Source organism: Aquarana catesbeiana, linkage group LG11 (assembly GCF_042186555.1).
Source record: "Aquarana catesbeiana isolate 2022-GZ linkage group LG11, ASM4218655v1, whole genome shotgun sequence".
Taxonomy (NCBI): Eukaryota; Metazoa; Chordata; class Amphibia; order Anura; family Ranidae; genus Aquarana; species Aquarana catesbeiana.
In genome coordinates this window covers 11449037-11737394 of record NC_133334.1, presented here as the reverse complement: position 1 = coordinate 11737394, position 288358 = coordinate 11449037, and the positions used below count along the sequence as shown (strand labels likewise).

The 288358-nt window shown below is 43.4% G+C and overlaps 1 protein-coding gene across 3 annotated transcripts; it reads left to right on the top strand.

Annotated features, from left to right (window-relative positions):
- Nucleotides 1–87508: 87508 nt before the first annotated feature.
- LOC141111842 (uncharacterized) lies at nt 87509–267632 on the top strand. Of its 3 annotated transcripts, XM_073603997.1 has the most exons (11): nt 87509–87727; nt 105713–106075; nt 119182–119502; nt 161847–161939; nt 167427–167444; nt 195465–195557; nt 201062–201163; nt 219887–219961; nt 225098–225199; nt 249973–250383; nt 266149–267632. In XM_073603997.1, exons 1-11 carry the CDS (start codon nt 87532–87534, stop codon nt 266154–266156), a joined length of 1782 nt encoding a protein of 593 aa, XP_073460098.1. In that variant the 5' UTR covers nt 87509–87531; the 3' UTR covers nt 266157–267632. The 3 variants fall into 3 exon arrangements, with proteins under 3 accessions (XP_073460098.1, XP_073460099.1, XP_073460100.1); XM_073603998.1 differs by lacking the exon at nt 167427–167444; XM_073603999.1 differs by lacking the exons at nt 219887–219961; nt 225098–225199.
- The last annotated feature ends 20726 nt before the right edge of the window (nt 267633–288358 follow it).

The window sequence follows — 288358 nt, the reverse complement described above, 5'->3', positions numbered from 1 at the left end:
GGCAGAGCATAAGGAAATGCGATCCATTCCTTGATAGCAGGAACATGTTGAGGATATGAGGGCGCCTTAAAGCTAACTTAGAGTACGTTGAGAAAAAAAGGGGGACACTCGAGGGACAACAAGTAGCAGGGCTGCGCACCCCATACGATGCATTAGAAAAAAACGGAAAAAAAACCCTAGGTGGGGCTTTAATGCAGCCAATGATGAAAAAGAATGATAGGATAGTCAAATTAATTTATTGGTACAAAAATTATTAAATATGATCGATGACTTCTGACATTGAAAGTCAGGACAAACTATAATACAAAAAATTCTTAAAAAGCCAGCAACAATATATAGTACAATGTATCCAAAGCAACAAGATCAAATTTTACTATTGATGTACTGACGCGTTTCGACCCTGGAGGGTCATCTTCAGAGGACAGATGATTAACAACTGTGGAAATGTAAGCATATATCACAAGATTTTTACAAACCAACAACATAAAATTCAATGTAACATTGGCAGTCAAAGAGTGGTAAAAAAATATATACATATGGTAGTATACAATAAATACATGGCACTTATATTTATACATGTTACATCACTGTGTATTGTGTATATTTACCAATTAGATTGCTTCTGATGGTTGGCCGTAGTGTGGAGAAGTCAACACCTCCCCCCCTCCTCCTCTCCGTCCACCAAACGGTGAACTGACCCCCCCGGGGGAGAGCGAGCATCGAGCCACCGCACCTTACAAGGGATCACACAGAAACTCCCCTAAGAAGACCGGGGGAGGAGAGGGAATGCCCACACTGCACCTGTGGTTAGATAACGATAGTACTGGGTTGGGAGCAGGAACGTAATGGGGATTTCCTATTCCCTAAATAAATAAACAGGTATTGAATTGGCAATATGTAAAATAAATGTGCATAGGGGTCCATGGGCAGGTCCATAGATGTGCAGGGGGAAAAAAAAGGGGGGGGGGGAGAGGGGGAGGGAAAGAGGGGAAAAAGGAAAGGAAACGAGTGGGGGATAAGTGTGGGGCAGGGAAGGAAAGAAAGGGGACGGGGATGAAAGGCTCCTGCAAACAGGTGTGGACCGTCCAAGGCCAAAGCGGGTATGTGGGGAAATGGCCAGTGATCAATCAGTGAAGTGAAAAAAGGGGATCAGCCCAATGGCTGAAGAAATTAACTGGAAAAAAGTGAAGGAAAAAAGTGATAGGAGAAGAAAGAGGCCAAGAATGTGAAGATATAAAAGAGTGACACAGCAGGGTGAACAAACAAATGATAAGTGACAGGTGACAAACAAAAGCGTGATGAGTGTGAGTGCTAAAAAGAGAGTCTGAAAAATGATGGGCATGATGGCATAGGTAAATGAATAAGTCAAAATAGCAGGTATCTGCTATTATCTGCTATTTTGACTTATTCATTCACCTATGCCATCATGCCCATCATTTTTCAGAGTTGCTGGCATTCCTACTATATCATTGCTCCTTATTTAAGGTAATTTTGATTGCTCTCCCTACACTTTTTTTCTTTCTCTTTTTAGCACTCACACTCATCACGCTTTTGTTTGTCACCTGTCACTTATCATTTGTTTGTTCACCCTGCTGTGTCACTCTTTTATATCTTCACATTCTTGGCCTCTTTCTTCTCCTATCACTTTTTTCCTTCACTTTTTTCCAGTTAATTTCTTCAGCCTTTGGGCTGATCCCCTTTTTTCACTTCACTGATTGATCACTGGCCATTTCCCCACATACCCGCTTTGGCCTTGGACGGTCCACACCTGTTTGCAGGAGCCTTTCATCCCCGTCCCCTTTCTTTCCTTCCCTGCCCCACACTTATCCCCCCACTTGTTTCCTTTCCTTTTTCCCCTCTTTCCCTCCCCCTCTCCCCCCCCCCCCCCCCTTTTTTTTTTTTTCCCCCTGTACCTCTATGGACCTGCCCACGGACCCCTATGCACATTTATTTTACATATTGCCAATTCAATACCTGTTTATTTATTTAGGGAATAGGAAATCCCCATTACGTTCCTGCTCCCAACCCAGTACTATCGTTATCTAACCACAGGTGCAGTGCGGGCATTCCCTCTCCTCCCCCGGTCTTCTTAGGGGAGTTTCTGTGTGATCCCTTGTAAGGTGCGGTGGCTCGATGCTCGCTTTCCCCCGGGGGGTCAGTTCACCGTTTGGTGGATGGAGAGGAGGAGGGGGGGAGGTGTTGACTTCTCCACACTACGGCCAACCATCAGAAGCAATCTAATTGGTAAATATACACAATACACAGTGATGTAACATGTATAAATATAAGTGCCATGTATTTATTGTATACTACCATATGTATATATTTTTTACCACTCTTTGACTGCCAATGTTACATTGAATTGTATGTTGTTGGTTTGTAAAAATCTTGTGATATATGCTTACATTTCCACAGTTGTTAATCATCTGTCCTCTGAAGATGACCCTCCAGGGTCGAAACGCGTCAGTACATCAATAGTAAAATTTGATCTTGTTGCTTTGGATACATTGTACTATATATTGTTGCTGGCTTTTTAAGAATTTTTTGTATTATAGTTTGTCCTGACTTTCAATGTCAGAAGTCATCGATCATATTTAATAATTTTTGTACCAATAAATTAATTTGACTATCCTATCATTCTTTTTCATCATTGGCTGCATTAAAGCCCCACCTAGGGGGGGTTTTCCGTTTTTTTCGAGTACGATGAGAAGCATCCTCTCATTCTCCCAGCTCAGCACCACATCACTACCCTGCTTTGTACAACACTATCACAGTCAAGTTAAACACCAAGGCCGGCTATTCACTGAAGGAACTTTGAGGGCTGCTGGACTGTGGATAATAGGAGCAAAAAGATGTGTGAGCAAGTGTATCTGTCATGAGAGGGTTTACCCGTTGGTGGCGCTATCGGTCTCTTGGGTCGCAGTACCAGTGTCCACCAGCGGGTGTCTTCCAACACCTAGAACCTGTAGTAAGAGGACTCTCCTGCTGGTGGCACTGTTGCATCCTTGGGCCGTAGTACCGGTGTCCACCAGCAGGTGCACTCCGGCAGTGTGGAGCAAACAGCACCCTCTGTGCTAAGCTGTAACATGAGGTCAATTACTACAGCCTTATAAATACCCGGCAAGCCCTCACATGCTTGCCTTGGTATCTTTCTCCCTGCGCCCTGACCTTGCTGCCTGTATCTTGACCGTGAACCTGTTTCTGTCCTGTCCTGATCTGATCCGATCCCTATCCCTAGCCCATCCTGTACTTGTCCCTCCTGATTCCCTTGGATCCCTGCCCTACAGCCTATCCATCCATCCTCTCCCTGTCCTGCTGGTTTCCCGTCCTTACCCATCTGCTGACCTCCCTGTGTATGACCTTGGCCTGGCTTTGTTTACGATTCCGGTATCTCCATTTACTTGTATATACTATTTGTTGTTTGTGGGTCTGTGGTTGGTTTTGCACTGTTTATATTTCTCTTACTTGTCACTTATTTAATAAACACCATTATTTTTTCACTTACATGCGTTTCTGGTTTCCTCTGTGCAGTCCACACAGTCTGGTCTACTAAATCCTCTGACAGTATACCAAGGCCATCCCTGACCAGACGTGGCTGCATTAAGGAACCATCCGGGTTGTTAGTTCTGCTAATATGAATTTCAATGAAATCAGTTATTATTCCCTGCTGGCAGAAGATGATGGTGAATATTGTCGCCAGATTTGGAAAGGGTGGACTAGTGACCAGCTGATGGAAACTATCCGATCAGCTCATTCCCTAGTGGATCAGGGGTATATGTCATGTCATGTGCAAAACCAGCCCTGTCATGCATTCCGGAAGGAAGTGATGATTTTTCTCCCCCCTTCAATTATGAATCCCTGGTATGGTTATTGGAGGATCAAGCCTATTTCATGGAACATTATTCCTCTTGTTCACAGCAGAGGTTGTCTAATTGCATCCAGTCGGTGTAATCCTTGGTTAGTCAGGCTGTGTGTGAATAAGCGTTTGTTCAACCTGTGCTACAGGCATGGGCAGATCTCCTGTATTTAGCTAAGCCACAATATTCCAGCCCTGCCATTAATCACCTGCCTTCCCAAAGATCTATCTCCCTGTTGCCTATGGCAATCTCAGCTACAGCCCAGTTTACTCAGCCCCCTACCAAACACTACTACCCAGTCTCCAAGTGTAGCACCTATCCTACCTTTAATCCACCTGTCTCTTCTCCTCCACCTGTAACAACCCCACAGAACCCTCCTCCAGCCACTGTTCCTTGGTCTTCCTTTTGCCCAGCTACATACTTTTCTTACGACCCTGCACCTATGTACAAAGCTGCAGTGGCTAAATCAAAAAAGAAACAAAAGTTCTTCCAGACCCACACCATCCTGCCAGTAACCCAACTTGCCTCCACACCAACCAAACTGTTCCAGCCTGCGTTCATGCCAGTTGAACTTGATGACCCACCTAAACCTGCCAAACCTCTGCCTGCTATCCAACCCGAAGTCTCGGTGCCCGCTTTCTAGTCTGATGTGCCTGCTATCCAGTCTGATGTGCCTGCCTCCCAGTCTGATGTCCTGATGTCTACCTTCCAGCCTGATGTCTCAGTGCCAGCTTCCCAGCCTGATGTGCCAGCTTCCCAGTCTTTAATTTTGTTACTTGCCACAAGCTCCGTGGACTTTTACAAACCCCAAAGATGGCTGACCTTTCACCTGACAGGCTTAACTCAGATCCTCCCTTTACAAGTGTGGGCCTTAACGTATTCGGTCCTTGGTCTGTTACCACTCGCCAAACCAGGGGAGGTCATGCCAGCAGTAAACGCTGGGCAGTTATTTTTACTTGTATGACTGTTCAAGCTGTTCATACAGAGTTGATTGAATCAATGGACACTTCCAGCTTTATCAATGTTCTCAGGTGCTTTATTGCCATTAGAGGTCCCGTTAAGCACATCCGCTCTGTTGGAGCGGTCAAGGAACTTCAGATCCTTTCCAATCTAGACAACAACAGCATGGAAAAGTATTTCAACGAACAGGGATGTACCTGGACATTTAACCCTCCTCATTCTTCCCATATGGGTGGTGTGTGGGAAAGGATGAAAGGCGTAGCCCACAAGATCTTGGATTCTATTTTCCTTCAAATGGGGAATGCCAGACTCACGCATGAGTGTTTGTCCACCTTCATGGCTTAGGTCTCAGACATCATAAATGCTAGACTTCTTATCCCAGTTACTAACAATCCAGAGGACCCTATATTGCTGACACCCGCAACTCTACTCACTCAAAAAACCAACACGGTCACTGCTCCAAATGGAGAGTTTACTGATAAAGACCTTTTCAGACGTCAATGGAGACAGGTGCAATGCCTAGCCAACACTTTCTGGGACAGATGGAGGAGATATTACATCCAAACCCTACAACTCAGAAATAAGTGGCAAGTTAAAAAACTGGACCTGAAATCAGGAGATGTGGTGCATGTTAAAGACTGCCAAGCACACAGGAATGACTGGCCTTTGGGACTTATCGTACAGACATTCCCAAGCAAAGACGGACATGCCAGGAAGGTCGAAGTTAAGACTTCCAAACAGGGTGAAGTAAAGTCATTTCTCAGATCCATATCGGACTTGCTTTTACTAGTGTCCAATGATGCTGTTAGTGGCGTTGGTTAATGCCAGATGGGGAGTGTTATGGCTCCAGGATACCCTTCTCTCTCCTAAGGGTTCAGAAAAGAGAATTCACCTTTTTAATTTGTGTATTGTGTTGTTGCATTATTAAGCTATAAATTATATTTGTTTCAGGTTATCTGTTACACTTGCGCCACCTACTGGCCAAACATTATAATAGTTTATAACAAAGCCATCCAGCCACTTAAGGATGTCATGTAAAAATCGTCACATCCTCTTTAGTCAGGAAGTGAAATAGCCATAGGGATGAAAATGTTCAATCTCGGGGGGGCAGGAGGCGGAGCCTAGCAGAGCAGACATGCATTGTTAGAGCTCCACACCGCTGAGGAGAGAAGAGAAGGACAAAGCGGAGCCTGCAGGCTCAAAAGGTATCCATTTGAATCTTTTTGCCCCAGGGAACAAACTGTGAAAGTTTGGGCAGGAAATATGGTACTGGGAGGAAACCGTGGCAGAAATAAAAATTACCTCACAAAGAGCTCACAGGCACTCACTGCAGCTGAAGCAGCTCCAGTCACCTCACAAGATACAGCATCAGGGCGCTCTCACAGACAGAAAATGTCACAGCAAGACTCTCCATTTGAGTCAGATACAGAACAAATCCTCTCACAAACTTCTCCACAAGCCTCCTCAGTATCCCCAGTAATATTATTACAATTTGAAAAGATGCTTCATAAGGCTTTAAAACAAACCTCAGACCAAATAACAAAAAGCCTAACCAAAGAAATAAGAGAGCTGGGAAACCGCACCGCAGCCTTAGAAATAAAAATGGATGAAATTGAAATTACAACCCAAGAAAATATAACAGAATTGGAACAATTAAAAAAAGAGAATTTAATACTTCAAACTAAGCTCGAAGATTACGAAAATAGAGCCAGATGTTCAAACTTGCGCATAAGGGGAATACCTGAAACTGTGACAGACCTGCAATCTACTATTATTGCTCTATTACAAGAACTAAAGCCAGATATCCCTATTGAACGTTTAGAACTGGACAGAGTACACAGAGCCCTCACAGCCAAAAAGAAAGATGGACCCCCCACGTGATATAATCACAAAATTTCATTATTACAGAACGAAAGAACAAATACTAATTGCTGCAAGAGAAAAAAAGGAACTTAATTTTCAAGGACACAATTATCAAATTTTTGCTGACCTATCCCAACTTACTATTACTAAAAGACGATCCATGAAACCCCAACTAATGGAACTGCAACGCCACAACATTATGTATCAATGGGGCTTCCCCTTTTCAGTCAGATTTAACTACCAAGGTACAATTTACAGAAGCAGATCAGCAGATGAACTACAACAAACCCTTTTAAAATTAAATCTGACAGAACCCACAAGCAGCAACACTCCCACACGCAGAAGAATGGCATCATCTTCACCTTCAGGCAGCACCCAGAAAATTCCAGAACAAAATGGGAATCATCATTCTCACAAAAGAGGCCGTTATGCCACATCATCCATGGACCAAGAAGATTCAATGGACTGACATCCTAATTCCTGATATCTCTTCATTTATTATACTAAGAGATGGTTCTCTATAAATAACCTATATTTATAACTGAATGTAACTGCATTTTGATAGTCACACACTGTGTGGGATCATGTTACATTCCAGTTATATTTCTTATAACTTCTGATTCATATAGCCTTAGAATATATACGTGAAATAAGGAAATTCTTGTTCAGTTATATATTATCAGGTAATAACAATAGATTTATTACTTTTTAGGACAAATATGTTCAATAATCCAGAAGTAATGGAAGCTTTTTCTTTTTTTTCTTGAAACAAATATATTATTATCTAACTAGTTCCTAGAATTATGTTTTTTTTTATTCTAATCTGAAGCAATACAACCTCAATTTTATGAGTTAACATATCTAAACAGTTGCATATGAATAAAATATGTAATTGTTTACTCTAAAAGGGTTAAAATCCCAAAATAATTCAAACTATCTTCATCAATACCAAAGTTATTAACAGTACCTTTCTAACTGAATTATTTAGCCTAGGGCAAGACTAACCATATACAACCACCCTGGAATAAATAATTTCAACAAAAACTATATTCTGCACTCCAATTAATGAAACATCATATTGATGTCTTTTGACATAGCACTTCTCTCCTGTAAGCGGAAGATCCGTGTACCCCCATTAGCCCTCCTCATTCTCCCAACCATATTATGTGGGAGTGTGACGAAGGCACTTATTCCCCTGAGAGAGATATTTATTCTCTTTCACGGGTAAATTGTGATTACTTGCAAAAAATAATTTATACAATGTATCATCTAATCTCATATGTTTTTTGTTTACTCTTTACTCCAGAATTCACTGGTTTCTTTTCTATCTATTCATCTCTTCAGTCCACACAGGTTGATCTGCGCAGTCAGCTCTGCATAACAAAAAGTAAGTCAAAACTATCTGATCTATTGCCATGGCACCACTGAATATACTTTCCCTGAATGTTCAGGGAATAAATGTCCCTCAAAAAAGGACCAAAGCCTTCCGTACTTTCCATAACAAGAAGGCTCACATAGTATGCCTCCAAGAAACACACTTCACCAAAGATTCTACTCCAAAATATATTTCTCCTTTTTATCAACAAATTTACATGGCTTCTGCCTGTACCAAGCAAAGGGGAACTCTAATTGCATTTCACCGATCCACACCATTCACCTTATCATCAGAAATTAAAGACCCAGAAGGTAGATACCTGATACTCATGGGTTATATAATGGATACAGCAATCACGGTGATTTCCTACTACGCTCCTAACAAACAACCTACACCATTCCTCTCACATATATTACAAGTGATTAATACACACAAAATAGGAACAGAGATAATGTGTGGTGATTCGAACCAGGTCCTCCTCCCATTTCTAGATAAATCACCTTTTACACCATCCAAAATAACCTCTAGATTACCTTTTTCTCAACTTCTTTCCAAATACAATCTGGTAGATTCATGGAGAGAAAGTAACCCAATGAAAAAGAAATTCACTTATTTCTCGCACCCTCATCAAACCTTCACCAGAATAGATCATATTTTTCTAACAATAGGAATGATACCAGAAATTATTGCATCAGATATAATTCCGATTCCGTGGTCTGACCATAATGCAGTATACACTACTATAGCCTCAGCCATACCAAAAGCGCATGACCCAACGTGGTACTTACCGGACATAATGCTCAAACACCCACTACATCAGATGGCCATTGAACAAGCTTTAAAGGAATACATATCAATTAATAATACAACAGACATCTCCCCAATAACACTGTGGGAAGCTCATAAGCCTGTCTTGCGTGGTACAATACAAAGACAAATGGCACTATTTAAACGGGAACGCAAAAATCTAGCAAAAAAACTAGAACTCAATTTTAATGCAGCCTACATATCATTTCAAAATAATCCATCTCAGAGTACAAAATCTCATCTGGAAAAATCTAGATTGGAATACGATCTATTTCTCACTGAGTCAGTTGATAAATCCCTCAAACGCTCCAAACACAATTTCTACATGAATACAAACAAACCAGGTACATATTTGGCTCGGGCATTAAATTCAACTAACAAATCTTTCAAACCAATACGTTTGAAATTATCAAAAAATGTTTACACTTGTAATCCAGTTAAAATAGTCCATAAATTTCACTCAAATCTCGCAACTTTATACAAGACAAACAATGAATTTAATCCTACAGAGGCTGAATCCTTCTTCTCAAAAATAACCTTACCTGAGTTATCTCAGAATCAAAAAAGCAGTTTGGATGAGCCTATAACTATAGATGAAGTTGCTAACGCCATAAAAGACCTAAAACTTAACAAAAGACCAGGCCCAGACGGCTACTCGGCTTTATACTATAAAACATTCTCAGAAATACTCTCTCCCATTCTCACTGAAACTTTTAACAAACTTCTAGATGGACATTCTTTTCGGCAAGAAACACTAATGGCAATTGTTTGTATGATCCCAAAACCCCTTTCTGATGATACTTCCTGTGTGAATTATCGGCCTATCTCTCTGTTAAACCTCGATATTAAATTATTAGCAAAAATAATAGCAAAACGCCTCAATAGCATTATAGGAAAATTAATACATAGAGATCAAGTAGGCTTCATGCCAAATAGACAGGCAGGCGATAATATACGCAGAGCAGTGTTATTGGCACATATTGCTAAAAAATGGAAAATCCCTTTATGTTTTCTATCTCTCGATATTAAGAGGGCATTTGACACAGTATCCTGGCAATATATGCAATATTCATTACAAAAATGGGGTTTTGGACCCCACTTTTTAACATGGATCAAAGCATTATATAATAAACCCAAAGCCTATATAAAATATGCTGGATACAAATCTGAAGCCTTTAATATCGAAAGAGGTACCCGACAGGGTTGCCCATTATCTCCCTTATTATTTGCCCTTATACTCGAACCCATGGCCCAATACATCAGAACAAACCAAACTATAACTGGCATTGAAGTAGGAGGTATTACACACAAATTATGTATATTTGCAGACGATATATTACTTTTTCTATCATCACCACAGGTCTCTGGTCCTAACTTAATACCAGCTCTTGATGGATTTGCAGCCCTATCCGGCCTTATGATTAATCCTAAGAAATGCCTAGTGCTTAATATTTCACTCACAAACATGGAATTGATCCCGGCTAGGGCTGCACTCCCATTCACATGGGCAGAAAAATCAATCCCATATCTTGGAATTCATTTAACAGCATCTCATTCTGACTTATTCTCAACCAATTATCCTCCTGTATTAAGACAGATCACAAATCTAATAAAACAATGGTCGCAACTTCCTTTATCCTGGATAGGGAAGATTAATGCAATCAAAATGACTATTCTACCCAAATTGCTTTATCTATTCAGAGTCCTCCCTATTCCAATTCCTTCCTATTTTTTGAGATTAGTACAAAAAAGAGCAACTTCGTTTATATGGGGCTCTTCTAAACCACGCATACCTATACACACACTACATCTTCCCAAAAATAAAGGAGGCCTGGGATACCCTAATTTTACTAACTACTACAGAGCAGCACATTTGGCCAGTCTGTCCAAATACCATGCAAAACAGGAAATCCCATTATGGGTATTTATAGAGGCTTCAGAAAATGACCCTCTATTAATATCAAATTTATTATGGCTTGATCCTAAAGACCGCTTTAAAATTCATAATCCCATAACTAAACACTTCTTATCTCTCTGGGATAAACTAAAAACCAAATATCAGTTACAATCTCCACACAATCCTCTCCTTTCTTTTATCAGAAATCCGGCCTTTTATCCGGCATGGATCTACCCAAATTCTTTTAAAGCTTGGACAACATCAGGCATTCAGACACTAAATGACTTCATAGCATCTAAATCATTCCTTTCATTCCCATCGCTTAGAGAAAAATATGATCTACCAAACTCTGAGATATTTAGATATCTCCAAATCAAAAATTTCTATACACCATTCCTAAAGGGGGGTACACCATTATCCCAATTATCCATTTTTGAATCAATCTGTACAAAAGATCCATTTGCTAAAGGTACAATTTCATCACTTTATAATCAATTATATGGAGTAGCAAATCTTAATAGACCCTCTTACGTTCAGAGGTGGGAGGAGGACCTGGGACGAACTTTAGAAGACACGGACTGGTCTAACATATTACTCACATCTAAGTCATCTTCACCCAACATCTTGGCACTGGAGACAAATTATAAAGTCCTAACTCGCTGGTACCTTGTACCCGCTAGAGTGGCAAAATATTCACCTAATACCTCAGCTCTTTGTTTTCGAGGATGCCCAGAAATAGGCACATATTTACACATATGGTGGACGTGCCCAGTAATCCAAACCTTCTGGAAGGAAGTCTTTGTGATTGCATCTAAAATATTTAAAAAAATAATACAACCAGATCCATATTTAACTTTACTTAATCTAAAACCGGAATGGTTAACACTCTCTCAATTCAAACTTATGATCCAACTAATAACGGCTGCAAAACAAACAGTGGCCAAGGCATGGAAATCTCCTACATTGGTACTAGCAGAAACAATTCACAGAATGAATAATACAATGTCCCATGCTAAGATGGTAGCCATCGATCAAAATCAAATTCCAAACTTTGAAAAACTTTGGCATCCTTGGATAAAACAACAGTTCCTGTCAAACTTCAATGACTCTGTCCTGTTGCCATGGTAACAGATTAAATGACTTACAGAGACACCCATTCTAAGGCTTCAAAGAGAACTAAAAAGAATAATAAACTGACGAGCGGGACAACCTTGTGGACCATACCTCTACCTTTCAACCCTTTTTCTTCTTTCTCTTTCCTTTTCTCCACCTTACGATTAAAGCTCATTATCAGAATTTATTTGACCTATATACACTCTACTTGTAAACAATATGTATAGTAGGTATAAATCATTTAAATACCTACAAAAGTAACTAAGGAAATGATATATATCTTTAATTTAGGTTTATGTGAACCCAATGTTTAATATTTGAAATTTCATGATATTTACCTATATAAACCCTACTGTAAAACAATGAGCTTACTTTATAGATCCTTGTAAACTTACTTTATGTATCTTTATAACATTGTATACTCAATAAACTTCTTTTGACAAGGAAAATGTTCAATCTCATGGCAGCAGCCTAAATGCTATCTCTCCCCATCCATGGCATCGGAGGTAAGCAATCTTCTTTCCTCCTCCACAGGAAAGGAATTAGTCATTTCAGTTATTACTTTATGTGATGTTTACTATTGTATTGTAATGTTATATTATTCTTTTTGTTTTCAGTTTTACCGCATAACACATGTGTCATTCACAAGTATATTAACTACTTAAGCCCGGGACTGCGTAGCTTTAACTGGCAATTGTGCGGTTGTGCGACATGGCTCCCATACAAAATTGACGTCCTTTTTTAGAGCTTTCTTTTTGAGGTATTTGATCACCTCTGCGGTTTTTATTTTTTGTGCTATAAACAAAACAATAGTCACAATTTTTTTAAAAATGCATTATTTTTTTACTTTTTGCTATAATAAATATATAAAAAAACATTTTTTTTTCCTCAGTTTAGGCTGATATGTATTCTTCTACATATTTTCGGTAAATAAAATCGCAATAAGCATTTATTGATTTGTTTGCGCAAAAGTTATAGCGTCTATAAAATAGGTGATAGTTTTATGGCATTTTTATTAATAAATTTTTTTACTAGTAATGGTGGCGATCAGCGATTTTTATCATGACTGCGACATTATGGCGGACACATCGGACAATTTTGACACATTTTTGGGACCATTAGCATTAATACAGCGATCAATGCTAAAATATTGCATTGATTACTGTAAAAATGTCACTGGCAGTGAAGGGGTTAACCACTAGGTGGTGCTGTGGGGGTTAAGTGTGTCCTAGGGAGTGATTCTAACTGTGGGGGGGGGAGGGGCTGTGTGTGTGCTCACGGAGCTCCCGACGGGCATGCGCGCCCGCAAGCAGCCTCTGAAAGGGCAACATACAGGTACGTACGGGCGGCACAGTGGTCTAGTGGGTAGCACTCTCACCTAGCAGTAAGAAGGGTCGCTGGTTCGAATCCCAACCATGACACTACCTGCCTGGAGTTTGCATGTTCTCCCTGTGCCTGCGTGGGTTTCCTCCGGGTACTCCGGTTTCCTCCCACACTCCAAAGACATGTTGGTAGGTTAATTGGATCCTGTCTAAATTGTCCCTAGTATGTATGAATGTGAGTTAGGGACCTTAGATTGTAAGCTCCTTGAGGGTAGGGACTGATGTGAATGTACAATGAATATGTAAAGCGCTGCATAAATTGACGGCGCTATATAAGTACCTGAAATAAATAATAATAATAAATAAAAATAGCTACGTTAATCTGCCTGTACGTGCCCTTCTGCCGCAGTATATCTGCGTGAGGTGGTCGGGAAGCGGTTAAAATCTGCAACGTGCCAATAAAAGACACAGACAAGAAACGGTAGTCGATTATTTTGTGCGCAGAAAAGGGTCCTCTGCCTGGATAGCCACCCATAGACTCTGGGAGTACGGGGGCGAGGCCAGGACAATTCTGCTGACCTCTCGTCAGTTTGGCAGGATTAGCAGAAGAAAAAGAAGAAGAAAAGGGAACATTATCAGAAGTTGTTCTATGGCTGGGAAGAGAAAGAAGAAGGAAGGCTTTATCAGCCACCCAACTCCGTCCTCTGTGTACTGTAGCTGTATAGTATGACCACACTGGGATAGAAGAGGCAGCTGGTTCCCCCCCGACCTCCTCTTTGTCTTGTAAAACCTGCCCCGGCTCCCACTCTCTCTGCATGCAAAACCTCTGTCTCCAACCTTAGGCTTTCCTGACATTTTGAATAAAGGGGATTACCTGGATTTAATGACAGGCATTTCAATAGGGGCATAGGTGTGCACAGCCTATTGCATTAGGGTTTGCACCCTAAAGCTCATAACAAAAAATACTGATCACTCACAATGTTCATTCAGAAAGGGAAGGGGTCGGTAAATTACATATTTACCGGCCCCTTCCCCCACTCATCTTAAAACATCCTGCAGCAACAGCTGGCGGGAGAGGAGAGAAGCCGGCAGCTCTGCTGGGGGAAAGGGGAGAGCCAGGGCAGTAGGGAGAATCTGTGCCATACAGGGTGATTAGGGTGTGCCTGGGCACACCTGGCACACCCTGTGTGCACGCCCATGAATAGAGGGAATAAATATGTGGTGCTTTGGTACACAATACCTTGGGGATATTGTGTGCCAAAGGGAGGTGAAGAGGGAAGGGGGAGAAAATATAATCCCTCCCTTTTTTGGGGGGGGCAGAGAGACTAGGATGGGGGTCAGAATAAGGGGAAAAGGTGGAGGTGAAGAGTGTTTTTTTTTAATCGCTAAAACATGTTTGGATTGCACAGTATAGGACAACAGTAGAGTAGGTGAGGGGTAGATGTTTGGATTTCTTTTGGGGGGGGGGCAGCAAGGGGAATGTAGTAGGAGAGTGTACAAATATATCAAGGATATCAAGTTAGAAAAGAATAGGGAGGGAAAGGGTGAAGATAGAAGAGAAGAGGTGGGTTAGAAAGGTAGTAAATGAACATGTGCGATTCGCTTCATTACAGATCGAAATTTGGACAAAATTTTCATTATTCAGAGATTCTGAGTTTCCTAATCACAATAGTAACTAATTTCACTCTTCAATTGCATTATTTGAAAATGAATTCACTCTTAGAAATGGAAACATATTGCAATAAATACAGCAAGGTATAAAAGTGAAACAAGATAACTAATACTCAGAACCTCCAAACATTTTATATATACTGTGTATATATATATATATATATATATATATATATATATATATATATATATATATATTTATTTATATTAAACAGACACCCTAGGGAATAAAATGGTGGTCGTTGCAACTTATGTCACCGTATTGCAGCGCAATTTTTTTAAACACGTTTTTTTTTGGGGGGGGGGGGGATTCATGAAAAAAAAAAACACACTAAGGTTAGCTTGGTTTTTTTTTTGTATAATGTGAAAGATGATGTTATGCCGAGTAAATAGATACCTAACAAGTCACACTTTAAAATTGCGCACACTTGTGGAATGGCGCAAAACTTGAGTACTTATAAATTTCCATAGGTGATGCTTTCAATTTTTTTACAGGTTACTTGTTTAGAGTTACAAAGGAGGTCTAGTGCTAGAATTAGTGCTCTCGCTCTAATAGGGCGTACACACGGTCGGACTTTGTTCGGACATTCCGACAACAAAATCCTAGGATTTTTTCCGACGGATGTTGGCTCAAACTTGTCTTGCATACACACGGTCACACAAAGTTGTCGGAAAATCCGATCGTTCTGAACGCGGTGACGTAAAACACGTACCGATGGACTATAAACGGGGCAGTGGCCAATAGCTTTCATCTCTTTATTTATTCTGAGCATGAGTGGCACTTTGTCCGTCGGATTTGTGTACACATGATCGGAATTTCCGACAACGGATTTTGTTGTCGGAAAATTTTATCTCCTGCTCTCCAACTTTGTGTGTCGGAAAATCCGATGGAAAATGTCCGATGGAGCCCACACATGGTCGGAATTTCCGACAACACGCTCCGATCGGACATTTTCCATCGGAAAATCCGACCGTGTGTACGGGGCATAACAATCGCGGTGTATGTCATCTGTGTGCATCTGGTTTTGATACTAGCCAGTGCCTCACCAGCCACTCACCTCCCTGCCCAGGAATGTTATTATAAAGGATTTGGTAATTTTAATGGTATACTCTAAGCATGATGAAAATCACTGCTTCCCACCATAGGGTATTTAACCCCTTACAGACCAGCCGCCGTTGTTTTACTTTGCTACTTTGAAGAGGAATATTGTTGTTATGGCAGTAGCTAGCTACCATAACCCCGGTATCCTCTTCTTCAGCGGGCAGTCTGCTTCAAGATAAAAGTGGTCTCTGCGGCAGATTCACCGCAAGATCACTTTTATCGGCGGCGGGAGAGCCTCCCCCTCCCGCCGTGCTCTGGTGCCCTCCGCCACTTACCGGAGCCGGTGGAGGCGATCGCATCCTGTCCCCTGTATGGCATGCAGACGACTGAGGGGAAGAAACTTTTTTTTTCAAATTACATTTAATTATTGTTATTTTTTTTATTGCATTTTAGTGTAAATATGAGATGTGAGGTCTTTTTGACCCCACATCTCATATTTAAGAGGCCCTGTCATGCTTTTTTTTTTATTACAAGGGATGTTTACATTTCTTGTAATAGGAATAAAAGAGACACATTTTTTTTAAAAGAACAGTGTAAAATATAAATAAAATAAATAAGAATTTTATTTTTTTAAACGTGCCCCATCTTGCTGAGCTCGCATGCAAAAGCAAACGCATACGTGAGTAGCGCCTGCATTTGAAAACGGTGTTCAAACCACACATGTGAGGTATTGCCGCAATCGATAGAGTGAGAGCAATAATTCTTGCCCTAGACCTCCTCTGTAACTTAAAACATGCAACCTGTAGAATTTTTTAAACGTCGCCTATGGAGATTTTTAAGGGTAAAAGTTTATTGCTATTCCACTAGCGGATGCAGTTTTGAAGTGTGACATGTTGGGTATCAATTTACTCGGCTTAACATTATCTTTCACAATCTAAAAGAAATTGGGCTAACTTTACTGTTGTCTTACTTTTTAATTAAAAAAGTGAATTTTTTCCAAAAAAAAGTGTGCTTGTAAGACCGCTGCGCAAATACGGTGTGACAAAAAGTATTGCACCAGCCGCCATTTTATTCTCTAGGGTGTTAGAAAAAAATATATATAATGTTTGAAATGTTTTGGGGTTCTAAGTAATTTTTTTAGCAAAAAAAAACAGTTTTTAACTTGTAAATACCAAATCTCAGAAAGAGGCAATGGACTTAAGTGGTTAAACATTTTTGTTTTGTTTTGCTTTGATACATGTCCCCCAGGATAATGTTCAGCCCCCCCATGCCAATCTCTTGTCTATTTACCTAGAAAATGCCTATTGGCTGATTTCTACCATTTGCACCCAGAATCAAACCAAGGTATGTTCATGTTATTACTAATAGTAGCTTTGTTGGAGATTCTCTGTTGTACGGCTCTGTAATGTATCCTCAGGTACAATCCCATTACCACTTAAAGACCGAGCTAAAGTTAAAAACAATTTTTTTTGCTAGAAAATTACTTAGAACCCCCAAACATTATACATTTTTTTTTCTAACAATCTAAAGAATAAAATGGCAGTCATTGCAATGTTTTTTGTCATTCCGTATTTGCGCAGCGGTCTTACAAGCGCACTTTTTTTTGGAAAAAAAAACCACTTTTTTGAATTAAAAAATAAGACAACAGTAAAGTTAGCGAGAGCAATAAGAGTGACACTGACCTGATCTTAGGAGGAGAAGAAAGCAGATTACATATCGAATTTTCAGCCCGGTCCTCATTGCTCCATCCATGCCGGATCCACTCCAAGAGAACTGTGAGAGACGTCTGAGCTCTATGAAGTGACTTCAATTTCTGAAACTTTTCTCTTTCACTTTTACTTTTAGAGATCTCAGATTCTCATTACACGCCAGCATAATCGTTTGCACTGTACATATACCAAAATAGAATTTCCAAATTGCCCAAAATAGCAAATTGTATCAACATTTATGCAACAGGGTCATTTGTTATTGTTTTCTGCAGCATGAAAATGTTACCTCTCCTTCTGTTTTTCAGTAAAAGCTCTTCTAAAGCCCAACTCCAGCCTCGCTCCGGCACGCTCCAGCACCGTCCTCTTCTCCCTGACGCTCCAGGCTGTGGGCACTACCTTGGTGTCATCTCATACAATGCAGAGCTATTAGTCCTGCATTGTATATGAAGCAAGGGCAAGGGCGGCACAGTGGTGTAGTGGGTAGCACTTTTGCCTAGCAGTAAGAAGGGTCGCTGGTTTGAATCCCAACCACGACACTACCTGCCTGGAGTTTGCATGTTCTCCCTGTGCCTGCGTGGGTTTCCTCCGGGTACTCCGGTTTCCTCCCACACTCCAAAGACATGCTGGAAGGTTAATTGGATTCTGTCTAAATTGTCCCTAGTATATAAATGTGAGTTAGGGACCTTAGATTGTAAGCTCCTTGAGGGTAGGGACTGATGTGAATGTACAATATATATGTAAAGCGCTGCGTAAATTGACGGCGCTATATAAGTACCTGAAATAAATAAAATAAATAAATATGAAGGAGGAAAGTGTGCAACTAAGCCGGTAACATCTTGGATGGGAGGATTCACAGGACTAGTTTCACATATGGAGGGAATTGAGGGAGTGAGGAGTACAATGAGTATTTTTTTTTTCTTGTGCCCTGAGTTGGGCTTAGTAGTTGCAATTTACAGCTGCCCTTTATCAGTGTTGACTTATTTCCAGAGCGGGAGAGATAAAGATAATAATATGATCAGTGGAGATTTTAAATGGTGAATACTGAAGACAGCGGAGGTGCTGCTTTGGTCTATCCCCCCTCCCACCAACACCAACACAATCCTACTATCTATATAAAATTAGCTCTTTCCTGTTGACATAACACAAATATGCGGCCTCATGGAACTGGACTTTTTTCCGCGGGGCCACATATATACGTATTTATGCTTGGAGCACACCGCAGGGTGCACTCCCAGCACAGAGACTGGGGTCTCTCCATTCTCCATATTTCATACCAAACTCGCTCATCCATGTCTTTTGCATACTAGCACATTATGAAATACCTTAGAACGAAGCCTTCCCGCACTTGTTGCCACTGATAGGGCTTCATTCTTCACATGTTCTTCATTCCGGATTCAAGTACTCTGGCTTATTAATTGTCTATTGACGTCACTCCCACGGCACCGGTGATGTCACTGGCTGTATGCAGTGTACATATCTCCTACATCAGGGGTGTCCAAACTTTTTTCAAAGAGGGCCAGATTTGATGAAGTGAACATGCGTGAGGGCCGACCATTTTGCCTGACATTCTTTGAACCATTAAAATGAAATGCAAATTAACTAATACACTGCCCAACAAGAATTCTCTTGCCTTTGTGGCTGTGTGTGGTGAAGAGTCAAAGGATGAGCTCAGGCTTGTTATTTGGATGTACTGTATTTATTGGCATATAACATGCACCTTCACTTTAAGAGGGAAGTTTCAGGAAAAAAATAACATTTTAAATTTAATTAAAAGAACTGTGAAGCAAAATAAGGGTCAGTGCCCATCTGCAGCCTCACCATTACCATGAATGCAGCCTGATCCATGCCTATCTACAGCCTCACCATTACCATGAATGCAGCTTGATCCATGCCCATCTACAGCCTCGGAGGGGACAGGGAAGGGGTAGGATGAGCGCCAACAGATTACATAAACATTTACTGTACAAAATAAGGTCCATTGGCATGGACCATAGGGTGATTGAAAACTGGCTACAAGAAATAGTTCAGAGGGTGGTGATAAATGGGGAGTACTCATAATGGTCAGGGGTGGGTAGTGGGGTCCCCCAGGGTTCTGTGCTGGGACCAATACTATTTAATTCTTTCATAAACGACCCAGAGGATGGGGAAAACAGTTCAATCTCTGTATTTGCAGATGATACAAAGCTAAGCAGGGCAATAACTTCTCCCCAAGATGTGGAAACCTTGCAATGCCAAGCTGCTGCTAACAAAGCAAACAGAATATCGGCATTAAAAAGGGGATTAATTCCAAAGATAAAATGATAATTCTCCCACTCTACAAGACTCTGGTCAGGCCGCACCTGGAGTATGCTGTCCAGTTCTGGGCACCAGTCCTTAGGAAGGATGTACTGGAAATGGAGCGAGTACAAAGAAGGGCAACAAAGCTAATAAAGGGTCTGGAGGATCTTAGTTATGAGGAAAGGTTGCGAGCACTGAACTTATTCTCTCTGGAGAAGAGACGCTTGAGAGGGGATATGATTTCAATGTACAAACACTGTACTGGTGACCCCACAATAGGGAGAAAACTTTTTTGCGGAAGGGAGTTTAATAAGACACGTGGCCACTCATTAAAATTAGAAGAAAAGAGGTTTAACCTTAAATTGCGTAGAGGGTTCTTTACTGTAATGCTGCGTACAAACAGTCGGAATTTCCGACAACAAATGTTCGATAGGAGCTTGTTGTCAGAAATTCCGACCGTGTATAGGCTCCATCGGACATTTTCCGTCGGAATTTCCGACAAACAAAATTTGAGATCTGGATCTCAAATTTTTCGACAACAAAACCCGTTGTCGGAAATTCCGATTGTGTGTACACAATTCCGACGCACAAAATTCCACGCATGCTTGGAATCAAGCAGGATAGCCTTACTGGCTATTGAACTTCAATTTTCTCGGCTTGTTGTACGTCACCGCGTTCTTGATGTTTAGGATTTCCGACAACATTTGTGCGACTGTGTGTATGCAAGACAAGTTTGATCCAACATCCGTCGGAAAAAAAACATGGATTTTGTTGTCAGAATGTTCGATCGTGTGTACATGGCATAAGAGTGGCAAGGATGTGGAATTCCCTTCAACAGGCGGTGGTCTCAACGGGGGACATGGATAGTTTCAAAAAACTTTTAGATAAGCACCTGAACGTCCGCAACATACAGGGATATACAATGTAATACTGACATATAATCACACGCATACAATAGGTTGGACTTGATGAACTTGTGTATTTTTTCAACCTCACCTACTGTGTAACATACAGGAGAATCTCCTGTTTACCCTGCGGCCTCTTTAATACAAAGTCCCGCCTCCTATGATAGACAGAACAGTCATCCAATGGCAGCCCAGGAGACGGGACTTCCTATTACAAAGGCCGTCGAGTAAACAGGAGATTCTCCTATATGTAATCTGGCGGCACTCATCCCACCCCCTCCATGTCCCCTCCGAGGCTGCCAGAACTGAGCGATAAATACGGTATATATCTTTTGTGGCCCCGCAACGAATCCACAAAAGATATATATATATAAATCCAAATTACCAGTGGGGCTGTATTAAACCGGAACACGGGCCGCAATTGGCCCACGGGCCGGACTTTGGACATGCCTGTCCTATATAGTGCAAATTCAGGAGATATTCACTGTACCTACAGGTAAGCTTCATTATAGGCTCATCTGAAGGTACAAGTAAAAAAAGAGACTTCCACTTAACACTGAGAACGTTTCTTTGTTTTTCATCATTCTTGTGTATAACACATGACTTATACAATGTAAACTATTCCCTTAAAGCAATTACATGTTTTTCTTTCCTGGTTGTTTAGCTACATTCTTATCAAATTAATATGAATTTCAGTTGATCGGGTAGTATGGGACACTGTTGCTTCTTCTTCAGTACAGACCAATGTTTATTACATTTTTTTAAATTATTTTTCTTCAGTTAGTCAGTACATTGTAGTCCATAATTAAAATGATTCTCAAGGTTTTAAGGTTGTAATTAGTTTTTTCAAAAATTAAGCACAAATGTTATACTTACCTGCTCTGAACAATGGTTTTGCACAGAGCAGCCCCAATCCTGTTCCCCTGACGGCCTCTTGCTTTCGAGGCACTTGAGCAGGTGCACTCCTGAGCCACGTTTCTATGAATAGGCATTGTCCATTTATACAGAGCATGGCTCGGCTCCGCCCCAAGAGCCAAGAGCATGTCTCTTTCCTCATTGGCTCACTTGCTGTGATTGACAGCAGTGAGAGCCAATGGCTCCCACTGTTGTGTGAACCAATGACGAACAGAAAGACCCGGGGGGAACCGCTTCTTAGGTAACTATTATTCATGGGCTGGGGGGGTTGCATTCAGAAGGTTTTTTTACCTTCATGCATAGAATGTATAAAAATAAAAACTTTGGAAGTGAGTCTTTATCCACGGGGCTGCATACTGTATATCAGGGGTGTCAAACTCAAATTGATTGGGGGCCGCATCAGCAGTATAGATATTCTGAAAGGGCCGGTTGTATCTGTAGGGCTATGTATCTACTCTTTAATATTGCAGTGCTGTGAAGGGTAGTTTCTGACCAGCACCGAGACCATCCACACTCCTGTAGCAGATGATGCAACTCCAAAAAGGAGGGTCATACAACGCTGATATCATCCACAAGAAACAGTATTGGAGACTGCTCAGACCAAACACCATCAGAAATCAAAAGTACACTATGTGCAGAGTGAGGAATTCAGGAATGCGCCATGTACCGAGTGAGGGGTGCAGGAGTGCGTTACGTACAGAGTGCAGGATTGCGTTACATACAGGGTACAGGAGTGCGTTACATACAGGGTACAGGAGTGCTTTACATACAGGGTACAGGAGTGCGTTACGTTCCGTACAGGGCGCAGGAGTGCATTACGTACAGAGTGTAGGAGTGCATTATGTACAGAAAAAATGTTCTTACATCTGTACTCTCTCCTACCTTCCTACCTGGCCCAGCTCTGGTACCTCCAAATATAGCAAGTCTTTAAAAAGCCTGCCCACAGGATGCAGCCCACTGGATAGTAAAAAAACAAAACAAAAACATTGCCGTCCAAGCTGAGAGGAACCGCCACTGCTGACAGGTATGCCAGGCCGACTGCACATGCTGGATGGACTGAGCAGAAGAGCAGGAAATGTTTACTCTAGTTCTCTAGGAGACGGCCGACCTTGCATTCGTTCACACATAGCCGGCGCCGCTTACAGGACTAAGTAGAAGGATGTTTAATCCCTGATCCCCCTGAGGAAGATATGCAATTTCCCTTGTATCGATACGCGTTGGGGAAGAGGAAGTTTCAGAAAAAAAATAAAATTTTTAAAAAAACTGTGAAGCAAAATAAGGGTCAGTGCCCATCATTGCAGACTCACCATTATGATAAATGCAGCCTCACCATTGACATGAATGCAGCTTCACCATTGCCATCAGTGCAGCCTGATCCATGCCCATCTACAGCCTTGGAGGGGACAGGGAAGGGGTGGGACAAGCACCAACAGATTACATAAACGTTTACTGTACAAAATAAGGTCGATTGACATGGACCATAGGGTGAGTACATGGATTGAAAACTGGCTACACGGGTGAGTTCAGAGGGTGGTGATAAATGGGGAGTACTCGGAATGGTCAGGGGTGGGTAGTGGGGTCCCCCAGGGTTCTGTGCTGGGACCAATCCTATTTAATTTACTCATAAACAACCTGGAGGATGGGGTAAACAGTTCAATCTCGGTATTTGCAGACGATACTAAGCTAAGCAGGGCAATAACTTCTCCGCAGAATGTGGAAAACATGCAATGCCAAGCTGCTGCTAAACAAAGCAAACAGAATGTTGGCATGCATTAAACAGGGGATCAACGATAATTCTCCCGCTCTACAAGACTCTGGTCTGGCCGCACCTGGAGTATGCTGTCCAGTTCTGAGCACCAGTCCTCAGGAAGGATGTACTGGAAATGGAGCGAGTACAAAGAAGGGCAGTAAAGCTAATACAGAGTATGGAGGATATTAGTTAGGAGGAAAGGTTGCAAGCACTGAACTTATTCTCTCTGGAGAAGAGATGCTTGAGAGGGGATATGATTTCAATATACAAATACCGTACTGGTGACCCCACAATAGGGAAAAAAACGTTTCCGCAGAAGGAAGTTTAATAAGACACGTGGCCACTCATTAAAATTAGAAGAAAAGAAGTTTAACATTAAATTGCATAGAGGATTCTTTACTGTAATGTCGCGTACACACGGTTGGAATTTCCGACAACAAATGTTCGATGGGAGCTTGTTGTCAGAAATTCCGACCATGTGTAGGCTCCATCGGACACTTTCCATCGGAATTTCCGACAAACAAAATTTGAGATCTGGATCTCAAATTTTTCGACAACAAAATCCGTTGTCGGAAATTACATAGTTACATAGTTACATAGTAGGTGAGGTTGAAAAAAGACACAAGTCCATCAAGTCCAACCTATGTGTGTGATTATGTGTCAGTATTACATTACATATCCCTGTATATTGCGGTCATTTAGGTGATTATCTAATAGTTTCTTGAAGCTATCAATGCTCCCCGCTGAGACCACCGCCTGTGGAAGGGAATTCCACATCCTTGCCGCTCTTACAGTAAAGAACCCTCTACGTAGTTTAAGGTTAAACCTCTTTTCTTCTAATTGTAATGAGTGGCCACGAGTCTTATTAAACTCTCTTCTGCGAAAAAGTTTTATCCCTATTGTGGGGTCACCAGTACAGTATTTGTAAATTGAAATCATATCCCCTCTCAAGCATCTCTTCTCCAGAGAGAATAAGTTCAGTGCTCGCAACCTTTCCTCATAACTAAGATCCTCCAGACCCTTTATTAGCTTTGTTGCCCTTCTTTGTACTCACTCCATTTCCAGTACGTCCCTCCTGAGGACTGGTGCCCAGAACTGGACAGCATACTCCAGGTGCGGGCGGACCAGAGTCTTGTAGAGCGGGAGAATTATCGTTTTATCTCTGGAGTTGATCCCCCTTTTAATGCATGCCAATATTCTGTTTGCTTTATTAGCAGCAGCTTGGCATTGCATGCCATTGCTGAGCCTATCATCCACTAGGACCCCCAGGTCCTTTTCCATCCTAGATTCCCCCAGAGGTTCTCCCCCCAGTGTATAGATTGCATTCATATTTTTGCCACCCAAATGCATTATTTTACATTTTTCTACATTGAACCTCATTTGCCATGTAGTCGCCCACCCCATTAATTTGTTCAGGTCTTTTTGCAAGATTTCCACATCCTGCGGAGAAGTTATTGCCCTGCTTAGCTTAGTATCGTCTGCAAATACAGAGATTGAACTGTTTATCCCATCCTCCAGGTCGTTTATGAACAAATTAAATAGGATTGGTCCCAGCATAGAACCCTGGGGAACCCCACTACCCACCCCTGACCATTCTGAGTACTCCCCATTTATCACCACCCTCTGAACACGCCCTTGTAGCCAGTTTTCAATCTATGTACTCACCCTATGGTCCATGCCAACGCACCTTATTTTGTACAGTAAACGTTTATGGGGAACTGTGTCAAATGCTTTTGCAAAATCCAGATACACCACGTCTACCGGCCTTCCTTTATCTAGATGGCAACTCACCTCCTCATAGAAGGTTAATAGATTGGTTTGGCAAGAACGATTCTTCATGAATCCATGCTGATTACTGCTAATGATATCATTCTTATTACTAAAATCTTGTATATAGTCCCTTATCACCCCCTCCAAGAGTTTACATACTATTGATGTTAGGCTAACTGGTCTGTAATTCCCAGGGATGTTTTTTGGGCCCTTTTTAAATATTGGTGCTACATTGGCTTTTCTCCAATCAGCTGGTACCATTCCAGTCAATAGACTGTCTGTAAAAATTAGGAACAACGGTCTGGCAATCACCTGACTGAGTTCCCTAAGTACCCTCGGATGCAAGCCATCTGGTCCCGGTGATTTATTAATGTTAAGTTTCTCAAGTCTAATTTTAATTCCGTCCTCTGTTAACCATGTAGGTGCTTCCTGTGTTGTGTCATGAGGATAAACACTGCAGTTTTGGTTACTGAAGCCCCCCGATTCACTCGTGAAGACTGAGGAGAAGAATAAATTCAATACCTTTTCCATCTCCCCATCCTTTGTAACCAGATGTCCTTCCTCATTCTTTATGGGGCCAATATGGTCTGTCCTCCCTTTTTTACTGTTTACATACTTAAAGAATTTCTTGGGATTTTTTTTGCTCTCCTCCGCTATGTGTCTTTCATGTTCTATCTTAGCCATCCTAATTGCACCCTTACATTTCTTATTGCATTCTTTATAAATTCTGAATGCTGTGGATGATCCCTCAACCTTGTATTTTTTGAAGGCCTTCTCCTTTGCTTTTATATGCATTTTTACATTGGAGTTAAGCCATCCAGGATGTTTGTTCGCTCTTTTAAATTTATTACCCAATGGGATACATTGGCTAATGCCCTTATTTAATATGCTCTTAAAGCAAACCCATCTCTCCTCCGTATTCTTTGTTCCTAATATTTTATCCCAATTTATGCCTTTTAGCAAGGTTTGTAGTTTAGGGAAGTTGGCTCTTTTGAAATTCAGTGTCTTTGTGTTCCCTTTATGTCTCCTATTTGTGTGATTTATACTGAAAATCAGTAGATCTAGTAATGTTTTATTTCTAGTTGGTGCGTCTACCATCTGACCCATAAAATTGTCCTGCAAGACACTAAGGAACTGGCGAGCCTTAAATGAATGCGCGGTTCCCTCCGCCCAGTCTATGTATGGATAATTAAAATCCCCCATTATGATAACACTTCCCATCCTTGCTGCTAATCCAATCTGTGATAGGAGATCCGTCTCCACTCCCTCCCTCAGGTTAGGGGGCCTATAGCATACTCCCAGTATTATTTTCCCCTTAGCTTCATCCCTTTGGAGCTCTACCCATAAAGATTCCACCTCCTCCCTAGCCCCCTCAGTGATGTCATCTCTCACATTCACTTGTACATTATTCTTGATATATAGGCATACCCCTCCCCCTTTTTTACCCTCTCTATCCTTGCGGTATAGGGTATACCCTTGAATGTTTGCCAGCCAAACATGAGAGCTGTTGAACCAGGTCTCTGAAATTCCCACAAAATCCAAATCCTCCTTGTACAACAGTATCTCTAGTTCACCCATCTTGTCCGCCAGGCTCCTGGCATTGGTGAACATGCCACATAGTTTAGACCGGTCGCATATTGTCCTTGTATTGGGTGTTTCAAGATTGCAACTTGGACTTGCTACTATACTCACCTTGTGTTTTTGTGCTTTGGTTAACCTACCACTAATGCCCCCAATACTACCCTCTGGAATATCTTCCACGCTGGCTATCACTGTCTCTGGACCCTCCCCCCCATCGCCTAGTTTAAAAACCCCTCTAACTTTTTGGCCATCTTCATTCCCAGCAGATCTGCACCCTCCTCATTTAGGTGCAGTCCGTCCCTTCTATAGTACCGGTTACTGAGACGTCGGCCCTGTCCTCCAGGAACCCAAACCCCTCCTTACTACACCAGCTCTTCAGCCACTTGTTTACTTCCCTAATCTCCCTCTGCCTCTCTGGTGTGGCTCGATGTACCGGTAGTATTCCTGAGAACACTACCTTGGAGGTCCTTTTCCTCAATTTAGCTCCTAAGTCCCTAAAATCGTTCTTTAGGACACTCCATCTGCCTCTGACTTTGTCATTGGTGCCAAGGTGCACCATGACAGCCGAGTCTTCCCCAGCCCCTCCCAGTAATCTGTCCACAAGATCCGCGATGTGCAGAACCCGAGCGCCCGGTAGACAACATACTGTTCGGCGCTTCAGGTCTTGGTTGCAGATTGCCCTCTCTGTCCTTCTAAGAATTGAGTCCCCTACCACCAGAATCTGGATGGAGCGTACTTATTGGGATGCTCCAGTCCTGGATCGACCTCCCTGGCACTTCCCCCTCTACCCCTCCTGACTGTCACCCATTTACTCTTTGATAGTGCCTGCACCTCTTTGTCTCCACCCGCCTCTGTGCTGGCCCCTGCCGGCACCTGCCGTGTACGTTCCTGGCTCACCTTTAGTATGGAGGGACTTCTCAGTGCTGACAGTTGCTTCCCCAGATTCAGAACCTGGGCTTCCAGGGAAGCAATGTGCTTACATTTTGCACAGCAGTATTCACCCTCGATCGGATGATCAAGGTACGCATACATGCGGCAAGATGTACAAAGAGTCGCCTCTCCACACCCGCCGGGCATTGTACCTATTAAATTTAGTGAGGATTTGGGGATTTTACCCTGTCCAAATTACCTAACAACTAGCTTCCTGGCACTAATACTCAAGACAATACACAGGTACACGACAAGACAATACACAGGTACACAATACACAAGTACTAACGATCCACACACACTACTCAGACAACACTCAGATACTCACACTACACAGGTACTATGACCCCTGTTATAACCTCCTGTTTTAAACTCTTGTTTTTAACTCCCACTTAATCCAGCTCCACTTACACCAAGCTCCACAGCTTCAACAACAAGTTAAATAGGCACCTGTGAGCAATTAACCACACCCCTTAATTGATAGACTGATGAAACAAGAAAAAAAAAAAAAAGCTATTTAAAAAGTGACAGCAAAAGGCAAATTAAAAACTAAAAGGAAAAGTCCCCAAAATGCAACCCAGCAAACACCAACAGACAGCAAACACACACTAACAGACAGCAAACACACACCAACAGACAGCAAACACACACCAACAGACAGCAAACACACACCAACAGACAGCAAACAAACACCAACAGACAGCAAACAAACACCAACAGACAGCAAACAAACACCAACAGACAGCAAGACTTGTATAATCTAACACTTGTTTTTAACTCCCACTTAATCCAGCTCCACTTACACCAAGCTCTACAGCTTCAAACTGAGCACGCTCAGACTGAGTCCAACAACAAGTTAAATAGGCACCTGTGAGCAATTAACCACACCCCTTAATTGATAGACTGATGAAACAAGAAAAAAAAATAGCTATTTAAAAAGTGACAGCAAAAGGCAAATTAAAAACTAAAAGGAAAAGTCCCCAAAATGCAACCCAGCAAACACCAACAGACAGCAAACACACACCAACAGACAGTAAACACACACCAACAGACAGCAAACACACACCAACAGACAGCAAACAAACACCAACAGACAGTAAGACTTGTATAATCTAACACTTGTTTTTAACTCCCACTTAATCCAGCTCCACTTACACCAAGCTCCACAGCTTCAAACTGAGCACCCAATTCTGATAGTGTGTACACAATTCCAACGCACAAAATTCCACGCATGCTCAGAATCAAGCAGAAGAGCCGCACTGGCTATTGAACTTCAACTTTCTTGGCTTGTCGTACGTCACCGCGTTCTTGACGTTCGGAATTTCCGACAACATTTGTGTGACCGTGTATAAGACAAGTTTGAGCCAACATCCATCAGAAAAAAAAACATGGATTTTGTTGTCGGAAAGTGCAATTGTGTGTACACGGCATAAGAGTTGCAAGGATGTGGAATTCCCTTCCACGGTGGTGGTCTCAGTGGGGGACACCGATAGTTTCAAAAAACTTTTAGAAAAGCACCTGAACGACCACAACATACAGGGATATACAATGTAATACTGACATATAATCATACACATAGTTTGGACTTGATGGACTTGTGTCTTTTTTTAATCTCATCTACTATGTAACTATGTAACAGAGGAGAATCTCCTGTTTACTCTACGGCCTCTTTAATACAAAGTCCCATCTCCTATGATAGACAGAACAGTCATCCAATGCCAGCCCAGGAGACGGGACTTCCTATTACAAAGGCCACCAAGTAAACAGGAGATTCTCCTGTATGTAATCTGACGGCACTCATCCCACCCCCTCCATGTCCCCTCTGAGGCTGCCAGAACTAAACAATAAATACGGTATATATTTTTTATAGCCCCCCCAATGAATCCACAAAAGAGATAGAGAATCTATCTATCTATCTATCTATCTATCTATCTATCTATCTATCTATCTATCTATCTATCCAAATAACCAGTGGGGCCGTATTAAACCAGAACACGGGCCGCAATTAGCCCACGGGCTGGACTTTGGACATGCCTGTCCTACATAGTGCAAGTTTAGGAGATATTCACTGTACCTACAGGTAAGCTGCATTATAGGCTCATCTGAAGGTACAAGTGAAAAAAGAGACTTCCACTTTAACACTGAGAACGTTTCTCTTTGTTTTTCATCATTCTTGTGTATAACACATAACTTATACAATGTAAACTATTCCCTTAAAGCAATGACATGTTTTTATTTCCTGGTTGGTTAGCTACATTCTTTGAAAAGAAAAAAAAAGTGGAAATTTCCCCATGGGGCTTTTTAGCAGCAAATAGGAGTCAAATATTTTGTAGAAAAAAAAAAAACACAATATCACAGATTTTTTTATTATTTCAAAGGATGGTTAGACACAAAACATATATAAAACATTAATTAAAATATGAGCTCTGGTATATACAAGGCAAGACAAATTAGGCTAGGAAAGGTTCTACATCAAGAGTGATACATTGTTACACTTGAAATTGCACTATCCGATGTATGGAAATGCCCCATGCATTTCGACCTTAAAGGTTATGGTCTTCTTCAGGGGGTCCTTACATTTCTATAAATACATCAAGAGGACAGATTTCAATATTCTATTTGTCATGTAATGTAATATCCAATACAGTATCATTTATTACGTCTACATTGTTTCGTGTTTGATTTATGTAATCACAGTGTATTTACCCTTTCTGCCAGGAAGGCTCGCTTAACCAGAGACTTCTTTAAAAAAACAGATAATCCTCTCAAGTACGATCCCGGACCCACTGTGAGCCTGTCCATGCCTTCAACCCAAGGGGGCGACCCTGATCTGTGAGGCTTACAAGTGGTTACATGTCTGACGGCCCCCCCAACGGGCAATCAAATGGGCAGGAGCACCTGAAAATTGTAATTATATATAATTAGCATACCGAAGAGGTAAGGGTAGTTTTTTAGGATATTGTGAGAGGGGAAGAATCTTAACGAAAGGAGTCCTCCTCCGTGCGCTGCCGGGGTTGTTTCAATGTTAACTTAGTATATAATCTAGGTTTTTTTTCTCCATAGAGGGGTCCGGAAGTTTATATCCAATCCCTATATAGGAGAAACCATGTCATGCCGTACATGGTATATAATTTTCTATTTGGTTGCAGCAACAACAACAGATGATCTGGGTATGTTATAAACAGTAAAAACAGTAAGGAGTGACACAATGATATTGTGTCAGCAAGATAAAGAGAGGAAATAGGTGCATGCGTGTGTGTGGTTACTGCTTATGGCAGCCAAATGAGTAATACCATTAGAAAAGATGCATGTCAAAAAAAAAAAGGTGTAGTAAGGAAAATATGTGTATTAAATTAAATATAAGTTGAGGGTGTGCACATGAGCAATTGGTGTCCATACCACAAAACAGGCAAACAAGTGAAAAAAATAAAAAAATAAAATAGGAATGTTAAAAAGGTGACAAAAACTTACAAGTGTATTATATTCAATAAGGTTTACAATGAATGAGACAAAATACATGGTGTGATATTAATGCATCCAAACCAAAAGGACGAGAGGATGCCTAGTGAAGGTGAGTGTTACAAAGAGTGCTATGGAGTGAACCATGTATTACATAAACAAAAAATAAAGGGGATTAAAAATACAATTATTAATACCTTATTGCGTCGTTGAAGTAATTTGTGTTCAGATCAGAAGAGTATAACTACTGCATCTGTGTTGAAGAGATTTGTAATAAACTAATCAGTAATAGATTTTTTTCAATAATGAAACCCAGCAGCACACTAATGATCATTCGTTCTTATCCACCCATCCATCCATCCATCTTGCAAAGCATGTATGTGTGCTCTTCCCGGGCGTCGCCTGAGGACTGCTGGTGGGGGGGCATATCTTAAGTACCTTTGTAAATAATTTGAAAATGGGTAACAGGTGTGTGCTTCTGCCTCTGAGAATTCCCCTCAGGAGGGGGCCAATGAGCCGTCTATGGCGGTCCTTCTGTGGCCACCTCTGCATTCTGGAAGGCTGGGCTGCCCCGGTTCCCTCCGTCGCCTCCGACGTAATAACGTGACGTGAGGGGTGACATGCATGCCCGGTGACACGCATGAGTCGGTCATACCGCGCTCTACGTCACCCCCTCGTCCGACGGCGATCACAGAATGCCGCCGGCACGATATAAGCTCCCCATGGTGGTAGATGTTAAATTTGCAGGGGCTGAAAAAGGGGGATACGTGAAACACACATATGCCTACCGTGATGGGAAGCCTAACAGGTTAGAGGTAAAGTCCCCAAGGGCGAGAGACGGACAAAAAAAAGACAGCGGCTCAAGGGATCTGTGAGGGGGAAAAGAAATGAAAAAATTCATTTTTTACTTTTGCACATAACTTGCATCCTTTTTTGACATTGCAAGAGTATTAGTGTCTATACACATAATTGTATTCATAAATAGTGATTTGTAATGAGCCGGTAAGCAGGTACATTGCATACTGAATAACAAAACAATGAATAAGACGGTATGAAGTATAGTTCCCTTTAATCTTATTTAGCAGGAAAGGCCGGTCATAGATGGATGGACACGAGAGCAAGACTTGTACTCTGGAAAAAGGCTCTGTTTTCACTACTGTGAATTGCTGTGTAACCTGACACATGTCAAGTCGCATGACAAGTCAAAATCTGTATATTTCAATGGTCCCTGGTCTAATCGGTGCGACTCAATTTGCAGCGACTACAAAAAAGATTGTTGCACTATTTTGTTCCCACTTCGGTGCGACCTGCACTACCACGGCTCTCACCAGCCACATAACATTGCATCAAAAAATCGCATTGCAAAGTCGTACTGTAAATTGCACGACTTTGGGGTCACAATCATGGAAACCTAGCCTGGGAGACAAAAAAGGAGAACCAACAGGTCCTCATTTAATTGTATGAATGTATATAAATCACTTGGTTTCCCGGAGAAGAGTACTTTCATACCCTGGAAAAAGGAGGCTTTGCCTCAAATATGTTGACACGCATATGAGCATAAAAAAACATATTTGAGGCAAAGCAACAAACTTTTTTGTAGTCGCTGCAACATGAGTCGCACCGATTAGACCAGGGACCATTGAAATATACAGATTTTGACTTGTCATGCGACTTGACATGTGTCGGGTCACACAGCAATTCACAGTAGTGAAAACAGAGCCTTTTTCCAGAGTACAAGTCTTGCTCTCGTGTCCATCCATCTATGACCAGCCTTTCCTGATAAATAAGATTAAAGGGAACTATACTTCATACCGTCTTATTCATTGTTTTGTTATTCAGTATGCAATGTACCTGCAAGTCTTGATCTCATGTCCATCCATCACGAGAGAATAGACACAAAGGGAGAAGGTGGGTAATAGCCCCTCCTTTGATATGAAATGAATTCTTTGTCCTTAGGGAGACGAGACCCTTTGGCACGTATATGAGCATATAAAAACATATTTGAGGCAAAGCCCCCTTTTTCCTGGGTATGAAAGTACTCTTCTCCGGGAAACCAAGTGATTTATATAAATACTTGCAATTAAATGAGGACCTGTTGGTTCTCCCTTTTGTCTCCCAGGCTAGGTTTCCACGACTGTGACCCCAAAGTCGTGCAATTTACAGTGCAACTTTGCAATGCGATTTTTGATGCAATGTTATGTGACTGGTGAGAGCCATGGTAGTGCAGGTAGCACCAAAATGGGAACACAATAGTGCAACAATCTTTTTTGTAGTCACTGAGACTTGAGTCACACCGATTAGACCAGGGACCATTGAAATATACAAATTTAGACTTGTCATGTGACTTGACATGTGTCGGGTCACACAGCAATTCACAGTAGTGGAAACAGAGCCTTTTTCCAGAGTACAAGTTTTGCTCTCGTGTCCATCCATCTATGACCGGCCTTTCCTGTTCATTGTTTTTTTATTCAGTATGCAATGTACCTGCTTACAGGCTCATTACAAATCACTATTTATGAATACAATTATGTGCATAGACACTAATACTGTGACAGACCTAGCCAGGACAGAGGCTGTTGGAGGGGACTGAATGCAAGCCTCTTGCCTCTTGATTATGGGCCCTGGATTTTCAAGGGAACAATACTCTTTGTGAGGTGAATTAGAAATCCAGTCTGAACTGTACTAATCGGACTCAGTCGTGTATATATGTATATATTGTATGTTGTTTGATTCATACTGTTGGGACACATACTGTGAGGAGATGCTGGTGTCATCAACTCCAACTACCTGTTTTGTTCTCTGCTATAAAGTGTTTAATGTAAATGAGTCTAGTCTGGCTTACCACAGGTTCTAAGGGTATTCCACAGATTGTTGTTTGTTCTAATTAACCCTGTGTTTATGTTTATGGTAATGAGCTAGGAGACGTAGTCACCTAGTCTGGGTAAATGATTTAGTAAATTAGCTCATGTTAATTAGGTTACAGTTGTATTGTTAGAGGAGGTTCCAACGGCATATAAAGTCTTGTAATTTTGATTCTAAATAAAAATAGTCCATGTTAGCAACTGAGCAAGTCTCATCTTGTTTTATGCTTGGGAGCGGTTGGAATATCTGATATCTAGATTCAGACTGGGAGGAAGTGGTATACTGGCGGAAGCACTCAAGTGGAGTGAGGGATGTTCCGTGACATTGGTGGCAAGCAGCGGAACACTTCCTGCAGTCTGGGACATCCAAACCTCCAACTGGATCCATGATCAGCATAGCAGACTTCAGTCACCCCAGCAGAGATATGGACCTGGCATCAGAGTTCCCGGGGCTGCCGCGGATCATCCTTTCAACATACACCAGGACTGTGTCTGAGGATGAATACCTGGAGCTCAGGCAGCAGATTTGGGTGGAGCTCTGGATTGGAGCCCTCCAACTCGCTGGTATAAAACAGGGCAAGTGCTTTCCAACCCAAGAGCAACGGGCCAGTGACCAACGGGCATTGCGGATGGCATTCCTGAGAGAGCGGCCCCAGGAGCAATGGGTGACTGAGTTGGACAGGCTGGTCCAGCAGGAGATAGGGCTGGACAATAGTTATCGGGCTCTGCAATGGCACGCAGAGAAGGGATATTTAGGGGAGACAACAGAATGCTCTCCGGAGGGATATGACTTTGGAGGCCCTGGATTGCTGTGGGAGAGCCTTACAGATCATTTTGTGTTTGGCGATGAAGGGGAACCTGCCCTTGAGGACCTGCAAGAATACAGAGAGGCTATGCTCGGTCTTGCAGGGGTTTCAGAGCTCAAACCTGATCTGGACCATTTGCTAAGGAAGGAACAGCATTTGGAAAGGGCATACAGGAAACTGCTAGAACACGTTTAGCAGTAGGGATGAGCTTCGAGTTCGAGTCGAACACATGTTCGACTCGAACATTGGCTGTTCGCAAGTTCGCCGAACAGCGAACAATTTGGGGTGTTCGCGGCAAATTCGAATGCCGCGGAACACCCTTTAAAAGTCTATGGGAGAAATCAAAAGTGCTAATTTTAAAGGCTAATATGCAAGTTATTGTCATAAAAAGTGTTTGGGGACCTGGGTCCTGCCCCAGGAGACATGGATCAATGCAAAAAAAAGTTTTAAAAACGGCCGTTTTTTCAGGAGCAGTGATTTTAAGAATGCTTAAAGTCAAACAATAAAAGTGTAATATCCCTTTAAATTTCGTACCTGGGGGGTGTCTATAGTATGCCTGTAAAGGGGCGCATGTTTCCTGTGTTTAGAACAGTCTGACAGCAAAATGACATTTTGAAGGAAAAAACTAATTTAAAACTACCCGCGGCTATTGCATTGCCGACAATACACATAGAAGTTCATTGATAAAAACGGCATAGGAATTCCCCAAAGGGAAACCCCGAACCAAAATTAAAAAAAAAAAATTGATGTGGGAGTCCCCCTAAATTCCATACCAGGCCCTTCAGGTCTGATATGGATATTAAGGGGAACCCCAGCCAAAATTAAAAAAAAAAAATGACGTGGGGTTCCCCCTAAATTCCATACCAGACCCTTCAGGTCTGGTATGGATTTTAAGGGGAACCCCGCGCCAAAAAAAAAAAAAAAAACGGCGTGGGGTCCCCCCAAAAATCCATACCAGACCCTTATCCGAGCACGCAACCTGGCAGGCCGCAGGAAAAGAGGGGGGTACGAGAGTGCGCCCCCCCCCTCCTGAACCGTACCAGGCCACATGCCCTCAACATTGGGAGGGTGCTTTGGGGTAGCCCCCCAAAACACCTTGTCCCCATGTTGATGAGGACAAGGGCCTCATCCCCACAACCCTGGCCGGTGGTTGTGGGGGTCTGCGGGCGGGGGGCTTATCGGAATCTGGAAGCCCCCTTTAACAAGGGGACCCCCAGATCCCAGCCCCCCCCCTGTGTGAAATGGTAAGGGGGTACTTACCCCTACCATTTCACTAAAAAACTGTCAAAAATGTTAAAAATGACAAGAGACAGTTTTTGACAATTCCTTTATGTAAATGCTTCTTCTTTCTTCCTTCATCTTCTGGTTCTTCTGGTTCTTCCTCCGGCGTTCTCGTCCAGCATCTCCTCCGCGGTGTCTTCTATCTTCTTCTCCTCGGGCCGCTCCGCACCCATGGCATGGGGGGGAGGCTCCCGCTCTTCTCTTCTTTTCTTCTCTTCTTCTGTGAACGCCGGAGGAAGAACCAGAAGAGCCAGAAGAACCAGAAGAACCAGAAGATGAAGGAAGAAAGAAGAAGCATTTAAATAAAGGAATTGCCAAAAACTGTCTCTTGTCATTTTTAACATTTTTGACAGTTTTTTAGTGAAATGGTAGGGGTAAGTACCCCCTTACCATTTCACACAGGGGGGGGGCGGGATCTGGGGGTGCCCTTGTTAAAGGGGGCTTCCAGATTTCGATAAGCCCCCCGCCCGCAGACCCCCACAACCACCGGCCAGGGTTGTGGGGATGAGGCCCTTGTCCTCATCAACATGGGGACAAGGTGTTTTGGGGGGCTACCCCAAAGCACCCTCCCAATGTTGAGGGCATGTGGCCTGGTACGGTTCAGGAGGGGGGGGGGGCGCACTCTCGTACCCCCCTCTTTTCCTGCGGCCTGCCAGGTTGCTTGCTCGGATAAGGGTCTGTTATGGATTTTTGGGGGGACCCCACGCCGTTCTTTTTTTTTTTTTTGGCGCGGGGTTCCCCTTAAAATCCATACCAGACCTGAAGGGTCTGGTATGGAATTTAGGGGGAACCCCACGTCATTTTTTTTTTTTAATTTTGGCTGGGGTTCCCCTTAATATCCATATCAGACCTGAAGGGCCTGGTATGGAATTTAGGGGGACTCCCATATCATTTTTTTTTTTTTAATTTTGGTTCGGGGTTCCGCTTTGGGGAATTCCTATGCCGTTTTTATCAATGAACTTCTGTGTGTATTGTCGGCAATGCAATAGCCGCGGGTAGTTTTAAATTAGTTTTTTCCTTCAAAATGTCATTTTGCTGTCAGACTGTTCTAAACACAGGAAACATGCGCCCCTTTACAGGCATACTATAGACACCCCCCAGGTATGAAATTTAAAGGGATATTACACTTTTATTGTTTGACTTTAAGCATTATTAAAATCACTGCTCCTGAAAAAACGTCCGTTTTTAAAACTTTTTTTTGCATTGATCCATGTCCCCTGGGGCAGGACCCGGGTCCCCAAACACTTTTTATGACAATAACTTGCATATTAGCCTTAAAAATTAGCACTTTTGATTATTCATGTTCGTGTCCCATAGACTTTAACGGTGTTCGCGTGTTCGAACTAACTTTTTTCCTGTTCGCATGTTCTGATGCGAACCGAACAGGGGGGTGTTCGGCTCCTCCCTATTTAGCAACATGCCAGAGAATCGGCAGTGGAAAATCCGGAGATTGCCATCCCCAAACCTGAAGTGCTGACAACAGGGCAGAGCTCTGCTAGCCTCTGTCCAGCAATGGATAGCATCTTCTGGGTTCCATGGACAAGAGATGGTGAACCTATATCCCGAGACATCAGTTGCAGAGACATGGGATTTGATAGACTTTTCTGCTGAGGAAGAACAACCTGATGAGCCTCCAGCAGAAGGGCTGCTATCAGGGCCAAAGTTCACTATGCTCTGCTCAGCACCAACAGTGGCTTCGGCCTTCTTGAGAGAAGAGGTAGTCTGCCTTTCTCCCACAACACTGACAGGGACATGTGATTTTCTGCCAGCAGCATCTATGGAGTTACAACAAACTTCTCCAGCTGAAGATCTGGTATCTGAACAGAGGGTCCAAGACCTTTGTCCCACACTTTTAGCAATTCCAGAGACTGAGGATTTGATAGACGTTTCTGTAGAGAAGAAACCACCTAGCAAACCCCCAGCAGAAGTGCTGGCAACCGGACAGAGGGTCCAAGACCTCTGCCCCACACCTGCAGCAATTGTAGAGGCCCAAGGTGAGGAGGTGGCAGTCTATCGCGAGCTGCAGATCAGGATCCAAGGAGAGAATGCAGTCATCACCTTACAACTGCAGCTTTATCTGGTGTCGGTGGATGGAGCTTCAGTCCCCACCTGTATACCCCAGGGATGCTGGGCAGTCGGCCCAGATCCCCAACAGCAGGATGGAGTGAGCCCAGTCCCCCTGTCTTCTCTCCAGCGGCAGAAAGGACTCCAGGGAGAGGGGCCAGTCCGGGCCTCTCCCCAGCGGCGGATATGTTCTCTGAGAGAGGCAGAGGTTGGCTGGGTGAGTAATACTCTGTTTGGAACAATTTGTTTGGGGTACTGTGTGGGTAAAGGCAGTAGAGGACTGGAACTATGGACTAACTTCGGAGTCAACCCGTCTGGGGTCTCCTGTGTTAGTATCCTGCCGACAGGGGAGAAATGTGACAGACCTAGCCGGGACAGAGGCTGTTGGAGAGGACTGAATGCAAGCATTTTGATTATGGGCCCTGGATTTTCAAGGGAACAATACTCTTTGTGAGGTGATTTAGAAATCCAGTCTGAACTGTACTAATCGGACTCAGTCGTGTATATATGTATATATTGTATGTTGTTTGATTCATACTGTTGGGACACATACTGTGAGGAGATGCTGGTGTCATCAACTCCAACTACCTGTCTTGTTCTCTGCTATAATGTGTTTAATGTAAATGAGTCTAGTCTGGCTTACAGGTTCTAAGGGTATTCCACACATTGTTGTTTGTTCTAATTAACCCTGTGTTTATGTTTATGGTAATGAGCTAGGAGACGTAGTCACCTAGTCTGGGTAAATGATTTAGTAAACTAGCTCATGTTAATTAGGTTAGAGTTGTATTGTTAGAGGAGGTTCCAACAGCATATAAAGTCTTGTAATTTTGATTCTAAATAAAAATAGTCCATGTTAGCAACTAAGCAAGTCTCGTCTTGTTTTATGCTTGGGAGCGGTTGGAATATCTGATATCTAGATTCAGACTGGGAGGAAGTGGTATACTGGTGGAAACACTCAAGTGGAGTGAGGGACGTTTCCGTGACAAATACTATTGCAATGTCAAAAAAGGATGCAAGTTATGTGCAAAAGTAAAAAATGAATTTTCTATTTCTTTTCCCCCTCACAGATCCCTTGAGCCGCTGTCTTTTTTTTGTCCATCTCTCGCCCTTGGGGACTTTACCTCTAACCTGTTAGGCTTCCCGGCATGGTAGGAATATGTGTGTATTTCACATATCCCCCTTTTTCAGCCCCTGCTAATTTAACATTTACCACTGTGGGGAGTTCTGTGATCACCGTCGGACAAGGGGGTGACATCGAGCGCGGTATCACCGACTCATGCTTGTCGCCGTGCATACATGTCACCCTTCACGTCACGTTATTACGTCGGAGGCGACGGAGGGAACCGGGGCAGCCCAGCCTTCCAGAACGCCGAGGTGGCCACATAAGGGTCGCCATAGACGGCTCATTGGCCCCCTCCTGAGCGGAATTCTCAGAGGCAGAAGCACACACCTGTTACCCATTTTCAAATTAATTACAAAGGTACTTAAGATGTGCCCCCCACCAGCAGTCCACAGGTGACACCCGGGGAAAGCACACATACATGCTTTGCAAGATGGATGGGTAAGAACGGACATCAGTGTGCTGCTGGGTTTCATTATTGAGAAAATATATTACTGATTAGTTTATTACAGATCTCTTCAACACAGATGCAGTAGTTATACTCTTCTGTTCTGAACTCACAATTACTTCAACAACGTAATAAGGTATTAATAATTCACTAGGCTTCCTCTCGTCCTTTTGGTTTGGATGCATTAATACCACACCATGTATTTTGTCTCATTCATTGTAAACCTTATTGAATATAATACACTTGTAAGCTTTTGTCACCTTTTTAACATTCCTATTTTATTTATTTATTTATTTAATTTTATTTTTTTCACTTGTGTTTGCCTGTTTTGTGGTATGGACACAAATTGCTCATGTGCACACCCTTAACTTATATTTGATTTAATACACATATTTTCCTTACTACACCCTTTTTTTATGACATGCACCTTTTCTAATGGTATTACTCATTTGGCCGCCATAAGCGGTAACCACACACACACATGCACCTATTTCCTCTCTTTATCTTGCTGACACAATATCATTGTGTCACTCCTTACTGTTTATAACATACCCAGATCATCTGTTGTATGCCTAATACTAAGATGATTGTGGGAACAACGCATAATTCACCACTGCAACCAAATAGAAAATGATATACCATGTACGGCGTGACATGGTTTCTCCTATATAGGGATTGGATATAAACTTCCGGACCCCCTCTATGGAGAAAAAAAACATAGATTCTATACTAGGTTAACACTGAAACAACCCCGGCAGCGCACGGAGGGGGACTCCTTTCGTTAGGATTCTCCCCCTCTCACAATGTCCTAAAAAACTACCCTTACCTCTTCGGTATGCTAATTATATATAATTACAATTTTCAGGTGCTCCTGCCCATTTGATTGCCCGTTGGGGGGCCGTCAAACACGTGACCACTCGTAAGCCTCACAGATCAGGGTCGCCCCCTTGGGTTGAGGGCATGGACAGGCTCTCAGTGGGTCCGGGATTGTACTTGAGAGGATTATCTGTTTTTTTAAAGAAGTCTCTGGTTAAGCGAGCCAAATGTAACAATGTATCACTCTTGATGTATAACCTTTCCTAGCCTAATTTGTCTCGCCTTGTATATACCAGAGCTCATATTTTAATTAATTTTTTATATATGTTTTGTGTCTAACCATCCTTTGAAATAATAAAAAAATCTGTGATATTGTGTTTGTTTTTTTTTTTACAATATATTTGACTCCTATTTGCTGCTAAAAAGCCCCACGGGGAACTTTCCACTTTTTTTTCTTTTCAAAGAATGTAGCTAACCAACCAGGAAATAAAAACAAGTCATTGCTTTAAAGGAATAGTTTACATTGTATAAGTTATGTGTTATACACAAGAATGATGAAAAACAAAGAGAAACGTTCTCAGTGTTAAAGTGGAAGTCTCTTTTTTCACTTGTACCTTCAGATGAGCCTATAATGAAGCTTACCTGTAGGTACAGTGAATATCTCCTAAACTTGCCCCACTGGTTATTTGGATAGATAGATAGATAGATAGATAGATAGATAGATAGATAGATAGATAGATAGATAGATAGATAGATAGATAGATAGATAGATAGATAGATAGATAGATAGATAGATAGATAGATAGATAGATAGATAGATAGATAGATAGATAGATAGATAGATAGATAGATAGATAGATAGATAGATAGATAGATAGATAGATAGATAGATAGATAGATAGATAGATAGATAGATAGATAGATAGATAGATAGATAGATAGATAGATAGATAGATAGATAGATAGATAGATAGATAGATAGATAGATAGATAGATAGATAGATAGATAGATAGATAGATAGATAGATAGATAGATAGATAGATAGATAGATAGATAGATAGATAGATAGATAGATAGATAGATAGATAGATAGATAGATAGATAGATAGATAGATAGATAGATAGATAGATAGATAGATAGATAGATAGATAGATAGATAGATAGATAGATAGATAGATAGATAGATAGATAGATAGATAGATAGATAGATAGATAGATAGATAGATAGATAGATAGATAGATAGATAGATAGATAGATAGATAGATAGATAGATAGATAGATAGATAGATAGATAGATAGATAGATAGATAGATAGATAGATAGATAGATAGATAGATAGATAGATAGATAGATAGATAGATAGATAGATAGATAGATAGATAGATAGATAGATAGATAGATTCTCTATCTATCTCTTTTGTGGATTCTTTGGGGGGGCTATAAAAAATATATACCGTATTTATTGTTCAGTTCTGTCAGCCTCAGAGGGGACATGGAGGGGGTGGGATGAGTGCCCTCAGATTACATACAGGAGAATCTCCTCTTTACTTAGCGGCCTCTGTAATAGGAAGTCCCGTCTCCTGGGCTGGCATTGGATGACTGTTCTGTCTATCATAGGAGATGGGACTTTGTATTAAAGAGGCCGTAGAGTAAACAGGAGATTCTCCTCTGTTACATAGTTACATAGTAGATGAGATTAAAAAAAAGACATAAGTCCATCAAGTCCAACCTATGTGTGTGATTATATGTCAGTATTACATTGTATATCCCTGTATGTTGCGGTCGTTCAGGTGCTTTTCTAAAAGTTTACCAACTTAATATGAATTTCAGTTGATCAGGTAGTATGGGACACTGTTGCTGCTTCAGTATAGACCAATGTTTTACTTTAAAATTATTTTTATTCAGTTTACGTTACGTACAGGGTGCGGCAGTGCATTATGTACAGAGTGAAGGATTGCGTTACGTACAGTGTGCATGAGTGTATTATGTACAGGGTGCAGGAGTGCATTATGTACAGAGTGCAGGGTTGCGTTACGTAAAGGGTTCAGGATTGCGTTACGTAAAGGTTTCAGGAGTGCGTTACGTACAGGGTTCAGGAGTGCGTTGCGTATGGTGTGCAGGAGTGCATTGGGTGCAGGAGTACATTACGTACAGGGTGCAACATGTCATTCTCACCTCTCCTCCTGGACTCTGATCTCTGCACCCATCACCCCCCCACACACACATCAGCCTCCACAGTCCTCACCCCCCAAAAAAAGTCCTGACATCTGTACTCTATCCTACCTTGCCCAGCTCTGGTACCTGCAAATATAGCAAGTCCTGAAAAAGCCTGCCAACAAGATGCATGCTACTGGATGGTAAAAAAAAAACATTGCCGCTGAGAGGAACCGCTGCCGCTGAGAGGTATAGCGGGCCGACCGCACATGTGCTTAGTCCACCGGCGCTGCTGGATGGACTGAGCAGAAGAGCAGGAAATGTTTACTCTAGTTCTCTAGGAGACGGCCGGCTGCGCATGTGCTCACACAAAGTCGACGCCGCTTGCGGGACTAAGGAGAAGGATGTTTAATCCCTGATCCCCCTGAGGAAGATACGTCATTTCCCTTGTATCGATACCTGTTGGGAAAGAGGGAAGTTTCAGGAAAAAAAAATAAAATTTTAAATAAAGAACTGTTACAGCCTACAGCCTTTGAGGGGACAGGGAAGGGGTGGGAAGAGCGCCAACAGATTACATAAATGTTTACTGTACAGCCCATAAACGTGTACTGTACAAAATAAGGTCGATTGACATGGACCATAGGGCGGGTACATGGATTGAAAACTGGCTACAAGGGTGAGTTCAGAGGGTGATGATAAATGGGGAGTACTCGGAATGGTCAGAGGTGGGTAGTGGGGTCCCCCAGGGTTCTGTGCTGGGACCAATTCTATTAAATTTGTTCATAAACGACCCGGAGGATGGGGTAAACAGTTCAATCTCTGTATTTGCAGATGATACTAAGCTAAGCAGGGCAATAACTTCTCCCCAAGATGTGGAAACCTTGCAATGCCAAGCTGCTGCTAACAAAGCAAACAGAATATTGGCATTAAAAAAGGGATTAACTCTAGAGATAAAATGATAATTCTCCCACTCTACAAGACTCTGGCCCGGCCCCACCTGGAGTTTGCTGTCAAGTTCTGGGCACCAGTCCTCAGGGAGGATGTACTGGAAATGGAGCAAGTACAAAGAAGGGCAGCAAAACTAATAAAGGGTCTGGAGGATATTAGTTATGAGGAAAGGTTGCGAGCACTGAACTTATTCTCTCTATAGAAGAGACGCTTGAGAGGGGATATGATTTCAACTTACAAATACCATACTGGTGACTAGGGACGGTCTGTCTGTTCGGGTCGAACATTGGCTGTTCACCGAATAGCGAATATTTGGGGTGTTTGCGGCAAATTCAAAAGCCGCGGAACACCCTTTAAAAGTCTATGGGAGAAATCAAAAGTGCTAATTTTAAAGGTTAATATACAAGTTATTTTCATAAAAAGGGTTTGGGGGGCCTGGCCTATAGCGGCATGGGATAGGACGCTAGGCAGCGGAGCTCCGCCAACAGTCCATCCTTTAGAGCAAATCCTGTGATATTACCCGAAGATAAAGACCCCAAAACGACCCTAACTGCACTATACAGTCACAGGGATCATGTCACCGCCGAAGAAGCCGGTTACAGCGACCTCCAAGCTGGATCAATACCACCGGCAGGAGAAGGAGAAAGAATCCCCAGGACAAGATGGTGGCGCCACGAGGGGAGAGGAGGCCGCTGTGAATACAGACACAGCGAAAGTACTAGAAGCCATAACAGTATGTCAGGAAGCCGTCGCTGCATGCCAGTCTACACTCACAGCCCGGATAGAAGAAGTGAAAGTGGATATTTCCCTGGTGAGACAGGATTTTCAGAAATTAAGAGACAGAGTCACTGAGGCTGAGACTCGTCTGAACATAGTGGAGGACTCCCTTCTCCCCTCCAGCACTCCACAGAGGCTATACAGCTACAGGTTAATCAAATCCTGCAAAAGCAAGATGATTTCGAGAACAGACTCAGACGCTGTAACCTCAGATTCATAGATCTCCCTGAAGGAGCAGAGGGAGGTGATTCTACCACATTCCTTGAATCAATGCTGTGTGATACTTAAGGCAGAGAGGCCTTCTCCCCCACCTTTGTTGTGAAGAGGGCGCATCACATGTCGGGCAGACCGCCACCAACTTGGGCGCCCCCACGCACATTTATCACCAAATTTCTCAATTTCAAAGACAGGGATGCTATACTTCGTCTCAGCAGAGAAAAAGGCAACATTCCCTTCGGAACAAAATGATTGCTGTATTCCCGGATTTTTCGGCGGAAGTACAACGCAAGCGCAAAACATTTATGGAAGCCAAACGAAGACTCCACATCAAACATATAAAATATGCAATGCTTTTCCCAGCTCGGCTGCGCGTAGAGGGAGATGACCGTGCTTACTTTTTTGATGATCCAGAGGCAGTCATTTCATGGTTGGAGCAGAGGGAGGATCGCAGATAAGTAACCATGTCCTCTACTCTTTACCTCAAATTTAGTACGCCTTTCCAATGCATTAGTTTTGCACTCTTGAACATTTCTATACAAAAGAAAAGGGCAACGACTTGCATATAGACATTGCTTTCTGCTACTGTTGCTCCTGGGATGTAAGACGCTGCACTTTGCCAGTGAATATACCTGGAACAGTTTGCATGTCTGCCTGAACACAGCAATTTTACTATGCACCTTTGAATTCCTCTATATAAAAGGAAAAGGGGCAACGGCTTGCATGTAGACATTGCTCACTGATGCTGTTGCCACTGAGATGTAAGGTACTGCACTTTACCAGCAAGCATGCCTGAAATAGGTTGTATGGCTACTTAAACATGGCAATTTTGCCCTGCACCTTTGAATACTTCCATATAAAGGAGAGGGGCAGCGGTTTGCATTTAGACATTGCTCTCTGATACTGTTGTCCCCGAGATGTGAGGTGTTGCACTCTACAAGTAACTATGCATGGAATAACTTATATGTCTTCTCGAACGCAGTGCCTTCTCTATGGTTGAGAGTGTCACTGTCGCACAGCGTTGTACCATTACATAAGGCTTACTGAAAGTTCAACCCTCCAACTTTTATACTAACTTTGGGGTATACATGTACTCAATATTTGCTCTCTGAAAATTTTTGTTTAATGTTCTCCCTTGGCGGAGGGAAGCACCATGCCTGAGAGCTCACCATTGTAGTGAGCATAGTCCTACTCAGTGTTACATTATGCAGCGTAAAGCCACCCCACTAGTTACAGCCTCCAGCCTGAGAGGACATGCACAGATTATCGCTGTAGCAGCTATTTTTGCAGATACCACCGCGGGGTATGCTGTACAGCTATCAACCGTTTTTTTCTGTATTTTTCTAGTCGGTGCAGTTCTCCTCTCAGGTTGGACAATGTTTCTGCCATGTTGGAAGTTTGGGAAAATAGCCCGCACCAGTTGGGGGCAGTGCAGGGCGGGGAGGGGGATTTATGGTTCATAATGTTACAAGGCAAAGTCTTTTGTTGTGCACAGAACTGCTTTTTTTGGTATCATAGGGAAATAAAGACACTGATGTTGACAGTCGCCAATTTGAGATCGTTTCTGTCATCAATCAATTTTAAGTGTGATCTGAATCCTGGAGCCATATATTATAAACACACCACCCCATGGCCTCATTGAAACTAGTACTATGGAACGTACGTGGGGTTAGGGACCCAATAAAAGGGTCAGCTGTTTTTGCTCAACTTAAAAAACAAAGAGCTGATGTGGTGGTACTGGTGGAGACTCATGCAGAAGGTTCAGTACAGAGAACACTTAAACGCCCATGGATGGGATGGGCGTACCACTCAGTGCATACCACACACTCTAGAGGAGTATTGATATTAATCACTAAGACTACAAACTTTGAGCTCCAGGATTCAGAAACGGATCCAGAGGGTATATATGTTTTTTTGAGAGCTAAATTCCAAGGAGACCCCATACTATTACTGGCGTTTTATGTACCACCTCCATTTCAATTCTCCATCTTGACTAAGGGGTTTGACTTCATGGCTATGCATCCTAATGCGTCAGCTGTATGGCTCGGTGATTTTAACAACGTGTTAGACCCAACACTAGACAGATTGGTTGGACCCCTCTCTCCTACCACACCCCACCGCCCAACAAGATTTGCAAGGCTCCTTGACGACTTTAACCTAGTCGACATGTGGAGGTATAAACACCTACATTACGGGCCTACTCATGCTTCTCCACTTCACACAACTCTATGTCCCACATAGATCTTATTCTTATATCCAAAACACTACTCCCTAGGTTACTACAAGTGGGATTTCACTTCAGATCGCTCTCTGATCACTGCCCGTACTGGGCCACACTCTCCCTGCCGCACACTCAGCCCCCAAATTCATGGCGGCTGAACCCCTCCTGGCTGACTCTGTTTCCAGAAGACGATGACCTCGCTATTGAGTGGGACCAATTTTTTGTTATTAATGGGGAATCCGCATCACCGCAAATAGTTTGGGAAACGTTAAAAAAACATGCACGCATGAAACTTACCATGCGAATGAATAAGCTGAAACGCCGAAATAACTACAGATATAACAACTAAACACTTACAATCGGCAGAGAAGGCCTTTTTAGACTATCCCACCACTGACAAAGCTAACAACCTTAAAATATGCTCCAGGGCATTAGATCAGCTACACTATGAAAAATCCAAACACGAACTCTTCTTCCATAAACAAAAGTCATTTGAATATGGAGAAAGGGCCGGGAAGTTACTCGCATATATGGTCCATTGTGAAGAGAGACCCCCGGTGGGGATCTCCCTTCGCTCTCAAGATGGAGTTCTGGTAACGGAGCCTACAGCAGTAGCAACCCTATTCAAATAATTTTTTGCTGCCCTATATGCCACCACAGCTCCAGGTGACACCACCTTGATGGAATCATTTTTAGCTGAAATATCAATCCCTAAACTAACAGAGGAACAAGCAAAAGAGCTAGAGGCCCCTTTGACGGGAGATGAGATCTCTAGGGCGATCGCTGCATTGCCCAGGTCTAAAGCCCCGGGCTCGGATGGTCTACCTGTGGAGTTTTACTCCACATACTCGGACCAATTGATCCCTAGACTACTTGCATTATACAATTCCATTTTTGAAAACTCAGACCTCCCAGCCTCCATGAGAGAAGCTACCATAATATTAATTCCCAAGTCAGGAAAAGATCCACATCTTCCAGAATCTTATTGTCCCATTTCCCTGCTTCAGGTGGATGTTAAGATTCTTGCCAAGATTTTGCTATCCGCCTTAATACAGTTATCCTGTCACTGGTTCATGGAGATCAAGCTGGATTCATGCCAGGGAGAAACACGTCCTTCAACCTCCGGAGGCTGTTTATTAATCTCCAGACGAGGCATGACAACGTTGGGTCCAGAATAGTCGTTGCCTTGGACACTGCCAAGGCATTCGACTCAGTCGAATGGAGGCGCCTGTGGACCTGTCTGGATAAGTTTGGGCTAGGCCCTGAATTTATAAAATGGATCCAGCTCCTCTACCAGGATCCAGTGGCGAGAGTTCTGGCTAATGGATGGCCTTCGGAACATTTTCCTCTCCCCAGGGGTATGAGACAGGGGTGCCCTCTGTCGCCGCTGCTATACGCATTGGCGGCTGAGCCCCTTGCAATAGCTATTCGGGAACATCCAGGAATAATAGGCCTACAGAGGGGGGATATCGTGGAAAAAATAAGCACATATGCTGATGATACCCTACTGTATCTTGATGATTCTGGAGATTCCCTACCACTAGCCTTGGCCCTTATAGAACGTTTCAGCGCCGTGTAGGGGCTCCCGCTCCGGAAGTACTGTCAGGGGTTAATCTGACCCGTTACTTCCGGAAGGGACTGTGTATAAGGAGACACAGGGAACGTTCCCACTGTCACTCACTAGGCACAGCGAATGCATCAGACCAGCGGGCAGGTGGGGTTCTGCCACCGAGCCGACTAACATCATTTTACCAAACAGGTAACCGGCAATCTATATATCTTATTGTAAACGAGGAACTGCACATTAGTATACTATTAGCATAATGAAAGATACATTTGCTTAATTATATTATATATTCAGTACAATACTTAACACCACGTAGACTGTCTGGTTACAAATAATATAAACTTTTAGGTATCATGAGTAATCTCTCTGGTTGACCACGTAAAACATACTATACTTATCCCCATAATATACCGATATGCAGTAAATTACTTTGGGGCCGTTCAAGCCCGGGTATATCTTGAGCTATATATAAATACTACTTATTTTATTCAGTATTATTTTGATACATATGGGGTTAATTATCTGGTTCTATAACAATAATTGCCCATCAATATGTCATATTAATGGGCCGTGTATATTCTAAGGACCAACATATATAATTATATCCTATCTGTCAATACTAATAATTGATAGTTATATTACACAAAAATTAAAATTAAATATAATACATTGGAATCTTTTTAGACCAATAACCGAATCCATACTTAGATGACATTGTGGTCATTACGTGGTCCGATAGAACACTATCCAACCCCTAAGGATCTGACCTCCATGGGGTAAAAATCCTGGTTTGGTTGCTACTATTAACTGAGTCCCGGATGTGAGTTTTTTGCCATACATGATTCATGCTGAACACCGATACTATTTAACACCGATATATATTTATAGTAAAATGCAAATTGGTGACAGGTTTAAGAAAGTTTGGTCCTAATGAGTTTTTATATAATTTAGATAAATCCACAGATGCATGCGACGCCCGTGAAGAAGCAGGAGACTGCGAAACATGTTGGTTCTCTGCATACTCAAGCATCTTGTGAAATAGTATACTTCAGTACCTACCACCAACAGTGATTTCATGAATTTTGTGATTTTATATGTAACAGACACTGTATTTTTGTATCGATTTTTGATCTAATTAAATGACTTTTTAATTCTATTTCACTGTTTTGGTGCCTACCTTATTATACAGATAGGCTGGTCTCCCTTAAAAATCCCATTCCTATTGAGATAGCTTAGGCTTTCTCTTTCAATAGTTTGGTTATGTATAATAACAGGGATTGGAGACAACTATCTGTATCTGGAAACAACCCAACAGCACTTATTTATATTGGCTTGTGACTGTCTGCCTCTCTCTTTGTTGGCCTTCCAGACATACGAATGGCCTGCACAAAGCTGGGATATGTGTGTGTATGTATATATATATATGTATGTATGTATGTATATATATATATATATATATATTGCAGCTAGCAGAATCAACTGCCTGCCTGTAGTATTATTAGTATGAGAACACCAGCAATTGTCTTCAGGTAGCTTTAGGTGCACAGTGTGCAGAGGACACAGTACACTAATGCCCTGTACACACAATAGGATTTTCCGATGGAAAATGTGATAAGAAATATGCAAAGAATTACAGGTGATATTGACATTTGCCTTCTTCCTTATATGCTCTATTTCTAGCTAAAATGACGCGGACTTATTATTTATGCAACCTGCTTAGTTCCGACCAACACCTACAACAATATTTAAAGAACTAGCAAAAGTTTACCATAATAGGAAATATTGTGAAAGAAACGCTGGATTTGACAATAAAGCTGACAATGCACCATGAGTCACCAGTGTGCCTTAGCCAATGGCAGCTTGCCAAATACTGCTATAAAATAGCATGTGCAAAGGGTTCCTGTATGACTCTGCACAGGAACTCCTTGCTGTGAGAGTTCATCCCTATGTATCGATACATTTGTAATAAATCTGTCTTCTAATCAACATGACCGGAGTTGACTGATCAGTGAGAGAATGGAATTTTACAGACATTATGGTCCTTCGAGCCGGAAGTAATGATTAGGTGGTGGATCGAACAGTTCCGTCCAAAATATCGGTGAGTATCAGACTCCCTCTCGCCGAGACCTAGGTCCTCCCACTCAAGTTAAGTGTTAAAAAGAGGCTGGTCGACTCCAGGATCCACACCTGACTTCTACTCTTGGACCTCTGATCCAGTCCTCCGGGTCTGTGAAAGGTAAGACAGATCTTTTCTTTTCTCTTCTTTTCTCTTCTACTCGAGGTGATTTGGGTTTTTATTGAGTATGCCGGCACTGTAGTTGATCGTATAAGATCTAGGTGACACAGGGGCCGAAGACAGAGGCACTTGGGGACGTTGCCTATGGTAAATAGACGTAGCCCGCTGTCCGAGACAGATTACAAAAAATTTAAGGTACCGAAAGATGATAGATGATTGATAATTGTTGTGAATAGTGAGTACAAGTAATCTGGACAGATTACAGAGAGTCACAGTGGCCATTTCAGGTTTTCTTTCTAACTGAGTGGTGGTTGGGACAAAAGAGGAAGTGAATGTACGAGCAGGAATCAATCTAACTTGATCAGAAACACTTCCCCCATAGATCGATTGTTTTTCTCCTTTTCTCTCGGGAGCACTCACTCCCCCCCGCCCCCTCACGGACACCTAAGTGCACTTTCTCTATTGTATGTGTGTGTGTAAAAAAAAAAAAAAAAAATTCTGATCAGAAGACTAATAATACTGTTTGTTTTGACCAACTGTACTTTGTAGTGAATAGGGTAAAGGTATAAGTTGTTTATATGTATGTGTGTGTATGTGTATATATGTATATATATACCGTATTTATCGGCGTATAACACGCACTTTTTTCCCCTTAAAATCAGGGGAAAGTTGCAGGTGCGTGTTATACGCCGATCCCTGCCGACCCGGAGCTGTCACTTCTTCAAAATCGCGGACCGCGATTTGAAAATGGCGCCGCCGGCGCCGAAGTACACAGAGCCGGTCCTCGGCTCTTTCCGGCGGCTCTCGTTTACTTTCGGTTTCACTCGTAGCCCCGAGCGGAGCTATCCGAACCTACTCGGATAGCTCCGCTCGGGACTACGAGTGGAGCCGAAAGTAAACGAGAGCCGCCGGAAAGAGCCGAGGACCGGCTCTGTGTACTTCGGCGCCGGCGGCGCCATTTTAAAATCGCGGTCCGTGATTTTGAAGATGTGACAGCAGGGACAGGGGATCCCAGGCTGCACTGGGGCAAGGCTGCACTGGGGAAGGCTGCACTGGGGAAGGCTGCACTGGGGAAGGCTGCACTGGGGAAGGCTGCACTGACAAGGCTGCACTGACATGGCTGCACTGACAAGGCTGCACTGACATGGCTGCACTGGGGAAGGCTGCACTGACATGGCTGCACTGGGGAAGGCTGCACTGACAAGGCTGCACTGACAAGGCTGCACTGGGGAAGGCTGCACTGACAAGGCTGCACTGACAAGGCTGCACTGACAAGGCTGCACTGACAAGGCTGCAATGAAGGGCATTTAAATGTAAGTTTTTTTCCCTTCAACTTCCCTCCTAAAAGTTTTTTTTCCTTAAAATTCCCTCCTAAATTGGGGTGCGTGTTATACGCCGGTGCGTGTTATACGCCGATAAATACGGTATGTATATTTGTTTCCTGTTTGGAGAGTTTGGACTTTGTTTGCTGTTTTATATAGATTTTGGCAAAGTTCGAGAGTAGAATTACCAGTCTTGTATTCTAAACTCAAGGGAAAAAAAACAGAGACATGGGGAATAGTTTCTGTAAAAGAATGTCTTGTGCCTTATGCTGCTGTTCTGTTCCTAATGCGCCATTGGAAGGAGATAAGAAATGTATGCTTAACAAATAACCAAAGTCTGTTAAATATTGTGCTAAGTGGGAAAGGAAGTTGGGATTCAATGGTAAACTAACTGTGAAAGGGTGTCAGGAGTTGGTGGATAAGCTTAAATTGTTAGGACCCAAAGATAAAAAAAAAGAAGCATGGATTTGAAATGGCAGAATACTGGTTTGAGCACGCTAGAATTAGAGTAGAAGGAGAACAAAAGAGAAATGCCAAGCCCAACTGCCCCTATTGGACAAAGAGGTAGACAAAATGGTCAGCCCCTAACTATGACTGTTTTTAGACCATGGACTGAGAGTGATGTGCAGAAGGCTACCGAGCATATTAAATATCCTAAGTTTGGGGCCCCAGAAATCATTGAAAATATGGAAGGTCTCCGGAACAGTTATAGGCTAAACGGGATCAAAATGAAAAGGGCCTTAAGGAGGGTTCTAGGATCAGATTGGGCATCAGTAAATGGAAATTGGGACCCCCGTGTAGCCACAGTGCCCCCTCAACAAAGAGGTGAACCACTGGCCCTTGATAGCCAAGATTTGACAGACAGATTGACTGCCTTCTATCAGAGATGCAATCTCCGATGGGTATAACAAACTGACTGGCAAAAGATTAATATGACTGTACAGGAAGACAAGGAAAGTGTCAGTGATTATCTAAATAAACTACAAGAAGTTTTTAAAGTGTTCTCTGGGCTCCCCGAAGCTGAGGATGTGAAGAGTGCATATCAACAACAGCTAAAGATAGCTTTTGTTAATGGATTAAAACAGGATCATAGGGATTACATTGTTAAAAACATGGTTACTTACCGAACTGCATCAGTTTTAGATGTTTTGCAATATGTTAAGCATTCTAAAAAGTATTTGAAAGCGATGGAAAAAAAATGTGAAAGTAAAGCTTTTTGTGCAAGGTGATGAAGGAGATACCCCCTTAAGAAGGAAGCAGAGGAGGGTATAGCCCCTGCAATACCCCTCTTTTTCCTGTTAAGAAGGCTCCGCCTTCCACAGGCTGGAGAATGGTACAGGATTTACAAGCTGTTAACCAGGCAGTTATACCAAGGGCATGAGGTAAAAAAAACTAAACTCCAGTTGTGGCAACAGCAGGTCAAATACTAAGGGTATAATATCTCAAAAGAAGGTCGTCACCTGGATGAGGAGAGAATTTGAGCCCTCCTCCAGGTGCTGAAGCCAGAAACAAAGAAACAAATGATGTCTTTTTTGGGCATGACAAATTTTTGTAGAGCTTGGATCCCCGGGTATTCAATATTGATCTAAAACAAGTCCTTTCTAGCTCATCAGTACTAGCCTTACAAAACTATGACAATACTGTTGACACAACCTCACTTAACAATACAGAGATGTAATACATTAAACCCATCCACACTAACACCACTTCCTACTGATGGTCATAAACATGACTGTACTGCTGCCATCGCTGAAAAGGTACTGCCATGAAGTGTTTGGAAAGATGTACCGTTATCTAACTCTGACATGACACTTTTTGTTGATGGCTCCAGTACGAAAAATCCAGATGGCACAAGTGTAACTGGATATGCAGAAGTGACACATGACAGAACAGGAAATCATAGAGATAGATCATACAGTTCTTACTGATATACAGCAGAATGTATCCCCTGGGGAGAAACAATATTGGAAAACAAAAGGTTGCACAATAATAGATAACATCTACACATCACCTGAAGGAAAGCTGGTATTGCCAAAATCCTTATTTAGGTATGCAGCAGTATTGACACATGGAGTAACTCATGTGTCAAACAGGGGTATGACTGAGATGTTAAATAGGGGAAGGACAGCCTATGGTTTCACTAACTACTAAAAAAAAAACTTTTTGCTCTCAATGGATTATATGTGCAAGAGACAATGCTCAGGGAGGCATAAGACCACAGAAAGGGAAATTGCCCATACCGTAATATCCATTCCAACACATTTACATGGATTTTATTGAATTAGACAAATGTGAAAAGGAAGAAATATTGTTTGTAAATCACTTAATGCATTGACCAAATGAGTAGGATATTCCCCACAGGAAGTGCCGACGCCTTAACAGTATCCAAAGCCTTACTAAAAGATATCATTCCATGATTTGGGATACCAGAGAAGATTTATAGTGATAATGGTCCACATTTTGAAAATCAGACCATAAAACACCTAACAGAAGTGATGGGTATAGAAGTAAAGAATCACTGTGCATATCACCCTCAGTCAGCAGGACTCATAGAAAGACACAATGGGATATTAAAGAGCAAGCTAAAAAAGGCTATAGAGGAGACAGGGAAAAATTGGATGTACTGTCTCCCACTAGCTATTTTAAGCATGCACATCACCCCCACTAAAGAGGGGCTGAGTCCATTTGAAATGATGTATGGTAGACCTTATAAAATACCTTTATTACCAAATGAAACCCATACAGAGGAAGGGGAGAGAACCTTAGCAGAATACATGTCAAGGGTATTAAAACAGAAACAAATTAACCAAGAGTGTTCCATTCCAGAAGGAGAGCCCATAGGAGAAGACAAAGTACAAATCGGAGACTGGGTCCTCATCAAGGTGATCAGAAAGAAGCATTGGCACTCCCCTAAGTGGGACGGGCCATATCAAGTACTCCTTACTACTCCCACTGCAGTAAGAATTGCTGAAAGGACTATCTGGATTCACCAATCCCGCTGTAAAAAGGTAAACATAGGCAGAGTAGGGACAGAAAGACTGAAGGAGGGGAAAAGTCCAACTACAAAGGGAGGCAGATAAAAGGTCTGCTTGTCTCAACCTTGGTGAAAAAAAGGTCCTATTTAGGCCCCCCTCACTTCAGATAGGATGGTAGGGATTTTGTTCCTCGTGGGAGCATTGGTGAGTCTAGGAGAGGCCTCTATACGGGGAGGTAGGAGACATGGGAGGATAGTGGAACCAATCAATTGGGAAGAGAAAGGAAGAGCATTGAACCTCAATGAAATCCCAGCAGCAGGAGATTTAAAGAATAGATTAACCATAACTAAAAGCAGCCCACTCTCCCTGTACAGAACCAAAGAATTTCAATATATTATTGATTTCCCTGAAGGACCCCAAACTAGAAGATCAGAGGTTATACCATGTAGGAGCTTGGATATCAGGAACTGACCCTTTGGAAAAATTGTTCCTTGAAGTCAAACCAAAGAATGAGAAAAACAAGAAGAAAGAATTAGATAATGAGGACTGACTTACAGTAGAGGTATTAGGACCCACAGTGAGATTCACCAATCTCACAGTGGAAGAAGCTATAACATTAGAAACAGCATACCAGGATAAGAATGAATGGCTTGAATGGTTAATCTATACTGCTAACATCCTTAAAAAAAGAGAACTGCTTGGTCTGTGCACAGGCCAGACCCCAGCTGGCTACAGTGCCTTTTCCCTTAAATACCAATACAGATCCAGATGGTTTAGGGTGTTTGCTAAAGCTATATCAAAAAACATACAAACCTGACACCAACACTCCCTGTCACATGTTAAGTTTGTTGTTTGCCCAGGTTCAGAGACCTCAGATACCCCCTGCTTTCACGGCATACCCTGACAAATTTACTTGTTTGCACTTCCGGGGAATGAGAGTGGCACAGATTTGGGGTCTTTACTGGTTGACTACTGCATGGAGAGGATTAACAAAATTGTAAAGGGAGAGGGTGACGACTGGGTTGAGCACAACACCCAGAGGGCAGACGTCTGATGGTTATGCGGAGATAAGAGGCTCAGAGCGAGAATCCCAGCCAATTCCCGAGGGGATTGTGCCTTGGTACAGCTGGCAATTTCCTCTGCGCTTACTGTCAAAGTTCCCTTGGAAGAAGGGTCACCGGAGGAGCAGAAGGGACACCTCTCCTGCAGGGTCTTTTGACCCCCAGATCTACATAGATGAGATTGGGGTTCCGCGTGAAGTGCCAAGCGAGTTTAAGGCTAGGAACCAAGTGGCAGCTGGATTTGAGTCTCTTCTCTGGTGGGTGACAGTAAACAAAAATGTTGACTGGATTAACTATACATACTATAACTAACAAAGGTTTGTAAACTACACCAGGGATGAAGTTAAGGGATTGGCAGTGCAATTAGCCCCTACCTCTCTGACGGCATGGCAGAATAGGATGGCATTAGATATGGTCCTAGCAGAAAGAGGAGGGGTCTGTAAAATGTTTGGCGGTATGTGTTGCACCTTTATTTTTAACATTACAGCTCCTGGAGGAACCGTGACTAGAGCCCTTGAAGGATTGACAGCTTTATCGAATGAGTTAGCGGAAAACTCGGGTATTAATGATCCATTCACAAATTGGCTTGAAGGTTGGTTTGGGAAATGGACTGGACTTGCCACCTCATGTTTGATCTCTATTGCCGTGGTTTTAGCCATCTTAGTCATTTGTGGATGTTGTTGTATTCCCTGTATCTTAGGACTCTCTCAAAGATTAATTGAGACAGCCATGACCAGGATAATGTACCACACAGTTCCCCAAGGAGAAGATATCTATGATAATGCGAGTACTCCTCTCAATGAAGTAAGGTCTGAAAACCCAGTTGTGGAACGGACCTGCACTAAAGTAATAAATTGAGAAAGCAAATATAGATATCAGAGGAGGGAATGATAAGAAATATGCAAAGAATTACAGGTGATATCGACATTTGCCTTGTTCCTTATATGCTCTTTTTCTAGCTAAAATGGCGCTGACTTATTGTTTATGCAACCTGCTTAGTTCCGACCAACACCTACAACAATATTTAAAGAACTAGCAAAAATTTACCATAATAGGAAATATTGTGAAAGACACGCTGGATTTGACAATAAAGCTGACAATGCACCATGAGTCACCAGTGTGCCTTAGCCAATGGCAGCTTGCCAAATACTGCTATAAAATAGCATGTGTAAAGGGTTCCTGTATGACTCTGCATGGAACTCCTTGCTGTGAGAGTTCATCCCTATGTATCGATACATTTGTAATAAATCTGTCTTCTAATCAACATGACCGAAGTTGACTGATCAGTGAGAGAATGGAATTTTGCAGACAAAATGTGTGAAAGGACCTTGTTGTCAGAAATTCCGACCGTGTGTGGGCTCCATCACACATTTTCCATAGGAATTTCCGACACAAAGTTTGAGAGCTTGCTATAAAATTTTCCGACAATAAAATCCATTGTCAGAATCTCCGATCGTGTGTACACAATTCCAACACACAAAGTGCCACGCATGCTCGGAATCAAGCAGAAGAGCAGTACTGGCTATTGAATTTCCTTTTTCTCAGCTCGTCGTTCATGTTGTACGTCACCGTGTTCTTGACGTTCGGAATTTCCGACCAACTTTGTGTGACCGTGTGTATGCAAGACAAGTTTGAGCCAACATCCGTTTGAAAAAATCTATGGATTTTGTTGTCGGAATGTCCGATCAATGTCCGACCGTGTGTACAGGGCATAACTAAATTCTGTAGCTGCCTGCCTGTGGTATTAATAGGAGCAGAACAACAGCAATTGTCTTCAGGTAGTTTTAGGTGCACACTGTGCAGAGGACACAGTACACTAACTGTAAATACTGTAGCTGCCTGCCTGTGTATTAATAGGATCAGAACAACAGCAATTGTCTTCAGGTAGATTTAGGTGCACACTGTGCAGAGGACGTAGTAAACTAACTGTAAATACTGTAGCTGCCTGTCTGTGGTATTAATAGAATCAGAAGAACACCACCAATTTTCTTCAGGTAGCTTTAGGTGCACACTGTGCAGAGGACACAGTACACTAACTGTAAATACTGTAGCTGCCTGCCTGTGGTATTAATAGGAGCAGAATAACAGCAATTGTCTTCAGGTTGCTTTAGGTGCACACTGTGCAGAGGATGCACTACACTAACTTGTAAATACTGCAGCTGCCTGTGGTACTAATAGGATCAGAAGAACACCACCAGTTTTCTTCAGGTAGCTTTAGGTGCACACTGTGCAGAGGACGCACTACACTAACTGTAAATACTGCAGCTGCCTGTGGTACTAATAGGATCAGAAGAACACCAGCAATTTTCTTCAGGTAGCTATAAATACTGTAAAAACGCCTGCCTGTCAGTAGGAAGAGAATAACAGGAACGGATCTACCTTAACTGAATACAGTGTGTGTGTGTGTGTGTGTGTGTGTGTGTGTGTGTGTGTGTGTGTGTGTGTGTGTGTATATATATATATATACACACATATACATATATACACAATACACTGTAAGTGCAGCTAACTGACTCGCCTGCCTACTCTATCTAACTCAAATGAAATGACACTGTCTCTCTCTCTCTCAATGCCGGAACACACTACACAGGGCCGACGTGCAGGCGGCCTTATATAGTGTGGGGCGTGTACTAAACCCCCTGAGCCATAATTGGCCAAAGCCACTGATAGTTTCAAAAAACTTTTAGATAAGCACCTCAACAACCACAACATACAAGGATATACAATGTAATACTGACATACAGTATAATCGCTAGGGATGAGCCGAACACCCCCCTGGCATTCCCCGTGACGTCACAGGGAAGTCCCGTCAAGTCACCGTGCGTCAGAGGGGGGCGGGGTCACCAGGTGGCCCCGCCCCCCGTTATTTAAGAACTGTCAGACGAGGAGACGCCGTCACACAGCGGGAGCCTCCCTCCATGCCAGCATGGATGCGGAGCGGCCCGGAGAAGAAAATGAAGAAGAGAAGAAGAGAAGAAGAGAAGAAAAGAAGAAGAGAAGAAGAAGATGTAGAGAAGAGCGGGAGCCTCCCCCCATGCCATGGGTGCGGAGCGGCCCGAGGAGAAGAAGATAGAAGATGCCGCAGAGGAGATGCTGGATGAGAACGCCGGAGGAAGAACCAGAAGAGCCAGAAGAACCAGAAGAAGAAGATGAAGGAAGATAGAAGAAAGAAGCATTTAAATAAAAGGATTGTCAAAAACTGTCTCTTGTCATTTTTAACATTTTTGACAGTTTTTTAGTGAAATGGTAGGGGTAAGTACCCCCTTACCATTTCACACAGGGGGGGGGCGGGATCTGGGGGTCCCCTTGTAAAAGGGGGCTTCCAGATTCCGATAAGCCCCCCGCCCGCAGACCCCCACAACCACTGGTTGTGGGGATGAGGCCCTTGTCCTCATCAACATGGGGACAAGGTGTTTTGTGTTCTGTGCAAATCCAACTGCACAGAGGAGGTAAGTATGACATGTTTGTTATTAAAAAAAAAAAAATTGGCGTGGGGTCCCCCCAAAAATCCATACCAGACCCTTATCTGAGCACGCAACCTGGCAGGCCGCAGGAAAAGAGGGGGGACGAGAGATCGCCCCCCCTCCTGAACCGTACCAGGCCACATGCCCTCAACATTGGGAGGGTGCTTTGGGGTAGCGGCCCACCAAAGCACCTTGTCCCCATGTTGATGAAGACAAGGGCCTCCTCCCCACAACCCTTGGCCGGTGGTTGTGGGGGTCTGCGGGCGGGGGGCTTATCGGAATCTGGAAGCCCCCTTTAACAAGGGGAACCCCAGATCCCGTCCCCCCGTGTGAAAAGTACAAAAGTACCGCTACAATTTCACAAAAAAACTGTCAAAAATGTTAAAAATGACGAGACAGTTTTTAAGAATTCCTTTATTTAAAGTCTTCTTTTTTCCATCTTCAATCTTCTTTCTTCTATCTTCCTTCGGTTTCTTCCTCCATCTTCTTCTTCCTCCGATCCTCTGCTTCTTTCTCCGGTGTTCTCGTCCGGCATCTTTCTCCACGGCGTCTTCTTCTCTTCATCTCCTTCTCTTCATCTTCTTCTCTTCATCTTCTTTTCGGGCCGCTCTGCATCCATGGGAGGCTCCCGATGTGTGACGCTTCTCGTCTTCTGACGGTTCTTAAATAATGGAGGGCGGGGCCACCCGGTGACCCCTCCCCCTCTGACGCACGGGGACTTGACGGGGACTTCCCTGTGGCATTCCCCGTGACATCAGAGGGGGTCACCTGTTATGTAACGGGTGACCCCGCCCCCCCTGACGTCACGGGGAATGGAGGAAGAAACCAAAAGGAAGATAGAAGAAAGAAGAAAGAAGATAGAAGATGGAAAAAAGAAGACTTTAAATAAAGGAATTGTAAAAAACTGTCTCGTCATTTTTAACATTTTTGACAGTTTTTTTGTGAAATGGTAGGGGTACTTTTGTACCCCGTTACCATTTCACACAGGGGGAGGCCGGGATCTGGGGGTCCCCTTGTCAAAGGGGCTTCCAGTTTCCGATAAGTCCTCCGCCCGCAGACCTCCACAACCACCGGCCAAGGGTTGTAGGGATGAGGCCCTTGTCCCCATAAACATGGGGACAAGGGCCTCATTAAAGGCTGATAGGTTCTCCTCCAAGAGAGTCTGAGATTTGGAGAACAGGGGGTGTTGTGCGTGTTGGGTTAATGCTTGTTCCAAGTTGTTAATGACAACATCTAGAAGAGCAATTTGTTTATTGTATTCCCTGGACAAGATAGACATCATCTCCCGGGAACACAATTTGAGATTGGTCTCCCATTCAGCTTTACACGCATCACTTATTAAGTCCACATTTGGAAAAATTTGGACTCGCAGTCCAAAGGGATTTATCTGCTCCTCAATGTATCTGCCAAATGTTTTAACATGCCAAAAGAGGGCAGATTTTCTTTCAAGTACTTTAGTTAGTTTTTGGAATAGTGATTCAATGGACAGAATTTTTTGATCCCCCTGTTCAAAGGAGTCTTCATATTGGGTCATCAAATTGGCCCAATCAGCCCCTACAAATTTACTCATAGTAAACAAAATATTACGGTTTTTCTATACTCAGGAATGAGGCCTGTACCAGAATCACATACAACGCCTCAGAAATAGCTCACAGTTCATGTCTTTGACTCGAGTGTCAGAAAACAGGGGAAGGGTGTTTAACCACCCAATATCTCAAAAGATAATCAATGGAAGACACTCATATGGGTGCAGACATAAAAGGCTGCGCACCCCATAAGATGCATAAAAAATACAGAAAAAAAACCCCTAGCGGGGCTTTAAAGCAGCCAATAAATACGAGATGGATAATCAAAATGTAATTTTATTGGTACAAAAATATTATGTAGCAAAATAGTTCTAACCTATAGAGTCAGGACATGAACTGGAATACAGTATGCAATAAAAGTATAAAAAATACAAAAAATACAAGAAATACAATGGACAGTGCCCATAATCGGGAACAATGTGCAATACAGTGTAACGGACAACAGAAGAATGTTAGCTATTGAATATTAAAATACTGACGCGTTTCGACCCTAAATGGGTCTTCTTCAGAGGATAATGTGTCAACTGTGGAAATATAATCATGTGTCAGACAAAGTGACATTCAACAATAGCAGACTTACATATATAACTCACAGTGCATCTATTGGTCTTGTATAATTACCAATCACACAATTCCGATAGTGTAGGATGTTTCCGATGAAAAAAAAAAATATATATATGTGGTCCCTCCTGAGCCAATGTCTACCCCAATGCTGGGTCAGCTCCTCAAGTGGCGGGCGGTGGGCCAGGCATGCCTTGCGAGGAATCGCGCATTTTTTGCATTTTAGTTGATGCTTATAGGGGAATATAGATTCACCTAATGAGGGCATGGTAGAATGTGAATGTGGGGACATGCAGGGGCAAAAATGCAGGGAATGGAATGGAGGCACATGAGGAATGAAAGTGGGGAAGGGAACAAGGAAGAGGGGGGGGAATGGGTAAGTGGGGAAAGGAAAGGGAAGGAAGGAATAAAGAGAAGAAAATTGCAGGGGTGTGAGGGGAGTGGAAGTGGGTAAAGGACAAGACATGAGCGGGGGTGTGGAAGTGTGAGGCCTAAGTGAGGAGTGACATGGTGAAAGGAAAACCACACAGTCCCTTGCTGCCCCTGCAAAACCATGCAACAGTGTGGGTTGCAATGCACACCATACAACCGTGTGAAAAAAGTGTAAAATAGAGGAGACCAACCACCAGGCTGGAAAAGAGAAGAAAAAAAAAAAAAGAAATCGTGGTGCAGCGGTGAGAGTAAAAAGTGAGAGAGCCAAATGTGCGGAGAGAAGTGAAAAGCCACAGAATAAGAGGGTAAAAGTTGGTGATAAAGCCCAGAAACCATATATATTACCACACAGAGTATTGGAGAGTGTATGCAATGTGATCACTAAAATAAAAAGTGCATGGGGTGATGGTGATGATTATTACCTGTTACTGAGGACCGAGAGAGCTTAAATTAGTTAGCCCAAATTCTGGGATATCAATATAGAGTCTATTTAAATAAAAACAAGGGATATTACAAAGAAATGCTCCACAGCAGTGGTATAAACCACATGTGAATCAAAGCATTCCCAAGTATGTCAAAGCACTTACCATTACATGAGACCAGTAGCTGCATGCAAGCATTTAACAGGGTCAGGAGAGGATCACTGAGCCTCCCATGTAGTCATGTGCTCATTATATAGGAAGTGCTGATAGACTGAATTCCCTACAGGTGTGGGCCGCCTGCCTAAACCCCTCCTCCCCCCACCCCCCACCCCCCCACTGCGGGGAGGAGCAGCACACAGATGCGCCTACCGCACGATCCCCCCGGCGTTCTGGAGGAGAAAAAACCCTCGGGGACACCCGTCGCTTCCGCCGCAATAGCGCTGATGCCGTGATGTCACGCGCGCGCGACCTAGGTCGCGCGCGCACACGCACAGGGTCCGGAAGAGATCCGAGACGCCGCTGGCAGGGAAGAGGCGTCCAATGTTCCAATGTCCCTGCCCCCCTCCCCTTTGTGTGGGAGGCAAAAAACGCGCGATTCCTCGCAAGGCATGCCTGGCCCACCGCCCGCCACTTGAGGAGCTGACCCAGCATTGGGGTAGACATTGGCTCAGGAGGGACCACATATATATATATAATTTTTTCATCAGGAAACATCCAACACTATCGGGAATTGTGTGATTGGTAATTATACAAGACCAATAGATGCACTGTGAGTTATATATGTAAGTCTGCTATTGTTGAATGTCACTTTGTCTGACACATGATTATATTTCCACAGTTGACACATTATCCTCTGAAGAAGACCCATTTAGGGTCGAAACGCGTCAGGATTTTAATATTTAATAACTAACATTCTTCTGTTGTCCGTTACACTGTATTGCACATTGTTCCCGATTATGGGCACTGTCCATTGTATTTCTTGTATTTTTTGTATTTTTTATACTTTTATTGCATACTGTATTCCAGTTCATGTCCTGACTCTATAGGTCAGAACTATTTTGCTACATAATATTTTTGTACCAATAAAATTGCATTTTGATTATCCATCTCGTATTTATTGGCTGCTTTAAAGCCCCGCTAGGGGTTTTTTTTCTGTATTTTTTATGCATCTTATGGGGTGCGCAGCCTTTTATGTCTGCACCCATATGAGTGTCTTCCATTGATTACTCTACGGCCCTTTAATACAAAGTCCCACCTCCTATGATAGACAGAACAGTCATCCAATGGCAGCCCAGGAGACGGGGCTTCCTTTTACAGAGGCCGCCGAGTAAACAGGAGATTCTCCTGTATGTAATCTGATGGCACTCATCCCACCCCCTCCATGTCCCCTCTGAGGCTGCCAGAACTGAACGATAAATACGGTATATATCTTTTGTGGCCCCCCAACGAATCCACAAAAGATATATATATCCAAATTACCAGTGGGGCTGTATTAAACCGATACATGGTCCGCAATTGGCTCGCGGGCCGGACTTTGGACATGCCTGTCCTATATAGTGCAAGTTTAGGAGATATTCACTGTACCTACATTTAAGCTTCATTATAGGCTCATCTGAAGGTACAAGTGAAAAAAGAGACTTCCACCTAACACTGAGAACGTTTCTTTGTTTTTCATCATTCTTGTGTATAACACATGACTTATACAATGTAAACTATTCCCTTAAAGCAATGACATGTTTTTCTTTCCTGGATGGTTAGCTACATTTTTACCAACTCAATATGAATTTCAGTTGATCGGGTAGTATGGGACACTGTTGCTTCTTCTTCAGTATAGACCAATGTTTATTAAATCTTTTTTAATTATTTTTCTTCAGTTAGTCAGTACATTGTAGTCCATAATTATAGTGATTCTCAAGGTTTTAAGGTTGTAATTAGTTTTTTCAAAAATTAACAAAAATGTCATACAGCAATGATTTTGCACAGAGCAGCCCCAATCCTGTTCCCCTGACGGCCTCTTGCTTCGGGGGCACTTGAGCAGGTGCACTCCTGAGCCACGTTTCTATGAATAGGCATTGTCCATTTATACAGAGCATGGCTCGGCTCCACCCCAGGAGCCAAGAGCATGGTTCTTTCCTCATTGGCTCACTTGCTGTGTTTGACAGCAGTGGCAGCTAATGGCTTCTGCTGTTGTGTGAACCAATGACGAACAGAGAGACCCGGGGGACCTGCTTCTTAGGTAACTATTATTCATGGGCTTGGGAAGGTTGCATTCAGAAGGTTTTTTTACCTTCATGCATAGAATGTATGAAGGTAAAAACTTTGGAATTAAGTCTTTATCCACGGGGCTGCATACTGTATATTAAGGGTGTCAAACTCAAATTCATCAGGGGCCGCATCAGCAGTATGGATATTCTGAAAGGGTCGGTTGTATCTGTAGGGCTATGTATCTACTCTTTAATATTGCAGTGCTGTGAAGGGTAGTTGCTGATCAGCACCAAGACCACTCACACTCCTGTAGCAGATGATGCAACTCCAAAAACCAGGGTCACACAACGCTGGTATCATCCACATCGGCCGGGGGATACCTGTAGGAGATGGATATGGGGACTGAGGCAGTGTCACAGGTGATCTGGAGAGCCGTCAGCTGATGATCCCTAGCGCCTGTCTTTTGCCTCCTCCTCCCCCTTCTTAATTAACCAATTAAATTACTAATTTCCTTGATTGTCCCTTCCCTGGTCTCTGGGCGTATATATTCCTGCTGGTAATAGCATTAATTAAAAACTGAAAACACCCTATAGATGAATAGTGGCGCTATCCCCCTAATAGTGAAAATAAATGAAATACCAATCAATTCACTCTATATCTCATGAGTGAGTCAAACCTGATCCTAAAAGGATCCTACACATCCATAAACATATATACAAATGATTAATACACATATATATGGATAGTGCACTCCACCATTCCTGCAAATTGAGTGTGTGTGAAATCAATCCACTAGTGCAATGTGACACCACACTTAGGAGACTGAGTGAACTTGAATAATGAATATATATACAATAAAATTAAATCAAAGTGAAAATTATTCCATGATGCACTTAGTGACACTTCCATTGAAACACATGGTGAAAAAATCAAATAAATAATGATAATATAACAGTTCTTGAAACGAAAAGCCAGATGAAATCAAATAATAGTGAATAGTCCACAAATGATGTGTGATCATGCCAAAAAAAGAGAGGAAGACGTTTCCAAAGAGTGAGTGTCTCTTTTTCACAATTGCTGTGCCGTGCTGTCCACCACACCTCAGTGACATGAATCCACTCCCTTACGAATGGCAAACTCACCAGCTGTTGCGGCCTTACACTCTCGTGTTTGGCCGGACAAGGCTTTAACCCACTAACATGGGGGTTACCATGTGAGCACAGCCATCCACTGCTCAGTGCACCGGACACCTTTCTTGGGATGATGATTCCCCATGACTAAGTCTGTATGACGAAACATGTCGGGGAATGGCTACGCGGCAATCCCATACTAGTGTTGGAGGGAGGAGAGGCAGCTGACGGAGAGGAGTTCAGTGGGAAGTAGCTAGGAAGCGCCAGCAGTGTACCGATGAGGTGATCGTCAGGCATCCACACTCCACACTCCCTGGGTCCACCGTGACCATTTGGTGTTTCAAGTTTCTGCTGCATGTGTTGGCTACATTTGTCCTGACTGCTGTGAAGTGCAGTGAAGTGTCATGCCCATTGTTTTTATGGATCATGTGAGTGTATTGGTTTTAGTTTCAGTTTGTGATTAAATCTTTTTTACGGTAATACACTATCTGGAGCATTCTTTTATCCTTTATGTGGAATCATCATCCCAAGAAAGGTGTGGATTGTAAGGGGAACCCCTTATGCCGAAAAATCCCCCCAAAAATCCATACCAGACCCTTATCCGAGCATGCAGCCCGGCCGGCCAGGAAAGGGGGTGGGGACGAGCAAGCGCCCCCCCTCCTGAGCCGTACCAGGTCGCATGCCCTCAACATGGGAGGGTGGGTGCTTTGGGGAAGGGGAGCGCCCTGCGGGCCCCCCACCCCAAAGCACCTTGTCCCCATGTTGATGAGGACAAGGGCCTCTTCCCGACAACCCTGACCGTTGGTTGTCGGAGTCTGCGGGCGGGGGGCTCCCGCGACAAGGCTTGCAGGTGTCAAATCTCACCGAGAAATGCGGCAAGATTGACACAATATCGCAGTCACCTACTGTAAGTCCATAGCCATGCTCAGTGTCACAAGCAATATACAATATATTGGCCTAAGTATTGGAACGCCTGCCTTTAAACGCACATGAACTGTAATGGCATCCCAGTATTAGTATTGGGTTCAAAACTTATTTGGCCCACCCTTTGCAGCTATAACAGATTCAACTCTTCTGGGAAGGCTGTCCACAAGGTTAAGGAGTGTGTCTATGGGAATGTTTGACCATTCTTCCAAGTGCATTTGTGAGGTCAGGCACTGATTTTGGACGAGAAGGCCTGACCTACAGTCTCCGCTTTAATTCATCCCCAAGGTGCTCTGTTGTGTTGAGGCCAGGACTCTGTCCAGGCCTGTCAAGTTCCTCCACCCCTAAATCACTCATTCATGTCTTTATGGACCTTGCTTTGTGCACTGGTCCAAATGATTTGGTGGAGGGGGGATTATGATGTGGGGTTGTTTTTCAGGGGTTGGGCTTTGCCTCTTGGTTCCAGTAAAGGGAACTCTTAAGACGTCAGCATACCAAGACATTTTGGACAATTTCATGCTCCCAACTTTGTGGGAACAGTTTGGGGAAAGTCCCTTCCTGTTCCAACATGACTGCACACCAGTGAACAAAGCAAGGTTCATAAAGACATGGATGAGGGAGTTTGGGGTGGAGAAACTTGACTGGCCTGCACAGAGTCCTGACCTCAACCCGATAGAACACCCTTTGGCTGAATTAGAGCAGAGACTGCGAGCCAGGCCTTCTCATCCAACATCAGTGCCTGGCCTCATAAATGCACTTCTGGAAGAATGATCAAGCATTCCCATAGACACACTAAACCTTGTGGACAGCCTTCCCAGAAGCTGTTCTAGATGCAAAGGGTGGGCCCAATCAAATTTTAACCCTACGGACTAAGCCTGGGCTGCCATTAAAGTTCACGTGTGTGTGTAAAGGCAGGCGTCCCAAAATTTTTGGCTAAATAGTGTATCTGGAAAAGACTTACAATGGTGGTGTAACCCTCCTACACATAAATAATACATTTAGACATAGCTATAGGACCAGGGAGATGAGAATTCTCTACATGTTTGGGATTTGAACCCAGACACTCAGGGATACTAAGCAGAAGTGCTTACCTTTAAGCCACAGAGCTGCCACATGTGAGAGCCTCCTACACATAACTACACATAAATACACATAAAAACACATAAATACACATAAAAACACATAATACTGCATTTCTTTGGACATACAGGTGATGGAATTACATTACTCAAGAGTTATTCTTTTTGATTTATTCTGTGATATTTGGTGTTTTTTTGTGGGTGAGAGTAGAATATTACCCTCAAATTTTTGGGAATTACATTTTGATTTCTGATGTTGGTACACATATCACATTTTTTGGGCTCACATTATGAATATTTGGAAATAATAAAAAGCACAAAAAATTGTGATTCATTTTAAATTTGCATCAGCAAAGACGCCTGTGTGAGTTTGGGGTAAAGATTGTTGTGAGATGGAGAGTAACAAGTGAAAGTGACAGAGAAAAATATATTTTACCAAAACATCAAAACATTCCACATTCTAGTATTCTTAAAAACAAAATATTTTAAGTAGAAGCAACAATGTTGCAAAGGAAAATTTATTTCAGAGAAAGATACATTTCATCTCAACATTAAAAGGTTTTTTTGTGAAAGTTACAATTGTTCTATTAGAACCATTGGCTAAAATTTGCATTGGACTATAATAGAGCAGATTTTCACTTCCAAAAAATGCTCTCTAATTAGCTCTCATTTTGGTATTTACTATAGCGCCGGGTAAAAAAGACACTTGAGTTAAAATGAGAGTTATTTTCAGGTCTGAGCATGCTCAGTTGTGTTGGCACCTAGTTGTCCAAAACAGGGAATTTTTCACTTCTCAGATTTTTAAAGATATTTCAGTGTAGAAATCACTTTTTCACACAGTCTAAAAGCAGATTACCTTTAAATAATATACCGCATATTTCAGTACCATTTAGGCAGTTATATCACGCTCTAAACATTATTGCCATGTTTTAGCAGAGTAAGGGTTTGGGCGCTATTTGGTTTCAGGGAACTATAGTAAATTCGATTTTGGGAGTATTTTCTTACCAGTGCTATATAATTGCCACAAATTAGTGCTAATTCACGGCAATTAGCGCTAATTAGCACTGCGGCGCTATAGTAAATGACCCTCCATATGTGTATGCTCAGTGGGAAGCATTTAACCACTTCTGGACCGCCCACTGTATATATATATGTCATCACTGACGCCCTCTGAAGACGTAATGATGAAACGCATCAGGCCGTGACCACGCGACCCTACTGCCTCACACACCATAGCGTCATCCCGGGACTCATTGACGTGGGCGGGACGCCAACATTCCGACCAGCGGTGAGCACACGCAAATGGATGTGACAGGCTTGTTTTTTATTCTTTTATTGTAAGCATATTACTTGACGGGGGGAACTTTTTATTTGTTTTATTGGTTCAATAAACAATGTTGCACTATGGAAAGTTTCCCCTATTCTTTGCCATGATGCCTTGGAGCTAATTGAATCTCTGGGAGTTGAACTGAATACGAACAGTAGCAGTTCCAGCGAGCTGTGCCTTATTGGAGGAGATGACAGGCTCTGTTTATCCACATTTCTGGTAAGCCTTTATACCAGGGGATAGCTCACAAGGTGATGCGGTGGAAGTTCGTCACTTTCAAGGTTTAGCAGGGAATTCAGCCTTAGCACCACTGTTCATCACAAGTTTTGGCTCAGGATTTAGCCCCTGGGACATGTATCCTCTTCGCTGCACATGAACTGGATACTACATATGATTTTATTCCACCTGAACATTTTTACTTTATTTTATTTCATTTTTATACTTCACTTGCACGGGACTCATTGACATTCTCAGTGCAAATCTCTACATTGCATTATCAAGTTGTATTGTAGAATAGCACCGAGTCTGCATTAGAATTCAGATTCCCTTGTGCTGCACTGCTCCGGTCCCCAGGGGGACAGGTGGACTCAATTGGCATAACAGCAAGGGAAATCTATAGCACTGTAATGATTAATAATCAGCATGAATGACTGTTTAATGCAAGCGCTGTTAATACTATTCTATTATTGGAAAGTATCATTTTTAAATTGTCTTTTCCACTTGTACTATATAACGGCAGCTCTAAGTGCGTCAAATTATTAATGGTCCATTCGACCACTAGGATTCAAGTGTCTTCTTTTTCACTTTGATATTATCGATTATTTTTAGACTGACGTTATATACATCCTAAATGAGTAATAGGAATAATAGTGAGCTAAAAAAAAAAAAAGTTGAATAACAAAGAAAAAAAATCTGTATGGTGCTTTCAGGTCCCACGTATCTTTTTTTTTTTTTAACATGAACAGAATGTTCTTTTATTGAAGGAGATATGGTATGATACAGTTTATGAAGTACAATCATGATAGCAGATACAATTACATGCAGGGCATCGTTCCTCGGACAAAAGTTACATATGCAGTTCGAAGGAGCATTAACACAACATAGGTATCTAGTCATTCCCCAGGTGGGGGTATCGTTAATGTCACCAGAGGGTTCGGCAATGCCCTGTGTATTGTCCCACAGTAAGTACCATAAAAAATTATGCAGTCCAGGGCTGCCAGACCCTCTCATATTTCACAGGGCAATTTCTGTTTATGTACGTTAGTTTATACATGGGAGAAGCCACGTTAATGGATTGTTCCCAAGAACCCACAGAGGGGGGGGGGGGATCGGGAATTCCACTTAATTATTTCTCTTCTGGCATAATATAGTAAAAAACAAACAAGTATTTTGGTGTACCTTGGTCTTTGGTCATCATCATGGATACTAAGGAGCAACAGCTCAGGGGTGATTGGTAATGAGGTCCCGCATATCTAATTTTTTAATATGAACTCTATGCAGCACCGGTCATGTTCATCATTTATGTCTTCTTTATTATTGTGGCATATGTTTTTGAAATGTATGATAATCATTGTTTTTCACATTTTTACATTTACCCTCTGAGGTGTGACCCTTTAAAAGTCCCATGGGCAAAATGTGTTTTTCTGCGTTGTACATACCAATTTGGGACTGAGACATACCTGAACCCTTCTCAGAAGTCATGTGTTATACGAGAAGAATGATGAAAAGAATGATGAAAAACAGCTGGAGGGCTTTGTTCTAAGGAAAGTATTGCATGTGCAGCATGCACCCCACACATTTGTCTTACAGGTATTTTTTTTTAAAGGTGCAGTTTATTAACAACTGACAGAAGGATTTTCTCCCTGTAATACAAAAGGTGTGATATACAGTACATGTTGTAGAACACAAACAAGAGAAGAAGGGGCTCCTGTCTAGTGCATTACAGTATAACTGTTTATTGAATAGTAAAAAGAAAAACTATTGTACTCACAAAAGGAGAAGAAGTACAGGTGTTGAATTATAGAACACCACCAGACACAAGACCATCAGATAGGACAGCTAACGCATTTCAAGGGCAATGCCGTCTTCCTCAGCCCTGTGGAGCTCTGAGGAAGAGGACATGGCCCTTGAAACACGTGATTTGTACCCATAGTAGGGCCTAGAAATAACAGTGCACATTTTGCTTTTTTATCCTCCACAAAATGCGCTCTTTTTTTTTTTAACCCCTTCACACCGACCGTACACAAATATGTGGGCTCGTTTGGCTGGCCTTTTTTCTGTGGGGACGCATATTTGTGTATTTCCCTTTGTGCTGAGAACGCTCCACAGAGACCGGAGTACCTGTGTACTAATAATCAGGACCTGGAGCGCCTGATTCCGGGTCACCTGATCGCTGTGATAGCCTCTGATTGGCTATGAGTGAAGCCTCTGATTGGCCTCTGAGTGAAGCCCGCCCCGTGTCTTCTTTCTCTGTGAATGGAGGAGAGAGATACTTAGTATCTCTTTCTCTCGCTCTCTCTCTCCCTCCTTGCAGAGAAGAAAAAAGTGTGTAAAATAAATAAATAAATAATCCAAAAATAAAACAAATAAAACAAATACCTAGATCAAGGCTTGATCTAGGTCGGTGCCAGGGTTAATGCTTGGGTCAAAAGTCAGGGTCTATATTTTTTTTTTGTATCAGTGTCAGTTAGTGTCAGTGTGTTTTAGGTAGGATAAAAAAAGCAAAACAGGCATTATTGTTTTTGGGCTGTACTACGGGTACAGACAACCAGCATACACACATGTGGTATTGCTGCAATCGACAAAATTTAATTTGGGTTGTTCTTTGGTGAGAGGTTATGGTAATAGCAAGAAATATGCAGCTAAAATTAAAAAATTTTTTTTTTTTTTTTTTACTATTTTGGGCCAGTTTTACTTTGACCCCAATGTCTGACCCCAGCCTTTGACTCTGACTATGACCTTTGACTCTAACCTTGACTCTGACTGTAACCAGTGGTGGCTGGTAGTACATTTTGGGGGGGCGGCAAACAATGCACCCACAGCCACCCACCCCCCCCAGTCGGTCGGTCAGGTCACCTGCACACACCACCCCTCCTGGTCACTTGGTCGGTGGCCCCACACTTACCCCATTGCGGGCAGTGCTCCTCCTGGCAACAGGCGGAGGCTTCCCATGCATCTCCACCTCCTCAGCATCACGGCGGCTTTCGCCATGCATCTCCTCCCTCCTCCTCCTAGGTGGCCAATAGGATTGCCTCTGCTATCGGCCAATTGGGTGACAGGTCTCAGGAGCCACTTACTGATTGGCTGGGAAGAGAATTAGAAAGACAATAGCGAATATTCATTCGCTATTGTCACACATGTGGGTGTGCAGAGCACTGTGCCCCCGAGCCCACCCTTTTTTGAAGCCTATTAGAGCCTCTGGTTCCAATCACGTGTTTCAAAATAAAACCTATTGGAATCCATGCGTCCGGTGCCCCACATGTAGATTAGGGGTTCGGATGCATGGATAGGGGGGGCGACGCCCCTGTGCCCTGCATTACGGGCCACCACTGAAGAGGAGAAAACAACATGGGAATGGGCTGTACAGTGACAGTCTCTGATTAGCTAACACAGTGATCAATCACAGTGATCAGATGATTGTGAACCAGACCTCCTGGTTCCTAATCGTTAGTATGACTTCTCAGTCTCTGTGCTGGGAGGGGGCTGTGCAGTGTTCGATGAGCACAAACAGCGACACATATACAATATGCAGCTCCATGGATAAAGACTAGGGTTGCCACCTCATCCCTTTAAACCCAAACACATAATAATTACACAGGTTCTGTGGCTGATTAAGGTGGTAATTAAACTCACTTTGTGCCTTATCTGCATTAAATTAGCCTCATAGCCTGTGCAATTAATATGTGTTCGGGTTTAAAGAGATGAGGTGGCAACTCTAATAAAGACCCACTTCCATAATTCCACATATACACTATATTGTAAATAATTATAATCCCACAATAGGAATAAAACTTTTTTGCGGCAGGGAGTTTAACAAGACTCGTGGCCACTCATTAAAATTAGAAGAAAAGAGGTTTAACCTTAACCGCTTGCCGACCAGCGCATGCCGATTTATGTCGGAAGAATGGCACTGGTGGGCAAAAGCACGTACAGGTACGTCCCCTTTAAGAAGCAGCACTGCGGGCGCGCACGCCCGCCGCGTTCTCCGTGACCGCGGGTCCAGCGGACTCGATGTCCGCCAGGTGCCCGCGATCGTGTCATGGAGAGGTAGAACAGGGAGAAGCTTTTGTAAACAAAGCATTTCCCCGTTCTGCCTTGTGACATGACAGAGATCACTGCCTGTCATCGAGAGCAGTGATCGCTGTCATGTGTGTTGAAGCCCATGCCCCCCACAGTTAGAATCACTCCCTAGGACACACTTAACCCCTTCATCGCCCCCTAGTGGTTAACCCCTTCACTGCCAGTGTCATTTACACAGTAATCAATGCATTTTTCTAGCACTGATCGCTGTATAAATGATAATGGTCCCAAAATAGCGTAAAAAATGTCCGATGTGTCTGCCATAATGTCACAGTCCCGATAAAAATCACAGATCGCGGGGGCACATGCGCGGCGCAAACCTGGATGGAAGCAGGAGATAAGAGCTCCGCAAGGACCGGAGACTAAAGCCGATTCCCCAGGGCTACTAAACAGCAAGATGTCTCAAGATGGCGCCCAGTCGGACACTGCTCCAGCGTGCACACAGACTGCAGCCTCATCTCGGGAGTACACTACAGGGGACTGTGAGTACAATACACAGCTTACAAAAGCTGATCTGGAGGACAGCCTCTCCTGTATGTATGACAGGCTAGATAGGAAATTTCAATCCAAGCTGCACAAGTCTACAAACACCCTATCTCTGGAGATAGCGGCCCTTGGTACTAGAATTGATCTGCTAGAAACTAAGCATGATGAGCTTAGCCTCCCCTATTCAGTCCTCAGGAAGGATCATAAGTCCCTCACCGAAACGGTACAACTTTTGCAAGCCCGCCTTGAGGATCTTGATAACAGAAATAGGAGAAATAACTTGAGAGTGCGAGGGATCCTGGAAACAGTGACAGCCCTCCCCCCAAGCCATACAGAAATTGTTTTTGTCACTTCTCCCAGAAACACCAACAGCTTCCTTTACATGTGATAGAATTCACAGAGCCATGCGCCCAAAGCCTCCCCCAGACAAGCCTCCCAGGGATATTGTGCTATGCCTGAAGGATTTCTTAATTGAAGAGGAAGTCATCAGAGCCTCACATAACACACCAAATATCCAGTTGCAGGGCATCACTATTCAGATATACCCGGATATATCCCGCACCACCCTTGACAAGTGCAGGAGAATGAAGGACATAACAATAGTGCTTCAGGCTGCCAGAATTAGATACCAATGGGGCTTCCCCTTAAAGCTACAAGTCCCACATAACGGCACCACCTACACGGTCACCACAATCCCAGAGGGGAAAGACCTTCTGATTAAGCTCGGTCTCCTGGATGCCGCGGATCACCCTAGAATGCCATCCACCCCACGCCCGTTGGCCATATGGGCTACACCACCTCCCAGCACTAGGCCCAAATGGGCCCAAACCGGTGGATACATCCAATATGTTGCCCGCATGTACTTTACTCCAAGTTCAGTCTCTACCCCTGGCTGAAGTTCTTTCGCGTCCGTTTGATTTACCCCCCATTTCAATCAAGTCGGTTTGACATTACGTTCTCTGTTAAATATTTGGATCTGTCTCCCCCTGGTCTTTTCAGGCCCGGAGACCATGCAGTTGACAGATCGCAGGGATAGTGTTCACCATTTTATTGGAGGTCTAGACCTTTTGGTCTGCATTAGGAAGTTTTTTCTGGTCAGGGTGATTGTTTTTCCCCTGACCCCCATAGCAGAAAAGCTGCTTTTAGTTGACATGACTAACTGTTGCAAGAATTTGCAGAAGTTGCTGCAATTTTTTTTTTTCACTTTTTTTTTTGTTACTACTTTTGTGTTTTATACTGCTGCACATATTATTTTATGCAAGTAAGCTACTTGACGTTATTTCTACCTGTGTTGCTTATTGTGCCAGCCTGTTAATGCATACGGTCATAACAGAGAGGATTGCAAGATTTAATCCACAGCCCTCAACGAGTCCTGGACTTATCTTTACCATGTGCTTCCCAGATCCTACAAATTATGTGTATTAAAATAATTTCCCACAACCTGAAAGGTTTTAACTCCTCAAATAAAAGGAGGAAAGCCCTTTGTGCATACAAGAGATTGGGGGCAGATGTCTTGCTTCTCCAGGAGACGCATTTCTCCTCCCAAAACCACCCACACTATTTTGACAGGGCGTTCCAACAAGGATACTATACCACATATGAGTCCAGGACATGTGGAGCTGCAATTTTTATTAGGAATACGGGTATGTTTGATGTACAACACACCTATAGGGACCCAGGTAGTCGTTATGTGATTGTTAAGGGAAGTATTTAGGGTAAAAGCATCACCATGGCATCAGTATATGCACCTAATGACTCTCAGGCTTCTTTTTTTAAAAGCTTTTTCCTAACACTAGATAAATACCATTCTCCACATATGCTTATAGGTGATGACTTTAATCTGGTAACACATTCAGAGCTAGACAAGAGTAGCAAGGGCCAGACCACAAATGCCTTCCCAAAATCACTTTACCAATTGAAAAATCATCAGCTGTTTGACACCTGGAGAGCTCATAAAGTGGGGAGCAGGGAGTACACATTTTACTCCCACCCCCACAACAGCTACTCCAGGTTGGACTACATATTCTCCACAGCAATTAATTTTGCGCAAAACACATCAATGTGAGTGGGACTTAATCCCATAACTAACTTGTGTAAAATACACTAAGTGGCTGTGTGAAATATTCCATCCGAGACAAGGTGTGCAACAAAAGGAAAAATGTCCAATGAAGAGAAATGTTCAATGATGAAAAATATAAAAACATAAAAAATAAAAATAAAATATTACTGGAAATGATAATACTGGATAACCTATATGCAATGGTGAACCCAATATGGTGAAAAATTGGGAGTGATAATAGTGACCAAAAACGTTCATAGGCAAAACTGAATCAGCTGTGTATATACATCAATGGTGTTAAAGTTCATAAATGATAATCCATAGTTGTGGTAAGAGGTCTAAACATGAATTACTCCTGGTGCATACGTGCTCACAGTGCCCTTACCTTAAGGGGCTTTGATAAAAGCCTTAATTGCAGGAACTCATCAATAGCACTGTGGATGGCTAAATCGAATGCTGCTGGAAGGTAGATGCTTGGATGGTTTTCAGATGAGTAGACGTCCTTGGTTAATGCCCATCAGGCTTGCCTCTCGATCCCAAGAATCATGCCAGAAAGAAGAAAGGAAACATAGGGGGACCTCCAATGGTGTAGTATAAAAAACAATAATTTATTGAAGTAAAAAGTACTATACATACAGTGCATACAGTGACACTAAGTAGGCGGCGAGCCGCTGTCACCGAGTACAATAATTCCGGTCCGTGGTAAAGACGACCGGGTCAGAGGTACCTGACACACGGATGCGTCGGCTAGCAAAGGGTACGTTCCTACGCGTTATGTCACGTGACCTCGTGACTTCCTGACTCCCACTGCCGCCATACTTTTACAGCGCTGATTTTTATCAATTCATGTGAGTGTATCTCTTTTTTAATAAATTTGGTATTTGTTTTACGGAATCACACTGTGGCCTTTTTCCTTCCTACTTTACAACACTGCCACCCGCTTCCCCACATCATCTCGAGGGACCCACTAGCATCCGGTCTGCCCTTGGACTTCCATCCTCACTACTCTTCTGGAACATCCATCATCACCCACCACCCAAGCCTGACTTGACCCAGTTGGGCGTATGCCCTCTTGGGTCTACGTGATCTGGTAAGCCTCCCTATTGTTGGTGGTAGTGCGTCTTCTTCTGTGTTCACCCCAGATGTCACATATTTGATATGTTCCTTACACGAAGTCACTGAAATTTCATCGACCATTTCACGAGTCTTATATGCATGAAGGACTTTTTCCGATACCTTTTAACATTGGTTGGACATTGTTTTTATGTTGAACTTTTAGCACTGCACATTTTTTCTGTCTTGCTGTTATATGCCTATATCATATTGGTCGTGTTAGCTGCTTGTTCCTCTTTTTTGGCAGCGCAGAATTATTTGGTACCTTTTCTTCAGGGAGATCTCCCCTGCATCGTTGTGGGAAGCACACAAGGCGGTTCTGAGGGGACGGCTTATGCAGCCTGCCTCGGAAATGTAAACACCAAAAGTTTCTAGATATTACTTCCCTCACAGCTGATCTAGAAAAACTATATTACCAACATGGTCAAACCCCAACACAAGAATTGCTTTACCAGATAAATCAGAAAAGGAAAACACTGGATACTATCTTATCAGAACAAACTGAAAAATCACTTAGGTGGTCCAAGGTCCGTTTCCTACTGTAGAGCGGTTCGGCTTCGACCATGTTCAAGCCGAACCGCTCACAATCCTTACAACCCACACATACCTACAAGCTGAGGGATAAGACAGGGAACCTCACCTCCCATCCAAAGGAAGTGTTACAAATGTTCTCCACATACTATCAAACACTTCTTGCTGACCCTCGGGCTCCCATTGCTCCGGCATCCCTATCATGGTTGGAGGCCATTTCCCTACCTAAGCTTACTGAGGAACAATTACAATCCCTGAAGGCCCCCTGCACAGAGGAGGAGGTTGCCTCAATCATATCCACACTGAAACCTTTGAAGGCCCCAGGCCCAGATGGCTTCACAGCCTTTATTATAAAAAGTTTCTGGACTATTAACCCCAAAGTTTACAAAACTTTTTAAAAAGGTTTTAGCTGGAGACTCATTCCCTACTGATATGCTTATGGCCAACATGTCATTCTCTTTCCCAGAACTATAGACCCATATCTGTCATTAATAATGACTTGAAAATTTTTAGTCGTCTGCAGATCGTCTAGCATCCATCATCACAACATTAATATCCCCTGATCAAACGGGATTTATCCCTACTAGACAAATCACTGATAACATACGCCTTGCATCAAATATTATACAAGATGCTGACTTGCACTCACGCAAAGTTTTGATGCTGAGTCTAGATATTAACAAGGCCTTTCATAGTGTCCTTTGGCCATATTTAGACACTATTTTATCCTTATTTGGGATCCAGGGAAAGTTTGTAAGCGGTTTCCGCGCTTTATATCACCAGCCTCAAACCAGAATTAAACTACCTGGCTGTTCATCAGGATACTTTTCCCTGGGGAGGGGTACTAGACAGGGCTGTCCCCTTTCTCCTCTCTTATTTGCCCTCACAATGGAGCCCCTGGCAAGGTATATAAATAGCAACCCCAACATTAGAGGATACTGTAGTAATAATCAAGAATATAAATTAAGTCTGTATGCAGACGATGTCCTTCTGTTTCTAACCGACCCCATAATCTCCTTGCCCAATCTTTTCATGACATTAGACACCTTTAGTAATATATCGGCTCTGGGGGTTAATCCCTCTTAATGTTTAGCTATGCCTATAAACTTACCGCATCCCTTGGTTTCATCCCTGAAGAGCAGCTTTGAGTTCTCCTTGAATATGGAATCCTTACAAATATCCCCAGGCCTTCTCTAATATTAAAAGGTTACTAGCTCAGTGGTCCCTATATCACATTTCATTTTTAGGCCGCATACAGGCAGTCAAGATGTCGGTCCTTCCAAAGTTATTGTTCTATTTCTGGGCCCTGCCACTGTATGTGTTCAAATCTACCATACACGCCATTAAAATAGATCTATTAACCACTTCCCCGGCCATAGACAAATGACGTCCACAGATGGGATCTCCCATCCTGGGTGGACGTCAAATGATGGCCTGGGCTTCCCGGTCGCCTAGGGGGCACGTGCGCGCGCCGCCGCGTTGCTTGGGACCCGGTGCGTGTGCCCGGTGGCCGCGATGTCCGCAGGGCACCCGCGATTGCCCGTTTACCGGGCCGGACCGTGGATCTGTGTGTGTAAACACACAGATCCACGTCCTGTCAGTTGAGAGGAGAGCGATCTGTGTTCCCGGTACAGCGGAACACTGATCGGTCTCCTCCCCTTGTACGTCCCCACCCTCTACAGTTAAAATCATTCCCTAGGAAACATAATTAACCCCTTGTGTCCCCCTAGTGGTTAACCCCTTCCCTGCCTGTCACATTTACACAGTAATCAATGCAATTTTATAGCATTGATTGCTGTATAAATGTGAATGGTCCCAAAAATGTGTCAAATGTGTCCGATGTGTCCGCCATAATGTCGCAGTCACGAAAAAAAATCGCGATCGCCGCTATTACTAGTAAAAAAAAAGAAAAACATTTTTTTTTTTTTAAATGCCATAAATCTATCCCGTATTTTGTAGACGCTATAACTTTTGTGCAAACCAATCAATATACGCTTATTGCGATTTTTTTATCAAAAATATGTAGAAGAATACGTATCGGCCGAAACTGAGGAAAAAAATTTTTTTTTTTTTTTTAAAAGTTATATTTATTATAGCAAAAAGGAAAAAATATTGTGTTTTTTTCAAAATTGTCGCTCTTCTTTTGTTTATAGCGAAAAAATAAAAACAGCAGAGGTGATCAAATACCACCAAAAGAAAGCTCTATTTGTGGGGAAAAAAGGACGTCAATTTTTTTTGGGTACAACGTTGCACGACCGCGCAATTCTCGTTTAAAGTGCGACAGCGCTGAAAACTAAAAATTGGCCTGGGAAGGAAGGGGGTGAAAATGCCCTGTATTGAACCGGTTAAAATATATATGGCAGGGTAAAAAAACACACATGGGCAGGTCTCTGATGTTTAGGTCCCGAGATAGAGGGGGCCTGGGCTGCCCGAACTTATGGAAGTATTATGTGGCGGCCAGGCTGGTACAATTAGCCCAATGGCACACATCCCCCGTCTCACATACCATGGCTGCAGTTTGAGAAAGCTTCCATTAAACCATACTTTCTCCCAGGCATTCTGTGGACTAATGCAGTGGCCCATAGAATTATCTCCCAACTCAATGGAATTGTTGGGCAGTCCCTGTATCTCTGGACCTTGTACAGAGAGAAGTTTGAGCTCTTTTTTCTAAACCCTCCCTGTTCACTTCATTTTTGGGTGATCCTAACTTCCCTGTGGCATTTAACGCAGGAATAGACTTTGCACACTGGACCTCACAAGGACTGGTGACGCTGCATTCATTGCTACAGGGGGTAAACCTGCTTTCTTTCACATTTAACACCAATTGTGCCTTGACTAATAGTGAGCTCATTCAGATGATTTAGTCATGATAAGTATGAAGTGAGCTTATTGTAAAATCTGTTGCACTAGTAGCAGTACCTTATTTTTATTTTATTGTTTTGTAGTTCCTAGTTTTGTTAAAAAGTTAATGAAGATCGTTACAAGAACTCATACATTGTGAGTGCTACGCAACATCTGTATTTCAGTGCTCTACTTTGCCGACTGGATATATATACTGAAAGCTAGATCTGTATAACACTGTATAACACTTTCAATGCTGATCAATGTATTTGTTATATGTCGTCCATGTAAATGTCTGATTCTTTTCATTAAAAAATGTTTGCAAACAAAAAAAAAAATCATAGATCGCCGCCATTACTAATAAAAAAAAATAATAATAAAAATGCCATAAAACTATCCCCTATTTTGTAGACGCTATAACTTTTCCGCAATCCAATCAATATACGCTTATTGCGATTTTATAAAAAAATATGTAGAAGAATACATATCGGCCAAAACTGAGGAAAAAAATATTTTTTTTATATATTTTTGGGGGATATTTATTATAGCAAAAAGTAAAAAATATTGCGTTTTTTTCAAAATTGTCCCTCTTTTTTTGTTTATAGCACAAAAAATAAAAACCTCAGAGATGATAAAATATCAACAAAAGAATGCTGTATTTGTGGGGAAAAGAAGGGCATCAATTTTGTTTGGGTGCGACATCACACGACCGCGCAATTGTCCGTTAAACTGACGCAGTGTGGGATCGCAAAAAGTGCTCTGGTCAGGAAGGGGGTAAAATCTTCCGGGGGATGAAGCGGTTAAACTACGTGGAGGGTTCTTTACTGTAAGAGTGGCAAGGATGTGGAATTCCCTTCCACAGGCGGTGGTCTCAGCGGGGAGCATCAATAGTTTCAAGAAACTATTAGATAATCACCTGAATGACCGCAACATACAGGGATATACAATGTAATACTGACATATAATCACACACATAGGTTGGACATGATGGTCTTGTTTCTTTTTTTGACCTCACCTACTATGTAACTATGTAATTGTTAAACATATTCTTAATGGGAGGATGATTAACCCCTTTACGCCTAAGGGCAGGGGCGTTGCTAGGTGGCAAAAAGACCAGGGGCTTCAGCCCGAAGTCCAAGGCCGGGACGGGGGGGGGGGCTCTAGTGGCGCTGGTTTTTTTTGGTTGGGCAGAGGGGTTGTGTGGTTGTGTGGCGGGGGTAGGCTGACTTGCTGGTTGCTGCCTGGCTTACCAGTGCCCATCAATGCTGACCAAGAAATGACAGCAAAATCCAATTATGCAGTAATGTACATAGATAAATGGTGAAAGGAATAACAATTAACAATAAATGGGAGGTAAGTCCGTGATGTGAGAATGAAAGTAGAGGAGGCAAGAATAATGTGTATAGTCCACATTCAAGGCAGCCTTCCGATGGGAGTGAAACCATTATCCCAAGAGCACTGTAAAACAAGGAAGAGGAGGCGCCTCTGGGTGCAGACTTTTAAAACAATTTATTATAATAACAGCAACAGCTGGTAGTACACTCACATTTATGTAGAAGGTTTAAAGCATAAAAATGTCCCATACAATGACCTACCTGACATACACTGACCTACCTGACATACACTGACCTACATACACTGACCTACCTGACCCACACTGACCTACATACACTGACCCCCCTACACTGACCTACCTGACCCACACTGACCTACCTGACCCACACTGACCTACATACACTGACCTATCTGACATACACTGACCTATCTGACCCACACACACTGACCTACCTGACCCACACACACTGACCTACCTGACCCACACACACTGAAATACCTGACGTACACTGACCTACATACACTGACCTACCCGACCCACACTGACCTACATACACTGACCCACACTGACCTACCTGACCCACACTGACCTACATACACTGACCCACCCACACTGACCTACCTGTCCCACACTGACCTACCTGACCTACCCACACTGACCTACCTGACATACAATGACCTACCTGACCCACTTGACCTACTCTGACCTACCTGACCCACACTGACCTACCTGACCCACACACACTGACCCACACTGACCTACATACACTGACCCACCCACACTGACCTACCTGACATACACTGACATACACTGACCTACCTGACCCTCACGGACCTACACTGACCTACATACACTGACCCACCCACACTGACCTACCTGACCCACACACACACTGACATACACTGACCTACCTGACCCACACTGACCCACCCACACTGACATACCTGACCTACATACACTGACCTACATACAATGACCTTCCTGACATGCACTGACCTACCTGACATACACTGACCTACATACACTTCCTACATACACTGACCCACCCACACTGACCTACCTGACCCACACTGACCTACATACACTGACCTACCTGACCCACACACACTGACCTACCTGACCCACACCCACTGAAATACCTGACGTACACTGACCTACATACACTGACCTACCTGACCCACACTGATCTACATACACTGACCCACACTGATCTACATACACTGACCCACACTGACCTACATACACTGACCCACACTGACCTACCTGACCCACACTGACCTACATACACTGACCCACCCACACTGACCTACCTGTCCCACACTGACCTACCTGACCTACCCACACTGACCTACCTGACATACACTGACCTACCTGACCCACTTGACCTACACTGACCTACCTGACCCACACTGACCTACCTGACCCACACACACTGACCCACACTGACCTACATACACTGACCCACCCACACTGACCTACCTGACATACACTGACATACACTGACCTACCTGACCCTCACGGACCTACACTGACCTACATACACTGACCCACCCACACTGACCTACCTGACCCACACACACACTGACATACACTGACCTACCTGACCCACACTGACCCACCCACACTGACATACCTGACCTACATACACTGACCTACATACAATGACCTTCCTGACATGCACTGACCTACCTGACATACACTGACCTACATACACTGACCTACATACACTGACCCACCCACACTGACCTACCTGACCCACACTGACCTACATACACTGACCTACCTGACCCACACACACTGACCTACCTGACCCACACCCACTGAAATACCTGACGTACACTGACCTACATACACTGACCTACCTGACCCACACCGATCTACATACACTGACCCACACTGAGCTACATACACTGACTTACACTGACCTACCTGACCCACACTGACCTACATACACTGACCCACCCACACTGACCTACCTGGCCCACACTGACCTACCTGACCCACATTGACCTACATACACTGACCTACCTGACATACACTGACCTACCTGACCCACACACACTGACCTACCTGACCCACACACACTGAAATACCTGACGTACACTGACCTACATATACACTGACCTACCTGACCCACACTGACCTACATACACTGACCCACACTGACCTACATACACTGACCCACACTGACCTACATACACTGACCCACCCACACTGACTTACCTGACCCACACTGACCTACATACACTGACCTACCTGACATACACTGACCTACCTGACCCACACACACTGACCTACCTGACCCACACACACTGAAATACCTGACGTACACTGACCTACACACACTGACCTACCTGACCCACACTGACCTACATACACTGACCCACACTGACCTACCTGACCCACACTGACCTACATACACTGACACACACACACACTGACCTACCTGACCCACACTGACCTACACTGACCTACCTGACCCACACTGACCTAGCTGACCTACCCACACTGACCTACCTGACATACACTTACCTACCTGACCCACCTGACCTACACTGACCTACCTGACCCACACTGACCTACCTGACCCACACACTGACCCACACTGACCTACATACACTGACCCACCCACACTGACCTACCTGACATACACTGACCTACCTGACCCTCACGGACCTACACTGACCTACGTACACTGACCCACACACACTGACCTACCTGACCCACACACACTGACATACACTGACCTACCTGACACACACTGACCCACCCACACTGAACTACCTGACCTACATACACTGACCCACACTGACCTACATACAATGACCTACCTGACATACACTGACCTACCTGACATACACTGACCTACATACACTGACCTACCTGACCCACACTGACCTACATACACTGACCCACCCACACTGACCTACCTGACCCACACTGACCTACATACACTGACCTACCTGACATACGCTGACCTACCTGACCCACACACACTGACCTACCTGACCCACACACACTGACCTACCTGACCCACACACACTGAAATACCTGACGTACACTGACCTACATACACTGACCTACCTGACCCACACTGACCTACATACACTGACCCACACTGACCTACCTGACCCACACTGACCTACATACACTGACCCACCCACACTGACCTACCTGTCCCACACTGACCTATCTGACCCACACTGACCTACCTGACATACACTGACCTACCTGACCCACACACACTGACCTACCTGACCTACACACACTGAAATACCTGACGTACATTGACCTACATACACTGACCTACCTGACCCACACTGACCTACATACACTGACCCACACTGACCTACACTGACCTACCTGACCCACACTGACCTACCTGACCTACCCACACTGACCTACCTGACCCACACTGACCTACCTGACCCACACACTCTGACCCACACTGACCTACATACACTGACCCACCCACACTGACCTACCTGACATACACTGACATACCTGACCCACATGGACCTACACTGACCTACATACACTCACCCACACACACTGACCTACCTGACCCACACACACTGACCTGGTACCTGCCATACACACACTGACTGACCTACCTGTGTCCAGGTCCTGCAGCAGCAGCTCAGCCGTGGTGCTGGTGTGTGAGGCAGCCAGAGGAGAGGAGGAGAGGCGCCCGCCCGAGCACCGATCGATGTCGCACGGCAGCCAAATTGTAATTGCCGCCTTCTTCCTCTTCCTGTCACAGCGCGCTGAGATAGGACTGGGCCGCTCCAGTCCAGAAATGGCATGAGCACTAGCGCGGAGGAGGAGGAAGTGCAATCCTCCTCCGCTTTGAATGCCGGGCAGTGTGGGCACAGTGGGCAGTGACGTCACTGGTTGCTAGCCGCTAGGCGGCTATAGCAACCAGTGACCAAGAGTAGAGTCGGGGGGGCGGAGCTGGAGCCGGAGCCAGCTCTACCACGGCTCAGTCCGCCCCTGTCCCCTGCATTCTAGGACCTTGACAAGAGACTCGGGGCTATTAGCCCCAGGCTCGGGGCTGTAGCCCCAATAGCCACCCCCTGGCGACGCCTCTGCCTAAGGGTAAAATAAATCTTAATGCATAAGCACAATTTTGCAACTTTGACTTGTGTTAGTAAAACCGTACATATAATCAAACTACTTTGTGCATCCAGGTGTATTATACCGTGTTTTTTTTAGGACAACTTGGGCTTTCATTGGGTGGTAAATGGTAATGGATATCTCCTGATTTATTTTTTTATTTTTAAAGAAATACTGACCCAAAATAGTAAATAAAACAATGTTTTTAAAATATAGCTGTATATTTCTTATAACCACCATAACCTACCACCAAAGAACAAAACAAAATATATTCTCCTGCTCCTGATGTTTGCAGTGATACCACATATGTGTATGTTAGTTGTTGTTTGTACCCGTTGTACAGCCCAGAATCAATAGTGCACGTTTTCGCATTTTGCTTTTTTTTTGTCCTCCTCATCACACTGACACTGATGTAATTTTTTTTAAAAAACCTGCTCAAAATATACTGACCTTGACCTTTGACCCTGATCTTTGACCCAAACACTAACCCTGGCACTGACCTAGAGCAAACCTTAATCTAGGTATTTTTTTTTTTTATCACTTTGTTTTATTTTTTTTTTTTTACACACACTTTTTTTCTCTGCAAGGAAAGAGGAAGATACATTGCATATTTCCCCTCCATTCACAGAGAGAGAGAAACACAGGGGCGGGCTTCACAGTGGCTGATCACTGTGGTAACCAATCAGAGGCTACCACAGATATCAGGCGACCCGGAATCGGGGGTTCTGGGTCCCAATCATTAGTATGGAGCCCGGGGCTCTGGGTGAGACCCCGGTCTCTGTGCTGAGAGTGCACCTTGTTGTGCGCTCCAAGCACAAATGTGTATATTTGCGTCTGCACAGGAAGAAAGACGAGTTCCATGAGGCCGCACATTTGTCTTATGTCATCGGGAAGGGGTTTATTTTAAATGGATAGGTAGGATTGTGTTGATATTGGTGGGAGGGGGGATTGACCAAAGCATCACCTCCGCTGTCTTCAGTCTCCACCATTTAGAAGCAAAAACTCTCCACTGATCATATTATTATCTTTATTTCTCCCGCTCTGGAAATAAGTCAACACTGATAATGGGCGGCTGCAATTGCAGCTTCAAAGCCCAACTTGGGGTACAAGAAAAAAAAAATACTCGTTGTACTCCTCACTCCCTCGGTTCCCTCCATATGTGAAACTAGTCCTGTGAATCCTCCCATCCCCGGCGCTACCGGCTTAGTTGCACACTTGCCTCCTTCATATACATGCAGGACTAATAGCTCTGCATTGTATGAGATGACACCAAGGTAATGCCCACAGCCTGGAGTGTCAGGGAGAAGAGGACGTGCTGGAGCCTGCCGGAGCGAGGCTGGAGTTGGGTTTTAGAAGAGCTTTTACTGAGGAATAGAAGGAGAGGTAACATTTTAAAGCAGTTTAAACAATAACAAGTGGACCTGTTGAATAAATGTTGTTACAATTTGTTTTATTTTGCTTCTTTTGTGCAATTTGGAAAATCTCTTACATACCCTTTGTCTCTGTGATTTTATTTTGGTATGTGTACAGTGTAAACAATTATGCCGGTGTCATGTGACGAGAATCTGGGATTTCTAAAAGTAAAAGTCAAACAGAAAAGGTGCAAAAATAGAAGACACTTCATAGAGATCAGACGTCTCTCACAGTTCTCTTGGAGTGGATCCGGCATGGATGGAACAATGAGGACCGGGCTGAAAATTCTGCATGTAATCTGCTTTCTTCTCCTCCTAAGATCAGGTCAGTGTCACTCTTCTGTGTTTAATGTCATTGTATCTGAGGATACATTACAGAGCTGTACAACACAGGATCTCAGACAATGCTACCATTATTGATATACATTGTTAGGTGGAAAAAAGACACAACTCCATCTAGTTCAACCAAAAAAAAAAAAATACAATCCCATATACACAATCCTATACCCACAATTGATCCAGAGGAAGGCAAAAAACCCCAGCAAAGCATGGTCCAATTTGATTCAATTTGCTACAGCAGGGGAAAAATTCCTTCCTGATCCCCCGAGGGGCAATCAGATTTTCTCTAGATCAACGTTACCTATAAATGTCATTACCCAGTTGTATTGTGTCCATTTAGGAAAGAATCCAGGCCTTTTTTAAAGAAATCTACTGAGCTTACCAGAACCACCTCTGGAGGGAGTCAATTACATATTATCACAGCTCTTACTGTGAAGAAACCTTTCTATATATTTGGAGATGAAATCTTTTCTCCTCTGGACATAAAGAGTGCCCCCTTGTCCTTTGTGATGACCTTAAAGTGAATAACTTAACAACAAGTTCACTATATGGACCACTTATGTATGTATACATGTTGATCATATCCCCCCTTAATCTCCTCTTCTCAAGAGAGAATAAATTCAGTTCCTCTAATCTTTCCTCATAGCTGAGCTCCTCTGTGCCTCTTATCAGTCTGGTTGCCCTTCTCTGCACTTTCTCCAGTTCCCCGATATCCTTTTTGAGAACTGGAGCCCAAAACTGAACTGCATATTCCAGATGGGTTTTTACTAATGATTTGTACAGGGGGGGAAAATGATATCTCTCTCTCTGGAGTCCATACCTTTCCTTATACAAGAAAGGACTTGCTTTGGAAACCGCTGCATAGCATTGCATGCTATTATTGAGCTTATGATCTACCAAAACACCCAGATCCTTCTCCACTATGGACCCCCCGTTTTACTCCCCCTAGTATGTATGATACATATTCTTAGCCCCCAAGTGTATAACTTTACATTTATCAACATTAAACCTCATTTGCCACTTAGTTGCCTAATTAGACAGTGCATTGAGGTCGGCGAACAGGCGAACACCCGATGTTCGAGACAAACTTACACTCGACTCGAACATCGGGCTCATCCCTACTCCTCATAAAAAGAAATCAGGTTTGTTTTTGTTTACAAACGATTTTTATTTTGTAGTAAAGAAAAAGACATGTAACAAGATACAACACATAGCCATATAAATCATATCTGATACCTTAAATGCCATCAAAACAAACTTGTAAAACAGTTCTAAAAGACATTTTAGCCACAAAGCGTGCAGCAGATGGTTACAAAAAACTTTTAGAAGGCTATCAACGCCCTATGGCTGTCAGAACCGGCAACTGGAACTAACATATACAGTATATAGAAAAGAAACATTTTGAGAAAATACCTAAAATAAAGGGAAGGGGTATGGGGGAGAGGAACAAAGGCACTTAAGCCGTAAAATCCTCTGTGTATGTATATATTAACAAATTAAATCCTCAATTTTCTTTCAAAAACCAGCATAGTGTCCATAATCATGTGGTGGACTCTTTCCATAAGCCGAATTGCTTCCATACGTCTTAAGACTTGGTCCCAGGGGACTACCAAAGAGCGCCAATGTAGTGCTATTGCCCAATGAGCTGCACTAAATAGAGTGTGTGCTAGTTTCTGGTTTGGGGGTGGTAGTCCCCGGAAGATCTGCATCCCAGTGATCTGAGCAACCTTAGTAGCTATCTTCTGCCACAAAGTTTGAAGTATTCTACAGCTCCAAATTATGTGGAGATGTGTGCCTCTGTCTGGGCAACCTTTAAAACAGTTCCCTGGGACCAATGGGTACAATCTATATAGTCTGGAAGGTGTATAGGACCATCTAGTATGGAGCTTTACAACCATCTCCTTTACCACCATAGATTTTGTGCATTTGTGCATATTTTCGTGACCATAACCAACCAATCCTCAGGGGCTATCTCTAGGCCTGTTTCAGCTTCCCAGTTAAGCATTGCTGGAGATTTTATGGGGAGGTCTAGTTCATTTAGATATTGATACATGATTGAGATAGTGCCCTTATCTCTAGAGGAGAACTTACACATGTGTTCAAATACATTGGTAGCACCTATCCCCCCCCCCGTGGTAATGCGTTGAATAAAAGTGCCTCATATGTAAGTATTTATAGAACTCTGTTCTAGGTAGGGCATATTTAACTTGTAAGGAGGATTCTTGGGACAGAGCATCTACAGTGGCTAAGCTATTCTGTGTCCACCAGGAGAAATCTTGGGTAGAATTCAAAGCCGAGGGAAACCTAGGTTCCCCCAAATATGAAGCTAAGCGGGGGTCGAGGGGTGCCAAAGAGAACAATGTTTTATAAAGAGACCACAATTGTATTGATTGGCCTACTACACAATTTATGGCGTTAGGTCCTTAAATTCTCTTATGAACAAAATATATTTTTTTTATTGTTTAACTAGGTTTACAGGTAAAGAACCATACTTTTTCCTCCCTAAAAGAAAGAATCCCCCACCCAACAATAGCCCCAACACTGGGCATGCAAAAAGCAAACCTATGGTGGTAGGGCTGAACATAAGCAATCCGAGTAATGCATATATGTGTCTTTTCCATATTGTTCAAAAATCAAGAAGATATACATGAAAGAGAAATGGAACACCCAATAGACACCAGTTATTGATAAGATGACATGGGAATCAAAACATAGTTTAGAAAGTGCTTCAAATGGTCCAACATCAGTCTCAGTACAGATTTAGGAATTGGGGAAAGTATAAATATCCCAAACTTGGGATCTCATCCTCACATCATTTATATTCAATATCGTTTTTTAATATTAATTGAGCCATCCTAATTCTATCCATTATGAAAACTATCAGGGCTATGACTGGAGTATTAGGCCAGTCACTACATAATATACCTAACTTGGCTGGGCAGCCTCATTGGGCTCATGTCAGTTTTCCTCTTGTCAGGATATCATTGCCCACTTTGATCCAGGTTGGATGGGCCAGGAAAATTTTATATCTTTTACACGTGAGAGATGCTCGGGCTGCCTTCGTGGGAGAGGGAATAGAAGATGTAGTGATTGTAAAGTGATTGTAAAGACTTGTTTCTTTTAACCAATTAAGCCCCGGACCATTTGGCTGGCGAAAGACCAAAGCATTTTTTGTGATTCGGCACTGCGTCGCTTTAACTGACAATTGCGCGGTCGTGCGATGTGGCTCCCAAACAAAATTGAGATCCTTTTTTTCCCACAAATAGAGCTTTCTTTTGGAGGTATTTGATCACCTCTGCGGTTTTTCTTTTTTGCGGTATAAACAAAAAAATAGCGACAATTTTGAAACAAAAATGCATTATTTTTTACTTTTTACTATCATAAATATCCCCCAAAAAATATAGAAAAAAACATTTTTTTTCCTCAGTTTAGGCCCATACGTATTCTTCTACATTTTTTTGGTAAAAGAAATCACAGTAAGCCTTTATTGATTGGTTTGCGCAAAAGTTATAGCTTCTGTGGCATTTTTATTGATAATTTTTTTTTTTACTAGTAATGGCGGCGATCAGTGATTTTTATCGTGGCTGTGACATTATGGCGGACAGGTCAGACAATTTTAGTGTGATTTTGGGACCATTTACACTCATACAGCAATCAGTGCAATAAAAAATGCATTGATTACTGTGTAAATGTGACTGGCAGTGAAGGGGTTAACCACTAGGTGGACACTAGTGTGCTCTAGGGAGTGATTCTAACTGTGGGGGCAGGGGCTGTGTGTGACACTACACTGATCACTGCTCCCGATTACAGGGAGCTGTGATCAGTGACAGTGTCATTAAGCAGAACGGGGGAGATGCTTGTTTACATTAGCATCTCCCCGTTCTTCCTCACTGTGAGACGATCGCGAGTATCCCCACGGACATCGAGTCCACGGGACCTGCGATCACGGTCACGGAGCTCCCAGGGGGCACGTGCGTGCCCGCAAGCCGCCTCTTAAGGGGTAAAGTACGGGTACGTTAATCTGCCTTACGTGCCCTTCTGCCACAGTATATCTGTGTGAGGTGGTTGGGAAGCGGTTAAAAAACAAAAAACAAACCTGTTATACTTATCTCCTCTGTGCAGTTGGTTTTGCACGGATCAACCCCGATCCTCCTCTTCTTGGGTCCCTCTTTCCTGCTCCTGGCCCCTCCCTCCTATCGAGTGCCCCCTTAGCCAGCAGCTCTCTAATGGGGGCACCCGAGCCGAGTCAGAGCTCCATGTATCCATTCAGACATGGAGCCCCGGCCTGGCCCCACCCCTTTCTCTCCTGATTGGCTGACTGACTTTGATTGACGGCCACAGGAGCCAATGGCACCGCTGCAGTGTCTCAGCCAATCAGGAGGAGTGTCCCAGACAACTTAGACATTTGTGGATATCGCTGGAGAGAGATTAGGGCCCAGGTAAGTAATTCGGGGTGCTAGGGAGGCTGCTACACATGGAAGGTTTTTTATCTTAATGCATAGAATGCATTAAGATAAAAAGACTTGCGCTTTTACAACTCCTTTAAGCAATGTATTTATTGTAACATAAGAGGTGTAGTGTATGTGTTGCAATGGCCATGAGGTTACTAATGTGTGGGTCATAACACGAGAACTTTAGTGAAGTGGAATAGTGAGTACATTTATAAAATAAAAATGTGTCTGTACATTAAAAAAAGTATCATATTAGCAACCCTAATGGACTTCAGTTTTGGGGGATAGAGAGGATTCAAGTAGGCTTGAGGAAGGAAGGGGGATAAAGTGTATGATATTTGCAAGCAGAGACACAGTGGATTTATATGCTTGACACTTCGATCCCAAGAGGGCTTAATGTTGATATAGGTTTACATTTTTTATTAATAATTAATGGGAAGATTTTTTTTTTTACTAGGACCTTGATTAAGTTTTTTTGCATTTGTAAAGGTTTTACATAACTTTTTAACCAGTTGCTGACCGCCCCACATACATATACTGCGGGGCGGCAGCTCTTCTGCACAAAATCACATACAGGTACGTGAGTTCGCTTTCCTGGGTTTGCAGCATGTATGCGCACGCCTGGCGACCGATTAGTGGGTCCGGCGGACTCTATGTCTGCCGGGACCCACCGATCATTCCTGAGAGAGGCAGAAAGGTGGTCTGCCCATGTAAACAATGCAGATCACCATTCTGTGACAAGGGAAAACAGAGACCTGCCAAGCAAGAACACAAATCTCTGTCTTCCCACAGTTGCAGCACCTCCCCCACAGTTAGAAAGCACTCCCTGGCGACAAATTTAACCTTTAGATTGCTCCTGATGTTAACCTCTTCCCTGTCCGTGTCATTAGTACAGTGACAGTGCATTTTTTAGCACTGATTACTGTGATATTGTCACTGGTCCCCAAAAAAGTGTCAGTTAGTGTCTGATTTGTCCGCCATAAAAATATACCATAGTTTGTAGACGTGATCACTTTTGTGCAAACCAATCAATATGCGCTTATTGGGATTTTTTTAACCAAAAATATGTAGCAGAATACATATTGGCCTAAATTGATGAAGAAATTAAATTTTTTTATTGGATGTTCTTCATAGCAGAAAGTAAAAAATATATTGTCACGGAACTCCGCTTGAGTGCTTCTGTCAGTATACCACTTCCTCCCAGTCTGAATCTAGATATCAGATATTCCAACCGCTCCCAAGCACAAAACAAGGCTACACCTGCTTAGCTGCTAACATGGACTCATTTATTAGGACCAAAATTACAAGTCTTTATATACCGTTAAAGAGGAAGTTCCCCCCTCCTGCTCATATTACTCTAACAATACAACTGTAACCTAACTAACCTAATTAACATGAGCTAGTTTACTAAATCATTTACCCAGACTAACTGACTCAGAGACATGACCTTACAGGGTTCTCAGACTCTGTGTGTCTTGGGGGGACATAGACCTGAATCCAAAGTAACACCACCTCCAGGGTCCCAGGCATACAGCTCACAAAGAGCACCGTTCCCCCAAAAGCCAGGGCCCATAATGGGTGGGCAAGAGGCTGGCAATCAGTTCCCTCCAAAAGCCTCTGTCCCGGGTGAGTCTGTCACATTTCTCCCCCATCAAAGGTTGACTAACAAGGTCCCAGACCTCCACCTGGTCTGGACATGCGTTATTCAGGCAGAGTGAACTCACATAGTCTGTCCGCATGATCTCCTTTCTTGGCTGCAAGGAATAGTTGACCTCAGTAGATGTGGGGCAGAGGTCATTGACTCTCTGTCCGGCTGCCAGCGCTTCAGCTGGGTGGTGTTTAACATTCCTGGGCTTGGTCTGCTGCTGGACAGTGGGGATGATCGCCCTAGCTTCGCGAAGCTGTAGAGACACTGTAGGTGCTAGGCAGAGGCCAGCGGCGCTCTTCCCTGTTGCCAGCGATTCAGCTGGGTGTAGCAACTTCACTACATCAGCTTGTCGCTGGAGAGAGGGGCCGACTGCCCCAGCTCCCTGGATCTCCCCAGTTGTTGCCAGTGCTGGGCAGAGGTTGGTAGCACTCTGCCCTGTTGCCAGCACTTCTGCTGGGGACTCCACATCCTCTGCTCTGGCTAACCGTTGGGCCAGGAGGCTGGATTCCTCCACTCACAAACTGTGTAGCCGCCATTGGGGAGGTGAGCTGGCTGCTTCCTCTTCCATTCCCTCATCTGGCTGCTGGGACAACATGTCTCTGGTACTGTCTCCCAGGTGCACGGATCTTTGCTGGGGAGGAAAGACCGCTTGTCAGGAAATGTTCCATCCACTGGTAATACCTGTTATTTGGCATGCAGTACTGAGGTCCACCAGCAGGTGTCTCCTGGCAGTTTGGAACTGTCAGGAGAGCTTTTCCCTGTTAATAGTATATCATCTTTGGGCCACAGTACTGGCGTCCACCAGCGGATGGATCCTGGCAGTGTGGAGCAGACAGTACCTCCTGCAATCAGGTGTCACTTGAGGCCAATCACAAGCCTATAAATACCCGGCAAACATTCACATGTTTGCCTTGATTTCTTCATTGCCTCCTGACCTGCTAGCGATCTGATCCTGTGCCCTGAACCTGAACCTGATCCTGTCTCGGACCCTATCCTGTCCCACCTGTTACCTTGTATCCCTGCCTGCAGTCTGACCCATCCATCCTCTCCCTGTCCTGTGTTCCTTACCCCATCTGCTGATCTCCCTGTGTATGACCTTGGCCTGGCTTACGTTTATGTCTCTGGAACATCCCCTGTCCATCTGCTGATCTGCTGTGTATGACCCTGGCCTGGCTATTGTTTATGAACCTGGTATTTCCCATTTATTGCACTTATCTGTCTGTTGTTATTTGTGGGTCTCTGTCTGTGGTTGGTTATTGCACTGTGTCATATTGGGTTTGGTTGTATTATATTACTCACTTTCCTTAATAAATTTATATATTTTCACTTATATATATTTTGGTGTCCTCTGTCGCAGATCACATGGTTCTGGTCACACCTGTTCATGACAGTAAATCAAGGCCATCCCTGACCAGAAGTGGCTGCACAGGGGAACCATTTTGATTCAGTTGGTTGCAAACATGAATGCCGATGAGGTTATTTATTTTTCTCTGCTGGCATCTGAAAGTGGTGATTATTGCCGCCAGGCTTTGAAAGGATGGTCTAGTGACCAGTTGTTTGCCACTATACGTTTGGCTCATTCCCTGGTCGATCAGGGTTATATATTGTTTGGGGAGGTGCAGCCTTTGATCAAGATATGTACTGAGCTGGCCCTGCCCTGTATTCCAGAGGGCCGTGATGATTTCACTCCTCCTTTTGATCTGAATCAGGTTGTATCCCTAGTTTGGCTTTTTGAAGATGATCCAGACGATTTTTGTGAGCATTACTCAGCCTGTTCCCCACAGGTGATTGCTGAGTGCATTGTGTCTGCTCAGTCTTTTGTTAGACAGGGAGGTTTAAAAGCGCAGTTTGTACAACCTATACTTTCAGCATGGTCTGACATGATGCAAGCAGCTCTAGCCAAACAAACCACCTCTGCCACCAAACACCAGCCTACCCAAATGTATGTTTCCCCATCACCCATGTCAACCGCAGTTGCAGCTCAGTATACGCTGCTGCCAACCAAATACTCATATCCGGTCTCTGCTCCCTGTACATTTCCTGCATTCAACCCACCTGTCTCTTCCCTGCTGCCTGCAAACCCACACGAACTTCCTCCAGCTACTGTTATCTCTTCTCTGCCATATCCCAATCCTCCTCTCCAGTCTGCTGCACCCCTCACCTACAGATCTTCAGTGGCTAAGCCAAAGAAAAAACGAAAGTTTTTTCCAACCAAAACGATCCTGCCAGTAACCCAACCTGCCTCCGCACCAGCTAATCCAACCCATACCATCATGCCAGTGTCCAGTCCTGCCTCCCCGCCAGCTGATCTGTTCCAGCCTGATGTCCGGGTGCCAGCCCTCCAGCCTAATGTCCGGGTGCCAGCCCTCCAGCCTGATGTCCGGGTGCCAGCCCTCCAGCCTGATGTCCGGGTGCCAGCCCTCCAGCCTGATGTCCGGGTGCCAGCCCTCCAGCCTGATGTCCGGATGCCAGCCCTCCAGCCTGATGTCCGGGTGCCTGCCCTCCAGCCTGATGTCCGGGTGCATGCCCTCCAGCCTGATGTCCGGGTGCCTGCCCTCCAGCCTGATGTCCGGGTGCCTGCCCTCCAGCTTGATGTGCCCATGCCTGCTGCCCTCCAGCCTAATGTGCCCATGCCTGCTGCCCTCCAGCTTGAAGTGCCCATGCCTGCTGCCGCCCAGCTTGAAGTGCCCATGCCTGCTGCCGCCCAGCTTGAAGTGCCCATGCCTGCTGCCGCCCAGCTTGAAGTGCCCATGCCTGCTGCCGCCCAGCTTGAAGTGCCCATGCCTGCTGCCGCCCAGCTTGAAGTGCCCATGCCTGCTGCCACCCAGCTTGAAGTGCCCATGCCTGCTGCGCCACCACCTGTTGTTCTGCTTGATGCCATAGACTATGGACAATTACAACCAATTGGAGCGTCCGGAGGCCGCTCCTTTGAGGGGGGGGTACTGTCAGGAAATGTTCCATCCGCTGGTAATACCTGTTATTTGGCATGCAGTACTGAGGTCCACCAGCAGGTGTCTCCTGGCAGTTTGGAACTGTCAGGAGAGCTTTTCCCTGTTAATAGTATATCATCTTTGGGCCACAGTACTGGCGTCCACCAGCGGATGGATTCTGGCAGTGTGGAGCAGACAGTACCTCCTGCAATCAGGTGTCACTTGAGGCCAATCACAAGCCTATAAATACCCGGCAAACATTCACATGTTTGCCTTGATTTCTTCATTGCCTCCTGACCTGCTAGCGATCTGATCCTGTGCCCTGAACCTGATCCTGTCTCCCTGTCTCGGACCCTATCCTGTCCCACCTGTTACCTTGCATCCCTGCCTGCAGTCTGACCCATCCATCCTCTCCCTGTCCTGTGTTCCTTACCCCATCGGCTGACCTCCCTGTGTATGACCTTGGCCTGGCTTACGTTTATGTCTCTGGAACATCCCCTGTCCATCTGCTGATCTGCTGTGTATGACCCTGGCCTGGCTATTGTTTATGAACCTGGTATTTCCCATTTTTTGCACTTATCTGTCTGTTGTTATTTGTGGGTCTCTGTCTGTGGTTGGTTATTGCACTGTGTCATATTGGGTTTGGTTGTATTATATTACCCACTTTCCTTAATAAATTTATATATTTTCACTTATATACGTTTTGGTGTCCTCTGTCGCAGATCACATGGTTCTGGTCACACCTGTTCATGACACCGCTTCCTCCACCCTGGCCAACTGTTGGGGAGGGATGACAAACACCTTCTCTCCCTTCTCCCCCTATACCTGCAGCTGGGAAGTGATTGCCACCTTCTCACCCTGAGCCTCTGAAACTGCCACAGGTGTGGGGCAGAGGTCTTGGACCCTCTGTCCGGTGACCAGCGCTTCAGCTGGGGAAGTTCCTTGTAACTCCACAGATACTGCTGTTGATGCTGGGCAGAGCACAGTGAAGTTTGGCCCTGATACGAGTTCTCCTGGAGGCTCATCAGGTTGTTCTTCCTCAGCAGAAAAGTGTATCAAATCCCCTGTCTCTGCAACTGGTGTCTGGGGATAGAGGTTCACCATCCCCTGTCTGTGGAACCCAGAAGATGCTATCGGTGCTGGGCAGAGGTTAGCAGAGCTCTGCCCTGTTGTCAGCACTTCAGCTTTGGGGATGGCAATCTCCAGATTTTCCACTGCTGATTTTCTGGCATGCTGCTGGAGGCACATCCCTCCATTCAAGCTCATCCCATGCAGAAACAGGATCATCAAGGTCAATCAGCACTTGCTGCATCCGCCATAAGACCTCTGCGTCCATAGCTGCGGGGGGGCACTTTGGCAAAGCACACTATTACTCTGCCACATTTCCGACTCTTCAACCCGGATTTCAGAGTTTTCAATTGGTATTTCCTGATTGTCCCAGGCAAAGGAAACCCAGCCCTCGCGCTGAGCAAAGTCTAGCAGCTGCCTGTAGGCGATCTCCAGCTCCAATTCCTGAATGGCCAGAAACTCTATATCTTCCAGTGCCCAGTGCACTTCCGAGACGTTCAGTAGCCGTTCTCTGTAATCCATGATTTTGTCCAACGACCACTCCAAATCACTCCCAAAGTTAGGCTCCCCTGCCAGCTTCACATACAACAGTCCCAGGCCGCCGTAGCAAAAGCCTTCCGTTGGGCTGTCATCCTCTATCCAAGGGTATGCTTGGGATACATGCCACTGGAGGGCTCTGTAGCTCTCATCAAGCCGCATCTCTGCCCAGACCAGCCTGCTTAATTCAGCCGTCTGCTCCTTGTGCATTTTTTCTCCCAAAAACAGCACCCGCAACCCATACTGCGACCAGTACCTTTCCTCGATGGAGGGGAGAACTTTTCCCTGGTGTCGCTGCTCACGGGCTAGTGCTTCCTTCCAGAGTTCACAGAGAATAGAATCAAACCATTCCAGCAGGACCTGCTCTGATACTGGTCCTTTGTGCTGTATCTGCATCTCTCGCAACCTCCTTCTGAATTCCTTTTCCATGGCGGCTGGTATCTGTACCTCTCCTCTCCTGCTATCCGGACCTTGGACCCAGGTGGAAGTTCGGATGTCCCAGACTGCAGGAAGTGTCCCGCTGTTTGCCACCAATGTCACGGAACGTCCCCCACTCCGCTGGAGTGCTTCAGTCAGTATACCACTTCCTCCCAGTCTGAATCTAGATATCAGATATTCCAACCGCTTCCAAGCACAAAACAAGACAAGACTTGCTTAGCTGCAAACATGGACTCTAACAATACAACTGTAACCTAATTACCTAATTAACATGAGCTAGTTTACTAAATAATTTACCCAGACTAGGTGACTCAGAGACATGACCTTTGGGTTTAAGACTTTACATCGCCTAGCTCACTGACTATTTAATACACATTACCAACACAGGGTTAATTAGAACAAACAATGTGTGGAATACTCTTAGAAGCTGTGGTAAGCCAGACTAGACTAATTTACATTAAACACAATATAGCAGACAACAGACAGGTGGCTGGAGTTGATGATATTAGCATCTCCTCACAGTATGAGTCCCAACAGTATAAATCAGTCACTATTTATAATATGGCATATACAGGGTTCCCAGAGTCTGTGTGTCTTGGGGGGACATGGACCTGAATCCAAAGTAACACCACCTCCAGGGTCCCAGGCATACAGCTCACAAAGAGCACCATTCCCCCAAATGCCAGGGCCCATAATCGGTGGGCAAGAGGCTGGCATTCAGTCCTCTGTAAAAGCCCCTGTCCCGGGTATTATTTTTTTTCAAAATTGTCTCTCTTTTTTTGTTTATAGCGCTAATAATAAGAAAGGCAGAGGCGATCAAATACCGCCAAAAGAAAGCTCTATCTGTGGGAAAAAAAAGGACATCAATTTTTTTTGTGTAGGGTGTCGCACAACCGTGCAATTGTCAGTTAAAGTAACGCAGTGCCGTATCGCAAAAAATGGCCTGGCCATAAAAGGGGGTAAATTTTCCAGGGCTGAAGAGGTTAAAGCAACATTTTTTAGTTTTCATATACTTATTATACATAAATGTATTCATATATGCAATTTTTTTGTAGGCATATTGTATTGTAGTTGTGATATTATTGTTTATTTTTCAATAAATCAAAAACCTTTTCATGCTCGCTCCTCAAATATGTAAAATAATATTAGAAACTAAAATCAACATCAACCACACACAATCAAGCTGCAACATCAACCTCCACATAATAAATCTAGTGCAAAAACAATGCCCCGCTACGTCAAATTCTTATTTGATACAGTATATATATATATATATATATATATATATATATATATATATATATATATATATATATATATATATACACACACACACCCGTTAACTACTTGACCTCCGGAAGGTTTTACCCCCTTCACATCCAGGCCATTTTTTGCTATTCAGTACTGTACTACTCTAACTGGTAATTGCGCGGTCATGCAACACTGTGCACAAATTAAATGTATATAGTTTTTTTTAAACAAATAGAGATTTTTTTGGTGGTAATTGATCACCACTGGGTTTTTTTATTTTGTATTATAAAAATGAAAAAAGACCCAAAATTTTGAAAAAATAAATATTTTCTACTTTCTGTTATAAAACATATCTAATAAAATCTAATGTCTTCATAAATTTAGGTGAAAATATATTCTGCTACATGTCGCAAGTGCTGCCAGCGATTAGGGCTGATCCTGCCAACACTGTGTTTTTGGGGACACTAGTATAGTTCTGACCACATCATACCAGTCATATGTTGACGCTGTACTGCGCTGGTAACAGTATGTATAAAAAAAATTGTAAAAAAAAAAATAAAAAATGTTATTTAATTTCTTCATCTTCCAAAAAATTGTGACAAAAATTAACAACTTCAAAAAAAGTGCCATGACTCTTGCTAAATGCCTCAAACTGTCTACTTTCCAAAAATGAGTCATTTGTACTGTCCTGGCATTTTAGGGCCTCAAGAAATGAGATAGGCCGTCAGTACATCAGGATTGATCAATTTTCAGATATACAATGGGGAGAACAAGTATTTGATACACTGCAAATTTGCAGGTTTTCCTACTTACAAAGCATGTAGAGGTCTGTCATTTTTATCATAGGTACTCTTCAACTGTGAGAGACGGAATTGTTCTGTCTCTGGGACAGATAGCTAAACCTGCTTATCCCAATAACTGTAGATACCATATATCTTTGATCTCAGTTTTATTAGAACACGCCAGATGAAACTACAAAATAACAGAAATAGACCTCAATAAGTATAATATTACATACAATACAGCATACATTGCATAAACAAGGATATACAGTACAAGATGAGATAATAAAAATGTAGTTTTTAAGTTCTCTAAGGGGTGATGACGATAGATTGAGAAAGACATGTGGAGCTTCCAATGTGTTGAAAAGAATGGTGGCTGGTTCACGTCCTGTTAGGATTCTACCCAGAATTCCCTGCTTGCTGACAACTTCCTTAATTACACATACATTAAACAATTAAATAGAACTGCAGCAATACCAAAAAGGAACGCTAGATGGAGCCTGCACACCACATATGATTGTCTTAAGTAAACTATACATTTTGCATGTAAATTTAACAACACAGGTACAAATAACCAGTATAAAACATCTGGTGAACAGAACAGGAATCTGAAACAAAAATCCAGAAAATCACATTGTATGATTTTTAGGTAATTAATTTGCATTTTATTGCATGACAAAAGTATTTGATCACCTACCAACCAATACGAGTTCCAGCTCTCACAGACCTGTTATTTTTTCCTTAAGAAGCCCTCCTGTTCTCCCCTCATTACCTGTATTAACTGCACCTGTTTAAACTTTTTACCTGTATAAAAGACACGTGTCCACACACTCAATTAAACAGACTCCAACCTCTCCACAATGGCCAAGACCAGAGAGCTGTGTAAGGATATCAGGGATAAAATTGTAGACCTGCACAAGGCTGGGATGGGCTACAGAACAATAGGCAAGCAGCTTGGTGGGAAGGCATCAACTATTGGCGCAATTATTAGAAAATGGAAGAAGTTCAAGGTGACGGTCAATCTCCTTGGTCTGGGGCTCCATGCAAGATCTCACCTCATGGGGCATCCATGATCATGAGGAAGGTGAGGGATCAACCCAGAACTACAGGACCTGGTCAATGACCTAAAGAGAGCTGGGACCACAGTCTCAAAGAAAACCATTAGTAACACACTACGCCATCATGGATTAAAATCCTTCAGCACACACAAGGTCCCCCTGCTCAAGCCAGGACATGTCCAGGCCTGTCTGAAGTTTGCCAATGACCATCTGGATGATTCAGAGGAGGAATGGGAGAAGGTCACATGGTCTGATGAGACAAAAATAGAGCTTTTTGGTCTAAACTCCACTCTCCGTGTTTGGAGGAAGAAGAAGGATGAGTACAACCCCAAGAACACCATCCCAACCGTGAAGCATGAAGGTTGAAACATCATTCTTTGGGGATGCTTTTCTGCAAAGGGGACAGGATGACTGCACCGTAATGAGGGGAGGATGGATGGAGCCATGTATCGCAAGATCTTGGCCAACAACCTCCTTCCCTCAGTAAGAGCATTGAAGATGGGTCGTGGCTGGATCTTCCAGCATGACAACGACCCAAAACACACAGCCAGGGCAACTAAGGAGTAGCACTGTAAGAAGCATCTCAAGCTCCTGGAGTGGTCTAGGCAGACTCCAAACCTGAACTCAATAGAAAATATTTGGAGGGAGTATGATCTCTGTAATTGCAAACAAAGGTTTCTGTACTAAATATTAGGTTCTGCTTTTCTGATGTATCACATACTTATGTCATGCAATAAAATGCAAATTAATTACTTAAAAATCATACAATGTGATTTTCTGGATTTTTGTTTTAGATTCCGTCTCAACAAAAAACGATTTGTGAATAAATACCACCAAAAGAAAGCTCTATTTGTGTGAACAAAATGATAAAAATACTTATTGAAAGCACTGAAAGCTGAAAATTGGCCTGGGAAGGAAAGGGGAGAAAGTGCCTGGTATTGAAGTGGTTAGAATAGAAAGTAGAAAATATTGTCTTTTTTTTTTTCAAACATTTTTGGTCTTTTTTTGTTTACTGTATTTTTCGCTCCATAAGACGCATCTAACCATAAGACGCACTTAGGTTTTAGAGGAGGAAAACAAGAAAAAATTTTTCTGAACCAATGGGTGTACTAAAATATTTACCAGTGCCCATGAAATTCAGCCTGACCAGTGCCAATTAAATGCAGCCTGACCAGTGCCCATGAAATGCAGCCTGACCTGTGCCCATGAAATGCAGCCTGACCAGTGCCCATGAAATGCAGCCAGACCTGTGCCCATGAAATGCAGCCTGACCTGTGCCCATGACGTGCAGCCTGACCTGTGCCCATGACATGTAGCCTGACCTGTTCCTATGAAATGCAGCCATACCTGTGTCCATGAAATTCAGCCATACCTGTTTCCATGAAATGCAGCCATACCTGTTCCCATTAAATGCAACCATACCTGTGCCCATGAAATGCAGCCATATCTGTGCCCATAAAATGCAGCCATACCTGTGCCCATGAAATGCAGCCTGACGACATCACATCCGCCTGTCACTCAGATAGAACACAGAGCAGCCTGTTGGGGACATTTTTATCAATGTATGTTGTCAGATGTTGCCCAGTGTCAGTTTTGCTGTAATACACTCATGCGAGTGTATTTACACATACAGACATTGGTGGGAGACCATTTGCTGGGGAAACCTTCCCGTGAACACGGCAGATCTGTTTGCTCTTTTAGGGATGTTTGTTTATGCCTCACCAAGAGACTGGCCACCTCATGGCGACTGCATTAACGCTCCTAGCAAACAGATCTGCGTACATGGGAACCATAGCATAACCATACAAAAATTATGGCTCACTGAGCCATGATAGAGTACGGCTCGCATCATTGGTAGCAGTGGGAATATGCACACGATCGTGTTCAGAGCCCTGTAAGTAGTGTTCAAATTGTGAGACACTTTGTGTCTCACAATAAGCTGACCGCATGGCTCTGCACATGACCATCTGCACACGTCACTACTGGAATTCTATTTGAATATATACATGTATGTGATTGTTTTTTTTTAAATAATACAAGTGTCTGATTGGCTGATTCTGAAGCCACCACCTTCCTTTGTTATTCATGTTTACAGTATAAATAAAAGCAGTAGATTATTCCATTGCAGGATTTTGCTAAGCTCATTGTGATACCAGCGTCTGTCTGTGTTACTTGGAGATAAACAAGCGCGCTTTCCTGGCATTATACTATAGAGCTATGATTGTGCTTATTAGCGCATGGAATTATTTGCTTATAGGAGAAGCTTTAATTAATCCACAACAAATGGCGAGCCAGGTAGGAGAATTAATCCACAACACAGCCCGAGCGGCAGCTGCGGCCGTACTTTTGTACCACCACCCCGTCCCTTTAGAATGTAAGCACTACGAGCCGGGCCCTCCTGTCCCTTTTAGCTGTATTGTAATTGTGCTGTCCCCCCTCCTCATTGTAAAGCGCTGCGTAAACTGTTGGCACTATATAAATCGTGATTATTAATAATAATAATAAGATGCACAAACATTTCCTCCCATTTTTTGGGGGAAAAAGTTTGTCTTATAGAGAGAAAAATATGGTATATGAGAAAAAAAAACAGTGGTGATCAAATACCAATAAAAGATAGCTCTATTTATGTGAAAAAAAATTATACCAATTTCATTTGCATACAGTGTTGCATGACCGCAGAATTGACAGTTAAAGTAGTGCAGTGCTGAATAACAAAAAATGTACTGGTCATTAAAACCTTCCAGAAGTGGTTAAAACAATGAAAGTAGTACTGCTTGAATTCCCCTCAGACTTGTATCAGTTGGATCAGCATGTGTATAGACTAGTGCAAGACAGACAGGATTGGCTTGTCAGATTCCGAAAGACTTCAACAAAATGGTGGCCATCTGCACACAGACACCGACTTCCTATTGCATAAATGTTGAGGAAGAGAAAAGGAATTTAGGGACTTTTAGGAAGCCTAGAACTGGAAAGGTCACGTGTTTCCATCCCTATGGGACTTTGAGTGAAATCATGGACCTGGTGAGGTCATGCATTTCCATCCCTAATATGTCGAGAAGAGGGAGGCAAGGCACATGATAGCAAAAATGTAGTTGAGCTGAACAGGGGAATTTTATTCATATACATGCTTGTGAACATACATAAAATGTTAGTATCAAGGTAGTTAGTGCATACAGTAGCGATGTCTCACATCGTGACCATTAATGTTAAAGGTAGAACGTTAATACATGATAATACATAGATAAAAATAATGCTACAATGTCATGAAAAGAGCCATAATAAAATTCCATCGTTCAAACAAAAACAAGGTTGAGTATAAATGTAATTGTGAGGTAATGCGTGCAGGACCTAAGGCCTGTAGAGGTAAAAATTGCATGATAGCTTGAAGATCTAGGTATACGTAGGTCCCACCCTCCTTGCCTCCCTCTTATTGCATAAATGTGAATGAAATGGTTCAGAGATGGCTTAAGCTCCTGTTCTCCACCTGTTGAGAACTCCTCAGATGGGTTCCACCCTTTTCAAGCAACGCTATGATTCATCCTCCAATTAGGGTGAAACCCATCTGAGGAGTTCTCTACAGGTGGGAAACAGGAGCTGAAGCCACCTCTTATCCATTTCATTCACATTTATGCAATAGGGAGTCGGTGTCAGTGTGCAGATGGACAGCATTTTGTTGACCCGGAGCTGATTGTCCGATTATAGCACGGTCACAGTGTCCCCTGGATGGTATTAGCAGTTTAGTTTCTGTTGTCTTTATACAAGAATTCCCGTACAATTGTCATTACTCTTCTCCATTCTAATTTTTTAGGTGATTTTCAGGTTCGGGGGCTGACAGTTACTGCAAAAGATGTTCCTATTGAAGCTCTTAGAGGGAATGATGTCACCATCCCTTGTCTGCTGTCTGGTGTCCCAATACCACTGAATCTGCAGATAGTATCAGTTGTCTGGACACTCAGATTACGAAATGGAACTGAACATGAAGTTTATGGTTTTCATAGTTCCAGCCATCAATCATCGAGGCCCGGATCTCATATGAATGACAGAAACCTCCAACAAGGCAACGCCAGTCTTTCTATACCAAACATTCAGATTGAAGATGAAGGGGACTATGTCTGCTTTGTTATCGTCACACCTGAATCCGGCACCACTACATCTACTCTGCATGTATCAGGTACACAGTAATATCAGGGCTACTGGGAAATGTTGTCCTTCCTTCCAGAAGCCCGGTCCCATAGCTGTAGATAATATACAACACTGATGATGTCTTACTTTTATAATCATTGCAATACTGATTGTGGAATGTATATGTTGCTGATGGTTAGAATTCCTGTGTGACAGTGGTCTCTGGTTGCTAATGACAGTTGCAGGCATTGAGGTTTGTCCCTGAAAATGTATCTGATATATAAAGCCGATCAAAGGCATCATAACAGCCATTTTGCTATATGTTAGATGTATCAGTTTTTAGAACAAATTTCCCAAAAAAGGCACACACCAATAAACAGGGCTATCAATCTAGCCTGTCTGATTTGGAGATGCAGTAAAAAAAAAGTTGGGGGGAGGGGGGCATTGTCAACACACCCTCGTTTAAACTTTCTCCAGTGCTCTCCCTGCTTTCATTGGCTGAACAGTGTAATACAGTGTGATGGAGATTCAGGTAAGCAATATTCCCTGTTCACTCAGCATGCTACTGTACCACGAGTGACCTGAAAGAACATAACCAGTGGTGTAGCGTGGGTTGCCAGTGCTGATGAGGGCAGGGCAAGTATTGGGCCCCCTAACCCATGGAGTGTCAGTACTTCCCGAGTCCCTTCCACTAGAATACAATATACAGTGGAGTTCAAAATTAGAGAACAATTTATGAACACTTGATTTTTTCGGAAATACTGTAACCTGCATTGTTCAACATTTGATGGAATTTTGGTTGTGGTGATACCATGCTAACAGACCCATGTTTTTTAAAATAACCAAGGTGCTTCAACAAAAAAACATAATTTTGTAGAAAACACAATGATGAAAATTAGAGAACATCGATGACTAGAGCACAAAGAAAGAACACAACAAAAATTTATGAAGGTGATAACATTTAGTAGGAAGTTGGGGGACCCTTGCTTGAATGACTTCAGCATATCTGCAGCCACAGGACATCACTAGTCTCTCAACCTGCTCTGGTGTGATTTTGTTCCACTCTTCTTCCAGTCTCTTCCACAGTTCGGTCAGAGGAATGGGTTTCTTGGCCATAACTCAAGGATTTTCCAGAGGTTTTCTATTGGGTTTAGATCAGGACTCTGGGCTGGCCATTTCATTATTTCATTGTTTTCAGCTTCAAGGAACTGCTTTACTCATTTTGCTGTGTGACAGGGCATTGTCATACATTAAAACTGCTGGCTGATAGAGTGATGAACCCAAGGAAGGAACCGCATGTTGTCGAAGAAGGTTCTGATAAACATTTTTTTTTTTAAAGAGATTTTATTTAAGGTTTACAGGTTTACAGTAATCACAACAGTATCATGTAATACAAAGTCATCATCAAAACTAAAATGACAAGTTTATTGCAAAGAACAGTAAGATCGTGTTAGTTCATACTCATCACATTTTCTGTGAGGGATATAGAGGACTAAACCAAACTGAAACAAATTTGTCTGAATCTCTATATTCATATCATGGTTAAGAGTGACATGAATGAAAGGCAATCTTCAGTACTCCATATCAGGAGGGATGGGTACATGTTTGTGGTGGGTGTTGCGTGAGGTATAGACATATACCGACAGTAGCAATCTCCGCCTCCGAACACCCCTAAAGGGTTCTAACTGTATCCGGGGTGGGAGTATACATTTGTGTAGAAATGTTGCAAAGTAAGGTCGGTTCTAGGCCATGAGGGTCTTTGTGTAGGATGTGTGTAATAAGAGGTATTCGACATATTGAGTGTGAGGCAAAATTTGGTGGAAGAATGGAGTGGGGGGGGGGGGCGGAGGTCCATGGGGTGGTCGGTAACGATAGCTACAGTTTGCTTTAGGTGATGGAAGAAGGGATATTAGTGGAGGTGTTTGCTTCCAGTGATTCTCTAAAGAGCAACCAGCATGTCCAGGTTTCCCTGTATTTAGATGGAGTGTCTTTAGATTGGTGTATCAGGTTTTCCATGTCAGCTATTCTGTCAGCCCATTGTATCGATTCAATGATCCTGGGGATTGGAGTACTTCTCCAGTGGACCGGTATACAATGGTTTGCCGCATTGATGAAGTGGAGTACAAGGGATTTTTTGTATGCCGTCCTGGGGATGGAGGTATAATGTAGTAGGAATTGAGCAGGAGCGAATCTGGGTGATTAGGCGGTGGACCTCTATCCAAAATGGTTGTATGAGCGGGCACTCCCACCATATATGGAGTAGAGTGCTGTGTGCCGAGTTACATCTCCAGCATATCGGGGGGACGCTAGGGTGAAATTTGTGAATTTTGTCAGGGGTTCAGTGGGTAGGTCTAGATTGAGGTCCGCTTCCCACTGTCTGACCATTTTGTCCTCTTTTATTTTGTGTGTCGAGAATAGGAGCGAGTACACAGTCGAGATTAGGTGTCGTTGGGGTTCTTCTCTATTGCAAATTAATTCAAAGGGCATATAATCTCTGTGCCATAGTGAGTTGGGTTTAGAGACTTGGAGAAAGCGTCAGATTTGAAGATACAAAGGAATGTGATAGTCTGGGAATTTAGAAGTCATGGCTTGGTGTGACAGGAGTTGGTCATCATTGGTGATCCAAGGTAAATGTGCGAACGGAATGTGGGTAAATGCATTCTCAAGCTGAGTGCAGTCTTTGGTGCTGCTATGTACATGCCAGTCGACAATTATGGTCAAGTGGCAAGCCCAATGATATTTTTATAGGTCCGGCAGGCCGAGGCCTCCTTGAGTTTTGGGGAGCGTCAATCTATCCCAGCTCAATCTAGGCATTTTGGAGGCCCATATGAGGGTTCTACACATCCATTTATATGCTGAAAAGAAGGATGGTGGGAGTTTTATGGGTATGGCTTTGAAGAGATAGGGAAGTCTAGGCAGGACGTTCATTTTTAAAATAGCTGTTCTACCAAACCAGGAGAATGGTTCTGCATGCCATTTGTGCAGATCACTTTGGATGGTTTGTAGAGCGGGTAGAAAGTTCTGTGCATAGGGGTCGGTCAGTTTGGTAGGGATTTTGATACCCAGGTAAGTGATGGCATGTGGTTCCCAACAAAAAGGGAAATTTCTTTTACATTGTGTAACCATCGTGGTCGGTAGGGTAATGTTTAGGGCTTTTGATTTTGAGAAGTTGATTAGAGAGAGTTAGAGAGAGACTAAAAAAGCGAAAAGTCCTTGAGAAGGTTGGGAATAGTGTTTACCGGGTCAGTTAGGAAGCGTAGAATGTCGTCCACGTAAGCTGCTACCTTGCATTGTTTATTATTAATTTCCAATCCTTTGATATCTGTGACAGGTATCTAGCATACCTGTCTAGTGCCATTGGAGATTGAGAAGGCGTTTGACAGGTGTCCGTTAGGGATGAGCCGAACACCCCCCTGTTCGGTTCACAACAGAACATGCGAACAAGAAAAAAGTTTGTTCGAACACGCGAACACCGTTAAAGTCTATAGGACACGAACATGAATAATCAAAAGTGCTAATTTTAAAGGCTTATATGCAAGGTATTGACATAAAAAGTGTTTGGGGACCTGGGTCCTGCCCCAGGGGACATGGATCAATGCAAAAAAAAGTTTTAAAAACGGCCGTTTTTTCAGGAGCAGTGATTTTAATAATGCTTAAAGTCAAACAATAAAAGTGTAATATTCCTTTAAATTTCGTAGCTGGGGGGTGTCTATAGTATGCCTGTAAAGGGGCGCATGTTTCCTGTGTTTAGAACAGTCTGACAGCAAAATTACATTTTGAAGGAAAAAACCCATTTAAAACTACTCGCGGCTATTGCATTGCCGTCCGACAATACACATAGAAGTTCATTGATAAAAACGGCATGGGAATTCCCCACAGGGGAACCCCGAACCAAAATTAAAAAAAACAAATGACGTGGGGGTCCCCCTAAATTCCATAGCAGGCCCTTCAGGTCTGGTATAGATATTAAGGGGAACCCCGGCCAAAATTAAAAAAAAAATGACGTGGGGGTCCCCCTAAATTCAATACCAGACCCTTCAGGTCTGGTATGGATTTTAAGGGGAACCCTAAGCCAAAAAAAAAAACGGCATGGGGTCCCCTCAAAAATCCATACCAGACCCTTATTCGAGCACGCAACCTGGCAGGCCGCAGGAAAAGAGGGGGGACGAGAGTGCGCCCCCCCTCCTGAACCGTACCAGGCCACATGCCCTCAACATTGGGAGGGTGCTTTGGGGTAGCCCCCCAAAACACCTTGTCCCCATGTTGATGAGGACAAGAGCCTCATCCCCACAACCCTGGCCGATGGTTGTGGGGGTCTGCGGGCGGGGGGCTTATCAGAATCTGGAAGCCCCCTTTAACAAGGGGACCCCCAGATCCCGGCCCCCCCCTGTGTGAAATGGTAAGGGGGTACTTACCCCTACCATTTCACTAAAAAACTGTCAAAAATGTTAAAAATGACAAGAGACAGTTTTTGACAATTCCTTTATTTAAATGCTTCTTCTTTCTTCCTTCATCTTCTTCTGGTTCTTCTGGTTCTTCCTCCGGCGTTCTCGTCCAGCATCTCCTCCGCAGCATCTTCTATCTTCTTCTCCTCGGGCCGCTCCGCACCCATGGCATGGGGGGGGCTCCCGCTCTTCTCTTCTCCTTTTTTTCTCTTCTTCTCTTCTTCTCTTCTTCATTTTCTTCTCTGGGCCGCTCTGCACCCATGCTGGCATGGAGGGAGGCTCCCGCTGTGTGACGGCGTCTCCTCGTCTGACGGTTCTTAAATAACGGGGGGCAGGGCCACCCGGTGATCCCGCCCCCCTCTGACGCACGGTGACTTGACAGGACTTCCCTGTGACATCACGGGGAATGCCACAGGGAAGTCCCGTCATGTCCCGTGCATCAGAGGGGGCGGGGTCACCAAGTGGCCCCACCCCCCATTATTTAAGAACCGTCAGACGAGGAGACGCCGTTACACAGCGGGAGCCTCCCTCCATGCCAGCATGGGTGCGGAGCGGCCCGGAGAAGAAAATGAAGAAGAGAAGAAGAGAAGAAAAGAAGAAGAGAAGAGCGGGAGCCTCCCCCCATGCCATGGGTGCGGAGCGTCCCAAGGAGAAGAAGATAGAAGACGCCGCGGAGGAGATGCTGGACGAGAACGCCGGAGGAAGAACCAGAAGAAGAAGAAGATGAAGGAAGATAGAAGAAAGAAGAAGCATTTAAATAAAGGAACTGTCAAAAACTGTCTCTTGTAATTTTTAACATTTTTGACAGTTTTTTAGTAAAATGGTAGGGGTAAGTACCCCCTTACCATTTCACACAGGGGGGGCGGGATCTGGGGGTCCCCTTGTTAAAGGGGGCTTCCAGATTCCGATAAGCCCCCGCCCACAGACCCCCACAACCACCGGCCAGGGTTGTGGGGATGAGGCCCTTGTCCTCATCAACATGGGGACAAGGTATTTTGGGGGGCTACCCCAAAGCACCCTCCCAATGTTGAGGGCATGTGGCCTGGTACGGTTCAGGAGGGGGGTGCACTCTCGTCCCCCCCTCTGTTCCTGCGGCCTGCCAGGTTGCGTGCTCGAATAAGGGTCTGGTATGGATTTTTGGGGGGACCCCACGCCGTTTTTTTTTTTGGCGCGGGGTTCCCCTTAAAATCCATACCAGACCTGAAGGGTCTGGTATGGAATTTAGGGGGACCCCCACGTCATTTTTTTTTAAGTTTTGGCCGGGGTTACCCTTAATATCCATACCAGACCTGAAGGGCCTGCTATGGAATTTAGGGGGACCCCCACGTCATTTGTTTTTTTTAATTTTGGTTCAGGGTTCCCCTGTGGGGAATTCCCATGCCGTTTTTATCAATGAACTTCTATGTGTATTGTCGGACGGCAATGCAATAGCCGCGAGTAGTTTTAAATGGGTTTTTTCCTTCGAAATGTCATTTTGCTGTCAGACTGTTCTAAACACGGGAAACATGCGCCCCTTTACAGGCATACTATAGACACCCCCAGCTACAAAATTTAAAGGGATATTACACTTTTATTGTTTGACCTTAAGCATTATTAAAATCACTGCTCCTGAAAAAACGGCCGTTTTTAAAACTTTTTTTTGCATTGATCCATGTCCCCTGGGGCAGGACCCAGGTCCCCAAACACTTTTTATGACAATAACTTGCATAAAAGGCCTCTAAAATTAGCACTTTTGATTTCTCCCATAGACTTTTAAAGGGTGTTCCGCGGCATTTGAATATGCCGCGAACACCCCAAATTGTTCGCTGTTCGGCGAACTTGCGAACAATCAATGTTAAAGTCGAACATGAGTTCGACTCGAACTGGAAGCTCATCCCTAGTGTCCGTTTACCCTCATTTTGGCTGTGGGGGAGGAGTATAGAGCTAGAATCATCTGAAGTAGATGCTGTGGTAAGCCCATTGCATGAAGGGTTGCCTCCATATAATCCCAGGCCACCCTGTCGAACGCCTTCTCTGCATCCAAGGACAGAAAGAAGCCCTGTGTAGATGTGGTGGAGAGCCAATGGTGAATGTTCAGAGCTTTTGTAGTATTATACCTGGCCTCTCTGCCAGGAACAAAACCCACTTGGTCCAGAAAGACCAGTCTAGGGATCAGAGGGAGGATGCGGTTGGATAAGGCTTTGGCTTAAAGTTTGACATCCACGTTTAGTAAGGATATGGGGCGATATTCAGAAACCAACGTGTTATCTTTGTCTGGTTTTGGAATAAGGGCGATATGTGCTTCTAGGATATCTTTACTGGCTATACTGGATGGCAATAAGGTATTGAATGTCCTGACTAGCTGGGGGATAAGTGTGTCGGGAAAAGATTTGTAATAACTGACCGTAAGGCCATCCGAGCCCGGGCTCTTTCCTGGTTTCAGTTGTTTAGTGCGTTTAGAGTCTCCTCTACGGTTAATGGTAGATTTAAGCCTGCGGATTCCTCAGCCGTGAGAGGAGAAGGAGTGTATTGGTTTTAGGAAATCTTGGATCGCTGTCGTCCGATCAGTTGGGGAGGTTGGCAGCCGTGGGGTAGGTAGGTTGTATAATTTGGAGAAATATTGCACAAATTGGTCTGCTAGCTGGTCGTTTATAGTTAAGGTGTTACCTGCAGTGTCTTTGATCGTGCGAATAGTATGGGCCGCTTTCTTGGTTTGCAGAGCTCTAGCCAACAGTCTCCCCGATTTATTGCCAAATTCATAGAACAACTTTTGTGTTAGTGCGGATTTACGGTAAAGCTTCCTATGTAACTCCCCCAGGAGTTCTTCTCTAGTTTGAATCAGCTCAGTCAAGGCCTCAGTGGCTAGGGATGCTTTGTGTTTTTGTTCCAAGGTGTAGATATGTGTAGTCAGATCTTCAATGTGTGCTTTTTTAATTTTGTTTCTTTTGGCAGCCAGGGAGATAAATTCCCCCCGGATTACACATTTGTGTGCGGCCCAAATTGCATCTGGAGAAGAATTGCCCTGCATATTTTCTGTAAAATAGTGTGTAAGGGTCTTGGATACAGTCTGGGTCGTGACTCGGTCAGTGAGTAAAGAATCATCAAGTCGCCAGATGTGTGGTTTGATTATTGTGGTGGGGAAATTTAGGGTCATGGTGATGGGATTGTGGTCCGACAGAATCATTGGCTCAAGAGTTGCTTTAGTGAGGAAGGATAGGTCATTTTGGGTAACAAAGAAGTGGTCGATTCTTGAGTATTTGTTATGTGGTGATGAAGAAAAAGTAAAGTCCTTATCTTTAGGATGTAACGTGCGCCACGTGTCATGTAATAGCAGTTCGCTGAGTTGTGTTTTTATGGTGCATAGGGCTCTGTAAGTAAGTGATGACAATCCATTGGATGTGTCAAGGGAGGGGTTCAAGGCTACATTAAAATCTTCACTGACGATCAGGGTGCCTGAATAGAATGTCAGTAGTTGTTGGAATGTGTTACGAAAGAAAGCAACTTGATGCGTATTAGGAGCGTATACATTGACAATGGTAAGGGGTCTATTGTGAAGTGTACAAAAAAAGAACCATCCTAGTGGATCCCTTTGGACATTTGAAATGTGAATTGGGCAATGTTTAGATATTAGAATGGAAACTCTTTTAGACTTAGCTTCCTGATTGGACGCATGATATACTGTTGGGAAGTGTTTGTCATGTAGTTTAGGAATATTGTCTGTTCTAAAATGTGTTTTCTGAATAAGCACAATATGAATTTTAGATGTTTGTAGAGAGGATAGCAGATGTGAATGCTTTTCAGGCGTGTTGAGACTGCGTATATTAATGGAGCAGAGTTTGAGTTGAGCAAAAGTATGAGCCTTACCGTGTGGCTTGTTAGTGGAACCCACTCCCTCCGCCATGAATGGATAGATGTGGGGGTTAGAGGGTGGTTAGGTGAGGGAAGATGGGTGGTGTTGTATTGGGTGTAGCCTTAAGCGTGGCGTAGTGAGCACTACAAGTTACTGATAAGGCGGTGGGGGTCCAACCGTCCGCCTCAATATCAAGGGATATCGGTCGTGTACAGATCGGGAAAAGCCTGCACACCACTCACGGCAGTGTTACACTCTGTTCCACCACCATGTGGGGGTTGGCTATCACCTAGCACAGGAGAGTGTCCGAATATCACGAATGTCCCGCTACCATCCGACCATGGGTGGAGATGAAGGAGGTTGCGGGAATTGTAAATTATGTGGGGCGAAAAATGAGATAAATATCAATGTAGTTGGAGAGTAGAGATAGAAGGGTGGGGGCACTAAGTGAGGTTGTTAAGTTTCAATGTATAAAACCGGGTATGTAGGATTAGTTTGTCTGCCTGTCCTTTCACCATGTTGGATAGTGTGAGGAGCTTCCGAGGTTGCCACTGGGTCTCGGGGGCCAACAGTGGAAAGCTCAGAACATGGGTTTTAGAAAGATAGTCGAGCTTCAAATAAGTAAAGCCAAAACCTTAAAACTAGTGTATCAGACATCATATCAAAATGCAATCAAGTATTATAACTTGTAAATATAAGGAATATTAACTAGATGCAATACTTAAAGTGGAGTTCCACCCAAAAGTGGAACTTCCACTCATCAGATTCCTCCCCCCCTCCGGTGGCACAGTTGGCACCTTTCAGGGGGGAGGGGGGTACAGATACCTGTATATTACAGGTATCTGTACCCACTTCCGGCATAGATAGCCGCAGAATCTGCGGTTATTTACGCCACTTCCTGCTCCCTCCCCGCTGCCTGCTGGGAAACACACGGGTCCCAGAGGCAGCAGGGACCATCCGTATTGCGCTGCGCGACTCGCGCATGCGCAGTAGAGAACCGGGAAGTGAAGCCGCACGGCTTCACTTCCTGATTCCCTTACCGAAGATGGAGGCGGCAGCACCCGAGGGCCGAGAGACGCTTCGGCCTCGGGTGCCGACATCGCGGGCGCCCTGGACAGGTAAGTGTCCATGTTTTAAAAAAATTTTTCGGCGGCGCTCCGCTTTAAGAAAGGGACTGGTCAGAAAAATCTCAATGTATTTGGAGAGTAGAGATAGAAGGGTGGGGCACTAAGTGAGATTGTTAAGTATCAATGTATAAAACCGGGTATGTAGGATTAGTTTGTCCGTCTGTCCTTTTACCATGTTGGATAGTGTGAGGAGCTTCTGAGCTTGCCACTGGATCTCTGGGGGGCCAACAGTGGAAAGCTCAGAACGTGGGTTTTAGAGAGGTAATCGAGCTTCAAATAAGTAAAGCCAAAACCTTAAAACTAGTGTATCAGACATCATATCAACATGCAATCAAGTATTATAACTTGTAAATATAAGGAATATTAACTAGATGCAATACTTAAGAAAAGGACTGGTCAGTGTACTTGCGAGGGTAGAGTGATCTTGTTGCCATTCTTATCAGATAAGGCAAGTGCTTTAGAGCAGCCCCCGACAGTAAGTATAATATTGGGGTATTTTGACCCATTTAATACATGTCCTGTACTCACCGGATCTGATCCGGAGGAGTATCTACATTCAGGTCCATAAATATTGGGACATTGACACAATTCTAATCTTTTTGGCTCTATACACCACTACAATGGATTTAAAATGAAACGAACAAGATGTGCTTTAACTACAGACTTTCAGCTTTGATTTGATGGTATTTACATCCAAATCAGGTCAACGGTGTAGGAATTACAACAGTTTGTATATGTGCCTCCCACTTTTTAAGGGACCAAAAGTAATGGGACAATTGACTGCTCAGCTGTTCTATGGCCGGGTGTGTGTTATTCCCTCATTATCCCATTTACAAGGAGCAGATAAAAGGTCCAGAGTTAATTTCAAGTGTGCTATTTGCATTTGGAATCTGTTGCTGTCAACTCTCAATATGAGATCCAAAGAGCTGTCACTATCAGTGAAGCAAGCCATCATTAGGCTGAAAAAACAAAATAAACCCATCAGAGAGATAGCAAAAACATTAGGTGTGGCCAAATCAACTGTTTGGAACATCCTTAAAAAGAAAGAATGCAACGGTGAGCTCAGCAACACCAAAAGACCTGTAAGACCACGGAAAATAACTGTGGTGGATGACCGAAGAATTCTTTCCCTGGTGAAGAAAACACCCTTCACAACAGTTGGCCAGATCAAGAACACTCTCCAGGAGGTAGATGTATGTGTGTCAAAGTCAACAATCAAGAGAAGACTTCACCAGAGTGAATACAGAGGGTTCACCACAAGATGTAAACCATTGGTGAGCCTCAAAAACAGAAAGGTCAGATTAGAGTTTGCCAAACAACATCTAAAAAAGCCTTCACAGTTCTGGAACAACATCCTATGGACAGATGAGACCAAGATCAACTTGTACCAGAGTGATGGGAAGAGAAGAGTATGGAGAAGGAAAGGAACTGCTCATGATCCAAAGCATACTACCTCATCAGTGAAGCATGGTGGTGGTAGTGTCATGGCGTGAGCATGTATGGCTGCCAATGGAACTGGTTCTCTCATATTTATCGATGATGTGACTGCTGACAAAAGCAGCAGGATGAATTCTGAAGTGTTTCGGGCAATATTATCTGCTCATATTCAGCAAAATGCTTCAGAACTCATTGGACGACGCTTCACAGTGCAGATGGACAATGACCGGAAGCATACTGCAAAAGCAACCAAAGAGTTTTTTAAGGGAAAGAAGTGGAATGTTATGCAATGGCCAAGTCAATCACCTGACCTGTATCCGATTGTGCATGCATTTCACTTGCTGAAGACAAAACTGAAGGGAAAATGCCCCAAGAACAAGCAGGAACTGAAGACAGTTGCAGTAGAGGCATGGCAGAGCATCACCAGGGATGAAACCCAGCGTCTGGTGATGTCTATGCGTTCCAGACTTCAGGCTGTAATTGACTGCAAAGGATTTGCAACCAAGTATTAAAAAGTGAAAGTTTGATGGATGATTGTTAATGTGTCCCATTACTTTTGGTCCCTTAAAAAGTGGGAGGCACATATACAAACTGTTGTAATTCCTACACCGTTCACCTGATTTGGATGTAAATACCCTCAAATTAAAAAATGAAAGTCTGCAGTTAAAGCACATCTTGTTCGTTTCATTTCAAATCCATTGTGGTGGTGTATAGAGCCAAAAAGATTAGAATTGTGTCGATGTCCCAATATTTATGGACCTGACTGTATGTAAGACGTCAGGGGAGCCAGTACAAGCATGGTCAATCGTTTTTGTTTATCACCGATAGTAAGTTCCGCTTGTGTTGATGAGGACTCTGGGACTGAAGGTGGTGGTAGGTATCGCCGTTGCTGTCGTTGCATGAGCACTCAGGTAATCAGAGTCTGATGTAATCAGAGTCTGGCGTATTAGGGGAGTCTTCCAATGCATCTAACAAAAGACCTCCTCTGTAATGCCCTGTACACACGGTCGGACATTAATTAGACATTCTGACAACAAAATCCATGGATTTTTTCCGACGGATGTTGGCTCAGACTTGTCTTGCATACACATGGTCGCACAAAGTTGTCGGAAAATCCGATCGTTCTAAACGCGGTGACGTAAAACACGTACGTCGGGACTATAAACGGGGCAGTAGCCAATAGCTTTCATCTCTTAATTTATTCTGAGCATGCGTGGCACTTTGTGCATCGGGTTTGTGTACACATGATCAGAATTTCCGACAACGAATTTGTTGTCGGAAAATTTTATAGCTAGCTCTCAAACTTTGAAAAAAGAAAAGTGTGTGAGTGTGGCGCTGTCCCAAAGTTGTAAAAGAAATGTCTGCATATATACAATTATATCCAAAGTGTCACGTGTGTATTACCTTAAGTGAAATATGTATGGCAAATATGTATAGCGCCACACTCACACACTTTTCTTTTTTCACTTTTTCCGCTCATTCCACCCCCTGTGGAGTCAGCGTATGTGAGGGCAGCAGTCTATCCATTTAGGAATATACTTCCCACCTAGGCTTCTTATTACACCCATTAGCGCAGACTCCCTATTTCTTCTGTTACAGCTCTCAAACTTTGTGTGTCGGAAATTCCGATGGAAAATGTGTGATGGAGCCTACACACGGTCGGAATTTCCGACAACATGCTCCGATCGCACATTTTCCATCGGAAAATCCGACCGTGTGTACGGGTCATAACTCTAACCTCATAACCGTTAAAAAAATTGAAAGCGTTGCCTATAGAAATTTTTAGGTACCGTAGTTTGTCACCAGTCCACGAGGGTGCACAAATTCAAAGTGTGACATGTTGGGTATCTATTTACTCGGCGTAACATCATCTATCACATTATACAAAAAAATGGGCTAACTTTTTTGTTTACTCTTTTTTTAATGAAAGTGTATTTTTCCCCCAAAAAATGTGTTTGAAAGACCGCTGTGCAAATACCGTGTGACATAAAATATTGCTATGACTGCCATTTTATTTCCTAGGGTCTCTGCTAATATATATATATATATATATATATATATATATATATATATATATATATAAATAATGTTTGGGGGTTCTAAGTAATTTTCTAGCAAAAAATATGGACTTTAAATTGTAAGCAACAAATGTCAAAAATAGGCATAGGAATGAAAGGGATAATGGTGTGTAAGGCTAATTTAGTGTGCTTTTCTCTCTCTCTCTCAATGTTTTAAAGTAGTTTAAATGAGTATGTGATAACTTAATATGGAAATAATAAATAACAGTGTGTAATAAAAAATGTCTCTCTTCATACAGTTAAACCGCAGGCTTTCATAGAACATATGATACGCATTGAAGATGGATACGAGGGATCTGTGTTTTGTAATGTCAGCAATTTTTACCCGAAAGAAGTGGAGATCCAGTGGGTTAAACACAGTAAAGGTATCATCCCCAGCTCATTTTTGGATGAAGATGTTTCTCCCACAAAACAAATCAGGAACAGTGATGGGACATTTAATGTGACCAGTGTGCTGACTGTGAGGCCGGAAAGTAGAGATGAACCCAGAGATGTATTCTCCTGTATTGTGAGCCACAGATCCCTGAAGGAGGAAATTTCTCTCAATTTCACTATGCCAAGTAAGTAGCCTATGACTCTAATGTCTGTAGAATTTGGCTCCTACTGCTTCCAACAAATCCCAGATCAGTCAGATTAGATCCGGAGTTTACTCAGCGAGTTTACGAAACATTGGAAAGCAGAGGCTGCATGAGCACATACACATACATATTTTGGAGCAATGTTCTTCATGTGTATTCAGGCTTGGGTGTTTTTGTTTTAGCCAATGAAAAGGTAGTTACTAGGACCTATTTTTCAGGTGCTCCTATTTAGGTATTTGAAGCCAAAAATGCCCCATGTTGCTCTAAAAGTAGCTCATGTACCTATTTGAGTTTCACTCAGACATGTGCACTGCCGAAAAATTATTTAATTTTCGTTTCATTTGTTTTTTTGTTGGAAATTTGGAAATTAGATATATATAAACATATAAGACTTCCAATAATGGTAAAAATAATAAAGAAAATATTGTGCCACTAATAAACCTTCCAATCACCTCTAATGAGTAGAAAAAAAACCCTCCAATTGATTGGACTGCAAATGTCTGTGATAAATAGTTTAAAACAACATATAAATTTAGTACTCAAAAAGATCTCAAAATATCATCTGTGATAATAATAAGAGAGATAAAAACCCCAATGAAATTTAACTCAGGAGTATAAAAATTATTAAATAATACAAATAATAAAAATGTCCCAAAAAATTTTGATATGTTGAAAAATAATAGCCATTTCTTAATTAAACAATCCATTTCAGCAGCATCCTGAAGAGTGATCCCATATAAAATGGTGAAAGCAGATCAAGAGATAATTCCAATATTGCTATAGATTAAGATGTCCCACAGGAGTATTCTCAGGTATCATCAGGATATATAGGAAAAAAGAAAAAATATCATTGCGCAGTAAACGTGTATTAGGAAAACCACAGCACTACATAGAGTGCACTCACATAAGCCTGGTTTAACAATAGCCTGGATAGAATGCAATCAGCTGCTTGGGGCGCTGTGGGTTCTCACACCGCTCGTTACAGAGATGCTGACTCGCCACAATAGTCTACGTCACTGACTCCTCCTACACGTTGCATCACCCGACACGTGACTTTTTCAAGGATCCTGCTGCGAAATATTAGATCAAGAATTGTAATTACCGTATATACTCGAGTATAAGTCGTTCCGAGTATAAGTCGAGGCCCTAATTTACTACAAAAAAATGGGAAAAACTTATTGACCCGAGTATAAGACGAGGGTGAGAAATGCACAGCTACTGTAAGTGAAAAAGAGGGTCAACAATGCCCATTTGCAGCATCACTGTGCCCATTTGCAGCCATAGGTCCCCTGAACTTCAAACTCAGTAGTTAAGGGTTCCTAGATGCCCCCTAGCTGCAGCCAAAATTTGGGGTCTCTGAACCCAAAGGGTCCTGAAATGACATTGCTGCAGATGGACACATTTGACCAAATTTGGGGCCCTGTATCTCGGGGCCACTTAGTGCTAGGAACCCCAAATTTGGTGTGCAAACCCAGTGGAACTAGCACCATAAAATGTCCAAAGCTGGGGTTTCTAGCACTAAGTGGCCCTGAGATACAGGGCCCCAAAAATCAGTTCACTGACTTTTCTGCAGCAGAGAATGACATTTTCCGAACCGGTTTTGGGGCCCCATATCTCAGGGCCAATTGGTGCTAGGAACCCCAGCTTTGGATATGTTATGGCACGAGTTCCACTGGGTTTGCACACCAAATTTGGGGTTCTTAGCACCAAGTGGCCCTGAGATATGGGGCCCCAAAGTCGGTTCAGAAAATGTCAAGCACTTTTCTTCAGCAGAGAATGACATTTTCCGAACCGATTTTGGGGCCCCGTATCTCGGGGCCACTTAGTGCTAGGAACTTCATCTTTGGATATGTTGTGGTACCAGTTCCACTGGGTTTGCACACCAAATTTGGGGTTCCTAGCACCAAGTGGCCCTGAGATACGGGGCCCCAAAAGTGCTTGACTCAAGTATAAGTCGAAGGGGGCACTTTCAGCACAAAAAAATGTGCTGAAAAAATCGACTTATACTCGAGTATATACGGTACATGCCCCTGTTGAACAGGGGCAGAAAAATTGTGCCTTTGGTGGTGGTGGTGCTAGTGCCACAACACTGTAAGTCCTCACTCGCTCTTGGTGGGCGCAGAAACGGGCCCTGCTGTGAAATATTAGATCAAGAACTGTAATTACATGCCTCTGATGAACAGGGGCAGAAAAATTGGGCCTTTGGTGGTGGTGGTGCTAGTGCCACAACACTGTAAGTCCTCACTCGCTCTTGGTGGGCGCAGAAACGGGCCCTGCTGTGAAATATTAGATCAAGAATTGTAATTACATGCCCCTGTTGAACAGGGGCTGAAAAATAGGGCCTTAGGCACTGGTGCTGGTGACACAACACTGCAACACCTCACAGATACTCTAGTTGGAATGCAGAAATGAGCCCTGCTGCAAAGTATTGCATCAAAAATTGTAATTACACGCCCCTGTTAAACAGGGCTGAAAAATTGGGCCTTAGGCACTGGTGCTGGTGCCACAACACTGCAACCCCTCACAGATACTCTAGTTGGAAAGCAGGAACGAGCCCTGCTGCAAAGTATTGCATCAAAAATTGTAATTACACGCCCCTGTTAAACAGGGGCTAAAAAATTGGGCCTTAGGCACTGGTGGTGGCGCCCAGAACCAAAAATGTTCTTATAAGCTATCAGCGTGATCATTGAGGAGGAAGAGGATAATTACTCAGGATAGTCACTCAGCATCAGCATAGGCAGTCTTTGAAGGGATCTGAGATTTCAAAAAAAATTATTCTGTTACATCAGCATTAGGTGCTTGGTAGCTGGTGGTGATCCAAGACTGATTCATTTTTATGAAGGTCAGTCAATCGACTGAGTCGGTGGACATACGCACCCTGTGATCGGTTACAAAGCCTCCAGCAGCACTAAATGTGTGTTCCGAAAGAACGCTGGATGCAGGACAGGCCAGTAGCTCAATTGCATACTGTGCAAGCTCTGGCCAGTGATCCATCCTCAAGACCCAGTAACCCAGAGGATTTTCGGTGGGAAAGGTGTCCAAGTCAGATCTTGCCCCTAGGTATTCCTGCACCATGTAAAACAGACGCTGGCGATGGTTGCTGGAACCGATCATACCTTGGGGCTGCGGACTATAAAATTGTCTGAAGGCATCGGTCAGATGGCCACCTCCTCCACCGCTCCTTCTTTGACTGACCGAAGCCTCAGCAACACGTTGTCCAGAAACAGGAGTTTGTAACCTCCCAGTCTCTGGGAACGCGTTGCACAGACCTTTCTGCAAGGCCTCCCAAAGATGTTTCATCCTCGGCTCCCTCTGCGACAGCAAGATAAGGTCCGCAACCTTACCCTTGTAACGTGGATCAGGGAGGGTTGCCAGCCAGTATTGGTCCTTCTCCTTGATACCACGAATACCAGGATCCTTACGCAGGCTTTGCAGGATCAGGGAGGCTATGCAGTGTAGGCTTGCTGAGGCATTCGGTCCGGAGTCCTCTGGGTCACTAAGGACGACATGATCCGCAGCCACCTCCTCCCAGCCACATACAAGTCCATGTGTTTCTTGGGACTGATCCCTTAAAGACTGCTGCTGATGCTGAGTGCCAGGCTCCACCTCCATACTGACACAATCCTCCTCCTCCTCCTTGTCCTCTTCCTGTGTGATCGGCGGGCACGCAGGAACACTGTCTGGATAAAGGGGGCTTTGAGAGCTAAGGAAGTCCTCCTCTTCCTGCCTCTGTTCTGCCTCAAGTGCCCTGTCCATTATTCCACGCAGCGTGTGCTCCAACAGGTGGACAAGGGGGACAGTGTCACTGATGCATGCACTGTCACTGCTCACCATCCTTGTGGCCTCCTCAAATGGTGACAGGACAGTGCATGCATCCCTGATCATGGCCCACTGGCGTGGGGAAAAAAAACAAGCTCCCCTGACCCTGTCCTGGTGCCATAGTCCCACAGGTACTCATTGATGGCCCTCTGCTGCGTGTGCAGCCGCTGCAGCATGGCCAACGTTGAGTTCCACCTGGTGGGCATGTCACAGATTAGGCGGTTCTTGGGCAGGTTAAACTCCTTTTGGAGGTCTGCCAGCCGAGCACTGGCATTATATGACCGGCAGAAATGCACACAGACTTTCCTGGCCTGCCTCAGGACATCCTGTAAGCCCGGGTACCTGCCCAAGAACTGCTGCACCACCAAAACAGGGCACATGGGTCATTTGTCCCTGTCGGAGGACAGAGAGGAGAATGGTGCCATTGTCGCAAACCACCATTCCTGACTTAAGTTGGCGTGGCGTCAACCACCTCTGAACCTGCCCCTGCAGAGTTGACAGAACCTCTGCCCCAGTGTGGCTCCTGTCCCCCAAGCACACCAGCTCAAGCACCGCATGGCATCTTTGGCCTGCATACTTGCGTAGCCCCTTGAATGGCTACGGAGCACCGCTGGTTCCGAGGACAAAGCACAGGAAGGGGCCATGGAGGAAGAAGAAGAGGAGAGGGTGGAGGAGAGAGGTGTGTCACAATTATTAGTAGTGGCATTTTGGAGGCGTGGTGGTGGAACAACCTTCAACACTACTGTACCTTGTCCTGCATCCATCCCAGCTGCCAGCAGAGTCACCCAATGCGCGGTGAAACTTAGGTAATGTCCCTGTCCATGCCTGCTGGACCATGAATCAGCGGTAATATGCACCTTACGAGGGCATGGACATTGCCCTCCACATGCCGGTAGAGAGCCGGAATCGCCTTCCGTAAGAAAAAGTGGCGTTTGGGTACCTGCCACTGAGGAACCGCACATTCCATAAACTCACGGAAGGGGACAGAGCCTACCAACTGAAAAGACAGCAGTTGAAGTGCTAGCAATTTTGCCAAGCTAGCATTCAACCGCTGGGCATGTGGATGGCTGGGAGCGAACTTCTTTCGGTGGTGCAGCAGCTGGGGCAGGGAAATTTGCCTGGTACAATCTGACGTTGGTGTACCGAAAGCAGATTGCCCACAAGTACTTGGCTGTGACACACCTAATTCTACACCTTCATTCCTCTCAGTGCAGGTCTCAGAGAGGACTGAAGGTATAGTGGGGTTGGAGATCTCAGCTGATGAGGAGCAAGGAGAGGTCCTCTTTGTTCTTTGGTGTGGGTCTTTTAAATACGCTTGCCAGCGAAATGCATGGCAGGTCAACATATGTCTGGTCAAGCATGTGGTGCCCAAGCAGGAAATGTTTTGGCCACACGAGATACGCTTGAGACATATGTTGCAAATAGCAGCGGTGTGATCTGATGCACTCGTCTCAAAAAAGGCCCACACCAAAGAATTTTTTGAATAATGCGCAGAGACAGCAGCACCTTGCACATGCAGAGCTTTGGGGTGTGATGCAGTCAGTGTGCTGTCCTTAGGCTGGCCCCTGGAGGGCATCCTGCCTCGTTGGTGATGTGCCGCCTCCTCCTCCACTCTCCTATCAGGCACCCATGTTGAGTCAGTGACCTCTTTATCCCCTCCCTCCTCATCACTGGAGCAGACCTGGCAGTATGCTGCAGCAGGGGGAGCATGACTGCCAGATTGCTGTCCTTCTTGGGCACCCCCTCTCTCCGTGCTCACGTTACTGCCTTCATCTAGCTCAGTATCATCATCAGAGCCTTCCAAATGCTGGGCATCCTCCTAGAGCATGTACCCAACACTGTGGTCAAACATTTCGAGAGACTCCTCAGGAGGGCATGGCTAGGGAAGGAGTCACTGATGACATTGAGCCAAGGGAAGAGGCCGCTGCTTTGCAAGACAAAGTACCCTGAGCATGGGTGAGAGAGGATGAGGAGGACGAGGACGGCTTGGTCATCCACTCGACCAAGTCTTCTGCATGTTGCGGCTCAACATGGCCAGCTGCCGAAAAAAGGCCAAGCATGTCCCACGGCCACGTGCTGATGAGGATGCACCATCTCCACGATCAGCACTGTTGCCTCTAGACACAGAGCTTGCTTGCCCTCTTTTATTGGCTTGTGACTGTCTGCCTCTCCTTGTTGGCCTTCCAGACATACTAATGGCCTGTAGCTACACTAAGCTGGGATATATATATATATATATATATATATATATATATATATATACATATATATATATATATATATATATATATATATACATATATATATATATATACATATATATACATATATATATATATATATACATATATATATATATATATATATATATATATATATATATATATACTGATACTGCAGCTAGCAAAATCAACTGCCTGCCTGTAGTATGAGAACACCACCAACCTTCTACAGGTAGCTTTAGGTGAACACTGTGCAGAACTCGCAAAAAACTAACTTGTAGCCTATTTAGCTGCCTGTGGTAGTGATAGGATCAGGAAAACACCACCAACCTTCTACAGGTAGCTTTAGCTGAACACTGTGCAGAGCTCGCAAAAAAATAACTTGTAGGTTTAGCTGAACACTGTGAGGAGGATGCACTACACTAACTTGTAGATTTAGCTGAACACTGTGCAGAGGTCGCACTACACTAACTTGTAGTTTTAGCTGAACACTGTGTGCAGGATGCACTACACTAACTTGTAGTTTTCGCTGAACACTGTGAGGAGGACACACTACACCAACTTGTAGCTTTAGCTGAGCACTGTGCAGAGGTCTCACAACACTAACTTGTAGCTTTAGCTGAACACTGTGCAGAGGTCGTACTACACTAACTTGTAGCTTTAGCTGAACACTGTGAGCAGGACGCACCACACTACCTTGTAGCTTTAGCTGAACACTGTGCAGAGGTCTCACTACACTAACTTGCAGTTTTAGCTGAACACTGTGAGCAGGACGCACTACACTAACTTGTAGCTTTAGCCGAACACTGTGCAGAGGTCTCACTACACTAACTTGTAGTTTTAGCTGAACACTATGAGGAGGACGCACTACACTAACTTGTAGCTTTAGCTGAACACTGTGCAGAGGTTGCACTACACTAACTTGTAGTTTTAGCTGAACACTGTGAGGAGGACGCACTACCCTAACTTGTAGCTTTAGCTGAACACTGTCAGGAGGACGCACTACACTAACTTGTAGCTTTAGCTGAACACTGTGCAGAGGTCGCACTACACTAACTTGTAGTTTTCGCTGAACACTGTGAGGAGGACACACTACACCAACTTGTAGCTTTAGCTGAATACTGTGAGGAGGACACACTACACTAACTTGTAGCTTTAGCTGAACACTGTGCAGAGGTCTCACTACACTAACTTGTAGTTTTAGCTGAACACTGTGAGGAGGATGCACTACACTAACTTGTAGCTTTAGCTGAACACTGTGCAGAGGTCGCACTACACTAACTTGTAGTTTTAGCTGAACACTGTGTGCAGGATGCACTACACTAACTTGTAGCTTTAGCTGAACACTGTGCAGAGGTCTCACTACACTAACTTGTAGCTTTAGCTGAACACTGTGCAGAGGTCGTACTACACTAACTTGTAGTTTTAGCTGAACACTGTGAGCAGGACGCACCACACTACCTTGTAGCTTTAGCTGAACACTGTGCAGAGGTCTCACTACACTAACTTGTAGTTTTAGCTGAACACTGTGAGCAGGACCCACTACACTAACTTGTAGCTTTAGCTGAACACTGTGCAGAGGTCTCACTACACTAACTTGTAGTTTTAGCTGAACACTGTGAGGAGGACGCACTACACTAACTTGTAGCTTTAGCTGAACACTGTGCAGAGGTTGCACTACACTAACTTGTAGTTTTAGCTGAACACTGTGAGGAGGATGCACTACCCTAACTTGTAGCTTTAGCTGAACACTGTGCAGAGGTCACACTAAACCAACTTGTAGCTTTTGCTGAACACTGTGAGGAGGACGCACTACACTAACTTGTAGCTTTAGCTGAACACTCTGCAGAGGTCGCACGACACTAACTTGTAGTTTTAACTGAACACTGTGAGGAGGACGCACTACCCTAACTTGTAGCTTTAGCTGAACACTGTGCAGAGGTCACACTAAACTATCTTGTAGCTTTAGCTGAACACTGTGAGGAGGACGCACTACACTAACTTGTAGCTTTAGCTGAACACTGTGCAGAGGTGTCACTACACTAACTTGTAGTTTTAGCTGAACACTGTGCAGAGGTCACACTTAACTATCTTGTAGCTTTAGCTGAACACTGTGCAGAGGTCTCACCACACTAACTGTAAATAGTCTAGCTGCCTGACTGTGGTACTAATAGGATCAAAAGAACACCAGCAATTTTCTTCCGGTAGCTATAAATACTGTAACAAGACAAGCCTGCCTGTCAGTAGGAAGATAACAGGAACGGATCTAGCTAAACTGAATACAGTGTATATATATATATATACATGCAACAGCTGGGATGCATATATATACACAATACACTGTAAGTGCAGCTAACTCACTGACTGTCCTGCCTAATCTAGCTAACTCAAATGAAATGACACTGTCTCTCTCTCTTTTTCTCAGCACGCCGGAACACACTACACAGGGCCGCCGTGCAGGCGGCCTTATATAGTGTGGCGCATGTTCTAAACCCCCTGAGCCATAATTGGCCAAAGCCACCCTGGCTTTGGCCAATTACAGCTCTCTCTACCGACGGCGCTGTGATTGGCCAAGCATGCGGGTCATAGTGCATGCTTGGCCAATCATCAGCCAGCAATGCACTGCGATGCCGCAGTGAATTATGGGCCGTGACGCGCCACACAAATTTGATGCGAACGGCCCATAACGTTCGCAATTCGGTGAACGATCGAACAGCCGATGTTCGAGTTGAACATGGGTTCGACTCAAACGCGAAGCTCATCCCTATGCAACGTGTAGGAGGAGTCAGTGACGTAGACTATTGTGGCGAGTCAGTATCTCTGTAATGAGCAGTGTGAGGACCCACCACACCCCAAGCGGCTGATTGCATCCTATCCAGGCTATTGTTAAACCATGCGTTTATTTTTTTACCACGTTTACTGCGCAATGATATTTTTTCTTTTTTCCTATATATCCTGATGATACCTGAGAATACTCCTGTGGGACATCTTAATCTATAGCAATATTGGAATTATCTCTTGATCTGCTTTCACCATTTTATATGGGATCACTCTTCAGGATGCTGCTGAAGTGGATTGTTTAATTAAGAAATGGCTATTATTTTTCAACATATCAAAATTTTTTGGGACATTTTTATTATTGTTATTATTTAATAATTTTTATACTCCTGAGTTAAATTTCATTGGGGTTTTTATCTCTCTTTTTATTATCACAGATGGTATTTAGAGCTCTTTTTGAATACTAAATGTATATGTTGTTTTAAACTATTTATCACAGACATTTGCAGTCCAATCAATTGGAGTTTTTTTTCCTACTCATTAGAGGTGATTGGAAGGTTTATTAGTGGCACAATATTTTCTTTATTATTTTTACCATTATTGGAAGGCTTATATATTTATATATATTTTTTTGTTTGGAAGGTTAATATTAGCACAAACACATTATTGTATTACACTTAATTGAGGTGCCTGAACACTATTCAGTTTTGCTGCTTTTATTATTTGGTTTTCTTCCAAGCTAATTATCTGCACAGTGAATTTCACTTTATCTAACTAGTGTTTCATTTATTTTCATTCCAGCGCTTTAGTATTTTTTTTTATTTTTGGAAATTAGATAATTCGGAAATTCTAAAATCCGAAAATTTGGAAAAAAAAAATTGAAAATTTGAAATAACTAACTAATAAATTATAGGTATTAGAATTTCCTTTTAAATTTGCTGTTAGGGAACGTAACAAATACGAATTTATCTAAAGTTACGAATTATCTGAAATAACGAATCTAAACAAATGGAACAGAGCAAATTAATAATTAATAATAATCAAAAAATGTATTATTATTATTATTCATTTGTTACTATTAATTTAATAGTTTAGTAATAGTTAGGTTATTATTAGTTAGTTATTATTTAAGATTTTCAAATTTTCAGATTTTCGTTCTTTTGAATTTTCCTATTTTCATTCTTATTTTCAAATTTTGAATTTTAGAATTTCTGGAAAAATGTCCAAATTAATGAATTTAAAGAGTTTGTTGAAATTTGTTAAAAAACTATTTCGGAGCTAAACGAATTTCACATGTCTAGTTTCACTCATCAAGCTCTAGGCAGCTGAGCATTCATAGGTGAACATACACAATGCACAAGCATGGGGTTTTGGTTTTTCAGCATTTTGGAGCTTTGAGCTACAAAACAATCAGAATTTATAGGGTTAGTCAACTTTTATAATAAAATTTGCATTGCAATCGGGGAGTCCCACTAGATTAGAAATCATGGGACATTTTAGAGAAATTCAGTTTCCTTTAGACAACATAACTGCAAACCTCTTTTGTTTTGCAAAGCCAAAAAAATAGCATTCTCATTGATCTGTGCCGTTCTGCATATAGGATAAGAAGGATGGTAAATACAAGCACATTAACAAGCTCAGAGCTGCTGTATTCTCTGTCTGCACATGTGCAGTGTGCTCTCCCTCCCCCTCTAATCTCATAGTGCACCTCCCTGCCCCTGTCACAGCAGCATTCATCTACATGAAGAATGAACCCATCCTACAAGAATCGCATGTTAAAAAATTCAGCAGAGGTCCATTATGTTTCTAAGGGAAAAAAAGTTTGTCAATATTGTGATGAGTGAAAGTTTGGTTCACTGTTTGCCAAACCCAGCAGGAAATCTGCAAACCCCAAACAGAGCTTCTGAACCCCATCAAGGTCTTTAGCTCCAAGCCTTTTCTGGCACTTTTTGTTTACATGTAACAATCAGTATTTTTTGCTAGAAAATTACTTAAAACCCCCAAACAGTATATATATTTTTTAAAGCAGAGGCCCTAGAAAATAAATTGGTGGGTGTTGCAATTTTTTTATGTCATGCGTTATTTGTGCATCGTTTTTTTTTAAACATAATTGTTTGGAAAAAAAATACACTTTCTCAAATTTTTTTTTTTCATCAATAGTTTTTATTGTTTTATAGTGATGACAAGAATAACAGACAATGTATAAATTGTATGTTGTTTATACATTGACGCACTTACTCTAATACAGAAATACATGTTTACGGAAGAACTAACAGAAAATTCTGCACATTAAACTTATACAGTAAATATAGGCTATTGTATATTAGTAGTTACCGCTCCTCCAGGCAACCCCATTGGGATCTCTTTTGTTGCATGGGTGAGAGCTGCATCGTGCTGCTGTTGTATAACCTATAACTGGTCTAATTGATGATATCAAAGTCCAACTTATTGTTGAGTCATGACTATACTAAATGCAAACTTAACTTGTTAAATGAATTTCACTGCCCCTGACCATATTTCCCACGGTAGCCACGCTTTCTTACTCTTTGCTAGATAACCACCACTAGACGCCATTGCTATTTCGTAGCTATAGTGAAGGTTTACCAGTTCAAGTGTTGATTCCATGGAAGGCGTCTTTTCTGTTTTCCATAATCGTTTAATGGACAGTCTGGCCGCTAGTAAGATATGTGTCGTCACATGTCTGACATGTTGTGGCACTGCGTCTATGTTGAGATTTAGGATTGCCAATTCAGGTGCTGGATGTGTGTTTTGAGTTGATATATCCGACAGGACTTAGAAAATGAGTTTCCAGTAGTTTTGGATGTGGTTACACTTCCACATTATGTGAAACAAATCGCCTTTGGCTGAATTACATCTCCAGCAAGTGTCTGAAATATTTGAGCTAAATGATGCCAGCCTTGAAGGGGTTAAATACCATCAGAGAGACAGTTTTTGGGTGAGCTCCCATAGTGCAGAGCATTTTGTTGCTTTGTAAATTGATTGTAAAGCTCGTTGCCATTGGTGTTCTGTGTATGTATGTCCCAAATCTTTTTCCCAGTGAGTGTAGGGAGATGTTTTAGTGAAGTGGAGTTTTTGGTGAAGAGTATTATATAATATAGATATCCCTTTCTTTTTGGGGGACGTGGTTGTGAGGTATTCCCAAGCTTTCGGGTAAACCGTGTATAGAGCAATTCAAGTGCCTCAATGCAGTGTTTTACTCTGATATAAGAAAGGAAGTCTGTAGGGGGTAGCTTGAATTCCTTTTGGAGGGAAGGATTTCATGTTGATGCCCTTTCTGGCCCAGTGTTGCAAAGATAAGTCAGGTGAGAGGTGATGAAGGGATTCAATTGGGATTGGTATCTGTGGCAGATTGGCATAGGTAACACTATTTTGGGTCAGCTTTTTCCATGTGTTAGCTGATGCTATCATAGTGGGGGATAACGCCGCAGGTAGCTTGGATCCCAAGGGGGTGCTCATCAAGCACCATTTCAGGTTGGGGCATAGTAGTGATTGGCTTTCTATTGTGCTCCACAACTTAACTGGGCATGGCTGGAACCACTCAGTGAGTTCATCCAACACTGACACCATGTAGTAATCCTCAAAGTTAATGGTCCCCGATCCCCCCGCTAGTTTATGTTTCATAAGTCTCGAATGTGCGCTCCTAGGTTTAGTTCCTTTCCATATGCATTTGTTGAATAGAGTGTGGAGAGATTTGAAAAAGCACTTGGGGATGGGGATGGGGAGAGTCCTAAATAGGTAGAGAATTTGTGGCAGATGAAGCATTTTAAATGCTGCTAATCTACCCGACCAGGAGAGTTCTTGTTTAACTATTGGCTGGATTTCAATTTGCAACTTGGCGAGCAGAGGTTTATAGTTGACCGAAAAGAGGTGTTTGACCGATCTTGTAAGTTGGACACCAAGGTATGAAATACTTTTATCTGGCCAGGTGAAGGGATATTGGACCTGTAGTAAGTTTTTTTATCGTGGCGTTTAGCTTTAGGTCTAGTATGTGTCATTTAGATGTATTTAGTTTATAGTAGGAGATCTTTCCGAACCAGTCAAGCAATTTTTGGGCTTCTGCCAGAGATGAGGTTGGGTCAGTCAGGATTAGAATTACGTCATTCGCAAAGAGGCTTATCTTATGGGAGTTTCTACCTGTCTTTAGGCCTGTGATCAGAGGATTCGAACGCACGTGTTCCGCTAAAGGTTCCATCAGTAGGTTAAATATTAGTGGTGACAAGGGGCACCCTTGGCGTGTGCCGTTTGTTATGTTAAATGGTTGGGATAACATATCTGCTGAATACACTTGTGCTGATGGGGTGGTGTAGAGTGCCATTATGGTCTTATATATGTTGTCTTTGAAACCCAATTTAAGTAGTACCTTCTGTAGATACATCCAGTGTACCCTGTCGAACGCCTTCCCTGTGTCTAAGGAGAGTAGCATAGAAGGCATTCCACTGGATTCAGCATGATGTATTAAGTTGATCATACGCCTGGTGGCATCTGGTGCTTGTCTCCCCCTAGTGAATCCTGATAGATCCGTGTGTATGAGGTCTGGCCTGATCTCCATCAAGGGTCTGGCAATGGATTTGGCATAGATTTTCACATCTAGGTTTAAATGGCATAAAGGACGGAAGTTCTGAGGGGAGGTTGGTTCCTTCCCGGGTTTTGGGAGTGTAATAAGAGCATTCAACGATTCTTTAGCAAGCATGGAAGAAGGGGCAGCGTTGTTACAAATTTCTGTTAGGTTTAGGATCAATTGACTGGAGAATAGCTTATAGTACTCACCGGTCAACCCATCCGGGCCTGGAGCTTTCCCTGATGGTAATGCTGATATTGTTGCAAGAATTTCCTGGTCCATGAAGGGGGCATTTATGCCTCATTTCCACTGAACGGATCGGTTCGGGTCGGTACAGTTTGAATGGCCTAGAATGGTCCGGTCTATTCTATTGAGCCATGCAGGGTTTGGAAAAAATGCCTCAGCATAGCACAGCAGGGGGTTTTCTGTCAGCCAATCAGTGGAATGTATTGTAGCTCCGCCCTAACCGAACCGTTCCATTTTCTATGGCCCCACATCTGAAGCAGGACCCTGAATGGAACGGTTCGGTTCGGTTGTATGGGCCGCTTTCATAATGGAAACACCTAAAATAGCGTACCGTACCGAACTGATCCGCTCAGTGGAAACGAGGCATTAGAGAATTCAGTTGTGGTTCAGTCAGCTTGGGGAGAGTGATTTGGTGCAGAAATGCATCAATGTCCTCGTTGGAGGGTTGAAACGTAGATGTGTCTTGTCTGATGTTATAGAGGTCACTGTAGTAGTCACTAAATGCGTTAGCTATGTCCTGTGGTTTAGTCAACTTTTATTTAGTGCAGGGGTGAAACAAGTGAGTAATTTTAGTTTTAATGCCTTTTCCCCTTTAAGCGCTGCGCCAGTCTTTTGTCCGCTTTGTTAGAAGTAGAGTAGGAAGTGCCTTTGATTTTGCGCTGTATTTGTTCGAAGGAGTTGAGGAGTAGTGATCTCAATTCCTGTCTCAGGGATAGTAGTTCAGCCAATAGGGTAGGGTTCGGGTTAGTTTTGTGAACAGTCTCAAGATTAGCAATTTGTGATGTCAGATCATCAACGCGCTGCGTCCTCTTTTTTTTTAAATAGTGAACTTAATTTCATTATGACACCTCGAATAACAGCTTTATGTGCATTCCACACCATGGCGGGATTGCCCACCGAACAGCTGTTAAGGTCAAAGTATTCTTTTAGGTGAGATTTAATTTCCTGGGAGTAGGTTGGGTGTTGCAATATGTAATTGTTGGCTCACCAGAGAAATGTCCTGTGTCATTGATGAAGATTGTGATCGGAGCATGGTCTGACCACGTCATGGTGTGGATCACAGATGCGCTGATTGTTTGCAATAACCACTTATCTGTAAGGATCATGTCTATTCTCAAGTTAGATTTATGATATGGGGAAAAGTAGGTTAGTCCTTTTCAGAACCATGGTGACATCTCCATACATCATATACATCCTGTGAGTTAAGGAACTGTTTCAGGGGGGACTCTCTTTTTGCTGCTGAGGTGGTGTCCATATGGATATCTGCTACTAGATTGAAATCTCCACATATGAGCAGATGTCCTTGTCTGGCTGCTTGGGCTTTACGCATGGTTTTCCGAATGAAGGTCATCTGGTGGGTGTTGGGGGCATACACATTTAAGAGTGTGTATTTGGTCTTGTTTAGGGTGCAGATCAGAATTACATATCTACCATGAGGGTCTGAGATCTCTTGAAGCAGGTGGAATTCTACAGTGTTTTTTGTGGCAATAAGAACACCTCTTTTTTTGGACTTATAGGTGGCCTGGTATATGAGAGAGTATTTGCTGTTGGAGCAAAGGTTACTAGCAATTTGGTTACTAGGTGTGTCTCTTGGACACATATGATGTCACTTTTGAGTTTTTCAGCCATTTGCCATAGGGAGTGTCTTTTGGCTGGATGATTCAGGCGTTTGGCATTGAGTGATAAGATGTTTAACGGCATCGCTGTAGTTTGTTGGTGCATGTGGTGATATGTGAAACGGTTAACACTTACAGTTAGTGGAGCTTAGACTGGAGACAAGGGTGGCGTACTTCGTCCATAATTGAGGTACCGGTGAGGCGGAGAGGTCCATAGATACGTGAGCTTGGCACTATAGCAGCAAAAAATAAAAACAATAAGTTAGAGTAACGTTTGTGGACAGTTACAGCGTTCGGACTGTCCTGTTAGACGGTCTGTACTATTGCAGATTAGGAGGCGGCGTAGGATAGTACAAAGAAAGCTGAGTCAGCTATGCCGCTGTGGGGGGAAACAGTTAGTAACCGAGAAGAACTAATTAATGAACAGTGAACAGTGAGCCCCAGATGAAGACACGTGTCGTAACGCGTAGGGAGTGGCCGGAGTCGGACTTGCACTAGGAGGAGACGTGAGAAGGCGTTCAGCACACCGCTACCGTTTGTCATTCTATTTTGCCTGATTTTTATTTTAGCATTGTAATGCCCCGTACACGCGGTCGGACATTGATCAGACATTCTGACAACAAAATCCATGGATTTTTTCCGACGGATGTTGGCTCAAACTTGTCTTGCATACACACGGTCACACAAAGTTGTCGGAAAATCCAATCATTCTGAACGCGGTGACGTAAAACACGTACGTTAGGACTATAAACGGGGCAATAGCCAATAGCTTTCGTCTTTTAATTTATTCTGAGCATGCGTGGCACTTTGTCCGTTGGATTTGTCTACACACGATCGGAATTTAAAGGAACGGATTTTGTTGTCGTAAAATTTTATAGCATCTCAAACTTTGTGTGTCGGAAATTCCGATGGAAAAAGTCCGATGGAGCCCACACACGGTCGGAATTTCCGACAACAAGCTCTGATCGCACATATTCCGTCGGAATGTCCGACCGTGTGTACAGGGCATAAGAGTTCACTTTGTTGACATTTAATAAACATACCCACATTTTAAAGACATATTGCACTAGTGGAGGCTTCTCTCTCTCTTCCTTCCCCCTTATATGCTGTGGTAATGCTGGATTAATCCATGACATATGTATGGAGGACCATGAAGGGGAGAACTATCCAGGAATACACCCGCAGTATCCATTAACCCAATAGGATCTGGATAGGAAGCCGCAACATACACCAATTATCTGTTGATGTGAGATACTACATTATCCTAAGGTGAGAGTTTTGTGAAACTGCATTTGATGGGAGAATTCATGGAATCCAACATGAAAATTATCTTTCATCAAATTTAACCTACACTACTCAGCCAGACCATTGATTTCACCTTCCACTTCCCTTTGAACTTGGAGCAATTTTTACAGTTTTATCATCTATTTTTGGACTTATTATTATTATTAACCATTTATTGACTATTTAAAGAGATTAATATTACTTTTACACCTTTTGATTATTAGAAGAGCCTTTTTGTAGTGATTATGATCACTATGACGATGTTTTGATATGATGATTATCACATTTCACATGTGTGTGTATTTTATTTAGTGGTATTTTATTATCACAGTTCACATGTGCATTTTTCACCTATGTGCACTCTTTTCTGATTATTAGTGTACACAGTGGTATCTGTTTATTCTTCTATATATTTATTCACATGATTTGTTCTAATTTTTTATTACTATTTATGCGAAAAATCACTTTGATTTATCATTTTGCGTTGTGGTTTTGTGTTACACCATTAGATTTTGCTGTATTCATCTTGTCATCCCTATTACTATAGACACTAAGTTCATTCACTACCCCTAGTGGCGCGAAGAACTCATTACCACTCAGTGAGGGGGAAACGTTGTTGGTGTAGTAGGCCCATCAAGATCAAGTATGGGGGTTTTGTTGGTACCTCTTGGGTCCCTGGTAGCGACGTGTTTGCGAGTCCCTTCGGTGCTGCAGAAGTCGCATCCCTTTCTTCAGGTCATTAACTACGTGAGTGCTGCCATTCTTAGGTATGAGGAGGGTATGAGGAGGGTTGCAGGGTAGCGCCATTTGTATAAAATGTTGTGATTGTGGAGGCCCTTAGTGATCAGGTTCAGATTCCTCCTGAGTTGTAGCGTATATTTAGAGAGGTCTGGGTATAGCTGTACCCCTTTGTAGGGACGGGCTAGTGGCATCTTTGACCGTGCTTCTACCATCAATCTTTCCTTGATATGGAAGAAATGAACAAGCATAAGTACATCTCTTGGTACGGAAGCTGCTAGGTGGGGAGGCTTTGCTATTCTGTGGATCCTGTCCACGATTAAATCTCTAGGCGATGCATCAGGTAAAATGGAGTGCATGAGGTCTTTGGCATATTTTTGAAGATCTGCCGGAATAATAGTTTCAGGGACCCCCCTGAGCTTGACGTTATTGCGTCTGGAACAGTCTTCTAAATTGGCCAGCTTGGCCTGGACCCACTCTTGCTTCTTTTTAACCTCTTTCTATGTGTCGATCAGATTGTTTACTGTTGTTGTACATTCTGGCATACCCTGTTCAATAGTGGTGACCCTGTGCTCAATACCTTTCATATCTGTGGTGATTTTGTGGAACAGAGAAGAGAAATCAGTGACGTTTGTAGGGACATGAGCATGTCTTTCAGGGTAGTGTCCATGACTGGCTGCCCTGTAGTGGGGAAGGATGCCATTGAGTTATGTAAGGCCTGGTTGGATTGCAGCAGGTTGAAGGCCTGGGCCTTGATTAGAGCCTGAGGCGGCTGCTGGAGCGGTGCATCCATCCGCATCCTGGCTTTGGCTGGGCTGCTAGTGAGGAGGTCTGCTTCCTGGTCATGTGTAGGAGACAGGGGTAGTGTTGTGATGCCCATTTCTCCCTGATTATCATCTGGGAGGTCCGTGTGTGCCTCCCACGGCGCCATCTTGGATGTTACTGACCTCAGTCTCTGGCGAGAACATGAAGGTAGTTAGCTTCTTAGGCTTCTTAGGCTTATTTTCCCCCATCCTTTTGCGGGACATTGTCGGCAGAGGTGTGGTGAGTCTCTGTGGTGAGGATGGCAAAGGATGGCTGTGAACAGTGGGCCTGAGTCACTCCGTAATTCTCCCTCATGAAGGAGCTGTCCCGCTATACGTCAATCTTCCTCAGCGGTTAGCCATGTCCCCCACTTTCTTGAATTTTAATTAAAAAAACCCACACTATATAACCAAATTTTTTTGTAAAATATAAAAGATCTTACACTGAATAAATAGATACCTAACATGTCAATTTTACTATCCATCGGCAATGCTTTAAAAGCCTGTTAGATTTACAGAGGTCTGGTGCTGGAATTACTACTCATTAGGGATGAGCTTCGACTTCAAGTCGAACTCATGTTCGACTCGAACATTGGCTGTTCACCAGTTCGCCGAACAGCGAACAATTTGGGTTGTTCGTTGCAAATTCGAAAGCCACGGATCACCCTTTAAAAGTCTATGGGAGCAATCAAAAGTGCTAATTTTAAAGGCTTATATGCAAGGTATTGTCATAAAAAGTGTTTGGGGACCTGGGTCCTGCCCCAGGGGACATGTATCAATGCAAAAAGAAGTTTTAAAAACCGCCATTTTTTCGGGAGCAGTGATGCTTAATGCTTAAAGTGAAACAATAAAAGTGTAATATTCCTTTAAATTTTGTACCTGGGGGGTGTCTATAGTATGCCTGTAAAGGGGCGCATGTTTCCCATTTTTAGAGCAGTCTGACAGCAAAATGACATTTCAAAGGAAAAAAAGTCATTTAAAACTACTCGCGACTAATTAATGAATTGTCGGTCCGACAATACACATAAAAGTTTATTAATAAAAACGGCATGGGATTTCCCCACAAGGGAACCCCGAACCAAAATTTAAAAAAAATGGCGTGGGGGTCCCCTAAATTCCATACCAGGCCCTTCAGGTCTGGTATGGGTATTAAGGGGAACCCCACGCCAAAATTTAAAAAAAAATGGCGTGGGGGTCACCCTCAAAATCCATACCAGACCCTTCAAGTCTGGTATGGATATTAAGGGGAACCCTGCACCAAAATTTAAAAAAATGGTGTGGGGTCCCCCAAAAAGTCATACCAGACCCTTATCTGAGCATGCAACCTGGCAGGCCGCAGGAAAAGAGGGGGGGATGAGAGAGCGCCCCCCTCCTGAACCGTACCAGGCCACATGCCCTGAACATTGGGAGGGTGCTTTGAGGTAGCCCCCCCAAAGCACCTTGTCTCCATGTTGATGAGGACAAAGGCCTCATCCCCACAACCCTTGGCCGGTGGTTGTGGGGGTCTGCGGGTGGGGGGCTTATCAGAATCTGGAAGTCCCCTTTAACAAGGGTACCCCAGATCCTACCCCCCGTGTGAAAAAGTACCCCTACCATTTAAAAAAAAAGTGTCAAAAATGTTAAAAATGACAAGAGACAGTTTTTGACAATTCCTTTATTTAAAGTCTTCTTCTTTCCATCTCCTTTGGGTCTTCTTCCTTCTTCCTTCAGTTTCTTCTTCCATCTTCCTCTTCCTCTGCGGTTACTTAATGGGTGACCCCTCCCCCTCTGACATCACGGGGAAAGCCATAGGGGAAGTCCCTGTCAAGTCCCTGTGTGTCAGAGGGGGGCGGGGTCACCGGGTGGCCCCTCCCTCCATTATTTAGGAAGTGTCAGAAAAGGGGAAGAAGACAGAGCAAGAAGCAGAGGATCAGAGAAAGAAGAAGATGGAGGAAGAAACCAAAGGAAGAAGGAAGGAAGTTGCTGTTTGCAGGACTGACACATGCATTTGCCTTTGCACATGAGCATGAGTGGGGGCACTTTTTTTAAAATTATTTATTAATGTATTTATTTGTTATTATTTTTATAGTGTCGCTTTAATTTTATTTTTTTTAATCACACTTATTGCTGTCACACGCAATGTAAACATCCTTTGTGACAGAAAAATGCATGTGACAGGTGCCCATTAATGGAAAGATATGGGGTATATAAGACCGGTGTGATCAAATGCTTTTCAATTTTTTTTAAATGGGGCCATTTACTTCCAGGTAAACTGGAAGTGATGTAAGGCTATTACTTCCGGCTTCCTATATCATAAGAGCAATCAAATCAATTTCGGTCTTTGATCACCTCTATGATCAGCTGGCGGAAGTTGGCGCCAGCTGGTTGATTGAGACTCCCGGTAGGATGGGAGATCTGGGTAAAGCCAGGGAAGGTGGCGAGGGGGAGAGGACATCCCGTCTCACTTCTTGTAAAAGCAATCCAGTGGCATGCTAGCCGCTATGATTGCTTTTACAAGAGAACCGATCATTGGCTCTAAAAAAAAACGGTACTGGGGGGATGCTTGCATTATCCCAGTGTAACCACTTGAAGTCTAGCGATGTACGGGTACATCGCTGGTTGGACAAGTGGTTAATGTAATTTTTTCTGGCTTTTTTAAATGCCAGTTTGTGAGCTATTGTTTAAAAAATAAGGGCATGGGGACCCTACACAATTTTTTTTTCTAACAGAACAGTATACTTTTTGTAAAAAAAAATGTGTTCTGGCTCTTTTAGACAAAAAAAAATCCATATTAGAACCATATGCATCATTATTATTATACAGAATTTATATAGCATCAACAGTTTATGCAGGAGGATTCAGAGCGCCCTGCTCGTTAGAGGAAGGGTTAAGTGAAACAACAGGTAATAACTGTGGGGGATGAGCTGATGGAGAAAAATAAAAGGTAGTTTATTAGGTAGAGACAGGATAGGCTTCTCTAACGGGATCGTTTTTCAGGGATCACCTAAATGTAGGATAATAGGAGATTGTTAGACAGATTGAGGTAGGGAGTTTCAGAGGATGGGAGAGGCTGTGGAGAAGTCCTGGAGTATGGGAGGAAGTGGCAAGGGAGCTAAAGAGCAGGAGGTCCTTGTATGAGTGAAGAGAACAATTTGATTGGTATTTTTAGGCTAGGTTAGTGATATAGCTGGGGGCCGAGTTGTGGAGGGCTTTGTAGGTTGCTGTTAGTATTTTGAACTTTATTCATTGGGTGAGTGACAGCCAATGGAGGGATCGGCAGAGAGAGAGGTAGCAGACACTGAACGGTTGGTGTGGTGGATGAGTCTGGCAGCAGCATTCATTATGGACTGAAGTGGGAAAACATAGCAATAATAAATGAGTCTGTGCTACAGGTATCACCAGTACACTAAATACAGCTGCAGTCACTAAAATACCACTAAGGTGCAGAAAAAAATCTATGTCAAAGAGTATGTGACCTCACTCATAAAACACAATAACAACTACAATAACTATATAAGAAGCATTTCACTTAATTTGATCTAGCTGTACGTTATAGAAGAAAAATTTGAATCATTACATTAGAAGTCATAACAAATTCAATGTGAAACAACCGTCCACCACACAAAGATAAAAAGTGCCACATAGCATAAAATCCTTTAAAATATATTAAGAATGCATGCTCCTCCCAGGTTTGAATGACGTCATCCCGCACAAGCCTGTCTGCTTGCAGCCAGAGGCTGCGGCTGCAGCCGACAGTCTAAAGCACTGTTTCCTTATTGTCTGGCATTACACAGGAATATGTAAGTGCAGTGTAAATGTTATAAAGGATTTAATGTTATGCGACACTTTTTTATTGTATGGTCGATAGAGGCAGTGAAGGACGAGGTAAAGAGTTAAAGGTAGAAAAGAGTTGACAGGGACTGTGTGAGCAGGTGATAGCAAGAGTGATCAAAAAGTTTTTTTTGGCAGTGAGGAGGGATGTATACTGGGTTTGGTCTTGCTAGGGCTTAGCTTTATGTCACAGACAATAAAGAGTACAGCTATGTTTAAGACTTCCAGTGTCATCTGTTTGCCAAGGTTGTAGTGGTCGGGGCCTGATTCTTTGTGTAGTGAGGAGGGCGATTGTGTCCGGGGAGGATTACAGAGAACTCTTATAGTCATAAATAACTAGGTCGGGAAAGAACAGGGGTGAGACTTTGTCATAGAGGTCGTCTGTTGCAGAATAGAGAAGAAAAGGGTTAAAATGGTGATGGTTTCTATAGGTAATGGTTTGGAGATTGGAAAGAAATGAGATGGAAGACTGGGAGAGAGTGAAGCTAATAAGGTGGTTATGGATTTCTGAAGAGGTTTCAAGGAGTTCAGAGGTAGGAGAAAACAAGGTCAAGGGCATTGCCATTAGTAGATGAATGTGTCCATTGAATTGGGTCAAAAGAGGCGGTAAGGCTGAAAAGTTTAGAAGTAGCTGGATTGTTAGTATTAACTGGGATTTTGTGGAAATTTCAGAAGAGAGAAAGTAAGGTAGCCAGGCAGAGGAGTTTCCAGGGAAGCTTGATATTGGTCCAGGGGCTAATAATCTATAAGGATGAGCCGAACAACCCTGGTTCGGTTTGCACCAGAACTTGCAAACAGGCAAAAAATTTGGACGAACACCGTTAAAGTCTATGGGACACGAACGTGAAAAATCAAAAGTGTTCATTTTAAAGGCTTATATGCAAGTTATTGCCATAAAAAGTGTTTGGGGACCCGGGTCCTGCCCCAGGGGACATGTATCAATAAAAAAAAAAGTTTTAAAAATCAAGTTCTGTGCTCTGGAGCATGTCCCGCTGGATGAAAGAGGGGGCAGTGCCGATCGGACACTGCTCCAGCTTGAAGCACGCTGGATTTACACTCTCCGAGCTACCCATTTCCCGGGCTTTAACGAGAGCCTTAGTTACAGGCCCTTCCTCTGACTGCCAGCTGTCCATGCAATTTCCCTGTTGTCATTATCCTTCCGACACCCTATTTTCCCTGCCCACCAGTTCCCCTTCCCCTCCCCCTTTATCTCCCCTCCCCCTACGTCATTTATATTAAATGACCTATGTCTATTATAAATGTATTTACTTTTCATTTCCTTTTTTTCACATTATACTTTGTATATTCTGTACGGTTTGATTAACATGTATTGATGTATAACCAGTCTTTAGTATGTATTTTTGCTTCAATGCAATTACAATTTGATTCATATGTAAGCGTGCTTGTTCCTCTGAAGTGCCGATCGAAATTGGAAGGTATGTGGTCCCTTCCTTCTCGATCGGCCACTCCTTAGGCCCATCTCGGTCTAGCCGCTTTCAGCACAGTCCTGGCTGCAACGGCGGTGAGGGGGCTGCCGCAGCCACACGGATGCCCGGGGCACATCCCTGAGATGTGCCCAGCTCGCGCCGTGCATCCCCGTCGTACCGGTTCCATCTTTGGGCATCTTTGGAGCCCTGCCCCGCCCCCTTCACCCCGTGACACGGCTCCGATGCGGGAGGAGCCGCCGTGTGCGCTTTGCGCATGTCGGCTCCCTCCATCGACGCGGTGCCCTGTGGGACTTGAAGTCTGGACGGGGATTGGTCCCTCGGGCATGCGCACTGGCGCCATCACGTCCGCATCGAGCCGGCAACGTCACACGCCGGCTCGATGGGGAGCAGTATTTAAACCGGCATGTCTGACAGCCATGTCTGCCAGCGCCGGAGGATGCAAGCTAAGATTCTGGCAAGGTAATGTGACTGGTGTTGCACACCATACCCTGCCCTACATCTATGGCTATATACTTTCTTTTCTTATGCACTCATTGAACTCTTGCTGAGTCATAAACTTACAATTTATATATATATTTTTTGCTGTCAGATCAAAAGGAAAAAATTTCTATACCTTGAGCATAACTACTATATTATTATGCCACATGAGAATTTTACTCTCACTATCTGTCTATATATATTTTTATAAATATTTCTTTAACTTAAATTATCTAGTCCATTTCTCTGTGCGGTGATAACTTTCCGTGCTCTCATTTTATCCCTTAGCCTTAACATCTCTATTACTTACACACCCCTGGCAATCATCATTCTACTACTTTCGCTAACCAACTGCATTCTTGGTTGCAGCCCTATTTAATCTTTGGCGTAAGTGTCATTTGCCTGAGTTTGATTTTCTTTTAAATTTAATTAACCCTATGTATAATGATATTTTTCTCTGACACTGAATATTTATTATTCATATCATAGCTTCTCCTTACTGCTCCCTGTGATTGCAATTAAGCCCCCTTTTGCTGTCATGCTTGGCTGCTTCTGATTACGCTGGTTTTGACGAGATTCTATAGGGTCAACTTCGGGGGTAAGCCTCTATGGACACTTCAGAGTAACAACACGTATTTATTCATGTTATCTAATATTGTATCAATACCGTAAATTATTTTTGTGTGTCTATAAAAACCTCTTCTTTTTTCTATCTTCCTTAGAACTACTAAAAGTATTGGATGACTCACTATACAATTGCATATCCCTTGAAAAAGCGACAAATGCGAAACATGTCGGGCTAGTATGCAATAATTACCACCTGTGAACCTGTAGTGTATATTCCTCCATGTCATTCCCTACTTGTTGACCACCTTGTTTTTAAGTGCAATACCAAAATGAATTTGTCTGTTATTCTATACAATATATGTGTGCTTTTTTAAATGTAAACAATAAATTGTTCTTTTTTTAAAAAAAAGAGAAAAGACATATAGCTTTTCCGTATACTTAATTCATTTGCACCGTGAAAATCCCTCTCCCTTGCATGTCCACTTAAATTATATTTTTCTTAAGGGATGTGGTGTATATCTTGAGGGTGTTGTCCCATCTTCGGAACCAAAACTCTATTACATTTTAATTCCGTTGTTTCAGGAGCAGTGATTTTAATAATGCTTAAAGTGAAACAATAAAAAATGAAATATTTCTTTAAATTTCATACCTGGGGGGTGTCTATAGTATGCCTGTAAAATGGCGCATTTTTCCCGTGTTTAGAACAGTACCACAGCAAAATGACCTTTCTAAAGAAAAAAAAGTAATTTAAAACTGATTGCGGCTGTAATGAATTGTCGGGTCTCGGCAATATTGATCAAAATTATTGAAAAAAATGGCATGTCCATTATCAGGCCCTTTGGGTCTGGTAGGAGTATTAAGGGGAACCCCGAACCAAAATAAAAGAGAAAAATTGCGTGGGGGTCCCCCCCAAAATCCATACCAGACCCTTATCCGAGCACACAACCTGGCAGGCTGCAGAAGAAGAGGGGAGGACGAGAGAGCACCCCCCCTCCTGAACCGTACCAGGCCACATGCTCTCAACATGGGGAGGATGCTTTGGAGTTGCCCCCAAAGCATCTTGTCCCCATGTTGATGGGGAAAAGGGCCTCATCTCTACAACCCTTGCCCGGTGGTTGTGGGGGTCTGTGGGCGGGGGGCTTAACGGAATCTGGAAGCCCCCTTTAACAAGGGGAGCCCAAGATCCTGACCTTCCCCCTATGTGAATTGGTAATGGTTACATAACCAAAACTTTTTATGGCAATAACTTGCATATAAGCCTTTAAAATTATCACTTTTGGTGTCCCATTAACTTTAACGGGGTTCCACGGCTTTCGAATTCGCAGTGAACACTGCATATTGTTCGCTGTTCACCGAACGTCCGAACAACCAAAGTTTGGCCCGAACTTATGCTCGGGCCGAACCGTTCGCCCATCCCTATAGGTCACTGCAGTTCTAAAATAAACTAGAGAAAAACAATGAATACAGTGAGTTTCAAACAAGGAGAGGGACAGAGAGGGAGGCAAATGAAGAACGTAAAAGGTGCTTTGTGAGTACAGAAGGCTTCCAACTCCACCTCCATTCCATCTACTGGGTCTGGAAGAGTGAATCCAGAGGAGGCCACCATAGAAGAAGGCAACAGGAGAGGCAGAGTCAAATTCTTGAAGCCATGTTTCAGTAACAGCAAGTAGTTTAAAGCAGTTAGTGATAAAAAAAAGGTTAGAGACAGAGGTGACTTTGTTACAGGCTGAGTGGGCATTTCAAAGGGCACATGAGAAGGAGAGTCTGCTTCTGAGAAGAAGGGGAATAGGAACTGTTAGGTGATGGAGACCCAGAATTAGGGAATATATCTCCAGAAGCCGGGAAAAGCAAAAGGGTGAGGGAGAAATTATGAAAGTGTAATATATATGAATATATATAAAAGGAAATTCCCTAATGCCATGAATGTTTTGTAAAAATGGGTTCAAAGTTAGCAGGAGTTGAGTGCAGTAATAAGGAGAGGACAGGAAAGGTGGTGAGATATATATATATGGTGAGATATATATACACTTCACCCCTCCTCCCCACCCCACAGCATATACAGTATTTCACAAAAGTGAGTACACCTCTCACATTTTTGTAAATATTTTATTCTATCTTTTCATGTGACAACACTGAAGAAATTACACTTTGCTACAATGTAAAGTGGTGAGTGTACAGCTTGTATAGCAGTGTAAAATTGCTGTCCCCTCAAAATAACTCAACACATTAATGTCCAAACCGCTGGCTACAAAAGTGAGTACACCTCTAAGTGAAAATGTCCAAATTGGGCCCAAAGTGTCAATAATTTTTGTGGCCACCATTTTCCAGCACTGCCTGAACCCTTTTGGGCATGAAGTTCACCAGAGCTTCACAGGTTGCCACTGGAGTCCTCTTCCACTCCTCCATGCTTAATAGGGTTTAAAAAGGCAATCAAGGGGTTAATATGGCACACACTGGATGTAGCTAGGTACATATAACTGAAAAGGTGGGGGGGGGGGTTATTGAGATCCTGGGAGGGGAAACTTGGTGGTAAATGTTAATGTTTCACAGCAAGTTCAGGTTTAGTCCATGTAAGAATGAAGAGAATGCTGAGTATGTAGAAGGCAGCCAGTCTGTAAAAGCTAGAAGGAGCTCTGGAACAATACAAAAGAGAGAAGGACGGTGCCCACTAAATGCAGCATGTATGATAAAAGTTTTATTACAATGGATAAAAAACACTCACATTTGAGTTGATCAAAGCCAGCAAAGTTCCTGGGGGATGTGGGTTTCACGGGCCAGTGGAGGGGATCCTGGGTTCTGGATCCTGTGTCCTAGGTCCTAGTAGCTCTCCAGTGGTGCTGTGCATACTCAGGGCCTCTGGGCAGCTTGGACGTAGGCCGTGGATGGATCCTCCGTGGAGCTCCGTACTGTCCTGTGTCTTCACTTCCGGGACAGGCGGGCGGTGCTTTGTGTTCGGAGCATGTGTGCTCCTTCATCAGGCTATGCTGGTGGCCATATTAAGTGTTGGAACTTATACCATAGGCGAGGGGAGGAGTAGAGAGGTGATTGGATGGAGGGCGGAACTGAGTAAAATGACATGGCCCATTGGTAACCATGGGAACTGGGTGTACACAATACAGAAAGGACGTCTGTGTCACGGGAGAAGTATGAGAAGCATGGAGGGACGGAGAAGTGGGAGAGGGAGGGGGGGAAAGGGGGGGGTGGAACTGAGTTATATTATGGCTATTTATAATGATATAATTAAGTGATAATAAATTATGTGGTATTAATGCTAGAAGAATGAACAATTGAGTATATTATGGTAAAACGGAAGGATTAATCAAATATAATCACCAACATAACTATATTAATAACTTTTTATACGACTATATACTTACTGAGATTGATAGAAATTGATTGGTGGGATAGGGGAATGAAATCTGTATAGAATGAAATGACACACTGAAAGTTATGGATGGGAAAACATATACAATTATAAAATTATAAAATATGTAAATATATATATATATGCATATGCACATATATACACGCAATTGTGTATATACATATATATATGCACACATGGTAGCTGTAAACTTCCAGACGGGTATTAAGACTATGGAGGGGGGGGGTTTATATAAAGTGGGGGGGTTAACCAGTATATACCCCTACGCGTAGGGGAAGATGTTGTCACATATGCACACATGTACACCTACATATGTATATACACAAGTAAATATACAAACACGTCTCTCAGGGTGTATGTATACGAAGGGCCTGTGGTAAGGAAGTGAATTATGATAAATGAAAGAATGGGATGTGGATAAAGTTAAAAATAATAATAAAATAAATAAATAAATAAATATATATATATATATATATATATATATATACACACCGATTATACTGCAGCTAGCAGAAGCAACTGCCTGCCTGTAGTATTTAGTATGAGAACACCTGCACTTGTCTTCAGGTAGCTATACTGTAGGTGCAACTGTGCAGGGTACACAGTACAGTAACTGGAAATATGTCAAGAGCCTACACAAGCACCTGGCTTCAGGTAGCTATACTGTAGGTGCAACTGTGCAGGGTACACAGTACAGTAACTGGAAATACGTCAAGAGCCTACACAAGCACCTGGCTTCAGGTAGCTATACTGTAGGCGCAACTGTGCAGGGTACACAGTACAGTAACTGGAAATACTGTAAAAACAAAAACACCTGCCTGCCTGTCAGTATATTAGGAAGAGAAGAACAGGATCTGTAAGTGCAGCTAACTGACTCGACCTGCCTTCTCTATCTAACTTAAATCAAATGACACTGTCTCTCTCTCTCTCTCTCTCTCTCTTAACCCCGGAACACCCTACACAGGGCCGCCGTGCAGGCGGCCTTATATAGTGTGGGGCGTGTACCAAACCCCTTGAGCCATAATTGGCCAAAGCCACCCTGGCTTTGGCCAATTACGGTTCTCTGTACAGACAGCGCTGTGATTGGCCAAGCATGCGGGTTATAGTGCATGCTTGGCCAATCATCAGCCAGCAATCGATGCCGCAGTGAATTATGGGTCGTGATGCGCCACTCGAATTTGGCGCGAATGGCCCATAACGTTCGCAATTCGGCAAACGACCGAACACACGATGTTCGACTCGAACACAAAGCTCATCCCTAGGGGCAAATAATTATCCTGATATAGGTCCATTGTTGATGTTGCCAGAAACACTCCCAGATATTTTAATCCCCTCCTCCTCCATTTAAAGGGATACAGAACTCTGAGATCCATTCCTTCATCTGAGGAAACTGAGATATCTAATATCTCAGTTTTCTCCATGTAAATCTTGAGATTCAATACATCCCCATAATCACTCAACCCTAACAAAATCTCTGGGAGTGTTTATGTAGGATTCGTTATATATAAAAGATAACATCATCCGCAAACGCAGATGTCTTATGTTCTTGTCCAGCAACCTCTATACCTTTTAATATTATAATTGGCTTTTATAGAAGCTAAAAAGGGTTCCAAGGAAAACACGAAGAGTAGGGGGGATAGGGGACATCCCTGGTGTGTACCATTATATAGACAGATATTCTAGGACAGAGTTCCATTTACTTGAATTTCAGCTGTGGGGTTAGAGTATAGAGCCTCTATCCATCTCAGCATTCATTGGTCCATACCAAATTTATTTATAAAATCCCAATTTAACCTATCAAAAGCTTTTTTGGCATCTATTGATAAAAAAAGAACAGGTCTCCTTCCCTTTTTTGCTATATGCATCAGTTAAGTTGATCTTAATATATTATCTCTTGCCTCCCTCCCGGGGACAAATCCTACTTGATCTTTCTCAATACAATCCGGCATAAATGGTCTCAATCTTTCGGCCAAAATCCTTGCATAACATTTTAACGTCCTCATTAATCAAGGTTATCGGCGGGGCGTGGCCGGGATGTGATCGAGGCAGGACGTGTGTGCTCTGAGCTCCTGTGAATCTCCGGCATTTTATCCTGATTACAGCCGATTCTGCGATCTGTAATTCTGCTGAAGGTGTCTCTCAGTGAGCGAAGACGTCTGGGTGGCCTAATATGCCGTCCTCGGCATCGAAGCAACAGAGAAATCCCCATTCTCAGCCGCCGAAAGAACAGAAAATTCTCCGTTCTCAGGGCAGCATGGTGACTAGCCCCGCCCACTCCTCCTCCGATGCAGCTCCTGTGAAGACAACACAGCGTGCCACGACTTCCAAGGTAAAGATGGCACAGCGGGACATAACTTCTGCACCGCAACCTGAAGATAATCCTCTCTCCTCTGCAGAGATTGAGCTGGACACAGCAACCATAACTGGTCCGATTATAGAGGCTATAGCGGCATCTAAATCTGAGCTAATGGGGCGCATTGATTTACTGGCCTCAGAATGCAATCTTATCCGCCATGATTTGAATAAGATTAGGGGCAGACTAACTACCGCGGAGGACCACATCTCGGAAGTGGAAGATGCCTCAAACAGTCATGGGTCGCAACTACGGGAGCTAAAGGAGATGGTGGGGGCCCTACAACGCAGAGCAGATGATTCTGAGGACTGCCAGAGATTAAATAATGTGCGAGTGGTGGGCCTTCCGGAGGGAGCAGAGGGCACTGACACGACCGCGTTTGCAGAACGATTTTTCAAATTGTTGCTCTCTCTGGGTGATCTCCCCCGCACTTATGTGGCTGAAAGAGCACATAGAGTCCCCACAGGAGCCAGACCTTCAGGTGCCCCACCAAGGCCATTTCTGGTACGGTTCCTTAATTACAGGGACCGCGACATGCTGCTGGCGGAGGCCAGGAAGCACAAAGAGTTAAAATTTGAGAACGCCCGTATTATGCTATTCCCAGACTTCTCGGCAGAAACCCAGAAAAGGCGTCGCTCATTTACGGATGTCAAGGGGCGGCTCAGGGAGAGAGAGTTAAAATACAGCATGCTTTACCCCAGTCGTCTCAGGTACAACATAAAGGTACTGTGAAATTTTTTGAAAGCCCGCAAGATGCTAACGACTGGCTGGATCATAATTTGTGATGTCACTGTCCTTCCCTGGAATGTTTACACTGAAGGTCCTTTTGTTTACTTTATTTTTCATTAGCATACAGTTCCTGGATCTCTACTCTGGCCTACTTTATTTTTTCTTTTATTTTTATTTTTTTTATTTTTTTTCTTGGTTGCCTCATCTCACTGCAGAACTTTCCTCCTATTTGCCTGGGCTATTTGAGGAAGAAGGCTTCCCAGAGGTGGGAGAAGTGAGAATAGTAACACAGGCTTGCAGCTGCAGGAGCTTTAAGGGGTTATCCTCCTGTTGAAATGCTTTCAGCACATGAGTCATCATTTTCTACACTGAAATCATTATTTGGAGCAGAGAGGCCTACATGGAGAGGCCTGCATCACACCGCAATTATTTTCATTATTATTGTACCACCTACAGCATTGTTAGATTTAATCGGCTGTACTTTTGCATGGAACCAATAAGGAGTCTCAAGAAGCAGACTAAAAGGTTTTTTCTTTTATGCCGAAGTATCAACACTTTTGGTTGAGCTCTTTTGGAGTTTTTGGTTACAGGGTCAAAGCTGCATACCGGACTTTTTTTGTCTTTTTTGGTTTTTGTTTTGTTGTAAGGTTAATAGTTTCTGGTATAACAGCAGGTGGGGGAAGGTTAGACAACAGTCATATAAGTAATATAAAGATTGCATCAGTGGTTTCTTTCTTGCTCACACTCTCAGATGTATTTTGCTTAGCTATAATTGTGTTATCATGGGGGAAGTCTGATACTTTAGATAAGTTATTTAAAGATGATGGATAGTAGGATAAAAATCATTTCATGGAATGTTAGGGGTCTGAACAACAAATTCAAGAGGGCAGCTGTGTTTCAATATCTCAAACAAGTGAAGCCGCATGTCGTTCTCCTCCAGGAGACACATCTGGATGGAAATAAATCGCTTGCATTGCGTAGGCCATGGATACAGAGGTCCTTTCATTCCTCCTATTCATCATACGCTAGAGGCACACCTATATTGATAAGTAAAGCGATTGTATGCATCATCCATCAGGTGTTTACTGACCCGGGAGGGCGATATGTGGCATTAGTGTTAGATCTGGCTTATCAAAAAATACTACTTGTGAATGTTTACATACCTCCACCATTTAAAGTGCAGTTGTTATATGATTTGTTAACTACTCTAGCACCGTATCTACATCTACCTATGTTATTTATGGGTGACTTTAATAATATACTGGATTCTGCACTAGATACCTCTAACGCTAGTAGGACAGCCTCCATGGATCTCTGCACGTGGGCTTCAGTGGCGGGTTTGACTGAAGTCTGGAGGTGGAAAAACCCGGGGGTCGTGTCGTATTCGCATTTGTCTACCACTCACAAATCCTCAGCTAGAATAGACTTAGCTTTTGGAAATGCCCTACTATTGAACGGTTTAAGTGCATCAGATTACTTAGCTGGGGGGACCTCAGATCATAACCCCTTGTTGGTCACCTTGACTCATCCCACCAGAGGTCATAAAGGGGGTTGGAGATTGGCACCGGGTTGGTTGCAGGAGGAGCAAGTAACTAAACCTGTTCAAGCTGCAATGGAAACCTTTTGGGTGACAAATGTGGATACGGCTGACCCACCTATTGTTTGGGATGCTTTGAAAGTGGTCTCAAGGGGTGAATTTATATCCGCAATTAAAGCGGCTAGGAAAGATCATAATCAGGAACACGAAACGCTTATGGCTAGGGAGAGGGAGTGTGCACAGCTTCAGACAAACTCCCCTTCGGAGGCTAACTATGCCTTCTTGCTGCACAGTACAAGAACAATAGAAGTTCATTTCACAGATTTGGCTCATACTGAGGCGAAAAGAAGGGCCGAAAATATTTTTGCTGAGGGGGATAAAAATGGTAAGCTGCTGGCCAATCTGGTGGCGGAACAAAAGATTCCTGTTAGCATTCCGGTAATAAAAAATAGTGCAGGGACCTTAATATCAGATTCGGTTGGAATTTTGGATGAATTTGTGAGTTTCTACAAGGCCCTATACTCCCCAATCCAGTCTTATAATGTGGCAGAGCTGGAAGACCTTCTCCAGAGCCTATCCATGCCTAAATTAACAGATACTGATGCCACTCAGTTAGAAGCAGATATCTCTGTTCTGGAAGTTGAGGCAGCCATACTTTCTTTCCCCCCTAATAAAGCTCCAGGCCCGGATGGATTTCCTGCCGACTTCTATAAGGTCCACATGTCACAACTGGCCTCTAGATTAACTTTACTGTTCAAATATTGTTGGGAAAATGGTTCCTTGCCGGCTTCAATGATGGAGGCCTATATGATACTTCTCCTGAAGCCAGGCAGGGACCCGCAGTTGTGCTCATCATATCGTCCAATAGTGTTACTTAACTCAGATTTAAAAATTCTTGCTAAGATATTAGCTACAAGACTGGCCACAGTCATTTCGACCCTGGTTGACATCGATCAAACATGTTTTATACCAGGTATGTCTACGGATACAAACTTGGGAAGGCTGTTTACACATACTCAGTTGGACAATAAGGAGTACCCGGCCAAGGTGGTTGTCTCCATAGATATCGAGAAAGCCTTTGATTCTGTGGACTGGCAATACATGCACAAGGTTTTGGAGAGCATGGGGTTCGGTCCTGGTTTTCGTCGCTGGGTCAGCCTACTTTACAGTACGCCGAAGATGGCGGTGAGGCTGGGCACCATGGTTTCTGAATTCTTCCATATAGGTAGAGGCACCAGGCAGGGGTGCCCACTCTCCCCTTTTCTTTTCGCCCTGATGATGGAGCCCTTGGCTAGGGCCCTTAGGCGTTCGGAGGGGGTGCGGGCAATCCAGGTGGGATCCATAAGTGAATGTATTGCATTATATGCTGATGATTTGCTCCTGTTTCTTAGGGACCACGGTCCGTCTCTTAGGGCGGCTTTGCTGATTATGGATAGATTCGCCACTTTTTCGGGTTTGCGTGTAAATTGGAGTAAGTCATCTATATTATCTTTGGGAAAAGAGGCAATAAAATTGGCAGATGATACTCTGCCGTTACAATGGGTCTCATCAATCACTTACTTAGGGGTCAAAATCACAGCTAATGTTCAAGATTATTTGTCTCTGAATCTTTTACCCTTAATTAATAGACTTAAACAAAAAACGGCAGCATGGAAGACCCTACCTCTTTCCTTGATTGGGCGGGTCAGCCTAATAAAAATAAAATTTTTATCGGTGATTCTATATTTTTTGCGGCACTCCCCGGTGTGGATTCCCAAGGGGTATTTTAACACATTAAATAGCATCATAGGATCTTTTATATGGTCCCCAAATTCTCCACGTATAAGTATTACAGGAACCATGGGGGCAGGGGGGGTTGGCTCTGCCTGATTGGCAGAATTATTTTCTTGCTGGTCAGATGGTCTTTTCTAGGAGATGGTTGACGGCAGATTCTGGTGATTCTGCCACAGTAGTGGAAGCTGCACATCTGGTGTCGTACGAAAGTTTAAAGCTGGCTTTGTATAGAGGCTCGAAATCCTGTCTACCCCTGACAGAATCCATGAAAACGACAATTAAGGCCTGGGAAACAGCCACCACCTTAATGTCTCCCAGTTACACAGGGATCATGCCCTCAGCTCCCCTATGGATGAACCCGAGGCTCCCACACTTTTTCTCCCTCCCCGACCCTATGATCTGGGCATGCAAAGGTATTAAGATCTTGAAGGACATTACCAGTGAGGGGGAACTTTGCACCTTTGATCAGTTAAAGGCCAGGCATGACCTTCCAAACTCCTTTTTTTTTCGTTACTTACAACTGAGGCATGCTTTTAGGGAACAAACTATAGGTCAAAGGATAGAATATCTACCCTCATCATTGGAATCCATGCCAGAAGAGGAGGACCTAGTCAAACCTTTATCCTCAGTGTACAAATCCCTTTTTAAAAAAAACTCCCCCGGGAATCATCAATGTAGAGAGAAATGGGAAGGGGAGATTACAGATATTCAGGGGGAAGACTGGGACGACATCTGGGACCATCCGTTTAAACACTTAGTTTCAGCTAGGGATCGTTTAATTCCTTTTAAATTTCTGCACAGGATATACCTCACCCCGGCTAGGTTGTCCCGTATTTACTCAACAGTGAGTAGTCAGTGTTGGCAATGCTCTCATGCCCCAGCAGACGCAGAGCATATATTCTGGAGCTGTGCACACATTCAAAGATTTTGGTCGGGAATAATAGAATGTCTGGTGGAGGTACTGAGCACATCGGTTCCATTAACGCCTAGAGTCTGCCTCATAGGACTGGTGGAGGAGGTGGTCCCTTCCCGGGCGCACCGCACTCTACTAAATATCGGGTTATTCTATGGAAGGAAAGCTATATTACTAAACTGGAATAAAAACACTGCCCCAACTTTATCATTTTGGAAAAAATTGGTTAATTCAGTTATCCCCTTATATAAGGCAACATATCACGCCAGAGGTTGTCCTAAGAAATTCTCGAAGGTATGGCAAGCCTGGCTGAACTCTACTGCTACAGTGAGTTAGGAGAAGTATTCATTGATTAGGAGGTTAAGAAATGGTCTAACTAACATTCTATGCTGATTACTGGTCGTTAGTATATAAATAACTATCTGTTGTTTTCTGATCCATATGCTAACTAGGGAAAAAAGCACGGGGGTCTAAGAAAGGATGTTCTTACAAAATTGCAATACAAGATGCACATATTCTTATCTGCTATTATATGACTGTTGGTCGGGTGGAAGGGTTGGGGGGAGGGAAGAGTTTAAGTATGTTTAGATTGATATTTTCGGCCCTGCAAGGTCGGCTTCGATTGGTGTGTTGCTGGTCGGAGTATGTTTGTGTTTGTTTGTTTGTCTTTAAAATCAATAAAAAGAATTACAAAAAAAAAAAATCAAGCTTATCGGCCTAAAGCTAGAGCACAAAGTTAGGTCCTTGCCTTCTTTAAACAAGAGTGATATATAGGCCCCCAGTGCTTCGTCGCGCATCTTCAACCCTTCCCCAAAAGAGTTCATATATAAATGGAAGAAGAGAGTCAGGGTACCTGAAAACTTTTGAAAATATAAGGATGTGTAGCCACCCAGACCAGGACTTTTACCGGCCTTACTTTTCCTAATTACCTGCTCAATTTCTTCCTTGGAAATATCTTTTTCTAATTTACTTATATCCTCATCCGGTATCTTTACCTTCCGTAAATACTGTTCGATTTTATTTCCTCTATTATTGTGGGCATTGCAGCGCTCCTCCAAGGTTGCCTCTTTCTCAACTATAGGCACACGCGGAGGACTAGAGGGGGTGACACGGACCGATTAGCATTGGCTTCAGTGGGCTTGTCACCCCCCCTCCCAGGTGGACGAGTTGGTAGAAGCCGAGTTGGAGACGCACACTATACGAGCTGATCCGGACATCATCCATACACAGTCCCTGCAGAGAGAAAAGTCTGCCTGCATGTGAGACCTCGCCAGAGAGGAGGTCCATCATTGAGGGTAAGGGTCCACCTTTTAACACTGTGGGATCATATGAGAACTCTTATCCTCACTTCCCTCCCTCCCCATATATATGTGCGGTGTCTGACCGGTCGGAATGTGGATGTTTCCTCCTGCTTCTGTGAAGTAGCTATTTGTTTATGGGACTCCTTCTCCTACTGTTCAACACAAGAACTATCGCTCCTTGGAGTATTTTTCCATCTAAGGATTGTTCTCTATCCATTTGGGTTGTGAAAATTCCTCTTGAAATGTCATGATATATTTTTTAAGCACGTTTTTCACAGTTTTCCACCACTCAACTATTATCAATATTATTTTTGATGTATATTTTCAATTTTTTACAGGAATTTAGATTATTTATTCTTTACACAGATTATGTTTATTATGAGCGCACGTTTGTTTTCTCTTTAATTTTATTGTACACAGGTATTGGTGTTTTATTCGTGCAGCTTTAAGTGTTTATATTATTTTTTCAGCGCGGTTTTTTCTTTTATTTATGCTCTATTTTGTCTGACTTCATTGTCTTGGATATCATTTACTTTGTATAAAGATTGATAGTACTCCAAAAATTTTTTACTGATGTCCTTAGTAGAATATTTAATTTCTCCCTTTTTATCTTTAATTTTTGCATTATAGTTTACATTCCTTCTAGGTTTAATCACCCCCACCAACACTCTCCCAGGTCTGTTACCAAACTCATACTGCCTTTTGGCTGTACTAATAAAAGCTGGTTTGGACTCCTGCTCCATCAGATCTCTTAGAGCCTCACATTTTCCTATTAATTCCACCCTTACCTTATTATCATTTAAATGTTTATGTAACTGATCTAATTCCTGAATTTCTTGTAGGAGAGATTTTTTTTGTGCTGTCCACATTTTTTTTCCTCTTAACTCCTTCTACTATCAGTCTCCCTCTCATAAATACTTTGTGGGTTTCCCACAATACAGTTGGCGCAATATTTTCTACGTTGTTCTCTTTAAAAAATAAATTCAAATCCCTTTCCAAATCCTCCACTATTCCCTAATCATATAGGAGGGATTCATACAACCTCCAGGATATTTGCCTATCCGGTATATTCTTTAAATCCAGGCTAACTATAACCGGGGCATTATCCGAGAGGGTGAAGAATTTCACTTCTGTCTTTAATACCCCCTCTAGGAGTTGGTGATCTAAAAAACCATAGTTGATTCTCGAGTAGGATGAGTGTACCTGAGAATAATGTGTAAAATCTCTCCCTTTAGGGTACAGGATTCTCCACACCTCCACGAGCTGCTGTTGGTGTAGTTTTTGTTAAAATACTTTGAGATATTTGCCCTCTGAATGTAGGGAAAGAGGCTGGGTATCCAGGGTTGGATCGAGTACAAAATTGAAATCCCCTGCCATACTTTACCCTCTTTGAATTTTTCTAATTTATTCATTACCTTTCTCAAAAAAAAGCACGGATGGACATTTGGGCAGTATATGTTAACCAATGTGTATTTATTATTGAACAGGAATCCCTTAATAAACAGATACCTTCCTTCAGAATCCGTTTCCATCACTTTTAAGTTAAATGGTGTATTTTTATCAACACTTATTGCTATTCCTTTGGATCTCTTATCAGGGGAATATCCATAAAACCAAGCTGGATAGTTTTTGAGTTCAATCCAACCCTAGATGACCATTTAAAATGGGTTTCTTGTAAAAAAACAATATTGGATGACCAGCTTTTTAATTCCTGCAGTATTTGATGCCGTTTACTAGGGCTATTTAGACCTGTAACATTATAAGTCACTATCTTCAAGGGCGCCGTCTCTCAGACCTGTGAAACATAAGCATCCATATACCCTTATTCATGGGAAGGGAGTATAGAACTTCTAGTTTTCCAGAGATGAATGCACCCCCGAGTGATTGCTTTCCCCTACTGATCCATTATCCCCTTATTTTCCTTGTGCTATTTGTTTATTTAAACCGTATTATATTCTATTATTAGAACTCTAGACTGTTTTCCATTGCTGACCACTTAACATCCCCCATTCGGGGGGGTTTCTTCTCCCAATTCTCCAAATTGATACATGGCAAATCTAGTTTTCTACAAAATTCTTTTAAGTCCTCTGGAAATCGCAGTGTGGCTGATACACCTTCATTTAAGCCACCAAACAAGCTGGAAAACCCCATCTATAAAAAATGTTTTTTGCTTGTAACTGGTTTATTAGGGGTTTCAGAGCTCTCCTACGAGTCAAGGTCTCTTGCTATAAATCCGTGAAGATAAGAATCTCAGTCTCATTAAATTTGAACGGTGCAGCGCTTCTCATGCCAAATGCTACTTGTTGTTTTACATCATAATGAGAAAATTTCGCTATGATATCTCTTGTGGTTTCTGTTGATGACAAATTTGTCTTTTGTATTCTATGGACTCTTTCGAAGCGTATAGGAGATGTTATTTATTTGTTCAGTATTTTGTTGAAAACCTCACGGACCGTTTTTTCTCATTTCCAGGCAGTTCGAATCTGCCCTTGCCTGCAGTTCCAGAAATGCTTTTTTATGTTCATCGAGATGTATTTCAGATTCCTCTACTCTTTGTAATATTTTCTGTATGTCCATCCTGGTGACATTCATTTTTCCTTTGATCATGCATTCTAAATGGGACATCATCTCAGCCATATCCTACTTTGTAGGAAGCGCCTGTAGGCTCTCCAAATCTTTTTCTCTTTCCATTAGCTGCTGTGGCTTATCTCTCTGCTGAATTTTTTCCACTTCTTCTTCCCCAGATCTGCTATTCTTCTTCATTTGACCCTCTGGGGAGGAGATTATTCCCTCCGCTCTTTCTGTTCCGATCTTTGATCAACTTTGTTCTGTACCATGTACGTTTTTATGGAGTTACAATTCTGGCTATCTACTTGGTTGGTTTTTACCCCCTTTCTACCCATATTTCCTTTTCTCAAGTTGTTGTTCCTTCTCTACACTCCCCGTCTCGAGGAATAGCATTATTTTCAAATCCTGTATAAAACTTAATGCACACCTTTAACAACACAGTTCATAGTGCATATAGTGATCTAGCTGGTTAGTACTTAAGAGACGTGAATGATAATTGGCAAGGCAGATCTATAAAACTATTTAAGCAAAAGCCTATAATAATATATCCACTTAGAATATATTTTCAAACTTTTGAGCCCGGGTTCTCACCTATGCGAATTAGATGTGCGTTTCCGCACATCTAATTCGCATAGCAGGAAAATGTGGCTGGCTCCCTATGGAGCCGGTTCACATATCTCCGGGGCGACTGCGGAGCGCACTGCACAAAAACGCTGTGCGTCTTTGTCTCCGTTTCAGGGCCGAATTCAGGCATAGAATCGGCCCTGATTCATCCCTGAAACGGGGAACAGGGATGCACAGCGCTCCTGTGTGATCCGCAGCCTGTTATAGTGTGAACCCGGGCTTAGGGCATAGGTAATGACAATCCACAAAGCAATCTTTTGCAGTCTTTGCGAGCAAGAAAGAGTGGGGTAAGGCAAGATAAGACAATATCTGCAGTAATTGTAAGCTATAGGTTGAAACAGTTCCACCACAATGATTACCTTCATGCAACTCTCTTGCTGAGATCATTCAATTGTTCACTCAGAGTATGGATAAATATAAAAAGTAGATGTAAATATGAGCAAGTATACTGAAGCTTACCAATTAGTAGATAAATAATTACGCAGATGATGATGGAAGTAGATTTTCAAGTAAAAAGTATGCACATAAAGACGCAAAGTAGATTTTACAGGTTAAATTTTGTTTACTGTTCAGACTGTTATTTCAATTGTTGTTCAATTTATTATTCAAGTTCCAGGTTTCCTCAAAAGTACCTTCAGATGCGTAACTTACATTTGCATAAAATAGTCTCAGTAAAAAATATCTAAGCAGGATAAGCAATGGCTAGCAAAGCAGAAGCAGAGCAGAAGCAGACATAGAATGCAAGTATAAACTCTGTGTGCAAATGTAATCAGTCGCTAGGAGAGCAAATATAGAAATTTTATGCAGACTCGAGCCTTCAGATGCACATTTCACACTTGGACCTAGCCGTCCATATATTGAGTATAGTGTGTATTTGCTAAAAGCAGAAAAGGATAAACGACAGCCAGCGAGCAGAAGAAGCAGATCCGATATGCAGATGTAGACTCAAGTTTCAGGCTTCTACCAATATAAATTTTCTAAATATATATATATTTGTATAGGCTTTATCGGCTTTAAAATACAGTCCATAGAGCAATCTTTGCAAACAGGTAAAGACAAGATGAAACAGGACAAGCAATAGCTGCAACAGCTTTTATAATAGCTTTAAACTAAAAGTTCTTATTCATCTTATTAATCTTATTAATATTCTTACTGCTTCATCCAGACATAAAGTCCTCCAATTTATCCAGAAGCACTTACAAGACGAGTAAACTCTATAACCTATAGTTTACTCTGAAAATTACTTTAATTTATTTAGCCAGTTTTTTTCCAATCGTTCCTACCCGGTCTTCGGTCCTCCTTCAATCCTTCTCCTGTTGTGTCCTCCTGTCAGCACCGCTAGTGGGTCCCCACTGTAAACTTCTCCCCTCCTCGAGTTCTTGTTCACCTCCAGACCTCCGTGGTGAATCTCTCAATCCAGGGCTTCTGTAGGGACGCCTGTCCCCCTACACTGCATCCGACCGGCTCCTCTGCTGTCTCAGTCAAGTCTCGTCTCAGCTGCGTGACACCCTCCGCACCACACAACCACCTCCCCCTAGCCTCTCTCACAGAAAGGAAGGGGGACTACATCCACCGGCTCCCTCGGGCTCCCCAGCAGCTTCCCTCCTTGCTTACTTCAGTTTTGACCAACAGGCCGCACCGTCCGCAAGCAGGCGTACCCGCCCACCAGCCTCTCTCACAGGCAGGGAGCTGGATCAGCAGCCAGAGCCACTGGAGCAACTCCAGGTTTCTTTCACACCTCCAGTGTACACCGGTGTGTACCCAGCGGAAGAGGATCTCACCTAAAGCGGAGGGAAAGTTCAGCCAGAGACCTGTAGTAACAGGTGAGAAGTCTCAGTCTTTCTGTATTAGGTCAGTGCAGCTTCACTCCTCCGATCCCAAGCGGCATGTACAGCGTAGGAGTGTTATAGGAGAGTTGTCAAAACGGCAACATACATCGGCTAAAATAGGGTGAAATGGATATTGCATACGTTCTCATACTCGCTCGGGGTGATGCATGAGGCCTCACAGCAAGTTCCTACTTGGCGCCATCTTGTGGCTCCACCCCCAGTCCTAACTGCAAACCTTTGTATTAAGCTTTGTATATGTTATGTTTAAAACTCAATAAAAACTCATTGGAATTAAAAATCATATATATGTCTCCTGATGTAAATCCAAGTAAATCCTGTCATTTGAAGATAAGGATTAAGCATCAATCGTGATGAATGAGTGTCAACCAGTCACAGCGACAATCCTCCACAAACAACAGTCGATGGCCAGATGCCAGATGCTATGTGATGTCATTGCTGGGTGATGACATTGATCAAATATGATCGTGGCAATTTTTTGGTGAATGTCACTACCCAGAATCCCTGCCAACGTGTTTACAGTTTGAAACAAGCCATCAGGAAACTTTCATTCAGTGGCAGTAGTGATTCCACAGCTAAATAAATGTCTTACAGCTGCATTATCCAGAGGTTTGAGCAGGTGATCTGGTTTTATCTGCCATTTTGCTCACCTATTCTTCAAACTGCAGACAAACTGGTTTTGGGTTGAACTCATGGTTGACCCAAACAGCTCATTCTTATGTGCGAAAATAAATGTGCAATATTAATGGATTATGGAGAATGATATAATTGGATCATATTGTTCAGCTGGTAATAATAACATACATGTTACAAATGCAATTATAAATGTACAGCCAGTATATGTGGAAGTATTGGGGTTCTCCAAACATACAGGATTCAAATTATGTCTATTGTGTGTTTCTTTTACAGGATGGAGTCCAGTAAGGGATATTTCGAATGCTATGTATCTTGTATCGATATTAGCATCCGGAGCAGGCATGTTGGATACATTTGTTAAAAAAGGTAAGTTACTGACATTTGGTCTGTAAGTCGGTATACAATGTAAGCTGTGTATTAGGAATATTATACAACCTCAGATACCAAAACATGTGATATCAGATTGGTTGGGGACTAGAGGATCCTCAAGACCACCAATCCTTGGTCTCCAGGAAATGCTGAGAGTGTTCAATAATACCGGTCATACACAATAGATTATCATTTTTCAAATAACAATTTCCCATTATCATTTGTTTATTCCTTTTGATACTGACAAACATCAGCCTCCTTTTATCAGACCGATTGATTTCAACAAACAAATAAAAGAGATACTGATGAGCTCACAAATGATTATAAGAAGTAATGCATGCTTATCATGATCACAGATTGAAAGCAATCAGATTTTTAGTACCTAATAAGTAGGGATGGGCCGAACAACCCCCTGGACGATTTGCACCAGAACTTTCTAACATCTCGAAAGTTCGGAACCGAATAACGAACCCCATTGAAGTCTATGGGACCCAAACTGGAAGAATCAAAAGTGCCCATTTTGAAGGCTTATATGCAAGTAATTGGGCATACAATGGTAACGGGAGCCCGGGTACAGCCCTGGGGGACATATATCAATGAAAAAAGTTTTTAAAAAATGTAATTTTTAAATGAGCAGTAATTTACTGATGCTTAACCACTTCAATACCAGGCACTTTCCCCCCTTCCTGCCCAAGCCAATTTTCAGCTTTCAGCGCTGTCACTTTTTAAATGACAATTGTGCGGTCATGCTACACTATACCCAAACAAAATTTGTATTATTTTGTTCCCACAAATAGAGCTTTCTTTAGGTGGTATTTGATCACCTCTGTGGTTTTTATTTTTTGTTAACAAGTAAAAAAAGACTGAAAATTTTGTACATAAGTAATTTGTCTCCTTCACTGATGGGCACTGATGAGGCTGCACTGACAGGCACTAATAAAGTGGCACTGAGGAGATGGCACCAATGAGGTGACACTGATGAGGTGGCACTGATGGGCACTGATAGGCGGCACTGATAGGTGGCACTGATAGGCGGCACTGATGGGCACTGACAGGCTGCACTGATAGGTGGCACTAATGGGCATTTATGGGCACTGATAGACAGCACTGGTGGGCACTGATGGATGGCATCACTGATGGCACTGGCAGGCATTGCTGATGGGCACTGATTGGCATTTGCCTGGGCACTGATTAGCATATCCCTGGTGGTCCAGGGTGGCTGGTGGGTGTCCTTTGTGGGCACCCCTGGTGGTCCTGGCGGCATTCGCGGGGAGCTGCGCTGATAAACAATCAGCACAGACTCCCCCCTGTCAGGAGAGCAGCCATTCAGCTCTCCTCTACTCGCGTCTGTTAGACGCGAGTTAGAAAAAGCCGATAAACGGTTCTTCCTGTTTACACTGTGATCAGCCATGATTGGACATGGCTGATCATGTGGTAAAGAGTCTCCGTCAGAGGCTCTTTACCAAGATCAGTGTTGCAGTGTGTCAGATTGACATGCCACAACATTGATCGCCACGCTGCATGCCCCCTAGGGCGCGCAATTGCAGCTTATCCTGCTAGATGTCATATGACGCCCATTCAGGATAACTGAACCACTGCCCTGGCCATCATTTTGCAGGAAGTGTTTAAAGTGAAAGCATAAAAATGTAAAATTCCTTTCAATATAGTGCCTGGGGAGGATCCCCTTAGTCTAGCTGAAAAGTGGCACATCTTGCAGGACAATTTCATGGGTCAGATGGTAAATGCACCAACAAGAATCAATGTGTTACTAGACCTACTAATTACTAACAATACAGACCTGATCACAGATGTGGGAATGCAGGCCAATTTAGGTAACAGCGATCACAGGTCAATTAGTTTCCGCATAAATCACACAAATAGGAAGCACAAGGGTAATACAAAGACACTGAATTTCAAAAGAGCCAACTTCCCTAAACTGGGCTCCTTGCTAGAAGATATTAAATGGGATAAAATCCTAGCAACAAAGAACACAGAATAAAAATGGGTGTGCTTTTAGAGCATATTAAATAAAGGTATTGGCCAGTGTATCCCAATGGGAAATAAATTTAGCAGAGCTAATAAAAAATCCTGGGTAGCTTAACTCCAACGTAAAAATGCATATAAAAGCAAAGGAGAAGGCCTTCAAATAATACAAGGCTGAGGGGACATTAGCAGCATTCTAACATTACAAAGAATGTAATGAGAAATGTAAGAGTGTAATCAGGGCAGCTAGGATAGAACACGAAAGGCACATAGCGGAGGAGAGTAAAAAAAAAAAAAAATCAAGAAATTCTTTAATTATATAAATAGTAAGAAAGGGAGGTCAGATCATATTGGCCCCATAAAGGATGATGAAGGGACAAAAGACGGAGAGATGGTAAAGGTTTTGAATGTATTTTTCTCCTCAGTAATCAAAAGGGAAACGGGTGGATTCAGTAACCAAGACTGCAAGGTTAATCCTCATGACACGTCACAGGAAGAACCCTCATGGCTAACAGAGGATAAAATTATAACTAGACTTGAAAAACTTAACATTAATAAGTCACCGGGACCAGATGGCTTACACCCGAGGGTCCTTAATGAACTCAGTCAAGTGTTATCCAGTGGGGAGAAACCAGGAAGCGCCACCTGAGTATAGTATTGAAAGCTGCTTTAATGGCAAGGTATCATAATACACTTACAAGAAGTAAGAACATAAAAAGCTCATCTGTAAGGATGTGTGGAGTCCGTCTGGAGGTCCCTGGGTCCGGATCCGGTCACTGTGTGTGGCTGCAAGGTGTTTTCCAGTTGCTCTGCACATCCTGTGGCCACCAGGAGGGAGCCTGAACTCAGCGTCGGACACTCGTGGATGACGTCACGGGTCACAGGAATCACAGGAGTGCATCCGGGGGAACGTCCACAGAGAGGGAGAGGAGAACTGGCAGGCTACGCGCTCGGAGCTTCAGCTCCTGCTATTGGCCTGGGGTGGGAGTGTCAAGATCAGGCTATTTATATGGTAGTGCTGTGGGACAACAGGTCCCAGCGCGGAAGAACATGTGGAAAAACAGTGTATGGGAGACATTGATAGAACTGTTTCACAAATAGCAGCAAAACTTGGGATAATAAAATTTAAAAAAAAAAAGGAACACAAGTGGCCAGACATGCAATTAAATATAATATAGTGTAATAGGACATGAAAATAAAAATAATAATAATAATAAAATGAAAAATTAAAATGAGAATGAAAATGAAAATATAAATAAATATAAAAATAAAAATAAAATGTGAGTAGAGATAAATCCAAGCAAATTCTCAAAGCTAGCCCCCGGTTACAACTACCAAAGGATTTGGATCTGGTTTTGACAAAAAAATTCCTAAAAAATCTTAAAACAACTTGCCTAAAAAAACATTCCTAAAAAACGTGTCAGTATTGGATATAGGCTTGTTATTGATTAATTATTAATTAATCTTAGCTGTGTTCACACAGGCACATCATAGGTATGCACAAAGGTGCAAGCCCACGCATGCGCCAGCATGGAAGTGCACCCAAAACATGGGCACTGACAAGTGTGAGGGGGACAGGAAATAGTAAAAGACAACTATAATTTCTAAAAATACCTCAAGGGCCTTATACCTCAATCTCCTTGTTTAACCCCCCTGTCGTGAGGGTACCCAAGGAGTAGATCCAGAACGTTTCCTGCTGGCACAGATGTTTAAAACGTTCAGCCACAGGAAACGTTGCTGGAATGGATTCAACGACCCACACCCCAAGACCAGCTGTAGATTTGTTGTGGTGTGTTAGAAAGTGTGTTTGGGACGCTATGGTGATCACGGCCTTTTTTAATAAAGCTCCTGTGTTAGCCAAAACGTGCCCTGAGGGTTCTGATGGTTCTTCCAACATAAAATAATTCACACGGACATGTGAGACAGTAAATGACATATTCCTTGGAACAGTTGTAAAATTATTTTAAGGTGTAGATCTTCCCTTTAACTGTAAATGATTTCTGGCCATAGTGAATAAACTGGCAGGTCAAGCAGAGGGTTTTTTTACATTGATGCATCCCTTTTAATGGAATCAAAATCAGTGGTGATGAGGGTTGTGCAGATTTAATATTGCTGGGAGCAATTTAACTTTTTATGTTTCTGGATTTTCTGTATGCTATTTTGGGTCTGGTGTCAACAGTGGTCTTTAAATGGGGATCTTCCAATAATATAGACCAATGCGTGGCAAAATCTTTTTCCATTTTTTTGTATTTAGTGTGGAATTGCGTAATGAATCTTGTGGGCGGTTTTTGGGCGGGTGGTGGGCTTATTGAGGACCTGTGGGTAGGTTATGAAATTACTCAAAAGCCTCAGCTACAAGTGAGGTAGGATAGTCTTTGTCAAGGAATTTCTGGGAGAGAATTTTTCCATAGGTATCATGATGGTGGCAACTGTCATAATGTATGAATGAATTCCCTGCAGTTGGTTTGATTAAGTTTTTAGCGTATATTGTTCCATTCTCATGGCATAGTTCCAAATCCAGGAAAGCCAGAAAATTGGGGTCAGCAGCGTGAGTAAAGGATAGGCCCAAGCTGTTCAGATTGCAGTATTGTGCAAAGGCATTGGTTTCTTCAAAAGTGCCATCCCATATGATCACTATATCATCAATATATCGATCATAGTATATCACATGGGCAGCAAAAGGATGGTTAGCAGTGAGGTACATATGCTCCCAGTACCCCATAGTCAGATTGGGAGCAAAATTTGCCCCCATAGCTGTGCCATTTATCTGCAAAAATTGGGTTCCATCTGATAGAAAATAATTGTGCTTGAGGCAAAACTGTAATGGCTCAAGGATGAAGTGGGCTTGTCGTGGGTTAGTTTGGGTGTCCTTGGCCAAAAAATGTTCAATGGCCAGTATGCCTATATCATGAGGTATGGAGGTATATAAAGATGACACATCTAGATCACTGATTTTGATTCCATTAAAATGGATGCATCAATGTAAAAAACCCCTTTGCTTGACCTGCCAGTTTATTCACCATGGCCAGAAATCCTTTACAGTTAAAAGGGAAGATCTACACCTACACCTCAGAAGAACCATCAGAGCCCTCAGGGCACATTTTGGCAAACACAGGCGCTTTATTGAAAAAGGCTGTGATCACCATAGCATCCCAAAACATTTTCTAACACACCACAACAAATCTACAGCTGGTCTTAGGTTGTGGGTCATTGAATCCATTCCAGCAACGTTTCCTGTGGCTGAAAGTTTTAAACGTCTGTGCTAGCAGGAACTGTTCTGGATCTACTCCTTGGGTACCCTCACACCCAGGAGGGTTAAACGTGGAGATTGAGGCACATACAGTGTTGTGAACAACCCCCCCTCCTCTTCTTCCCCATTTAATGTATATACCCTCCCTATTTGCTTATCTATGTATATACTCAAATTCTGGCAATATATCAACCGGACTAACATCCTAATGTGTTCTCCCCCCCCCCCCCTCTATCCTATTTTCTTTACAGTTACGTCTGACAGCCATAGTAAGTACACTAGTATTAAGGCCCTTAAGGTATTTTTATATTTATTATTATTATTTCTATTTCTATTTTTATTTTCATGTCCTATTACACTGTATTATATTTATTTGTCTGGCCATTTGTGTTCCTTTGTTTTTATGATTTTATTATCCCAAGTTTTGCTGCCATTTGTGAAACAGTTCTATAAATGTCCCCCATACACTGTTTTTTCACATGTTTGTCCGCGCTGGGACCTGTTGTCCCACAGCACTACCATAGAAATAGCACGATCTTGACACTCCCTCCCCAGGCCAATAGAAGGAGCTGAAGCTCTGAGCGCGTAGCCTGCCAGTTCTCCTCTCCCTTTCTGTGGACGTTCCCCCAGATGCACTCCTGTGATTCCTGTGACCCGTGACGTCATCCACGAGTGTCCGATGCTGAGTTCAGGCCCCCTTCTGGTGGCCACAGGACGTGCATAGCCACCGGAAAACACCTTGCAGCCACACACAATGACTGGATCCGGACCCAGGGACCTCCAGATGGACTCCACACATCCATACAGATGGGCTTTTTATGTTCTTACTTCTTGTAAGTGTATTATGATACCTTGCCATTAAAGCAGCTTTTAATACTACACTCAGGTGGCGCTTCCTGGTTTCTCCCCTTTGTCTTCCTCTATACAGAATCATCTCTCTGAGGATAGCAGCCGCCGATGCCCTGCCTTTATTTTAACCCCTGACCTCACTATGGACCTATGATATATGAATTGTGGTTTTCCCTGTTTGTATTCACCTGTATTTGCACTGTTAGTTATTGTTACCTTTGTCTATGTTCTAGCTCCAACTAAGCTGCATTACAGTGTGTTTTGTATGTTTTCTACAGTATATTGCATTGATTATTGCTATTATGGATCCATTGGATTTTGGTTTGTGTTTTTTTGCGATTCGGCACTGTGTCGCTTTAACTGACAATTGCGCAGTCATGCAAAGTTGTACCCAAACAAAATTTATGTCCTTTTTTCCCACAAATAGAGCTTTCTTTTGGTAGTATTTGATTGCCTCTGCAGTTTTTATTTTTTGCGCTATAAACAAAAAAGAAAGAGTGACGATTTTGAAAAAAAAACACAATGGGGGTTATTTACTAAAGGAAAATCCACTTTGCACTGCAAGTGCACTTAGAAGTAAAGTCGCTGTAGATCCGAGGGGGACATGCAAGGAAAATAAAAAACAGCATTTTAGCTTGCACATGATTGGATGATAAAATCAGCAGAGCTTCTACTCATTTCAGATCTATCCCTTAAATTTAGAGCGACTGCACCTCCAAGTGCACTTTTAGTGCACTTTCAAGTGCACTTGCAGTGCAAAGTGGATTTGCCTTATGTAAATAACCCCCAATATTTTGTACTTTTTGCTATAATAAATATGCCCATTTTTTTTTTTTAAAAAAGCTAATTTTTTTCTCAGTTTAGGCCGATATGTATTCTTCTACATATTTGTGGTAAAAAAAAATTGCAAAAAGCGTATATTGATTGATTTGCGCAAAAGTTATAGCATCTACAAAATAGGGGATAGATTTATAGCATTTTTATTGTTATTTTTTTTTTACTAGTAAGGGCGCCGATCTGCAATTTTTATCATGACTGCGACATTATGGCAGACACATCGGACAATTTTGACACATTTTTGGAACCATTGGCATTAATACAGCGATCAGTGCGATTAAAAATGCATTGATTACTGTAAAAATGTCACTGCCAGTGAACGGGTAAACACTATGGGGCGGTGAAGGGGATAACTATGTTCCCTGGAAGGTGATTATAACTGAATGGGGGGGGACTAACTAGAGGAAGTGACGGATCATGGTTCCTAGCTATTAGGGACACACAATCTGTCACTCCTGTTAGAACAGAACAGGAAAGTGTGTGTTTATACTAGGGATGAGCTTTGAGTTCGCGTTGAACTCATGTTCGACTCGAACATCGGCTGTTCGCCAGTTCGCTGAACAGCAAACAATTTGTATGGGAGAAATCAAAAGTGCTAATTTTAAAGGCTTATAAGCATGGTATTCTCATAAAAAGTGTTTGGGGACCTGGGTCCTGCCCCAGGGGACATGTATCAATGCAAAAAGAATTTTTAAAAACGGCCTTTTTTTGGGAGCAGTGATTTTAATAATGCTTAAAGTGAAACAATAAAAGTGTAATATTCCTTTAAATTTTGTACCTGGGGGGGTGTCTATAGTATGCCTGTAAAGGGGTGAATGTTTCCCATGTTTAGAACAGTCTGACAGCAAAATGGCATTTCAAAGGAAAAAAAGTCATTTAAAACTTCTCGCGGCTATAATGAATTGTCGGTCCGACAATACACATAAAAGTTCATTTTAAAAAAAATGGATACCCCGAACCAAATTTTTTTTTAAAAATGGTTTGGGGGTCCCCCTAAATTCCATACCAGGCCCTTCAAGTCTGGTATGGATATTAAGGGGAACCCCGTGCCAAAATTTAAAAAAAAATGGCGTGGGGGTCCCCCTCAAAATCAATACCAGACCTGTAAGGTCTGCTATGGATGTTAAGGGGAACCCAGCACCAAAATTTAAAAAAAAATTGCGTGGGGTCTCCCCAAAAATCCATACCAGACACCTATACGAGCACGCAACCTGGCAGGCCGCAGAAAAAGAGGGGGAACGAGAGAGCGCCCCCCCCTCCTGAACCGTACCAGGCCACATGCCCTCAACATTGGGAGGGTGCTTTGAGGTAGCCCCCAAAAGAACCTTGTCCCCATGTTGATGGGGAGAAGGGCCTCATCCCTACAGCCCTTGGCCGGTGGTTGTGGGTTTCTGCGGGCGGGGGGCTTATCAGAACCTGGAAGCTCCCTTTAACAAAGGGACCCCAGATCCCGCCCCCCGTGTGAATTGGTAAGGGGGTACAAATGTACCCCTACCATTTTACAAAAAAGTGTAAAAAAATTTAAAAAACACGAGACGGTTTTTGACAAGTCCTTTATTAATTTCTTCTTCCTTCGGCTTCTTCTTCCATCTTCTTTCTTCTGGTGTTCTTTCGGTGTTCTTCTTCTTCCTCCATCTTCTTCTCCATCTTCTTCTTCCTCCACTGTTCTCCTCCCGCCTCTTCCTAGAGGCTTCTTCTCCGCTCCGTCCGCACGATCCGCCTCAGTGGGAGTCTTCAGCCGTGTGATGCTTGGCTACTTCTGACACTTCTTATATAATGGAGGGCGGAGCCACCCGGTGACCCCGCCCTCCTCTGACGCACGGGGAATTCATGGGACTTCCGCTGTCAACACGGCAAAAGCCACAGGGAAGTCCCGTGAATTCCCCGTGCATCAGAGGAGGGTGGAGTCACTGGGTGGCCCCGTCCTCCGTTATATAAAAAATGTCAGAAGAAGCCAAGCGTCACACGGCTGAAGACGACCACTGAGGCGGATCATGCGGACGGAGAGGAGAAGAAGCCTGGAGGAAGATGAGGGATGAGAAGAGCGGAGGAAGAAGAAGGTGGAGAAGAAGAAGATGGAGGAAGAAGAAGAACACCGAAAGAACACCAGAAGTAAGAAGATAGAAGAAGAAGCCGAAAGAAGAAGAAAGAAGAAAGAAGAAGAGATTAATAAAGGACATGTCAAAAACCGTCTCTTGTGTTTTTTAAACTTTTTGACACTTTTTTTGTGAAATGGTAGGGGTACATTTGTACCCCATTACCAATACACGCAGGGGGGGCGGGATCAAGGGGGCTTCCAGATTCCGATAAGCCCCCCGCCCGCAGACCCCCACAACCACCGGCCAAGGGTTGTGGGGATGAGGCCCTTCTCCCCATCAACATGGGGACAAGGTGCTTTGGGGGGCTACCTCAAAGCACCCTCCCAATGTTGAGAGCATGTGGCCTGGTACGGTTCAGGAGGGGGGCGCTCTCTTGTCCCCCCTCTTTTCCTGCAGCCTGCCAGGTTGCGTGCTCGGATAAGGGTCTGGTATGGATTTTGAGGGGACCCCACGCCTTTTTTTCTTACTTTTGGCGCGGGGTTGCCCTTAATATCCATATCAGACCTGAAGGGCCTGGTATGGAATTTAGGGGGACCCCCACGCCAATTTTTTTTTTTTTAAATTGGGGCGGGGTTCCCCTTTCCCCTTAATATTCCATACCAGACCTGAACGGCCTGGTATGGAATTTAGGGGGACCCCCATGCATTTTTTTTTTTATTTTGGGTCGGGGTTCCCCTGTGGGGATCCCATGCAGTTTTTATCAATGAACTTTTATGTGTATTGTCGGATTGACAATTCATTAATAGCCGCGAGTAGTTTTAAATGACTTTTTTGCTTTGAAATGTCATTTTGCTGTCAGACTGTTCTAAACACGGGAAACATACGCCCCTTTACAGGCATACTATAGACACCCCCCAGGTATGAAATTTAAAGGAATATTACACTTTTATTGCTTCACTTTAAGCATTATTAAAATCACTGCTCCTGAAAAAACGGCCGTTTTTAAAAATTCTTTTTTGCATTGATACATGTCCCCTGGGGCAGGACCCAGGTCCCCAAACACTTTTTATGACAATAACTTATAAGCCTATATAAGCATATAAGCCTTTAAAATGAGCACTTTTGATTATTCATGTTTGTGTCCCATAGACTTTAAGGGGTGTTCACGCGTTCAAACAAATTTTTTGCCTGTTCGCAAGTTCTGCTGCGAACCGAACCGGGGGGTGTTCGGCTCATCCCTAGTTTACACACACTCGTCCCTGTTCTGTGTCTCCTGCTCAAGATCGCTCGTGGCCGGCGATCATTGCGACTGTCAGCCATGAGCATCGGCACCCTCGGTGTGGAGCCTGATATCCGGACCCCGCGAGCCAAAGTACAGCTATGTGGTTTCACGCAGAGGAGTCTACCTTCCACAGTATAACTGCGGAGGCTGGTCCGGAAGCGGTTAAGAAGAACACAATTAGAAATGAAGACAACGCCATCTCTAACAAACTCAGCAAATTCAGAAGGGACCTCCATGATTACAACTCCAAAAAAGTTTTCAGTTGGAAACAAACCAGACATTCACACCCAGATAATAATTCAGGCCCCATTCCATTAATGTCCTGCCATCCACATGTAAACCATTTCAGACCTCATGCCAGATCAATTTTTCCCACTAGACCCGTATCACCGTATCCATCCTATCGCATGCCTTGGCCACCTCATCAGACATGGCATACACCCCAGCCCTCCTGTATGCCAAAAACACCTTCTCCTAAGCCCAGATGTTCTAAGAATAGACCCAAAAAATACCCCAAAGGTCACACTTCCACTCAGAAACCACCCAATATTCAAGTATCCATTCCTGTCCTAGGGCAATACCCAATGAATGATTCATCACAGGGATGAAGTGATCCACCTGTTACCATCAGTACCAACGACCCACACTTACAACTGTTACCCCTTACTCGCTTACTTACTTATACCCATCCAAATATTTTTATTTCATAATTTTCATTTTTATTCCATTTTCTTACATTTTTTAACTATCTTTCTTATCATTTATTCAATCTCCATACCCCCCCTTCCTTTTCACTTTCCGTTTCACATTCTCCCTGCACTTTAGAGTCACACTACTATCCCATTTTTCCACCCTCCCACACTTGTTTCTGCTGGCGTGTGGTAGACACGCACCAACGCTGCCTGGCCACTACTGTGTACCGCCCCTGCCCCTCCCCTTCTCTCTCCCTATATAACCAACATCCATCATGGCCGATATCCATGCCTGATGAAGGAGCATGCATGCTCCAAATGTGAGTGCTACGGCCACGCCCCCCGCTCTCCTCCACCTGCCGTCATCATCCTACGTACCTGCTGACACGCTGCCTGAGGGAATCCCACGCCTCGGAGCTACGGACACCACCAGAAGTGGCCGAGGCCGGCCCTGCCACAGCCCAGCTGGAACCAGATGAGACTCTGCGTTGCCCAGGAGAACTTACCCATGCCTGTTTTTATCACACAAATGTGAGTGCACATTTTACATTATCAAAGTTCTGTTTTTACCAACCTACTACCCTTAGAGCAGCGCTGCTTTCTTCTGTTTTCTCATACAGAGTCCCGTCTACTCTGACAAGCTGGCTGCCGCTCATCATATATGCCTAGACTATCTTTAAACTGTTTTTCAACTGCTTGTTACCCCCTGGATATACCTGATCTCCCACACCACTGCCCCTTACCTATCTATCAGCAGCACCTGTCAGCGCTCCATTCCCCCTCTGTTACCATACCCATTTAAATCACCCATCCTTATCCCCACCACAAGTAACAACCCAGCCCTGAATTTAGATGATGATTTTTTAGTAATAAGCCCCCCGCCGAACCTCACAAAAAGAAAACACAGAGGAGAGGACAGAGGGGGGGGCAGAGGAAGGATATTTTCCTTCTTAGCAGAGGACTTACCTTTGCTCCCACTATGCAACCTAATCCTTTTACATTGTTCAAAGATCTTAATAAATTTATCAGGGACCTCACAGTCCAGAGGTACTTTAACATCCAATCTTCCAAAAATACACCAACCGTAGTAGATAGTGGTGAAACACATTCGCCCATAGAAACAGTCTCACTTGATGACACAGACTTACCCATACTAGCCCAATTGGAGGAGCTCTATGCCGAAAGTTGCTATGCAGATTTAGATTGGCTTACCCAACATTGTCTCACCTCACCCCCTGTCAGACACACCGCATTATGGCCAAAATCAATTTTCAATCTCACACATAACAAAGGTCCTTATCTTCAGGCTTTTTATCAGGTTGTATATTCTGACCTCAACCAAAATGTGTAAAAAGGATCCCTTGCACACCTACCCCAAATCGAACCTCCGACCATTGGAACTTAAGGCTCTTGAGCAGCTGACTCATAATAAGCCTATTGTTATTAGGCCGGCGGACAAAGGTGGCAGCATAGTGATTCAGGATAGGGTCGACTATATTCAGGAAACAGGTAGGTTACTGTCAGACACAAGTACATATCAAACCCTCCCTAGTGATCCCCCTTCCCAGTTCTCCCTAGAGGCAACAACACTTAATAATAAAGCTTTTGAAGACCAGATCATTTCTAAAATAGATGCTTCTTTTCTCAAGAAAAACTTCTACAAAGTCCCATATTTCTACCACCTGCCCAAAATCCATAAGGACCTCAGTCACCCTCCAGGCTGCCCAATTGTAGCGGCCATGGATAGCGTCACCAGTGGTTATTCTATTTACATTGACCAATTTCTTCAGCCCCTTGCACGGCATTTCCCCTCATACATACGTGATGGTCCCCACCTATTAGATATGCTCAAACCCTATACATGGGAACATAGCCATTAGTGGCTAGGGATGAGCCGAACACCCCCCCCCCCCCCAGTTCGGTTTGCAGCAGAACATGCGAACAGGCAAAAAATTTGTTCAAACACACGAACACTGTTAAAGTCTATGGCACACGAATGTGAAAAATCAAAAGTGCTAATTTTAAAGGTTAATATGCAAGTTATTTTCATAAAAAGTGTTTGGGGACCTGGGTCCTGCCCCAGGGGACGTGGATCAATGCAAAAATGTTTTTTAAAAACAGCCGTTTTTTCGGGAGCAGTCATTTTAATAATGCTTAACCACTTGATGACCACCTCATGCTGATATACGCCAGCAGAATGGCACGGGCAGGCAAAATCACGTACCTGGTACGTAATTGCCTTCCTGCGGGCGGGGGGTCCGATCGGACCCCCCCGCTGCCTGAGGCGGTCGCCTTTGGTCTGGCAGCGATCAGAGATGAGGGGGAGGTCATCTGATCGTGGCCCCCCCCTCGCAATCGCTCCCAGCCAATGAGATTCTTCCCCTGCCTCTGTGTAGTACACACAGGCAGAGGATGTGATGTCATCTCTCCTCGGCTCGGCAGTTTCCGTTCCGGCGCAGAGGAGAGAAGACTGAAATGTGAGTGCACAACACACACACATCACAGTAGAACATGCCAGGCACACAAAACACCCCCCTTTACCCCCCGATCACCCCCGATCACCCCTAATCACCCCTCCCCCCTGTCACACTGACACCAAGCAGTTTTTGTTTTTTTTTCTGATTACTGCATGGTGTCAGTTTGTGACAGTTACTGTGTTAGGGCAGTTAGTATTAGCCCCCTGTAGGTCTAGGGCACCCCCTAACCCCCCCAATAAAGTTTTAACCCCTTGATCACCCCCTGTCACCAGTGTCGCTAAGCGATCATTTTTCTGATCGCTGTATTAGTGTCGCTGGTGACGCTAGTTAGGGACGTAAATATTTAGGTTCTCCGTCAGCGTTTTATAGCGACAGGGACCCCCATATACTATCTTATAAATGTTTTAACTCCTTGATTGCCCCCTAGTTAACCCTTTCACTACTGATCACTGTATAACCGTTACGGGTGACGCTGGTTAGTTTGTTTATTTTTTATAGTGTCAGGGCACCCGCCGTTTATTACCTAATAAAGGTTTAGCCCCCTGATCGCCCGGCGGTGATATGCGTCGGCCCAGGCAGTTTCAGATTAGCGCCAGTACCGCTAACACCCACGCACGCAGCGTACACCTCCCTTAGTGGTATAGTATCTGAACGGATCAATATCTGATCCGATCAGATCTATACTAACGTTCCCAGAAGTTTAGGGTTCCCAAAAACGCAGTGTTAGCGGGATCAGCCCAGATACCTGCTAGCACCTGCGTTTTGCCCCTCCGCCCGGCCCAGCCCAGCCCACCCAAATGCAGTATCGATCGATCACTGTCACTTACAAAACACTTAACGCATAACTGCAGCGTTCGCAGAGTCAGGCCTGATCCCTGCGATCGCTAACAGTTTTTTGGTAGCGTTTTGGTGAACTGGCAAGCACCAGTGGCCTAGTACACCCCGGTCGTAGTCAAACCAGCACTGCAGTAACACTTGGTGATGTGGCGAGTCCCATAAGTGCAGTTCAAGCTGGTGAGGTGACAAGCACAAGTAGTGTCCCGCTGCCACCAAGAAGAAGACAAACACAGGCCCGTCGTGCCCATAGTGCCCTTCCTGCTGCATTCGCCAATCCTAATTGGGAACCCACTACTTCTGCAGCACCTGAACTTCCCCCATTCACATCCCCAACCAAATGTAGTCGGCTGCATGAGAGGCATTTTCTTTATGTCCTCCCGAGTACCCCTACCCAAAGAACCCCCTCAAAAAAAAAAAGCCGTGTCTGCAGGAAGCGTGGATATAGGCGTGACACCCGCTATTATTGTCCCTCCTGTCCTGACAATCCTGGTCTTTGCATTGGTGAATGTTTTGAACGCTACCATTCACTAGTTGAGTATTAGCGTAGGGTACAGCATTGCACAGACTAGGCACACTTTCACAGGGTCTCCCAAGATGCCATCGCATTTTGAGAGACCCGAACCTGGAACCGGTTACAGTTATAAAAGTAAGTTACAAAAAAAAGTGTAAAAAAAAAAAATATATAAAATAAATAAAAAGTTGTCGTTTTATTGTTCTCTCTCTCTCTATTCTCTCTCTATTGTTCTGCTCTTTTTTACTGTATTCTATTCTGCAATGTTTTATTGTTATTATGTTTTATCATGTTTGCTTTTCAGGTATGCAATTTTTTATACTTTATCGTTTACTGTGTTTTTTATTGTTAACCATTTTTTTGTCTTCAGGTACGCCATTCACGACTTTGAGTGGTTATACCAGAATGATGCCTGCAGGTTTAGGTATCATCTTGGTATCATTCTTTTCAGCCAGCGGTCGGCTTTCATGTAAAAGCAATCCTAGTGGCTAATTAGCCTCTAGACTGCTTTTACAAGCAGTGGGAGGGAATGCCCCCCCACCGTCTTCCGTGTTTTTCTCTGGCTCTCCTGTCTCAACAGGGAACGTGAGAATGCAGCCGGTGATTCAGCCAGCTGACCATAGAGCTGATCAGAGACCAGAGTGGCTCCAAACATCTCTATGGCCTAAAAACCGGAAGCTACGAGCATTTCATGACTTAGATTTCGCTGGATGTAATCAGCGCCATTGGGAAATTGGGAAAGCATTTTATCACACCGATCTTGGTGTGGTCAGATGCTTTGAGGGCAGAGGAGGGATCTAGGGTCTAATAGACCCCAATTTTTTCAAAAAAGAGTACCTGTCACTACCTATTGCTATCATAGGGGATATTTACATTCCCTGAGATAACAATAAAAATGATTAAAAAAAAAAAATTAAAGGAACAGTTTAAAAATAAGATAAAAAAGCAAAAAAATAATAAAGAAAAAAAAAAAGCATCCATGTCGCCCCCTGCTCTCGCGCTATGGCGAACGCAAACACCATGCATGTGAGGTATCACTGCGAAGGTCAGATCGAGGGCAGTAATTTTAGCAGTAGACCTCCTCTGTAAATCTAAAGTGGTAACCTGTAAAGGCTTTTAAAGGCTTTTAAAAATGTATTTATTTTGTTGCCACTGCACGTTTGTGCGCAATTGTAAAGCATGTCATGTTTGGTATCCATGTACTCGGCCTAAGATCATCTTTTTTATTTCACTAAACATTTGGGCAATATAGTGTGTTAGTGCATTAAAATTTTAAAAAGTGTGTTTTTTCCCCAAAAAATGCATTTGAAAAATTGCTGCGCAAATACTGTCTGAAAAAAAAAATGAAACACCCACCATTTTAATCTGTAGGGCATTTGCTTTAAAAAAATAGATAATGTTTGGAGGTTCAAAGTAATTTTCTTGCAAAAAAAAATAATTTTTTCATGTAAACAAAAAGTGTCAGAAAGGGCTTTGTCTTCAAGTGGTTAGAAGAGTGGGTGATGTGTGACATAAGCTTCTAAATGTTGTGCATAAAATGCCAGGACAGTTCAAAACCCCCCAAATGACCCCATTTTGGAAAGTAGACACCCCAAGCTATTTGCTGAGAGTCATGTGGAGTCCATGGAATATTTTATATTGTAACACAAGTTGCGGGAAAGAGACAATTTTTTTTTTTTTTGCACAAAGCTGTCACTAAATGATATATTGCTCAAACATGCCATGGGAATATGTGAAATTACACCCCAAAATACATTCTTCTGCTTCTCCTGAGTACGGGGATACCACATGTGTGAGACTTTTTGGGAGCCTAGCCGCGTACGGGACCCCGAAAACCTAGTGCCGCCTTCAGGCTTTCCAAGGGCGTAAATTTTTGATTTCACTCTTCACTGCCTATCACAGTTTCGGAAGCCATGGAATGCCCAGGTGGCACAAACCCCCCCCCCAAATGACCCCATTTTGGAAAGTAGACTCCCCAAGCTATTTGCTGAGAGTGAGTATTTTGCAGACCTCACTTTTTGTCACAAAGTTTTGAAAATTAAAAAGAGAAAAAAAGTTTTTTCTTGTCTTTCTTCATTTTCAAAAACAAATTAGAGCTGCAAAATACTCACCATGCCTCTCAGCAAATAGCTTGGGGTGTCTACTTTCCAAAATGGGGTCATTTGGGGGTTTTTGTGCCACCTGGGCATTCCATGGCCTCCGAAACTGTGATAGGCAGTGAAGAGTGAAATCAAAAATTTACACCCTTAGAAATCCTGAAGGCGGTGATTGGTTTTCAGGGCCCCGTACGCGGCTAGGCTCCCAAAAAGTCCCACACATGTGGTATCCCCATACTCAGGAGAAGCAGCTAAATGTATTTTGGGGTGCAATTCCACATATGCCCATGGCCTGTGTGAGCAATATATCATTTAGTGACAACTTTGTACAAAAAAAAAAAATGTGTCACTTTCCCGCAACTTGTGTCAAAATATAAAATATTCCATGGACTCAACATGCCTCTCAGCAAATAGCTTGGGGTGTCTACTTTCCAAAATGGGGTCATTTGGGGGGGTTGTGCCATCTGGGCATTTTATGGCCTTCAAAACTGTGATAGGTAGTGAGGAGTGAAATCAAAAATTTACGCCCTTAGAAATCCTGAAGGCGGTGATTGGTTTTCGGGGCCCCGTACGCGGCTAGGCTCCCAAAAAGTCCCAGACATGTGGTATCCCCGTACTCAGGAGAAGCAGCTGAATGTATTTTGGGGTGCAATTCCACATAGGCACATGGCCTGTGTGAGCAATATATCATTTAGTGACAACTTTTTGTAAATTTTTTTTGTCATTATTCAATCACTTGGGACAAAAAAAAAAAATATTCAATGGGTTCAACATGCCTCTCAGCAATTTCCTTGGTGTGTCTACTTTCCAAAATGGGGTAATTTGGGGGGGGGATTTGTACTGCCCTGCCATTTTAGCACCTCAAGAAATTACATAGGCAGTCATAAACTAAAAGCTGTGTAAATTCCAGAAAATGTACCCTAGTTTGTAGACGCTATAACTTTTGCGCAAACCAATAAATAAACGCTTATTGACATTTTTTTTACCAAAGACATGTGACCGAATACATTTTGGCCTAAATGTATGACTAAAATTGAGTTTATTGGATTTTTTTTTATAACAAAAAGTAGAAAATATCATTTTTTTTCAAAATTTTCAGTCTTTTTCCGTTTATAGCGCAAATAATAAAAACCGCAGAGGTGATCAAATACCATCAAAAGAAAGCTCTATTTGTGGGAAGAAAGGGACGCAAATTTTTTTTGGGTACAGCATTGCATGACCGCGCAATTAGCAGTTAAAGTGACGCAGTGCCAAATTGGAAAAAGACCTCTGGTCCTTAGGCAGCATAATGGGCCATGGTTAAAGTGGTTAACCTACCACTAATGCCCCCAATACTGCCCCCTGGAATATGTTCCATGCTGACTATCTCTACCTCTGGACCCTCCCCCATCACCTAGTTTAAAAACCCCTCTAACTTTTTGCCCATCTTCATTCCCAGCTGATCTGCACCCTTCTCATGTAGGTGCAGTCCATCCCTTCTATAGTACTGGTTATCGACTGCGAAGTCAGCCCAGTCCTCCAGGAACCCAAACCCCTCCTTACTACACCAGCTCTTTAGCCACTTGTTTACTTCCCTAATCTCCCTCTGCCTTTCTTGTGTGGCTCGTTGTACCGGTAGTATTCCTGAGAATACTACCTTGGAGGTCCTTTTCCTCAATTTAGCTCATAAGTCCCTAAAATCGTTCTTTAGGACACTCCATCTGCCTCTGACTTTGTCATTTGTGCCAACGTGCACCATGACAGCCGGGTCTTCCCCAGCCCCTCCCAGTAATCTGTACACCAGATCCGTGATGTGCCGAACCCGAGTGCCCGGTAGCCAACATACTGTTCGGCGCTTCAGGTCTTTGTTACAGATTGCCCACTCTGTCCTTCTAAGAATTGAGTCCCCTACCACCAGAATCTGTCTTTCCTTTCCCTTTGCTTCCCCCCCACTTTAACTGGAGGAGTTCTTCCCCTGGCAGCTAGGAGAGTCCCTCAGCTCCAGCAGTGCTGGTCCCTGACTTGTTTCACCAATGTCACTCAATGGAGCGTACTTATTGGGATGCTCCAGCCCTGGATCGGTCTCCCTGGCACTTCCTCCTCTACCCTTCCTGACTGTCGCCAATCTACTCTTTGCTAGTGCCTGTACCTCTTTGTCTCCACCCGCCTCTGTGCTGGCCCCTGCCGGCATCTGCCATGTATGTTCCTGGCTCTCCTTTAGTATGGAGGGACTTCTCAGTGCTGACAGTTGCTTCCCCAGATTAAGAACCTGGGCTTCCAGGGAAACAATGCGCTTACATTTTGCACAGCAGTATTCACCATTGATCGAATGATCAAGGAATGCATACATGCGGCAAGATGTACAAAGAGTCGCCTCTCCAAACCCGCCGGCCATCGTACCTATTAAATTTAATGAGGATTTGGGATTATACCATGTCCACATTACCATGTAATGCAGACATTGGCAATGGTTGCCTGAACCAATCAGACCTTGGTGCTGAGGACTAAAAAATTGTCTAAAGGCATCGTCCAGCCGGCCACCTTCTCCACCGCTCTTCCTCTGACTGACCAAAGCCTCAGCAACATGTTGTCCAGCACCAGGAAATTGTAACCTCCCAGGGTCTGGAAACGCATTGCACAAACCTTTCTTAATTGCCTACTGAAGATGTTTCATCCTCTGCTCCCTCTGGGAAGGCTGAATAAGTTCTGCAACCTTACCCTTGTAACTTGGATCAAGAAGGGTTGTCAGCCAGTAATGATCTCTCTCCTTGATACCACGAATCCTAGGGTCCTTTTGCAGGCTTTGCAGAATCAGAGAGGCCATGCAGCGTAAGTTTGCAGACGCATTCGATTGTAAGTCCTCTGGGTCACTGAGGATGACATTGTCAGAAACTACCTCCTCCCAACCACGTACAACTCCTTGGGTTTCTGGGAATGAAAAACATCTCTTGAAGACTGCTGCTGAGTGTTATCCTCTACATTCCTGCTGACACAATCCTCCTCCTCCTCCTCCTTTTCTTCCTGTGTTTTTGGCGGGCCCACAGAAATGCTATCTGGTTAAAGGGGGCCTTGAGAGGTAAGAAAGTCCTCCTCTTCCTCCCCCTGTTCTGCCTCAAGTGCCCTGTCCATTATTCCACAAAGCGTGTGCTCCAACAGGAAGACAAGAGGGACAGTATCACTGATGCATGCATTGTCACTGTGGCTTCCTCAAATGGTGACATGACAGTGCATGCATCCCTTATCAGTAGCCACTGGCATGGCGAAAATAAGCCAAGCTCCCCTGACCCTGTCCTGGTGCCATACTTACACAGGTACTCATTGGTGGCCCTCTGCTGCGAGTGCAGCCGCTACAGCATTGCCAACGTTGAGTTCCACCTGGTGGGCATGTCACAAATGAGGCGGTTGGTGGGCAGGTTGAATTCCCTTTGAATGTCAACCAGTCGAGCACTAGCATTGTATGACCTGCGTAAATGACTTTTCTGGCCTGCCTCGGGAGATCCTGTAAGCCTGGGTACATGCTCAAGAACCACTGCACCACCAAATTCAAGACGTGTGCCAAACATGGGACATGGGTCAAGTGTCCCTGTTGGAGGGTGGGGAGAAGGTTGATACCATTGTCGCATACAACCATTCCTGGCTGAAGCTGGCATGGCGTCAACCACCTCTGAGCCTGCCCCTGCAGAGCTGACCGAATCTCTTCCCCAGTGTGGCTCCTGTCCCCTAAGCAGACCAACTCAAGCACCGCATGGCATCTTTTTGCCTGAGTGCTTGCGTAGGCCCTTGACCGCTTACGGAGCACCGCTGGATCATAGGAGAAATCAGAAGAAGAGGCCATAGAGGAAGAAGAAGAGGTGGGAGTGAAGGAGAAAGCTGTGGCAGAATGACCACTAGCATTTTGGAGGCATGGTGGCGGAACAAGCTCCAACAATACTGAACCCTGTCCTGCATCCTTCCCAGCTGCCAGCAGAGTTACCTAGTGCACCATGAAAGAAAGGGAACGTCCATGTCCATGTCTGCTAGACCATGAGTCAGCAGTAATATGCACCTTACTGCTGACCACCCTGTCCAATGAGGGCAAAAGATTTCCTTCCACATGCCGGTAGAGAGCCGGAATGGCCTTCCGTGAAAAGAAATGGCACTGAGGTACAGCACATTACACAAATTCACAGAAGGGGCCAAAGTCTACCAGCCGAAAAGGCAGCAATTGCAATGCTAGCAATTTGGCAAAGCTATCATCCCAGACACTGAGCATGTGGATGTCTGGGACCGAATTTCTTTTTACGGTTTAGCAACTGGGGTAGGGAAATTTGCCTGCTAAAATCAGATGGAGGTGTACTGATAGCAGATTGTCTGCAAGTACTGGGGATGAGCTTTGTGTTCGAGTCGAACCCATGTTTGACTTGAACATTGGCTGTTCGGTTATTCGCCGAATTCCGAACATTATGGGCCATTCGCACCAAATTAGTGTGGCGGGTCACGGCCCATAATTCACTGCGGCATCGCAATGCATTGCTGGCTGATGATTGGCCAAGCATGCACTATGACCCGCATGCTTGGCCGTTCACAGCGCTGTCGGTAGAGAGAGCTGTAATTGGCCAAAGCCAGGGTGGCTTTGGCCAATTATGGCTCAGGGGGTTTAGAACACGCCCCACACTATATAAGGCTGCCTGCACGGCGGCCCTGTGTAGTGTGTTTCGGCATGCTGAGAGATAGAGACAGAGACAGTGTCATTTAATTTGAGTTAGCTAGATTAGTCAGTGAGTGAGTTAGCTGCACTTACAGGGTATTGTGTATATATATGCATCCCAGGTGTTGCATATATATATATATATATATATATATATATATACATACATATATATATATATACACTGTATTCAGTTTAGCTAGATCCGTTCCTGTCATCTTCCTACTGACAGGCAGGCTTGTCACAGTATTCACAGCTACCTGAAGAAAATTGCTGGTGTTCTTTTGATCCTATTAATACCACAGTCAGGCAGCTAGACAATTTACAGTTAGTGTAGTGCGTCCTGCTCACAGTGTTCAGCTAAAACTACAAGTTAGTGTAGTAAGACCTCTGCACAGTGTTCATCTAAAGCTACAAGTTAGTGTAGTGCATCCTGCTTACAGTGTTCAGCTAAAACTACAAGTTAGTAAAGGAAGACCTTTGCACAGTGTTCATCTAAAGATACAAGTTAGTGTAGTGCAACCTGCTCACAGTGTTCAGCTAAAACTACAAGTTAGTGTCCTCATCCTCCTCATCCTCTCTCACCCATGCTCAGGGTACTTTGTCTGGCAAAGCAGCTGCCTCTTCCCTCGGCTCAATGTCATCAGTGACTCCTTCCCTAGCCCCGCCATGTCCTCCTGAGGAGTCCCTCAAACTGTTTGACCACAGTGTTGGGTACATGCTCCAGGAGGATGCCCAGCGTTTGGAAGGCTCTGATGATGATACTGAGCTAGATAAAGGCAGTAACGTGAGCACGGACAGAGGGGGTGCCCAAGAAGGACAGTAATCTGGCAGTCATGCTCCCCCTGCTGCAGCATACTGCCAGGTTTGCTCCAGTGATGAGGAGGGAGGGGATGATGAGGTCACTGACTCAACATGGGTGCCTGATAGGAGAGAGGAGGAGGAGGCAGCACATCACCAATGAGGCAGGATGCCCTCCAGGGGCCAGCCTAAGGGCAGCACACTGACTGCATCACACCCCAAAGCTCCACATGTGCAGGGCGCTGCAATCTCTGCACGTTATTCAAAAAGTTCTTTGGTGTGGGCCTTTTTTGAGACGAGTGCATCAGATCGCACCGCTGCTATTTGCAACATATGTCTCAAGCGTATCTCGCGTGGCCAAAACATCTCCCGCTTGGGTACCACATGCTTGACCAGACATATGTTGACCTGCCATGCAGTTCGTTGGCAAGCGTATCTAAAAGACCCACACCAAAGAACAAAGAGGACCTCTCCTTGCTCCTCATCAGCTGAGATTTCCAACCCCACTAGACCTTCAGTCCTCTCTGAGACCTGCACTGAGAGGAATGAAGGTGTAGAATTAGGTGTGTCACAGCCAAGTACTTGTGGGCAATCTGCTTTTGGTGCACCGACGTCAGATTGTACCAGGCAATTTTCCCTGCCCCAGCTGCTGCACCGCCGAAAGAAGTTCGCTCCCAGCCATCCACATGCCCAGCGGTTGAATGCTAGCTTGGGAAAATTTCTAGCACTTCAACTGCTGCCTTTTCAGTTGGTAGACTCTGCCCCTTCCGTGAGTTTGTGGAATGTGCGGTTCCTCAGTGGCAGGTACCCAAACGCCACTTTTTCTCACGGAAGGCGATTCCGGCTCTCTACCGGCATGTGGAAGGCAATGTCCATGCCTCGCTGGACAGGGCGGTCAGCGGTAAGGTGCATATTACCGCTGACTCATGGTCCAGCAGGCATGGACAGGGACGTTACCTAAGTTTCACGGCGCATTGGGTGACTCTGCTGGCAGCTGGGAAGGATGCAGGACAAGGTGCAGTAGTGTTGGAGGTTGTTCCACCACCACGCCTTAAAAATGCTACTACTAATGATCGTGACACACCTCTCTCCTCCACCCCCTCCTCTTCTTCTTCCTCCATGGCCTCTTCCTGTGCTTTGTCCTCTGAACCAGCGGTGCTCGGTAGGCATTCAAGGGGCTACGCATGTACGTAGGCCAAAAGATGCCATGCGGTGTTTGAGCTGGTGTGCTTGGGGGACAGGAACCACACTGGGGCAGAGGTTCTGTCAGCTCTGCAAGGGCAGGTTCAGAGGTGGTTGACGCTACACCAACTTAAGGCAGGAATGGTGGTTTGCGACAATGGCACCAACCTCCTCTCTGCCCTCCGACAGGGACAAATGACCCATGTGCCCTGTTTGGCTCACGTCCTTAACTTGGTGGTGTAGCGGTTCTTGGGCAGGTACCCGGGCTTACAGGATGTCCTGAGGCAGGCCAGGAAAGTCTGTGTGCATTTCCGCCGGTCATATAATGCCAGTGCTCGGCTGGTGGACCTCCAAAAGGAGTTTAACCTGCCCAAGAACTGCCTAATCTGTGACATGCCCACCAGGTGGAACTCAACGTTGGCCATGCTGCAGCGACTGCACACGCAGCAGATGGCCATCAATGAGTACCTGTGCGACTATGGCACCAGGACAGGGTCAGGGGAGCTTGGTTTTTTTTCCCCACGCCAGTGGGCCATGATCAGGGATGCATGTACTGTCCTGTTACCATTTGAGGAGGCCACGAGGATGGTGAGCAGTGACAGTGCATGCATCAGTGACACTGTCCCCCTTGTCCACCTGTTGGAGCATACGCTGCGTGGAATAATGGACAGGGCACTTGAGGCAGAACAGAGACAGGAAGAGGAGGACTTCCTTAGCTCTCAAGGCCCCCTTTATCCAGACAGTGTTCCTGCGTGCCCACCGATCACACAGAAAGAGGACGAGGAGGAGGAGGAAGATTGTGTCAGTATGGAGGTGGAGCCTGGCACTCAGCATCAGCAACAGTCTTTAAGGGATCAGTCCCAAGAAACACATGGACTTGTACGTGGCTGGGAGGAGGTGGCTGCGGACCATGTTGTCCTTAGTGACCCAGAGGACTCCGGACCGAATGCCTCAGCAAACCTACGCTGCATGGCCTCCCTGATCCTGCAAAGCCTGCGTAAGGATCCTCGTATTCGTGGTATCAAGGAGAAGGACCAATACTGGCTGGCAACCCTCCTTGATCCACATTACAAGGGTAAGGTTGTGGACCTTATCTTGCCATCGCAGAGGGAGCAGAGGATGAAACATCTTCAGGAGGCCTTGCAGAAAGGTCTGTGCAACGCGTTCCCAGAGACTGGGAAGTTACAAACTCCTGTTTGTGGACAACGTGTTGCTGAGGCTTCGGTCAGTCAAAGAAGGAGCGGTGGAGAAGGTGGCCGTCTGACCGATGTGTTCAGACAATTGTTTGGTCCGCAGCCCCAAGGTATGATCGGTTCCAGCAACCATCGCCAGCGTCTGTTTTACATGGTGCAGGAATACCTAGGGGCAAGATCTGACTTGGACACCTTTCCCACCAAAAATCCTCTGGGTTACTGGGTCTTGAGGATGGATCACTGGCCAGAGCTTGCACAGTATGCAATTGAGCTACTGGCCTGTCCTGCATCCAGCGTTCTTTCGGAACGCACATTCAGTGCTGCTGGAGGCTTTGTAACCGATCACAGGGTGCGTCTGTCCACCGACTCGGTCGATCAACTGACCTTCATAAAAATGAATCAGTCTTGGATCACCACCAGCTACCAGGCACCTGATGCTGATGTAACCGAATATTTTTTTTTGAAATCCAAGATCCCTTCAAAGACTGCCTATGCTGATGCTGAGTGACTATCCCTGAGTAATTATCCTCTTTCTCCTCAATGATCACGCTGATAGCTTGTAAGAACATTTTTGGTTCTGGGCGCCACCACCAGTCCCTATGGCCCAATTTTTCAGCCCCTGTTTAACAGGGGCGTGTAATTACAATTTTTGTTGCAATACTTTGCAGCAGGGCTTGTTTCTGCGTTCCAACTAGAGTATCTGTGAGGGGTGGCAGTGTTGTGGCACCAGCACCAGTGCCTAAGGCCCAATTTTTCAGCCCCTGTTTAACAGGGGCGTGTAATTACAATTTTTGATGCAATACTTTGCAGCAGGGCTCATTTCTGCATTCCAACTAGAGTATCTGTGAGGGGTGGCAGTGTTATGGCACCAGCACCAGTGCCTAAGGCCCAATTTTTCAGCCCCTGTTTAACAGGGGCGTGTAATTACAATTTTTGATGCAATACTTTGCAGCAGGGCTCGTTTCTGCGTTACAACTAGAGTATCTGTGGGGTGTTGCAGTGTTGTGGCACCAGCACCAGTGCCTAAGGCCCAATTTTTCAGCCCCTGTTCAACAGGGGCATGTAATTACAATTTTTGATGCAATACTTTGCAGCAGGGCTCATTTCTGCATTACAACTAGAGTATCTGTGAGAGGTTGCAGTGTTGTGGCACCAGCACCAGTGCCTAAGGCCCAATTTTTCAGCCCCTGTTTAACAGGGGCGTGTAATTAAAATTTTTGATGCAATACTTTGCAGCAGGGCTCGTTCCTGCGTTCCAACTAGAGTGTCAGTGAGGACTTACAGTGTTGTGGCACCAGCACCACCACCAAAGGCCTAATTTTTCTGCCCTTGTTCAACAGGGGCATGCAATTACAATTCTCGATCTAATATTTCACAGCAGGGCCCTGTGAGGGCTTACAGTGTTGTGGCCACAACAACACCTAAGGCCCAAATTTCTGCGTATATAGGGAAGGCCCCTACTTTCAAACATCTAACTTACAAATGACTCCTACTTGCAAACGAAAGGAGACAACAGGAAGTGAGATGAAATCTACCCCTAGGAAGGGAAATTCTCTCCTGTAAGAGTCAATATGGAAAAAACATTTCTCCTTTCCACTGATGCTTTCCAATCCTTGTTCCACAAAAAAACCCAAATTTTCAAAAAACATTTGTCATTGGGACAAAAAGTGAGGTGAAATCTTCTGAAGAGGAGGAAAGACAGCAAAACAAAGGTCACAGGGGTGATAACCCTTCCCTATGTTTTCCAAAAATCTTAAAAAAGATTTTTTGGCTGGAGCTAAACACGTTAAAAATGTACCCGTTCAAAATTACAAACAGATTCTACTTAACAACAAACCTACAGTCCCTGTCTTTTTTGCACCGCCTGTATACTGCTGTTCAGAGTATATAGGGCCTGGTGGCCCCACACCTTTCCTTATTTTAATTTGGGTGCGGGGTTCCCCTTAATATCCATACAAGACCCAAAGGGCCTGGTAATGGACTGGGGGGTACCCATGCCGTTTGTCTCACTGATTTTCATCCATATTGCCAGGACCCGACATTACATTAAACTCGCAAGCAGTTTTAAATGTGATTTTTTCCTTCAAAAATGACATTTTGTGCAGGGACTGTTCTAAACACGGGAAACACGCGCCACTTTACAGGCATACTATAGACACCTCCCAGGTACGATATTTAAAGGAATATTTCACTTTTTTTTTTTTACTTTAAGCATCATTAAAATCACTGCTCCCGAAAAAACGGCCGTTTTTAAAAGTTTTTTTGCATTGATACATGTCCCCTGGGGCAGGACCCGGGTCCCCAAACCCTTTTTAGGACAATACCATGCAAATTAGCCTTTAAAATGAGCACTTTTGATTTCGAACGTTCGAGTCCCATAGACGTCAATGGGGTTCTAACGTTCGTGCAAATTTTCGGTCCGTTCGCAGGTTCTGGTGCGAACCGAACCGGGAGGGTGTTCGGCTCATCCCTAGTTTTGAGTTACAGAGGAGGTCTAGGGACAAAATTATTGCTCTCACTCCAACATTCACATCGATATCTCACATGTATGGTTTGAACACCATTTTCATATGTGGGCAGGACTTACGTATGCGTTCGCTTCTGCGTGCGAGCACACGGGACAGGCGCACTTTAAAATTTTTAATTTTTTAATTGTTAATTATAATTTTTGAATTTTTTTTGACACTTTTTTGAAAAAAAAAATTATCACTTTTATTCTTTATTACAAGGAATGTAAACATGCCTTGTAATAGGAATATGACATGACCGGTCCTCTTTATAGTGAGATACGGGGTCAATAAGACCCCACATCTCACCACTAGGCTGGGAAGCCTGAAATAAAAAAATTAAACGGATCGTGGCTTCCCAGCCGAGGCGGTGCCTTTTTTTTGAATGGAGAGGCCGGGCGTGACATCATAACATCACGCCCAGCCTCTGACAATCATAGAAACTCCGGCGGACCAGGTGATCAACATCCGGGGCCGGCGGATCTGCTCTCCGACTCACCGATTGTAGCGGTGAGTCGGAACAAGCACCAGAGGGCGGCGGGAGGGGGGGACGTTCCCTCTCGCCTCCCGTAAGAACGATGAAGCAGCAGAACAGCCAATATGATGATTCTTATGGTGTAGGGAATCGCTGGCTGAAAATCCGTCAGTAGCTACAGGCATCATTCAGATATCCCCGCTCAAAGTCCAACACGTCATATGACGGTGGGCGGGCAGTAATCGGTTAAATATTGTGCCTGGGGGGTGTCTATAGTATGCCTGTAAAGTGGCACATTTTTCCTGTGTTTAGAACAGTGTCACAGCAAAATGACATTTCTAAAGGAAAACTTGTCATTTATATGTAATGAATTGTCGGGTCTCAGCAATATAGATAAAACTCATTGAAAAAAAGAGCATGGGATCCCCCCAGTCCATTACCAGGCCCTTTGGGTCCGGTATGAATATTAAGGGGAACCCCGAACCAAAATAAAAAAGAAAATTGCGTGGGGGCCCCCCTTAAATCCATACCAGGCCCTTCGGGTCTGATATGGAAATTAAGGGGAACCCTGCGCCAAAATTAAAAAAAAAATGGTGTAGGGGTCCCCCCAAAATCCATACCAGAGCCTTATCCATGCATGGATAGTAGGCCGCAGGAAAAGAGGGGGGATGAGAGAGCGCCTCCCCTCCTGAACCGTGCCAGGCCATACTCCCTCAACATGGGAAGGGTGCTTTGGGTTAGCCAACTGTCAAAGGCGATGAAGCGTCACATGGTGGGAGCCTCCCATAAAGGCAGGTCGGTTGCTTTTTTTTTTTCTTTTTCGATCCATCGGCGGAGCGATATAAGAAGATGAATGGACATCCTGGGACATTTTTATTTTTTGTTTTTTTAATAAAAGACTTGTCCCAAGCTGTGTCTTTTTTGTACCCCATTACCATTTCACACAGGGGGAGGCCGGGATCTGGGGGTCCCCTTGTTAAAGGGGGCTTCCATATTCCGATAAGGCCCCTACAGGCAGACCCCCACAACCACAAGGGCAAAGGCAAGGGTTGTGGGGATGAGGCCCTTGTCCCCATCAACATGGGGACAAGGTGCTTTGGGGGGCTACCCCAAAGCACCCTCCCCATGTTGAGGGCATGTGGCCTGGTATGGTTCAGGAGGGGGGGCGCTCTCTCTTCCCACCTCTTTTCCTGCGGCCAGCCAGGTTGCATGCTTGGATAAGAGTCTGGTATGGATTTTGGGGGGACCCCTACGCCATTTTTTTAAATTTAGGCGCAGGGTTCCCCTTAAAATCCATACCAGATATTAAGGGTCTGGTATGGATTTTGGGGGGACCCCTACCCCATTTTTTAAAAAAAATTGGCGCAGGGTTCCCCTTAATTTCCATATCAGACCCGAAGGGCCTGGTATGGATTTTAGGGGGACCCCCACGCAATTTGTTTTTTTTAAATTTTAACAGAATATTTCATTTTCATTGTTTCACTTTAAGCATTAAAAAAATCACTGCTCCCGAAAAAACAGCGTTTTTAAAAAAAATGTTTGCATTGATGCATGTCCCCTGGGGCAGGACCTGGGTCCCCAAACACTTTTTATGACAATAACTTGCATATAAGCCTTTAAAATGAGCACTTTTGATTATTCATGCGCTGGTAAATCTGCAATATTGGAAAATCAAAGAATGAAAAAAATATATATAAAAATATTAAATGGTTGTGACATGCTGTGCCACAGCAGAAAATTTCACTCGGTGATAAGTCCTTGTAGTGAGAAAGATGTGCAAACAGACATGTGCTAAGAAAGAAATAAAGTCCCAAAAACAAAAATATAAATCAATTCTCCAGATCCAAAATTGCTTGAAATGGTGATCTTAATTCCAATGCTTGCTTTACGTGGTATAGTGACCAATCCTTCACCACACAAAATACACCCAACGTGAGCAGATAAATGAGCTGCTTACCAGACGTATTTGACTTCTTTAATGAAAAAGAAAGGGAATCGCTTTGGCAGGATAATGCCTGTTCGCATATGGAGAAGCTGAGAGATACATGGGAAACCTCCTCCTCAGAGTTGGGGGCAGGATATGCAAAAACAATCAAAGAATATCCATAGCATAATACAGCGTAAAATATCCATAGCACTGGGGCTGCAGGCTTTTCGCGTGTGAGAGAGCTGGATTCGTACTGCATTCACCTCCGTGAAGGGCGTGTGTGCCTCTGGAGGCGGTACCTGGTCACGTTGTACCCCACGCCACATCCGGGTCTCTGGTTGTCTGCGGCGGCTGGTCCAAGTCACTTTGGATAAGTCTCTTTGAGCTTGCCACATCTTACCACTGGGATTTTTGCCCATTCCTCCTTGCAAAACTGCTCCCGTTCCTTCAAGTTGCATGGTTTCCGCTTGTGAACAGCAATCTTTAAGTCTGACCACAGATTCTCTATTGGATTGAGGTCTGGGCTTTGACTAGGCCATTCCAACACATTTACATGTTTCCCCTTAAACCACTCAACCACACAATATACTTTCAGCTCTTTGAAACAAAGAAAATCATAATTATAAGAATACATGGTCGTATAATACAAATGAATAATTTCAATTTTGTACGTTCTGTTTAATACATGTTTGCTTCATGGTGAACATCCCATTGTTCCGCTATGTCTCTCTCTGGGGCCCTGGGTGTATGTCCCCCCTCTTCCATCTTGGCTTCCGGGCACGGTGGGGAGACGCAAACCCTTTGTGGTTCTCCACAGTTGGACCTTTCCCCTTTGGCCACTGGAGGGAGCATTCTTCGTGCCGGCGTTGTCCCTTGATCGCCACCGGATGATCAGAGGCGTCACACAGACGCCGCAATCATGGTGGCAGGGACTGTGTAAATGGGGAGGAGTTTGGGGAGGAGATTAACACCTACCATTAATGGATACACAATTTAAATACTATTTAAACCTACAGTTTCCAGAGGATCCTGAGGTGACCTCTGGAATGCCGTTAACACACACAGGAAGGATTGCAGCTTTTAGTAAGTGCAACTTTTGGATTCTTTAGACTGGCTGTTATTTGTATCACACTGACCAACTATTTATATTCCTCACTATTCAGGCTCTTTATAAATCAACCAACATATTTCAACTCAATACAGATATGGTCTCACCCTTAACACTTTGAACGCTTGTTATTAGTGCCATACATCTGTTTTTTGTCTGGCACTACATATCTCATTTATGTTCACCCAATACGGAACTCCTCTTATTAGCAAAGGTAATAACTTTCACCAATTTGTGTTTTGCACACACTTTTGGACTCACTAGCATTTTTGGTTTTTCACATATCATTTGAATGCCATTACCACATTAGTTTTTATTACCCATTCATCTTCATACACATTACCTCACCACATTGCACAGTCACTTTTAAACTAATCAGGTAACATCATCACTTCTTATCTTATCATACGAATGGTAATACAAAATAATCTAAAAATAAACCATATAAATAAACATATTATAAAATTAAATAAATGGATAATTCTAATATTTGATTGAGTATTGACCAGTCTATGGTCACATAATAGTACTGTATACTTATAGAATACTTGCTGATTACTTATTGAGATTTCTCAATACCAAACTGCAAGTGTCTCGCCCCATATCCTCCTCTCTAGGTCCAAAAGCGTGGCTCTTTGTAAGCCTTATGGCTTGTGGACTGTAGAAGAAGACTAGAAATGAAAGGGTCAAAATGCATTGGGGTTATTTATGTGGTAAGTAATGTCACAATGTAATTGATAAACTATGGTTTCCTTGGTGCATTGTTTGCTATTGGTGATAGTCTATTTTGTTGTTTGTGTCGTTAACCACAATTTAAATTTAAATTTATTGTATTATTGAATTCATTCTTTGCCTGAAAAAAAGATTTTTAACTAATCATTTTTCTCATAAAGTTTTCACTGCTTAAAAAAATCCAGGGGAAACTCTTCCATTTTCTGTATACTTTTGGGGTGTGCAGCCTGGTCGTCTCTTTCCATTTTGTATAAACCACTCAAGTGTTGCTTTAGCAGTGTGTTTGTGGTCATTGTCCTGCTGGAAGGTGAACCTCCGTCGTAGCCTCAAATCAAACACATAGTGGTACAGGTTTTGCTCAAGAATATCCCTGTATTTAGCACCATCCATCTTTCCCTCAACTCTGACCAGTTTCCCAGTCCCAACTGCTGAAAAACATCCCCATAGCATGACGCTGCCACCACCATGTGGTCACAGTGGGGATGGTGTTCTTTGTGAGATGTGATGTGTTGGGTTTGCGCCAGACATAGCGTTTTCTTTGATGGACAAAAAGTAAAATTTTAGTCTCATCAGACCAGAGCACCTTCCTCCATACATTTTGGGAATCTCCCACATGCCTTTTCGCAAACTGAAAACGTGCCATTTTGTTTTTTGCTGAAAGTAATGGCTTTCTTCTGGCCACTCTGCCATAAAGCCCAACTCTATGGAGCGTACGGCTTATTGTTGTCCTATGTACAGATACTCCAGTCTCTGCTGTGGAACTCTGCAGCTCCTCCAGGGTTACCTTAGGTCTCTGTGATGCCTATCTGATTAATGCCCTCCTTGCCCGGTCCGTAAATTTTGGTGTGCGGCCGTCTCTTGGCAGGTTTGCTGTTGTGCCATGTTCTTTCCATTTGGTTATGATAGATTTGATGGTGCTCCTAGGGATCATCAAAGATTTGGATATTTTTTTATAACCTAAACCTGACTTGTACTTCTCAACAACATTGTCCCTTACTTGTTTGGAGATTTTCTTGATCTTCATGGCAGTGTTTGCTTAGGTGTTGCAGCCTCTGGGGCCTTTCAAAAAGGTGTGTATATGTAATGACAGATCATGTGACACTTAGATTGCACACAGGTGGACATAGTTTCACTAATTATGTGACTTCTGAAGGTAATTGGTTGCATCAGAGCTTTTTATGGGCTCCATAACAAAGGGGGTGAACACATACGTACATGCCAATTATCAGTTTTTTATTTCTGAAAAATAGTTTTATGTATATATTTTTCTAATTTACTTCATAGATTTAGAGTATTGTGTTCTGATCCATCACATATAATTCAGATTAAAAAAACATTGAACCAAAGGCTGTAATGTAACAAAAAAGGTAAAAAGCCAAGGGGGTGAATACTTTTGCAAGGCACTGTACTACATTCTGTAGCATTACATTCACATTAGTATTTGCTTGATGCCCTACACATCAAGTAAGTTGACCACCGCTGGTATAGACTCTAGGGCAGCGGCCCTCTTACTTGAATACGGAAACCTTTCTTTTTTGGTACAATATGGATATCCTTAGCTGAAAATATGTCTGACATTTTACATAAATGCTTTGTGGCCAGTCATTCCTAAAATGTCAGGCCCCTTTCTAAGTGGCAGCCCCTTTTGAACTGTAGTGGTGGCATCACAATAAAATGGCCACATGTCCATTACATTCAATGCCAATGTCTCTGTTCTGAAGGAGTTTGTGATCTCTGAATGCCAATGGTTGTGAGATAACATCACACAATGCTATTTATTTAGGTAGCTGTACAAATTATTTCCAGCTCTTATCCTTTCCTAAAATGTATTGTTATTCATGTTTATGTATTACATTGCACTTTATAAAAAGTGTGTCCATGCACTTTGCGATAAATATGAAATGTTTTTGGATTATAGAGAGTTATACAATCCGATCCTCACAGTTGGCCAGTTTCAGATGTGTAGCTTGTAAAAGTTAAAGAAACATTATAGATATCGGTTTATAGTCAGTGTTGTTTGGGAAGAATTTCCAGACATGCAGAAATAAAATGACATTTATTGTGCTTTTCTTTTATAGGATGGAAACCATGGATAAAGGTTTTTCTTAGTGCCCTCTATATATCAGAAATAATTTTGCTTTGTTTTTTATTATACTTCATGGCTGATTCTGGTAAGTTTTTCGCTGTCCTGATAAGTCCAAAGGCTTGTAGACAAAGTAAGCCATTTATCAACCAATACTATATATAGTATAATACTATACAGCACAAGACAGCAGAGCTAAATTTGACATCAACACTTTGCAGGAAGACTCAATAGCATGTTTTTTTTTTTTTTGTGATGCCACATTAGACTGTTATTGTTTATTAAAGTGGACGTAAACTCCCATGTATGATTTTTACCTATAATAAGGTTTAATAAAGGAAGGGGAGCCGCGCTAACCAATGTTGAAAATTATTACATACATAAGCAAATATATATATATATATTGATTATCAATTGAAATACTAACAATGAATGAAAATATGATCAAAATATAAATTATGAACAAATAAGTCCATCAACCACAGGTGAATGTGCGTAACTTGAATTGTTCAAAGGACTTGAAACAACTGCCAAACACCACTAAAGACTTGTGAACCTCCACCACATAGAGTGCGTGCTTACCGGAAGGCAAGCTAAATTAGCTTGCGGCTATCAACCCAGCCAGGGCCTTTATCCAGGGGGTGTTAAGATACCAGCTCACAAGTAGACTCCTTGCATTAAATGGGCAGGACACCCACCAATCAAATCAGAAAGACTCGATCCTGGACATGGGCCAGGCAAATTTACCCAAAAAAGAAAGAACCAACCATAGTGTAAATCAAAACACACAAGTTTTATCGAAATTAAAGGTTGCACTTACACAAGAAGCGAGATAAGTAGCATCAAGTTTAAAAAAGCTGGCCGGCTAGCAAACACCAGTCCTCTTGGGATCACAACGCTGTGACGTCAGCATGCCACTCCTCCCAACGTATGTTTCGTCACAAGCTGAGGTCATCCTGGGGCCCAAGCTGACGTCGGGAGGAGTGTGTGACGAAACACGCATCGGGAGGAGTGGCGTGCTGACATCATTGCATTGTGATCTTCAAATTATTCACCTAGAGTGGTAATTTTTTTTTCTATAAAAAGGCTTACCTATAGGTACAGTAAATATCTCCTAAACGTGTACCGTTTAGAATGTAATTACTTTAGTTGCATGACATCACCGGCACATGCACTCTGAAGAAATGGCCGTAAATAGCGACTCCCACGCGCATGTGCCATCCCCGGCTCGCCCATTCATATCGTGGAAGCCCGCAAACCCAGAAGGAAGACCGTGTGTAGATGAAAGCGCCTTCAGCGGTGACAGCGCGCTGCTGGAGGGCTTTGTTTTCCGGTAAGTCTGTCATAATGTGCTATTATGCGATGCATATGAACACATATAGGAGTTGATTTACTAAAGGCAAATAGACTGTGCACCTTGCAAAGTGCATTTGCATACTGAAAGAGCAGTTGCTCCAGAGCTTAGTAAATGAGTAGAAGCTCTGCTGACTTTTATCAACCAATCACAGCAAGCAAAATTTTTTTGTTTTTTTTTTCCTTGCATGTGATTGGGTATTCTTTGGAAAGTGAGGCTTTACCTCATTTACTAAGCTCTGGAGCAAGAGCACTTGCAAAGTCCACAGACTATTTGCCTTTAGTAAATCAACCCCTATGACTTAAACTGCCCGGACCAATTTTTTATTTTTTTTATGCGGTTTAATACCGCTTTTATTTCTTTTGATACTGAGTGTTTTGTACATTTACCTTACCAACAATCATAGAAATCACATCATGCATGCTTATTATGAAAAAGCAACACATTTTTGAGTTGTTAAACTTTGTGCTCAATAGCAGTTCATCAAAGCCTAGTGCATTGTGGGTCCATTTGAAGGGGCCACCAGGTAGAGTATGTCACCAGGTACTGTATAATGTGGCATTGCCCTCATTTATATGATGATAGCACCCAATAACTCTAGGCTGATAATCACCATCTATAGTGAAGAAGAGGTTAATCTAAAATAACCATTCTCTGATTTCTTATTGATAAGGAGGGCTATAGGTGTGAAGTCACACAGGAAGAAAGAAATTAACCCAGTAGTTTTATTTACCCCCACTGCTACCAGTGGCGGCCCCTCCATAGGGGGCGCATGGGCGCTGCCCCCCCAAGCTGAAAAAAAAGGTGCCCTTTAAGAGTGTCCAGGTGCTGGACACACGGCGGTCTATGGGAAGCTTCCCAGTTTGCAATCAGCAGACACTAGTAGTATATAGAGACAATAGCAAAAAAAGTCGAATGTGCCTAACCTAACTCTATTAGTCCAAGATTATTCAACATAGAGAGAAAAGATTTGACATGAAGATTCGACGGCAGTCGCCACGAGCGGACATTTATGGTCAAATGCTCCACCCATAGGCTATAGAAGAATTCTAATGTTGGTTGAATAGTAATAATAATTAATAAATATAATTATTACTAGTGTCATACAACATTAGAATTCTACTATACCTTGTAGGCGGAACATTCGATCGGAAATGTACGATTGCGGCGTCGTACAGTTTAGCTGCTCCGTCGAATCTTAGAACATTCGACAGACACCATAAGCCTTCAATGACAGATTCAACCTCAATTATCCCCTAATCCCTAATTGCATTTTTAGCCTTGAGCCACGGCAACAGGAAACAATGTCCCACCAGTGCGGCCGAGTGACGTACAAAATGTCCCGCCATCGGGACCCAGCTCCTATGACGGACGTCACACTCGTCCAATGCCGAGACCGCTGGACGTGTGATGTCCGACATCGGCGCTGCCGGGTCCAGGAGGAGGCGGGTATAACACTACGGCCACGCTGGGAACCCGGGGGGTCCCCACTGAGCCGCTCGCTCTGTGTAAATGGGCGGGATGGTTTTCCTTACTGGCTCTGGCTGCCTGGTACCTACAGGGCTGTCTGTGTGGTGGTGAATGCCGGGGCCCGGATGAGTGTACTCCGACACTACAGGTAAGGCTGAGCACGGAGCAGTAACAATCTGTGTATGTCAGATAGGTCAGTCAGGTCAGTCATGTATGTTAGATAGGTCAGTGTATGTGTCAGGTAGATCAGTGTTAAGCAAGTGAGCCTATCACCTTCCCCAAGCCCACCCCCAACCACCCCACCTCACTCCCACCCCCACCCCCCGCTTTACCTCCGGGCTAAAGCCCCTGGTCTTTTTCCCACCTAGCAAAACCCCTGATCATTATTCTTTACTTTACTATTTACATTCTTTATTTATTTTATTTCAGGTACTTATATAGCGCTGTCAATTTACGCAGTGCTTTACATATACATTGTACATTCACATCAGTCCCTACCATCAGGGAGCTTACAGCCTAAGGTCCCTAACACACATTCATACACATACTAGGGCCAATTTAGACAGGATCCAATTAACCTAGTAGCATGTCCTGTTACTGTATACATAGCAGTATACAGGACAGATGATGTATATCTGCAGTCAGTGAGGATGCAGGAAGGTCTTTATATACAGGAAGGAAGGTGGGTGTATATAGCTAGCTGTATACAGGACAGATGATGTATACCTGCATACCCTGATCTGTGAGGCTGAGCTATATACCCTGATCTGTAATGCTGAGCTATATATCCTAATCTGTGAGGCTGTGCTATATACCCTGATCTGTGAGGCTGTGCTATATACCCTGATCTGTGAGGCTGTGCTATATACCCTGATCTGTAATGCTGAGCTATAAACCCTGATCTGTGAGGCTGTGCTATATACCCTGATCTGTGAGGCTGTGCTATATACCCTGATCTGTGAGGCTGAGCTGTATACTCTGTCCTGTGATGCTGAGCTGTATACTCCTGACACTATGGGTGGAATACAGGGGACGGAGTGGGTGGATTACATAGGAGGTGGGGCTTATGGGAAGTGGGAGGGGTCAAAAGGAAGGGGGGTCTGGCACCCCCCCATCCTAAAACTTCCCCAGCCACCACTGACTGATACCTGTGACTGTTGCAGAGCACTGCAGCATAGTGTTATAGACAATAGACAGAGGGGGTGGCCATAGCTAATCTCAATGGCTACACGGTCAATAAATCCATAGCTGATAACTTGCATAGATTGTTTCTGTAGGCTGAACCAGTGCTCCACAGTTGACTCAATTTGCCAAACAGATGCGCTCCTATCTTTTATTCTTTTTGAAAGATTGTTTAGTGTGGCCAATAGTATTTTAACCCAAAAGTGCACAACACTTGACTACAAGTAATAAGGACTGGATAAGCCTTAGCTTTCTGCTATCCATTATTTTTTGGGGTTTACAAACTATTTATTAAGATATTTACAGTACATAATATCATAAAAAAATACAGAAGATGACATATGTCATAAGTACAGATTTATACCATAAGAAAAAAAACACAATTTTGAAGCATATAAAGAATCTCCAAAGTATATAGAAAATCAAAAGAGCGCCCAGTGGTTTGCTGCCCATTCCTGATATCACAGAATACACACAGACACCACCATCCCCATTCACTCCACCAACCAACATCATTAGTAGCTGCTAAATAATAAAAATACTCCATTCTCCATAACCTCCACCACCTGAGGATGCTGTGTTAGTTAGTCATGGCTACCACTCCTCCCAGCCACAAAATTCAACAGACTTTTGTATCTCCCCCTCGTGCTGTCAAAGGGGAACAAGGTAGAGCACACCTACAGACCACCCGGTCAGATGATATGACAAATCAGCTTCAGCTCCTCCCAAGCCACGCCCCTCCCTGGTATTCTCAAACCAAATGAACCATTTGGAAGATAGTACCCCATAATGATGGAAAGCACTGGGTTTAAACTCAGTGGAGCTTTGAGCAGCACTTGGTAGTGTTTATGTCTCTCCTACTGCTGTACTATTCTCCCCCCACTAAAGAAAATTCTATTCCTCCAAATATAGGGCCCTCCCACAATACAATTTTCAGTTTACAGCAAGAAAACCTTGGATTCTTTGGTAAAAAGTACAGTATGCACCTAACATTTTTCATTTTTCCGTGTGAAGTTTTGTAAAGGTGGGATCGATTTTGGGTGGTAGATTCACAAATTGCACAATTCACAAGTACAAAAGTAATGTTTTTTGTTCATTACAACTTCCCAGTGTTTGTTCTCAGCTTCAGGATCTCTCAGCATTGGTTGTCACCAGGAGCCATAACAAGGTTCACATCTTGTTTTCTTAGCATCTCATGTAACCTTACCTGAGGTGGTCGTATCTGGAGGTCGAGAGTAAAAATCTTTTTTTTAATCAAATAAACTTGAAGAAGAAAACTCTTCCCACAGTGTAGACATCTGTAGGATAGAAATGGACAACCATGGAGACACAAGTGATGACCGAATCATCAATAGAATAAATAATGGTCACAATTCCTTGCTGCTCCTGGAAATCTTGGACCGGCTAGAAAAATGAAAATACAGAAAAGGAACCCAAATCACCCAGAATGATCGGATCATCAATGTGTGATCGGTTTAAGATGTGTGACTGAAGTATAATAAATGTTGTGTAGATGCAGCAATAAGTGTGTAGTCATTATATTGGGGAGTGACTAATATTACATCTATTGTGCTTTTCTTTTATAGATCTGCGAATGTACGTATCTATTGCAATATTTTGTACATTTATGCTTTCTTTAAAATCGTTTGCTTCTTTTGGGAGGCTTTTGTGGAAATATTTCACAATAGGTAAGTGTCTGAAAGAGTAAAGAAACAATATAGAGCAGAAGGGTATCAAAAGGGAGATATAAATTAGATTAAAGTGGAACTTTAGTCAGAGAATGAAGTTCTGTTAGATGACTTCAGGCTGGACCCTTTTGCTGGTACAATATAGATATGCACAACATTAAAAATAAGTGTCTATACTGTTTAAAATCCAATAATACACTGTCTCACCCCTCTCTGCACATGCTCAGTTGCCCTCCATTATTAGGCACTGCACCAAATTTGTAGAGGCCGATCTGCTGACAGACTACATATTTACTGCTGCTCAGGGGCTCTTGGCTTCAGCAACATGGCCGCTTTCAGCAAGAAGAGCAATGCTGGAGGCAATTTACAGCACACACAAATTTTGGTAGCATAATCATTAATGTAGAATGTATGCTCCTTGCTAAAGAACATTATTTTTTATCAAGTTGTTATGGGTAAAGTTCTGCTTTAATGGGGATTTTGCCAGCTTATACCTTCTGTCTATATCAGATCTGAGCTATGAACATTATATCTTATTATCCAAAGGAAATCCATTAATATTCAGTGTGATTGTTTATAATTTTCTTCACAATTATGCCAATCTACTGGGCCATGTCTTCTTGATTAACACAAGGTATACACTGTACAGTGCATCCAGAAAGTATTCACAGCACTTCACTTTTTCCACATTTTGTTATGTTACAGCCTTATCCCAAAAATGGATTCAATTCATTATTTTCCTCAAAATTCTACAAACAATCCCCCATAATGGCAACGTGAAAGAAATTTGTTTGAAATCTTTGCAAATTTATTAAAAATAAAAAAAGGAAAAAAATCCATACAATAAGTTCCATTACAGAGGGGGCGTGACCAGTTGTTGGAGTGAGTGGAGGTGTGTGAGCTCTCTCCCTGCTCTATCCCCCCCCGTGGCCATCCAAAACAGCCTAGCTATATGTGTGCTTTATTTCCCTGCAAAATATAATATCTGCTCTGCCTGTCCTGTGTGTTCTCCGGCGGGGCCGTGTTGGTGGAGTCGCTGTGGCTGGAGAGCGGGGAGAGTGAGGGAAGTCGGCTTCGGCGGAGACCTTCAGAGTGGCGATGCGGAGTCTGAGCTGCCCGCATTGGCTTCAGCTGGTTGCCCTGGAAACGGCTCGTGATCCCGCGAGAGGTAGCGAGGCAGACAGCATCCGTTCAACACAGCGAGAGGCATCAGCCAGGAGTGTCCCAGTGTGATCTAGCTGTTTGAGAAGCGCTTGGAGGTAACAAGAGGCAAATAGGCGGAACTCAGAGCATAATTATTGGTATATTTTATTACAAGTGGATCCATGAGTGTACCATAATATGCATAGGCTTCAAAGCTTGTTAAATCTCAGAATGCCAAATATCTCACGATACTTTTTTTATATATTACCTTGCATCACTACACAGCCGGCCATGACAAGGAAAAAAGCGTTAAATTTTTGTAAGGGCTCATTGAGTAACTTGTGTGACCAGTTAAGGGGCCTAAAGGAAAAGCTATGTTCAATAGCTTCAAAGAACGGTTGAGAGAACAACTACCCTGGAGGAGAGGCTAATGCCCCGTACACACGGTCGGATTTTCCGATGGAAAATGTCCGATCGGAGCGTGTTGTCGGAAATTCCGACCGTGTGTGGGCTCCATCGGACATTTTCCATCGGATTTTCCTACACACAAAGTTGGAGAGCAGGAGATAAAATTTTCGATTCCGATCGTCACAAATCCGACGGACAAAGTGCCACGCATGCCCAGAATAAATAAAGAGATGAAAGCTATTGGCCACTGCCCCGTTTATAGTCCCGACGTACGTGTTTTATGTCACCGGCGCCGCGTTTAGAACGATCGGATTTTCCGACAACTTTGTGCGACCGTGTGTAGACAAAACAAGTTTGAGCCAACATCCGTCGGAAAAAATCCTAGGATTTTGTTGTCGGAATGTCCGAACAAAGTCCGACCATGTGTATGCCCTATAAGCCTGGTTGAGAATATTTTACACCCAATGAGACAAGAGTTTAAAACAATGCAAGCTCAGCTTGGCTTATATAAATTCAAAATGGACGAAATGGAAAACAGGTTGCGCAGGTACAATGTGAGGGTGATGGGCCTCCCGAGAGAAATGAGGGTTCCTGTCCTGCAGAGTTCATAGAAAAATGGCTCAGGAAAGTATTCGGGACAGAGACTTTCTCGGACCTTTTTGTCATCGTGAGGGCTCATAGAGTACTACTAGAGCTCTATCATCAGGGGGCCGCCCTAGGCCAATGATTATGAAATTGTTCAATTACAAGGATAAGGTGACATTGATGCAAAAATCTAGAGAAATGGGGGACATTTTCTATAACGGAGCTAGAATCTCACTGTACCCAGATTACTCCCCGGACTTACAAAAACGTAGGGCGGATTTATGGACGTCAAGCGCAGCCTACGGAGTTACAAAATCTCATATGCATTGCAGTATCCAGCGCGTCTGCGTATAACGGCCCTTGGGACAACCCATTTTTTTGATTCAGTTGTAGGGGCTACAAAATGGCTTGAAGATAACAAAAAGGACTTATAGAGATATAGAATTAAGTGGTTAAATAATTTATGTTAATTTTTGAAAATGTTTGCAGATTTTTTTTTCTTCTTTTTCCTCTTCTTTTTGGAATTTTTTTTGTTAAGGAAGTTAACTTAAGGATAGTATCGGGGGGTGGGGGGGGGGTTTGGTTGGTGAAAGACACAAATGAAAGATGTGGTGTTGTTTGTGAATGTTTTTTTTGTAATATTGACAATCTTAAACAGGGGCTGAAAAATTGGGCCTTAGGCACTGGTGCTGGTGCCACAACACTGCAACCCCTCACAGATACTCTAGGTGGAATGCAGAAACGAGCCCTGCTGCAAAGTATTGCATAAAAATTGTAATTACACACTCTTGGTAAACAGGGGCTGAAAAATTGGACCTTAGGCACTGGTGGTGGCGCCCAGAACCAAAAATGTTCTTACAAGCTATCAGCGTGATCATTGAGGAGGAAGAGGATAATTACTCAGGGATAGTCACTCAGCATCAGCATAGGCAGTCTTTGAAGGGATCTGAAAAAAATTATTTGGTTACATCAGCATCAGGTGCTTGGTAGCTGGTGGTGATCCAAGACTGATTCATTTTTATGAAGGTTAGTCGATCGACCGAGTCGGTGGACAGACGCACCCTGTGATCGGTTACAAAGCCTCCAGCAGCACTGAATGTGCGTACCGAAAGAACGCTGGATGCAGGACAGGCCAGTAGCTCAATTGCATACTGTGCAAGCTCTGGCCAGTGATCCATCCTCAAGACCCAGTAACCCAGAGGATTTTTGGTGGGAAAGGTGTCCAAGTCAGATCTTGCCCCTAGGTATTCCTGCACCATGTAAAACAGACGCTGGTGATGGTTGCTGGAACCGATCATACCTTGGGGCTGAGGACCAAAAAATTGTCTGAACGCATCAGTCAGATGGCCACCTTCTCCACCGCTCCTTCTTTGACTGACTGAAGCCTCAGCAACACGTTGTCCAGAAACAGGAGTTTGTAACCTCCCAGTCTCTGGGAACGCGTTGCACAGACCTTTCTGCAAGGCCTCCCGAAGATGTTTCATCCTCTGCTCCCTCTGCGATGGCAAGATAAGGTCTGCAACCTTACCCTTGTAACGTGGATCAGGGAGGGTTGCCAGCCAGTATTGGTCCTTCTCCTTGATACCACGAATACGAGGATCCTTACGCAGGCTTTGCAGGATCAGGGAGGCCATGCAGCGTAGGTTTGCTGAGGCATTCGGTCCGGAGTCCTCTGGGTCACTAAGGATGACATGGTCCGCAGCCACCTCCTTCCAGCCACATACAAGTCTATGTGTTTCTTGGGACTGATCCCTTAAAGACTGCTGCTGATGCTGAGTGCCAGGCTCCACCTCCATACTGACACAATCTTCCTCCTCCTCCTCCTCCTCCTCCTCTTCCTGTGTGATCGGCGGGCACGCAGGAACACTGTCTGGATAAAGGGGGCCTTGAGAGCTAAGGAAGTCCTCCTCTTCCTGCCTCTGTTCTGCCTCAAGTGCCCTGTCCATTATTCCACGCAGCGTGTGCTCCAACAGGTGGACAAGGGGGACAGTGTCACTGATGCATGCACTGTCACTTCTCACCATCCTCGTGGGCTCCTCAAATGGTGACAGGACAATGCATGCATCCCTGATCATGGCCCACTGGCGTGGGGAAAAAAAACAAGCTCCCCTGACCCTGTCCTGGTGCCATAGTCGCACAGGTACTCATTGATGGCCCTCTGCTGCGTGTGCAGCCGCTGCAGAATGGCCAACGTTGAGTTCCACATGGTGGGCATGTCACAGATTAGGCAGTTCTTTGGCAGGTTAAACTCCTTTTTGGAGGTCTGCCAGCCAAGCACTGGCAATATATGACCGGCGGAAATGCACACAGACTTTCCTGGCCTGCCTCAGGACATCCTGTAAACCCGGGTACCTGCCCAAGAACCGCTGCATCACCAAGTTAAGGACGTGAGCCAAACAGGGCACATGGGTCATTTGTCCCTGTCGGAGGGCAGAGAGGAGGTTGGTGCCATTGTCGCAAACCACCATTCCTGCCTTAAGTTGGCGTGGCGTCAACCACCTCTGAACCTGCCCCTGCAGAGCTGACAGAACCTCTGCCCCAGTGTGGCTCCTGTCCCCCAAGCACACCAGCTCAAGCACCGGATGGCATCTTTTGGCCTGCATACTTGCGTAGCCCCTTGAACGGCTACCGAGCACCGCTGGTTCCGAGGACAAAGCACAGGAAGAGGCCATGGAGGAAGAAGAAGAGGGGGTGGAGGAGAGAGGTGTGTCAAATTTATTAGTAGTGGCATTTTGGAGGCGTGGTGGCGGAAAAACCTCCAACACTACTTCACCTTGTCCTGTATCCTTCCCAGCTGCCAGCAGAGTCACCCAATGCACGGTGAAACTTCGGTAACATCCCTGTCCATGCCTGCTGGACCATGAGTCAGCGGTAATATGCACCTTACCGCTGACCGCCCTGTCCAGCGAGGCATGGACATTGCCTTCCACATGCCGGTAGAGAGCCGGAATCACAGTCCGTGAGAAAAAGGGGCGTTTGGGTACCTGCCACTGAGGAACCGCACATTCCACAAACTCACGGAAGGGGGCAGAGTCTACCAACTGAATAGGCAGCAGTTGAAGTGCTAGAAATTTTGCCAAGCTAGCATTCAACAGCTGGGCATGTGGATGGCTGGGAGCAAACTTCTTTCGGCGGTGCAGCAGCTGGGGCAGAGAAATTTGCCTGGTACAATCTGACGTCGGTGTACCGAAAGCAGATTGCCCACAAGTACTTGGCTGTGACACACCTAATTCTACACCTTCATTCCTCTCAGTGCAGGTCTCAGAGAGGACTGAAGGTATATTGGGGTTGGTGATCTCAGCTGATGAGGAGCAAGGAGAGGTCCTCTTTGTTCTTTGGTGTGTGCCAACGAACTGCATGGCAGGTCAACATATGTCTGGTCAAGCATGTGGTACCCAAGCGGGAGATGTTTAGGCCACGCGAGATACGCTTGAGACATATGTTGCAAATAGCAGCGGTGCGATCTGATGCACTTGTCTCAAAAAAGGCCCACACCAAAGAACTTTTTGAATAACGCGCAGAGACTGCAGCGCCCTGCACATGTGGAGCTTTGGGGTGTGATGCAGTCAATGTGCTGCCCTTAGGCTGGCCCCTGGAGGGCATCCTGCCTCGTTGGTGATGTGCCGCCTCCTCCTCCTCCTCCTCCTCCCCCTCTCTCCTATCAGGCACCCACGTTGAGTCAGTGACCTCATTATCCCCTCCCTCCTCATCACTGGAGCAAACCTGGCAGTATGCTGCAGCAGGGGAGCATGACTGCCAGATTGCTGTCCTTCTTGGGCACCCCCTCTGTCTGTGCTCATGTTACTGCCTTCATCGAGCTCAGTATCATCATTAGAGCCTTCCAAACGCTGGGCATCCTCCTGGAGCATGTACCCAACACTGTGGTTAAACAGTTCGAGGGACTCCTCGGGAGGACATGGTGGGGCTATGGAAGGAGTCACTGATGACATTGAGCCGAGGGAAGAGGCTGCTGCTTTTCCAGACAAAGTACCCTGAGCATGGGTGAGAGAGGATGAGGAGGATGAGGACAGCTTGGTCATCCACTCGACCAAGTCTTCCGCATATTGCGCCTCAACACGGCCACCTGCCGAAAAAGAGGCCAAGCGTGTCCCACGGCCACGTGCTGATGAGGATGCACCGTCTCCACGACCAGCACTAGACACAGAGCCTGCTTGCCCTCTCTTATTGGCTTATGACTGTCTGCCTCTCCTTCTTGGCCTTCCAGACATACTAATGGCCTGTAGCTGCACTAAGCTGGGATATATATATGTACTGATACTGCAGCTAGCAAAATCAACTGCCTGCCTGTAGTATGAGAACACCACCAACCTTCTACAGGTAGCTTTAGCTGAACACTGTGCAGAGCTCGCAAAAAAATAACTTGTAGGTTTAGCTGAACACTGTGAGGAGGACGCACCACACTAACTTGTAGTTTTAGCTGAACACTGTGAGCAGGATGCACTACACTAACTTGTAGTTTTAGCTGAACACTGTGAGGAGGACGCACCACACTAACTTGTAGTTTTAGCTGAACACTGTGAGCAGGATGCACTACACTAACTTGTAGTTTTAGCTGAACACTGTGAGGAGGACACACCACACTAACTTGTAGTTTTAGCTGAACACTGTGAGCAGGACGCACTGCACTAACTTGTAGCTTTAGATGAACACTGTGCAAAGGTCTCACTACACTAACTTGTAGGTTTAGCTGAACACTGTGAGGAGGACACACCACACTAACTTGTAGTTTTAGCTGAACACTGTGAGCAGGACGCACTACACTAACTTGTAGTTTTAGCTGAACACTGTGAGGAGGACGCACCACACTAACTTGTCCTTTTAACTGAACACTGTGAGCAGGACGCACTGCACTAACTTGTAGCTTTAGATGAACACTGTGCAGAGCTCGCAAAAAAATAACTTGTAGGTTTAGCTGAACACTGTGAGGAGGACGCACCACACTAACTTGTAGTTTTAGCTGAACACTGTGAGCAGGACGCACTGCACTAACTTGTAGCTTTAGATGAACACTGTACAGAGGTCTCACTAAACTAACTTGTAGTTTTAGCTGAACACTGTGAGCAGGGCGCACTGCACTAACTTGTAGCTTTAGATGAACACTGTGCAGAGGTCTCACTACACTAACTTGTAGATTCAGCTTAACACTGTGAGGAGGATGCACCACACTCACTTGTAGTTTTAGCTGAACACTGTGAGCAGGACGCACTGCACTAACTTGTAGTTTTAGCTGAACACTGTGAGGAGGACGCACCACACTAACTTGTAGTTTTAGCTAAACACTGTGAGCAGGATGCACTGCACTAACTTGTAGTTTTAGCTGAACACTGTGAGGAGGACGCACCACACTAACTTGTAGTTTTAGCTGAACACTGTGAGCAGGACGCACTGCACTAACTTGTAGCTTTAGATGAACACTGTGCAGAGCTCGCAAAAAAATAACTTGTAGGTTTAGCTAAACACTGTGAGGAGGACACACCACACTAACTTGTAGTTTTAGCTGAACACCGTGAGCAGGACGCACTGCACTAACTTGTAGCTTTAGATGAACACTGTGTTCAGAGCTCGCAAAAAAATAACTTGTAGGTTTAGCTGAACACTGTGAGGAGGACGCACCACACTAACTTGTAGTTTTATCTGAACACTGTGAGCAGAACGCACTGCACTAACTTGTAGCTTTAGATGAACATTGTGCAGAGGTCTCACTACACTAACTTGTAGTTTTAGCTGAACACTGTGAGCAGGACGCACTGCACTAACTGTAAATAGTCTAGCTGCCTGACTGTGGTACTAATAGGATCAAAAGAACACCAGCAATTTTCTTCAGGTAGCTGTAAATACTGTAACAAGACAAGCCTGCCTGTCAGTAGGAAGATAACAGGAACGGATCTAGCTAAACTGAACACAGTGTGTATATATATATATATATATATATATATATATATATATATATATATATGCAACACCTGGGATGCATATATATACACAATACACTGTAAGTGCAGCTAACTCACTGATTGTCCTGCCTAATCTATCTAACTCAAATGAAATGACACTGTCTCTCTGTCTATCTATCTCTCTTTCAACGCCGAAACACACACTACACAGGGCCGCCGTGCAGGCGGCCTTATATAGTGTGGGGCGTATTCTAAACCCCCTGAGCCATAATTGACCAAAGCCACCCTGGCTTTGGCCAATTACAGCTCTCTCTACTGACGGCGCTGTGATTGGCCAAGCATGTGGGTCATAGTGCATGCTTGGCCAATCATCAGCCAGCAATGCACTGCGATGCCGCAGTGAATTATGGGCCGTGACGTGCCACGCGAATTTGGCGCGAACGGCCCATAACGTTCGGAATTCGGCGAATGACCGAACAGCCAATGTTCGAGTCGAACATGGGTTCGACTCGAACACGAAGCTCATCCCTATTCTTTATACAAAAAAGAAGGATCCTTCGACCTATCCTCAGCAGAATCATTTTTTTCACAAGTTAAGCTTCCAACCATTTCTCAAGTTCAATACGATAACCTTGAAAGTCCTATTGAACCTATAGAAATCAAAATAGCAATTAAATCCCTTAAGTTAAATAAACGACCAGGCCCTGACGGATTCTCAGCCCTCTACTATAAAAATTTTTCCCATATTCTTACCCCCATGCTGACAAAAGCATTTAACTCCCTACTTAACAAACAATCCTTCCGACCAGAAACTTTAACAGCAATAATTTCAATGATCCCTAAACCTCAGTCTGATGACTCATCTAACTTTAGACCTATATCCTTATTAAACCTAGATATAAAACTACTAGCAAAAGTAATGGCGTCTCGTCTTAATAATATATTTGGTTCATTAATAAGCAAAGATCAAGTAGGTTTATTCCCTTTACAACAAGCAGCAGATAATGTCCGTAGAGCATCATTATTGATTCAAGCAGCTAAAACAAGGCGAATACCTCTGTGTCTCCTGTCATTAGATATCAAAAAAGCATTTGATACAGTGACGTGGCCCTACTTACATTTCACTCTACAAAAATGGGGCCTTGGCCCTCATTTTCTAAGCTGGGTCACTTCACTTTATAATAATCCCAAGGCATATGTTAAATATGCAGGATACAAATCAGACATGTTTGACATAAATAGAGGAACACGTCAGGGTTGTCCTCTCTCCCCACTTTTATTTGCCTTACTCGTTGAACCTCTTGCCCAGGCTATCTGTACAGACCCCTCAATCAAGGGCATAGATTTAGCAGGCCTTTAACATAAATTATGTCTATTTGCTGACGATATATTAATTTTTATGTCTTCCCCTCATATTTCTGCTCCCAATCTTATAAGCAAACTAGATCACTTTGCCCAAATTTCTAGACTAATTATAAACTCACAAAAATCAACAGCTTTAAATGTCTCTTTACCCTCGAAAACACTACAACAAGCTCAAATATCTCGCCCTTTTACATGGTCAACATCTCACCTCACATATCTAGGTATTACTCTTACCCGCAATCTATCTGATATCTTCTCTGCTAACTATCCTCCACTACTACGAAAAATTACTAATTCTCTTAAACAATGGTCCTCTTTGCCAATATCATGATTGGTAAAATAAATGTACTGTATATACTCAAGTATAAGTCGTTCCGAGTATAAGTCGAGGCCCTAATTTACCACAAAAAAATGGGAAAAACTTATTGACCCGAGTATAAGACGAGGGTGAGAAATGCACAGCTACTGTAAGTGGAAAAGAAGGTCAACAATGCCCATTTGCAGCCTCACTGTGCCCATTTGCAGCCTCAATGTGCCCATTTGCAGCCTCACTGTGCCCATTTGCAGCCATAGGTCCCCTGAACTTCAAACTCGGTAGTTAAGGGTTCCTAGATGCCCCCTAGCTGCAGCCAAAATTTGGGGTCTCTGAACCCAAAGGGTCCCGAAATGACATTGCAGCAGATGGACACAGTTATCCGAATTTGGGGCCCTGTATCTCAGGATCACTTAGTGCTAAGAACCCCAAATTTGGTGTGCAAACCCAGTGGAACTAGCACTATAAAATTTGGGGTTTCTAGCACCAAGTGGCCCCGAGATACAGGGCCCCAAAAATCAGTTCAGAAAATGTCAAGCACTTTTCTACAGCAGAGAATGACATTTTCCGAACCGGTTTGGGGGCCCTGTATCTCAGGGCCACTTAGTGCTAGGAATTTCAGCTTTGGATATGTTGTGGTACCAGTTCCACTGGGTTTGCACACCAAATTTGGGGTTCCTAGCATCAAGTGGCCCTGAGATATGGGGCCCCAAACTCGGTTCAGAAAATGTCAAGCACTTTTCTGCAGCAGAGAATGACATTTTCCGAACCGATTTTGGGGCCCCGTATCTCGGGGCCACTTAGTGCTAGGAACTTCAGCTTTGGATATGTTGTGGTACCACTGGGTTTGCACACCAAATTTGGAGTTCCTAGCATCAAGTGGCCCTGAGATACGGGGCCCCAAAGTCGGTTCGGAAAATGAAATTTTTTGCTACAGAAAAGTGCTTGACTCGAGTATAAGTCGAGGGGGGCACTTTCAGCACTAAAAAATGTGCTGAAAAATTAGACTTATACTCGAGTATATACGGTAATAAAAATGACTGTATTACCTAAAATGTTATCTCTCTTTCGTGTATTACCCATTCCTATTCCAGCATACTTCCTTAGGAACCTACAACGTAAAACACAAGCATTCATATGGAGCTCCTTAAAATCTTGCTTACCTACCCACACTCTTTATCTTTCTAAACTTAAAGGAGGATTAGGTTTCCCTAATTTTACTGATTATTTCCATGCAGCACAAATAGCACATATTCCTAAATATCACACGAAACAGGAGATCCCCCTCTGGGTAGCGATTGAATCAATCGACTGTGATCCGATCCCCTGAAATATGTGAAACCCATCAATTTCCAGATTCAGAACTCTTTCGTTATCTACAGATCAAAATTTTTTTTATGCCATTTATACAAGGTAGAGATAATCTATGTGACATAATGCATTTTGAATGTATTTGTAAAAATGACCCCCACTCAAAGGGGCTAATGTCAATGTTGTATAGTCACCTGAATGCTTTGCCTGATACAAAAACACCGTCCTATGTGGAAAAATGGCAGGATGATCTTGGTTTTCACATGGACTCATCCAAATGGGATAAAGTCTGGGCCAATACCAAAATATCTTCTCATAATGTAGTAGCCTTAGAGGCGAACTATAAAGTACTTATGCGTTGGTATCTGGTCTCTGTTAGGATCACGAAATATGTTCCACAATACTCTCCACTTTGCTTTCGCGGCTGTGGTGATCTAGGAACGCATTTTCATATCTTTTGGGACTGCCATATAGCAAAAAATTATTGGAAAGAAATATTCCTAATGCTCTCTAATATATTCGAGAAGACTATCATCCCAGATCCGACAATTGCGCTTCTAAATTTAAAGCCTACCCAAATCTCCTATACAAAATTTAAACTCCTTCTACAAATTACCACAGCCGCAAAGCAGACCATCGCCAAAGCGTGGAAGTCCTCTCATCATTAATGCTTTCTGAAACTACGAATAGAATACATCAGGCCATGATCCTCTTGAAAACAGATGCCATATCCAACGATAACATACCTAAATTTGAGAAAATTTGGAGTCCTTGGGTGACCCACTTTCTTTCTCCTAATTTTGACACTTCTTTACTAAGACCTTGGTAACTATATAACTTTGTTTTGAATAACTGATAAAAAGATACTATGTATATATTGTTACTAAGAAATCCCCGGAAACCTCTACTAATCCAGACTTTTTTTTTTCCTTCTTCTTATCTTTACTTTCCTTTAATTCTTTTCTTTTCTCCTTATTCTATCCTGTCTTCTCCTATTTATTTTTACATAACGAAATGGTGACATATCCCCAAACCCTGGGCCACCATCATCTGTCTTTGCCCAACGCTCCCATCCCCCTACACCCTCTGACAGGAGCCGCAACCCACAGAATTTGGTCTCTATTCCTCTCTCCAAAACCAGCCCCCCCTTTTCCTGTGCCCTTTGGAATGCACGTTCTGTCTGCAACAAACTCACCGCCCTTCACGACCTCTTTATTACAAATTCCTTTAACCTACTTGCCATTACTGAAACCTGGCTTCATGAATCAGATACTATTTCTCCTGCTTCCCTCTCCCATGGGGGCCTTCTCTGGACTCACTCCCCCAGACCAAGTGGACGGAAGGGAGGTGGAGTGGGAATCCTTCTAGCCCCATGCAGCACCTATCAGGTACTTCACCCACCTCCCTCTCTGACACTCTCCTCTTTTGAGGCACATTGCATTCGTCTATTCTCTCCCATTTCTCTAAGAATTGCTGTCATCTACCGGCCTCCTGGACCAGTATCAGCCTTTCTTGATGACTTCTCTGCCTGGCTACCCTACTTTCTCTCTTTTGAAATCCCCACAATTATTCTTGGGGACTTCAACATCCCTGTTAACACTAACACTACTATTACTTCTAAACTTCTCAGTCTAACCTCATCGCTTGACCTGAAGCAATGGATACAGGCTCCTACCCACTCCAATGGCAACACCCTTGACCTTGTCTTCTCCTATCTGTGCACTCCGTGCAACCTTTCAAACAATCCACTCCCACTCTCTGATCACCATCTTATTAGTTTTGCTCTCTCCCTGTCTTCCACCTCCTCTCCCTCCATCCGCCTAACAGTTACACGTAGAAACCTTCGCCACCTCAACCCTTCTCTTCTCTACTCTGCTACTGATCACCTCTATGACAAAATCTTGTCTCTGTCCTGCCCCAACCTAGCTACTTTCATCTAAAACAGCTCACTGTCTTCCTCCCTAGACAAGCTTGCCCCCCTCACTACACGCAGAATTAGGCCCCGACTGCTACAACCCCGGCAAACAGATGACACCAGAAGTCTCAGAAAAAGTAGCCGCGCTCTTGAGCGCCTGTGGCATAAGACTAAGACCCAGGAAGACTTCACACAATATAAATCTGCCCTCCTAAAATACTACTCCTGCCTTCACACTGCCAAACAGACCTACTTTATCACACTCATTAACACCTTCTCATCCAGTCCACGTCAACTCTTCTCTACCTTTAACACTCTACTCTGTCCTCCACTGCTTCCACCCACCAACTCACTCACTGCCCAGGAGATTGCCAATCACTTCAAAACTAAGATTGATACAATTCATGAGGAGATCACCAATGCGCAAAAACCTCCCCCATGCAACACCCCATGTCCACAGACACAATCATTACTTCCCTCATTCAACCCTGCTACTATTACTGAGGTTGCTAAACTTTTATCTAGCACTCATCTAACCACCTGCCCCCTGGATCCTGTTCCCTCGCAAATGCTACGCTCACCCTTTGACTCGATTCTACACTCTCTAACTCACATTTTCAACCTCTCCCTCTCTTGTGGCATCTTCCCAAACTCTCTAAAACATGCGCTAGTCACCCCCATACTAAAAAAGCCCTCACTGGACCCCACCAATCTCAACAACTTACGTCCCATCTCCTTACTCTCCTTCTCCTCCAAACTTCTTGAAAGACTGGTCTACAACCGACTAAGCGACCATCTGACCATGAATAAACTTCTTGATCCCCTTCAGTCTGGTTTTCGCCCTCAACACTCCACGGAAACTGCTCTCCTTAAACTCTCAAATAACCTACTAATGGCTAAAGCCAATGGACACTATTCTGTACTACTTCTCCTGGATCTCTCTGCTACCTTTGACACAGTGGACCACCCCCTCCTCCACTGTGAACTCCACTCCTTTGGTCTCTGTGACTGTACTCTTCGCTGGTTCTCATCCTACCTATCCCACCGCTCCTTCAGTGTCACTTACAACTCTACTTCCTCCTCTCCTCTTCCTTTCTCCGTTGGGGTCCCCCAAGGTTCTGTTCTTGGACCTCTCCTTTTCTCAATCTACACCTCCTTGGGTCAGTTGATTGCCTCCCACGGCTTTAAATATCATCTCTACGCTGATGACACCCAAATCTATCTCTCCACCCCCCAGCTCTCTCCATCTGTCTCCTCACGCATTACCAACTTACTAGCAGACATATCAGCCTGGATGTCACATCACTTCCTCAAACTCAACCTATCCAAAACCGAGCTCATGGTATTTCCTCCCTCAGGTGCCACTTCCACTGATTTCCCTGTCAATATCAACGGCTCAACTATCAACCCATCTCCTCATTCCAAGGTGTAATCCTGGACTCTGAACTAACCTTTCGACCCCACATTCTATCACTATCCAAAGCTTGCCGCCTTAATCTCCGCAACATCTCCAAGATACGCCCCTTCCTAACCAATGTTACCACAAAGCTTCTAATCCACTCCCTGGTCATCTCCCGCCTCGACTACTGCAACTCCCTCCTCATTGGTTTACCTCTAAATAGGCTATCCCCACTTCAGTCCATCATGAACACTGCTGCCAGGCTCATCCACCTCACAAACCGCTCAGCGTCTGCTACACCCCTCTGCCAATCCCTCCATTGGCTGCCACTCAGTCACCGAATTAAATTCAAGATACTAACTATAACTTACAAAGCCATCCACAACCTGGCCCCCAGCTACATCTCTAACCTAGTCACAAAATACCAACCTAATCATTCTCTTCGCTCCTCCCAAGACTTCCTGGTCTCAAACTCCCTTGTCACCTCATCCCATGCTCCCTTCAGGACTTCTCCAGAGCCTCCCCCATCCTCTGGAATGCTCTACCCCAATATGTCCGATTTTCTCCTACTTTATCCACTTTCAGACGATTCCTGAAAACTCATCTCTTCAGAGAAGGCCCCCACCTAACAACTGTGCATTTATCTTCTCAATCAGCACATCACCCACAGTTATTACCTCTTGTATCTCTTGACCTTCCCTCTTAGATTGTAAGCTCTAAGGAGCAGGGCCCTCTGATTCCTACTGTATCAAAGTGTATTGTATTTGTACTGTCTACCCTCAAGTTGTAAAGCGCCACGTAAACTGTTGGCGCTATATAAATACTGTATAATAATAATAATAATAATAATAATTTTGTACGTTCTGTTTAATACATGTTTGCTTCATGGTGAACATCCCATTGTTCCGCTATGTCTCTCTCTGCGACCCTGGGTGTATGTCCCCCCTCTTCCATCTTGGCTTCCCGGCATGGTGGGGAGACACAAACCCTTTGTGGTTCTCCACAGTTGGACCTTTCCCCTTTGGCCACTGGAGGGAGCATTCTTCGTGCCAGCAGTGTCCCTTGATTGCCACCGGATGATCAGAGACGTCGCGTGAGGGTGCCACATGGACACCGCAATTATGGCGGCAGGGACTGTGTAAATGGGGAGGAGTTTGGGGAGGAGATTAACACCTACCATCAATGGATACATAATTTAAATACTATTTAAACCTACAGTTTCCAGAGGATCCTAAGGTGACCTCTGGAATGCCGTTAACACACAGGAAGGATTGCAGCTTTTAGTAAGTGCAACTTTTGGATTCTTTAGACTGGCTGTTATTTGTATCACACTGACCAACTATTTATATTCCTCACTATTCAGGCTCTTTATAAATCAACCAACATATTTCAACTCAATACAGATATGGTCTCACCCTTAACACTTTGAACACTTGTTATTAGTGCCATACATCTTTTTTTTGTCTGGCACTACAGATCTCATTTATGTTCAACCAATACGGAACTCCTCTTATTAGCAAAGGTAATAACGTTCACCAATTTGTGTTTTGCACACACTTTCGCACTTACTAGCATTTTTGGTTTTTCACATATCATTTGAATGCCATCACCACATTAGTTTTTATTACCCATTCATCTTCATACACATTACCTCACCACATTGCACAGTCACTTTTAAACTAATCAGGTAACATCATCACTTCTTATCTTATCATACGAATGGTAATACAAATTAATCCAAAAATAAACCATATAAATAAACATAACATAAAATTAAATAAATGGGTAATATCAGTCCATATAATTCTAATATTTGATTAAGTACCGACCAGTCTATGGTCACATAATAGTACTGTATACTTATAGAATACTTGCTGATTACTTATTGAGATTTCTCAATACCAAACTGCAGGTATCTCGCTCCATATCCTCCTCTCTAGGTCCAAAAGCGTGGCTCTTTGTAAGCCTTGTGGCTTGTGGACTGTGGACTCTCCTGGAGGGTACGGAGGGGACATGCAGACATTTTTGGACCATTGATTGCAGCTGTTTTTAGCAATCCTGGTTGTGCGATACATTCTCATCTTTCCATCTCCGCAATGGTAAATTTATTACCACACAGCTGGAAATGTACTTTTGAACACTATGAAATGTCCAATGATGTTTTGTATACTGCAAAATGTTAACAATGTTGTCCAAATAATTCAAATTTTCTAAAATATTTCCTAGAATTAAAAATCCCCCTGAAGAAGACTAGAAATGAAAGGGTCAAAATGCATTGGGGTTATTCATGTGGATAGTAATGTCACAATGTAATTGATAAACTATGGTTTCCTTGGTGCATTGTTTGCCATTGGTGACGGTCTATTTTGTTGTTTGTGTCGCTAACCACAATTTATATTTTAATTGTATTATTGAATTCAATCATATTTCTCATAAAGTTTTCGCTGCTTAAAAAACCCAGGGGAAACTCTTACATTTTCTGTATACTTTTGGGGTGTGCAGCCTGGTCGACTCTTATATATGTCTCTTTCCATTTTGTATAAACCACTCAAGTGTTGCTTTAGCAGTGCGTTTGGGGTCATTGTCCTGCTGGAAAGTGAACCTCCGTCGTAGCCTCAAATCACACACAGAGTGGTACAGGTTTTGCTCAAGAATATCCCTGTATTTAGCACCATCCATCTTTCCCTCAACTCTGACCAGTTTCCAAGTCCCAACTGCTGAAAAATATCCCCACAGCATGATGCTGCCACCACCATGTGGTCACAGTGGGGATGGTGTTCTTTAGGTGATGTGATGTGTTGGGTTTGCGCCAGACATAGCATTTTCTTTGATGGCCAAAAAGTAAAATTTTAGTCTCATCAGACCAGAGAACCTTCCTCCATACATTTTGGGAGTCTTCCACATGCCTTTTCGCAAACTAAAAACGTACCATTTTGTTTTTTGCTGAAAGTAATGGCTTTCTTCTGTCCACTCTGCCATAAAGCCCAACTCTATGGAGTGTACGGCTGATTGTCCTCCTATGTACAGATACTCCAGTCTCTGCTGTGGAACTCTGAAGCTCCTCCAGAGTTACCTTAGGTCTCTGTGCTGCCTCTCTGATTAATGCCCTCCTTGCCCGGTCCGTGAGTTTTGGTGTGCGCCCGTCTCTTGGCAGGTTTGCTGTTGTGCCATGTTCTTTCCATTTGGTTATGATAGATTTGATGGTGCTCCTAGGGATCATCAAAGATTTGGATATTTTTTTTATAACCTAAACCTGACTTGTACTTCTCAACAACATTGTCCTTACTTGTTTGGAGAGTTCCTTGGTCTTCATGGCAGTGTTTGCTTAGGTGTTGCAGCCTCTGGGGCCTTTCAAAAAGGTGTGTCTATGTAATGACAGATCATGTGACACTTAGATTGCACACAGGTGGACATAATTTCACTAATTATGTGACTTCTGAAGGTAATTGGTTGCATCAAAGCTTTTTTATGGGCTTCATAACAAAGGGGGTGAATACATACGTACATGCTAATTATCAGTTTTTTATTTCTGAAAAATAGTTTCACGTATATATTTTTCTAATTTACTTCACAGATTTAGAGTATTGTGTTCTGATCCATCACATACAATTAAGATTAAAAAAACATTGAACTAAAGGCTGTAATGTAACAAAATAGGTAAAAAGCCAAGGGGGTGAATACTTTTGCAAGGCACTGTACTACATTCTGTAGCATTACATTCACATAATAGTATTTGCTTGATGCCCTACACATCAAGTAAGTTGACCACCGCTGGTATAGACCCTAGGGCAGCGGCCCTCTTACTTGAAGACAGAAACCTTTCTTTTTTGGTACAATATGGATATCCCTATCTGAAAATATGTCTGACATTTTACATAAATGCTTTGTGGCCAGTCATTCCTAAAATGTCAGGTCCCTTTCTAAGTGGCAGCCCCTTTGAACTGTAGTGGTGGCATCACAATAAAATGGCCACATTTTCATTACATTCAATGCCAATGTCTCTGTTCTGAAGGAGTTTGTGATCTCTGAATGCTAATGATTGTGAGATAACATCACACAATGCTATTTATTTAGGTAGCTGTACAAATTATTTCCAGCTCTTATCCTTTCCTGAAATGTATTGTTATTTATGTTTATATATTACATTGCACTTTATAAAAAGTGTGTCCATATACTTTGCAATAAGTATGAAATGTTTTTGGATTATAGAGAGTTATACAATCCGATCCTCACAGTTGGCCAGTGTCAGATGTGTAGCTGGTAAAAGTTAAAGAAACATTGTAGATATCGGTTTATAGTCAGTGTTGTTTGGGAAGAATTTCCAGACATGCAGAAATAAAATGACATTTATTGTGCTTTTCTTTTATAGAATGGGAATCTAAGGCCTGCCCTATATTAACAACATTTTTGCTTTATTTTTTATTATACTTAATGGTGGGTGATGGTAAGTTTGTCGCTGTCCTGATAAGTCCAAAGGTTTGTAGACAAAGTAAGCCATTTATCAACCAATACTATATATAGTATAATACTATACAGCACAAGACAGCAGAGCTGGATTTGACATCAACACTTTGCAGGAAGTCTAATAGCATGTTTTTTTTTTTTTTTTTTTATGATGCCACATTAGACTGTTATTGTTTATTAAAGTGGAAGTAAACTTCACATGTATGATTTTTACCTATACGGAAGCCTATAATAAGGCTTAATAAAGGAAGGGGAGCAGCGCTAACATATGTTGAAAATTATTACATACATAAGCAAATATACATATATATTGATTATCAACAGTTCACACTGCGATCTGTGAACCGATCTGGAGGTGTCATTAACATTGTAATGACATCCGCAGCGGTTCGCAGAGGGCAGTGTGAAATGCCTGCGGGAGAGATGCGATGCGGGAACTGGCCCTGGAATCGCACTGGTTCGCATCAGTGTGAACCCGGGCTAAAGGAGAAGGATCATCTCATAAAACCAGGGCTGGTGCTCCATGCTTCTAGATTAGAAGCATCCACTATTTTGGAATTCAACTGTTTGTTGAACCCGGGTGTATTATAAGGATGAGGATGAGGATGATGATAATGATGACGGGTGTATTATAGAATGATGAGGATGGGTGTATTATACAAGGATGAGAATGATGATGACGGGTGTATTATACAAGGATGAGGATGATGATGACGGGTGTATTATACAAGGATGAGGATGATGATGACGGGTGTATTATACAAGGATGAGGATGAAGGGTGTATTATACGGAGATGAGGATGGTGATAATGGGTGTATAATATGGTTTTCATGATGACGAGGAGTATGATGATGATGATGATGAGTGTATAATGTGGGGATAAGGATAGTGATGATGGTGTATAATATGGGAATAACGATGATGGGTGTATTATACAATGATGAGGAGTATGATGATGATGATGGGTGTATAATGTGGGGATAAGGATAGTAATGATGGTGTATAATATGGGGATGATGATGATGGGTGTATTATACAATGATGAGGAGTATGATGATGATGATGATGGGTGTATAATGTAGGGATAAGGATAGTGATGATGGTGTATAATATGGGGATGATGATGATGGTTGTATTATACAATGACTGGAGCATCAGGGTGTCAGACAGTGTCAGTGAGTGGGGCCACATCATGTCTCGTTGGCTGCTTTGCAATACATGATTTTAGGGATTTCTGCCATGCCATGTACTGACTACGTTACACTACATAATAATCACAAATTGTGAGTATATCTGTCCTGTAATGTATACAGCTATACACACTAGACATGTGCATTCGTTTTTGTCCGAATACATTTTCGTCCGAATTTCGGGTATTTTCGTTATCGTTTTAACAAACGACAATAGTGATCTATTAGTTCAAGATTATTCTACATAGAGAGAAAAGATTCGACATAGAGAGAAAAGATTTGACATTATAGAGACAATAGCAAAAAAGGTTGAATGTGCCTAACCTAACTCTATTAGTCCAAGATTATTCGACATAGAGAGAAAAGATTTGACATGAAGATTCGACGAAGCAGTCACCGCAAGCGGACATTTATGGTCAAATGCTCTGCCCATAGGCTATAAAAGAATTCTAATGTTGGTTGACTAGTAATAATAATTAATAAATATAATTATTACTAGCGTCATACAACATTAGAATTCTACTATAGCTTGTAGGCGAAACATTTGACCGGAAATGTACGATTGCAGCGTTGTACAGTTTAGCTGCTCCGTCGAATCTTCTTAGAACATTCGACAGACACCATAAGCCTTCAATTACAGATTCAACCTTAATTATTTTGGATTTTCGGACGAATGCATTTTTTTAACGAAACTAAATAAATAAAAACAAATTTCGGGAGTAACTAAATAAATTTATTTTTCGGACGAAAACGAAATTCCAAAACAAAATACATGTATTTCAGTGTGCACATGTCTAATACACACCCACCTTCTTCCTTCCTGTATATAGAGACCATCCTCCATCATCACTGACTGCAGATATACATCATTATCAGTTTCGTTGGGAGGGGGGGCTGACAGAGGCTGGAGCCCCCAGTGTGTCCCCAAAAAGCCCCGGGTCTCAAAATTCCTAAACGCATTATTAGCCCTGAGCTGCGGCAACAGGAAACGATGTCCCGCCAGTGCGGCCGAGTGACGTACAAAAAGTCGGACGGATGTCACACTCGTCCAATGCCGAGACCGCTGGATGTGTGATGTCCGACATCAGCGCTGCTGGGTCCAGGAGGAGGCAGGAATAACGCTAGGGCCATGCTGGGCACTGGAGGATCCCCACTGAGCCGCTCGCTCTGTGTAAATGGGCGGGCGGCTCTTCTATACTGCCTCTGGCTGCCTGGTGCCTACAGGGCTGTCTGTGAGGTGGTGAATGCCGGGGCCCGGATGAGTGTACTCCGACACTACAGGTAAGGCTGAGCACTGAGCAGCAACAATCTGTGTATGTCAGATAGGTCAGTCATGTATGTCAGTCATGTATGTCAGGTACGTCAGTCATGTATGTCAGGTAGGTCAGTTATGTATGTATGTCAGGTCAGTCATGTATGTCAGGTAGGTCAGTTATGTATGTATGTCAGGTCAGTCATGTATGTCAGGTAGGTCAGTGTATGTGTCAGGTAGATCAGTGTTAAGCAAGTGAGCCTATCGCCCTCCCCAAGCCCACCCCCCAACCACCCCACCTCACTCCCACCCCTGGTCTTTTTCCCACCTAGCAAAACCCCTGATCATTATTACTTTATTTTTTTTTTCAGGTACTTGTATAGCGCAGTCAATTTACGCAGCGCTTTACATATTCATTGTACATTCACATCAGTCCCTACCATCAAGGAGCTTACAGCCTAAGGTCCCTAACACACATTCATACACATATTAGGGCCAATTTAGACAGGATCCAATAAACCTACCAGCATGTCCTGTTACTGTATACATAGCTGTATAAAGGACAGATGATTATTTCTGCAGTCAGTGATGATGGAGGAAGGTCTTTATATACAGGAAGGAAGGTGGGTGTATATAGCTAGCTGTATACAGGAGAGATGATGTATACCTGCATACCCTGATCTGTGAGGCTGAGCTATATACCCTGATCTGTAATGCTGAGCTATATATCCTAATCTGTGAGGCTGTGCTATATACCCTGATCTGTGAGGCTGTGCTATATACCCTGATCTGTGAGGCTGTGCCATGTACCCTGATCTGTGAGGCTGTGCTGTATACTTTGTCCTGTGATGCTGAGCTGTATACTCCTGACACTATGGGTGGAATACAGGGGATGGAGTGGGTGGATTATATAAGGGGTGGGGCTTGTGGAAAGTGGGAGGGGTCAAAAAGGAAGGACGGGGTCTGGCGCCCCCATCTTAAAACTTCCCCAGCCACCACTGACTGATACCTGTGACTGTTGCACAGGGGCAAAACTAGAAATAGCAGGGCCCCATAGCAAAATGTTGTATGGGCCCCCCTGCAAACAGCCCCCCCCACAGCTGCCCTAGTGTCAATGCAGCGTGAGCTGTGCCACATACAGCGTGACCTGTGCACAATGCAGCGTGACCTGTGCCCCATACAGAGTGACCTGTGCCCCATACAGAGTGACCTGTGCCCCATGCAGCGTGACCTGTGGCCCATACAGCATGACCTGTGCCCCATGCAGCGTGACCTGTGGCCCATACAGCGTGACCTGTGCCCCATACAGCCTGGTCTGCCTGTGCCCCATACAGCATGACATGTGCTCCATACAGCATGACCTGTGCTCCATACAGCATGACCTGTGCCCCATACAGCGTGACCTGTGGCCCATACAGCGTGACCTGTGCCCCATACAGCCTGGTCTGCCTGTGCCCCATACAGCATGACATGTGCCCCATACAGCGTGACCTGTGCCCCATACAGCCTGGTCTGCCTGTGCCCCATACAGCCTCACCTATGCAGAGGAAGAGGCAAGCCACCTGGATCAGCAGAGAGAATAACACACAGACACCACCAACCAACATCATTAGTAGCTGCTAAATAATAAAAATACTCCATTCTCCATAACCTTCACCACCTGAGGATGTTGTGTTAGTTAGTCATGGCTACCACTCCTCCCAGCCACAAAAATCAACAGACTTTTGTATCTCCCCCTCCTGCTGTCAAAAGGGAACAATGTAGAGCACACCTACAGACCACCCGGTCAGATGATCTGACAAATTAGCTTTAGCTCCTCCCAAGCCACGCCCCCCCTGGTATTGTCAAACCAAATGAACCATTTGGAAGATAGTACCCCATAATGATGGAAAGCACTGGGTTTAAACTCAGTGGAGCTTTGAGCAGCACTTGGTAGTGTTTATGTCTCTCCTACTGCTGTACTATTCTCCCCCCACTAAAGAAAATCCTATTCCTCCAAATATAGGGCCCTCCCACAATACAATTTTCAGTTTACAGCAAGAAAACCTCGGATTCTTTGGTAAAAAGTATGCACCTAACATTTTTCATTTTCTGTGTGAAGTTTTGTAAAGGCGGGATCAATTTTGTTTGGTAGATTCACAAATTGCACAGTTCACAAGTACAAAAGTAATGTTTTTTGTTCATTACAACTTCCCAGTGTTTGTTCTCAGCTTCAGGATCTCTCAGCATTGGTTTTCACCAGGAGCCATAACAAGGTTCACATCTTGTTTTCTTAGCATCTCATGTAACCTTACCTGAGGTGGCCGTATCTGGAGGTCGAGAGTAAAAATCTTTTTTTTAATCAAATAAACTTGAAGAGGAAAACTCTTCCCACAGTGTAGACATCTGTAGGATAGAAATGGACAACCATGGAGACACAAGTGATGACCGAATCATCAATAGAATAAATAATGGTCACAATTCCTTGCTGCTCCTGGAAATCTGGGACCGGCTAGAAAAACTAAAATACAGAAAAGGAACCCAAATCACCCAGAATGATCGGATCCTCAATGTGTGATCGGTTTAAGATGTGTGACTGAAGTATAATAAATGTTGTGTAGATGCAGCAATAAGTGTGTAGTCATTATATTGGAGAGTGACTAATATTACATCTATTGTGCTTTTCTTTTATAGATCTGCTAACGTGGTTAAATTTTGCATTATTTTGTACATCTGTTGTTTCTTTAATACCGTTCACATCTTTTGGGAGCTTTATGTGGAAATTTTTTACAATAGGTAAGTTTCTGAAAGAGTAAAGAAACAATATAGAGCAGAAGGGTATCAAAAGGGAGATATAAATTAGATTAAAGTGGAACTTTAGTCAGAGAATTAAGTTCTGTTAGATGACTTCAGGCTGGACCCTTTTGCTGGTACAGTATAGATATGTACAGCATTAAAAATAAGTGTCTATACTGTTTAAAATCCAATAATACACTGTCTCACCCCTCTCTGCACATGCTCAGTTGCTCTCTATTATTAGGCACTGCACCAAATTTGTAGCGGCCGATCTGCTGACAGACTACATATTTACTGCTGCTCAGGGGCTCTTCGCTTCAGCAACATGGCCACCTTCAGCAAGAAGAGCAATGCTGGAGGCAATTTACAGCACACCCGAATTTTGGTAGCATAATCATTAACCACTTCAGCCCCGGAAGGATTTACCCCCTTCCTGACCAGAGCACTTTTTACAATTTGGCACTGCGTCGCTTTAACTGCTAATTGCGCGGTCATGCAATGTTGTACCCAAACGAAATTTGCGTCCTTTTCTTCCCACAAATAGAGCTTTCTTTTGATGGTATTTGATCACCTCTGCCATTTTTATTTTTTGCGCTATAAACGGAAAAAGACCGAAAATTTTCAAAAAAAATGATATTTTCTACTTTTTGTTATAAAAAAAATCCAATAAACTCAATTTTAGTCATACGTTTAGGCCAAAATGTATTCGGCCACATGTCTTTGGTAAAAAAATGTCAATAGGTGTATATTTATTGGTTTGCGCAAAAGTTATAGCGTCTACAAACTAGGGTACATTTTCTGGAATTTACACAGCTTTTAGTTTATGACTGCCTATGTCATTTCTTGAGGTGCTAAAATGGCAGGGCAGTACAAACACCCCCCAAATGACCCCATTTTGGAAAGTAGACACCCCAAGGAAATTGCTGAGAGGCATGTTGAGCCCATTGAATATTATTTTTTTTTGTCCCAAGTGATTGAATAATGACAAAAAAAAAAAATTACAAAAAGTTGTCACTAAATGATATATTGCTCACACAGGCCATGGGCATATGTGGAATTGCACCCCAAAATACATTCAGCTGCTTCTCCTGAGTACGGGGATATGCTTTAAAATTGCGCACAAACGTGCAGTGGCAACAAAATAAATACATTTTTAAAAGCCTTTAAAAGCTTTTACAGGTTACCACTTTAGATTTACAGAGGAGGTCTACTGCTAAAATTACTGCCCTAGATTTGACCTTCGCGGTGATACCTCACATGCATGGTGCAATTGCTGTTTACATTTGACGCCAGACCGACGCTTGCGTTCACCTTTGCGCAAAAGCAGGGGAGGACAGGGGTGCTTTTTTTTTTTTTTCTTTATTATTTTTTTGCTTTTTTATCTTATTTTTAAACTGTTCCTTTCATTTTTTTTAAAATAATTTTTATTGTTATCTCAGGGAATGTGTATATCCCCTATGATAGCAATAGGTAGTGACAGGTACTCTTTTTTGAAAAAACTATTAGACCTTAGATCTCTCCTCTGCCCTCAAAGCATCTGACCACACCAAGATCGGTGTGATAAAATGCTTCCCCAATTTCCCAATGGCGCTGTTTACATCCGGCGAAATCTAAGTCATAAAATGCCGTAGCTTCCGGTTTCTTAGGCCATAGAGATGTTTGGAGCCACTCTGGTCTCTGATCAGCTCTATGGTCAGCTGGCTGAATAACTGGCTGCATTCTCAGGTTCCCTGTTGAGACAGGAGAGCCAGAGAAAAACATGGAAGATGGTGGGGGGGGCATTCCCTCCCACTGCTTGTAAAAGCAGTCTAGAGGCTATTTAGCCACTAGAATTGCTTTTACATGAAAGCCGACCGCTGGCTGAAAAGAATGATACCAAGATGATACCTAAACCTGCAGGCATCATTCTGGTATAACCACTCAAAGTTGTGAATGGCGTACCTGAAGACAAAAAAATGGTTAACATTAAAACAGAGTAAACAGTAAAGTATAAAAAATTGCAGACCTGAAAAACAAACATGATAAAACATAATAACAATAAAACATTGCAGAATAGAATACAGTAAAAAACAGCAGAACAATAGAGAGAGAATAGAGAGAGAGAGAACAATAAAACGACAACTTTTTTTTTTTTTTTTATATATATTTTTTTTTTTTACACTTTTTTTGTAACTAACTTTTATAACTGTAACCGGTTCCAGGTTCGGGTCTCTCAAAATGCGATGACATTTCGGGAGACCCTGTGAAAGTGTGCCTAGTCTGTGCAATGCTGTACCCTACGCTAATACTCAACTAATGAATGGTAGCGTTCAAAACATTCACCAATGCAAAGACCAGGATTGTCAGGACAGGAGGGACAATAATAGCGGGTGTCACGCCTATATCCACGCTTGCTGCAGACACAACATCTTTTTTGGGGGGGTTTGTTGGGTAGGGGTACTCGGGAGGACATAAAGAAAATGCCTCTCATGCAGCCGACTGCATTTGGTTGGGGATGTGAATGGGGGAAGTACGGGCGCTGCAGAAGTGGTGGGTTCCCAATTAGGATTGGCGAATGCAGCAGGAAGGGCATTATGGGCACGACGAGCCTGTGTTTGTCTTCTTGGTGGCAGCGGGACACTACTTGTGCTTGCCACCTCACCAGCTTGAACTGCACTTATGGGACTCGCCACGTCACCAAGTGTTACTGCAGCGCTGGTTTGACTATGACCGGGGTGTACTAGGCCGCTGGTGCTTGCCAGTTCACCAAAAAGCTAAAAAAAAAACTGTTAGTGATCGCAGGGATCAGGCCTGACTCTGCGAGCGCTGCAGTTATGCGTTTAGTGTTTTGTAAGTGACAGTGATCGATCGATACTGCACTTGGGTGGGCTGGGCCGGGCGGAGGGGCAAAACGCAGGTGCTAGCAGGTATCTGGGCTGATCCCGCTAACACTGCGTTTTTGGGAACCCTAAACTGCTGGGGACGCTAGTACAGATCTGATCGGATCAGATATTGATCCGATCAGATACTATACCACTAAGGGAGGTGTACGGTGCGTGCGTGGGTGTTAGCGGTACTGGCGCTAACCTGACGCTGCCTGGGGCGACGCATATCACCGCCGGGCGATCAGGGGGCTAAACCTTTATTAGGTAATAAACGGCGGGTGCCCTGACACTATAAAAAATAAACAAACTAACCAGCGTCACCCGTAACAGTTATACGGTGATCAGTGGTGAAAGGGTTAACTAGGGGGCAATCAAGGGGTTAAAACATTTATTAGATAGTATATGGGGGTCCCTGTCGCTATAAAATGCTGACGGTGAACCTAAATATTTATCTCCCTAACTAGTGTCACCAGTGACACTAATACAGCGATCAGAAAAATGATCGCTTAGCGACACTGGCGACGGGGGGTGGTCAAGGGGTTAAAACTTTATTAGAGGGGGTTAGGGGGGTACCCTAGACCTAAAGGGGGGTAACCCTAACTGCCCTAACACACTAACTGTCACAAACTGACACCATGCAGTAAACAGAAAAAAAAAAAAAAACTGCTTGGTGTCAGTGTGACGGGGGGGGGGGGGGTGATTGGGGGGGATCGGAGGTGTAATGTGTGCCTGGCATGTTCTACTGTGTGTGTGTGTGTTGTGCACTCACATTACAGTCTTCTATCCTCGGCGCCGGAACGGAAAATGCCGAGCCGAGGAGAGATGACATAATTTCCTCTGCCTCTGTGTACAATACAGAGGCAGGGAAATGATCCCATTGGCTGGGAGCGATCGCGAGGGGGGGGCCACGAATGGATGGCCTCCCCCTCACCTCCGATCGCCGGGGAAGATTTGCCGACCGCTGCAGGCACCAGGGGGGGTCTGATCGGACCCCCCACCCGCGGGCAGGCAAGGACGTACCTGTAAGTCCTTTTGCCTGCCCGTGCCATTCTGCCGACGTACATCGTCGTGCGGCGGTCGGCAACTGGTTAATATTGAATGTATGCTCCTTGTTAAAGAACATTATATTTATCAAGTTGTTATGGGTAAAGTTCTGCTTTAATGGGGATTTTGCCAGCTTATATCTTCTGTCTATATCACATCTGATCTATGAACATTATATCTTATTAAGGAAATCCATCAATATTCAGTGTGATTGTTTATAATTTTCTTCACAATTATGCCAAACTACTGGGCCATGTCTTCTTCATTAATACAAGGTATACACTGTAGAGTGCATCCAGAAAGTATTCGCAGCACTTCACTTTTTCCACATTTTGTTATGTTACAGCCTTATCCCAAAATGTATTCAATTCATTATTTTCCTCAAAATTCTACAAACAATTCTCCATAATGACAACATGAAAAAAGTTTGTTTGAAATCTTTGCAAATTTATTAAAAATAAAAACAGGCTCCTCCCATGTACATAAGTATCACATCCTGTTTCCACTGATCATGCTTGAGATATTTCTACAACTTGATTGGAGTCCACCTGTGGTAAATTCAGGTGGTTGGACATGATTTGGAAAGGCACACACCTGTCTATAGAAGGTCCCACAGGTAACAGTGCATGTCAGAGCACAAACCAAGCCATGAAGTCCAAGGAAATGTCTGTAGACCTCCGAAGGGTAGAGTAAAATTTCTGCAGCATTGAAGGTCTCATTGGGCACAGTGGCCTCCATCATCTGTTAAAAGAATAAGTTTGGAACCACCAGGACTCTTCCTAGAGCGAGCCGCCAGGCCAAACTGAGTGATCACGGGAGAAGAGCCTTAGTCAGGGAGATGACCAAGAACCCGATGGTCACTCTGACAGAGCTCCAGTGTTTCTTTGTGGAGAGAGGAGAGCCTTCCAGGAGAACAACCATCTCTGCAGCACTCCACCAATTAGGCCTGTATGGTAGAGTGGACAGATGGAAGCCACTCCTTAGTAAAAGGCACATGACAGCCCACCTGGAGTTTGCCAAAAGGCCCCTGAAGGACTCTCAGACCATGAGAAACAAAATTCTCTGGTCTAATGAAACAAAGATTGAACTCTTTGGCCTGATTGGCAAGCGTCATGTCTGGAGGACACCAGGCATGGCTCATCACCTGGCCAATACCATCCATACAGTGAAGCATGGTGGTGGCAGCATCATGCTGTGAGGATTTTTTTCAGTAGCAGGAACTGGGAGACTAGTCAGGATCGAGGGAAAGATTAATGCAGAAATGTACAGAGACATCCTTGATGAAAACCTGCTCCAGAGCGCTCTGGACCTCAGACTGGGGAGAAGGTTCATCTTTCAACAGGACAACAACCCTAAGCACACAGCCAAGATAAAAAAGTAGTAGCTACGGGACAACTCTGTTAATGTCCTTAACCACTTCAATACAGGGCATTTATGCACCCTTCCTTCCCAGACCAATTTTTAGCTTTCAGCGCTCTCACACTTTGAATGCCAATTACTCAGTCATGCAACACTGTACCCAAACACAATTTTTATCATTTTTTTCATACAAATATAGCTTTCTTTGGTGGTATTTAATCACCACTGCGTTTTTTATTTTTTGTGACATAAGTGGAAAAAGAGCGAAAAATTTGAACAAAAACACTTTTTTTTAGTTTCTATGATAACATTTTGCAAAATAAGTAATTTTCGTTCATAAATTTGGGCCAAAATTTATACTACTACATTTCTTTGGAAAAAATAACCCAAATTGATCACACCTGATGCAGGGCGCTGGCAGGTCACTCAGCTGTGTTAGAAAATATTAGAATATTCGCTTTCCTAACACTAAACCGCATCTCCACCAATCAGGCGCCAATCAGGATCTGTTACCCGTCACATGATTGGCTGAAACGACAGGCACTGTGATTGGATGCCTATCAGACGTCCAATCATAGCAGAGGACGAGAAGAGAGGATGGGAGAAGACATTGAGGAGGTGTCCCACTGAGACAGGTTAAGTGGAGATGGCAGGCCAGCGGGTGGGGGGGCACACTGGCAGCATTTGATATCGCACAGTGGCTGCATATGATGGGGCACAGTGGCTGCGTTTTATGGCACAGTGAGGCTGCAATTGACGGGGTTTTTTTTCAGAATTTTTCAGTTTGTGTGCGCCCCCTAAAAAAATTTTGAGCACCAGCCGCCACTGCTTAGGTCACCATTTTCTTGGCAACCAGCACCCACTGATTATGCAGCTTTGCATAGACCATTCTGTGGTCTATGTGGTCTCCTGGTATGGAATTTAGGGGGCCCCCCACGTCATTTTTTTTTTAAATTTTGGTTCGGGGTTCCCCTGTGGAGAAATCCCATGCCATTTTTATCAATGAACTGTTATGTGCATTGTCGGACCGGCAATTCATTAATAGTCACAATAAAAATGGCATGGGATTTCCCCACAGGGGAACCCCGAACCAAAATTAAAAAAAAAAAATGACTTGGGCGGTCCCCCTAAATTCTATACCAGGCCCTTCAGGTCTGGTATAAATATTAAGGGGAACCCTGGGCAAATTTTTTTTTTTTAAATGGCGTGGGGTCCCCCTCAAAATCTATACCAGACCCTTCAGGTCTGGCATGGGTTTTAAGGGGAACCCCACGCCAAAATAAAAAAAAAATGGCATGGGTTACCCCCAAAAATCCATACCAGACCATTATCTAAGCACGCAACCTGAGAGAGAGCGCCGCCCCACCCCCTCCTGAACCGTACCAGACCACATGCCCTCAACATTGGGAGGATGCTTTGGGGTAGCCCCCAAAACACCTTGTCCCCTCGTTGATGGGGACAAGGGCCTCATCCCCACAACCTTTGCACGGTGGTTGTGGGGGTCTGCGGGACAAGGGAACCCCCAGATCCCGGCCCTCCCCCCTGTGTGAAATGGTAAGGGGGTACAAAAGTACCCCTACCATTTCACAAAAAAAGTGTCAAAAATGTTAAAAATGACAAGAGACAGTTTTTGACAATTCCTTTATTTAAATGCTTCTTCTTTCTTCTATCTTCTATCTTCTTTCGGTTTCTTTCTCCATCTTCTTCTTCTTCTGGTTCTTTTTCTGGTGTTCTCGTCCGGAATCTTCCTCAGCGGTACCTTCTTCTCTTCATCTTCTTTTCTTGGGCCGCTCCGCATCCACGATTGGATGGGAGGCTCCCGCTGTGTGACGCTTCTCCTCTTCTGACGGTTCTTAAATAACGAAGGGCGGGTGACCCCGCCCCCTCTGGCATCAAGGGGAATGCCACAGGGAAGTCCCCGTGCGTCAGAGGGGGGCGGGGTCACCGGGTGGTCCTGCCCTCCATTATTTAAGAACCGTCAGAAGACGAGAAGCGTCACAAAGCGGGAGACTCCCTCCATGCCATCATGGATGCGGAGCGGCCCGGAGAAGAAGATGAAGAAAAGAAGATAAAGAGAAGGAGACGCCGCGGAGGAAGATGCTGGACGAGAACACCAGAGGAAGAACCAGAAGAACCAGAAGAAGAAGAAGATGGAGGAAGAAACCGAAGGATGAAGGAAGAAAGACGTTAGAAGAAAGAAGATAGAAGAAGCATTTAAATAAAGAAATTGTCAAAAACTGTCTCTTGTCATTTTTAACTTTTTTGACAATTTTTTTGTGAAATGATAGGGGTACTTTTGTACCCCCTTACCATTTCACACAGGGGGGAGAGCCAGGATCTGGGGGTCCCCTTGTTAAAGGGGCTTCCAGATTCCGATAAGACCCCCTGCCTGCAGACCCCCACAGCCACCGGCCAAGGGTTGTGGGGATGAGGCCCTTGTCCTCATCAACATGGGGACAAGGTGCTTTAGGGGGGACCCCAAAGCACCCTCCCAATGTTGAGGGCATGTGGCCTGGTACAGTTCAGAAGGGGGGGGCGCTCTCTCGTCCTTTTCCTGCGGCCTGCCAGGTTGCGTGCTCGGATAAGGGTCTGGTATGAATTTTTGGGGGGACCCCACGCCAATTTTTTTTTTTTAATTTTGGCGCGAGGTTCCCTTTAAAATCCATACTTTCAGGTCTGGTATGAATTTTGAGGGGGACCCCTATGTCATTTTTTTTTTTAATTTTGGCCGGGGTTCCCCTTAATATCCATACCAGACCTGAAGGGCCTGGTATAGAATTTAGGGGGACCCCCCACGACATTTTTTTTTAAATTTTGGCTCAGGGTTCCCCTGTGGGGAATTCCCATGCCGTTTTTATCAATGAACTTTTATGTGTATTGTCGGGAGACTCGGGACCGGCAATTCATTAATAGCCGCGAGTAGTTTAAAATGACTTTTTTCCTTTGAAATGTCATTTTGCTGTCAGACTGTTCTAAACACTGGAAACATGTGCCCCTTTACAGGCATACCATAGACACCCCCCAGGTACGAAATTTAAAGGAATATTACACTTTTATTGTTTGACTTTAAGCATTAATAAAATCACTGCTCCCAAAAAAACGGCCTTTTTTAAAACTTTTTTTGCATTGATCCATGTCCCCTGGGGCAGGACCCAGGTACCCAAACACTTTTTATGACAATACCATGCATATAAGCCTTTAAAATTAGCACTTTTGATTTCTCCCTTAGACTTTTAAAGGGTGTTCCGTGGCTTTCGAATTTGCCGCGAACACCCCAAATTGTTCGCTGTTCGGCGAAGTAGCGAACAGCCGATGTTCGAGACGAACATGAGTTCGACTCAAACTCGAAGCTCATTTCTACTTGCCACTCCCGATCACCCCCCCAGTTAACCCCTGCACCCCTTGACACTGTGCCAACAAGTACAGTGTTCAGATTTTTTTTTGATCACTGTACTGGTGTCATTAGTGACACTAGTCAGTGTTAGGGTAATTATTGGTAGGCTCAGATAGGTCTAGGGACCCCCTCTACCCCCCCTAATAAAGGTTTAACCCCTTGATCACCCCCTGTCACCAGTGATCACTGTATAAGTGTCACGGGTGATGCTGGTTAGCTAGATTTTTTTATAGCGTCAGGGCATCTGCCGTATATTACCCAATAAAGGTTTAACCCCCCGATAACCCAGCGGGTGAGATCAGTTAGGTTTTAGAGTCAGTCAGGGTCTGCGTCACCCCAGGCAGTGTCAGATTAGTGCCAGTATCGCTAACACCCACGCACGCACCCTAAACCTCCCTTAGTAGTATAGTGTTTGAATGGATCAATATCTGATCTGATCAGAACTATATTGGCATCCCCAGCAGTTTAGGGTTCCCAAAAACACAGCCCAGATACCTGCTAGCACCTGCGTTTAGCCCCTCTGCCCAGCCCAGCCTACCCAAGTGCAGTATCAATCAATCACTGTCATTTACAGAACACTAAACACATAACTGCAGCATTCAGAGTCATGCCTGATCCCTGCGAATGCTAAAAAAAAAATTGGTAGCGTTTGAATCAGTCAATGACAGTCAGGAGCTCTTTTTCCTGTGAGTCTCACTACTGTACCAGTAAATTTAGAGACCAAAATGTTCAATCGAAGGTACACTAGTGAAGAGGCCTACACGTTTCTGAGCATGACAGATGGTGAAGAGGAAGTCACTCATCTGTCAGATTCAGGCTCAGAATACAAACCTGTAGACAGCAGAGGCACCCTGACAGATAGCTCTGATGAAGGAGTTGTGGTCCCTGCCAAGGTCAGGCGTACCAGACCCCGATCTTCTGCTGTTGTTGAGGTGCAAGAACTGCTGGGCTCTCGTATGGAGCAGAGAAGTACTAGTGCCGCTCATCCTTCTGGTGAACTGGCAAGCACCAGTGGCCTAGTACATCCTGATCGTACATCCAGCACTGCAGTATCACGTGGTGACGTGGCGAGTCCCATAAGTGCAGTTCAAGCTGTCGAGGTGGCAAGCACGAGTAGTGTCCCACTGCCACCAAGAAAAAGACAAACACAGGCCCATCAAGCCCATAGTGCCCTTCCTGTTGCATTCACCAATCCTAATTGGGAGCCCACCACTTCTGCAGCACCTGTACTTCCCCCATTCACTGGCCAACCCAGAATTCAGGTGGAAACAGTTGATTTTACATCACTTGATTTTATTCACTGTTTTTCACCGAAGATCTCTATAGATCTATTGTAGACCAAAGCAATTTAGATGCTGGTCAATTCATCGCCGCTAATTTATGGGAATGTAGACAGAAATAGTACCTATAAATAAAAAAACAACAAACCAGATAGTGGAGTAAACTTGGCCGCGGTCTTTATTATTGGTATTCAATTTATTATTATTCAACAATGTAACCATTCATAGTTATATAAATAAATTCACAAATAACTTAATTTCTCAAAACCCCCTTACAATAAGCAACCCAGCCACTACGACTCAGGTTGATGACAAGTATAACAATTTTAAACTAATCACTCCCTTAAGATACTGGGAGGGTAAACCCAAATAATATTATAAGGCCACAACAAGGGAGGGGGGAGGGGAACTGGCAAAGAGCACCTGCTGCACTGCCCTATATAGCCTTTTGACATTTCCAGAACATTCCAAAAGTGTCATGTGACATAATCTTCTGGAATGTTCCCTAAGGTCAGCTGACCTCCAGTGGTCAGCTGACCTAGACCTTGGCTATATGACCTTTTTTATTGGTTACCTAAGCTTATACCTTTTAACCTTACTTTTCACTTTAACTGACAAGAAATAAGCCCCGCCCACCCAACTAGCTGCCCAATTAACTACCTGGGGGGCCTTGAAACTCCTATTCTGTCACATTCCCATGCGCCGGGTGGCCTTAAAACAGACCCCCCCTTACTTTTATTCTGACTATGTTTTATTGTATTTGCTTTGCAGGTATGATAATTATTTATCTTGACAGCAACAGCGCTTGCTCCCACGTTACGTAAATCAATGACTCCAGCGCTGTAGGAGGTGATTTCACCACCACAGTTAAAAGAAAATGGTGTATGTATGCCCATCATTAGAAGTGAGTGGATGAAAGGCGGTATTCTAATGGTGGACATACCCACTGATCAATCTCTTTTTTTCGTTCAGCCCACAGGCTGCATAAAAAAAGAACATTACAATATATGCCCAACAAGGACCAGCAACATACTGGTATGTTGCTGGACTTTGAGTGGTTATACCGGAATGATGCCTGCAGGTTTAGGTATCCTCTTGGTATCATTCTTTTCAGCCAGTGGTCGGATTTAATGTAAAAGCAATCCTAGCGGCTAATTAGCCTCTAGAGTGCTTTTAGAAGCAGTGGGAGGGAACGTCTCCCCCCTTCTACCGTCTTCCATGGTTTTCCCGGGCTCTCCTGTCCCAACAGGGAACCTGAGAATGCAGCCGGTGGTTCTGCCAGCTGACCATAGAGCTTATTGGAGACCAGAACAGCTCCAATCATCTCTATGGCCTAAGAAAGTGGAAGCTACAAGCATTTCATGACTTAGGTTTCGCCGGATATAAACAGCGCCATTGGGAAATTGGGAAAGCATTTTATCACACCGATCTTGGTGTGGTCAGATGCTTTGAGGGCAGAGGAGAGATCCAGGGTCTAATAGACCCCAATTTTTTCAAAAAAGAGTACCTGTCACTACCTATTGTTATCATAGGGGATATTTACATTCCCTGAGATAACAATAAAAATGTTAAAAAAAATGAAAGGAGCAGTTTAAAAATAAAACAAAAAAGCAAAATAAATAATAATAAAAAAAAAAGCACCCCTGTCCCCCTCTGCTCATGCGCAAAGGTGAACGCAAGCGTCGGTCTGGTGTCATATGTAAACAGCAATTGCAGTATGCATGTGAGGTATCACCACAAAGGTCACTTCGAGGGCAGTAATTTTAGCAGTAGACCTCCTCTGTAAATCTAAAGTGGTAACCAGTAAAGGTTTTAAAAAGGCTTTTAAAAATGTATGTAGTTTGTCACCGCTGCACGTTTGTGCACAATTTTAAAGCATGTCGTGTTTGGTATCCATGTACTCGGCATTAAGATCATCTTTTTTATTTCATCAAACATTTGGGCAATATAGTGTGTTCTAGTGCATTAAAATTAAAAAAAGTGTTGTTTTTTTTTTAAATGCGTTTGAAAAATTGCTGCGCAAATACTGTGAGAAAACAAAAGTTGCAACACCCACCATTTTAATCTGTAGGGCCTTTGCTTTAAAAAAATATATAATGTTTGGGGATAGAAAATATGCGCTGCGCTCGAGTAAACCAAAAACTTCTAAAAAATGAATCAAAATAAAAACAAAATACAAATATGTGCATATAAATCTAGAAATAACATAAATAAATAATTATACTGTCCTCTTACATATAAAAGTGCAAAGTGCAAATGTTGGATTTGTATGAAAACATCAATAATATAAATAGCAAACAGTGATGTGCATAAATAAATGCAGAAAGTGCTTAGTGCTCCGTATAAGACATCATAGATGCCCTAATGCATAGTTGCAAAGTAACAGGTGAAAAAGTCCTATATAACAATCCAAATCTGTGCGTGTAGGTGGTGTCCAAGTGTGATATCATCCGTCATGCTAATACATCCTAGGTGCTGCAAACCATGCTCCGGTGCACTTCAGTGGTCCCCCTAGGCTAATATGCTCACCTCAGAGCGTGTGACCCAGCTGTTACTCTGAGTCAAAACACGCTTTGGAGCCACCCCCAGGCTCAGTGTGTGCGATCACCGCCAACATACACAGCTGTGTGTAAATTCAAATATGGCCCTGAGACTGCAGGGACTCGTCGGAGCCGAGATACGCATACCCAAGTGTCCTCGGATTTTCTCGGCGCCGCTCACAGTCACGCCCAGTCCCGCCATTGGACCTGTGTGATGTCCATCATAGGGCGGGACTGGGCGTGACTGTGAGCGGCGCCGAGAAAAGCTGAGGACACTCAGGTATGTGTATCTCGGCTCCGACGAGTCCCTGCAGTCTCTGCGCCGTATTTGAATTTACACACGGCTGTGTATGTCGGCGGCGATCACACAAGGCTGCATTGGGGCAAGGCTGCACTGGGGAAAGGCTGCACTGACAAGGCTGCACTGGGGCAAGGCTGCACTGACAAGGCTGCACTGGGACAAGGCTGCACTGACAAGGCTGCACTGGGGCAAAGCTGCACTGACAAGAGACTTTTTGGGAGCCTAGCCGCGCACGGAACCCCGAAAGCCAATCACCGCCTTCAGGATTCCTAAGGGCAAAAAATGGTGATTTCACTTCCTCACTACCTATCACAGTTTTGGAGGCCCTGAAATGTCAAGATAGCACAACCCCCCCTCCCAAATGACCCCATTTTGGAAAGAAGACACTTCAAGCTTTTTGCTGAGAGGCATTTTGAGTCCATGGAATATTTTATATTTTGCCACAAGTTTCGAGAAAATTATTATTTTTTTTTTACACAAAGTTGTCACTAAATAATATATTGTTCAGACATGGCATGGTTGTATGTGGAATTACATCCCAAAATACATTCTGCTGCTTCTACTGAGTACGGTGATACCACATGTGTGAGACTTTTTGGGGGCCCCGAAAACAAATCACCACCTTCAGGCTCTCTAAAGGCGAAAAATTGTGATTTTACTGCTCACTACCTATCACAGTTACGGAGGCCCTGAAATGTCCAGATGGCACAAAACCCCCACAAATGTCCCCATTTTGGAAACTAGACACCCTAAGGTATTTGCTAAGAGGCATGGTGAGTATTTTGCAGATCGCATTTATTTTTGAAAATGAAGAAAGAAAAGAAAAATTTATATTTTTTATCTTTTTTCAAAACTTTGTGACAAAAAGCGAGGTCTGCAAAATACTCAACATGCCTCTCAGCAGATAGCTTGGGGTGTCATTTGCCAAAATGGGGTCATTTGGGGGGGTGCATTTCATGGCCTCCAAAACTGTGATAGGCAGTGAGGAGTGAAATCAAAAATTTACGCCCTTAGAAAGCCTCAAGGCGGTGCTTGGTTTTCGGGGTCCTGTACGCAGTTAGACTGCCAAAAAGTCCCACACATGTGGTATCCCTGTACTCGGGAGAAGCAGCTGAATGTATTTTGGAGTGTAATTCCACATGTAAACATGCCATGTTTGAACAATATATCATTTAGTGACAACTTTGTGTAAAAAAAAAATGTAATTTTCTCGAAACTTGTGGCAAAATTTAAAATATTCCATGGACTCAACATAGCTCTCATCAAATAGCTTGGGGTGTCTACTTTCCAATAGGGATGAGCTTCGAGTTCGAGTCGAACTCATGTTCGACTCGAACATTGGCTGTTCGCAAGTTCGCCGAACAGCGAACAGTTTGGGGTGCCGCGGAACACCCTTTAAAAGTCTATGGGAGAAATCAAAAGTGCTAATTTTAAAGGCTAATATGCAAGTTATTGTCATAAAAAGTGTTTGGGGACCTGGGTCCTGCCCCAGGGGACATGGATCAATGCAAAAAAAAGTTTTAAAAACGGCCGTTTTTTCAGAAGCAGTGATTTTAATAATGCTTAAAGTCAAACAATAAAAGTGTAATATCCCTTTAAATTTCGTACCTGGGGGATGTCTATAGTATGCCTGTAAAGGAGCGCATGTTTCCTGTGTTTAGAACAGTCTGACAGCAAAATGACATTTTGAAGGAAAAAACTCATTTAAAACTACCCGCGGCTATTGCATTGCCGACAATACACATAGAAGTTCATTGATAAAAACGGCATGGGAATTCCCCAAAGGGGAACCCCGAACCAAAATAAAAAAAAAAAATGACGTGGGAGTCCCCCTAAATTCCATACCAGGCCCTTCAGGTCTGATATGGATATTAAGGGGAACCCCGGCCAAAATAAAAAAAAAAAAATGACGTGGGGTTCCCCCTAAATTCCATACCAGACCCTGCAGGTCTGATATGGATTTTAAGGGGAACCCCGCGCCAAAAAAAAAAAAAAAAAGGCGTGGGGTCCCCCCAAAAATCCATACCAGACCCTTATCCGAGCACGCAACCTGGCAGGCCGCAGGAAAAGAGGGGGGACGAGAGTGCGGCCCCCCCCTCCTGAACCATACCAGGCCACATGCCCTCAACATTGGGAGGGTGCTTTGGGGTAGCCCCCCAAAACACCTTGTCCCCATGTTGATGAGGACAAGGGCCTCATCCCCACAACCCTGGCCGGTGGTTGTGGGGGTCTGCGGGCGGGGGGCTTATCGGAATTTGGAAGCCCCCTTTAACAAGGGGACCCCCAGATCCCGGCCCCCCCTGTGTGAAATAGTAAGGGGGTACAAAAGTACCCCTACCATTTCAGTAAAAAAATGTCAAAAATGTTAAAAATGACAAGAGACAGTTTTTGACAATTCCTTTATTTAAATACTTCTTCTTTCTTCTATCTTCCTTCATCTTCTGGTTCTTCTGGCTCTTCTGGTTCTTCCTCCGGCGTTCTCGTCCAGCATCTCCTCCGCGGCGTTTTCTATATTCTTCTCCTCGGGCCGCTCCGCACCCATGGCAAGGGGGGGAGGCTCCCGCTCTTCTCTTCCTCTTCATCTTCTTCTCTTCTTCTCTTCTTCTTTTCTTCTCTTCTTCTCTTCTTCATTTTCTTCTCCGGGCCGCTCCGCACCCATGCTGGCATGGAGGGAGGCTCCCGCTGTGTGACGGCGCTCCTCATCTGACAGTTCTTAAATAATGGGGGGCGGGGCCTCCCGGTGACCCCGCCCCCCTCTGACGCACGGTGACTTGATGGGACTTCCCTGTGACGTCACGGGGAATGCCACAGGGAAGTCCCATCATGTCCCGTGCGTCAGAGGGGGGCGGGGTCACCGGGTGGCCCCGCCCCCCGTTATTTAAGAACTGTCAGACGAGGAGCGCCGTCACACAGCGGGAGCCTCCTTCCATGCCAGCATGGATGCGGAGCGGCCCGGAGAAGAAAATGAAGAAGAGAAGAAGAGAAGAAGTGAAGAAAAGAAGAAGAGATGAAGAAGATGAAGAGAAGAGCGGGAGCCTCCCCCCCATGCCATGGGTGCGGAGTGGCCCGAGGAGAAGAAGATAGAAGACGCCGCGGAGGAGATGCTGGACGAGAACGCCGGAGGAAGAACCAGAAGAGCCAGAAGAACCAGAAGAACCAGAAGATGAAGGAAGATAGAAGAAAGAAGAAGTATTTAAATAAAGGAATTGTCAAAAACTGTCTCTTGTCACTTTTAACATTTTTGACAGTTTTTTAGTGAAATGGTAGGGGTACTTTTGTACCCCCTTACCATTTCACACGGGGGGGCCGGGATCTGGGGGTCCCCTTGTTAAAGGGGGCTTCCAGATTCCGATAAGCCCCCCGCCCGCAGACCCCCACAACCACCGGCCAGGGTTGTGGGGATGAGGCCCTTGCCCTCATCAACATGGGGACAAGGTGTTTTGGGGGGCTACCCCAAAGCACCCTCCCAATGTTGAGGGCATGTGGCCTGGTATGGTTCAGGAGGGGGGGCGCATTCTCGTCCCCCCCTCTTTTCCTGCGGCCTGCCAGGTTGCGTGCTCGGATAAGGGTCTGGTATGGATTTTTGGGGGGACCCCACACGTTTTTTGTTTTTTTTTGGCGCGGGGTTCCCCTTAAAATCCATACCAGACCTGAAGGGTCTGGTATGGAATTTAGGGGGAACCCCACGTCATTTTTTTTTTTTTTTAATTTTGGCCGGGGTTCCCCTTAATATCCATACCAGACCTGAAGGGCCTGGTATGGAATTTAGGGGGACTCCCACGTCATTTTTTTTTTTTAATTTTGGTTCGGGGTTCCCCTTTGGGGAATTCCCATGCCGTTTTTATCAATGAACTGAAATGTGTATTGTCGGCAATGCAATAGCCGCGGGTAGTTTTAAATGAGTTTTTTCCTTCAAAATGTCATTTTGCTGTCAGACTGTTCTAAACACAGGAAACATGCGCCCCTTTACAGGCATACTATAGACACCCCCCAGGTACGAAATTTAAAGGGATATTACACTTTTATTGTTTGACTTTAAGCATTATTAAAAACACTGCTCCTGAAAAAATGGCCGTTTTTAACCACTTAAGGACCGCCTAATGCCGATGTACGTCGGCAAGGCGGCACGGGCAGGCAAAATCACGTACATGTAAGTGATTTGCCTTCCGCGGGTGGGGGGTCCGATTGGACCCCCCCCGGTGCCCGAGGCGGTCCCGTTTGGTCCCACGGCGATCGGAGATGAGGGGGAGGCCATCCGTTCGTGGCCCCCCCCTCGCGATCGCCGCCGGCCAATCAGATTACTTCCTTTGCTGCTGTATGCTAAACAGCAGCAAAGGAAATGATGTCATCTCTCCTCGGCTCGGTATTCCGTTGCAGCGCCGAGGAGAGAAGACTTCACTGTGAGTGCACTAACACTACACAACACAGTAGAACATGCCAGGCACACAAAACACCCCGATCCCCCCCGATCGCCCCCCGATCCCCCCCCAATCACCCCCCCCGTCACAAACTGACACCAGCAGTTTTTTTTTTTTTCTGATTACTGCATTGGTGTCAGTTTGTGACAGTTACTGAGTTAGGGCAGTGAATATTACCCCCCTTTAGGTCTAGGGTACCCCCCTAACCCCCCTAATAAAGTTTTAACCCCTTGATCACCCCCTGTCACCAGTGTCACTAAGCGATCATTTTTCTGATCGCTGTATTAGTGTCGCTGGTGACGCTAGTTAGTGAGGTAAATATTTAGGTTCGCCGTCAGCGTTTTATAGCGACAGGGACCCCCATATACTACCTAATAAATGTTTTAACCCCTTGATTGCCCCCTAGTTAACCCTTTCACCACTGATCACTGTATAACTGTTACGGGTGATGCTGGTTAGTTTGTTTATTTTTTATAGTGTCAGGGCACCCGCCGTTTATTACCGAATAAAGGTTTAGCCCCCCGGTCGCCCGGCGGTGATATGCGTCGCCCCAGGCAGCGTCAGATTAGCGCCAGTACCGCTAACACCCACGCATGCAGCATACGCCTCCCTTAGTGGTATAGTATCTGTACGGATCAATATCTGATCCGATCAGATCTATACTAGCGTCCCCAGCAGTTTAGGGTTCCCAAAAACGCAGTGTTAGCGGGATCAGCCCAGATACCTGCTAGCACCTGCGTTTTGTCCCTCCGCCCGGCCCACCCAAGTGCAGTATCGATCGATCACTGTCACTTACAAAACACTAAACGCATAACTGCAGCGTTCGCAGAGTCAGGCCTGATCCCTGCGATCGCTAACAGTTTTTTTGGTAGCATTTTGGTGAGCTGGCAAGCACCAGCCCCAGGCAGCGTCAGGTTAGCGCCAGTACCACTGACACCCACGCACGCACCATACACCTCCCTTAGTGGTATAGTATCTGATCGGATCAATATCTGGTCCGATCAGATCTATACTAGCGTCCCCAGCAGTTTAGGGTTCCCAAAAACGCAGTGTTAGCGGGATCAGCCCAGATACCTGCTAGCACCTGCGTTGTGCCCCTCCGCCCGGCCCAGCCCAGCCCACCCAAGTGCAGTATCGATCGATCACTGTCACTTACAAGGCACTAAACGCATAACTGCAGCGTTCGCAGAGTCAGGCCTGATCCCTGCGATCGCTAACAGTTTTTTTGGTAGCATTTTGGTGAACTGGCAAGCACCGTCCCCAGGCAGCGTCAGATTAGCGCCAGTACCACTAACACCCACGCACGCAGCATACGCCTCCTTTAGTGGTATAGTATCTGATCGGATCAATATCTGGTCCAATCAGATCTATACTAGCGTCCCCAGCAGTTTAGGGTTCCCAAAAACGCAGTGTTAGCGGGATCAGCCCAGATACCTGCTAGCACCTGCGTTTTGCCCCTCTGCCCGGCCCAGCCCAGCCCACCCAAGTGAAGTATCGATCGATCACTGTCACTTACAAAACACTAAACGCATAACTGCAGCGTTTGCAGAGTCAGGCCTGATCCCTGCGATCGCTAACAGTTTTTTTGGAAGCTTTTTATTGAACTGGCAAGCACCAGCGGCCTAGTATACCCCGGTCGTAGTCAAACCAGCGCTGCAGTAACACTTGGTGACGTGGCGAGTCCCATAAGTGCAGTTCAAGCTGGTGAGGTGGCAAGCACAAGTAGTGTCCCGCTGCCACCAATAAGACAAACACAGGCCCGTCGTGCCCATAGTGCCCTTCCTGCTGCATTCGCCAATCCTAATTGGGAACACACCGCTTCTGCAGCGCCCGTACTTCCCCCATTCACATCCCCAACCAAATGCAGTCGGCTGCATGAGAGGCATTTTCTTTATGCCCTCCCGAGTACCCCTACCCAACGAACCCCCCCAAAAAAGATGTTGTGTCTGAAGCAAGCGCGAATATAGGCGTGACACCCACTATTATTGTCCCTCCTGTCCTGACAATCCTGGTCTTTGCATTGGTGAATGTTTTGAACGCTACCATGCACTAGTTGAGTATTAGCGTAGGGTACAGCATTCCACAGACTAGGCACACTTTCACAGGGTCTCCCAAGATGCCATCGCATTTTGAGAGACCCGAGCCTGGAACCGGTTACAGTTATAAAAGTTAGTTACAAAAAAAGTGTAAAAAAAAAAAAATATATATAAAATAAAAAAAAATAGTTGTCGTTTTATTGTTCTCTCTCTCTATTCTCTCTCTCTATTGTTCTGCTCTTTTTTTACTGTATTCTATTCTGCAATGTTTTATTGTTATTGTTATTGTTATTATGTTTTATCATGTTTGTTTTTCAGGTATGTAATTATTTATACTTTACTGTTTACTGTGCTTTATTGTTAACCATTTTTTTGTCTTCAGGTACGCCATTCACAACTTTGAGTGGTTATACCAGAATGATGCCTGCAGGTTTAGGTATCATCTTGGTATCATTCTTTTCAGCCAGTGGTCGGCTTTCATGTAAAAGCAATCCTAGCGGCTAATTAGCCTCTAGACTGCCTTTACAAGCCGTGGGAGGGAATGCCCCCCCCCCACCGTCTTCCGTGTTTTTCTCTGGCTCTCCTGTCTCAACAGGGAACCTGAGAATGCAGCCGGTGATTCAGCCAGCTGACCATAGAGCTGATCAGAGACAAGAGTGGGTCCAAACATCTCTATGGCCTAAGAAACTGGAAGCTACGAGCATTTTATGACTTAGATTTCGCCGGATGTAAATAGCGCCATTGGGAAATTGGAGAAGCATTTTATCACACCGATCTTGGTGTGGTCAGATGCTTTGAGGGCAGAGGAGAGATCTAGGGTCTAATAGACCCCAATTTTTTCAAAAAAGAGTACCTGTCACTACCTATTGCTATCATAGGGGATATTTACATTCCCCGAGATAACAATAAAAATGATTTAAAAAAAAAAAAAATGAAAGGAACAGTTTAAAAATAAGATAAAAAAGCAAAAAAATAATAAAGAAAAAAAAAAAAAAAAAAAAAAAAGCACCCCTGTCGCCCCCTGCTCTTGCGCTAAGGCGAACGCAAGCGGCGGTCTGTCGTCAAACGTAAACAGCAATTGCACCATGCATGTGAGGTATCGCCGCGAAGGTCAGATCGAGGGCAGTAATTTTTGCAGTAGACCTCCTCTGTAGATCTAAAGTGGTAACCTGTAAAGGCTTTTAAAGGCTTTTAAAAATGTATTTATTTTGTTGCCACTGCACGTTTGTGCGCCATTGTAAAGCATGTCATGTTTGGTATCCATGTACTCGGCCTAAGATCATCTTTTTTATTTCATCAAACATTTGGGCAATATAGTGTGTTTTAGTGCATTAAAATTTAAAAAAGTGTGTTTTTTCCCCAAAAAATGCGTTTGAAAAATCGCTGCGCAAATACTGTGTGAAAAAAAAAAATGAAACACCCACCATTTTAATCTGTAGGGCATTTGCTTTAAAAAAATATATAATGTTTGGGGGTTCAAAGTAATTTTCTTGCAAAAAAAAAAACTTTTTCATGTAAAAAATAAGTGTCAGAAAGGGCTTTGTCTTCAAGTGGTTAGAAGAGTGGGTAATGTGTGACATAAGCTTCTAAATGTTGTGCATAAAATGCCAGGACAGTTCAAAACCCCCCCAAATGACCTCATTTTGGAAAGTAGACACCCCAAGCTATTTGCTGAGAGGCATGTCGAGTCCATGGAATATTTTATATTGCGACACAAGTTGCGGGAAAGAGACAAATTTTTTTTTTTTTTTTTTGCACAAAGTTGTCACTAAATGATATATTGCTCAAACATGCCATGGGAATATGTGAAATTACACCCCAAAATACATTCTGCTGCTTCTCCTGAGTACAGGGATACCACATGTGTGAGACTTTTTGGGAGCCTAGCCGTGTACGGGACCCCGAAAACCAAGCACCGCCTTCAGGCTTTCTAAGGGCGTGAATTTTTGATTTCACTCTTCACTGCCTATCACAGTTTCGGAGGCCATGGAATGCCCAGGTGGCACAAAACCCCCCCAAATGACCCCATTTTGGAAAGTAGACACCCCAAGCTATTTGCTGAGAGGTATAGTGAGTATTTTGCAGACCTCACTTTTTGTCACAAAGTTTTGAAATTTGAAAAAAGAAAAAAAAAAAAAGTTTTTTCTTGTCTTTCTTCATTTTCAAAAACAAATGAGAGCTGCAAAATACTCACCATGCCTCTCAGCAAATAGCTTGGGGTGTCTACTTTCCAAAATGGTGTCATTTGGGGGGGTTTTGTGCCACCTGGGCATTCCATGGCCTCCGAAACGGTGATAGGCAGTGAAGAGTAAAATCAAAAATTCACGCCCTTAAAAACGCTGAAGGCGGTGATTGGTTTTCGGGGCCCTGTACGCGGCTAGGCTCCCAAAAAGTCCCACACATGTGGTATCCCCATACTCAGGAGAAGCAGCTAAATGTATTTTGGGGTGCAATTCCACATAGGCCCATGGCCTGTGTGAGCAATATATCATTTAGTGACAACTTTGTGCAAAAAAAAAAAAAAAAAAAAGTGTCACTTTCCCGCAACTTTTGTCAAAATATAAAATATTCCATGGACTCAATATGCCTCTCAGCAAATAGCTTGGGGTGTCTACTTTCCAAAATGGGGTCATTTGGGGGGGGGTTGTGCCACCTGGGCATTCCATGGCCTCCGAAACTGTGATAGGCAGTGAAGAGTGAAATCAAAAAGTTACACCCTTAGAAATCCTGAAGGCGGTGATTGGTTTTCGGGGTCCCATACGCGGTTAGGCTCCCAAAAAGTCCCACACATGTGGTATCCCCATACTCAGGAGAAGTAGCTGAATATATTTTGGGGTGCAATTCCACATAGGCCCATGGCCTGTGTGAGCAATATATCATTTAGTGACAACTTTTTGTAAATATTTTTTTTTTTTTTTTTTTTTGTCATTATTCAATCACTTGGGACAAAAAAAATAAATATTCAATGGGTTCAACATGCCTATCAGCAATTTCCTTGGGGTGTCTACTTTCCAAAATGGGGTCATTTGGGGGGGTTTTGTACTGCCCTGCCATTTTAGCACCTCAAGAAATGACATAGGCAGTCATAAACTAAAAGCTGTGTAAATTCCAGAAAATGTACCCTAGTTTGTAGACGCTATAACTTTTGCGCAAACCAATAAATATACGCTTATTGACATTTTTTTTACCAAAGACATGTGGCCGAATACATTTTGGCCTAAATGTATGACTAAAATTGAGTTTATTGGATTTTTTTTATAACAAAAAGTAGAAAATATCATTTTTTTTCAAAATTTTCGGTCTTTTTCCGTTTATAGCGCAAAAAATAAAAACTGCAGAGGTGATCAAATACCATCAAAAGAAAGCTCTATTTGTGGGAAGAAAAGGACGCAAATTTCGTTTGGGTACAGCATTGCATAACCGCGCAATTAGCAGTTAAAGCGACGCAGTGCCAAATTGGAAAAAGACCTCTGGTCCTTAGGCAGCATAATGGTCCGGGGCTCAAGTGGTTAAAACTTTTTTTTGCATTGATCCATGTCCCCTGGGGCAGGACCCAGGTCCCCAAACACTTTTTATGACAATAACTTGCATATTAGCCTTTAAAATTAGCACTTTTGATTATTCATGTTCGTGTCCCATAGACTTTAACGGTGTTCGCGTGTTCGAACCAAATTTTTTCCTGTTCGCATGTTCTGGTGCAAACCGAACAGGGGGGTGTTCGGCTCATCCCTACTTTCCAAAATGGGGTCATTTGGGGGGGTTTGCTATGTTGACATTTCATGGCCTCCAAAACTGTGATAGGTAGTGAGGAAGTAAAATCACCATTTTACGCCCTTAGAAAGCCTGAAGGCAGTGATTGGTTTTCAGGGTCCTGTACACGGCTAGGCTCCCAAAAAGTCTCACACATGTGGTATTCCCGTACTCAGGAGAAGCAACAGAATGTATTTTGGGGTGTAATTCCACATTTGCCCATGGCATGTTTGAGCAATATATCATTTAGTGACAACTTCGTGCAAAAAAAAAAATATATATATTTGTAATTTTCCCACAACTTGTGGAAAAATATAAAATATTCCATGGACTTAACATGGCTCTCAAATAGCTTGGGGTGTCTACTTTCCAAAATGGGGTCATTTGGGGGGGGGGGTGTGCTATCTTGGTATTTTATGGCCTTTGAAACTGTGATAGGTAGTGAGGAGTGAAATAAAAAAATTATGCCCTTAGAAATCCTGAAGGTGGTGATTGGTTTTCGGGGTCCTGTACGTGGCTAGTCTCACACATGTGGTATCCTCATACTCAGGAGAAGTAGTAAAATGTATTTTGGGGTGCAATTCCACATATAACCATGGCATGTGTGAGCATTATATCATTTAGTGACAACTTTGTGTAATGTTTTTCTTTTTTTTTTGTCATTTTTGGGGTATCTACTTTCCAAAATGGGGTCATTTGGGGGGGGGGTTTGTACTGCCCTGCCATTTTAGCACCTCAAGAAATGAGATAGGCAATTATAAACTAAAAGCTGTGTATATTCTAGAAAATGTACCCTAGTTTGTAGGCGCTATAACTTTTGCGCAAACCAATAAATATACGCTGCTTGACATTTTTTTTACCAAAGACATGTGGCTGAATACATTTTGGCCTAAATGTATGACTAAAATTGAGTTTATTGGATTTTTTTTTATAACAAAAAGTAAAATATATAATTTTTTTAACAAAAATGTTGGTCTTTTTCCGTTTATATCGCAAAAAATAAAAATAGCAGAGGCAATCAAATACCATCAAAAGAAAGCTCTATTTGTGGGAAAAAAAGGACACAAATTTAGTTTGGGTACAGCATTGCATGACCGCGCAATAACCAGTTAAAGCAGCGCAGTGCCAAATTGTAAAAAGTGCTCCGGTCATTGAGCAGCCAAATCCTCCGGGGCTGAAGTGGTTAAAGGAATATTTCATTTTTATTGTTTCACTTTAAGCATTAAAAAAATCACTGCTCCCGAAAAAACGGCCGTTTTTAAAAAAAAAATTAGCATTGATACATGTCCCCTGGGGCAGGACCCGGGTCCCCACACACTTTTTATGACAATAACTTGCATATTAGCCTTTAAAATGAGCACTTTTGGTTTTTCATGTTAGTGTCCCATAGACTTTAATGGTGTTCCGCGGCTTTTGAATTTGGCGTGAATAACGCATAATGTTCGGCTATCAGGTGAACACCCGATGTTCGAGTCGAACTTACATTAGACTCGAACATCGGGCTCATCCCTACTGGCCAGTAACACACCTCCTGCAGGCAAAGTAACTCAGTATCGGGCTTTTGGAGATGTGATGTGAATATATGTTTTTAGTAGTATATATGAGAGCTTTTGTTACTCCTTGAGAGGTAACACCTTCAAAACATCCCACTCCTTTTTTCTTTTGGTTGGCATTTGTGCCATAAGGAATGTGGTTAGAAAATTATCCATTGCAATATTAATTAAATACATTCTTATGGCATATTAAGGAAATGGAGATGTATTTTACTCCTTCTCATTGTTTTCTAGGTGATCTTACTGTATCTGAGATCTCAGGAGATTATTCTATTACTCATATGAAGAGAACAACTCTAACCTGTCAGATAACAGATTTCAGACAAAAAGAAATCCAGATAAATGTATATCTGAAAAGACTTAATGACAAAAAACATCTTATCGCCTCCTGGGAATCCAGGGGAGACAATTCCCATATTCTGCCTCCTCTAGAGGAAGGTGCTGCAAGCCGTACATTGTTACCTGTGGAAATGGAAGTTAAGATAAGAAATTGCTGGACTGAAATGTACGAGTGTCTCTGCTCCATTACTATAACCCCGAGTGCAGATACAGATGATGGTGCCGTGCTTTATGTAGAAGTGGAACACGCTTCTCTAACACAGCCCATCTCTGTACACAGAACTCTGAATGTGTACAGTGAAGTAGGTAAGTAATGGGTATGTTGTAAGTACTGAAAATGTGTTTTATACTTAAAAAAGTTCTCTGGTCGCAGCATACACTTTCATGTTATAACATCAGCATTGTAATAAGAATACAAACAATGGTTGAAACTGACAATCCAATACAAGCTTAATTGTACATGCTGTATGTTCTGTCTGTCTGCTGGCCATCTCTTTTCTCAACTTTCTAGATTCCCAGCATGCTTTTGCTCAATTTTCAAGGACTACATATCCCATGGTACATTGCAAGCAGTGATTCCTGTACTGACTCCAGTTTTTAAGAATGTTTGGATTACATAGAAATAATTGAATTACAATGTGTAATTAAATATATGATTTTAGGATTAACATTTTAACCGCAAAGTGTATTTATAAATAAATATATCATAACTATTTGTTCAGTAAAACAGTTGGTACATTCATTCTGGGTGAATGGGACAAAATTGAATCTTCTCCTTCTATTTCCTCTACGGGTCAAATTTTAATCATTCATAAAAAATAGAATAATTTGGGAAAATACCTCATTATGGCCACAAGATGGAGTTGAGGACTATAGTAAATACTGATCATCAGCTCTATTAAATGGTTATAATGCATTATTTTTGTGGACCACTTTTTCATGAATAGCATTTGACCTGTAAGGGAAATAGCCTGAGAACATTTGATTTAGCCTCATTCACACAAACAGAATGTACCAGCAGTTTCACTGGATGAATATCTATACAAATAAAATAAAAAACACCCTAAAATGTATGTAAACCCTAAACAAAAACTTTGCTTTTGTTCTGTTAAATATACCATTGAAAGTGTTTTGGTTTGTTTGATAAGTGAAAAATATTACCTATTGATCCTGCCAGAAATCCAGTGAGCGCCTAACTTCCTGTGCTGCCCTGAAATCCTAAGCAGTGTTACCAGCACTTTGCACTTCATCTCTATGAACTAGAGAACCCCCCCCCCCCCCCCCGTGTTATGATAAAGAGGAGAGGGTAAGATGTTCAGTACTCATGACTAGGATTTTATAGACGATAGACTGAGGTTAAACTTTGATTTGGTTGGTGGCTTCCTTATCCTCACCCACTGGACAGGAATGAGGGTAGTTATCTAGCTTGTAGTTTTAGTGGTTCTGATTCTTTTTTGATGGCTTTAAACTTGTGAGTGAAGTTCATAGAACACAAGTCGAACTATCATCAGTTTTTCAGGTAATTCCCCAGTGACACTGTCCTGTAGTTCTGTAGAGCAATAGTTATAATTTTGCTGAAGATTTCCTCATACAGAGGTGTCTTTAGGCCATTTTTAAATGTCCTTTATGTATCCAGTGTGGATGGTATTGTGGTGTTAAGATGTACTTTATTCCCTTTGGATAACTAGTATATAGTACATATCTCCCCAGGTGTCACTGGGGTGTACCAAGGAGTCTACTGTGCCGCATCCCATAATGTGTATAAGAACCCGCAAGAACTGAAAAATGTGGACTTTGTAGGCACTATTATAGAAAAATTAACAAATGTTATTAAGTTATATCTTAAAAACATTAATTATATATAATACAGTAAAAATGAATTACACCAAACCATCAGGCTGAATGATGAGTAAGTGTCTATCACTCAAGTCCCAAAACAACGGCCAAATTAAGAGGACAATGGTGCCTCAACTGTAGAAGGGCCCAGGAAAAGGTGTTGGGCAGGATAGCCTGATGGTATCTTCCTTTATATATTTCACGAATAGTCACTTCTTCAGGAGCTTGAAAATATTATTTCTGAGTAGATAAGAAAGATCAACAGGGAAAAAACATATGTTATATTGTGTTTATATCATGAATGATAGTACAAAAAACTTATGGCAAAAATGTGACTTTCAAATGTCTCACCATGCCTCTTAGAAAATACCTTGGGGTTTTTGTTTTGCAAAATGGGGTCAATTAGTAGGGGGTTTCTCCTGTCCTGGCACTTCAGGGCCTCAAGAAATGTGATAGGTAGTCCAGAAGTTAGATGCCTGATTGATCCCTCTTGAAAACCTGAAGGTGATCCTTGGATTTTGTGATCTTTGGATTTTGTGCCCCTCTTTGTTGTCATGTTTTTGTTTTTTTTAAAACTATAAAAGAGAAGTGTGAAGATAGATTATTTTCTCAATGGGTTCGCTGAATAACTCTGGATGAACCCATCATCACAGAAGATTAAAAGACCCTGAGAAGTTGCCGCATAAGGAAACTTGTGTACAAGCAGGGCACTTTTGAACAATTGATCATATTTATACATAAACAGACAACATTTGAATGAGAAGAAAACTCATTTAAACTGAAATTGTCAAGGGGTGCATGCGTGGCATGGAGTGGAGCAGCTGCTTCTAATCAGGGCTCCGGATCCGCACGGGAATTCGGATGTGATTCCAGGGGTCCTCGTTCCTGTCATAGACCCTGCTACACATTAACCCCCTTGGGACACCTTTGTGTATGCCTATATATATATATATATATATATATATATATATATATATATATATATATATATATATATATACATATATATATATATATATATTAAAACGCAGTGGAGGAGCACAGAGATCGCTCACCCACTATCTCCTCAGGACCCGGGAACAGTGCAGCATGGCATCGGCTCACAGCCCTTCCCCACTGCTGCTCCTTCTCTGCCATCAGAGCCTCTGCAGGTGGATCAGTGCTCCTCCAAAGACAGTGAGTACTCTCCCCTGACTAAAGCTGACCGTGACCAAAGCCTGGAATCGCTATGGTTCAGATTACTAACTAAATTACACAGTGAGCTTCAAAAGTCCACATCCACATTATCTCAGGAAATTGCCTCTCTGGGTTCTCACACAGATCTGCTCAATGAACTCTCTATTTCTTATATAGACCTCACCAGAGAACATGAGACACTTTTTACATCAGCTTTTCTTGAATGGCTCTGCTGCACAGGATCACGTACCTAGTGTGTGACCCTGATCTTTGGGTTCAGGGGTGTGCGCTCACAGCCGCCGGGCCGCTCCTATTGTGATAAGACACAGCAGGAGCTGATTGGTGGGTATGGTGGACTTGATGTCCGCCGGGACCTGCTAATGCTTCGGTACACAGGCAGAATGGCAGTCTATGTAAACAAGGCAGATTGTTGTTCTGTCAGTACAGAAGGCATGGATCGTGTGTCTTTGCTAAGCAGAGGCACCAATCCATGCCTTCTCCTAGTACAAGCACCTCACCCACAGTAGTAAAGCATTGGTCAGGCACACATTTAACCCTTTAATCACCCCTGATGTTAGCCCATTCCTGGCCAGTGTCATGAGTACAGTGACAGTGCATATTTTTAGCACTGAGGTGAGATCTGATTATCTGTACCTGAAGAAATGTAAGGAATTCTAGATGTATAAATGTGAAATATATAATATAATACACACTCACTCCAGACACAGTTCAAGTTTTTTTGTCCTGTAACTTTATTTAGCAAGACAGCAAAAAATGTAGTTATTATGTGGAAGGGCTTTGCATGTCTGTAGTATAAAACAAAGAATGATTCTGCTTGTCTGAGCCACTTAAAGCAATATTAAACCCAAAAGCAAACATTTACTATATTGCAGCTTACCAATTCTTAGATGTGATGGCTGCATTTTGTTTCTTTTTTTCCTTTCTTTCTTTCTTTCTTTCTTTCTTTCTTTCTTTCTTTCTTTCTTTCTTTCTTTCTTTCTTTCTTTCTTTCTTTCTTTCTTTCTTTCTTTCTTTCTTTCTTTCTTTCTTCCAGTAAGTTTGTTGTTTTTCAACAGAACACGCTGTCCTGCAGATGTAGAAGTTCGAAGTTTGAGACAACCCATTTACCACTGACAGGGGTGCTTATAATGATCAGGTGTTTTACTGACCCGATCACCAGGTGAAAACAGAGGGGAAAAAGATGAAAAAAGAATGCTAATGCAGCCGTCACATCTCATGATTGGTTAGCTGCATTATATTTCATTTTTGGTTTTGTGTTTAATTTCACTTTAAAGAAACGCATGTCAGTTCCTAACTAACACAATGCCCCCTAATGAGTTCTTCAAAACATCCAGGTACCTTTTTAGTGTTCTGTCAGCAATCAGCCTTTTTACCCGGCAGCAGAATCCCACATCAGAGAGAGAGAGAGCCCTTAGACCCCTTTCACGCTGGGGCGCTTTTTGGGCATTTTTACGCTAAAAATAGCGCCTGTAAAGTGCCTGAAAACACCTCTTAATGCTCCCCAGTGTGGGAGCCTGACTGCTTTAACACTGGAGCGCTGTGCTGGCAGAATGGGAAAAAAAGTCCTGCAAGCAGCATCTTCGGGGCGGTAGGGGAGCCGCTCCTCCACCTCCCCTGCCCATTGTAATGAATGGGCACCACTTCCAAAGTGCCTTAAAAGCGATTTGAAAGCAGTGCTAAAATATAGCGCTAACAAAATATGTGCACAAGGGATAAGTGCAATGATCAATGAGTGAAAAATGTTCCAAATCCAACATAATAAAATGTATGGATATGTGAAATGGAAAAATACTATGTGATGTGAGTCTCATAACATAAATCCAAAGAAAGGAAAAATAAGTAGAAGTCCACAACAATGGAGTGATGATTTTCCAATGTGTGAAGGGAAATGTGAAGCATCAACAATGGTGAATCCTGAAGGTGAGTAAGATTGGACACTTTTACTGCAACAGATGGACCCGGATGTCAGCGACACCGAATCATGTAAACCTGGATATCCAAATCAGTGGCTCTCCCGGATGGATGCAAGGACCCAGAATCTCCAGTGATATCTTCAAATGACCTCGTAGGTATCAACCAACTGGGAAGTAGGGATGAGCTTCGAGTTCGAGTCGAACTCATGTTTGACTCAAACATTAGCTGTTCGCAAGTTCGCCGAACAGCGAACAATTTGGGGTGTTCGCAGGAAATTCGAATGCCACAGAACACCCTTTAAAAGTCTATGGGAGAAATCAAAAGTGCTAATTTTAAAGGCTTATATGCAAGTTATTGACATAAAAAGTGTTTGGGGACCCAGGTCCTGCCCCAGGGGACATGGATCAATGCAAAAAAAGTTTTAAAAATGGCCGTTTTTTCAGGAGCAGTGATTTTAATAATGCTTAAAGTCAAACAATAAAAGTGTAATATCCCTTTAAATTTCGTACCTGGGGGGTGTCTATAGTATGCCTGTAAAGGGGCGCATGTTTCCCGTGTTTAGAACAGTCTGACAGCAAAATGACATTTCGAAGGAAAAAACCCATTTAAAACTACCCGCGGCTATTGCATTGCCGACAATACACATAGAAGTTCAGTGATAAAAACGGCATGAGAATTCCCCACAGGGAAACCCCGAACCAAAATTTAAAACAAAAATGACGTGGGAGTCCCCCTAAATTCCATTACAGGCCCTTCAGGTCTGGTATGGATATTAAGGGGAACCCCGGCCAAAATTTAAAAAAAAAATGACGTGGGGTCCCCCCAAAAATCCATACCAGACCCTTATCCGAGCACGCAACCTGGCAGGCCGCAGGAAAAGAGGGGGGGACGAGAGTGTGCCCCCCCTCCTGAACCGTACCAGGCCACATGCCCTCAACATTGGGAGGGTGCTTTGGGGTAGCCCCCCAAAACACCTTGTCCTCATGTTGATGAGGACAAGGGCCTCATCCCCACAACCCTGGCCAGTGGTTGTGGGGGTCTGTGGGCGGGGGGCTTATCAGAATCTGGAAGCCCCCTTTAACAAGGGGACCCCCAGATCCCGCCCCCCCGTGTGAAATGGTAAGGGGGTACTTACCCCTACAATTTCACTAAAAAACTGTCAAAAATGTTAAAAATGACAAGAGACAGTTTTTGACAATTCCTTTATTTAAATGTTTCTTCTTTCTTCTATCTTCCTTCATCTTCTTCTGGTTCTTCTGGCTCTTCTGGTTCTGTCTCCGGCGTTCTCATCCAGCATCTCCTCCGCGGCATCTTCTATCTTCTTCTCCTCGGGCCGCTCCGCACCCATGGCATGGGGGGGAGGCTCCCGCTCTTCTCTTCATCTTCTTCTTCATCCTCTTCTCTTCTTCCTTCTTCTCTTCTTCATTTTCTTCTCTGGGCCGCTCCGCATCCATGCTGGCATGGAGGGAGGCTCCCGCTGTGTGATGGCGTCTCCTCGTCTGACGGTTCTTAAATAACGGGGGCGGGGCCACCCAGTGACCCCGCCCCCTCTGATGCACGGGACATGACGGGACTTCCCTGTGGCATTCCCCGTGACATCACAGGGAAGTCCCGTCAAGTCACCACGCGTCAGAGGGGGGCGAGGTCACCGGGTGGCGCCGCCATTTAAGAACCGTCAGACGAGGAGACGCCGTCACACAGCGGGAGCCTCCCTCCATGCCAGCATGGGTACGGAGCGGCCCAGAGAAGAAAATGAGGAAGAGAAGAAGGAAGAAGAGAAGAGGATGAAGAGAAGAGCAGGAGCCTCCCCCCATGCCATGGGTGCGGAGCGGCCCGAGGAGAAGAAGATAGAAGACGCCACGGAGGAGATGCTGGACGAGAACGCCGGAGGAAGAACCAGAAGAGCCAGAAGAACCAGAAGAAGATGAAGGAAGATAGAAGAAAGAAGAAGCATTTAACCACTTGAGCCCCGGACCATTATGCTGCCTAAGGACCAGAGGTCTTTTTCCAATTTGGCACTGCGTCGCTTTAACTGCTAATTGCGCGGTTATGCAATGCTGTACCCAAACGAAATTTGCGTCCTTTTCTTCCCACAAATAGAGCTTTCTTTTGATGGTATTTGATCACTTCTGCAGTTTTTATTTTTTGCGCTATAAACGGAAAAAGACCGAAAATTTTGAAAAAAAATGATATTTTCTACTTTTTGTTATAAAAAAAATCCAATAAACTCAATTTTAGTCATACATTTAGGCCAAAATGTATTCGGCCACATGTCTTTGGTAAAAAAAATGTCAATAAGCGTATATTTATTGGTTTGCGCAAAAGTTATAGCGTCTACAAACTAGGGTACATTTTCTGGAATTTACACAGCTTTTAGTTTATGACTGCCTATGTCATTTCTTGAGGTGCTAAAATGGCAGGGCAGTACAAAACCCCCCCAAATGACCCCATTTTGGAAAGTAGACACCCCAAGGAAATTGCTGATAGGCATGTTGAACCCATTGAATATTTATTTTTTTTGTCCCAAGTGATTGAATAATGACAAAAAAAAAAAAAATATTTACAAAAAGTTGTCACTAAATGATATATTGCTCACACAGGCCATGGGCCTATGTGGAATTGCACCCCAAAATATATTCAGCTACTTCTCCTGAGTACGGGGATACCACATGTGTGGGACTTTTTGGGAGCCTAGCCGCGTATGGGACCCCGAAAACCAATCACCGCCTTCAGGATTTCTAAGGGTGTAACTTTTTGATTTCACTCTTCACTGCCTATCACAGTTTCGGAGGCCATGGAATGCCCAGGTGGCACAACCCCCCCCCCAAATGACCCCATTTTGGAAAGTAGACACCCCAAGCTATTTGCTGAGAGGCATATTGAGTCCATGGAATATTTTATATTTTGACACAAGTTGCGGGAAAGTGACACTTTTTTTTTTTTTTTTTTTTTTTTTGCACAAAGTTGTCACTAAATGATATATTGCTCACACAGGCCATGGGCCTATGTGGAATTGCACCCCAAAATACATTTAGCTGCTTCTCCTGAGTATAGGGATACCACATGTGTGGGACTTTTTGGGAGCCTAGCCGCGTACGGGGCCCCGAAAACCAATCACCGCCTTCAGCGTTTTTAAGGGCGTGAATTTTTGATTTTACTCTTCACTGCCTAACACCGTTTCGGAGGCCATGGAATGCCCAGGTGGCACAAAACCCCCCCAAATGACCCCATTTTGGAAAGTAGACACCCCAAGCTATTTGCTGAGAGGCATGGTGAGTATTTTGCAGCTCTCATTTGTTTTTGAAAATGAAGAAAGACAAGAAAAAACTTTTTTTTTTTTTCTTTTTTCAAATTTCAAAACTTTGTGACAAAAAGTGAGGTCTGCAAAATACTCACTATACCTCTCAGCAAATAGCTTGGGGTGTCTACTTTCCAAAATGGGGTCATTTGGGGGGGTTTTGTGCCACCTGGGCATTCCATGGCCTCCGAAACTGTGATAGGCAGTGAAGAGTGAAATCAAAAATTCACGCCCCTTAGAAAGCCTGAAGGCGGTGCTTGGTTTTCGGGGTCCCGTACACGGCTAGGCTCCCAAAAAGTCTCACACATATGGTATCCCCGTACTCAGGAGAAGCAGCAGAATGTATTTTGGGGTGTAATTTCACATATTCCCATGGCATGTTTGAGCAATATATCATTTAGTGACAACTTTGTGCAAAAAAAAAAAAAAAAAAATTTGTCTCTTTCCCGCAACTTGTGTCGCAATATAAAATATTCCATGGACTCGACATGCCTCTCAGCAAATAGCTTGGGATGTCTACTTTCCAAAATGGGGTCATTTGGGGGGGTTTTGAACTGTCCTGGCATTTTATGCACAACATTTAGAAGCTTATGTCACACATCACCCACTCTTCTAACCACTTGAAGACAAAGCCCTTTCTGACACTTATTTTTTACATGAAAAAGTTTTTTTTTTTTGCAAGATAATTACTTTGAACCCCCAAACATTATATATTTTTTTAAAGCAAATGCCCTACAGATTAAAATGGTGGGTGTTTCATTTTTTTTTTTCACACAGTATTTGCGCAGCGATTTTTCAAACGCATTTTTTGGGGAAAAAACACACTTTTTTAAATTTTAATGCACTAAAACACACTATATTGCCCAAATGTTTGATGAAATAAAAAAGATGATCTTAGGCCGAGTACATGGATACCAAACATGACATGCTTTACAATTGCGCACAAACGTGCAGTGGCAACAAAATAAATACATTTTTAAAAGCCTTTAAAAGCCTTTACAGGTTACCACTTTAGATCTACAGAGGAGGTCTACTGCAAAAATTACTGCCCTCGATCTGACCTTCGCGGCGATACCTCACATGCATGGTGCAATTGCTGTTTACGTTTGACGACAGACCGCCGCTTGCGTTCGCCTTAGCGCAAGAGCAGGGGGCGACAGGGGTGCTTTTTTTTTTTTTTTTCTTTTTCTTATTTTTTTGCTTTTTTATCTTATTTTTAAACTGTTCCTTTCATTTTTTTTTTTTTTAAATCATTTTTATTGTTATCTCGGGGAATGTAAATATCCCCTATGATAGCAATAGGTAGTGACAGGTACTCTTTTTTGAAAAAATTGGGGTCTATTAGACCCTAGATCTCTCCTCTGCCCTCAAAGCATCTGACCACACCAAGATCGGTGTGATAAAATGCTTCCCCAATTTCCCAATGGCGCTATTTACATCCGGCGAAATCTAAGTCATAAAATGCTCGTAGCTTCCGGTTTCTTAGGCCATAGAGATGTTTGGAGCCACTCTTGTCTCTGATCAGCTCTATGGTCAGCTGGCTGAATCACCGGCTGCATTCTCAGGTTCCCTGTTGAGACAGGAGAGCCAGAGAAAAACACGGAAGACGGTGGGGGGGGGGGCATTCCCTCCCATGGCTTGTAAAGGCAGTCTAGAGGCTAATTAGCCGCTAGGATTGCTTTTACATGAAAGCCGACCGCTGGCTGAAAAGAATGATACCAAGATGATACCTAAACCTGCAGGCATCATTCTGGTATAACCACTCAAAGTTGTGAATGGCGTACCTGAAGACAAAAAAATGGTTAACAATAAAGCACAGTAAACAATAAAGTATAAATAATTACATACCTGAAAAACAAACATGATAAAACATAATAACAATAACAATAACAATAACAATAAAACACTGCAGAATAGAATACAGTAAAAAAAGAGCAGAACAATAGAGAGAGAGAATAGAGAGAGAGAACAATAAAACGACAACTATTTTTTTTTATTTTATATATATTTTTTTTTTTTTTACACTTTTTTTGTAACTAACTTTTATAACTGTAACCGGTTCCAGGTTCGGGTCTCTCAAAATGCGATGGCATCTTGGGAGACCCTGTGAAAGTGTGCCTAGTCTGTGCAATGCTGTACCCTACGCTAATACTCAACTAGTGTATGGTAGCGTTCAAAACATTCACCAATGCAAAGACCAGGATTGTCAGGACAGGAGGGACAATAATAGCGGGTGTCACGCCTATATCCGCGTTTGCTGCAGACACAACATCTTTTTGGGGGGGGTTCGTTGGGTAGGGGTACTCGGGAGCACATAAAAATGCCTCTCATGCAGCCGACTGCATTTCGTTGGGGGATGTGAATGGGGGAAGTACGGGCGCTGCAGAAGCGGTGGGTTCCCAATTAGGATTGGCGAATGCAGCAGGAAGGGCACTATGGGCACGACGGGCCTGTGTTTGTCTTTTTGGTGGCAGCGGGACACTACTTGTGCTTGCCACCTCACCAGCTTGAACTGCACTTATGGGACTCGCCACGTCACCAAGTGTTACTGCAGTGCTGGTTTGACTACGACCGGGGTGTACTAGGCCGCTGGTGCTTGCCAGTTCAATAAAAAGCTTCCAAAAAAACTGTTAGCGATCGCAGGGATCAGGCCTGACTCTGCGAACGCTGCAGTTATGCGTTTAGTGTTTTGTAAGTGACAGTGATCGATCGATACTGCACTTGGGTGGGCTGGACTGGGCCGGGCGGAGGGGCAAAACGCAGGTGCTAGCAGGTATCTGGGTTGATCCCGCTAACACTGCGTTTTTGGGAACCCTAAACTGCTGGGGACGCTAGTATAGATCTGATCTGATCGGATCAGATATTGATCCGTTCAGATACTATACCACTAAAGGAGGCGTATGCTGCGTGCGTGGGTGTTAGTGGTACTGGCGCTAACCTGACGCTGCCTGGGGCCGGTGCTTGCTAGTTCACCAAAATGCTACCAAAAAAACTGTTAGCGATCGCAGGGATCAGGCCTGACTCTGCGAACGCTGCAGTTATGCGTTTAGTGCCTTGTAAGTGTCAGTGATCGATCGATACTGCACTTGGGTGGGCTGGGCTGGGCCGGGCGGAGGGGCACAACGCAGGTGCTAGCAGGTATCTGGGCTGATCCCGCTAACACTGCGTTTTTGGGAACCCTAAACTGCTGGGGACGCTAGTATAGATCTGATCGGATCAGATATTGATCCGATCAGATACTATACCACTAAGGGAGGTGTACGGTGCGTGCGTGGGTGTTAGCGGTACTGGCGCTAACCTGACGCTGCCTGGTGCTTGCTTGCCAGTTCACCAAAATGCTACCAAAAAAACTGTTAGCGATCGCAGGGATCAGGCCTGACTCTGCGAACGCTGCAGTTATGCGTTTAGTGTTTTGTAAGTGACAGTGATCGATCGATACTGCACTTGGGTGGGCTGGGCGGAGGGGCAAAACGCAGGTGCTAGCGGGTATCTGGGCTGATCCCGCTAACACTGTGTTTTTGGGAACCCTAAACTGCTGGGGACGCTAGTATAGATCTGATCAGATCAGATATTGATCCGATCAGATACTATACCACTAAGGGAGGCGCATGCTGCGTGCGTGGGTGTTAGCGGTACTGGCGCTAATCTGACGCTGCCTGGGGCGACGCATATCACCGCCGGGCGATCAGGGGGCTAAACCTTTATTAGGTAATAAACGGCGGGTGCCCTGACACTATAAAAAATAAACGAACTAACCTGCGTCACCCGTAACGGTTATACGGTGATCAGTGGTGAAAGGGTTAACTAGGGGGCAATCAAGGGGTTAAAACATTTATTAGGTAGTATATGGGGGTCCCTGTCACTATAAAACGCTGACGGCGAACCTAAATATTTACCTCACTAACTAGCGTCACCAGCGACACTAATACAGCGATCAGAAAAATGATCGCTTAGTGACACTGGTGACGGGGGGTGATCAAGGGGTTAAAACTTTATTAGGGGGGGTTAGGGGGGTACCCTAGACCTAAAGGGGGGTAATACTCACTGTCCCAACACTGTAACTGTCACAAACTGACACTATGCAGTAATCAGAAAAAAAAAAAAAAAAAAAAAAAAAAAACCTGCTGGTGTCAGTTTGTGACAGGAGGGGGGGGGTGATTGGGGGGGGATCGGGGGGCGATCGGGGGGGGGATCGGGGTGTTTTGTATGCCTGGCATGTTCTACTGTGTGTGTGTGTGTTGTGCACTCACATTGATGTCTTCTCCCCTCGGCGCTGGAACGGAAACTACCGAGCCGAGGGGAGATGACATCATTTCCTTTGCTGCTGTTTAGCATACAGCAGCAAAGGAGTGTTCCCATTGGCCGGCGGCGATCGCGAGGGGGGGGCCACGAACGGATGGCCTCCCCCTCATCTCGGATCGCCGGGGAACAGAACGGGACCGCTTCGGGCACCGGGGGGGGTCCGATCGGACCCCCCACCCGCGAGAGGCAAATCACGTACATGTACGTGATTTTGCCTGCCCGTGCCGCCTTGCCGACGTAAATCGGCGTTAGGCGGTCCTTAAGTGGTTAAATAAAGGAATTGTCAAAAACTGTCTCTTGTCATTTTTAACATTTTTGACAGTTTTTTAGTGAAATAGTAAGGGTAAGTACCCCCTTACCATTTCACACAGGGCGGGGGCAGGATCTGGGGGTTAAAGGGGGCTTCCAGATTCCGATAAGCCCCCCGCCCGCAGACCCCCACAACCACCGGCCAGGGTTTTGGGGATGAGACCCTTGTCCTCATCAACATGGGGACAAGGTGTTTTGGGGGGCTACCCCAAAGCACCCTCCCAATGTTGAGGGCATGTGGCCTGGTATGGTTCAGGAGGGGGGGGCCGCGCTCTCGTCCCCCCCTCTTTTCCTGCGGCCTGCCAGGTTGCGTGTTCGGATAAGGGTCTGGTATGGATTTTTGGGGGGACCCCACGCCGTTTTTTTTTTTTTTTGGCCGGAGTTCCCCTTAATATCCATACCAGACCTGAAGGGCCTGGTATGGAATTTAGGGGGACTCCCACGTCATTTTTTTTTACATTTTGGTTCGGGGTTTCCCTGTGGGGAATTCCCATGCCGTTTTTATCAATGAACTTCTATGTGTATTGTCGGCAATGCAATAGCCGCGGGTAGTTTTAAATGGGTTTTTTCCTTCGAAATGTCATTTTGCTGTCAGACTGTTCTAAACACGGGAAACATGCGCCCCTTTACAGGCATACTATAGACACCACCCAGGTACGAAATTTAAAGGGATATTACACTTTTATTGTTTGACTTTAAGCATTATTAAAATCACTGCTCCTGAAAAAACGGCCATTTTTAAAACTTTTTTTGCATTGATCCATGTCCCCTGGGGCAGGACCCGGGTCCCCAAACACTTTTTATGACAATAACTTGCATATAAGCCTTTAAAATTAGCACTTTTGATTATTCATGTTCGTGTCCCATAGACTTTAACGGTGTTCGCGTGTTCGAGCGAACTTTTTTCCTGTTCGCATGTTCTGGTGCGAACCGAACAGGGGGGTGTTCGGCTCATCCCTACTGGGAAGGCGACTATCCAAAGAGAACACCACGACAGCTCTCATCCAAATATAATCTGTATGAAAAAAGAGAAGGGGCTCCAATAGTACAGGTAAAATAAAGAAGGTTTATTAAAACCAACATGCATAAAATAAAAGTGATCACGGTAGAAAAAGCAATATGGAGAGTGATGAACCTTGCCTGATGCGTTTCATCCTAATGGGACATCTACAGGGGCATCTAATTGCTCCCCCACAGTGCACATATATATATAAATATCTAAAAAGCAACACATCCAATAAACATCAATCAATTAGACATGGAAATGACAATGCCCTACTATTGGTGGAGGGATGGTCAGCTGTTCGCTCTCCAACCATGCCTCAATCCAGTTTACCAATAAAACAATATTGACATTTTAACAACCAATAGTAAAACCCCTGAAAGAGGCATGCACACGGATGGCGTGGCTTGTATGAGATGTAAACAGCATCCAAAAAGCCTGCGAAAATAACTCCCCGCTCACGTGACTAACAATAAGAGTGTTCAACTCCATTGTGCCCAATGAGAGTTTTCAATGACGCTGACAGCTGACCATCCCTCCACCAATAGTAGGGCATTGTCATTTCCATGTCTAATTGATTGATGTTGATTGGATGTGTTGCTTTTAAGATATTTATATATATATGTGCAATGTGGGGGAGCAATTAAATGCTCCTGTAGATGTCCCATTAGGACGAAACGCGCCGGACAAGGTTCATCGCTCCCCACATTGCTTTTACTACCGTGATCACTTTTATTTTATGTATGTTGGTTTTAATAAACCTACTTTTTTTGTACCTGCACTATCGGAGCCCCCATCTCTTTTTTCATACACATTATATTTGGATGAGAGCTGTCGTGGTGTTCCCTTTGGATAGTCGCCTTTACAGTTGGTTGATACCTACAAAGTCGTTTGAAGATATCACTGGAGACTCTGGGTCCTTGCATCCATCCAGGAGAGCCACTGATTTGGATATCCAGGTTTACATGATTCTGTGTCGCTGACATCTGGGTCCATCTGTTCTGGTAAGAGTGTCCAATCTTACTCACCTTCAGGATTCACCATTGTTGATGTTTCACATTTCACTTCACACGTTGGGAGATCATCACTCCATTGTTGTGGACTTCTACTTATTTTTCTTTTCTTTGGATTTATGTTATGAGACTCACATAGCATTTTTTCATTTCACATATCCATTAATTTTATTATGTTGGATTTGGAACATTTTTCACTCATTGATCATTGCACTTATCCCTTGTGCACATATTTTGTTAGCGCTACATTTTTTGCACTCTTTGTATTTGAATAATTGTCATGTTCCTGTGTAGCTGCTGGTACATTTTATTATTTTTTGCATTTTTTAAATATTTGCACAGTGTTATTTTACTTTCCATTCCTGTGGACAGCTAAGATCAATTAAAGAGGAGCTCCAGCCCCCCTCACTAAAAAAATTTAAAGTCAGCAGCTACAAATCCTGCACTAATACTGTAGCTGCTGACTTTTAATATTAGGACACTTACCTGTCCAGGGAGCCTGCGATATCGGCACCCAATTTTCAATTGGCTCTCGGGTGCTGACGCTGGTATTTCTTCTAAGGGAAATCGGCAATGAAGCCTTGCGGCTTCACAGCCGGTTCCCTACTGCGCATGCATAAAGCGTGCTGCACTTTGTGAATGGCTCCGGCGTCGGGGGATGAAGGGGGAGAGCCGAACTTCCAGGGGACCTCACCTGTCAGAAACAGGTACCCGGTCCCGTCCCCCCCCCCAAAAGGTGCCAAATGTGGCAGCAGAGGGGGGAAAGAAGTAAATAAGTGGCACTTTCCCTTATGGTTGGAGCTCCACTTTAATGAGGTCAATTTAACAGGCAAGATGTGGACCTATGGATGGAGGCTTTATCCCACACAAAGCTTTATACAGCCTCAGAACTCCCGGTCCCAGACCAGAACTTCCTAAGGTCTGAGAAAACATAAAGTTTGTTTTCTCTATAAAAGTCACAAGTCCTGAAGTGCTCACCATTGGTAGATGAGAAACCTTGGTGACACATATACACCATCCACAATCCTGACAGCAAACACTGTTTTTGCAACAGATCAATGTAAAAGCAGCCATAGTGTCAGTTAGTGTCAGAGTGAGTTAGTGGCAGTATAAATGTCAGTTAGTGTCAGCATCAGATCTATTTGTAATCTGTTCTGTTTACAAGATACCCTAACAATGACACATTTCTTCATTTTCAGGTGATTAACCCAATTTTTGGAGAAGATGGAACAAGCATGTTATTAAATGAATCTGTGATATTTTAGCATCCTCTACTTCATTCAAAACTTTCCCTGACTTATGTGAAAGTCACAAACTTCCTAATTCAGAGCTCTTTCAATATCTTCAAATTTAAAAAAAATGTTTTATGCCCTATATACAAAGAAGAATTCATTTAGATTAGATGTAATTTGAAAATATATGTAAACGTGACCGACACACTAAGGGACTTATTTCAAATCTTTACACTCATCTTATTACTAAACCCAACTCAGAACCACCATCATATGTGGCTAAGTGGGAGATGGATCTTGGGTTTTCGTTGGAAGCAGCCGATTGGGATAAGATTTGGATCACAACTAAGTCATCCTCACAAAACATAGCTGCCTTAGAGACAAATTACAGAGTACTCACACGGTGGTATTGGCTCCCTGTCAGAATTGAGACATATGCTCCAAATTATTCCCCATCTTGTTTTTGTGGCTGTGGTGATCTTGGATCACATCTTCATACTTGGTGGGATTGCCCAGTAGCAAAAAAATTCTGGAAAGATGTATTTCTTATGATTTGAACACTGTTTGAAATCCCTATCAATCCTGATCCTACAATAGCACTTTTAAACTTAAAAGCGGCCACTCTCTCCTACCGCCAATTCAAACTCCTATTACAGATCACTACAGCCGCGAAACAAACAATTGCCAAAGCTTGGAAATCCTCGTCCTTAATAATTGCTGAAACTAAAAATAGAGTCAATCAAGCAATGATCCATGCCAAAACAGAGACGATAACTCAAGATAAAATATCCAACTTTGAGAATATATGGAATCCCTGGGTGACTCACTTTTTGCATTCCAATTTTGATGCTTCCCTACTAAGACCTTGGTAATCTCCATTTATACTGCCATTCTCTCCATTCATGGTATGTGTTTATTACCATGTACTACCCCGGGGACCCCGACTACTTCTCATTTCTTTCTTCCCTATCTATTTCTTTTCCTACCTAAGATTACTTTCTCTCTTCTACTTTTCCCCCTATTCTCTCTCTCCTCTTTCAATTTACTCTTTATATAGTTCTTGTAGCAGAACTTTTATTTCCTTTGTTATCATTATACCAATTGTACATAGTTCCAATATGTAGTATAAGATTTTAGATTTTATCGTTTTTTAAATTTTTCATTTCATTTAAAAACTATACTCTTGATAATAATTAAGACCTTTTTTTTTTTTATCTGAGGTCATCTTATAATAACCTGGTCTAAGTTGGTTTTATCCTCTCTTATACAATGTAGGACGCAATCTTTTGAGTAGTTAGATCCTTGCTAAAACTGTTTAGTTAAACTGCTTTTAGTTTATGTTGGAATTACAACTCAATATTATTACAATATATGTGATCTTTTCTTTTGCTGCCACCATATGTACTTATGTATACTAATTGTTAAAATTCAATAAACAAATTTGACAAGAATCTGTGATATTTATGGAACAAACCTGATCGGGATCTTCAGTGTACTACAAATTCCATGGTGGAGTCCTGGACAGATCATAGACTGTAAAGGTGGACAATGAAAAAATTCTCTTATTTTTTTAGCTTTAATACCCACTTGTTGAGACTTGGCTTGCTACACATAGCCAAAAAAACATAATTTAACCACTTCCAGACACTTTCACCCCCTTCCTGCCCAGGCCAAATTTCAGCTTTCAGCGCTGTTGCACTTTGAATGCCAATTGCGCGGTCATGCTACACTGTACCCAAATTATATTTTTTATATTTTATTTGAGACAGATATAACTTCCTTTTGGTGGTATTTAACCAGTTCCCTCCTGGCCTATAGCAAAATGACAGCCCGGCGGGACTTTCATAGTTCTGGGTGGAAGTCATATGTCGTCCTCCCAGAACTCGCCTCTTGCGTGACTCAAGGCCGTGCAGTGGGGCAATCTGTCACCGGCTGTGACACAGCGGATGACTGATCACTCTACCAGCCTGGGGCCAGTACTATGTGATTGCTGTGACCAATCACAATAAAAGACACTGAATGAATCAATTTCATTCAGTAAAAATTGTTGCTTATACTGGAAGTCCTCAGATTACAAACAAGTTTTTGTAGGTTTGTTCTTAAAGCGGAGCTCCAGGCATCTTCAGAAAAAAATTAAAAATCAGCAGCTACAAATCCTGTACAAATTCTGTACAAATCTTTTAGCTGCTGACTTTTAATATTTAATTGTAAAAAAAACTAAATAAAATGTAGTTAAAAAATGTAAAAAAATAAACAAATTAAATTTTTCCTTTTTTTTTTACATACTGTCACCAGTCAGTGTCCCTGATCACTGCCACACCTATTATATGATGATGTTATGATGTTGTACTGCACTGGTGACAGTATGTAAAAAAAACCTCACCATGCCTCTTACTAAATACCTTGGACTGTCCACATTCCAAAAAGGGGTCATTTGAGGGGTATTTGTACTGTTCTGACGTTTTCAGGCCTCAAAAAATGGGATTGGCCGTCAGTACATCAGGATTGAATGATTTTCAGATATATATCCCATAGTGGACTTTCTGTGAACTTTCCTACAGACTAAATAATATACACTAGTTTGGGATATTTTCACAAAAGAAATGTAGCAGAATACATTATGGGCTAAATTTATGAAGAAAGTTTATTAACTTGCAAAATTGTATAACAGAAAGTAAGAAAACATGATTTTTTTTGTTTTTTTTTAAATGTTCAGTCTTTTTTGTTTATTTAGCAAAACATAAAAAACCCCAGTGGTGATTAAATATCACCAAAAGAAAGCTCTATTTGTGTGAAAAAAAATGATAAAAATGTCATATGGGTACAGTGTTACATGACCGTGCAGTTGTCATTCGAAGTGACAGCGCTGAAATCTGAAAATTGGCCTGGACAGGAAAGGGGGTAAAGATGCCCGGTATTGAAGCGGATAATCACCACTGGGTCATTTATTTTTTTATAGAAATACCCCAAAAATTAAAAAAAACACGTCTCTTAATTTTTTGTTATAAAATGTTGTAAATAGTCTTTCTTCATAAATTTGAGTCAAAATGTGTATATTATTTCATCTGCAGAACTGTGACATATAGTTGAAAATTGATGAATCCTGATGTACTGACGACTCATTTCCTGAGGCCCTAAAATGCCAGAACAGTACAAATGACCCCCAAAAGACCCCTTTTTGAAAAGTAGATAGTCCCAGGTATTTGGTAAGAGGCATGGTGAGTTTTTTGAAGTTGCAATTTTTTTGAACTTCTTTGGAAATTGAAGAATTTAAAGAAATGTGTTTTTTTCACAAGGTTGTCATTTTAAGTAATTTCTCACACACAGCATAGGCATACTTAGAATTACACCCCAAAATACATTCTGCTACTCCTCCTGAGTATGGGGATACATCATGTGTGAGACTTTTACACAGCCTGGCCACACTGAGGGGCCCAAGGAGGACCTTCAGGGTTTCTAGGGACATCAATTACAATTATCTAATTTCCTGACTACCTATCACATTTTTCGAGGCCCTGGAGCACCAGGACAGGTGAAATACCCATAAAATGACCCCATTTTGGAAAGAAAACACCCAAGGTCTCTTTAAAGAGATATGGTCATTTGAAGGCTTCATTTTTCTGCCACAAGTTTTTGGAAAATGCAGAAAGAAAATTAAAATTATTTTTTTTTTTACAGAAAGTTGTCAATTTAATAAGATATTTCTCACACTCCGCATGGGAATGCTTAGAATTATAACCCAAAACACACTCTCCTACTTCTCCCAAGTATGGGAATACCACACGTGTGAGACTTTTTTACTGTCTGGACTAATTATATACTGGACATTGTATCTTGTGCATCACACTTATTAACCAATTACATCAAAGCCAATGTACTGTACTGGTCACCTCTATACAAGTGGTCAGGGAATATAGGTTACTGTAGTGTCACCTATAGCAGTACCAGTTCTTATAATCCAAGCAAGCCCAGCCTACTGGTACGTGGCTGCCCCCAGGAGTGCAATGTCCACTGGCAATGAAGTACAGGAGGCTAAAGAAAGGAAGAATAAAAGAGTTCCTGTGGTTCCAGGGGTGCAAATATCCGCAGGGGAAATCTGGGACTGGTGTTTTGCAGGAACATAGTTAGTCGGATGTGCAGATGGGTCAGTTCAGGTGCTGGCAGAGACATGGTCAGCAAACAGGCAAGGGATTGGTCCAGGCAGCAGGCAGATATGTGGACAATAAACAGGCCAGGTTTAGTACAGATGACAATCAGGGACATGAAACTGTGTTTGGCTGCACTATTGGGGTTCATTTACTCATGTGAATGGAGGGTGATAAAGCCTTGTGGCTGAGCCACCATTTTACTGCCCCTCATCTGCTACCCCCTTTTAGCTTCATAGGAAGCAGCCGGAGGTGTACAAATGCTGTGACTGTGAAGCTTTGCTTCACAGCTGTGGCAGGAAATATACCCCATACACCCTCTGATCATTTTTTTTCTTTGTATTCTGAACAATTCCTCTGGCAGTTATGGCTGCAATCTTTCTTGGTCTACCTGACCTTGGCTTGGTATTAGGAAATCCCTGAATTTTCCACTTCTTAATAAGTGATTAAACAGTACCGCCTGGCATATTTAAGGCTTTGGGTATCTTTTTATACCCTTTCCCATCTTTATAAAGTTCCATTACCTTGTTATTCAGGTCTTTTGACAAGTCTTTTCTGCTCCCCATGGCTCAGTGTCTATCCTGCTTAGTGCATCCATGTGAGAGCTAACAAACTCATTGACTTTTTATACACAGACACTAATTGTGATTTAGAAAGCCACAAATGTGGGAAATTAACCTTTAATTGCCATTTTAACCTGTGTGTGCCACCTTCGGTTTCTGTACCAAGGCCAAACATTCCAGGGTATGTAAACTTTTTATCAGGGCCATTTGGATGATTTCTGTTATCATTATGATTTAAAAAGGATCCAAAAGCTATGTGATAATAAATGGCTTCATATCATCACTATCCTTAACCACTTCAGCTCCGGAAGATTTACCCCCCTTTATGACCAGGCCATATTTTGTGATATGGCACTGCGTTAATTTAACTGACAATTTTGCGGTCGTGCGACACTGTACCCAAATAAAAATGTTGTATTTTTTCCCACAAATAGAGCTTTCTTTTGGTGGTATTTGATCACGTCTGAGGTTTTTATTTTTTGCAATATAAACAAAAAAATACAGACAATTTTGAAAAAAAAAACAATATTTTTTACTTTCTGCTATAAAACATACCCAATAAAAAAATGTAAAAAAAATATAAATTTCTTCATCAATTTAGGCCAATATGTATTCATATTTTTGGTAAAAACATCCTAATAAGTGTATATTGATTGGTTTGCATAAAGGTTATAGCGTCTACAAGCTATGTGATATTTTTATATATTTTTTTTTACTAGTAATGGCGGCAATCAGCGACTTATAGCGGGACTCATATTGCGGCCAACAAATCAGACACTGGCTGACACTTTTGACACTTGTTGGGGACCAGTGACACCAAAATATGCACTGTCACTTTACTAATGACACTGGCTGGGAAGGTGCTTTGACTAGAGGAAGGCATGTATCCATGTTCCTGCTTTGCAGAGACACAGGATCAATACCTACCCCTTTGAAAGAACGGTGATCTGCCTTGTTTGCAGGCAGATTGTTGTTCTGCCATTGTACTGTCTAATCGGCAGGTGCCGGTGGACATCAAGTCCTTGGTACCCGCCGCTGGACTCCTGCTGTGTGTGATCATAGCAGAAGCGGGCCGCCAGTGTCGCATGCCCCAGACCCAGAGGTGTCAGGTCATGTACTAGGTATGTGATCTGGCACAGAGCGGACACCTTGCCGCAATATGTGTATGGTGGGCAGTCCACAAGTGGTTAAATAAAAGACAGCTTTTGGCATGATCAGTCATATGTTCAATAACAATGCCCAAATTTCACCATTTCTGCAACGGGATGCAAACTTTTGAGCACAACTGTACAAAATGACCTACTGTATATATAAGAAAATTGGTGTACCAAACACAGTGGTAGGTAGAACTGACACCCTCAAAGTTGCCAGTGCAGAGAGATATAAATGTATAAACAAATATACAAAATCAGTGGTTGGCTGCATTCCTGCATGAGATTATAGCATTAGTCATGGACTGGTAAACACCTGGAATTCTGGGAAGGAGCACACAATCAGCACTAATCCTTGGTATTATCCGATGAAATATTAGAAGGTAGCTGAAAAAGCATGAAATGAAAAACAATGGTCCAGAGGAGGTATATTGATCAGGGTTACGTACATGATGTGTACATCATAAATCGCCATATAAACTTGAAGGCTGTAATGTCCTGAAATCACCTCCCTCACATTGTGCTGGGGATCAAAATAGAATAAACATAACTTGCGTGCAAGCTACCAATCCCTGTCCCAAATGGACCATTTGTAATCCATGGGGTATAGTCCCCAAACAAATATGCAGTTCCAAGGATATATGTGGTGAATGATACTTATCGTATCCTTCCAAGTATCAATGTCATTGGCACAAATGAAATACCAGTTCCTTGCAGGATCTACCAAGTCAAAAGCAAAATTCCTCTGGTCACAAGGACAAGGTGGATAATGAGATAGCCTAACCGGTTTGGCCGATCTCCGCTGGCTGCTTCAGAGGCCCAGGGGAGTGCAAACCTGCCATGTGTCCCCCAGGCTTTAAATGCTGATCGTTGCATATCACCTCACGTGCAGGTTCCATTGCAAAAATGAAATAAAAAGTAGCACATAAATGGTGCCAAAAGTCTTCAATCAAGAAAACAACTGAAAAAAAAAACAAAAAAAAAACAAATGTCAACAAATAATAAACATAACAGTGAAAAAACTTGTAAGTCTCTCAATATAGGTGAATAAAATCCTGTCGGTGAGTAGGAAACAAATGACATGGAATGTCCCACTGAAAACCATGCATGGATGCAGGGAGACAGAAGTTAAAACGCAGGTGAATCAACAAATCATCCCCAAGTTGTATCTCTCAACAACATGCGACTTGGTAAAGGTGGTGTGTAAGAAACTCTTACCAGATATGATGGACTCCCTTGTCAGCGACAGGGAGTCACTCGAGCGGGTTGCCTCTCAGGGCCAGTGAACGGACATCACAGCTCTGCGAACCTTCTGGGTCAAACTCTGCGCGGATCTCCCGGGGTCGCCAGGTGGGTCCTCCCAAAGGATGGCCAAGGTGCAGATCAGAAGGAACAATGCGTCACGTACAAAGGCTGGAGTGAAGGCTGGTTGAATCTCTCAGTAAGTATGTGGAGAAAAAATAAACAAGCTCCACATAGTGTAGATGAGCAAAAATAGATTTTTATTGCTAAAAACGCCAGGTAACAATAAACTGTGATCACAGAGTATAAATACGAAAATGGGCAACAAGGAGGATGCTGGTTTTGGGCGCTTCCAGCATCCTCCTTGTTGCCCATTTTCGTATTTATACTCTGTGATCACATTTTATTGTTACCTGGCGTTTTTAGCAATAAAAATCTATTTTTGCTCATCTACACTATGTGGAGCTTGTTTATTTTTTCTCCACATACTTACTGAGAGATTCAACCAGCCTTCACTCCAGCCTTTGTACGTGACGCATTGTTCCTTCTGATCTGCACCTTGGCCATCCTTTGGGAGGACCCACCTGGCGACCCCGGGAGATCCGCGCAGAGTTTGACCCAGAAGGTTCGCAGAGCTGTGATGTCCGTTCACTGGCCCTGAGAGGCAACCCGCTCGAGTGACTCCCTGTCGCTGACAAGGGAGTCCATCATATCTGGTAAGAGTTTCTTACACACCACCTTTACCAAGTCGCATGTTGTTGAGAGATACAACTTGGGGATGATTTGTTGATTCACCTGCGTTTTAACTTCTGTCTCCCTGCATCCATGCATGGTTTTCAGTGGGACATTCCATGTCATTTGTTTCCTACTCACCGACAGGATTTTATTCACCTATATTGAGAGACTTACAAGTTTTTTCACTGTTATGTTTATTATTTGTTGACATTTGTTTTTTTTTTTTTTTTTTCAGTTGTTTTCTTGATTGAAGACTTTTGGCACCATTTATGCGCTACTTTTTATTTCATTTTCACATGTTTCTTTGGTTGTTGTCACCTTGTAAGTAGCTGCTCCGCACCATATATTCTTTCAATTTAGCGCAGTGTACACTTTTATTATATTTGCACTTGTAGGTTCCATTGCAGCCTTCACCGTTATACAGCGATTTATGATATACACATTGTGTACGTAACCCTGATAAATTTACCACCTCTGGACCACTGTTTTTCATTTCGTGCTTTTTCAGCTACCTCCTAATATTTCACTGGACAACACCAAGGATTAGTGCTGATTGTGTGCTCCTTCCCAGGATTCCAGGTCTTTACCAGTCCAGGATTAATGTAATATTCTGATGCAGGAATGCAGCCAAGCACTGACTTTGAATATGTTTATACATTTAAAGCTCTCTGCACTGGCAACTTTGAGGGTGTCAGTTCTACCACTGTGTTTTGTACACCAATGTTCTTCTTATATATACATGTAGGGTCATTGGATGTGGGCATGTATGGTGGACATGGAGTTTTATCTGCATGAATGTCACGATTGAATGTTTTTGGATTTTAATATTGGCTTTTCTATGCTTCTGATTCAATAAACACATGTTTGGTGTTGATAGAGCTCATACAGGTATTTTATTTTGAGTTTTCTATCATATTCTTACCGAGAGCTCCCACTCCATTCTTCCCCTTTTTCTCTATTATTTAGAGAGTTATATACATTTATGGTTAATTTATGTCCATAGGGACTAATACCTTGAGGGATCCTTGTTTTTAGTTTCAGAACATACAAATAGCTTCAGTAATTCACTAACAGTAATCGTACAATGGTATTCAGAGAAAAAGGTATTACAACTCTAAATTGGGTTGAGGGACGGATGTGCCTTTCAGTGGGGACAGTCGCACAGTCAGTTTGGATAATATTGGGCAGATATAGGGGATAGGGTGCAGTAAGTAGATAATGGACTTATAGGTCCTGCCTGGGGAATAAATAGAGAAGGGAAGGGGGTAGAGACAGAGAAGAAAGAGAGAAAGAGAGAAAAAGGGGGGGGGTAATATAAGGCGATATGGGTTATTGTCCATGGTGTTATGGATGGAGATTGCTTCTCCATTGTGACGGATCCTATCCCACACTCCACTGAGTGCCTCCGTCAATAACACCGCTTACTCCAGTATGACCATCAGACAGATATAATATTATAGCTGCAGTAAATACAAGTCTAGTCGATAATAGCTTGTAGCTTGTAGAATCTTGACTGCTTTATTGGACAGAACACAGCCTTTTTATACACATTTAACACAAGGGGTTAGATAACGAGGTAGGGCTGACTCATGGACACTCCCCCCTCCCCTCTAGCAAAAACTTAAAAGACAATAATATAATTAACATGTTAATTAACACAACACTTAAGGCAGACCTGGTGACCAGACAGTTCGTCTCTGCAGGTTAATGTGATCAGCTCTTTCAAGAATCATGTATTGGGCAAGTTAAAAAAAAATAAAAGATTAATATAGAAATACCAAATAACAGGGTGAATGTGGACAGAAAAAGGTCCTTGCAGCCAGTGTCCGCGACAGTGCCCCCCCCGTCCCATAGTCCGGCAGACCCAACTAGATCCACCACGGGTCAGCTTGGGGCTGTCCGGGAGAGTTTTATAGTTCCGTTTGCCGGGAAAGTCCATCAGCATTCCCATTCTGCTTTCCTGGCCGATACTGTATGGTAAAATTGTAGGGCTGCAGTGCCAAGCTCCATCGTAACAAACGTCCATTATCCCCGGAGACCCGATTAAGCCAGATTAATGGATTGTGGTCGGTGAGCACCGTAAAAGATCGTCCGTAGAGATAAGGTTGGAATTTCTTGAGAGCCCACACCAGCGCCAAACACTCCTTCTCCACGGCTGCATAACCGACTTCCCTGGGTAGCAGCTTCCGACTGATGTAGGCCACTGGGTGCTCACCGCCATCAGGTCCTACTTGGCTCAGTACTGCCCCCAGACCGAATGTAGAGGCATCTGTGTGGACACAAAAACGTTTGGTTGGGTCAGGGGCAGCTAGAACAGGAGCTGAAGTTAGTGCATTCTTTAATTGTTGGAAGGCAGCTTCACACTCAGGGGATCACAGTACCTGTCGGGGAAGGTGCTTCTTAGTCAGGTCTGTCAGGGGCTTAGCGATGGAACTATATTGCGGGACAAATTTCCTATAGTACCCAGCTGTGCCGAGGAACGCCAGGACCTGGGTTTTAGTACGGGGGGTTGGCCACTTGGCAACGGCCTCAATCTTAGCAGGCTCAGGTCGTTGTTGTCCACTGCCTACTCGATGTCCAAGGTACTGTACCTCGGACATCCCTATGCTGCATTTCTCTGGCTTAAGGGTTAGTCCTGCAGCCTTGATACGGTCTAGCACGACACCCAGATGAACCAGATGGTCCTCCCAGGTATCACTGTAGATCGCAATGTCGTCCAGATATGCACAAGCATAGTCCTGGAGGCCATCGAGGAGTTGGTCTACCATTCTCTGGAAAGTCGCCGGTGCTTTCTTCATCCCAAATGGCATTACTTTAGACTGGTATAAGCCAAATGGGGTAATGAACACCGATTTCGGAATAGATTCCGCATCCAGAGGAATTTGCCAGTATCCTTTGCATAGGTCAAGGGTTGTCAGGAATTTTCCCCGAGCAATGCGATCTAACAGATCATCGACCCGGGGCATAGGGTAAGCATCAGTGGTGGTGCACTCATTTAATCTGCGGTAGTCTACACAGAAGCGAGTTGTGCCATCCCGCTTCGGTACAAGGACCACCGGGGAAGCCCAGGGGCTGCTGGATGGCTCAATGACTCCCAATTCAAGCATCTCCTTAATCTCATGACGCATCCCCTCTCTCACTGCGTCAGGTATCCGGTAAGCTGCCTGTCTTAGTGGCAGTTGTCCCGGGGTCTCCACACGGTGCACTGCCATAGTAGTGTACCCAGGGACTGTGGAGAACATTTCCCTTCTCTGACTAAGGACCTGTCTAGCTTGTTCTCTCTGCGTCGGCCCTAGCTGGTCGTCAAGCTTTATCATCTCTATCCCTGCAGTAATTTTATTTAGCTCCGGGAGCTCTGGCAGGGGAAGATTCTCAGAATCTTCCACAGCTGGAGCACATATAGCGGCTACCTCTCCTGATCTTTCCCAGTATGCTTTCAACATGTTCACATGAAAGGTCCGTCGGACTCTTTAATCCAAACATTTAGCCACTAGGTAGGTTGTGTCACAGAGCTTTGCCACAACCCGGTAAGGTCCCTGCCAAGTGGCCTGTAACTTGTCCTGCTTGGTTGGCCTGAGGGCAAGAACCTTCTGCCCAACCTCCAGAGTGCGGTTCCGAGCAGTACGATCGTACCATCGTTTCTGCCGCCTTTGGGCAGCCCGAAGGTTCTCCTGGACAGTGTCCGTGAGCTCCTTCAGTCTGTCCCTAAACTCAAGAACGTATGCTACGATAGAGGACCCTTGGGGATCAATTCTCCCTTCCCAGTGGGCTCTGACTAGATCTAGGGGCCCCCTCACCCGCCTCCCATACAGTAACTCAAATGGGGAGAACCCGGTAGATTCCTGCGGCACCTCCCGATAAGCGAAGAGAAGGTGTGGCAGATATCTCTCCCAATCCCTGTGAGAGGTTGCAAATGTCCTAAGCAGCTGTTTCAGTGTTCCATTGAACCTCTCACACAGTCCGTTGGTCTGGGGGTGATAGGGAGAGCTCTGTAGGGGCTTTATCCCACAGAGCCTCCATAACTGCTGAGTGAGCTCAGCAGTGAACTGGGTCCCCTGGTCAGAGATGATTTCCCGAGGGAAACCCACCCTGGCAAAGATCCGGAGCAAAACATCAGCCACAGTTTCTGCATGGATATTTGCCAGGGGAATGGCCTCCGGGTACCGGGTGGCATAATCCACCACAGTAAGGATATATCTCTTCCCAGAAGGACTAGGTCTGGGCAATGGTCCAACCAGGTCTACGGCAACACGGCTAAAGGGTTCATCAATGATCGGTAAAGGGTGTAGGGGAGCTTTCAGCGGGCCCCCATGCTTACCCACCCACTGGCATGTGTCACAGGTCCGGCAATACTGTCAGACATCCCCTGTAATCCCCGGCCAAAAAAACCACTGAGTCAGACGGTGGAGGGTCCGGGACATCCCCAGGTGTCCGGCTAAGGGTATGTCATGCCCAATGCGCAGCAGGTCATGACGATATTTCTGCGGCACAACCAGCTGCCGCTTGGGTGGATGGGAGGCTGTCTTTCCCTCAGTAACCCGATAGAGTAATCCCTGGACCCACTCTATTCGCTCCCTCTCCAACCCCCCAGGGTCCAATCCTGCTCTTTCCCTATAGCTAGCTAAGGAAGGGTCGCTAAGAGTTGCCTGAGCAAATTCTTGGGGAGAAGCCCAAGTTGGGATAGGGTTAGTTGGGGTAGTACAGTCTAGGTCAGGGGTGACAGGTCTTACTTGGGTCCCGTCCTCGAGGGAGCGCACCTCCATCCGGGCTTGCTGGCGGGTGGTAACAGGATAGGCTTCCGGGGATACATCCAGGGAGAAGGCTGAATTTAAACGTCCCAAATCGTTGCCTAACAAAACCTCTGCAGGTAAGTTCTGCATTATTCCCACTTCCACTTCTTTGGCCCCCGAACCCCAATCAAGGTGAACCCTGGCAGTGGGGACCCGCATAACATTTCCCCCGGCCACCCGCACAGCCACAGACCGTCCCGTCTGCTCTGCCGGGTTTATCATTCGGGACTGTATCAGGGTAATAGTAGCTCCCGTGTCCCGCAGTCCCTGGGCAGCCCGACCATTAATCCACACGGCTTGTCGATGGTGCAAACGATTATCTGTAGTGGCAGCTTGCACAGGGTCTGCCTCATGTAGAATTCCAATATTCTCCTCGCTTGGGTAAGTCACATCATCTCTCTCCAGACAGTGTGCAGCAGCCCGGGCAGGTCCAAGGGGCCTGTTGTTCCGCGCGTCCTGGGAAACATTCTGCGGACAATACCTCCTAACATGCCCTGATTGGTTGCATCTGTAGCAGAGGTCCCCTTTTCCTCGTGAAGATGGTAGCTGAGTGGGGCCGGGGATTGACGGCTGGTGTGGAGGGGCAACGCTCCGTGGAATGTTGGGGACAGGCCGAGCTGGGGTCTTAGGCTCTGGTTGTACAGTCCGCCTTGAATCCACGTATTGGTCAGCTAGGGTGGCAGCTTCATCTACTGTGACTGGCCGCCGATCCTTTACCCAGTCTCTAACTTCATGTGGGGTATGATCATAGAATTGTTCCAGGAGGATTAGCTGGAGCGCATCTGCCATGGTAACAGCTTGGCGCCCGGTCATCCAACTCTCCGCTGCTCGGGTCATTTGATGAGCCCATTCTGTGTAAGGCTCTCTCTCCTTTTGGCGGAGGTTGCGAAACCTCAAACGGTGTGCCTCTGGAGTAATGCCGAAGCGAGCCAATTGTCTTTCTTTTACCCGGTCATAGTCCTGGCTGATCTCATCAGGGACATTATTGTACGCCTCTGCAGCCCTTCCTGTGAGACGGCTGACCAGGAGCGTGACCCAATCTGCTTTATTGACACCTTGGAGACCGCATTGACGCTCAAACATTTGCAGGTAAACATCCATCTCATCTTCACCATCTTGAAACATGCGGAAGGCGGCATAGGGTAGCTTTTTGCGGGCCGCTGGAGCTTCCCGGTTGAACATAACTGACGCTCCTTGGTCCCGCTGGAGTTCAGCCATTCGCAGCTGGGACACCTCTGTTAACACTTGACTGATAACCTCCTGTGGGGGGTGAGTACCATACAAGGCCAGTCGCCACTGGACGTCACGCTGGAACTTTGCCGCCTCTGAGGTATCTGCTGGTGGGTTACTGGCCTGGTCAATCTCCATTAGTTCGGTGATGAGAGTCGCTTTGGATTTGTTGCTGGAGACTTTTCCACGGGCTTCCAAGAGATCCTTCAAGGTGCTGCGCTTGAGTCTGGCGTAGTGATGTTCCATCTGCTGTTAGGAGCAGGGGGTCCCGGTGGTGATTTGGGTGTGCCTAGGCAAGAGGAGCATCCCAGAGCTTGCCACCAATTGTGACGGATCCTATCCCACACTCCACTGAGTGCCTCCGTCAATAACACCGCTTACTCCAGTATGACCATCAGACAGATATAATATTATAGCTGCAGTAAATACAAGTCTAGTCGATAATAGCTTGTAGAATCTTGACTGCTTTATTGGACAGAACACAGCCTTTTTATACACATTTAACACAAGGGGTTAGATAACGAGGTAGGGCTGACTCATGGACACTCCCCCCTCCCCTCTAGCAAAAACTTAAAAGACAATAATATAATTAACATGTTAATTAACACAACACTTAAGGCAGACCTGGTGACCAGACAGTTCGTCTCTGCAGGTTAATGTGATCAGCTCTTTCAAGAATCATGTATTGGGCAAGTTAAAAAAAAATAAAAGATTAATATAGAAATACCAAATAACAGGGTGAATGTGGACAGAAAAAGGTCCTTGCAGCCAGTGTCCGCGACATCCATCAAAAGTGAAAGTTGATAGTGTAGGGGATGACCTTTTTAGGGAGAATATTCACAGGTCTGGCATGTTGTGTTCAACTGAGAGTGTTGTCTCAGTGGGAGTCAATTTGTATTGTATGATGGTTTTGGTATCAACTGGGGCTTTTACACAGCCTAGAGAATTCCTGGGTCGACTGAAAATCTGTCCAGCATGCCCATTTGTCCCAGAGGGAGTTTACCCAATTAAAAAAATGGGGGTTGAAACCCCATTTTTTAAGAAGAAAAGTTAAGTATGGCCATAGGACTGTATCGAAAGCTTTCCTAATGTCCAAAGACAAATGGAAGCTAGGTATTTTTCTAGATTTAGCAATATGGAGACGTTGTAGAATTCTACGTATATTATCACTCGCTTGTCTCCTAGTGATGAATCCAAATTTATCTTTGCCTATTCATTTATTTATTCCACTATTTATGTAATTTGCTAATATTTTAGCAAGGATTTTAGCATCATAGTTAAGAAGTGGAATAGGGCAAAAATTAGAAAAGAATGCAGGTGGGAGCATTGATTTTTTTTTAGCACTAACATTTATAAAGTTAAAAAGATTTTTAAAACTGCAAGCAAATGACTTTGACACATGTCACTGGTGGCTTCTATGTTGTAATTAAAAAAGAATAGCACAGACCTCCACAGAACTCTTCTATGTATTTTTGGGAGACCTTTAAAAAGGGTTTGTGCCTTTTTTCTTTTAAGAAGCTGGAAATTATGGCTATTTGCTGGCAATTTTAATATTTTTTTAATATATATTTTCTTTGTAAATGTTATTGTTGCTGTAGGTCATCCTACAGCTATAATGAAAAAAAATTGTCCCCCACAAAATGCATACTAGACCCTTTGAGTCTGGTATGAACTTTAACCACTTCAACAATGGCCACTTTCACCCCATTTCTTGCCCAGGCCTTTTTTTTAACTTTCAGCGCTGTCACACTTTGAATGACAATTGTGCGGTCATGCAACACTGTAGAAAAATTACATTTTTATCATTTTTTTTCACACAAACAGAGCTTTTGTTTCTTGGTGTTTATTCACCAGTGGGTTTTGTATTTGTGAAAAAAGAAATATACAGTGTTAATCTTGTAGTAACCAACTGAAATATACTAAAATATACTGCATTAAACGGCATGTAACGTGCTGAAATACAATGCATTAAACATGCAGTAACACACTGAAATATATGGCGTTGAACTTGCAGTAACCCACTGAAATATACTGTATTAAATTTGCAGTAATGCCCAGAAATATACTGCATTAAATGGCACGTAATGCACTGAAATATATGGCGTTAAACTTGCAGTAATGCACTGAAATATACTGCGTTAAACTTACAGTAAAGCACTGAAATATACTGCGTTAAACAGCACGTAATGCACTGAAATGTACGGCATTAAACGTGCACTAACACCCAGGAATATACTGCGTTAAACGTGCACTAATATATAGACATCTACTTCATTAAACTTGCAGTAGCACACTGAAATATACAGCATTAAATTTGAAGTAATGCACTGAAATATACTTCGTTAAACTAATAGTAATGCACTGCAATATACTGTGTTAAACGCCATGTAACGCACTGAAATGTACAGCGTTAAACTTGCATTAACGCACTGAAATATACTGTATTAAATTTGCAGTAACGCCCAGGAATATACTGCATTAAATGGCACGTAACACACTGAAATATAAAGCATTAATCTTGCAGTAAAGCACTGAAATATACAGTGTTAAACTTGCAGTAATGCACTAAAATTTACGGCATTTATGAAAATGGCACATAACGCACTGAAGTATAATGTATTAAATTTGCAGTAACGCCCAGGAATATACTGCATTAAATGGCAGGCAACGCACTGAAATATATGGCGTTAGACTTGCAGTAACACACTGAAATATACAGAGTTAAACTTGCAGTAATGCACTGAAATATAGAGAGTTAAACTTGCAGTAAAGTGATGAAATATAGGGCGTAAAACATGCAGTAATGCACTAAAGTTTACGGCGTTAAACTTACAGTAACGCACTGAAATATACTGTGTTAATCGGCATGCAATGCATTGAAATGTTTGGCGTTAAACTTGCAGGAACACAATGAACTACACAGCATTAAATGGCATGTAATGCACTGAACTATACAGCATTAAACTTGCAGTAACGCCCAAGAATATACTGCATTAAATGGCACATAACACACTGAAATATATGGCATTAAACTTGCAGTAAGGCACTGAACTATACAGCGTTAAATGGCACATAACCCACTGAAATATACAGTGTTAAACTTGCAGTAACGCACTAAAATATGCTGTGTTAAACAGCACGTAACACACTGCAATATATGGCGTTAAAATTGCAGTAATGCACTAAAATATACTGCGTTAAAAGGCACGTAATGCACTGAAATGTACGGCATTAAACGTGCAATAACGCCCAGGAATATACTGCGTTAAATGTGCACTAATACCTAGACATATACTGCATTAAACTTGCAGTAACACACTGAAATATACAGCATTAAACTTGCAGTAATGCACTGAAATATACTGTGTTAAACTTGCAGTAATGCACTGCAATATACTGTATTAAATGGCACGTAATGCACTGAAATGTACCGCGTTAAACTTGCAGAAATTCACTGAAATATACTGCGTTAAATGGCATGTAACGCACTTAAATATACGGCGCTAAATTTGCAGTAACGCATTGAAATATACGAAGTTAAACTTGCAGTAAAGCACTGAAATATACAGCATTAAACTTGCAGTAATGCACTGAAATATACTGCATTAAACTTGCATTAATGCACTAAATATACTACGTTAAACGTGCACAAGCGCACAGGAATTTACTGCATTAAATGGTACATTACACACTGAAATATACGGTGTTAAACTTGCAGAAATGCACTTAAATATACTGTGTTGAATGGCATATAAAGCCCTGAAATATATGTTGTTAAAAGGCACGTAACACTCTAAAAATATACAACGTTAAACTTGCGGAAACGCACTGAAATATACTGCGTTATACGGCACATAACGCACTGAAATATATGGCGTTAAACTTGCAGTAGCACACTGAAATATATGAAGTTAAACTTGCAGTAATGGACTGAAATATACAGTGTTAAACTTACAATATGCACTGAAATATACTGTGTTATACAGAACATAACGCACTGAAATGTACAGCGTTAAACTTGCAGTAACGCACTGAACTATACAGCGCTAAATGGCACATAACGCACTGAACTATACAGCATTAAACTTGCAGTAAAGCACTGTAATATACTGTGTTAAATGGCACGTAACACACTGAAATGTACGGCTTTAAACTTGCAGTAAAGCCCAGGAATATACCACGTTAAACGTGCACTAATACATACATATACTGCATTAAACTTGCAGTAACGCACTGAAATATATGGCATTAAACTTGCAGTAATGCACTGAAATATACTGTGTTAAACTTGCAATAACGCACTGCAATATACTGTGTTAAATGGCATGTAATGCACTGAAATGTACGGTGTTAAACTTGCGGTAATGCACTGAAATATACTGTGCTAATCTTACAGTAATTCCCAGGAATATACTTCATTAAATGGCACGTAACACACTGAAATATACGGCGTTAAGCTTGCAGTAAGACACTGAAATATACTGTGTTAAATGGCACAAAACACACTGAAATGTACCGCGTTAAACTTGCAGTAACGCACTGAAATATACTGCGTTAGACGGCACGTAACACACTTAAATATACGGAGTTAAACTTGCAGTAACGCGCTGAAATATACAGCATTAAACTTGCAGTAATGTCCAGGAATATACTGCATTAAATGGCACGTAATGCACTGAAATATAATGTATTAAATTTGCAGTAACGCCCAGGAATATACTGCAATAAATGGCACGCAATGCACTGAAATATATGGTGTTAAACTTGCAGTAACACACTGAAATATACAGAGTTATACTTGCAGTAATACAATGAAATATACGGAGTTAAACTTGCAGTAAAGCACTGAAATATACAGCGTTAAACTTGCAGTAATGCACTAAAATTTATGGCGTTAAACTTGCAGTAATACACTGAAATATACTGTGTTAAACGGCACATAATGCACTGAAATGTGTGGTGTTAAACTTGCAGTAACGCCCAGGAATATACAGCATTAAATGGCATGTAATGCAATGAACTATACAGCATTAAACTTGCAGTAACGCCCAGGAATATACTGCATTAAATGGCACATAACGCACTGAAATATACGGAATTAAACTTTCAGTAATGCACTGAAATATACAGCATCAAACTTGCAATAACGCCCAGGAATATACTGCATTAAATGACACGTAACGCACCGAAATATACAGAATTAAACTTGCAGCATTGCACTGAACTATACAGTGTTAAATGGCACGTAACGCACTGAAATATATGGCATTAAACTTACAGCAATGCACTAAAATATACTGCATTAAAAGTCATGTAACTCACTGAAATGTACAACATTAAACGTGCACTAACGCCCAAGAATATTCTGCGTTAAATGTGCACTAATACATAGACATATACTGCATTAAACTTGCAGTAACACACTGAAATATACGGCATTAAACTTGCAGTAACACACTGAAATATATGGCATTAAACTTGCTGTAATGCACTGAAATACACTGTGTTAAACTTGCAGTAAAGCACTGAAATATACTGTGTTAATCGGCACAAAACACACTGAAATGTACCACGTTAAACTTGCAGTAACGCACTGAAATATACTGCGTTAAACGGCACGTAACACACTTAAATATACGATGCTAAATTTGCAGTAACGCACTGAAATATACGGAGTTAAACTTGCAGTAACGCGCTGAAATATACAGCATTAAACTTGCAGTAACGCACTGAAATATACTGCGTTAAACTTGCAGTAATGCACTAAAATATACTATGTTAAACATGCACTAGCGCACAGGAATTTACTTAATTAAATGGTACGTTACACACTGAATAATGTGTTATTCTTGCAATAATGCACTGAAATATACTGTGTTAAATGGCACATAACACATGGAAATATACGTTGTTAAACGGCACGCAACACTCTAAAAATATACAACGTTAAACTTGCAGTAACTCATTGAAATATACTGCATTATACGGCACATAACGCACTGAAATATATGGCGTTAAACTTGAAGTAGCGCACTGAAATATACGGAGTTAAACTTGCAGTAACAGACTGAAATATACAGCATTAAACTTGCAATACGCACTGAAATATACTGCTTTATACAGAATGTAACGCACTGAAATGTACAGCGTTAAACTTGCAGTAATGCACTTAACTATACAGCGCTAAATGGCACATAATGCACTGAACTATACAGCATTAAACTTGCAGTAACGCACTGTAATATACTGTGTTAAACGGCACATAACACACTGAAATGTACGGTTTTAAACTTGCAGTAACACCCAGCAATATACTGCGTTAAATTTGCACTAATACATACATATACTGCATTAAACTTGCAGTAACGCACTGAAATATACGGCATTAAACTTGCAGTAACGCACTGAAATATTCTGTGTTAAACTTGCAATAACGCACAGGAATATACTGCATTAAATGGCACATAACGCACAGAAATATACAACGTTAAACTTGCAGTAATGCACTGAAATATACATCATCAAACTTGCAGTGACGCCCAGGAATATACTGCATTAAATGGCAATCAATGCACTGAAATATATGGCGTTAAACTTGCATTAGCAAAAATAGGGGAAAAGAAATTGCGCTCGGTGTTCAATATAAATTTGAAAACTAGTGATAAAAAACCGTGAAGGAAATCCTGCAGCTAAAACACAATAACCCAAATACAAGGGCATACAAACTAAACAATGTAAAAAAACAGTGTAGTGCTGGATTATAAAAGAAAGCGCATATAATAATACATGCGAATATACCAAAACCCGTGAAATTTAGAAGTGAATAAATGATAAAGACTGTGTATCACTATTCTGAAGTGATCAAACACACATGTGTAAAGATCATACGTGACTCTAAGAAGTGTTCAAATAAATCTATGTGTGTTTGAGAACAGTGAATAATGTGAACATATACGTATATATAGTGTGGATAAATTATGTGAACCAAATATCAACATATACAACAAAAGTCAATGCCGTGATGATTGGCAGTGTATAATCAAGAAAATATGTCAACCAATTGACGTTGATTATTCCAAAGAACTTATGATACTCAACAATATTGAAATTGTTAGTTAAACAGACACAAAAGAATCATATGCTATAAATAAAAATTCCCAGACATGGTGAGAAATAAATGGAATGAATGGATGAATTAGGACCAACCCAAAAAGTTCATATACTGCAAATAGGTATAGAGTCCCAAACTTGGTGAAATTTCAACATATATTCCGATTCAGTGTTCCACTGCAACTGTAGCCCACCACCAAGAGAATACAGCTGGAGGCTTACCGGACAGCCTGCGACCACCCTTATTCAGGGGGGTCTAAACAGGCTCAGTAGAGATGTATGGGTCCAGTGGATATCTCCTAGAAGGGCTCCATAGGCATTCTGCCAATTGCACAGGAAGATATTGCTTGTGGTCACCGGGTACTCTCCAAAGGTGTTCCTCTCATGGCAAACCGAGGAGTTTCCAGGCAAAGTACAGCAATAATTGTCAGCAGGTGCCCCAAAAAGAAAAAGAGGACTCCGATAGTGCAGACCAATCTTACTGCCAGCAGGTTCAAGTCAAAGTATGGAGGCTTCTATCCAACATCAAGGTCTCCTCATCACTGATTTGCTATCAGTGATGAGGAGACCTTGATGTTGGATAGAAGCCTCCATACTTTGACTTGAACCTGCTGGCAGTAAGATTGGTCTGCACTATCGGAGTCCTCTTTTTCTTTTTGGGGCACCTGCTGACAATTATTGCTGTACTTTGCCTGGAAACCCCTCGGTTTGCCATGAGAGGAACACCTTTGGAGAGTATCCGGTGACCACAAGCAATATCTTCCTGTGCAATTGGCAGAATGCCTATGGAGCCCTTCTAGGAGATATCCACTGGACCCATACATCTCTACTGAGCCTGTTTAGACCCCCCTGAATAAGGGTGGTCGCAGGCTGTCCGGTAAGCCTCCAGCTGTATTCTCTTGGTGGTGGGCTACAGTTGCAGTGGAACACTGAATCGGAATATATGTTGAAATTTCACCAAGTTTGGGACTCTATACCTATTTGCAGTATATGAACTTTTTGGGTTGGTCCTAATTCATCCATTCATTCCATTTATTTCTCACCATGTCTGGGAATTTTTATTTATAGCATATGATTCTTTTGTGTCTGTTTAACTAACAATTTCAATATTGTTGAGTATCATAAGTTCTTTGGAATAATCAATGTCAATTGGTTGACATATTTTCTTGATTATACACTGCCAATCATCACGGCATTGACTTTTGTTGTAT

What these genes read in the sequence shown, in the direction of transcription:
- LOC141111842 (XM_073603997.1), top strand. Translation starts at nt 87,532, where the DNA reads ATGCCGGTGTCATGTGACGAGAATCTGGGATTTCTAAAAGTAAAAGTC. An exon ending in ATCTACTCTGCATGTATCAG is followed by an intron (nt 106,076 to 119,181) that starts GTACACAGTAAT and finishes CTCTTCATACAG; the next exon opens with TTAAACCGCAGGCTTTCATA. An exon ending in TCTCAATTTCACTATGCCAA is followed by an intron (nt 119,503 to 161,846) that starts GTAAGTAGCCTA and finishes TTTCTTTTACAG; the next exon opens with GATGGAGTCCAGTAAGGGAT.